This window comes from Hippichthys cyanospilos, chromosome 14 (assembly GCF_059441005.1).
Source record: "Hippichthys cyanospilos isolate Australia breed blue-spotted pipefish chromosome 14, RoL_Hcya_1.0, whole genome shotgun sequence".
NCBI classification, from domain to species: domain Eukaryota; kingdom Metazoa; phylum Chordata; class Actinopteri; order Syngnathiformes; family Syngnathidae; genus Hippichthys; species Hippichthys cyanospilos.
This window is the reverse complement of record NC_142382.1, coordinates 19,551,599-19,797,842: the sequence shown is the minus strand read 5'-3', so window position 1 is coordinate 19,797,842 and position 246,244 is coordinate 19,551,599. Positions and strand designations below refer to the sequence as shown.

The 246,244-nt window shown below is 40.9% G+C and overlaps 5 protein-coding genes across 12 annotated transcripts in view; 3 read left to right on the top strand and 2 right to left on the bottom strand.

Annotated features, from left to right (window-relative positions):
* Window positions 1-8,900: 8,900 nt before the first annotated feature.
* On the bottom strand, window positions 8,901-22,314 carry lrit3b (leucine-rich repeat, immunoglobulin-like and transmembrane domains 3b). Of its 2 annotated transcripts, XM_088433929.1 has the most exons (7): window positions 22,124-22,314; window positions 15,123-15,497; window positions 14,963-15,048; window positions 14,600-14,865; window positions 12,644-12,902; window positions 12,479-12,538; window positions 8,901-10,110 (listed from the first exon to the last, which is right to left on the bottom strand). In XM_088433929.1, exons 1-7 carry the CDS (start codon window positions 22,231-22,233, stop codon window positions 9,662-9,664), a joined length of 1,605 nt encoding a protein of 534 aa, XP_088290055.1. In that variant the 5' UTR covers window positions 22,234-22,314; the 3' UTR covers window positions 8,901-9,661. The 2 variants fall into 2 exon arrangements, with proteins under 2 accessions (XP_088290055.1, XP_088290056.1); XM_088433930.1 differs by lacking the exon at window positions 14,600-14,865 and having other exon boundaries at window positions 12,644-12,937.
* Window positions 22,315-41,979: 19,665 nt separating this feature from the next.
* On the bottom strand, window positions 41,980-84,973 carry jkamp (jnk1/mapk8 associated membrane protein). 5 transcript variants are annotated; one of them, XM_088432422.1, is made up of 9 exons: window positions 84,512-84,856; window positions 80,872-80,981; window positions 62,760-62,856; window positions 59,820-59,974; window positions 51,911-52,117; window positions 49,544-49,725; window positions 49,384-49,460; window positions 45,114-45,343; window positions 41,980-42,206 (listed from the first exon to the last, which is right to left on the bottom strand). In XM_088432422.1, exons 3-8 carry the CDS (start codon window positions 62,829-62,831, stop codon window positions 45,125-45,127), a joined length of 912 nt encoding a protein of 303 aa, XP_088288548.1. In that variant the 5' UTR covers window positions 62,832-62,856; window positions 80,872-80,981; window positions 84,512-84,856; the 3' UTR covers window positions 41,980-42,206; window positions 45,114-45,124. The 5 variants fall into 5 exon arrangements, with proteins under 5 accessions (XP_088288548.1, XP_088288549.1, XP_088288547.1 ...); XM_088432423.1 differs by lacking the exons at window positions 80,872-80,981; window positions 84,512-84,856 and adding an exon at window positions 84,908-84,973; XM_088432421.1 differs by lacking the exon at window positions 80,872-80,981.
* On the top strand, window positions 84,876-99,046 carry LOC148413253 (uncharacterized). Its single transcript, XM_088433679.1, has 7 exons — window positions 84,876-84,945; window positions 87,334-88,146; window positions 97,581-97,642; window positions 97,733-97,741; window positions 98,300-98,444; window positions 98,508-98,623; window positions 98,867-99,046. The coding sequence occupies exons 1-7, from the start codon at window positions 84,876-84,878 to the stop codon at window positions 99,044-99,046; spliced, it is 1,395 nt and encodes a 464-aa protein (XP_088289805.1).
* Window positions 93,415-225,932, top strand: LOC148413252 (disheveled-associated activator of morphogenesis 1-like). Of its 3 annotated transcripts, XM_088433460.1 has the most exons (27): window positions 93,415-93,610; window positions 94,734-94,793; window positions 116,517-116,720; window positions 116,816-116,905; window positions 117,807-117,878; window positions 118,156-118,250; window positions 120,572-120,791; window positions 121,311-121,424; window positions 130,060-130,170; window positions 132,927-133,030; window positions 133,120-133,186; window positions 136,546-136,663; window positions 136,767-136,905; window positions 141,892-141,950; window positions 146,548-146,735; window positions 147,792-148,025; window positions 151,324-151,431; window positions 151,528-151,625; window positions 152,549-152,633; window positions 155,517-155,623; window positions 191,500-191,588; window positions 193,032-193,200; window positions 193,607-193,714; window positions 197,121-197,181; window positions 198,710-198,844; window positions 214,817-214,987; window positions 222,879-225,932. In XM_088433460.1, the coding sequence occupies exons 3-27, from the start codon at window positions 116,538-116,540 to the stop codon at window positions 223,080-223,082; spliced, it is 3,129 nt and encodes a 1,042-aa protein (XP_088289586.1). In that variant the 5' UTR covers window positions 93,415-93,610; window positions 94,734-94,793; window positions 116,517-116,537; the 3' UTR covers window positions 223,083-225,932. The 3 variants fall into 3 exon arrangements, with proteins under 3 accessions (XP_088289586.1, XP_088289588.1, XP_088289589.1); XM_088433462.1 differs by lacking the exon at window positions 94,734-94,793; XM_088433463.1 differs by lacking the exons at window positions 132,927-133,030; window positions 133,120-133,186.
* Window positions 225,933-245,361: 19,429 nt separating this feature from the next.
* The window catches only part of thap1 (THAP domain containing, apoptosis associated protein 1), a 10,512-nt gene continuing 9,629 nt past the window's right edge, over window positions 245,362-246,244 (top strand). The window contains exon 1 of the mRNA XM_088433253.1: window positions 245,362-245,694. Coding sequence (XP_088289379.1) covers window positions 245,624-245,694 — 71 coding nt within the window. The 5' untranslated portion in view covers window positions 245,362-245,623. The remainder of the gene's footprint in view (window positions 245,695-246,244) is intronic.

Genomic DNA, 246,244 nt, shown 5'->3' with positions numbered 1-246,244 from the left:
GGCAAGCAGCTTTCCCCACACTGAATACTTTTTTTTTTTTTTATTGAGGATCACTGTAGTTATTCATCCATCCATTTTCTATTGCTGCTTATCCTTACAAGAGCTGCAGGCTTTCTGGGGCCTATCCCAGGCAGTAGGCGGGGGATAACCTGAACTGTGCAAGGCACACGGGAACGACCCACCATTCACGCACCCAATCAAGGACAATTTAGTGTGCCCAAATACCACTGCCATGTATGTTTTGGAGCATGGGAGTAAGCTGGAGTGCCTGAAGGTAACCCATGCGGGTTCGGGGTGAACATGCAAACTCCAGACAGGAAGAACGGAGCCAGGTGGAATTGAACTCGGGTCCCTTAACTAAGAAGGGGATCTGCTAACCACTCATCCACAGAGCAGCCCACTGTAGTTGTATTTAATTGATTTTTAATTCACTAATATATTATACTAATGTATAATTAAATGATGTTTCGAATTGTATCAGTTTTTGCATGGAACTACATCGTTCTTTTTGCTTTGACCATGAATGTCATGGGCTCATTGACTATTCAAAGGGACAATGTGTAAGGTTTAGAAGATTTTTCTTTAAAAAGAAATAAAGTAAATGATTGTAAATTTCAAAAACTTGTAAATGAATGTGTTCTGAATGAACAACATTATGTTTTAAATATAATCATAGGTCTAGTTACCATCACGTTATATTACATCGGGGGTGGCACTTCTCCGGAGGCGGCCATGTTTGTTATAGCTACGGATAATGGGAAATGCAGCACCTGCAGCACCTCTTGCTGTCTGTAATGAAAAACGGTCTAAATCTTACACACTGTCCCTTTAACTGTGACAAAAAATGTTTTACTACTTGTAAAATGATTTTTTTTCCCTAGTGTGTTTGCTTGAACATCTTTGCGTATTCTGCAGTCTTTGTCCGTGGCCTAATGCTTTTATTGTTGTTGCTGTAAAGGAATTGTGGGTAATGTGCAGGGGTTCACATAATTGTTTTTGTGGGTTACTCACATAACTACAGGGACATAGTGTTCGTAGTACGGAGCCTTTCTTTGACTAAAAAGCCTTCCTCAATGACATTCTCAGTTTTGCTCCCACATTCAGCACACTGTTTGTGTTACCAGAGATGCTGCGTTATGCAAACCTCCATCTTCAAAATTGAAGGAATCTAGAAAAAGCTTCTTGCCTTAACCTAGTTCCTAGCGTGTTCGTTTTTGTTGAAAGATCGCCCATACCACAACATAGTGAAACAATTGTTTTAATCCAGACAGAGTGGGAAAGTACACGAGGCCTCGTGCCAGTCCTGCCACAGGTCGGAGCAGAAAATAGCAACGTTTCACCTTCAACATTCAGTTCTTATACCCTTTTGAGGCATCTAGTCCCACTGTGGAATGCAAGTGTGTGTGTGTGTGTGTGTGTGTGTGTGTGTGCGTGCACGTGTGTGCGTGGGGGTCTGTTTGTGTGGGGATAGTGTCTTCAAAAGTCTTTGTTCTGCCGGCCATTCTTTGAAGCGGGAGGAAGTCTGAGCACCATAAACTCTGACTGATATCTTCTCTTGAAGGCTACACCTAGCCTTTTGCTCCTGGTGGAATGTTGTGTCGGGGGATGCCATCTGTTCCTTTTGAAGGTGCCGACTTGTCTTTATTTCTCCTGGGCCAAGTCTATATCTGCTTTATACTGACATTACGTCGTCTCAATCTTTATTAGAATAACACAGTTCCATGTACACACTATTTTATTGATACATTGAATTTGAAAAATATGAATTTTTTTCAAAATGTCCCATCAGTTATGGTTTGCGTGGTTTGTATAAATGATGTTTGTTTGTTTGTTTGAATGATATGCAGCCCCGACAATCAGTCCAAGTAGGGTCAATAAACAAACAAATATCCTCAGAATAAGAAAACATGGGATTTTTTATGTTTGCTTTATGAACGACAAGAAGAAAACTATTAGACAGAGCCTGTGTAGTTCCTGCAGTTTGTCTCGCAAAAGGATGATTGATTCTCAATTTGCTAGTTTGTTATCCATGAGTTGCGTTACATCCACATGTTTTTTTTTCATACTTGTCAAATAAATTATGTTTATGGCTAATGGCCAATGATTAACATCTCTGTTTTACTAAGGTTAAGAAGCAGAAAATTGGAAGACATCCACTGTTTAATCTCGGCAAGGCAGGCCTCCAGTTTACTGCAGTTGCAAAGATCTGTTATTTCTAAAGTCATGTATAGTTGGATATCACCAGCGTAGCAATGAGAACTAATAGCATGTTTACATATAATATCGCCAAGAGGAATCATGTAGATGTTGAACAGTAAGGGACCAAGTACTGACCCCTGCGGGACACCACATGAGACGGAGAAAGATTCAGAGATCGCATTGCCATAAGAGGCACTATGCATCGTTCCCAGTATGTAAGCTCTGAATCAAGAAAGTGCTGATCCCAAGATACCAACACATGATTTAAGATGTTCTATAAGAATTTGATGATCAATAGTGTCAAATGCGGCACTTAGGTCAAGCAATGTTAATGTTGATGAGATGTTGGAATCCATGGCTAAGAGAAGATCATTCGTCACTTTTACAAGGGCTGTCTCAGTTGAGTGGTTGGCCTTAAAACCTGACTGAAGGAGTTCAAATCTATTGTTATCTATCATGTAATCGCTAAGCTGTTGTGCTACAACTTCCTCAAGAATTTTGGCAATAAACGGAAGATGTGACACTGGTAGACCAGTGAGGTTTGGCCTCCGCCAAGGCTGCCCTTAAAATCAGTTAGAGAGATTTTAAGGACCTAGGTGAGGTTTCTAAAGTAATGGTTAGATGAGGATTGTCTTAAAAGCTTCTGCTACAATGCCAGAGGAGAGCGACAGATTGATAATATTCAAGACAGATGACCCTAAGATCGGGAATAAGTCTTTAATGAGTTTGCCTGGAAGCGGGTTGAGCATGCAGGATGTTGGCTTTGCTGCATTAACCAGGTGTGTAAGACATTCCAGGGATACTAAATCAAACTGGGACATGGTTACCAGACTTTCATGATCCTGATTGTCCAAACTAGCATCAGTAATCACAGAACCCGAGGGGGTAAGTGACGCTGCCTTTTTTTTTGTCCCTTATTAGCTGAATCCACTGAGTATGGAATCACATGAAATCGTGTGCTGAATGGAGGGTGATGGAATAATTGTATATATGTTATCGTACAAAAACACATTGCTTGCATATCTCTCAAGTTTAACCCACTCACTCTCATATACACACACACTCACACTTCAGACATAAACAATTCCTTATATGGTATTATTTTGAAACTTGTAACCGCCTTCTTTGTAATCTTTGGAATAAAATGAGGAAGAGAGCCCCAGAACACCGGAAGACCTTGGTGCTCTCTCCCTCTTTTGCTAACGATCGTGTTTGACTCAGAGTTTTGGCTTTTCTTCAGTCTCTCATTATTGATAACTCTGCGTTAGCTTTGCTACAATATCAAATAAATATTTTGGGTTATTTTTATTAAGACCAATCATTTTGGAAAAGTAATTTGTTATTGCTAACCCAAGAACCTCTTTATATTTCAGCAAGCTATCACACCAGGCCTGACGGAAAACCTCGAGTTAGGTTGTCCGCCATTTACGTTCAAGTTTTCTACTTAACAACTTAAACGTTGTGTTTCATCCGTAAACAGCGGAGTGTGCCACAATGGACGAGTTTTAAGTCTTAACGGTGCTTTAGAGTTTAGGGATGTTAAAAGAACCATATTAAAATCATTTACGAACTTATCGACTGAAACAATGAAAAAGGGAATGGCAGCTGTTGCAATAGGCAGTAGTTCAGAAAGTGCAGCTGAGTTTGATGAGTTAACCACAATCATGAGCTGTAAATCTTGCACCAAATTTATAAAAAATGTTAATCTCAGCTTGTTGTCATTTGTTGTAAACAAAAATGTGCTAAGTGAAGCACACAACATTATGCATCAGTGATTTCTGTCACACAGTGGTAACTGCGTACCACTTATGTGCATCCATGGTAATGTGGCTCTTTTCCCCTACTAAAGGTTGGTCAGAAGTAACCTTTGCAAATGGTGGCTTAAAGTAAATGTTTTACATTGCAAGCCAGCAATCCTAGTGAGGATAAGCAGATGGACTTCTTAACATTTAGCTTGCTAAATTATATAGTATCAAAAGAGCTGCAAAACCATCAAAATTCACTTTGAGAAAATGTGTTTGAATTTCCATATTTTTACCCTGTTACAGCAGTAATCAATATTTTGTCGTGGGATTAAAATTTAAAAAAAAATCTAACATTGATTATTTTAATACTCTATAACCATCCAATCATTGTCTACCGCTCCTCTGGGGTAGGCTTGTGGGGGCAGTAGCTTGCCAGTCCAACCAAGAGACATAGTCTCTCCAGCTTGTCCCTCCTCCTGGTAGAACAGGCCCTGAGGGAGGCGTTCTGGAGGCATGCTAACCAGATACTCGAGCCACCTCAACTGGCTCCTCTCACTGCGGAGAAGCAGCGGCTTGACTTTGAGCCCCTCCTCCCCCCCGGATGAGTTTCTCACCTTATCTTTAAGCTCGCACACCCAGTGGGAGAAACTTACTTTGGCTACTTCTATCAGGGATCTTGTTCTCTCGGTCACGAACCATAGCTAATGACCATAAAATGAAATTAGGAATGTACATGAATGGATAGATCGAGAGCTTCACCTTTGGACTCAGCTCCTTCTTTACCATGACAGGAGAGTTTTCTTTTTCTCCTGTATGCCATCCTCAACAGCTTCCCCTCCTCCTGCGCTTGGCAAAAAAGGAATATTGGACACTTAAAATTGTCAATCGGGTGAATTGTAAGTGTGATGGTTGGTTGTTTTTGTGTGTACCGCGATTAGCTGGCGACCAGATCAGGGGGTCCCCCACCTACTGCGTAAAGCCAGCTAAGATAGGTACCAGCAGGCTTGTGACCCATGTGAGGTTTAGGATTAGTCGACTAACCAGAAGACCTCTTCAATCCCACCGACACGTCTTCGTTTGGAGGTGCACTCTCCCATCTCTGGGGCTGAAATCACTGAGGTGGTCAAGAAACTTCTCGGTGGCAAGGCCCCGGGGGTGGATTAGATCCACCCGGAGTTCCTGAAGGCTCTGGATGTTTTAGGGCTGTATTGGCTGACACGCCTCTGCAACTTCGCGTGGACATCGGGGACAGTGCCCCTGGATAGCAGACTTAGGTGGTGGTCCCCTCTTTTAAGAAGGGGGACCGGAGGCTGTGCTCAAACTAACAGAGGAATCACGCTCCTCAGCCTCCTCAGTAAGGCCTATTCAGGGGTGCTGGAGAGGAGGATCCGTCAGGAAGTCAAATCTCGGATTCAGGAGGAGCAGTGTGGTTTTTGTCCTGGCCGTGTAACAGTGGACCTGCTCTACACCCTTGGCAGGGTCCTCGAGGGTGCATGGGAGTTTGCCCGACCAGTCTACATGTGATTTGTGAACTTAGAGAAGGTGTTGAACCGTGTCCTCTGTGAGCGGTGGTTTGGGAGTATGGAGTACCTGATGAGCATTGATACGGGCTGTTTGGTCCCTGTATGACCGATATCAGAGCTTGGTCCAAATTTCTGGCAGTAAGTCGAATTAATTTTCAGTAGGTTTGGACTCCGCCAAGGCTGCCCTATGTCACCGATTCTGTTCATTACCTTTATGGACAGAATTTGTAGGCGCAGCCGAAGCGTTGAGGGGTTCCGGTTTGGGAGCCTCAGCGTTGCATCTTTAATTTTTGCAGATGATGTGGTGCTGTTGGCTTCTTCAGGCTGTGACCTCCAGCGGTTCGCAGCTGAGTGTGAAGCGGCTGGGATGAAGATCAGTACCTCCAAATCTGAGACCATGGTCCTCAGTTAGAAAAGCATGGAATACCCTTTCCGGGTCGGGGATGAGGTCCCGCCGCAAGTGGAGGAGTTCAAGACTCTGGTTGTCATGTTCACGAGTGAGGGTAGGATAAAATGTGAGATGGACAGGCGGATTCTTGCAGCGTCTGTTGTAATGTGGACTCTGCACCGGTCTGTCGTGGTGAAGAGAGAGCTGAGTTTCCTCTGCAGGTTGTCCGGGCTCTCCCTTAGAGATAGGGTGAGAAGCCCAGTCATCCGGGAGGGGCTCAGCGTCGAGCTGCTGCTCCTCCACGTTGAGAGGAGCCAGTTGAGGTGGTTCGGGCATCTGGTTAGGATGCCCTCTGGACGCCTCCCCAGTGAGGTGTTTCGGGCATGTCCCACTGGAAGGAGGCCCCGGGGACAACCCAGGACACGCTGGAGAAACTATGTCTCTAGGCTGGCCTGGGAGCGCCTGGGGATCCTTCCTGAAGAGCTGGATGAAGTGGCCGGGGAGAGGGAAGTCTGGGCTTCCTTACTCAAGCTGCTGCCTTCACGACCCAACCCTGGAACATAGAGATAGAAGATGGATGGCGGCTGGTTGGTGCGTGAAAGCGTGCAGGCTGGGTCGCTGTTCCCTGGCGCGCTCACTCCATCACTCTCTCAACTGGTTGTCCAGCCGGCTGGCCAGGCTAATGAGCTCTTCCAACGTGGAAGTCTCGTCTTTGGCCACCAACTTGTGTTTGATGCGTGGGTGTTGACGTCTGCGGAAAATCCCGCAGTGTCGCCTCATCGAACCCGATCTCGGCGGACAGAATGCGAAAGTGGATCGAATATTCAGCCACTGACTGGGAGGCCTGCTTGCTGTCCAACAATCTGTCCCAGCCTCTCGATTCTGTAAAGGATGGTTGAAAACGTTCTTCACCTCCCGGAATTTATCCGAGGTGTGAATACGGGGGTTCGATGTACCCACAGCCATGGCCCATGCTGGATAAACCGGCTGCAGGTGCCAAGGTCTCCTGCATAACAGGAAGGATGCGGAATTTGATTCTCCGAAAATGATGACCCCTGACCTGACTGCGATGTCTACTCCTGGTCCGCTTGCTCTATCCTGGTTGACGCAGCATCCGTGTCCACACGGGTGGTCAGCTGCTCCACTGCGGTGGGCAGTGTGGCTACTGCGCTCATGAGCTCCTTCAGAGACTGCTCATGCTGGCTCAGCCTCAGTCAGTTTATTCTGACAATTACAAGAGACCTGCACTCGAAAAAAAAAAAAAAAGACTAAAAGCGTAAAATTTAAGTTAACAAAATCACAGTTGGACAAATTTCAGTGATAATGCCACTTATTTATTTTTGAGATGGAGATTTGTTATTCAAATAACAAGATTTAAAATTAGTACCTGGTGTGCAATAGGTTCCCAGGCTGATCAGGCAGTTAGACCATTGCATCCTAAATGCTAAAAGGGGTTTGTTGGTCCCCTGACCAGGTTCCTTTAATGGGGCTTGTTCCTTAAACATTCATCCAATTCACATTATCATTCAAACTCCCACCATCCTTTCACTGATTAGTATCTCATTCACGACGCAAAAATGGTGCTGTCAAACTCCACTGAGTTCTTGGTACGTCCGCCTTCTGTACATACACTCAGCTTTGAGACAATTGCTCCTGAATGTAGCCACTGTTAGATTAGGTCTTTTTGGTACATGATTAGATAGATAGATGACTTGAGCTAATCTGTCATGCCGCCTCGACCTTCCTTGCTCTGCATCTCCCATCTATCTGCACCATGGAACACGTCATTATGTTGGAACCAGTTAAGTCATATGGGTTAGGCAAAGTCATCCTTTTCATGAGTGGGTGACGAAGGCAGAAAAAGAGTAGCAACCATTTTGTAAGACCTTCTCCTGCTCACAGTAGAATTAATTCCCTGCAACTGTATGTCCGTTTTTGTGGCATACAGTAAATAGTTGATCGGATATCTTGCGGTCTGCTGGTAATTACTTTTACTATAGTAAGCAATCAAGATAAAAGAAGTCTGCAAAGGCTCCCAGCAAACCTTTAGACCACGGTGTGCCACACGTTTTGTTGTTGTCTGTGCATTTTTCCTGTCCAATCTATGTTATATCGTTTCTTCCATTCCTCCAGGGCATGGGTGACATGGCTGATATTATGAAATCCTCACTTGTTGACCCGTCAAGGTCATCATGTCAGAGGTGGCATTAGATGTACATTCAAAAACATCTATCATCAAGACTAGTTACACTGAGCATAAATGAGTCTGATCGACGATCTCATGCACTTATCACAACCATCAATACTTTTTAGTATTGGTTTTGATTTCTACTAACCCCCTCAATAATTACTATTTCCATCTTTTTTTAAAACATGAACACTTAATAACTTAGACTTATCATCCCAAACCATTCAAACTTTTAAGCCCAAAAACAGAAACATGCACCTTTTAACATTTGCATTTTAACATTCTTACAATATGGCCCCTCCAGACAGCCAAAGGCGGTCCTAAAAGCACGGAATGACGAATAACAGGGAAGTCACAAGGAGACCACGGTACTCATCTCAACCTCACATAGACGCCCCTGAGGAGCCCAGGACCACAGACAGAGAATTGGGGGCTGCAACATTCATACAGTAGAACCTGGTAAAAGTTGCCATATACATGACGTTTTTGATGGTATGCATTCTTATCTTGCTTATCATCTTGCTTTTAGCACTGCCTCTGGCGGTCTTGGGGGGGGGGGGGCGAAATAGAACTGTGGTCTATGTTCAAAACAATCCTCGCAGGATTGTTATCACGCTTGGGATAATATCCCAAGTAAGCTGATCAGCAAACCATCTCTGAAGACCTCCATTTCAAACAAACTGGACGAGTCCCAAGACGACTACCATGGAAGAGTAACAAGGATGTTTGAACAAATGATGAAAAGGAGGAAGAAGATGTCTGGGGGTTAAATGGGAGGATCTATTATAATGTCGGATAGTGATAATGACTTCTAGACAAATTCAGATCACATAAAGCTGTGTCAAAAAAAAAAGCACTGAAACTTCAAATCATTTTATTGTTGCAACATTAGTTTCAGCATTTGGCTCTATGCGCATGCATAGATTGTCTTGCCGACTTTTATCATTAGATCCTTTAAGTACAAAAACTGACAAGGTAGTTCTATTACATGAGATAATCATCAGAATAATAAATACTGCCTTTAAATTGTTTTAGGAGAAAGTCCACCATTTCTCGCATTGCAAGTGTGACACAATCTCGTTTTCTTTTTCCGGGTGAACATAACAATCTAAAATTGGAGCTAGCTCTGAGTAGCTGGCTTTGTGGCACAATCATAATGTGTGTGCCAGGCTAATTGTGCAAAGAGGAACGTGCAAACTCCTCCACCACAGTCTGGTACCACTTGGCTGATGCTATGAGACGAACCTCAACAATTGACACCGTTCTGAGTGAATGAATAAATAACACAGGATTGTTTAACAAGTCCAACATTAAAAGAAAAAAAATGGTAATTTCACTCTAGTTGGTATTTGGCTGTATGCTTTCAACCCTTTTATTTAATGTACCTTAGCTGTTGCCGCCACTGCAGCAATTATTGCGTCCAACATTCCCAAGTGCTAGACAACACACTGTTTTTGATATTGTTGCTACAGTAACCCACTATGATTGGGGTTCAACACTGTGGCTCCGTCTGAGCAGGGTCAGATCAGATTTGCACACTTGCTATAAACAATGTGGAAAGTCAGCCCTAAAAATCGGATAAGGAAGAAACTAATATGCCTACAGCAAAAGGAAGGGTTCAATTGCCAGATATGCCTACCATAGATGTCATGAGATTTTTCTTTTTTTTTGACATTTTCTTTGGAAGATTTAAGTTTGTTTTGTTGCCTCTGTCAATTGGGAACAGTTTGGATACAATGGCAGGAAATGTCATCTTGTTGTTCTTTTGAGAAGGTGGTGTAATATTTTGGGATATCTGGTAGTCTTTCAGTGGGGGGGTGAGAAACATAGTTCCATTTTGGTTGAACCTTTTGTTGCCAGATAATGACTTAGGTGGAGTCTTCTGGGACTTCTTCTTTAGGAGCCGGGAGAGTCTTGTTACTCCCACCACCAATAGTTTAACTGGAGCTTCCGATATGCCCGCCATATTCTGAGCTAGGCAGCGATATTCACCAGCATCCTTGAATGCTAAGTCATCCAGACTGATTATTGACCAGCGCACACCATCTCGAGGAGAACCCTGCATAGCTGGAACAATAAATCCACTGTCAGCAATCGATAGTAAACCTTTCACCATCTTCTACTTCAATAAAAAGAAATTTAAAAACTTACTGCAAGTACAAATAGCGACAACAAAGCCCTGGTTATCTTAATAATCCCCAACTCCCCCTCCTGAGTGCCAAAGATACATTAATAGTTTTAGCATATATTTGGGATGCTGAATCCAAAGTGATGTTTTTCTTAGAATTGGCTTTAATTTTTCAGTTCCGTATTTGTGGTCATTGGTTGCTAAAATGTGCTTTGTCAGTTTACTAAAAGTACTTTGATCATTCGTGAAAGTAATGTTTGTCCTTTGATGCAACCTGCGTCTTGCATTTTGTTTTTACTGTAAATATTTTAGTTTCTTGATTTTCAAATGAAACAGGATTTGCAAATAAAAGGCTTAAGGATAATGATGTCTCTCACATTATCGAATCAAAAATTCAAGAACACTAAATTGACATGCTGGAAAAGACAAACAAAGACTGATGCACAATTTTCAGATTTGTGTGTTCTTGATTTTTACTTGCAACATGATTTGCAAATGGAAGGCTTCTCAGGAAATGATCATTGTCTTTCATAATATCCAATAAGAAATGAAAGAATACTAAAAAGACATGATTTAAAAGAAAAATGAAGCCTAATCGAAGTCATAGCATAAAGAGAATACCAATGAATGATTTGACATTAGTGAAAGAACCAAGTCTTTTGAACACCTCCACTGTGAACGATGGGACTTGAGTTTTTGTAGGGGGCCATTCACCCCCCACCTCCCTGCCCCCGCCCACCATTCACTGCTGCAGAGCAAGATTTTTGCAGAGCGCGTCATCTTAGCACATTGGCACCAAAGAATGTTTTTTTTTCAGTGTACGTCTTTTTTGTGTACTTTTAGTGGAGAGAGAAAAGAGAGGGCAACTCGGTGAAGCAGCGGTTAGCGCGTCGGCCTCACAGTTTAGGGACCCGAGTTCAAATCCACTTCGCTTTAGCTTTCCTGTGTGGGGTTTGCATGTTCTCCCCGAGCCCACATGGGTTCTCTCCAGGCACTTCCTTCCATACTCCAAAAACATGCAATGCAGGTGTATTGGACATACTAAAATTGATTATCAAATGCAAGTCAAACGAGTCAATTCTGAAAAAAAGCTGTCATCTTCAGATTCAGCAACCTTCAAATACCCTTAAAACTTTGTTACCTTTTTGGTAATAAATGTGTTGACCAATGTAATCAGTGATGTGTATCTTCAGCCTATAGTCTGTCATCTATCAAATAATGACCCAATCAGTGGCTCACAAATGCTCAAACTTAAAAAACAAAATAATTATCTTTTGAGGTAGAGAACAATTTGAAAATTATTCCACGCATATTTGTCATATTTTGCTACCCGTAGTCACCAAAATTTGTCTGTGCTTTTGAAAACTAGCTCCTCTATTTTGGCATCCATGTTTTAAGTGAAAGCAACGCAACCAATGTTATATTTAACTCATCGTGTTTGCATTTAACTCGTTCAATGTCATGAAGTTCCTTTTTATGAAATGATTCATAGTTGATACTGTATTTATGGCTGCGTATTTAAGTTGCTATGTTTAGGATCATGTATCTCGATACAGCTCTGGATCACATACGTGTGAGAATCCCTTTGATAAGTTATACAGTGATGCCTTGCTACTTTGCGCTTTAATATTCAGGATCTCTGTCTTTTGGGGGGGGGGGGGGGGGGCTGTACAGCGGAGAGACATGCTGTGATTGTTTTTTGCATGCCAGACAGACAGGTAACTACAAAAACACTTGCCCTGGGCCCTTCTCGGACTTGGAATTATTGCAGTACACATATTTACTTAAATATTAAATGATTAAACCTTACTGTACAGTAAGGACCGTTACTGTTACTGTACTGTTGGAAATCTCTTACCTAGATTTCTTTTATAATAAAATGATATTTCAAGTGTAAACTCTCCATTGTAACCATGTTTGATCATGTGCAGATTAGACTTTAATTCAACACATATTTGCTGCTGCTAATTTGACCGCAGCATTGCGAGACATTAAAGGAAAGAGGGAACTGTTCACTTACTGTACAGTATATAAGTTTTAATCATTTAAGATTTAAGCAAATATGTGCACTGCAGTAATATTTGTCTTGAATAATATGTATAGCATGAAGACTTTTCACGTTTAAAACAATTTTAAATTGTAAAATTTTTCATTCATTATTTTTTTAATTGTGAAAAGTGGGGGCGCTACTTCACGGGTTTTACTTATTGCGGAAGGATTCCAGTCCCCATTAACCGAAAAAAACGAGGGATCACTGTATTCCAAAAAATATAAAGTGAAGTTTATAGAAGTGCAAATACATCTTACAGCTTTTCAAACTCCTGGGCAGTTGTTCAGTGTCACCAGTAATATCCTGTTGACAGCAATCTGAGAGCGATCAGAGAAGAGAAAAATTGCATTACTTTGGATTAGCAGCTCAAAATGAGAAAGAAGTTTTTGCTTCAGGATCACTCAAAACTCTCCCAGCCTTACCGGCATAGTTTGAGGTTTTGACCCATGTAAGAGTTGGCGTGGGGTAGCCAGTGGCATCACAACGTAGAAGAACATGGCTGCCCAGCAGAGATATGACTCTGGTGGCTGCAGGCTGGACTGAAGGTCTCATACAGTGGGGCATCTTAGCTTTGGTCAGTACCACACCCAACTGACCTAGAGACCTCTTGCATGTCAGCAGCTCGTCCATGAGAATCACGGGGCTCCCCAAGGACATTGACAGAGATGCCACCAAGGAGATCTGGCAGTCACACAACCATGGGTTGTCATGGAGACCTGGGTGTCCAGTACAATAGATTATATAATATTTTCAGTTTTTTTTTAATTATATAATTAATGAATGCAATATGCAATGCTCACTCAAGCAGTTTGGGGGCAGGGGGGCACCAAACCACTTGCTATCGGTTTGTGATTATTATCCTTCCTCTTCTTTTACACACACACACACACACATATATATGTAGTGGACCCCCGGGTTACGGCATTCCTGGCTTACGTTTTTTTTTTTTACGTTACAATGAGGAATACTACGTTTTTTCGTCCCCTCTTCAAGGCATTTATCCCGCTTTACAATTAACATCAACAACTGTCATGACCCGTGGCTGTTGTTTGTTTGTTGTTTTGCCTCTTTCTTGAGACGTTTTTAGGTAATTGCTCTTATTTTGTGTTGGCGTCAAACTGCCTCCGCTGCAACGCGTCACTACAATGCTGGTCTATTGCTTGGCGTCTCGACTCCCTAAGATACTGGTCTACTGTCGGTCAACATCACAGGGTCATGAAGATGCTGGTCTGCTATTGGTCGGCGCACAGCCATCTTTGTGACAAAGATGGCTGCCTTAAGACTTGATCTCGTGTGAGAGTGCTTTCAATATCGTATTTATGATGCATTTTAGTGCTTAATTCAAACTTAAATTAAGCACTAAATATGAGTCCCAAGATAGCTAGTAATGTTAAAGAGAAGATTTATATGGAAATGAAGCTGGAGATAATCAAGAAATACGAAGAAAACTAAGATAACTTAGCCTAGGCTACCCTTACTAGGGAATATGGCCATAACAAGCTCATAACAACTCAAAGGTAAATAAATTATATATTTTTTATTTATGATGTTATTTAATTGTATGCATGTATATAAGCAGCATTTACGATAATATTTTGATACCAATTTTTAATATGTATATAAAATTTTATGTTTTTACCTGGGGTTTTACACACATTAGCTAATTAACATAGTTTTGGATTGCCTGCCATATGGCAAATTCGGGTTACGATCCCAACTGCGGAACAGATTAATCTCGTAAACCGGAGGCCCACTGTATAAACATTTACAGTACCGGTCAAAATTCTGGAAACACCTTCAAATTTAAATGTTCTCAGACACATGAAGTGGTCAAGGAATTCAAGCTTTTGACTTTACATGTTCAGCTGTGAAATGAAAAAATAGCAAGATGTGCACAGGTGTCATTTTGGCAAAAATGTGCCTATTTTTTTAATCATTTAAAATTCAAAGCATGTTTTGGTTGGAAAAGGATTTTAAACTTGACCTTTCCAGTTGTTGCTTAATCTGGATATCAGTAAATTTTGGACTAATTTTTTTTGCCCCGTTTTCAAATATCCATCTCCATTACTCTTTGTAAATATTCCATATTATAACGTGGAGACACACATTTATTAATACTAAGCGACTAAAGTTTGTAGAAATATATTTTTATGGCTTTATTTGCTGGATTCTACAGGTCTGATGCTAGCGGTGCTGTTGGAAACGATGGAATTCCGGCAACATTTTTGCAACATTCCAGCAACATTTTTGCAGTCAGCTGCTGGTCCCTTCAGCACAAAAAGATGACAAAATATTCCGGTTTGTGCTGGGAGAGCCCATGCCATCCATGCTGTTTTTTGCAGGTGTTTTAGCAGGGCTATAAGTGATATTTTACGCACGGTTTGACTTTGAATCTCATTCCAAACATTTAAGCCTTTAGGTTCGGGCATCTGGTTAGGATGCCTCCCGAACGCCTCCCGGACGCCTCCCTGGCGAGGTTTTCCGGGCATGTCCCATTGGGAGGAGGCCCCGGGGACGACCCAGCACACGCTGGAGGGACTATGTCTCTCGGCTGGCCTGGGAACGCCAAGGGATCCTCCTGGCGGAGCTGGATGAAGTGGCCGGGGAGAGGAAAGTCTGGGCTTCCCTGTTGAGGTTGCTGCCCCTACGACCCGACCCGGATAAGCGGAAGAAAATGGATGGATAGATGGATAATAAACCATTGTTTGAGAAATTAATATATTCAACACACTAATTCGTACCCAAAATTCTTTTTTGTACGGATATCCGCCGTTGGCCTGGAAGAGGGAACCAAAGATCCAACAGTTCTGCTGATAACATAGTCAACCTGAGGAGAGGACATTTCAGCATATTTACTGAATAGAACCAGTTAGAAAGCAGTTATTTTCAATTGGATCAAACCTGTTACTGGATAGGTCAAGGTAGGTAATGTTCGGGAGAAATAGTGCAGCATGAGATGGAAGGCTTGACAGTCGATTGTTGTGAAGACCTAGAGATTGAAGCCGAGGCATGTCTCTAAGTCCTTCCCAAGGGAAACAAGTGAGGAGATTTCCATCCAGACGCAACTCTCTCAAGGCTTTCAAGTTAACAAAGCTGCTGGGATGGATGCTTGTGATGGAGTTGTAAGTAAGCCACAAGAAGAGCAGCTCTGACAGGTTGAAGAAGGCGGCTCTGGGCATTTTGGTGATCAGGGTCTTTTCAAGACGAAGTTTAACTGTGTCAGCGGGGACATTGATGGGAACTTCTGATATTCGAGGGTCACTGCATTGCACAAACCTGAGATTTAAACAACACAAACCAGTTAGAAGTCATCTTTACATTGCACACAACATTGCTCAATCACAAGGAACTGTAAATAACCATTAATTGTTAAAGATTTTTTTTCTGCTCTATAATCAAATCATATGCTTTGTCACTGATAAAATAGTTCCTTTCGCGAAAATTACTTTGAAAAAGTGCATGTCTGTCCATTATATAGCGCTTATCCGCGGTCCAGTCACAGAGGCAGCAGCTTCAGCAGGGAAGCCCAAACAGACATGAGTCTGTCATATTTTAAAATATTAACATACTGTAGATGAATTTTGGGATGATAGCTCTGAAGCTTGATTCGTGAATAAAACCATCACAAATCGTATCTAGCGCAATATAAGTCACTGTATTGGGGTCAAATGTTTACTTTATATTTTATATTAGTTGAAGCTGGAAATTAATTGAAATGAAAATGCCAAATGAAAGCCATTCATTCAAATACCAAAACTCAGCCGCCTTCTCTTTACTTGAAATTATGGGATACCTTGATTCAAAGTGGAAAATTGTGTCATGGTCTCATGAGTCCACATTTCAAAATGTTTTGGGATATCATAGGCATTGTGCCCTTCAAGCTAAAAATGAAAAAGACCTCCGAACTATTATCTGTACAAAATCCAACAGTCAAAAACTTGTGGTCTAGAGCAGTGATGGACAATTCGAGGGCCGGTGTCCTACAAGTTTTCCCATTTTCTCTCTCAAACACACCTGATTCAAATGATTAGGATTATTTTTATGATCCAGCAGAGTTTATTGATGAGCTAATGGTTTAACCATACCGTACTTTCAGTTTTCTGCAAGGCTCAGTTAGTGGGGAAATAAGAGTTATAACAGGACAACAGTAGCTGCTACACGGGCATAAGTCAGTTCTTGGCTGAAAAGATTGCATCTTCGTATGCCATGTCAGTGGCAGGCAACCACTTCAGGCTGTACCCCATCTACTGCCCAAGGACATTTGAGATAGGCTCAAGTGAGAATAAGCAGTTAAGATACGGTTAGGATGAATGAATAAATGGATGAATGGATGGATGAATGGATGGATGGATGGATGGATGGATGGATGGATGGATGGATGGATGGATGGATGGATGGATGGATGGATGGATGGATGGATGGAAGGATGGATCATACCTCAGGACAATTTGTCTAATAGAGTGTACAATACACCTGCCATACATTTGTTTGGAATAAGGGAGAGAGCCGGAGTGCCTAGAGAGAACCTCCACGGGTACTGAGAGAACATGTAAACCCCACACGGGAAGGCCAGAGCAAGCTGTAATTGAACTCTCAACTGTGAAGCACACAAGTTAACCACTTTTCACCCTGCTGGCACAATAGTATTTATCCATCCATCTTCTACTGCTGTCCTCTGGGGTCGGGTCGCGGGGGCAGCAGCTTGAGCAAGGAAGCCCAGAGTTCCCTCTCCCCGGCCACTTCATCCAGCTCTTCAGGAAGGATCCCCAGGCGCTCCCAGGCCAGCCTAGAGACATAGTTTCTCCAGTGTGTCCTGGGTTGTCCCCGGGGCCTCCTTCCAGTGGGACATGCCCGAAACACCTCACCGGGGAGGCGCCCAGGGGGCATCCTAACCAGATGACCGAACCACCTCAACTGACTCCTCTCAACGCGGAGGAGCAGCAGCTCGACGCTGAGCCCCTCCCGGATGACTGAGCTTCTCACCCTATCTCTAAGGGAGAGCCCGGACACCCTGCGGAGGAAACTCATTTCGGTCGCTTGTATCCGCTTGTTCTTTCGGTCACAAGCCACAGCTCGTGGCCATAGGTGAGGGCAGGAACGTAGATTGAGTGGTAGACAGAGAGCTTCGCATTTCGGCTCAGCTCTTTCTTCACCATGACAGACCGGTGCAGAGCCCGCATGACAGCAGAAACCATACCGATCCGTCTGTCAATCTCACGCTCCATCCTACCCTCACTTATGAACAAGAACCCGAGATACTTGAACTCCTCCACTTGGGGCGGGACCTCATCCCCGACTCGGAGAGGGCATTCCACCCTTTTCCGACTGAGGACCATGGTTTCAGATTTGGAGGTGCTGATCTTCATCCCAGCCGCTTCACACTCGGCTGCAAACCGCTCCAGTGAGAGTTGGAGGTCACGGCCTGAAAAAGCCAACAGCACCACATCATCTGCAAAAAGCAAAGATGCAATGCTGAGGCTCCCAAACCGAACACCCACAATGCTTTGGCTGCGCCTAGATATTCTATCCATAAAGGTAATGTACAGAAACAGTGACAAAGGGCAGCCTTGGCGGAGTCCAACCCTCACTGGAAACGAATTTGACTTACTGCTGGAAATGTGGACCACACTCTGACATCGGTCATACAGGGACCAAACGTCAGGGCATCCGGTACCCCATACTCCTGAAGCACCCCCCACAGAGATCCCCGAGGGACATGGTCGAGCGCCTTCTCCAAGTCCACAAAGCACATGTAGACTGGTTGGGCGAACTCCCATGCACCCTCGAGGACCCTGCCGAGGGTGTAGAGCTGGTCCACTGTTCCACGGCCAGGACAAAAACCACACTGCTCTTCCTGAATCTGAGACTCGACTTCCTGATGGATCCTCCTCTCCAGCACCCCTGAATAGGCCTTACTGAGGAGGCTGAGGAGCGTGATTCCTCTGTTAGTTTGAGCACAGCCTCCAGTCCCCCTTCTTAAAAGAGGGGACCACCACCTAAGTCTGCTATCCAGGGGCACTGTCCCCGATGTCCACGCAATGTTGCAGAGGGGTGTAAGCCAATACAGCCCTAAAACATCCAGAGCCTTCAGGAACTCTGGGCGGAACTCATCCACCACCGGGGCCTTGCCACCAAGGAGTATTTTGACCACCTGAGTGACCTCAGCCCCAGAGATGGGAGAGCGCACCTCGGGGCCTGAAGGCTCCGCTTCCTCAGAGGAAGACGTGGTGGGATTGAGGAGGTCTTCGAAGTATTCTGCCCACCGGTTCACAACGTACCAAGTTGAGGTCAGCAGTGCCCCATTTCCACTGTCAATCATGCACTGATTGCCCCCTCTGAGACACGGGATGGTGGAACAGAATTTCTTTGAAGCCATCCGGAAGTCGCATTCCATGGCCTCACCGAATTCCTCCCACACCCGATATTTTTGCCTTGGCGACCGCCGAAGCCGCACTCCGCTTGACCAGCCAGTACCTGTCAACTGCCTCTGGAGTCCCACAGGCCAAAAAGACCCGATACGACTCCTTCAGTTTGACGGCATCCCTCACCGCTGGTGTCCACCAGTGGGTTCGGGGATTTCCGCCACAACAGGCACCAATCACCTTACGGCCACAACTCCGATCAGCCGCCTCGACAATGGAGGAATGAAACATGGTCCACTCGGTCTCAATGTCCCCTGCCTCCCCGGAGACGTCGGAGAAATTCTGCCGGAGGTGGGAGTTGAAACTCCTTCTGACAGGGGACTCTGCCAGATGTTCCCAGCAGAACCTCACGATACGTTTGGGTCTGCCAGGTCTGGCCGGCATCCTCCCCCTCCATCGGAGCCAACACACCACCAAGTGGTGATCAGTTGACAGCTCCACCCCTCTCTTCACCCGAGTGTCCAAAACATGCAGCCACAAATCCGATGATACAACCACAAAATCGATCATCGAACTGGGGCCTAGGGTGGCCTGGTGCCAAGTTCACATATGGACACCCCTATGTTTGGTGTTTGTTATGGACAATCCGTGACGAGCACAGAAGTCAAATAACAAAGCACCACTCGGTTTAGATCGGGGGGGCCGTTCCTCCCAATCATGCCCCTCCAGGTCTCACTGTCATTGCCCACATGAGCATTGAAGTCCCCCTGCAGAACGAGGGAGTCCCTAGAGGGAGTGCTCTCCAGCACGCCCTCCAAGGACTCCAAAAAGGGTGGGTACTCTGAAGGGAGGGAGGCTACCCTCTCGTCCACTGGGGTAAACCCCAATGTACAGGCGCTGAGCTGGGGGGCAACAAGAATGCCCACACCAGCTCTGCGCCTCTCACCACGGGCAACTCCAGAGTGGAAGAGAGTCCAACCCCTCCAGAGAGGAATGGTACCAGAGCCCAAGCTGTGTGTGGAGGCGAGTCCGACTATGTCTAGTCGGAACTTCTCGGCCTCGCACACTAGCTCAGGCTCCTTCCCCGCCAGAGTGGTGACATTCCATGTCCCAAGAGCTAGCTTCTGTAGCCGGGGATCGGTGCACCAAGGTCCTCGCCTTTGGCCGCCGCCCAGCTCTCTTTGCACCCGACTCCTATGGCCCCTCCCAAAGGTGGTGAGCCCATGTGAGGGGACAGTAGTAATACACTTAAATTATTTGTAATACATACATAGATAAGAAACAGGTGTCTAAAATAATTTTAATTTGTTAGAAGCTACTATTGGATCAAAGTAGCAAGTACTTTAATTGTTTTTTGTTGAGGTTTATGACCTGAGGTTCTTTGCTTAACCCTTTACTAGGCACAGCGGCCACTTCTGCTCTATAGTCTAAACAGGCAAAAACAGCCTTTTTAGGCTCACATTTTTCTATTTTTAAGTCCTAAACAGGCAAGAATATTCAGGATTTTAGAGAAATTTAGGCCTGTCAGAATTTAAGCAATGGTTGTTACAGACACCTTCGGCCATTTTGCCTGTTTAGACTGTCGGCCGAAAGCAGCTGCTATGCCCATTAAAGGGTTAAAGGGGCTGTAATATGGGAGCTTTTGACCATGTTCCAATGTTGTTGTTTTTTTACCCTAAACACTCCCAAGTATTATTTTTCTTTATTGATGCATTTCTAAGCATTCCATGCTTATTCTATGCTCTCACACCCCGGCCCCACCCATGCAGATAAAAATGGCTTGAAGTTCACTTATGACAACGGAAGTGAGACAGGAGGAATTCACAACTCCCCGCACCGCCAGTGCAAGAGAAAATAGACTCCTACCTTATCCACGTCTTCTGGTTTTGTTTTGGTACCAGAAGTAAAGAGGAGAGATTTTGCACTAAGTTGGCCAAGTAAACAGCAATGTTTCTTTTATTAGCTAGAATGTTTGACTGTATAAATGCTAAGGTGGCCAAAATGTGTGTTTGGGAGGCACACAGCCAGAAAATTAGCGTCAGTAGTAAATAATTCACCCATGTAAACTATTGTTATTAATACTGGGTTCCCTTGGGGACTGATTTGATTGAAGGAACACATGTTAGTGAAAGCTGCATGTTGACGTCGCTTTGCATTTTAATGTCGGTAAAATGGCTAGGGTGGAACTTTTGTAATGAATTCTCAGTTTCCTTGGAGACTGATTTGATAGAAGGGACGCATGTTAGTGAGAGTGGCATACTGACGTCGCTTTGCATTTTAATGTCTGTAAAACTGTTGTTGGAGTAGTCTTAATCAGCCGCGAGTGTTCAGGATACACAGTTAAGAGCAATCGAGCCGTTTTACTTCCTTGTTAGAAAGATTGGTTCCATAAAACTCATTTAATAAGAAATTAAATCGGCAATGTGATAAACGTAACGTATACAGTGATACCCCCTACTTCGCGGTTAATGGGGGCTGTCAACCCCCCGCGAAGTCTGAAACCCACGAAGTAGGGTATCAGTTCCTAGATTTCTATGTACGCCCCAATATACTGTAGCTGCAGTAACCATAAACAATCCTTTTTTTTTTTTGTATTTTTGCATATTTTATTTCCTTTCTCTTTTTAGTTAACATTACGTTATCCTTATTAACATTATTGTATATTCATTAAAAAACTAATATTACTTAGTTTTTTGAGAATTTGTTCTCAGGACTGGATATCTGCACCAAGGCTCCGGTGAAAGAGTACGCAAGAAATCACGTTGAACTTCACATTTATTATGGCTCATGTATGGTGTATCATGCAGTATCTTTTGAATAATAAATCAACAACAATCTTAAAGTCAGTAAACTAACATATAAACACTTAATCTATGAATTTACTGTATTTTTTGCCGACATTAGCGGGTTAGCAACAACTAACAACTACTAACTATAAAGTGCAACCTCTACACAAACGAACACATAACAGAATAAACACTCATCACTTACTAAACATAGGCAGTAGCGTGCGTTATCAACATAAATGATAATAAACTATAAATATGAGTTTAAATTGTCATTCACTACGTCACCATAACGAGCTGAATGACCACAGAGAACGTACACCAGGAAACGGAAATGCAACGCGACCCGACAAATTAAAAGATAAAAAAACGTTACGAACTCTAATGCTTGAAGAATTCTTAACATAGTTATTAACTAATATTACTTCGTTATTTGATTAATACAGTACTGTATAATGTACTTTTTTGCTTTTTTTTTCCATTTTTGTACATTTTTGCACATTTTTAAATGTTTTTTTTATTTTGAAATATTTTTTATTTTTCCTGAAAAAAAACGCGAAGTACTGAGACCGCGAAGTAGGAGGGATCACTGTATGTACATATTACCAGGTGGAATGTTATTCCTTAATTGTTATTCCTTTGTGTACTTCTTTGTGAGGATTTTAGGAATGCTTAATCAAAAATATCTGAACAGAAACACAAAAAGAGTATGATTGCAACAGGAGAAGAGGAAGTGAAAAAAGTCTCACTCAACCTGAGGTCTGCTGTTCCTGTGGTACCATCGGTGCAGGAACATAAAGATGGGCAGGAGCGGATTACCAAGGAATGATATAGCAAAATGTAAAGAAAAATCAGCAAAGACATCCTTCATTCATGAAATATTATCCTTGCACAGACCCTTTTTATTGCCATAGTCGCGTTCCACTTCGAGTTTGCAACCTGCTGTAAAACTGAATCCCGGATTAGCTGAGATTACACGCTTTACAAATTGCATGCCATCTCACTCTGCTTAGCCAGAACAACAAAACACAACACAAGTCTGCTCTGCTGCGGTGATCACATTTGCCTCAAGAATGATGATGAGAAAATATGAGCCGTTTTACAACAGGAGGTGTATCTAGATTAATTGCTGTTATATGTAAAGAATGCCCGCCAAGGATGGCCCCTCTACATTTTTAACACACCAAATCTGGCCCCCTTTGCAAAAAATTTGGACACCCCTGGATTAGAGGTAAAATCTTAAGGCCAAGGCCAAGCCCGACCCGACCTGGCCCGGATTTCGAGCCTGAAATGTCATTCATTACGTTCGGGTCGGGCCGGGGTTCTATCTCACTGACTTTTTTAATAAATATATGTTTATAAAAATATATACTAAAACAATGTGTGGAATGTGGATACTAAGCTAAGGAATACTTGTTATAAAATAAATAATTTTGATAAAACAGAGAAGGCGCTGTAAGGTAATTGCTAATTAACTACTATACGAGCCGCAGAGCCAGAGCATGCTCTGCACACATAAACGCCGCCCTCTTAATAATCTTCCCCTCCACAAGTCCGCATCTATTTTGACCTGGTATCCCTGATTATGGAGCAGCAAGAAGTCAAAGATAAACTAAAGACATGGGAACTTAAAAGGCAAACACACACCGGGAAGAGTGAGGTATGGAAAAACTTCAAATTGATAATTGAAAATGCTACAGAAACTTGCGTTGGCATCGCTGAAAGTAGTCAATGTGGCGCTTTGCTTTCATACGAGAGCAAAAAGACTGGCACGTCGACGCTGACAAAGCATTTAAACCGCTGTACTGGCAAAAGTGATGATCATCAAACAATTATTTGATTTGCATTACAGTATTCTATTTAAAGCCTAGTGGGCTGCAGTATTTCTCCGCATAATTAAGCAAGTGCGCACCAATGACGACCAGACATAAATTTTTCCCCGTCAACTCTTAAAAAAATGCATCGATGATGGAAAATTGTCGGTTAATGTAACCTCTGCAGACACAGATAAAAGATGTACAGTAAATGTTTATACAGTCTTGTTAAATTTAGATTTTGGGCTTGGGCTTGGGCCTGCAAATCAAGTTAATTGGTCGGGCTCGAGCTGGTTCAGGCTTTAACACTAGAAAGACCAGAGAGTTGCCATTTGGCACTTCCACCTATAAAGACCATTGGAGTGCCAAATGGCACCAAGGATTATAGCTCGCATCCTCAATCACCTGTGAATGGCTACCTTTGTTATGTAAATTAAACAGAAGAGAAGTTGCACACCAACTTTATCTTGTTGGGGGGAGCATCATGCATGCAAATGTAATCGTTACCTGGACATCCTGTGTGGGGTTTCTGAGATGTGTTTTCTAGTGGGGGTTGAAGAGCTTGCAAAGACCCCTCTTTTGAAAACCTTATTCAAGATAAGAATTGTTTAATTTATTGTAAACTAAACATACAGTTCGTTACAAATACAGCCAAATACACAAGAAGTAAAATACAGCATGAGTAGAAAAACACAAAACAAAAAGTCAAAAAATGTGTGGGTGTGTTCTGGGTGTGTCAGAAGCCAATGAGGCTTTTTCATATCCACACACCCAGGCAAGTGTGGTTTCAATCACAATGTGTCAACATAAACACCCATAAATAACATAGATGCAGATTCAATAAAAAATAATCTCTTAGTGACTTTTGTTTTAGGTCATGTTTGCATCGAGATAAGGTTGCCTTTGTGTGATGATATAATGATTCACATTATCATCCCATAAATGTGTACAAATGCAGATTTCCCTTGCCTGAGACTAACTGAGACATAAAAACAAGATTGTTGGGGGTTGTTCATGTGGCAAACAGACGACTTGTTTGCATTTGCAACCGGGTGTTAACACATGCAAATTGACCTATGTTTTGAAATGGCCTGTTGGATGCAGATTGCATTACTATTGGGAATTCTCAAGAATTCTGTGGTGTGCAAACCCCTAAAGAACAAAAATACACAGAAGACTCAATGCTCAACAGATGTTGGAAATGATCTTGAGAGAAGTAAATCACAATGACTCAGATGGAGAAGACATAAACCTTCCACTGTCTTCAGGAAACATTCTGTTTCATATTATTCTCTTTTTCATATTTCTTTTCCAACAAGATGAAAAATGCAAAAAAGGAAAACTGGAGTGTTTTTCTTTTTTTTTACTTTTTTACTTGTCCACTTAGCGCCATGTAAAGAATTTTGGGCCTACAGTACTTGCAGCCTCCATTTTGTTTCTGGGGGTGGGCTCTTGCGCTGAGTCACCAGGGTACCGTCACTAAATGACTGTTGGTCAGGAAACCTGGGAAACCCACAGATCATTTGAATAATGTCCCGAACCCGCTTCAAAGATATCATGCAACATCCTCGATTTGATGACATGTCCACCCGCAGTGAACAAGCAAAAACCCAGCCTTTCTGATCTTGAATGAAGTTTTCAAAAGATGGGTCTGTGCAAGCGCTTCCATCCCCTACATAATGACCACAGTTTGCATGTCTGCAGCTCCCCCAACAAGATAGAGTGTGCAACTTTTCTTTTTTTTCAATTTACATAACACAGGTGATTTAAGGTGTTAGCTAAACTCCTTGGTGCCAATTGGTGGTCTTTATAGGTAGTAGAGCCAAACGCTGGACCTTCTAGTGTTAATACCGCGGCCCTGGGTCGGGTAAGGCTGGATTTTTTAGGCCCGATCTTACCTCTAGTACTGATCTGCAGTGCTTGGGTAAAAACGTCACCAATAAGAACAAATTCACTTCAGAGCGCACATGCCGTATACTACTTACAGTATAATAGAGTTAGGGTTAGAATAGTAATTCATTGCTACTGTATTTGCTTCACATGGCTGCACATGGCTAATTAAAGTGGTAATTAATTCCTGTATATAAGTGAGAGCAAGAGAATGCGGTCAAGCTTTACCACTCTTGCAAAAAGGAAGTCAAGTGAAATAAATGAAAGTTTCAAATAAGCATATTGCAAATAAATTAAAGTAGACATTTATTAGCGCCTGAGCAGCGGCTGCTGCGAGGTCCTTCTTGTTCTTCTCCAGATTATTATTATTATTAGGGCCCAAGCAGCGACTGCTGCGAGGTCCCACTTGTATTTTAAAAAAATATTTTTTTTAAGTCGAAAAATTATACTGGGTCCCGGCCCGTTTCATCCAGAGCTATTAAGTTTTTTAGGCATATACTGTATAGGACATCAAGACCTTCAAAAAAGTCATGGCAACCCATATGCTAGGATGTACAGAACCAGAGCTATGAATTTTTTAAAGTGCCATTTTGGCCCGTTTTTGGATACCAAACTCCTTTTAATATTGCTTAAACGGTTGGCCCGATCAACTTCAAATTTAGCATGCTCCGTTGTCAGACATTGGGAAACAACTGGGCAACATTTTGTAAAGATTGGTATACATATGTGATAGGTGGAGCTTCAAAATGTGTTTTAAATTTCCTCCCTCTTGAGCAGCAAAAACCTCAATAACTACAATGTACAAGCTTAAAAAAAATCTGAAACTTTACAGCAAAATATTATTATTAATTAATTACATAATAACAGTAATCATATAATAAATTAATAATTAATTCTCCAAAATTAATTGCTTTTTTGAGGGCCTTAAAATGCACGAAAAGTCAGATGCACCAAAAGTCATACTTGTCAGGACTGCTGTAAAATTTGATATTTTGGTGTTTTATACAAAAAAATCTAAAAAAATGATTTTTAGCACCACCTCGAGTTGAAAAATTCTACTGGGCCCATTTTACCAAGAGCTATGAAATTTTTTAGGCATAGGTAGGGCATCTAGACCTACAAAGAGGTCAGCGCGACCCATATGCTAGAATGTACAGAACAAGAGCTATGAATTTTTTAATATGCCATTTTGGCCCGTTTTTGGATATTTGCAGGAACCGAACTCCTCTTAATGTCTTTTGAATGCTTTGCCCGTTCAACTTCAAATTTGGCCTGCTCCATTATCAGACATTAGGGCACAACTGGGCAAAATTTCGCAAATATCATACGATGGAGGCATGTTCGTGTTCATTTTCTAAATTTACTTCGCCTTAAGCGCCAAAAACCTTAAATACTCAGATGTACAAGCTTACAATCTGAAACTTTACAGATAAATTGCGAGTCGTTGCCTAAAAACATCTGCATGATAAATTTTCAAATTAATTAGTGTCATCTAGTTATAGACAACAATGTCACTTATTACACTTTCATGTATTGTGCGAAGCCCATAAGAGGAAATGAACAGAAAATTTGTCAGAATAGCATCGAGACATGGAGGATGTTGGTTACCAAATTTTATGACGTTGTGATGATGGGAGTGGTCTGCACGCCACCTCAAGTTGGATGTTAACCCAAAACAGTAAAAGTTGCTGTAATTGAACCCAGATGATCCTAAAACTGCAGCCAGTTCCGACCCGTTTGAGTTAGAGCTACGAATGTTTTTTAGGCATATGAGGATCTCAAGATCTACAAAAAATTCACCGCGACCCATGTGCTAGGATGTACAGAACCAGAGTTATGAATTTTTTATTTGGCCATTTTGGCCGTTTTTTTGTATATTTGCAAGGATTGAACTCCTCTTAATATCTCCTAAACAGTTGACCCTATCTACTTCAAATTTGGCATGCTCCATTATCATGCATACGGGCACAATTGGGCAAAATTTCGTGAATATTGGCCTACATATATGATGGGGGCGGGGCTTTAAATTATGTGTGTCAAATTTCCATCGCCATGAGCAACAAAACCTTAATAACTCTAATGTGCAAGCTAAGAAAACCTGAAACTTTACAGAAAATTTACTAGTCATTGCTTTAAAATATCTGCATAATTAATTTTCAAATTAATAATAGCGCCAGCTAGTTACAGACAAAAATGTTATTTTTTAAACTTTCATGTATTGCGCTAAGCCCGTAAGAGTAAATGAACTGAAAATGTGTCCGAATAGCATCGAGACTTGGAGAATAAGGGTTTCCAAATTTTACGGCTGTGTGATAAAGGGGGTGGTCTGTACGCCACTTCAAGTCGGATGTTTCCCCAAAACAGTAAAAGTTGCTGTAACTGAACCAAGATGATCCTAAAATTGCAGCCAGTTCCGACCCGATTGACCTAGAGCTAAAAATTTTTGAGGCATATGTAGAACGTCAAGACCTACAAAAAAGTCGGCGCGGCCCATATGCTAGAATGTACAAAACCAGAGTTATGAATTGTTTAATTGGTCATTTTGGCCTGTTTTTGTACATTTGCACGTACCGAACTCCTCTCAATATCTCAAAAACGGTTGACCCAATCAACTTTAAATCTGGCATGCTCCATTATTATATATTATTATTATATATTCCAATAAAATATGGGTCCCATAAAAATCTGATGTGGGATTTTAAAATTAGTGACTCCTGTAAATGCCACTTTTAACTGTCATCACATTAAAAAAAAAAAAATCATTAAAAAAAAAACCTTTAGCTATTTTAATACCACACCTATTCTGGGGGACACTTCAGCACGCCTGGGGTCCCCAAACTGGGTCCCATCAAAATCTGATGTGGCATTTTAAAATTACTGATCCCTGTAAATGCCAGATTTAACTGTCATTTTATCACACGTTTAAAAAATCATTTTAAAAATATCTTTTTAGCTATCGTAATACCACACCTGTTCTGGGGGACACTTCAGCATGCCTGGGGTTCCCCAATTTGGGTCCCATCAAAATCTCATGCGGCATTTCAAAATTAGCGACCCCTGAAATAACCACATTGTACTGTCATTTTATCACATATTAAAACATCATTAAAAAAAAAATCTTTTGCTATCATAATACCACACTTGTTCTGGGTGATACTAGAGCACACCAGGAGTCCTGCAAAAGGGTCCTATCAAAATCTGATGTCACAAGTTGTTGTTTTAAATGTATGCCATGATTTTATTGGAATAGATTTTCCTCCATGTGCCTGCAATCTTAAACGAGTTTGACAACTGTTGAAATAATTGTTAATATAAACATATATAATTGTAGATATAGTGATTATACATTTACTACAAGATATAAATTCTTGCAATGAAGAAATGCTTTGCTGTGAGAATGATTATAGTGACTATAAATGTGCTGCAAAATATAACTGCTTGCAAAGAAGAAATGCTATGCTATGAGAATGAGTGCACTGCTTGTAGAGAAAAACAGTTTTTCTGCCTCATCATCCTGCCTGCTGGGGCGCTCCTTGCAGCTGTGATTTTCAAAATATCTTGCACACAAAATAGTTTGCAGAATGTCTGGCGACGCATAATATTTTATCATACATGTATTAATTTTTAACCGACATGCTCACACATGTACACTAGGTTCCGGCCATAGTCTTTTCCCCTGATGCACTTTAGCCCTTTCGAGGGCCAGAACCTTCATGTAGTTAGGGACCTCTGAATCAAATAAAGAGAGAGGGTTCGTAGGGGCTGGCAGAGCACAGAAGATTTGACCTTGGTCACTTTCTCTTTGCTCCCCTCATGCATGAGCTGGAAAAAAATAGCCCATTCTCCTTTTCTGTGTACAGTTTCTTATAAATGTCTAACAAGTGAACCTAACAACAACCCTGCTCTGGAGCGTGCAGTAGTTCTCAAATGGGCTACATTCAGGAGGAAAAACATTTTTCCCTATCATCAAGTAGTGGGCCAGACGTTTAAACCATTCACATTTATTTCACACAAAATTGCACAGTGGCCCATAACTTGATGACAATACAGGATTGTATAGTATAATAAAATTGTAAAAGTTGACGATAACTTCCAAATTTTGTATTTGAGCTAGAAACTTGGGAGTTATAATTAGTATTTTGCGGGCCACATAAAATGATGTGGCAGGCTGGATCTGCCCCCCGTGCCTTTTGTTTGATTCCTGTGGGGTAGGATTAGCATTGAGTTTTTGATGGTTAAGGTTAGGAGCTAGGAAATGCATGTCAATGGAATGCCCCCACTACGGTGGAAAACTCACCGTGTGCGCGCTCACTTGCGTGTTCACACGTGTTGCCTGCTAGATAAATAAGCGGCAAGTTAGTGCTTTTTTTGCAACAGTTATGTCCATGTTATGTCGGTGCAGTTACAGTTTGGACCTGTACTCAGCGTACGCAGACGTTGTTCGAGCGAGTACAGTATCTTGGGGAATTCCTCAGCCATGGTAAGCCTCACAAAGCTGTCGGCGGTTGTCACTGACTTGTTATCGCGTAAAATGAATGTTTTGGGACTATGTCCTCCACATCGACATGAGCGTGGTTTTATTCATCGGTTTGACTTGACAGAGGCGTCGTTTGTTAATCAACGGTGGCATTCTCTTTCTCAAGCTGTAAACGGCGCAAGTCAGATGGCCGCAAGGCAGCAGCCGAACCCGGTAAAGCCGTTTGCGAAGAAGCTAGCTTTTGCTGCGACATGCTACCCTTACAGCCGAGGGCGTCCGGAAGGCTTTGAAATACCCCCTCCGACGTATTCTCGCTTTTTTGTGTACTTTGTTTTCTGTGAGAAAGCATGTTTTGTTTTTGTTAATGTTTTTTGTGTAATTTATATTATTAAATTTAACTAGGCAAGAGAGCCATTTATAAAATTATATGTGCGGAATATACTATTACAACAAAACGTAGTAACTACTCGATCGACTGCAGTCGTCAAGTGTATGCACAATGAAAACATAAGATTCATCCGGTATGAACTCCTTGTGTGTAAACTTCTTATAAAAACAGAATAGTGTTCAAATTTATTTCTTTCATACGAAAGTCAGGAACATTTTTTACGTTTTAATTTGACATGTATCGTGTTGTCGAAAGTAGATTTGTGAAGTAGATTTTGAATTCAAAAAGAAATAGAAGGGGGGGGGGTGCGTTACTAGGCTGGTGTGCGATCAAATCTTATCACATTTTAGGGCCCAAATCCTGCCCCTAAAGTTTTGTGGGGGCCTGTGAAGTTTTACTTTTAATATTGTTGTGATATTGCAAGCATTTTTGCTACTTGTACCAGTCACTCTTTTTAAATATTTTTGGGGGCTTCTTTTAAAATGATAATAATTTAATAATGCAAGGTCATCATACACTGTAGTTGCAGATTGTGGGCTCATTGTCATAATGACAAATGTCATTAATGATTTTGGGCCTTATTTATAGATTCGATTCTTCATTTTCAGTATGTCCACACAAAAAGGCTGGGTCCCAGACTCAAAACTCACATCCTCAAAATTGTGAGGTGCCTGTGCTAACCAGTTAACCACCATATATATCAATGTCGAGTTCAAACTTAAACAAAGAGTCAACTGCTATTACTTTGTAGATCACAGCAATCCACATATAGAGACATGGGGCCATTAATGTTACCGGTGGTCTTAATCCTGCCCTGAGTCCTCTGGTTTACAGTGGCCCTGAAGTGCAAATCACAAAAACAAAATACTAAGCAAACAAAAAAGTGCTCTTTTTTTTCTTATGCTCTCCTTTTTCCTGTGCTCATCTTGTGTGCTTCTTTCTGCGCAAACAAAAATAAAAACACATTACAAGTGTTTTTATTTTTTGTTTGCATTTTTTGCCTCATTACCTTTTTATGTTTGCTGTGATTTTTGTATTTGTGTTTTGCACATCAGGGTCACCATAGCTTTTGGGCTCTATATGATTATTATTTATACTGTGTGCTTTTAATTTGACGTATGTATTTATCGTTGTTTCCAGGTTGAGGGGAGCATGACCCAACCACTACCTTTGAGTAATCCCAGCATGAGGTGGTTACTTGAGGATAACCCTACCACCAGGGAGCCTCCCTTGGATGACTGCGTGCGGATGGGGACATTGTTTGGGATGTTCAATAAGTGTCTGCGTGGGATGGGTTTCAGCCAGATGCACTTCGGAGACAAGATAGTGGAGCCAGTGGTGATCATCATCTTCTGGCTACTGCTGTGGTTCCTTGGTATTCAGGCCCTGGGACTAGTGGGAACTCTGTGCATCATCATCATTTATATTCAGGAGTAATGAGAGTAAGCATCCATAGACTCTTCTGAGGTCTATGGATGCTTCTTGACGTTCTGGATGCTTTGATGCTTACTAATGGGGGCTTTGCCAATATTGATGAAGGTGCTGACTTGCAGGAGAAACAAAACGCTTACCTTCTTCAAAACTCAAGATGCAAAAGAATGTTATTTTATTTTGTATGTCAGTTTTTAATATGGCAAATACGATCTACTGTAGCATGCCAGCGGTGAGTGATTCAAGCCTTATCTACACATAGCCTATATAAACCCGCATTAACCTCCTGTGTATTACAAAAAAAGAAAAAAAACGTCCACATGGCTTTGTTTTTCCATTTAAGAAACAAAAATCACATGTCTGTCACAAATCTGCAGAGTGTGGTTGTATTCATTTACAAGCATGCCAAGCCGCTAAGTGGCAGACGTGTCACCAAATTCTGTCCATTCAGATCTTAGGCCGATCAACGTCACAGATGTCACCTTCATAGGCGGGAAATAGAGTAATGACTTGAATCTCTGATTTATGCTTGCTACCCACAAACATGGATCCAGAGAAATTGACAAATCTCCACTTTGGCCGAAAAGTTTGAGACCTTTGATTTTCAATAAAAAAACTAAACAAAAAAAAACTCAGGCACATATAGCAGATAAGGCAAACCAGAGACATTTACCGGGCATTTGCCAGAACTGATGGCTTTTATGTTGAAGTGATCTGTTGTGAAACTCAAGCAAAAATACTGAAAATGTTCCAGGGCTAGATGCCCAATTTTTTCCAAAATGGTCTTTGGGGCAAGGTCCTGTTTTCCGTTTTTTATTTCATCTCTAATTTGGTTAGTTAGGTATCGACTTTGTTCAGTCACATCCTTTCACATCCACTGGTTTATCCAGGCAAAACTGTCTTTAGGATCTTGCTTTGTGCAGTTGAGCAGTAGTTTGCTGCAGATTGCAGTCGCCTAAGGGAAGCCATAAACTCCCTTGTGGAAAAGTACAGAAAGTTGTCCCTTGTTTGTTGTCGTGAAAAAGCAATTGGAAAAGATTATATGTTAGATGAACATGGCACGTCATACTATTTTATAGGTGATTTACTTTTTAATATGTGCCATGAGAGATTAGCGTGACATGGAAGATGAGCTAATTTCAGTTCCTGTAAGGGAGCTAAAAAGAAAAACTAATTTACAAAAATGTTATTAGCTGGTGACAGGCAGAACAATTAAATGTTTCATTAGATGGCAGATGATACAGTCATTAACCTGTTTATACTCTTTTTGGGACATTGTGTGGTGTGCCTTGAGGTTTTTTTTTTTAATGCAATACTGTTTAGTGTGTGTGCCTTGGCTCAATAAAGGTTGGAAAAAGGGTATTACTCTTAATTGATGAGTAGTGTTGTATGTAACGCTATGTGAAGAAATTATCATGGATACACTGAAACGAAAATGTTTAGCTGCAATCAAAAACTGAAAATGTGAAACAATTTGCTGAAAAGAAAACACAGCCCCACACACACACACAATTTGACTTTTTATTTTTTGTTAACATTGCCTCATGGCAGCCAATCTACTTTAGAAAATGACTATTAGTAATCTGTTAGTCATTGTTACCTGTGTGTTGAATTTCTTTAAAGCTGGTAGTGGTTCTGGCCAGGCTGTGTTTCCAGAATCTGCCGCCAGGCAATGCTGGTTAGTGATGAAAATGAAGACCTCCTGGTCTCAGGCATCTTGGTTGGAAAAAGATTAATTCTATAGTTTCATACTGCTGATGTCAACTCTAGATGGCGAGTGCCCACATGGCTCCAGCATGGGTCCAGCAACCCCCAACCCAGGTCCAAAAGGAATGCCTTTTTCTCAGTTTTCTGACTTAGAAGTTAAATAACTTAGAACTTAGACCAAATCTACTGCAATGAGATCTTAACCACAGACAAAAGAAATTGAAAGAAAATGAACATCCAAAAATACACTTCCCCTGCAAGGAAACACGTGCAGCCATCATTGAATTGCACAAAAAAGGTCTAACAGGGAAGTCTATAGCAGCGAGTAAGATTGCACCTCAGTCAACCATTGATTGAATTATCAAGAAATTCAAGGAGAGAGATTCAGTTGTTGCCAAACAGGCTCCAGGGCGCCCAAGAAAGTCCAGTAAGTGCCAGGACCATCTTCTGATTGTGTTTCAATTCAGACCACCACCAATGTAGAGATTGCTCAGGAAAGGGAGAAGGCAGGTGTGAGTGCATCTGCACGCACAGTGAGGTAAAGACTTTTGGAGGAAGGCTTGAATAAGTGGTTAGCGACCTGATAACTGCACCAACAAGGCCGGTGTGACAGCGGCCAGCGTTCCCAACTGTAAGGACTTCACCGGCATCGCATTGAGGATGTAGGATCTAATTATAAGTGTCTTTTTTCTTTACCGTGGAAACTACTGGAGTGACTCCTTTTCATGGAAAGGTACATTTGGTTTATTTTGCCAGCGGTGAAGGAACCGTTTAGTTTTAGGCTACTACGTACACAAGCTTTGATCTAGCCAGCAACGTGACATTGAGGTATTTGATTGGCATGCCGCTTGCAGGTTAACTTGATTCGGCCCTTCGTTTAAGTTAAGAGTATGTGGACATTTTATGTTGACTTTTTGACCATTTGAAATATGTGCGTGAAATTGAACTACTGGGCAATACATTTTATTTTCTAAAATTCCTCATCACCTTCAGTAAATGTTCCATTTTTTATGTATATACTTGTGTGGTAATTGCCTGTTTAGGTTATAATTCTTTAGGAAAATTCTGACCCAGATTGTCTTTATTAACTGTTTAACTGCAATTTACTATATTTTGACAAAAGTTATATCTATATGCAAAAACATTAAGATTGGGCCTTTACACGTTTATGATACAAATGTGTAAACTCAGGTCAGCCAACTCATTATAGTCACCCATACGAGAGATGTGCTCCATAAAATGGAGGCACCGCTGGGATTGATTTGTAACTAAATGAGTGAAGTTTTCACAGTTGTACATATATTCTACACATTCTGGTAGCTGTACCTACTCAGAATACTAATCTTAAAATGGCTACAAATGTACAGTTAGTTGCCAAATTTAGAGCAATGGTGTCAAAGGAGTCATTAGAGCAGGCTCAATGCGGTCTTGGTGCTCTTGCGTGAAGACTTACCTTCAGATGCCATAAAAGTTAAGAGTCTTGGGCGAGTGCGAATCAGAGGGCGAAGTTCTAGCTTGCAGTGTGTTAATGCAAAGAGGCAGTAAGGAGAGACACTGTTCCCTTTGATGTGTACCCAATGATGGGGGTGGACCATGGTCTGTTATCACAGTCGATGACAGCCATGTGTATACAGTGCACACAGTGAGGAGAGACCGGGGGAATGTGAAGTTGAAGTTGGACCCATCAAGGACGCACCTACAACCCATGCATCGGAAGAGGCGGCCAAGTCGACAGCAGCCCTTTTACATGCAGTGTGTGAGTTAATTGGAAAGACAAAGGTTTCGAGTGTCCATGGAAGTTACCGTGGCTTACAGACATTTTCCAGATTTCTGCCCACTCCAGCTGGAGAAGAACCATTCGATCACTGGTTGGGTCAAGCTCGGCTCATGGTGGAGGGATGTGAATGCTCCACCAAAGAAAAAAGACGGAGACTGATGGAAGGTCTTCGAGGACCAGCACTTGAAATTATTGATGCGGCCCGAGCTGGAAATCCTGATGTAACTGCTGTAGACTGTTTGGAAGCATTGGAAAATGCTTTTGGCACCACAGTCTGGAGAAAAGTTGTATTTTGCTTTTCCTTTGTTGCAACAGCAGCCAAGCGGAGATGCTGTCCAAATTCCTCCGCTGTTTGGAACAGACGTTGAATAAGGTGGTGACCCGAGGTGGCCTTCCAGCTAATTTTGCTGACAAGGTAAGGCTTGAACAGCTGTTGCATGGCGCTATTGCCTCTGATAAGAATCTGGTTAATCTTTGTCTCAGAGAAAGAAAATATAAGACACCCTCGTTTCTCCAATTGCTAAAGGAGATTCGTACAGAGGAAGAATATAGTCTTCGAGGGAAAGTTAGGTCCCATTGGGCCAAGGACATATGTAACACAAGAAAATGAAGTAAGACAGACAGAGATTCAAACTTTAAAGTCAGAGATAAAGGAACTGAAGGCCTTAATTGCTGCTTTGTGTCCAATCCTCTTCCAAATAATACAAATGTAGCCAAAACGCACCTGAAGGACCAAAACCACGTGAGGACAGTTCAGATGGGGAGATTGTGGCATTGAGGAAAGAATTAAAGTGTTTACAACAGAAAATCACAAATAAGGTGGTTGAAACACAAGCTGCTGTGGCAGCTGTAAAACTGTCCCAAAGGGTGGAAAGACAAAAAGACTCCCCCAAAAGACTACTTTTGTTACAGATGTGGAGAGGCAGGACATTTTGCAGCCAAGTGCTCAAATGCATAGAACCGATCTTAAGTAATAAAAAGACAGATTCAAGCCTCAAAGACGTCCAAGAACAATCAAGGATCCGAGGATACCACTTCTAGTCAAGTTAATTGCTCTTTGAAGAAAAGTGCAGTTGACTTGGCAGCCCAGGATGGTATTCCAAATGTGTTGGTTGGGCTGTCAAGTTTGGTGCCATTGAAAGTTAATGGAAACACATGCACAGCATTAATGGATCTTCGCTCTCAGGTTCTTAGGTTGTTATCTGACGATAACATTTGAACCTTGGTGTAAAGAACATCTGTCTGAGGTGCCAATTCATCTGGTAACTGGTCTAACACTATGGGGTTTAAGTGAGACAGATGACAGCTATCAATACAGTGGATATGTTGTAGCAGACTTTGAATATCCAGCTGAGGTGGTAGGGACTAGTACTGACGTCGCTGTACTAGCCCTTATGTGTCCCAGTCCAAAAGCAGTCCTGTCGTGTTAGTGTGGAAGAGCAGTCCTCTCCACAAGGTGTTGAATCACAGAATCTGCAAGATGATGAGGCTGGTTGTGTCTGATGGATGGGACCAGGACCTTTGCGTCTACTCCCTGAAGTCACACAGGTAGTGAGCAAAATTGAAGTGAAAAAACCTGCTAAATGAAATACTGATGATGAATTCATCACTGAGCACCACTTTGCTGGCTAATGTGTTTATTCATCCGATGGTGGTGCCCAGTGGGGCAATGAATGTCAATGGTTTTCAAAAACTTGTCAAGAATGAATCGACAAGAGAAATTTCTCTGCCTGTAGGAACAGCGATTGGAAGTATGCTTCATGTATACTATGTAACGACCATCCCACTCAAAGAGATCACAACAGATGACTTTGATGTAAGTAAGATTGATTTTGGAGAGCCCCCAATTTCGGATAAGTGGAAGAACAGACTGGGCAAAAAGCTAGCCCAGAAGTCTCAGGTTTTCGCCATGCATGAGTGGGATGTGGAATTAGCGAAAGGAAAGGAGCATACAATCCGCTTATCAGATTCCAGGCCTTTCCGGTTGCGTTCATGTCGTTGCCCCTGGCAGACATTGAAGATGTAAGAAAGCCCTTGCAAGAACTGCTATAAGCCGGAATCATCAAAGAATCCCGTAGCCACCTATGCCTCTCCAATAGTGGGTGTTAGAAAAAAGAACGGAAAAGTGAGGGTGTGCCTAGACTAAAGACTTTTGAATAGCAGAACAGTACCGGACAGGTAAACAACACCATGCATTGAAGATGTGCTGAATCCTTGAGTGGTAGTCAGTGGTTGGCAGTACTCGATCTGCATTCCGGGTACTACCAGATTTCCATGTCAGAAGAGGACATTGATAAGACCGCCTTCATTTGTCCAATTGGATTTTTCTAATTCAAATGAATGCCAAAATGCATAACATGAGCCACAGCCACTTTTTAGATGTTGATGGAGAAGGCAGTTGGCAATATGAACCTCTTACAAGTGCTAGGGTATATGGACGATCTCATTGTGTTTGGAGAAACACTTGAAGAACACAAGGAGAGATTGCTCAAGGTCCTGGATCACCTCGGGGAAGTTGGGTTGAAACTTTGAATTGACAAGTGTGAGATCTGTCTTCAAAGTGTCAAGTACTTAGGGCACATTGTGTCTGATAAGGGCGTCACCCCCAACCCAGACAAGATTCAAGTTGTCACCAGCTGGCCAATGCCAACAATTCTTAAGGCCTTGCAATCGTTTTGGGGATTTTGCGGGTACTACAGAACATTTGTACAGAACTATGTTGCCATAGTAAGATCGTTAACAGAGCTCACCAAGGGCAATGCTCCCACTCAGAAGAGCAAAAAACCAAGCTTGGATCTCAACAAATCTTACCTGAAAGTATCAGAGCCCTTTGAAGAACAATGGGATCATCCCTGCAAAGATGCTTTCCACCAGATGAATTACTGCCTGGTGCATGCATCTGTCTTGCCCTTTGCCAATCCACAAAAGCCCTATATTTTGCATGCCAATGGCAGACTGAAGGGTCTAGGGGCTGTACTTTACCAAGAATACCCTGAAGGTCTGTGACCTGTTGCTTTTGCCAGCAGAAAGTTGAGCACGGCTGAGCAAAAATATCCCATTCATCAGCTTGAGTTTTTGTCCCGGAAGTGAGCCATTGTGGATAAATTTTATGAATTTTTGTATGCCGTTGAATTCATGGTGCGTGTTGACAACAACTCCCTTACATACGTGCTGATGACAGCCAAGCTTAATGCCGTGGGACATCGCTGGCTAGCTGCCTTATCCACTTATGAGTTTGATGTTCAGTACCTACCAGGCAACCAAAACATTGACGCTGATTTATTGTCCAGAAAGCGGTCAAGTATGGAGGAGGAAGACTGGGTGACTATACTACAGTTTAGGGTCAAGACGTTCTGCCAGCGTGTCTACATTCCCGGAGCTGTCAATGTGACGACAGTATGTGCCGCCCAGCTAGGTATTTCCTCAGAGTGTGTTCCAGATCTCTATGTGCATCCCACTCACATGGAGTTAAAGTCACTCGCACTGTTTTCTAGACCAAGCATATGAAAACCTCAAGAAAATGACGAAGTAATTGATCCAGCTATCACAGCCCTAAAGTGTGGACAGTGGCCCAAAACGTCAGGTAATCAGGAACTGAGAAGATTGCAAAGAGAAGTTGGAAAGCTGTTGCTCAAAGATGGACTGCTGTATCGTGTAGGCAAAAGGCCTTCAGGGGAGGTGGTCAACCAGTGTATGCTACCAAGAGAGTTTCACAAAATGATCATGCAAGCCATGCATGATGATCTTGGACAAGAGAGAACTGTTGACCTGCTCGTCTTTTCTTCTGGCCTAAGATGTCACTGGAGGTGCAGGAGTACATCATAAATTGTGGAGTGTGTGTCTTTCGTAAGACTCCGGTAAAGAGAGCTGCTCCATTGCACCAGATTGTGAGTCATGGACAGTTAGACTTGGTGTGCAAGGATTTTAATTCTATGGAACCAGACAATAGGGGACTCAGTAACATCTTAGTGGTGACTGACCAATTTACCAGATATGCACAGGCTTTCTCAAAAAAACCCACAGAAAGCCTCAGTTGTGGCCAAAATATTTATGGTAAAGTACTTTGTGCATTATGAACTCCCAGCCAGAATCCATTCAGACTAGAGAACAGATTTCGAGAGCCGTCGAATCAAGGAAATGTTGAGCCTGATGGGGATATGGAAGTCACGGACCACACTCTATCATCCACAAGGGGAACCGCAATCCGAAAGGTTCAACCAAACTTCGATTTCTTTGCTTAGTATGCTTGGGTAATAGAAAAAGCGAAACTGGAGTGAGCATGTGTCTTATCTCGTCCATGCCTACCATAGCACAAAGTGGGACTCAATTGGGTTCTCACTATATCATTTGATGTTAGGTTTGGCGAGACGTCCTGTTGATTTGTGTTTTAGCACTTTCCCTGATGGCGCGGTGAGTGAAAGCCACACTTGCTGGATGTCCAGGCTAAAAGAGGACTTGAAGCAAGCAGCCTCAGATGCTGCAAACCAGAGGCACAAGAGAAACAAGAAGCTGTATGACAGAGTAACGTTTCAGTCCATAGAGATAGGCGACAGAGCTCCGCTCAGAAACTTAAGACTGAGAGGAAAGCACAAGCTTGAAAGCAAATGGACTCCTGAACCTTACATTGTGGTTGGAAGAATGCCCAATCTGCCTCCATTTAAAATCAAACAGGAAAATGGGGGTCCAAGAATAAAGATCATGCACAAAGATCATCTTCTTCCAATTAAACAGCTGGTTAGAATGCCTGTGAAGAATCTGTTAACCAGAGTTATTAAGAATTACCTGCGAGACCAAAGACCCGAGCACAAACATGCAAAAACCGCCAAGAAGTACTCTGTCCGCTCACTGTAGAACAACAAGAGTTCTCCGATTCATTAGAGTCAGATATGGAGTATTTCATCCAGTACCAAAACCATCAGTCATCGTCTGCTCAACAAATCTTCAAAAGAGCAAAAGAAAAGAGCAGAATATGGAGAATAATTTTATAAATTACAAATATATATATTTAGTAGAAATAAATTTAAAATGAAAATTAATTTTACTATAGTTATAATTATAACTATTATATATAATATATATATATATCACATATATCACATATATATATATATATATATATATATATATATATATATATATATATATATATATATATATACACACATATATATATACACATATATATATATATATATATATATACACACATATATACACACATATATATATATACACATATATATACACACATATATATATATACACATATATATACACATATATATATATATATATATATATATATATATATATATTTATATATATATATATATATATATATTTATATATATATATATATTTATATTAGGGCCACTGACATATCAATCTGCGAGAAGCCCGTGCCGTGTTGATGCAAATGCCCTGGGTTCTGGCGAAGGCAGATTTCACACAACATAGCGACACAAGTTAGCTGAATTCTAATTGGCTAAAAACTAACATAAAACTACAGCACTGCAAAGAGCCTAACCAAATGGATATAAAATGACACAAAAAGAACAGAGTATGGAGAATAATTTTATACATAAAATATTTATTTAGTAAAAATAAATGTAAAATGAAATTGAGTTTTATTATAGTTATTATAATTAATATAGTTTATTATAGTTATGATAATGTCAGGTTATTTTAGGCTAGCAGAGAAGGTCTTGCTGGCCCTGACAGTCCATCACTGATCTCTCTCTCTCTCTCTCTCTCTCTATATATATATATATATATATATATATATATATATATATATATATATATATATATATATATATATATATTCAAGATTCATTGTGAATGTGTGTGTAACAATATTCAATGTCTATCACTTTAATCTGCAGCACTCTCAAGAATGTGTCAGTTTCATTGAAAATTTCTAATAACGTCTGCGACTTTTGATTAAACCTTTGTGTATTCTATTTGACAAGCCAAAAAATACAGTGGATGTTTCCAAATATCTAGCTAGCCAGTCATCTTTCTCGGCACAATCACGTAAAGTTTTAACATAGCTGTCACGATTGGCAGAGCCTGTACTTCATCATTTCAACAAAATCTAGCTGCTATTTGGCATGGAAGCAGGTATTATAATGGAGTATTTTCTCGTGTTCTCCCTTACCTCAGCATTGTGGACGCTGATGCTAATTCGTCAGTGTTTGTCCAAAACAAAGTCAATTCTAGTCCTCTGGCAAGGACAGACTTGTTATCCCCCGGTCTAGGCTACGGACCTTTGGTGATAGACCCTTCTGCTTTGCTGCCCCCACTCTTTGGAACAATCTACCTCTCCACATTCGCCAAGGCCTCACGTTGGCTATGTTTAAAAAGCGCCTCAAGTCCCACCTTTATAATGGCTTTGAATGTGAAAAGAGAAACAGCTCTTCTGATGCCTCGCTGTAAATTCTTAAGGTCACGATATTCCATCCATGTCAGAAACTGTCAACTACTAATCTGTTTTGAAGAAGCAGGTTTTCCGAACCGTGCTCTTTGGTGTTGGTCTTTCTTGATATATTATTTCCTTGTTGAAGTAGAAATTCAACATTAAAAATGGTTTTAGAGTCTGAAAATAATCCTTCATTCCGAATGTATGACAAAGCTAGAAAAAAAAAAGACTCAGCACTTGACACGCAACCTGCAAATCGCTCTTTCCACTGCCAGTCCATGGCGTCATAGTGTCCCCGAACATGAGGCTGGAGAAGTGTTGACATCTCATGCTTCTTCGCCACCAATTGTACGGCACAAGAAACACTACATAGAAACACTGTTGTCGACAAAAACATGGTTCATTATATACATAAATCAACTAAACTCCGAAAAAAAAAGTACATGTAGTATTTGTATTTGAACTTTTAATAGGGACACAAAGACAGAGCCCTGCCTCATCTGAGGCCCAGTCAAACCTGGCCTCCAGATGTGGGTGGTGCAGCGCTTGCTGTGCCGTGTTGCACTGTATCCATTGCGTATTCTCTTCTCATTGTTGGAATGATAAATGTGAATATTATGAAAATAGTATATAAACACCAAAGTTACATTGAAATTTATATTTTTTTAAATAAAGTTTATAAAATCATTGCAAAATACAACCATCATCATTTATTTTTTCATTTTATTCTTTTTCCTGTCCTGCCTCCTCTGAGTGCATGTCACTTAACTATGGCCATTGCATATGTACTGTACATCTATATACATCACAGACCAGACAAATAAAAAAGATTAATAATTTAATGCAATCTTTTTTTGTTTTGTTTTGTACTCTTAACACATAGTGTGGGACAAGGCGCCACTGCCTGCAAGGTCTGCCCAGACTGCATGTTCCTGCAAAAAAGTAATGAAATAATACGTTTACCACTGCTTGAAGCATTCAGCTGTTAATGAAACTTCCATAAACTGTGTCAAGAAACATGAGAAAATATTTACAGTCCAAGAATTCATAGTTTTATAGTTTAAGCTTCGAACCACATTAACATTAAAGTTAACTGATTTCTGTTTCAGTGTCCATCTTATAGAATCAAGGGGAAATACGATATTCACATTATATACAATTGACTTAACTGACATATTTCAGAGACTGTTTTGGTAACGATGGCAGCTGAGCTATGCATGACAGTGAGCATACATTTACCGTATTTCTCAGAGTACAAGTCGATCTTGCTTATAAATCGCCCCCTTCCCTTTTATTTCTGCAATGAGGGTGAATTTTACAAAAACGCGATGATAAGTCTACCCATGACTTTAGTGGTTTCGTGTGCGTGTAGACGCAAATGCTGAAACTAATGCTGCAAAAATAAAATTCAAACGTTTCAATGCTTTTTTTTTTTTTACACAGCTGAATACAAATTTGACAAAAAGCCCTAAAAGTCATCATCAATATTTGACAGGCCAAATAGCTCCTCCCATTTCAATGTTTCAAATCTCAGACGTGCTCTTTAAGTCAAGCAGTCTTTTCCTTTTGCGTCAAAATGCGCCGAAAAACAAAGATCCACGCAGCCGCATTGGTAACATCAAAAAGTGTGCAAACACTCTAAAACGGATGCACGCTATATCGAATGAGAGGTGTGTACAGTATATTCAGTCGTTTTAAGCCTTGTAAATGACATAATGTTATTTATTTCGCATCCGAATCAATGTTATTCAAATACAGATATGTGGAGAAACGTGGTCTGTTTTGAGTTATGCGGTGAAAAGTCGACGCCCCAACATGGGGGTTGAAAATTAGGGAAAACAATATGACTTGTACTCAGAGAAGTACGGTACATAAACTGACTGTAAACATGTTAAAAGTCCACTGTGTAAGTGCCTCTAATATACAGGTTACCAACAAATCTAAAATATCGATGGAAAACCCAATTTATTTAAGTAATTTTTGAAAAATATATTTTTATGCTATATTATTAGTTCACCACATACTAAAATATTTGTAGGCTTTTCATTTTTCAAGAATATCTCAGAAAGACGAATAAAAACAATATAGTACTTCACAACATCTATATATCTTGGCAAACTTCAACGGCGTACTCTCTTTGTGTTCTTATATTGTCAGATAGTCTTTCATAAATCATCTCAATAAGACAGTCTACAAAAGGAAGATTGAGAAGCATTTCAGTTATGATGAACTGTGAAAGCTGTGGCAAGCCATCCAACAATTCACACATTACAAAGTGTGTACAACAGTGTGTCTGCGGACATTGACGCTTCTTGGGCCGAGGAGCTAGCAGCAAATTTATGTTGGAGGATGCGATAGACACTGGCACTGTACAATAAAATGCCAGCGTAATTAATAATTTTTTTTCTCAAATTGGCGATTGAATGTGATCTTAGAATGGCGTTGTGTCATTATGGGGTGGTGACTCTCCTGAAGCAACATGTTATGCGGTATGAAATCGGCTTCTGTCATCTCATGCTTCTGGGAACAACTTAAAAGCTTTCATCTCAAAATGCAAGCACTTGTGTACATACAGTGCATTATTAAGTTTGGCAATATTTATTTTCAAGTCTGTTTGTTTTACATCAGGGCAGCAACAATGTTCCCCACTGGTTATGTATACTTAAGCTGTTTCCACCTGTGTTGGGATGTTGTGTAGCATAAAATGTACCGGTACTCTTTTTTTTTTTTTTTTTTTTAAATTGGGGGGCAGCTTCTGTGTACCCTTGGATTAATTTGTTGATTTATAGCAATTATTTTATTTAAAAAAAAAAAAAAAAAATTACAGCCTTTTTTTTTTTTTTTTTATTATTCCAGTCAGCTGAAATGTGGTCCGGCCTGATTTCTAACCACATGATCTGGTTCTGGACTTCCATTATGAAAGGTTTACTAGTTGTTGGTGGTAAAAGTATTCTGATAGTGTAAGAAATAATAATAAAATTATGTCTTTCTGCAATAATAATCAAAATTGAAACAATGGTTTGAAATATTTGGCTTTGCGTGTGGTGAACAAATATAATGTATTTTCACAAACTCAGGCTTATGTGGCCCAGAATGAAAATTGCAATATTGATATACCTATTTCACTTGTACACTTAATTCCCCTATAAATGTTATATATGTATAACATGGAGGTAGCTCTGGAATTGACAAAATTATAGTAATTTGAATGTTGCCATTGAGATCCCTCGTTTGGAGAAATATGCATTTAAAGTTTTGGCACAATGAGCTTTTAAAGGTGCACATTGTCTACTAACCTCTTATTTTAACTTCACTTTACTTTGATAACAATTTGAACCTTTTGCCTTCTGGGAAATGAAAGTCGAGACCGTAAGAAGGTTGTTTTTGTAGAAATCCTCAAATGGACATCTCTGTCAAAAATGTGTAATTTTGTCAAAATAAATCTTGGCGGAATAAGCCTGGGTTTGTGAAATGGATCACAAATATCAATTCAGTTAAAAAAAAAAAAAAAAAAAAATATATATATATATATATATATATATATATATATATATATATATATATACAGTATATATACAGTATATATATATATATATATATACAGTATATATACAGTATATATATATATATATATATACAGTATATATACAGTATATATATATATATATATATACAGTATATATACAGTATATATATATATATATATATATATATATATATATATATATATATATATATATATATATATATATATATATATATATAAACAAATGATTGAAATGGGTATCTGCTTGATATTGTTTTTGGGACCAACCCATACAAATGCTTGCTATAAATACCATTGAGAGGTTCAGTGTCCATTTCCGCACTCTGACAGAATCCGACTTGGCTCTGTGAACTTAGCTGTAGCAATGTAGAACAGAGCAGGACCGGGAACCATAGCCAACAGGGGTAGATCCTGCTCCAGCTTGTCCAGACGTGAGATAGAGATGATGCCATATGCATGGAGCAACCAGTGACTGAACAGGACGACCAAACGCTTCTTCTTAGAGACCAGGTTCTTAAAAGACTGTAGAGTGAAAAACACAAAAGGAGAAGAGTAAACAATTAGTGTTATCAAACTTGAAATATCCTACAATATCCTGAATCTTCTCACTCAAACAATTGTAATTAAGAGAAATAACTATCATGTCTGCTTCAAATGAAGCCTTTATTCACTGTTTAATTACATGACGGGTGTCACGGGCCATTTTATAGTTACACCTTAACTTGTTGGGCCGTTTTGATGAGGAAACGGGTAAATGTTTAATCATCTCACAGTATTATAACCGCACACAACAAAATCATTGATAGGTAGTTTTAAAATAAAGGATATAAATTTGTTGCATTATTGTTTAAATTATTGTAAGCGAAACATCTTGCAAAATCGCAACATTATAATGTATTAGACATGACAATTTAACATTTTGGAAGTGAGTTTTGCAAGGGTCATAAAAGTTGACATGATTTGCTATTGAGGGCCACATAAAACAAATGGCTCGCTGGAACTGGCCCCCGGGTCCTGAATTTTACACTTGTGAATTACACTCCAGAAATTGTGCTTTACTGCACAAGAAATCAGCAAAGTTGTTGAGAACAAAGAACCAATTATGTATAAAAATAATATCAATTGAAGGTGAATGCTAGATGAAAATAAAAATCATTTCATTATTTAGTAACATAAGATGAAAAAGATTTAGGTGGGGAAAAATGTAAACAAAAGGCAATAAGGACATAAATACATTGTTTATTTATTGTTAAAATAGAATGAGTAAAACTACCATGACAACCCAATTATTTCAAATTTCTATGTGTGTTTCTGTTATTATTCTTGCACTTCATATCACAATATTTTCTGCGGTTGTTTTTTGTAGAGTGCTTAATCTAATGCAAATGCCAATGTACTTAGTGTAACTAACTCTTTGCTAATGATTAACAAGGATTGCAACTTCTTGATAACTTGGCAAATATTGACACAAAAAGAAACAAAAGAAAAATAAGAATTAGTTTTGAATAAAGTCCAGATAAAATCTGTGGGTGAACAGACCTCTTTTAAGTAGAGAAGTTGCCCGCATTTATAATACCTTGACAACTAATGTGAGCATGAAACAGCTCACAAATTAAAAATGAAGGCAATGCTCAAATAATATTACTTATAGTAGTATCAAAATAATGTGATAATTGTGATCAATTCAGTGCTCTCGTTTGCCTGCATCCTAGACACATAACGCGTACTTTCAAATCAACGTGCATCCACCGGACGCAATTTTTTTAAGGGTATGCTAATTTTGATATTGAAATAAAAAAATCAATATGTTTCCTGCCGGCGTCTGTGCCTCTCTCTCTTTTTTTTTTGTTTTGTTTTACAGTCTGCTTCCGTATTACGTTGAAATTGCGTGCTGTGCAATGAGGTGACCAGGCAGCCCGACGCACGACACACAATAATAATGGAGGAATTTCAACTGCCCTGTCTTTAAATAAGCTAACAAGGAACACATACCCATACATAATCAACATAAAAATTAGAACAACTTAGAACAAAACAAAATAAAATACAAAACAATGGATGCAAACTCCAAATTAATGAAGACACACAAATTAATCACAAACATGTAAAATAAATAAACAATTGTGACTGATAATGCTCCCGAAATGCCCAGAGATGAACAAACTGACTCATATTTCATGCTTTGTAAATATAATTAAGATACTCAATTTCCACATTCCATTTGTAATAAATGAATTGAGCATTTGGGCAACAGTTTTTCACCTAATATTTTGGTACAGCAATTTCCTTTGAAATGACAATGTGTCTTGTTCGACCTTTTTTTCCATCTTATTTTAAATTATAAAAAGCTTTATAATTTATAGCTAGCTTGAAAGAGTAGCAGTTGTCCAAAAAAAGGCATGTTCCTTACAAATCACAACTTAGTAGATTTAAAAATAAAAGACATTGCTTTCCTTTGTTAGTCTGTCTTGCAAAAGCAGACTGAAGTTGTATGATGAATTCTTTACACATCTATAGATTGAAACAGAAATCATTTTTGATTGAATCAAATATAATCATTCTGAATTCAATTTTTTTTTTAATCGAAAATCGATTCTAAATTGAATCAGAGATCCCAAAATTGAAATCAAATCATGTGACAGTCAAAGATTCCCCCCTGTAGTTTTTTTTTTTTTTTTTTTTACATCAAAATATTACAGGTGACGACCACCTCTGACGACTACTAAATAGCGTGCCAAGAGTTTGTAAGAAACATGATATGTACATTTCTATACTGGATGTTTTTTTTAAATACATTATTTTGTCTTCAAAAGTATAATGTTATTGTTGTTGGTATGAAAGGACTGCTCACATGTTTAAGGTATCACCAGAGGAAAAAAAAAATTAATTTGTTAGTAACTGTTAGTAAAATAAAATATTAAATACACTGCTCACAAAAATTAAAGGAGCACTTTAAAGAAACACATTGGATACATCGGATCTCAATATGAAGTATGATAGCTATACAAATAATGATAGGGCAGTGTCTTAGGAACGAAAGGATGCAAAGTCTTTTAATGGAAATAAACATTTTCAGCCTACAGAGGGGTCAATTGTGTAAACACCATAAAATCAAAGAGAAAAGAAGATGGCAGGCTAGTCCATTTTTTCCAAAACTTAATTTCTGCAACTCAAAATGCTTTTCAGTATCTTGCGTGGCCCCCACGAGCTTGTATGCATGCTTGACAACGTCGTGGCATGCTCCTAATGAGACGACGGTTGGTGTCTTGTGGCATTTCCTCCCAGATTTGTGTGAGGGCATCCCTGAGCTGCTGTGGAGGAGTCACCTGGCAGCGCCTAATTGAACGAAACATAATGTTCCAGAGATGTTCTATTGGGTTTAAGTCAGGGGATGATGGAGACCATTCAATTGTTTCAATTCATTCATCCTCCAGGTACTGTCTGCATACTCTTACCACGTGAGGCCGGGCATTGTCATGCATTAGGAGGAAACCAGGACATACTGCCAGAGTTGGGTCTGACAAAGGGTTGGAGGATTTGATCTCGATACCTTATGTCAGAGCACCACTTCCTCTGCAGTAGTTGTCTGTGCGTCTCTCCATGGATATGCCTCCCCAAAACATCACTGACCCACCACCAAACCTGTCATGTTGAACGATGTTGCAGGCCGAATAACGTTCTCCATGTCTTCTCCAGTCTCTTTCATGTCTATCACAGGTGCTCAGGGTGAACCTGCTTTCGTCTGTGAAAAGTACAGGGCGCCAGTGGCGGACTTGCCAATTCTGGTGTTCTTGAGCAAATGCCAGTCGAGCTCCATGGTGCTGCATAGTGAGCACAGGTATCATTCCTGCTGAGGGGTTGAGGACCTTCTACGGCCATGTCCAGCTCTTCAAGAATAACCACCAGTCTCCTGAGATCTCCTCCATGTTCTGGAGATTGTGCTGGGAGACACATTAAATCTTCTTGCTGCAGCACGTGTGGATGTGCCATCCTGAAGAAGTTGGACAACCTGTGCAACTTCTGTAGGGTTAAGGAATCGCCTCATACTGCCAGTAGAGATAATTACGTAAGCCAAAATCAGCACAAGTGGAAAACTACCAGCCAGAAAATGATCAGACAGGCTTAATTCAATTCAGGCCAGGCCCAGTAAAAAAGTGTTCCTTTAATTTTTGTGAGCAGTGTATATCTTTTCACAAAATGCCAGTTTTCTGTGATTTTTAAAAAAAAAATCCAAAATAGTTGCTTTGGGTTAACTTAACCCATGATGTTGATAACAAAAAAGTTGACTTTTTTGTATATAAAAGAAGAAAGTATTTTGGTCATTTGGCAGTTTCTGTGTTTAATCATAAAACTTTCATAAAACATTCTAGAGACCATTCAGATTATTCTAAATTGGCCAGCCTTGAAGGGATCTTGTTTTTTAAAGTTAAATAAGTGGGAATACTTTTTAAAACAAAAGTTAGTGAAATTGTGACAAGAATAATGACTATACAGTTCATTTAAATAATTTGATTTAAAAAGGACTCTAAAGCTGTGAAGAAAACAAGTAGTAACAACCTTACCTGTATTTCAGAGGCAGACATATACACAGCCAGAGTGACGAGAGACAGGACGAGTATTATATAGGGAAACGCATAATCTGAAACAGCCAAATGTTTGTTATATAATTTTCCATGATGTGATGGTGATGGTCCAAGAGCAAGAGGAGATGACCATACTCACAGAGAAGTCCTCCCCCAACTGCCTGAAGCACAGTCAAGATGGGGAAGAAGTACAAAGCAGCGTAAATGCTCTTAAATCGATCAGACTTGCCAAGACCGCATGCTATCTTTTTAACCAACAGCGGGCGGAGCAGCATCATCAGCACCAAGCAGAAGGCATAATAGATTAACACAATAGTATATCTGAGGAAGAGAAGAATAAAAAAACAAAACAAAATAGATAAACTACATTTTATTCATTTCTGGCAGATTTTTCATTACATTTGTCCATAGCAAACCAAGGAAATTAAATCAGGTTAGCATCAGACTGACAGTATGATAAATGTGAGCATTAAATAAATAGAATAAATAAAGTTCATGGGCAGCATAGTAGCACGATTAGCACGTTCGCCTCACAATGCAGAGGTCATGGGCTTCCGGCTCATGCCTTTCTGTGTGGAGATGCATGTTCTCTTGGTGCCTGCTTGGATTTCTCTGGGTAAGCTAGTTTCCACTGAAATTTAAAAAAAAAAAAAAAGTGTGTGATAGGTATATTGGACACATGGGATGTGACAAAAACAACCTATGCTCTACATCAGTGGTTCCCAACCTTTTGATCACCGCAGCACGGTCAACGCCTTAAATTTAGACTGCGGACGGGGGGTGGGGTGGGGTGGGGGGGGGCGCTGTCTGCTCTAACAATCACATGATCCTTGTCACTACGCTTCACATTTATATTGATTCAAACGACAGGGCTTTCTGTCACTGTTGTAGTTTTTGGCCACTTTTTTTTTTAATCGTGCGAGGAGAGGGAAGGGGAGTGGAGCGAGCTTGCTGTGCACGGTATGGAAGAGTACTACATGAGTACTCTGCCAGGCGCTAGACTGCACAAGCACACAGATTGGATAATTTTCCAGTGCACACCTGACAATATCTCGCGGCACACCACACAGTGGTTGAAAAACACTGCTCTACATGAGCTTAAGACAGCAGTGGATTGCCTTTCAAAGTGAAGGGATTTATATAATTTTATACATGATAATGAAGCATTATTAATTTTCTCTAGTGTAATATAGATTGGTAGTTTCTTCTTCACTCTTGAATTGTAATAAGATTAGTTGCACATTGTGGTCTGGTTACCCCCAGGGGGCCCTGCTGCAGTTACAGACGCCATAACACCTAGAAGTGAAGGAAAATGGCTCCACTGTGCATTGTTCCATTCTCAACCTCAAATACACATTTCAATCAACTGACGCCTACAGGTCTCGGACTGGGGGTACCTCCAATGTATCTCCAAGAGTATTCGCTGAGGTACTGAGGTTGCTAGATTCAAACCCTCCAACCGAAAGGGGGCAGCAGTGGAGCGGAAACAACATGCTGACCTGGCCATGGGACCACCCCTTTTTGTGGACCGGCGAATACAAAAGATGGGACCAGAAGACAAACCAGCATCATTCTCACCGTGACACGGGAATGATCCGGAGATCTCTGTTTAGGACAATTGGCTTGTAAACTGGATTAGACAATTTGGTAATAAATCATCGAAGTGTTGTTGACGCGATGAACGTGTGCATGTGTGTTTATCCCAGCTCATACTCAAACACGCAAGAAATCTTTCACAAAGGTATGTAAACAATACAGCATTATTCAACTGGGTCTGCAATCAAAACTATGATTAAATGTGAAAGATCCAACAAAAGGCAGTTTAATAGACAAAAATGACTGCATGCTTCTGGTGCTGTCAGCCTGACAGTTACCCTTTGTACTGATCACTTTTGAACAAGCCATGCTAACTCAAATGTATATTCTGGGGTCTCCATCAACGTGTATGAGGAAAGAGTTATCCAAACTATATTGTACTAAAAATATGTGTCATTTGGTCTTCTGTGTTACTAAGTGCTTTTTACAAAAGAAAAAAAAAAAGGTGTACCTCACCTACTGCCTGCTGATAGGTGAGATATGTTTCAGTACACACGAGACCCTTGTGGGGATAAGCGATGGATGAATGAGTTGGACAAACAGACGGGCGGGCCAGATATTTGTCTTTGGGGTTGCCAAGGTGACATCTCACTGAGATGTGGCCAAAACATGCAAATGTATAAGAACACTAGGGATGGCAATCTTTGACTGTTTTACGATTCAATTTGATTCCAATTTTTGGGTCTACAATTGGATTCAGAAATGAGTTTTGATTAAAAATCATTTTCGATTCAAAACAATTTGATTCAATTCAATTCAAAGTTCCGCTTCAATCTAGAGCTGTGCAAAGCCTCATCATACCTCTGTCTGCTTTGCAAGACAGAATAACAAAAGGAGACATAGTGCCCTTTAATTTTTTTTATCCATATATTATATTTTCATTTGAAAGAAACATGCTTACAGGACTTACAGTGGGTAGACAGCCTCCTGGGTGCAGTGTAAAGTGTTGATGTAGTCTGGACTGGGATTATACAGCATGGTGTACCAGTCTGACAGCATCTGGACTCGGCAGGAGTTGATACTTAGCATCCCTATTGGCTCCGTGACCAACAGTGTGACCACAGCAGACACACTGCACTCCAACAAGGCTGTGATGTGCTGAACCAAAGCACTAGAACTGATGTCAGAAAATGTAAAAAGTTAGGCATCCAAGAAAAACAATACAGTGGTACCTGAAAAACAAAACACAATCAGTTTCATAATGTTGGTTGATGAACAATTTATTACGATTTAAATGTAATTATATAAAAAAAAGACTAGTTCCTTTTAAACAAAGTTCATACAAATTTGGCACAGACACCGGTAAAACAAGACATTGAAATATTTCATAATGCATTTTATGGCATGTGTTTTCTTGTATTTTTGTTATTTTCATATTAAATGGTTTGCAAAGGACTTTGTTCCAGCTAACAGCTGTGAAAGCACTATATAAATGAAGTTGTATTGTTGTACTGTATTGTATTGTATTGAGATAGGCACCAGCAAGCCTGTGAACCTTGTGAGGATAAGCGGCTCTAGAAAATGGATAGATGTATTGCATCGTATTGCATTGTATTGTATTGTATTGCATTGCATTGCATTGTATTGCATGTAGTAATTCACAAACATTGGGCCACATGCTTGATTTACAATTACTTCTTGTGTATAATATGCATTTGTGTAGAGCTCCCCACTCCCTCTTCTCCCTGGCATGTTACATTGCGTATCCTCTAGGTAAGCCAAGTTTTCTGTGATAATCAAAAGAGCTGCCACAAAAACATACCAATTCAAAGTTTTTCTTTTCATTTAGTCGATATGTTGCATTAAAGATATAAACATTTGGTTGTGGGAGGAGGAGGGATGACAAGATGGTGCCGGTGTGTATAACCTGCCATCTGTTTCTGCCAGTACTGTGTCTGTTTTTACTGTTTCTATCGTTTTTCGCCATAAATGTTGACTGCCATCTGGTGTACAATCGCCAAACATTGCTGGATCTCCGACTTTATGTCAAAGATCTTTGGAAATTGGATTATGGCGGACGTGGATCTGTACCCCCGCTCCTGGCTGGGATCCCCCCTCACCTGTGCCGCACCCCAGCTCCACCTGTCCGCCGTAAACGCGACCGCCGACGCTTCCGCTGTCGGGGTAAACGCAGTGGTCGGCTAGTGAGGCTGAAGGCTTGGCTGGCAGATTTTCCTTCGGCTTCCTGGATTGAGTTTCGAGCTATGCCAGGACTCTCTGTTTCTCGCCGCTCTCTGGACCCTGTCGTTTCCTCGCTGTCACCTGTCATCCGCACAAATTACATCATCTGGCCCCGCGGGCCCAGCTCTCCTCGTCCCCGCTGGCGGGGAGTGAATCACCATGACCTGCGGCCTTTGAGTCGGGCTCTCCTGACAGCTGATGCCGCGGACCCGCCGATCCCCTCCAGGATCGACCTGGTGAATGCTAGATTGCTAGCGAACAAGACTTTCATCTTGAAAGATTTTTTCACATCCCGAGGCTTGGACTTTCTCTGTGTGACTGAGACGTGGCTAGGTGTCGGTGAGTCCAGCACTTTCACTGAACTTTTGTCCGACGATTGCTGCCATTTTAGCGCTCCACGGACATCTGGTCGAGGAGGAGGAATTGCCACAATCTTTAAAAGTCACTATAAATGCAAACAGCTATCACCTTCATCCTCTTTCAGCAGCTTTGAATTGTGTGTGTTTGAGCTGGGTCGCTCTCACACCGTATTGTGCGCTGTTATTTATCGACCTCCTAAATACAATAAAGACTTCTTGAATGACTTTTCCGATTTTCTGGGTGAAATCATGCCTAAATATGACCTTGTCCTTATTGTTGGTGATTTTAACATTTATGTGTGTTGTCCTGATGAGCCAATGGCAAGGGACTTTTTAAACCTCATTGATTCTTTTAATTTTGTGCAGTCCGTGTCTGGACCCTCACAAGAGCGCGGACACACGCTTGATATTGTTTTATCCTACGGTCTGCTTGTTCTTAACCAGGAGATTCCGCTTCCGGTGGGCGTTTTGCTGCTGTCGCTGTTTTAGCCTTACACCGTAGGCGTACACTTACGGTGTCTTACACACCTGGTTAATGCAGCAAAGCCGACGTCCTGCATGCTCGACCCGCTTCCAGGCAAACTCATTAAAGATTTATTCCCGGTCTTAGGGTCATCTGTCTTGAATATTATCAACCAGTCACTCTCCTCTGGCATTGTACCTGAAGCTTTTAAGACGGCGTCATTCAACCATTACTTAAGAAACCTCACCTATATCCTGAAAATCTCTTTAACTATAGGCCAGTGTCACACCTTCTGTTTATTGCCAAAATTCTTGAGAAAGTTGTAGCACAATAGCTTAGCGATTTTATGATAGACAACAATAGATTTGAACTCCTTCAGTCAGGTTTTAGGGCCAACCACTGAACTGAGAGAGCCCTAGTAAAAGTCTCGAATGATCTTCTCTTAGCCAAGGATTCCAACATCTCATCAATATTATTACTGCTTGATCTTAGTGCCGCATTTGACACTATTGATCATCATATTCTTATAGAACGTCTTAGATCATGTGTTGGTATCTCGGGATCAGCACTTTCTTGGTTCAGATCTTACATCCTGGGAAGGACGCAAAGTGTCTCTTATGGCAATGCAATCTCTGAATCTTTCTCTGAATCTCTTTCTGGTGTCCCGCAGGGGTCAGCACTTGGTCCCTTATTGTTCAACATCTACATGATTCCTCTTGGCGATATTATACGTAAACATGCTATTAGTTTTCATTGCTATGCTGATGATACCCAACTTTATATGCCCTTAGAAATAACGGATTCGTGCAAGTGCAGTAAACTGGAGGCCTGCCTTGCCGAGATTAAACAATGGATGTCTTCCAATTTTCTGCTTCTCAACCCTAATAAAACTGAGATGTTATTTATTGGCCCTGCTCATCATCAGCACTTGCTAAAGAATACCACGTTGAACATGGAAAACTGTATTATTTTCCAAAGTAGTTCTGCAAAAAAATCTTGGCGTGATATTTGACTCAACTCTCTCCTTTCGGACACATATTAAGAACATGACAAGAACGGCGTTTTTTCACCTCCGCAATATAGCTAAGATTCGCCGTATTCTTTCTCTTAGTGATGCAGAAGCATTAATTCATGCATTTGTCACGTCGCGCCTAGACTATTGTAACGTTTTGTTTTCTGGACTTCCAATGTCCTACATTAAAAGCCTGCAGTCTGTACAGAATGCAGCAGCGAGACTATTGACAAGGACGAGAAAGTTCGATCACATTACTCCGATTCTAGCTGACGTGCATTGGCTTCCAATACACGTGAGATGTGATTTTAAGGTGCTGTTAATTACTTATAAAATTTTACACGGTTTAGCTCCTTCCTATCTCGTCGACTTAGTATCACCAACTTCGATCACAAAATGCCGGTTTGCTATCGACCCCACGGGCTAATAAGAAGTCCGCAGGATCAAGGGCATTTTCCATTCGCGCGCCAGTACTATGGAATGCCCTACCTATGGAAGTTCGCGCAGCCACCTCAGTAGAAATCTTTAAATCCCGACTAAAAACACATTTATATGCAAAAGCATTTAGTTAATTGAGCCTGTCTGCAGCTTTCTTCTTTTCTCTTTTTTCCTGCCCCCGTCTTCCGGCTGGGAGAGGGGACTAGCTAAATGGTGAGGGTTGTCTTGACCGCCTCCAATGGGCCCTGCGCTGATCGGCCATCGCAGGTTAGGCGATGGGGCGTCTGCGGTCCACCTGGTTCGAATGTGGGATGGTTCCTGCCCAATGGCTTTGCCTGCTGTCAAGACATCACTGCACTATATAGCACAATAGGTTTTCTGTAATTTATATTGTTTATGTGTATGTCTGTGTTTGGTACATGCAGCATCCACTTCAACCTGTGGGCCTGGAAGGGGGCTCCTCCCACCTGTGGTCCCTTCTGGAGGTTTCTGATTTTCCCCTAATTGGGGTTTTTGAGTTTTTCCTTCCCCTTCTGGGAGCTTTGACAGGGGATGCTGTTGTGTACCTTACACTGAAAGGCATCTGTGAAGCCCTTTCAGACTTCGGTGATTTAGGGCAATACAAATAAAATTTGATTGATTGATTGATTGATTGATATATTGATTTGCTGCGCGGTATTTTCCGACCATTTGCCTGTATTATTTGAGCTTGCTCTTGCTTGTTGTACAGTTAAATCTACTGCTGTTACTCGGCGTTGTTGCTTCATTAACCACTCCACTGCTGCTCAGTTTTCAGCCGCTTTCAATCATGATTCCATCATTCCAGAATCTGTGAGCAGTACAGAGCAGCTTAGTTCATGGTTTCACTCCACCTGCCTGAATGTTTTGGATGCTGTGTGGCTCCATTAAAAACCAGGTGACTTAAAATCAGATCTGAGCCATGGTTAAATGACACTACTCGAGCGGTTAGACAGGAGTGTCGTAAAGCTGAGCGCAAGTGGAAAAGGGACAAACTGTAGGTGTCTTTTCAAATATTAAGGGACTGTTCGAGTCATTATCAGACAACTGGAAAAAATGCTAAGAGGGAACATTTGTCAAACATTATTCTGTCCAACTGTCACAAACCTCGTGTTTTGTTTAAAGCAATTGATTCTTCTCTTAATGCTCGGCAGACTGCCAGTAGAGAAGCCTCTCATGCGGCTTGTGAATCATTTCTTAAATTCTTTATTGATAAGGTCTCTTCTGCTTGGGCTCTCATCTCCCCTGCTGTCCATGACCCCGCAGTCTCTGTCACCTGCTCCGCTGTCTTTGACCAGTTTGAGCCTGTGACTCTGCCCTGTTTATGTGAGGTTATTAGTCAGTTGAATCCCTCAGGTTCTCTTAATGATACTTGGCCCCCTTGACTATTTAAAGAGGTTTTCCCTACTGTTGGAACTGCTGTTCTTTCTATTGTTAACAGCAGTCTGTCCTCAGGTGTGGTCCCCGTTGATTTTAAACATGCAATTGTTCAACCCTGATTAAAAAACCTGGGCTAGGTCCTTGAGCTGTTGTGTCTGTTTTTACGATGTTTTTATTTTTCTGTACAGCACTTTGGTCAGCTGTGGTTGTTTTAAAGTGCTTAACAAATGAAGTTGGATTGGATTGGACTGAAGGTAATCTACTGGTAAGAACCTGTACGACAGATGAGCTGTTGTCTGACTGACCGACGATTACAAGTTTCAGCGTGGAAAAAACCCCATCAAACTGACAATGAAGGAAGGAGCGGGGTACTACCGACTGTCGTACCGGCAAAAAAAGGTATAGTAAGTTGCCCACATCTGGTAAGTACCATTATGAACCTAACTACAGTAGTGTGCTGGGAATGTTGCGCCACATTGCAATATGAGTTGCAGCATCACTCGAAAGCTATAAACATGGTTGTGACATTTCTAGGACTTATATGTACAAACCTGACTCAGTTATAAATAAAAACAAAATACAGTGGTCCCCGTGTTACAGAGTCCCTGGCTTACGTTATTTTCATGTTGCGATGTGGGATACTGAGTTTTTTTGTCCCCTCCTTTACAATAATTTCCCAGCTTTGCGACAAAAACAACTGTCATGACCCTAGGGGGTTGGCTGTATTTGTGTTGTTTTGCAGGCATTTTTAGGTAATTGGACTTCTTTGCTGTTGAAGTCACATGACGGAGATGCTGGTCTGCTATTGATCTGCCTCACTCGTTTCAAAATGGCGCAATGGTAAAGATTTGTTCTATCGCGACTGGTAACAAAACCATATTTATAGTGCATTTTACTGCTTAATTCAAACTTGAAGGTGTTGGCCATGGGACCCAAGATTGCTAGTGATGTTAAAGAGAGAATTAAGAAGATGATTTATATAGAAATGAAGCTGGAGATAATCAAGAAATACGAAGCTACCCTTACTAGGGAATATGAGCATAACAAGCGCCACTAAGGTAAATAAATCCTTTCTATATTTTACATTTACGATGTTTTCTGATTTTATAGATGTATATTTTATATACGTAGCACTTACTATACTATTTTGGTACCAATTTTTAATATGTATGACTAATTTTAATGTTTTTACCTGGGGTTCTCAACACATTAGCTATTTAACATAGGTTTGGATTGCTTGTCATACGTTGAATTCGCCTTACAAGCCCAACCGCGGAACGGATGAAGCTCGTAACACAGAGGCCCACTGTACAATGATTTGAAAATCCTTCTCAACCCATATTCAATTGAACACACTACAAAGACAACATATTTAATGTTCAAACTGATAAACTTAATTGTTTTTTGCCAAATAATAACTTAGAATTTCATGGCTGCAACACGTCCAGTTGAAGTTGGGAAAGGTGGCAAAAAAATACTGAGAAAGCTGAGAAAAGCTCATCAAACACCTATTTGGAACATCCCACATGTGATCAGCCGAATTGGGAACAGCTGGGTACCATAATTGGGTATAAAAGGACCCTCCCCAAACATCTTCAGTCATTCACAAGCAAGGATGGGGCAAAATTCACCACTTTGTCCATAACTGCGTGAGAAAATAGTCGAACAGTTTAAGAACAACATTTCTCAAAGCAAAATTGCAAGGAATTTAGGGATTTCAACATCTATAGTCTGTAATATCATCAAAAGGTTCAGAGAATCTGCTGAAATCACTGCACGTAAGCGCTGCGGCCGGAAACCAAGACTGAAAGACCGTGACCTTTGATCCCTTGGACGGCACTGCCTTAAAAACCGACATGAGTGTGTCAAAGATATCACCAAGTGGCTCAGTAAAACTTCAGAAAACCACTGTCAGTAAATACAGTTGGTCACTACATTAGTAAGTGTGGGTTAAAACTCTACCATGCAAAGCAAAAACCGTTTATGAACAGCATCCAGAAAGGTCGCCGGATTCTCTGAGCCCGAGTTCATGTAAAATGGCCTGATGCACAATGGAAAAGTGTTTTGTGTTGTAATGAGTCCACTTTTCAAATTGTTTTTGGAAACACCGACATTGTGTCCTCAGGACCAAAGAAGAAGTGGACCATCTGTACTGTTATCAATGCAAAGTTCAAAAGCCAGCTTCTGTGATGGTATGGAGGTGCATTAGTTCCCATGGCATGGGTGACTTACATGTCTGTGAAGGCAACATAAATGCTGAAAAGTACATACAGATTTAGGAGCAACATATGCTGCCATCCAAGCAACATCTTTTTCATGGAGGCTGCTGCTTATTTCAGCAAGATAATGCCAAGCCACATTCTGCACGTGTTACAACAGCGTGGCTTTGAAGTAAAAGAGTCCAGGTTCTCCCCTGGCCTGCTTGCAGTCCAGACTTGTCTCCCATTGAAAATGGCACCTTGTGAAGCGTGAAACACGGAAGAGAAGACCCCGGACTGTTGAACAACTGAAGCGGGAATCAAGCAATGGGAAATCAAGCAAGAATGGGAAAGAATTCCACATGAGAAGCTCAGAGAATTAGTCTATTTCAAAACGTTTGAGTGTTATTAAAAGGAAAGGTGAGGTAACGAAGTGGTAAACATGCACTTTCCCAACTTCTACTGGGTGTGTTTAAGCCATGAAATTCTAATTTAATTTTTATTTAGCAAAAAACAAATATGTTTATCAGTTTGAACATCAAATATGTTGTCTTTATCATGTATTCAACTGAATAAGGATTGAGAAGGATTTTCAAATCGTTGTATTTTGGTTTTATTAACATTTTACAGAATTTCCCAACTTCAACCGAATTTAGTTTGTATTTTATATCATCACACAGCTTCGTAACCATGCATGCCACCATCTTGCACTCAAGGTTTGGATCATGTTTTGCATTTAGGATATGTATTTTGAAATAATTCTCACTCACCTCTTCTTACCAGAATACCACTCAATGAAGAACCAGTGAAGCATAAGAGGCAGCATGGCCATAAAGCCAAGATAGAGCCAATCATAAAGTTGAGGGGACTCAGTACAACGTTCGCACACTTTCTGGGGGTTGGCCCGCTCTCCTCGAGGGCAAACCTGCCGTTGTTAAAAAATATGTATGGGTGAATAAAAGAAACATGACAAAATTAAAACAAAAAATAAGAGAGCATCCTCACCCGATGTCACAATTCAACACAGTTTACATGTTCAAAAGGAGTAGGAAGATGTTCAGGAATGTATCAAGTTCTACTCTTGTAATCTCTATATTAATGAGTCATATTCGGATACAGTGGTACTTCAACTTACAAAATTAATTTGTTTTTATTTTACATTTCCAGGAATCATTTACATGTCCACAGGAGTAATAATATTTATTTTTTGGAATATTTTGAGCATGTAAGTTTAGTTTGGGGTTATGAGAAGTGCCTGTGGGATGTCATTGCTAAAGTGCTAACAACACGCTAACAACGCTAACGTCAGATGTGACAGCTCAAAGTGGTATGTTACATGTGCTTTTATGTGAATATGTACAATGTTAGCCATAGTTCTTGTCAAATTTATGTTTGTTAGTTCTACGGTGTAAATTGTTGGTGGTAAGTGTGGATGAAACAGTCATGATGGCGTGAGTGCTAGTCTTGTGTCTCATATTATATGCCAACAATGCATCCTTTTGTATGTTGAATTTTCTCTCTTTACTAGAGTCAATATTTCTCGCCGAGGCATTTCGTAAGCTGAATTTTTTGTAATAAGAGGTGTGCATAAGTAGGGATACCACTGTAGTAGGTTAATTACATACAGCAGGGGAAAGTTGGTTCTTATATGCTTTATAACTCTTTTGTGCTGTTTTGAATTCGACCAAGTCAAAGAATTTGAGCATGTCTAATTTAATGAATATTTGATTTGTTGGTTCTATATATTTTGAATTGTTGATATATCAGTGTCTTTTGTAATTTAAAGATACCCAGAGTATAACGCTTAAAATTATACAGACAGCAAGTTCATTTGACCAGCTTGATCATAATTTGTGTTTTCGATTAAAAAAAATGAGCAGTCACGTTTGCCCTAAGCCGAAGCTCTGAGGCGAAGACCTCCACTTTATTCTTTGCCCAAGCTAAGAACGTTTAAAAAAAAAAAAATAAAAATATTGCCATTCGTTTTCAAAGAGGCGGCTTGTTGCGTAAACAGCCCCCCCAAAAAAAACATTGGTTGCATCAGTGCAACCACTGCAAGATGTTCGTCTACAGTACTTTAATACTTTGGCATTGGTAGACATTTTGGAGAATTCCAGTATTTTAAAAGCTGAGTGTGTGGTGACTCATATTGATAAAGTGTCGGCGGAGACATTCACCACAAAGAGGACTGTGCCTTTAAGGGAACGTAAGTTAGTTGTTGGAGTTAGCGAGGTGAGAGAATGCTACGTGTTAGCTGACAGTACAACAAAGACGGTTCGACCACGTGAATGTGGACCTGGTGGGCCCCTTACCCCCCTCCCGCGGCTATATCTACCTGCTCACCATGGTAGACAGGACCACCAGGTGGCCTGAGGCTGTGCCCCTGGTTTCCGCTACCACGGCAGAGGTCGCCCGAGCGTTCATCGGGTGCTGGGTGGCCCGTTTTGGCACAACCCAGTGACATCACAAGCGACTGAGGCCCCCAGTTCACTTCGGACCTCTGGACTGCTGTTGCTGAGCGTCTGGGGGTCAAGGTCCACCGGACTACGGCGTACAACCCGCAGGGAAATGGACTCTGTGAACGTTTTCATCGTGGCATGAAAGCCGCTTTTCGGGCCAGCCTTACGGGGTGTGACTGGGCTGACCGCCTGCCGTGGGTCATGCTCGGTCTTCGCTCTGCCCCCAAGGAGGATCTCCAGGCCTCATCCGCTGAGCTGGTCTATGGCCAGCCACTGCGTGTCCCGGGGTAGTTTATGCCAGATGCCATGGCTCCTTGGTCTGCCGCCTCTCATCGCTGTGTCCCGGGGAATCTCTGAGGCTTTTGCTCCCATTCCAACATCTCGCCACTGCCTCTCGCGGTCCTATGTCCCCAAGGACCTCCCTTCTGCGAAGTATGTCTTCATTAGGCACGACAGCCTTCGGACTCCGCTGCAGCCCCCCTACGACGGCCCGTTCTGTGTCCTGGAGGCCGGGGCTAAGAACTTTGTCGTTGACATGGGTGGCAGGTCTGAGCGGATCGCGGTGGACCGTCTCAAGCCTGCTCACTTGGACATTGAGACACCCGTTAAGTTGGCGCTGCCCCCGCAGCGGGGGCGCCCTCCCGTTTTGGTACCTGCCCCTGCTTCTTACCCGGCATCTGCCCCAGCGACCGTTCGCCTGGATGCCCCTCCTGCAAAGCGCAGCCGTTTGGTCCGCCCCCCGATTCGTTGACTGTTCCCTTGCGTTCTGTTCTCTCGCTTGTGGATTGTTCTTTTGGACTGTTCAAGGACTTTTGTTGTGGCACTTTTTGTGTTGGTGAATTCTGGGGGGGTCTGTGTGGTGACTCATATTGATAAAGTGTCGGCGGAGACATTCACCACAAAGAGGACTGTGCCTTTAAGGGAACGTAAGTTAGTTGTTGGAGTTAGCGAGGTGAGAATGCTAAATGTTAGCTGACAGTACATTGTACTACGAATGGTAAAAAGAAATAAACTACCTCGACTCTTAAAAGACTACTGTCTCGTCTCGCAGTTTCGTAACTCCACAAGTGAATGAATATTTGCAATCTACTGTATTAAGTATCATTGACCATTGTGAATCTTTGTAACTATTGTACCAGCAAGCTCCTTTCAGGTCAAATTGTGCTACCTAAAAACGGATTCCCCCCTATTAATCCACAGATGCCTTTCAGGTATTTTCAGAGTAGTGCTTTATAGAAGGTTTATACTTACACCACAGTCTCTTTCCACTGAGCCATTGAATATTATTCTGCCACAGTACAGGCCGGGGCATGTGGTGCTCATGGCCACAGCTGCTAGGGATGGCTGGCTGAAAGGAGATATTTGATTGAATATAATTTCTGAATTTAACTAAATTTATGGCTCACACATCTTTAATGTGTACTAACCGGTAAACAAAAATGTGTTCCAGAATCTAATGCAATAAATTACAGGGTATATATATATATATATATATATATATATATATATATATATATATATATATCCATCCACTTTCTTTTCAGGGATCGCAGGCCCAGGTGGATTTTAACACCTTCGAGCTGTGGGGTGGACGTGCTATTCACTGCGCCACCAAGCCGCCCTATGTGTGTGTGTGTGTGTGTGTGTGTGTGCACGTGCAGAACCACGCGCGCGCACACACATGCACACACACCCATGCACACACACACACACACACACAAACACAGTGGGCCCCCCGTGTTACGAGATTAATGGTAAATGGACTTTCACTTATATAGCGCTTTTCTACCATGGGTACTCAAAGCGCTCTACACTAACTAGTCATTCACATACTGATAACGCAGCATCAGGAGCAATTGGGGGTTCAGTGTCTTGCTCAAGGACACTTCGACATGGTCTTGATGGTCAGGGGAACGAAACCACAGCCTCTCAGCTGGGAGACGACCACTCTACCACCGAGCCATGCCTCCCTCGAAGATTAATCCGTTCCGCGGTTGGGCTTGTGAGGCGAATTCACCGTATGGCCGGCAATCCAAACCATTGTTAAATAGCTAATGCGTTTAGAACCCCAGGTCAAAACATCAAAATTGTACATACATATCAGCATTCACTTGAACAGTTGAAGGCTTCTGTGTAATGTGCAATGAGATATTTTGTAAAGGCCCATATTTTTGTTAGACAGGTGCAATACCCAATTGTCCCATAGAATCGCCTTCAAGAAACCTCACGTAGAACGTGACATAACTGGATGCTCACTCCGGGAAGGCGGTGCAATATTGATCCACCATGTTTAATATTGAAAGTGGTTAAATAAAGTTACTTAAGAAAAAAAAGAAAAAAATGTTGCTCAACCAGCTAACGCTAGCTCATGGGCATCGCGCGCATCGAAGCCAGACCTGAGGACGCTTTTTTTATTTATTTAAACACACAATGGCTGAAGAAGAGCAAAAGGAAAATTGGACTCACACCACTTTCAGAATTGGCATCCATGTCAATACAAAAGGATACACAAATGCTCATACGCACATATATACATATACATGAACAGTGGACCCCCGTGTTACAACGTCCCTGATTTACGTCATTTTCATGTTGCAACGTAGTATAAGTAGAGTTATTTCATCTCCTCTTGATGAGATTTTCCCGGTTATGCAACCAAATTAACTGTCATGACCCTAGGGGCTTGGCTGTATTTGTGTTGTTTTGTCTCCATCTGCTGGCGTTTTTAGGTGATTGCACTAATTTACTATTGCCATCTAACTGCTTGCATGCAACGCATGACTGCAATGCTGGTCTGCTATTGGTATGCGTCTCCTCACGGAAATGGTGGTCTGCTATTGGTCGGCCTAACTTGTTTAAAATGGCGGAACGGTAAAACATTTGGCAGTGGTTACAAAACTGTATTTATAGTGCATTTTACTGCTTAATTCAAAGTTGAAAGTGTTAGCCATGGGACCCAAGATGGCTAGTGATGCTAAAGAGAAAGTAAGAAAATGATTTATATGGAAACGATGCTGGAGATAATTCTTATTAGGGAATATCGGCATAACATGCGGCACTCAAAAGTAAGTAAGTCTTTTCTATATTTTTTATGAGGATGAGAGCAGCTACCGCTGCGAGAGCCCTCGTTTTTCTTCAGATTATTATTAGGGCCCGAGCAGCGACCGCTGCGAGGTCCTTAATGTTCTTCACCGGATTATTAGGGCCCGAGCAGCGACCGCTGCGAGGTCCCTATTGTTCCTGTCCAGATTATTAGGGCCCGCGCAGCGACTGCTGCAAAGGTCCCTCTTGTTTTTCTCCGGATTATTATTATTAGGGCCCGAGCAGCTACCGCTGCGAGAGCCCTCTTGTTTTTCTCCGGATTATTATTATTATTAGGGCCCGAGCAGCTACCGCTGCGAGAGCCCTCTTGTTTTTCTCCGGATTATTAGGGCCCGAGCAGCTACCGCTGCGAGAGCCCTCTTGTTTTTCTCCGGATTATTATTATTATTATTTACTGTGCAGCGCTTTTCCATTTTTGAGGGCCTAAACATGCACGAAAAGTCACCAAAATTTGCACATTTGTCGGGCCCGGTGAAAAATTGGATATTTTTGTGTTTCCCAAAACAATGCAAAAAAAATGGCTCTGCAGCGCCACCTAAGGTTGAAAAAGTGCACCTGGTCCCGGCCCGTTTGACCTAGAGCTACGAAAATTTTTAGGCATATGTAGGAGCTAGAGACCTACAAAAAAGTCAGCGCGAGCCATGTGCTCAGATGTACAGAAAAAGAGTTATGAATTTTTGAATGTGCATTTTTGGCCCATTTTTGCACGTTTGCAGGTCCCAAACTGCTCCTTGTTTCTCCTAAACGCTTAACTCAATCGCCTTCAAATTTGCTGTGGTCCATATTCACACATAGGGGCACAAGTGGGCAAAATTTGGTGCAGATCCGCTGGCATATATGATAGGGGAGTGGCTTCAAATTATGTGTTCAATTTTTCCTTCGCCAAGAGGGACAAAAACCTTAATAACTTTGATGTACTAGCTTAAAAAAATCTAAAACTTCATAGACACAGGGAAACTTATGTCTTTAACACCTTTAAAAAAAGTTTTTTTAAATACCTACTAGCGCCGCCTAGTGGTTGATTAAAATGTTATTTTTTACACTTTCATGTATTGTGCTCAGTCTGTTTGAGTAAAACACATGAAAATTGGTCAGAATATCATTAAGACATGGAATATTAAGGTTTTAAAATTTTACGACATTTCGATAATGGGCGTAGTCTGCACGCCACCTCAAAGTCAGATGACTCGCCAAAACGAAAAAAGTGGCTGTAATTGGCCCCAAAATGGCCTTATGAGTGGAAAATAGCCTCTCACACCCGGCCCGTTTGACCTAGAGCTCCAAAAATTTGTAGCCTTATGTAGGACCTCGAGCCCTACAAAAAAGTCAGCGCAAGCCATATGCTCAGATGTACAGAAAGAGAGTTATGAATTTTTGAATGTGCACTTTTGGCCCGTTTTTGCTCATTTGCAGGTCCCGAACTGCTCCTTTTTTCTCCCAAACGCTTGACCCGATCGACTTCAAATTTGCTGTGATGTTTTATCTGACTGTGAGGCACAATTGTTCAAATTTTTGTGACGATCCGCCAACAAATATGTTGGGGGCGGGGCTTTAAATTATGCCTTTGATGATTACTTTGCCACATGTGAAACAAACCTTTATAACTCAGCTTTACAAGCTTGGAAAAATCTGAAACTTCACAGACACATGGAAACTTAAGCCCTCAACACAAGTGTTTAAACAAATCTTCAATTGCTTATAAGGCCATCTAGTGGCAAACAAAAATGTCAGTCTGATGTCTCGCAAAAACGAACAAAGTTGCTGTGTTTGGTCCCAGATAGTCTTATCTTTTCTAAACTTCATATATTTAATGAGTTTCCAATGCGGAATACACCTATCAACGTATTTTTTGTTATAGTGCGAGTGCCACCTAGTGGCAGCCAAAAATATAGCATTTTTTAAACGTTTTTATGTGTTTAGCTGAGCCCTTTGAAGTAATATCGCTGAAATTAAGTCTGAAAAGCCTCTAGACAGCCTTGCTGACCTTTACCAAATTTTACGAAGTTTCGATAATGGGCGTGGCCTCTACCACCATTTTCATTCCGAAGCTTTATCTGTCCAGTAAAAATTGCTGTAATTTCACCCAGATGATCTGATCTTCTCACAATTTCACACATTGGATGAAAATATTCTCCTGAACATATCGACAAAAATACATTCCAGTTTAAAGCTAGCGCCACCTAGTGGCTGCAAAAAATGTCATTAGTCGAAAGAATACAGTCAATCCTGTTTGGTTTGACCGACAGCTATGAAACTTTGTAGGCAAATGAAGGACTGCAAGACCTACAAAAAAGTCAATAGAAGTGATGTGCTAGGATGTAGAGAAAAATTGTTATGAATTTTTTCAATGTGCAGTTTTGTCCCATTCTTAGACGTTAGCTGGTCTCAAACTAGTGTCTTTTTCTCTTAAACGATTCACCCCATTACCTTCAACTTTGGCATGAATCATTATCCAACTGATGGACACACATAGCCCAAATATCGTGAAGATCTCTTGACATAAAATTTGGGGGCGGAGCTTCAAATTATTTTTAATATTTTCTTCGCCAAGAGTGACAAAAATCTTAATAACTCATCTATAACAGCTTGAAACCATCTGAAACTTTCCTGGGACTTTAAAAGTAATGCAATAATACAGCTATCTGATAAAATTTCAAATCATTTACAGCGCCACCCAGTGGCGGACAAAATTCTCATTTTTTATACTTTTATGTACTGTGAAATGCCTGTTTGACTAAATGAACTCAAAAATGGTCAGAAAAGCTATGACACATTGGAACATTAAGGTTCTCAACTTTTATGATTTTTCAATAAAAGGCGTGGCCTGTATGCCAGCTCAAAGTCCGATTTCTCGCCAAAACGGTAAAAGTTGCTGTAATTGGACCTAGATGATCTGATGTTTGCAAAACTTCATATATGGGATGGGAGTCCAATGTGAAACACACCTACAAGCCTATTTTTTATCATAGTACGAGCGCCACCTAGTGGCAGCAAAAAAAATAGCAAATCCTTAATTTTTTTATGTACTCTGCTGAGCCCCTTAAAGTGATATCCTTAAAATGTTTTCTGAAAAGCCAGTGGCCATGCCTTATGCCCCCCACATATGAGTACAATGTTTCGACAGTGGGTGTGGCCTATATGGCATTGAAAGTCACAAAATTGGAACAATAAAAGCTGCAGTAACTCCACACACATTTTCCCACCTTGTCTAAATTTTACATATTTGGTAATAGTCCTGCACTGAAGTGATCTACAACAAATTTTTCATCATTCATAGTCCTTGTTCATACCCCGACCTGTTCATACCCCAACGTGCACAGGTCTGCGAGGGCCCTTTATAGCTGCTTGCAGCTCTAGTTATTAGGGCCCGAGCAGCTACCGCTGCGAGAGCCCTCTTGTTTTTCACCGGATTATTAGGGCCCGAGCAGCTACCGCTGCGAGAGCCCTCTTGTTTTTCTCCAGATTATTATTCTTATTATTATTATTATTATTATTATTATTATTATTTACTGTGCAGCGCTTTTCCATTTTTGAGGGCCTAAACATGCACGAAAAGTCACCAAAATTTGCACATTTGTCGGGCTCGGTGAAAAATTGGATATTTTTGTGTTTCCCAAAACAATGCAAAAAAAATGGCTCTGCAGCGCCACCTAAGGTCGCAAAAGTGCACCTGGTCCCGGCCCGTTTGACCTAGAGCTACGAAAATTTTTAGGCATATGTAGGACCTAGAGACCTACAAAAAAGTCAGCGCGAGCCATGTGCTCAGATGTACAGAAAAAGAGTTATGAATTTTTGAATGTGCATTTTTGGCCCATTTTTGCACGTTTGCAGGTCCCAAACTGCTCCTTGTTTCTCCCAAACGCTTTACTCAATCGCCTTCAAATTTGCTGTGGTCCATATTCACACATAGGGGCACAAGTGGGCAAAATTTGGTGCAGATCTGCTGACATATATGATAGGGGCGTGGCTTCAAATTATGTGTTCAATTTTTCCTTCGCCAAGAGTGACATAAACCTTAATAACTTTGTTGTACTAGCTTAAAAAAATCTAAAACTTCATTGACACATGGAAACTTATGTCTTTAACACCTTTGAAAAAAGTTTTTTTAAATACCTACTAGCGCCGCCTAGTGGTTGATTAAAATGTTATTTTTTACACTTTCATGTATTGTGCTCAGTCTGTTTGAGTAAAACAAATGAAAATTGGTTAGAATATCATTAAGACATGGAATATTAAGGTTTTAAAATTTTACGACATTTCGATAATGGGCGTAGTCTGCACGCCACCTCAAAGTCAGATGACTCGCCAAAAAGAAAAAAGTGGCTGTAATTGGCCCCAAAATGGCCTTATGAGTGGAAAATAGCCTCTCACTCCCGGCCCGTTTGACATAGAGCTCTAAAAATTTGTAGCCTTATGTAGGACCTCGAGCCCTACAAAAAAGTCAGCGCGAGCCCTATGCTCAAATGTACAGAAAGAGAGTTATGAATTTTTGAATGTGCACCTTTAGCCCGTTTTTGCTCATTTGCAGGTCCCGAACTGCTCCTTTTTTCTCCCAAACGCTTGACCCGATCGCCTTCAAATTTGCTGTGATGTTTTATCTGACTGTGAGGCACAATTGTTCAAATTTTTGTGACGATCCGCCAACAAATATGTTGGGGGCGGGGCTTTATATTATGCCTTTGATGATTACTTTGCCACATGTGAAACAAACCTTTATAACTCAGCTTTACAAGCTTGGAAAAATCTGAAACTTCACAGACACATGGAAACTTAAGCCCTTAACACAAGTGTTTAAAAAAATCTTCAATTGCTTATAAGGCCATCTAGTGGCAAACTAAAATGTCAGTCTGATGTCTCGCAAAAACGAACAAAGTTGCTGTGTTTGGTCCCAGATAGTCTTATCTTTTCTAAACTTCATATATTTAATGAGTTTCCAATGCGGAATACACCTATCAACGTATTTTTTGTTATAGTGCGAGTGCCACCTAGTGGCAGCCAAAAATATAGCATTTTTTAAACGTTTTTATGTGTTTAGCTGAGCCCTTTGAAGTAATATCGCTGAAATTACGTCTGAAAAGCCTCTAGACAGCCTTGCTGACCTCCACCAAATTTTACGAAGTTTCGATAATGGGCGTGGCCTCTACGACCATTTTCATTCCGAAGCTTTATCTGTCCAGTAAAAGTTGCTCTAATTTGACCCAGATGATCTGATCTTCTCACAATTTCACACATTGGATGAAAATATTCTCCTGAACATATCGACAAAAATATATTCCAGTTTAAAGCTAGCGCCACCTAGTGGCTGCAAAAAATGTCATTAGTCGAAAGATTACAGTCAATCCTGTTTGGTTTAACCTACAGCTATGAAACTTTATAGGCAAATGAAGGACTGCAAGACCTACAAAAAAGTCAATAGAAGTGATGTACTAGGATGTACAGAAAAATTGTTAAGAATTTTTTTAATGTGCAGTTTTGTCCCATTCTTAGACATTAGCTGGTCTCAAACTAGTGCCTTTTTCTCTTAAACGATTCACCCCATTACCTTCAACTTTGGCATGAATCATTATCCAACTGAGGGGCACACATAGTCCAAATATTGTGAAGATCTCTTGACAGAAAAGATGGGGGCGGAGCTTCACATTATGTTTAATACTTCCTTCGCCAAGAGTGACAAAAATGTTAATAACTCAGCTATGACAGCTTCAAACCATCTGAAACTTTCCTGGGACTTTAAAAGTCATGCAATAATACAGCTATGTGATAAACTTTCAAATCATTTACAGCGCCACCCAGTGGCGGACAAAAATCTCATTTTTTATACTTTTATGTACTGTGAAATGCCTGTTTGACTAAATGAACTAAAAAATGGTCAGAAAAGCTATGACACATTGGAACATTAAGGTTCTCAACTTTTATGACTTTTTATTAAAGGGCGTGGCCTCTACTACAACTCAAAATCTGATGTCTCGCGAAAACGGTAAAAGTTGCTGTATTTGGACCTAGACGATCTGATATTTTTAAAACTTCATATATGGGATGGGTGTCCACTGTGAAACACACCTACAAGCCTATTTTTTATCATAGTACGCGCGCCACCTAGTGGCAGCAAAAACTATAGCAAATCCTTAACGTTTTTATGTACTCTGCTGAGCCCCTTGAAGTGATATCCCTTAAATGTTTTCTGAAAAGCCAGTGGCCATGCCTTATGCCCTCCACAAATCAGTATGATGTTTCCACAGTGGGTGTGGCCTATACGGCATTGAAAGCTACAAAACTGTAACAATCAAAGCTGCAGTAACTCCACCCACATTGTCCCACCTTGTCTAAATTTTACATATTTGGTAAGAGTCCTGCACTGAAGTCATCTACAACTACTATTTCATCGTTCATAGTCCTTGTTCATACCCCGACCTGTTCATACCCCAACGTGCACAGGTCTGCGAGGGCCCTTTATAGCTGCTTGCAGCTCTAGTTATTATTATTATTATTATTATTATTTACTGTGCAGCGCTTTTCCATTTTTGAGGGCCTAAACATGCACGAAAAGTCACCAAAATTTGCACATTTGTCGGGCCCGGTGAAAAATTGGATATTTTTGTGTTTCCCAAAACAATGCAAAAAAAATGGCTCTGCAGCGCCACCTAAGGTCGAAAAAGTGCACCTGGTCCCGGCCCGTTTGACCTAGAGCTACGAAAATTTTTAGGCATATGAAGGGCCTAGAGACCTAAAAAAAAGTCAGCGCGAGCCATGTGCTCAGATGTACAGAAAAAGAGTTATGAATTTTTGAATGTGCATTTTTGGCCCATTTTTGCACGTTTGTAGGTCCCAAACTGCTCCTTGTTTCTCCTAAACGCTTTACTCAATCACCTTCAAAATTGCTGTGGTCCATATTCACACGTAGGGGCAGAAGTGGGCAAAATTTGGTGCAGATCCGCTGGCATATATTATAGGGGCGTGGCTTCAAATTATGTGTTCAATTTTTCCTTCGCCAAGAGGGACAAAAACCTTAATAACTTTGATGTACTAGCTTAAAAAAATCTAAAACTTCATAGACACATGGAAACTTATGTCTTTAACACCTTTAAATAAAGTTTTTTTAAATACCTACTAGCGCCGCCTAGTGGTTGATTAAAATGTCATTTTTTACACTTTCATGTATTGTGCTCAGTCTGTTTGAGTACAACAAATGAAAATTGGTCAGAATATCAATAAGACATGGAATATTAAGGTTTCAAAATTTTATGACTTTTCGATAATGGGCGTAGTCTGCACGCCACCTCAAAGTCAGATGACTCGCCAAAACGAAAAAAGTGGCTGTAATTGGCCCCAAAATGGCCTTATGAGTGGAAAATAGCCTCTCACTCCCGGCCCGTTTGACCTAGAGCTCCAAAAATTTGTAGCCTTATGTAGGACCTCGAGCCCTACAAAAAAGTCAGCGCGAGCCATGTGCTCAGATGTACAGAAAGAGAGTTATGAATTTTTGAATGTGCACCTTTGGCCCGTTTTTGCTCATTTGCAGGTCCCGAACTGCTCCTTTTTTCTCCCAAACGCTTGACCCGATCGACTTCAAATTTGCTGTGATGTTTTATCTGACTGTGAGGCACAATTGTTCAAATTTTTGTGACGATCCGCCAACAAATATGTTGGGGGCGGGGCTTCATATTATGCCTTTGATGTTTACTTTGCCACATGTGAAACAAACCTTTATAACTCAGCTTTACAAGCTTGAAAAAATCTGAAACTTCACAGACACATGAAGACTTAAGCCTTTACCACATGTGTTTAAAAAGATCTTGAATTGCTTATAAGGCCACCTAGTGGCAAACAAAAATGTCAGTCTGATGTCTCGCAAAAACGAACAAAGTTGCTGTGTTTGGACCCAGATAGTCTTTTCTTTTCTAAACTTCATATATTTGATGGATTTCCAATGCGGAATACACCTATCAACGTATTTTTTGTTATAGTGCGAGCGCCACCTAGTGGCAGCCAAAAATATAGCAGTTTTTAAACGTTTTTATGTGTTTAGCTGAGCCCTTTGAAGTAATATCGCTGAAATTAAGTCTGAAAAGCCTCTAGACAGCCCTGCTGACCTCCACCAAATTTTACGATATTTCGATAATGGGCGTGGCCTCTACGACCATTTTCATTCCGAAGCTTTATCTGTCCAGTAAAAGTTGTTGTAATTTGACCCAGATGATCTGATCTTCTCACAATTTCACATATTGGATGAAAATATTCTCCTGAACATATCGACAAAAATATATTCCAGTTTAAAGCTAGCGCCACCTAGTGGCTGCAAAAAATGTAATTAGTCAAATGATTACAGTCAATCCTGTTTGGTTTGACCTACAGCTATAAAACTTTGTAGGCAAATGAAGGACTGTAAGACCTACAAAAAAGTCAATAGAAGTGATGTGCAAGAATGTACAGAAAAATTGTTATGACTTTTTTTAATGTGCAGTTTTGTCCCATTCTTAGACATTAGCTGGTCTCAAACTAGTGCCTTTTTCTCTTAAACGATTCACCCCATTACCTTCAACTTTGGCATAAATCATTATCCAACTGAGGGGCACACATAGTCCAAATATCGTGAAGATCTTTTGACATAAAAGATGGGGGCGGAGCTTCAAATTATGTTTAATATTTCCTTCGCCAAGAGTGACAAAAATCTTAATAACTCAGCTATGACAGCTTCAAACCATCTGAAACTTTCCTGGGACTTTAAACGTCATGCAATAATACATTTATGTGATAAACTTTCAAATCATTTACAGCGCCACCCAGTGGCGGACAAAATTCTCATTTTTTATACTTTTATGTACTGTGAAATGCCTGTTTGACTAAATGAACTCAAAAATGATCAGAAAAGCTATGACACATTGGAACATTAAGGTTCTCAACTTTTATGACTTTTCAATAAAGGGCGTGGCCTCTATGCCAACTCAAAATCCGATGTCTCGCCAAAACGGTAAAAGTTGCTGTAATTGGACCTAGACAATCTGATATTTTTAAAACTTCATATATGGGATGGGAGTCCAATGTGAAACACACCTACAAGCCTATTTTTTATCATAGTACGAGCGCCACCTAGTGGCAGCAAAAACTATAGCAAATCCTTAACGTTTTTATGTACTCTGCTGAGCCCCTTGAAGTGATATCCCTTAAATGTTTTCTGAAAAGCCAGTGGCCATGCCTTATGCCCTCCACAAATCAGTATGATGTTTCCACAGTGGGTGTGGCCTATACGGCATTGAAAGCTACAAAACTGTAACATTAAAAGCTGCAGTAACTCCACCCACATTGTCCCACCTTGTCTAAATTTTACATATTTGGTAAGAGTCCTGCACTGAAGTCATCTACAACTAAGTTTTCATCGGTCATACTCCTAGTTCATACCCCGACCTGTTCATACCCCAACGTGCACAGGTCTGCGAGGGCCCTTTATAGCTGCTTGCAGCTCTAGTTATTAGGGCCCGAGCAGCTACCGCTGCGAGAGCCCTCTTGTTTTTCTCCAGATTATTATTCTTATTATTATTATTATTATTATTTACTGTGCAGCGCTTTTCCATTTTTGAGGGCCTAAACATGCACGAAAAGTCACCAAAATTTGCACATTTGTCGGGCCCGGGAAAAATTGGATATTTTTGTGTTTCCCAAAACAATGCAAAAAAAATGGCTCTGCAGCGCCACCTAAGGTCGAAAAAGTGCACCTGGTCCCGGCCCGTTTGACCTAGAGCTACGAAAATTTTTAGGCATATGTAGGACCTAGAGACCTACAAAAAAGTCAGCGAGAGCCATGTGCTCAGATGTATGGAAAAAGAGTTATGAATTTTTGAATGTGCATTTTTGGCCCATTTTTGCACGTTTGTAGGTCCCAAACTGCTCCTTGTTTCTCCTAAACGCTTTACTCAATCACCTTCAAATTTGCTGTGGTCCATATTCACACGTAGGGGCACAAGTGGGCAAAATTTGGTGCAGATCCGCTGGCATATATGATAGGGGCGTGGCTTCAAATTATGTGTTCAATTTTTCCTTCGCCAAGAGGGACAAAAACCTTAATAACTTTGATGTACTAGCTTAAAAAAATATAACACTTCATAGACACATGGAAACTTATGTCTTTAACACCTTTAAAAAAAGTTTTTTTAAACACCTACTACCGCCGCCTAGTGGTTGATTAAAATGTCATTTTTTACACTTTCATGTATTGTGCTCAGTCTGTTTGAGTAAAACAAATGAAAATTGGTCAGAATATCAATAAGACATGGAATATTAAGGTTTTAAAATTTTACGACTTTTCGATAAAGGGCATAGTCTGTACGCCACCTCAAAATCAGATGACTCGCCAAAACGAAAAAAGTGGCTGTAATTGGCCCCAAAATGGCCTTATGAGTGGGAAATAGCCTCTCACTCCCGGCCCGTTTGACCTAGAGCTCCAAAAATTTGTAGCCTTATGTAGGACCTCGAGCCCTACAAAAAAGTGAGCGCGAGCCATATGCTCAGATGTACAGAAAGAGAGTTATGAATTTTTGAATGTGCACTTTTGGCCCGTTTTTGCTCATTTGCAGGTCCTGAACTGCTCCTTTTTTCTCCCAAACGCTTGACCCTATCAACTTCAAATGTGCTGTGATGTTTTATTTGACTGTGAGGCACAATTGTTCAAATTTTTGTGATGATCCGCCATCAAATATGTTGGGGGCGGGGCTTTATATTATGCCTTTGATGATTACTTTGCCACATGTGAAACAAACCTTTATAACTCAGCTTTACAAGCTTGGAAAAATCTGAAACTTCACAGACACATGAAGACTTAAGCCCTTAACACATGTGTTTTAAAAGATTTTCAATTGCTTATAAGGCCACCTAGTGGAAAACAAAAATGTCAGTCTGATGTCTCGCCAAAACGAACAAAGTTGCTGTGTTTGGTCCCAGATGGTCTTATCTTTTCTAAACTTCATATATTTGATGGGTTTCCAATGCGGAATACACCTATCAACGTATTTTTTGTTATAGTGCCAGCGCCACCTAGTGGCAGCCAAAAATATAGCATTTTTTAAACGTTTTTGTGTGTTTAGCTGAGCCCTTTGAAGTAATATCGCTGAAATTAAGTCTGAGAAGCCTCTAGACAGCCCTGCTGACCTCCACCAAATTTTACGAAGTTTCGATAATGGGCGTGGCCTCTACGACCATTTTCATTCGGAAGCTTTATCTGTCCAGTAAAAGTTGCTGTAATTTGACCCAGATGATCTATCTTCTCACAATTTCTCACATTGGATGAAAATATTCTCCTGAACATATCGACAAACATATATTCCAGTTTAAAGCTAGCGCCACCTAGTGGCTGCAAAAAATGTCATTAGTCGAAAGATTACAGTCAATCCTGTTTGGTTTGACCTACAGCTATGAAACTTTGTAGGCAAATGAAGGACTGTAAGACCTACAAAAAAGTCAATAGAAGTGATGTGCTAGGATGTACAGAAAAATTGTTATGAATTTTTTTAATGTGCAGTTTTGTCCCATTCTTAGACATTAGCTGGTCTCAAACTAGTGCCTTTTTCTCTTAAACGATTCACCCCATTACCTTCAACTTTGGCATGAATCATTATCCAACTGAGGGGCACACATAGTCCAAATATCGTGAAGATCTCTTGACATAAAAGATGGGGGCGGAGCTTCAAATTATGTTTAATACTTCCTTTGCCAAGAGTGACAAAAATCTTAATAACTCAGCTATGACAGCTTCAAACCATCTGAAACTTTCCTGGGCCTTTAAAAGTAATGCAATAATACAGCTATGTGATAAACTTTCAAATCATTTACAGCGCCACTAAGTGGCAGACAAAAATCTCATGTTTTATACTTTTATGTACTGTGAAATGCCTGTTTGACTAAATGAACTCAAAAATGGTCAGAAAAGCTATGACACATTGGAACATTAAGGCTCTCAACTTTTATGACTTTTCAATAAAGTGCGTGGCCTCTATGACAACTCAAAATCCGATGTCTCGCGAAAACGGTAAAAGTTGCTGTAATTGGACCTAGACGATCTGATATTTTTAAAACTTCATATATGGGATGGGAGTCCAATGTGAAACACACCTACGAGCCTATTTTTTACTATAGTACGAGCGCCACCTAGTGGCAGCAAAAAATATAGCTAATCCTTAATGTTTTAATGTACTCTGCTGAGCCCCTTGAAGTGATATCCCTTAAATGTTTTCTGAAAAGACAGCGGCCATGCCTTATGCCCCCCACAAATCAGTACGATGTTTCGACAGTGGGTGTGGCCTATATGGCATTGAAAGTCACAAAATTGGAACAAAAAAAGCTGCAGTAACTCCACCCACATTGTCCCGCCTTGTCTAAATTTTACATATTTGGTAAGAGTTCTGCACTGAAGTCATCTACAACTACTTTTTCATCGTTCATAGTCCTTGTTCCAATGTGCACAGGTCTGCGAGGGCCCTTTATAGCTGCTTGCAGCTCTAGTTATTATTGTTATTATTATTCTCCCACATGAATTTCATTTTTGAGGGCCTAAACATGCATGAAAAGTCACCAAAATTTGCACACTCAACGGGCCTGCTGTCAAATTTGTTATTTTGGTGTTTTCTTACATAAAATCCAAAAAATTTATTTTTACCGCCACCTAGAATCGAACACTTCTCCTGGGTCACAGCCCGTTTCACCTAGAGCTATGAAATTTTTGAGGCATATATAAGATCTCAAGACCTGCAAAAAAATTATAGAACGTCATATGCTAGGATGTAAAGAACCAGAGATATGAATTTTTTATGTGCCTTTTTGGACCATTTTTGGATGTTTTTTGGCAGGTACCAAATTCCTCTTAATAGCTCCTAAAGAATTGACCCGATTTAAAATTAGCATGCTCCATTAACAGGCATAGGGCCACATTTGGGCAAAATTTCATGAAGATCGGCCAACATATATGATGGGGGCGGGGCTTTAAATTATGTGTGTCAAATTTTCTTCGCCATAAGCAACAAAAACCTTAATAACTCCAAATGTGCAAGCTTCAAAATATCTGAAACTTTACTGAAAATTTACTAGTTATGTCCCTAAATTATCTGCATAAATTTTTAAATTAATTTCAGCACCACCTAGTTACAGACAAAAATGTCATTTTTTAAACTTTCATATATTGTGCAAAGCACATATGAGTAAATGAACTGAAAATTTGTCCAAATACCATTGAGACTTAGAGAAAATGGGTTTTCAAATTTGATGACTTTGTGATAAAGGGGGTGGTCTGTATGCCACCTCAAAGTCGGAGTTTGCCCAAATCAGCAGAACTTGCTGTAATTTAGCCCAGATGAACCTTTAAACAGCAGCCCCTTCTGACCTGTTTGACCTAGAGCTACAACTTTTTTTTTATGGATATGTAGGACATCAAGACCTACAAAAACATAGAGTGCCATATGTTAGGATGTACAGAACCAAAGTTATCAATTGTTGAATGTAGAATTTGGCCCGATTTTCTTCTTTTTTCGGTACCAAAACTCTCAACACGGTCAACTTCACATTTGGTCTGCCCCATTATCCGACATAGGGGCACACCTGGCCAAAATTTTGTGAAGATTGGCTAACATATATGATGGGCGCGGGGCTTCAAAATACGTCTTCCAAAGTCAAATTTCGTTCGCCATGAGCAACAAAAACCCTAATAACTCCAATGTGTAAGCTTCAAAATATCTGAAACTTTACAGAATATGTACTAGTAATGGCTTTAAAATATCTGCATGGTTAAATTTAAAATTTTAAACTTTCAAGTATTGTGCTAAGACCATAAAAAGAAATGAACTGAAAATGTGTCCGAACAGCATCAAGACTTGGGAGGATAACGGTTTCCAAATTTTACGATTTTGTGATAAGGGGGTGGTCTGTGTGCCACCCCAAAGTCGGAGTTTGCTCAAATCAGCAAAACTTACTCTAATTGAGCCCAGGTGATCATAAAACGGCAGCCAGTTCCGACCCGTTTGACCTAGAACTACGAAATTTTTTAAGCATATGTAAGACCTCAAGACCTACAAAAGCATCATAGAGCACTATCTGTTAGGATGTACAGAACCAGAGTTATCAACTGTTGAATGTAGAATTTGGCCCGATTTTGTACATTTTTCGGTACCAAAACCCTTGACCCGATCAACTTCACATTCGACGTGCTCAATTATCTGACAGAGTGGCACAACTGGGCAAAATTTTGTCAAGATCGGCTAACATATATGATGGGGGCAGGGCTTCAAAATACTTGATTCAAATTTCCTTTGCCACCAATGACAAAAACCTTAGTACAGTCGGCCCCCGGTTTACGAACACCCTCTTTTACGAACATTTCGACTTACGAGCGTGGACCATGGAGTTTTTTGTCCCCCACTTACGTGCAAACCTTTCATCTTACGAACAATGCGATATGCCGGCCATTACTTCCGATCATATATTTTTACTTCACTACGTCAATAAAATTCAGTAGTTGATGCTTGTCACGGTAACGTTGAACGCTATTGCTCTTACAATGTCACAGTCACTGTCTCAGTCACGGTGTCAGTCACGGAGTCAGTCACGGAGTCAGTCACGGAGATGCCAATAAGCTATTGGTCGATTAAGGTCACAGTCCTGGGCTCACTCACGGAGATGCTATTGGCCGGCGTCACGTCAATCACAGAAATGCCGATATGCTATTGGCCGAAGACCTTTATCTAGCTTGATGGCACAGCTGGTCAGGATGGAAGGAAGGAGAAAAAATGAGTGAAAAACGGAAGGAAGGAATGTTGTGAAGATTTTGCAAACTTTATCTGTTAGACATGGCTTCTAAAATTGTAAGTGGCGGTAAAGGAAGAAGTAAGAGGATGATGACAATAGAAACCAAGCAGGAGATAATAAAAAAAAAATACGAAGGAGGCGTGTGCATAGTTAACCTTGCTCGTGAGTATGGACGGAACCGCTCGGCAATCTTCTAAGGGCAAGACTTTCCTTGCCGGGGGACGGACCTCGCTCGACAACAAAATGGAGAGGCTTCTTCTATTATGGATTAAAGAGAAGGAAATCGCCGGTGATATGTTTTAGTTTGAGAAAAATTCTTGTTTAAGAAAATAAATAAATAAATTCTGCGTGTTGGTCTCTGCTCACCTCCGTCTCCACTCAGCTCAAGTCACATCGCCCCAGAGGAATATGTCATTTATCCTTTGTTTATCCATGCTTGTTATATTAACTACACAGTAGATTATGGTACTAATTTTAAATATGTGTGTAAATTTGTTATGGTTTTAACTATGATTACGCCACGCGTTGCCAGTCAATGTGGACGTTAATTGACCTCGCTTTGCTACATTAACGAAAGCATCTGCTCATGCATGACACGGTAATGCTGATATGCTATTGCTCTTACAATGTCACAGTCACTGTTTCAGTCACGGTGTCAGTCACGGTCTCATTCACGGAGATGCTATTGGCCGGCGTCACGTCAATCACAGAAATGCCGATAAGCTATTGGCAGAACGCCTTTATCTAGCTTGATGGCACAGCTGGACGGGACGGAAGGAAGGAGAGAAAATGAGTCAAAAACGGAAGGAAGGAATGTTGTTAAGACTTTGCAAACTTTATCTGTTAGACACGGCTTCTAAAATTGCTAGTGGCGGTAAAGGAAGAAGTAAGAGGATGATGACAATAGAAACCAAGCAGGAGATAATAATAAAAAAAAAAAATACGAAGGAGGCGCACCATGGCTCGTGAGTATGGCCGTAACCGCTCGGCAATCTTCTAACTTTCCTTGCCGGGGGACGGACCTCGATCGACAACAAAATTGAGAGGATGCTTCTATTATGGATTAAAGAGAAGGAAATCACCGGTGATATGTTCTAGTTTTGAGAAAGGTTCCCGTTTAAGAAAATAAATCAATAAATTCTGCGGGTTGGTCTCTGCTCCCCTCCGCCTCCACCCAGCTTAAGTCACGTCGCCCCAAAGGTAAATGTCATTTTTCCTTTGTATATTTATATTCTTTAATTTAACTGTACAGTAGGTTATGTTACTCATTTTTAATATGTGTATAAAGTCGTGATGTTTTTACCTAAGGTTTTTGCATGCGTTGCACGCATTCACGAATTAACATAGGTTTGGATTGCCCGTCATACGAACAGTTCGAGTTACGAGCGTAGCCGCTGAACGGATTAAGTTCGTAACACGGGGGCGCACTGTATTGTGTAAAGCCCATAAGAGTAAATGAACTGAAAATTTGTACGAGTACCATCGAGACTTGGAGAAAATGGGTTTTTATCGTAACAGTAAATGCTGATGTAGTTTGTCCCAGATGATCCCATCTTCTCACGACTTCACATGTTGATTGAAAGTCAATTCCTACAGACATCAACAAACATATATTCCATTGTAGTGCTACAATCACCTTGTGGCAGAAAATATATTACCAAGTTTGCGATTCCAATTACTTAGTTGTGCCCGTTGGACAAATACTAATGAAAATTTTACCTTTTCTAGAACATTGACCTCTACAGTTTGCCTGCAAATGCAGGAACACATTCATGTTCATTCACATTCACATTCAATTTGTTCGTTTGACCTAGAGCTACGAAATTTTTAGGCATATGTAGGACCTAGAGACCTACAAAAAAGTCAGTGCGAGACATGTGCTCCGATGTACAGAAAAAGAGTTAAGAATTTTTGAATGTGCATTTTTGGCCTATTTTTGCACGTTTGCAGGTCTCAAACTGCTCCTTGTTTCTCCTAAACGCTTTACCCAATCGCCTTCAAATGTGCTGTGGTGCATGATCAGACATAGGGGCACAACTGGGCAAAATTTGGTGCAGATCCGCCGACATATATGATAGGGGCGGGGCTTCAAATTATGTGTTCAATTTTTCCTTCGCCAAGAGTGACCAAGACCTTAATAACTCTGATGTACTAGTGGTTGATAAAAATGTGGTTGATAAAATTTAATTTTTTAAACTATCATGTATTCTGCTCAGTCTGTTTGAGTAAACTGAAAATTGGTCAAAACACCATTAAGACATGGAATATTAAGGTTTTAAAATTTTTCAACTTTTTGATAATGGCCATGGTCTGCACGCCACCTCAAAGTCAGATGTCTCTCCAAAACGAAAAAAGTGGCTGTAAATGGCCCCAAAATGGACTAATAAGTGGAAAATAGCCTCTCAGTCGACCGTTTGACTGAGAGCTACAAAAATTTGTAGCCTTATGTAGGACCTCGAGCCCTACAAAAAAGTCAGCGGGAGCTATGTGCTCAGATGTACAGAAAAAGAGTTATGAATTTTTGAATGTGCAATTTTGGCCCATTTTTACTCGTTTGCAGGTCCCGAACCGCTCGTTTTTTCTCGACTTCTTCGATCGACTTCAAATTTGCTGTGCTGTTTTATCTGACTAGGAGGCACAATTGTAAAAATTTTTGTGAAGATCCGCCATCAAATATGTTGGGGGCGGGGCTTCATATTATGCCTTTGATGTTTACTTCGCCACATGTGACACAAACCTTTATAACTCAGCTGTACAAGCTTCGAAAAATCTGAAACTTCACAGACACATGAAGACTCAAGCCCTTCACACATGTGTTTAAGAATTTCTTCAATTGCTTATAAGGCCACCCAGTGGCAAACAAAAATGTCAGTCTAATGTCTCGCCAAAACGAACAAGGTTGCTGTATTTAGACCCAGATGGTCTTATCTTTTCAAAACTTCATATATTTAACGGGTTTCCAATGCGGAACAGACCTATCAACATATCTCTTGTCGTAGTGCGAGCGCCACCAAAAATATAGCATTTTTTTAACGTTTTTATGTGTTTAGCTGAGCCCTTTGAAGTAATATCGCTGAAATTAAGTCTGACAAGCCTCTAGACAGCCCTGCTTACCTCCACTAAATTTGACAAAGTTTCGATAATGGGCGTGGCCTGTACGTCCATTTTCATTCCGAAGCTTTGTCGGACCAGTAAGGGCTGCTATAATTTGACCCAGATGATCTGATCAACTCACAATTTCACACATTGGATGTAAATCTATTCCTGAAGAAATCAACAAACATATATTCCAGTTTAAAGCTAGCGCCACCTAGTGGCTGCAAAAAATGTCATTAGTCGAAAGATTACAGTCAATCCTGTTTGGTTTGACCTACAGCTATGAAGCTTTTTAGGCAAATGAAGGACTGTAAGCCCTACAAAAAAGTCAATAGGAGTGATGTGCTAGGATGTAGAGAAAAATTGTCATGATTTTTTTTTAATGTGCTATTTTGCCCCATACTTAGACATTAGCTGGTCTCAAACTAGTGCCTTTTTCTCTTAAACGGTTCACCCCATTACCTTCAACTTTGGCATGGATCATTATCTGACTACGGGGCACACATAGTCCAAATATCTTGAAGATCTCATGACATATAAGATGGGAGTTTTCAATTATGTTTAATATTTCCTTCGCCAAGAGTAACAAAAACCTTAATAACTCAGCTGTAACAGCTTCAAACCATCTGAAACTTTGCAGGGACTTTAGAAGTCATGCCCTAATATAGCTATGTGATAAACTTCCAAATCATTTACAGCGCCACCTGGTGGCGGACAAAAATCTCATTTTTTATACTTTTATGTACTGTGAAATGCCTGTTTGACTAAATGAACTCAAAAATGGTCAGAAAAGCTATGATACATTGAAACATGAAAGTTCTCAACTTTTATGACTTTTCAATAGAGGGCGTGGCCTCTATGCCAACTCAAATTCCGATGTCTTGTCATAGCGGGAAAAGTTGCTCACAAGCCCAACCGCAGAACGGATTAATCTTTGAGGGAGGCTGATGATGATGATTACCCGTCATACGGCGAATTTGCCTTACGACCCCAACCGCGCAACGGGTTTATCTCATAACATGGGGGTCAACTGTCCACAAGTGTGTTGACCTGTTATATCTGCCAAAGGTGGCTATTTTGATGAGTCAAAAGTTTAGAATACATTTTGATTTATAAATTGATTCTATGATTTCTTTTTCAACTTAAATAGCCTATTCGTTCTATCGTTTCATTTCTGAGTGCAATAACACAATAAACTGAATGATTTTTAGAAAAAACTTGAAAAAGTGTGGTGTTCTAAAACTTTTGACCGGTGGTGTTTAAGTGTGTGTGTGTGTGTGTGTGTGTTTAGGTTTGTATGATCGTGTGAGCACACGCACAGTACATACATACATGTGTCTGTGTAAGTAAATGCAAATGCAGACACATACATGTATGTGTATACATGTACAGTACATACATACACTTAATGTCGTTGCAGTGGCGGCTTCATGAAAATGCTGTTCAACGTAATTATGAGTGAGTGATAAATGCGATTCTGACGGACGCAGTACAGTAATTTGGTCCCGCCTGCAATATCGCTTTAAACGCGTGAATGCGTATTATTGACAGCAATTCTTTTATGCATACTTGTATGGATCATCATTCAGCGTCTAATAGTCCAGGGTATTATAAGACATGTTAAAATTGACGTGCATGCAAAATGATTGCGACCTTGAGAAATTGCTTCCCAGGAGCAAGTTGTATTCATGTCTACCGACTAGGCACCAGGTTGACTTGTTTCAGTCTAAAAGTATTCATTTTGCGTTATGGAATCTGTGCTAGCAGTTGAACAATGTTCATGTGGCTTGTGACGAATCTGCAGTCAGGAAACAAAAATATTTTAACAATAGACCTACATCTACAATCGGGAGCCAGTTAATCTGGGAGCCAGTTGAAGAACTGTGACACCGGAGTTATAGTTACAGCACAGCAAGCACTGTTATTTAGATGATAATAAACTAAATCGTAAAGATAGGTTCTGATCAAAACGTATACATTTTTGTGGTAATATTTTGACTGGTGATGTGGGAATCAATACGAACCTATTTCAGCAAACTGTCCAACGCATCCGTTGATGAAAAAAAAAACGTTTTTGAGACTTCCGCAGCGGAAACTGTTTTCACCCACTGTCCACGGACATTTACACGTCACAGAGGCACCGCCTAGAGCGAAATTTTACTAACGATTCCATACGTCAGCACATACGCCATCTTAGATGTGGAAGTTCGGCCACAAGCAATTGCATGCAAGTGGACTGAACGTATTACGTGCTCTCTTCATAGTGAACAACATGCAGACGCCCCCGCCTCTCTCCACACACACACACGTACTACATAGTAATAGCAAAAAAAAAACTAAATATATAAATCAATACTTTATGTACAATAGAAAAGTCCCATAGCACCAATGTGTCACGACCAATATGGCGGCGACATCACCGTAGAATCTGCCTATTGCGCGCAGTCACCAAGGACAGGTACCAGCCGTCAAGCCGTCCCACTCTCGCGGAAAGGAAGTCAAATGAGCCGTACATCACATTTTATTTAGTCAGCATTTACGGTAAAGGGAAGTCAACGAGAGGTGTTCGACACTTTCAAAGTAAAAGATATCCGCTTTGCCAACATGGACGTGAAACGTCGGGTTAAAAAAGACTAATGAATGTGTATGTTGTATCGCAATATATCGACTTATGAAAAAAACGTTAACAATAATTTCAATCTTTGGACGAAATAAATTAAAGAGTTTCAAATAATTCTTTTTATTTGCTTTTATCACTAAAAAGGATCCCAATAATATCTCAACAATAGATGAATCCTGGAGAAGCCTTACTAAGTACAGGTCTCTCGGAAATGCTGTCTCCTCACAAATCTGGCCTTAAAAGTAGAAAAAAAAAGATCTAGTTCCCTAAATCATCGATATTTTACTGTCATGGGACCTGATTTTTTTTTTTACTTATTTATGTATTTATTTATTTTCTTTCACTATCGTATTATAAAACTAGTCTTGAGAGACACTGCACAACTCCAGGGGTCCCCCAAACTGGATCCCATCAAATATGTGACAAAAATTAGTGACTCCTGAAAATGCCTCATTCAACTGTCAATTTATTAAATATGTTAAAATAATCATAAAAACAAATAAATTCTTTAGCTATGTTACGGCGGGAGGAGAGAGGACCCAAGAGCACGCACGCAATGGTAAGGGCACTGGCAGAGCGTTTATTGAACAGAAGGTGCAGGTAGTCGTGGGAGCTGACGGGTGCGGGGCACAGAGGTCTGGGGGGTTCCGGAGTCAGGAGAGCTGGGGTTTGGCTGGGGGTCGGGCAAAGGGAGCGACAGGAGGGGGACTCGGGCAGAAAGGTTAAGACGGCAGGCTAGCGGGTGGTCAGAGGCAGGCAGGGTCGAAATACCAAGGATCCAGTCTATTCGGCAGGCATTCGGGTGGTCAAGGACAAACAGGGTCGGACAACAGGCAGGCTGGTAGGAGGAATTGCTGGAAAGCTCGGCGTAGCGCATAGAGACGATCTGGCGGGTTGTGGAGGGAAGTGACCGGGCTTTATACTGAGCGGGTAGGTGGTTGCAGGTGTTAGTGTTCGAGGCTGATTAGCAGGAGGGCTGAGCGGGTGTAGTGAAGCTGGAAGTGAGGTGGCTGAACTGGTGAACTGTGACAAGCTATTGGAACACCACACCTGTTCTGAGAGATAATAGAGCACCCCAGGGGTCCCCAGATCGTGTCTCATCAAAATTTGTTGCGGCACTTCAAAATGATTGACCCTTTGAAAAAGACACATCACACTGTCAAAATATCACAAATTAAAAAAAAAAAAATCATTAAAAAAAAGTTCTTTAGCTGTCGTACCACCAGACCTGCCATGGGGGATACTAAAGCACCCATGTCATTTTCAGGGGTCCCCCATTTTGAAATGGCAAATATATTTTGATGGGACCTGGTTGGGGGACCCCTGGTTTGCTCTCGTATTCCCCAGACCAGGTAGATGGTACAATAGCTAAAGATTTTTGTTAATGACTTTTTAAATTATGTGATATTTTGACAGTTGAATGCATCATTTTAAGGGGTCGCTTATTTTAAAATGCCACATCAGATTTTGATGAGACCCTTTTAGGGGACCCCTGAAAATGACACATTCTACTGTCAATATATCACATATTTTAAAAAATACTAAAAATAATTTTTAAAAAGCTATTGTAAAACCAGACCTGGTCTGGGGGATACTTGAGCACCCCAGGGGTCCCCCAGTTGGGTTCCATCAAAATCTGATGTAACATTTCATAATAAGTGACCCCTGAAAATGAGGCATTCAACTGTCAATATATCACCTATTTAAAAAAAAAACATCTTTAGCAATCGTAACAACACACCTGGTCTGGGGGATACTACAGCACCCCAGGGGTCCCCTAATCGAGTCCCAACAAAATCTGATGTGGCATTTCAAAATAAGTGAACCCTGAAAATGACACTTTCAACTTTAAATTTATAACATATTTGAAATAATACTAAAAAAAATTCTTTAGCTATCTTAACCTGGTCTGGTCAGACCTGGTCTGAAGTATACTAGAGTGCCCCAGGGGTCCCCCAACCGAGTCCCAAACAATAGCTAAATAATTTTTTTTAGTATTTTTTTACGATAGCTAGAGGTTTTTTTTGAATGATTTTTTTTAAAAAATATGTGATAAATTGACAGTTGAAAGTGTCATTTTCAGGGGTCTCTATTTTTGAGATGCCACATCAGATTTTGATGGGACTCGATTGGGGGACCCCTGGGGTGCTGAAAACTTTGTGGGCTCACATGTTGCCCGTCCTTGTAAAAAAAAAGGGGGGGGGGGGGGTGTTGCCCTAATTTCAGAATCTGATTTTAGGCTTAGCACGAGCACTAGTCACACCTTCAAGACATTTGAGGCTCTTGTTATGCGATCGAGCTCCTCACCACCATTCTATGTGGTAGTTATTTACCGTCCTCCCGGTCCATACTCTGGATTCTTAGATGAATTCCCTGAACTTATGGCTGACTTAATACCTCACACAGATAATATATTAATTATGGGTGACTTCAATATTCATATGAACTCCCCTTTGGAGCCACTTACTGTAGCTTTTCAAGCAATAATCGATGCATTTGGTTTTACACAAATAATAAAAGCAGCAACACACCGGAATGGTAATATCTTAGACTTAGTGTTAACCCACGGCCTAACTGCCTCAAATGTCACAATTCTGCCGCATACTAACACTATATCTGATCATTATCTTATAACATTTGAAGTCCTATCTCAGTGTGGTCTTATTGTCCACAACCAAGGCTTTAAGAGCTGTGATATTAACTCTTCAACCACTGCTGCACTTTCTGAATTACTGCCTTCCGCAACAGCTGCCTTTCCGTCTTTCACTGGTTCAGTCGATAAGCTCGCGAATGATTTTAATACGGTTCTTTTAAATTCCCTAAACTCTATTGCGCCGCTGAAACTTAAAACTCGTCCTAAGCGGCACACTCCGTGGTTTACGGATGAAACGCGTACGTGTAAATTGTTAAGTAGACAACTTGAGCGTAAATGGCGAACAACTAAACTCGAGGTTTTCCGTCAGGCCTGGTGCGATAGCTTGCTGAAATATAAAGAGGCTCTTAGGTTAGCAAAAACAAATTACTTTTCCAAAATGATTAGTCTTTATAAAAACAACCCAAAATATTTATTTGAGATGGTAGCACAGCTAACACAACAGCAGAAGGTTAATCATAGTTCCCTCCATTCAGCACACGATTTAATGCAATTCTTTATTCAGCGGATTCAGCTAACAAGAGACGAAATAAAAAAGGCCGCGCCTTTTACCCCTTCGGCTGTGATTGTTGATGCTTGTTCAGATAATCAGGTTCAAGAAAGTCTGGTTATCCTGTCCCTGTTTGATTTAGTATCCCTGGAGTGTCTTACACACCTGGTTAATGCTGATGATACCCAACTCTATATGCCCTTAGAAATAACGGATCCGTGCAAGTGCAGTAAACTTGGAGGCTTGCCTTGCCGAGATTAAACAATGGATGTCTTCCAATTTTCTGCTTCTCAACCCTAATAAAACTGAGATGTTATTTATTGGCCCTGCTCATCATCAGCACTTGCTCAAGAATACCACGCTGAACATAGAAAACTGTATTATTTCCCAAAGTAGTTCTGCAAAAAATCTCGGCGTGATATTTGACTCAACTCTCTCCTTTCGAACACATATTAATAACATGACAAGAACGGCGTTTTTTTCACCTCCGCAATATAGCTAAAATTTGCCCTATTCTTTCTCTTAGCAATGCAGAAACATTAATTCATGCATTTGTAACGTCGCGCCTAGACTATTGTAACATTTTGTTTTCTGGACTTCCCATGTCCTACATTAAAAGCCTGCAGTGTGTACAGAATGCAGCAGCGAGACTATTGACAAGGACGAGAAAATTCAATCATATTACTCCGATTCTAGCTGACCTACTTTGGCTTCCAATACACGTGAGATGTGATTATAAGGTGCTGTTAATTACCTATAACATTTTACACGGTCTAGCTCCTTCCTATCTCGTCGACTTAGTATCGCCATATGTTCCGTCCCGACAACTTCGATCACAAAATGCCGGTTTGCTATCGACCCCACGGGCTAAAAAGAAGTCTGCGGGATCAAGGGCATTTTCCATTCGCGCGACAGTACTATGGAATGCCCTACCTATGGAAGTTCGCGCAGCCACCTCAGTAGAAATCTTTAAATCCCGACTAAAAACACATTTATATGCAAAAGCATTTAGTTAATTGAGCCTGTCTGCAGCTTTCTTCTTCTTTCTTTTTTCCTGCCCCCCTCTTCCGGCCGGGAGAGGGGGCTAGCTTGATGGTGAGGGTTGACTTGACCACCTCCATTGGGTCCTGCACTGGTCGACAATCACGGGTTAGGAGTTCGGCCGTCTGCGGTCCACCTGGCTGGAATGTGGGATGGTTCCTGCCCAATGGCTTTGCTGCTGGCATATACATGCAGCATCCACTTCAACCTGTGGGCCTGGAAGGGGGCTCCTCCCACCTGTGGTCCCTTCTGGAGGTTTCTGATTTTCCCCAAACTGGGGTTTTTGAGTTTTTCCTTCCCCTTCTGGGAGCTTTGACAGGGGATGCTGTTGTGTACCTTATACTGAAAAGATGTCTCTGTACAACTTCTTTTCATCTGTGAAGCCCTTTGAGACTTCGGTGATTTAGGGCTTGTTGGAATTTTATTTCTAATTCAACATGAACTCAAGTTAGTAATCTGACTCCAATTTGTGACCTTACCCAACTGCCACTCATCCAACAATTTGCGCGCTCGTTCTGCAATAGAAAGGTATCAGGAAGCCGGCATTTTCACACACGAGTGGATTTATTCCTAACACGCAGATCTAATACAAGCACCTGGGTCTCGGGTCCCTCTCAATACAGCCCTGTACACCGCTGTTGCCACCAGCAGACGTACTCTCATCCCAGTTGCCCAGCAACGAGTTATACTACACAATATGCAAATGGCACATCAACAAAGGCATCCTGGCATTATTTTATTGGCTATGTGTATACTGTTGTTAACTTTAGCTTGCTCTCATTGGTCTTTCTTCCCCTGCAGAATTGCTTGCTTACTCCTCCTGGTTGTAGTTTTCCTCAAAGTTGTTTTTCACCAGGTGCCAAGGTCATCTCGTCCCCGCGACTAGCACCGCTTGCTCTGAAACATTCCATTCTTACACTCCCTTGCACCCCATATTGTTTTGTTCACTTTACAGTCTCACACTCTCATACACAGAATGTAGCAACATCTAATGAACTACTTTAAGCTCAAACTCTTAGATTCCTTTAGGCTATATAAATAAAATTTGATTGATTGATTGATTAAAAAATGTGAAATATAAACAGTATATAAAGTCATATAAATAGTATATGACTGGAAACATCAACTTTAGCAGGGATCACCAACCATTTTGAAACAGAGCTAATTCTTTGATACTGAGTAATATGAAGGGGTCTAAGTTTGATACACACTTCTGAAAAAATGAATCATCATCTGTCAATTTGTTCTGTGCCGCACATTATATTCTTTTAAGTGAAGACACCGATCATGAATTCTCACAAAAATTAAGAGAAGCTGTTGTAAATAAGTAAATCAAGTGGAATACAGTATCCAATGTAAATCTAATAATTGTTTGTAAAACTACATAATCACTATGTTCTATCACTTGTTCATGTGGGGCTGCCTGGTGCCTGCGGGTAATGCATTAGTGACCCCTGAACAACATTATTCTAAAAATATTTTTGGACCACGTGAATCTATGGAGGTAAATTTGGTGCACCAGTTTACAGTGAAACCCCTATATATGAGTGCTTCTGTACACAAAATACACGCTTTACAAGTAACATTTTTGCCTCTTAATATGAGGAAAAATTGAAAAATACAAGCGAAAACTGGAATGCTCCAAGATAATTCTTGAAATTCTCAGTCACCGACTGACTGCTCTTAAAACTATATCGTCCTTCTCACTATGTAATATCAGCAGTGGCTAGAAGTGGCGCTTAAAACCAAAGATCAAGCCAAACAAAGAACAAATGAGTGAACTCTTAAAGTAAATCAGTTCCAAAACATTACTTCGGGTGCAGCCTGGTAACAGTTGATCCACGGACCAGTACCGGGCCGCAGACCCCCCCCCCCCCCAGCCAATTTTGCTGCAGATACAATATTAAGTTTTACAGGTACAAATTATTGTTTCTACAGATATAAATGTCTATTTTTAATGGAATTCCATATACTACAGATACAAGTTATTTATTAACAACTAAAAATTAATTCAGTCTCCATACAAGTATAAATTCCATACAAGTACACATTATGCATTCATGCTATTGCTCAGGGTAGGTAAAATCACCCTGAAGAGTTTCCCAATGGGTGGGGGTTGTCATCTGGGCCATTAGAAACATTCAACTTTGGTCCCTGATGGATTCTAAACAATCAATCATGTTTTGCTTTTTAAATGTACTTGTAAATACAGCTCAGCTGTTACATAGCACCAATATATTTGAGGTGACAACCAGTGTCCAGAATAAGACATTAGGTACTGTTTTATTCGGGTCACATCTTTGCAGTTCATTGCACTCCTTGCAAAGAAGCTGTACAACTACAGATTTTGATTGAGGCATTTTCCTTCCTATGTACATTTGTCTTTTGTTGTATAAATTGTTGATGTATTATGTCTTATATACAAAATATGCATTTTTTGAACATATGGAAAAAAGATCATAGAAAATTAAAATTTGTTTCATGCAACTGAAGGAAAAATGCTTTATTTTTTATACATAGGGGACCCAAAAGGAAGTTACCAGTAATTTAACTTTATTTTATATAAATATGATTGAAAAGTTAAAAAAAAAAAAAAAAAAAAAACAAATAAACAAAAAAATCTGCTCACCCCGGCGGGGTGGTATCCGTGTCGTCCTCAAGCTCGGGTCCTCACGACGTTCAGACGTTCATCAAACTGTTGGAAATCTCTTACCTAGATTTCATTTTAAATAAAATGGTATTTCAAGTGTAAACTCTCCAGTGCTATCATGTTTGATCTTGTACAGAATTTACTTTAATTCAACGTCTGGGTCGCTGCTAATATGACCGCAGTTGCGTGAGACTTCAAAGGAAATAACTGCTCACTTACTGTACAGTGTATAAGGTTTAATCATTTAAGATTGAAGTAAATATGTGTACTCCAGTAATATTTGTCTTAAATAATATGTATAGCATGAAGACCTTTCACATTTAATAAAAATAAAACATTTAAAAAAATCATTTATTAAATTTGAAAAGTTGGGATGCTATTTGGGGCAGTAACCCCCAACCTGGGTAAGTGAGGACCATGCCATTGTGCTGAGCAAAAGTCTACATTTAAAATACATGAATTGTTTATGAGATATATAGCATGATTTTACCTGTCCTGCCCACTTGAATATTGATTTTCCTCCATGCGGTCTCTGAGTGTAAATTAATTTGGCATTCATGATATTTAATGTACTGGGGCACACTGTTTTATGGTGACTGTTACCTTGGTGTGTGTGGCAATTGAGCTTATTCTGAGCTTGTTAAGCATAATCAATACGTATTCTCTGCAATCTTTACCTCATGTAAAGTTGCTCATTGCTCAAATGATTAATATAATTTTAAATGGAAAAAAATAAGGGTGTGATACTGTCTCTACTCTATTATGTAGGTAAGTAGGTAAGTAGGTAAGTAGGATGAATGCCAATTTGCTTATATCATTGATACATTAAAATAATGTATTTTTTAATTATTGTGTGAGGTCTGCAATATAAGAATCGTGATCTAAGCTGAGAAGCACTCGAATAAGCTTCTCTCCCTGCATTTGATCACACATGGGTGCACATGTGAGTGCGCACGGATGCACGTGCATGCAGAAACACACACACACACACACACACACACAAATAGTGGGTGTGGTCAGGGTGTGACTGTCTCAACCAGGAATGCTGTCATGTGTGTTTTTTGCTCTCTGTATATTAGTGTGCACGGTCAACCTGTCAGTTCTGTTAGTTTCTCTTAATGTTCGTGAAAGAAACAGTGCAGCTAACTTTGCTCAAAGATACTTTCATTTGAAAAAGATAGAACTATTGCTAAAGACAGTACCTTGTGTGAACCTGTGGAGAGGAATTGTGTTTTTCTTGGACACCAAGGTAGTCCTACAACATTAGAAAAAAAACAGTGGCTCTGGAGGAATTTCTACCATCTATGGATTTAATTTTTTATTCAAACAATAAATTAAATTGCTTTAGATACTCTGTCAACATTTGCTTTTTTACATCATGGTTTGAATTTGCCTCAAACTATGGATTTGCCTGTTTAGCCAGGATTATAGACCACCTTTGAGTGAATTGCATCTCCTTTGATGCCCTGACTTCATTTTAAACAACAAATTCAAAGACAACAAATGCTTCAGTTTTGGGAAGTTATCAGTGATCAATATTTTCTGAAAAGTTTTAATGATAGTGGACTATAGCAGTAACATCATCTGACACCTGATTTGCACTGTGAATGCCAGACCTAAATATAGAATCACCCTGCAGAACACAGAAGCAAGTCTGAGTCCACAAAAGGTAAGGAATTAAAGATTGAACTTCGTAGCTGGCATCAGTTAACCTAGTCTACCAGCCTTGTCTACACGTAAATAAAACACATATCTCTCTTCTTATCACACAGAAAAACCTGATTCTGTGAGAGCTAGACCCAGGCTAAATATTATGAAATTTAAAAAATTATAAATACAAGTAGGGCTGCACAATTACGCCTAAACAATAATCATGATTATTTGGGTCAATATTGCGATCACAATTATTAATCACGATTATTCACCATGTTTGGTCAAACATGTCTATTTATTGCACTTTTTTAAACAAGCAAAATATACTGTATGAACAAGGCTTGATACTTAAAATTAATAATAATAAATTAGAAAATGTGCAATTCCTGAAGAATTTGCATGTGAAGGCAAAAAAGCTGAGGGGAGATGTGTTGAATGGTGGAATGATGTGGAATGTTTGAGTGGCTTGAATCTGTGACATATTTGGAATATTACAAAGTTGGAATGGTTTGAATAGGATAAATAATGTAGAAGATACAAGGGAAAAACTGAAAAAGTGGAACTGTGAGAAAATTTTGAATTTTGGGAAAAGGAAATGGAAAAGTCACGGAAATGCCGTTATGCTATTGGTCGATTAAGGTCACAGTCACGGTCTCAGTCACGGAGATGCCGATATGCTATTGGTTGATTAAGGTCACAGTCACGGTTTCAGTCACGGAGATGCAGATATGCTATTGGCCAGCGTCACGTAAATCACAGAAATGCCGATATGCTAGTGGCAGAACGCCTTCATCTAGCTTGATGGGACTGCTGGTCGGTGTGTTGAGAAGACTTTGCAAACTTTATCTGTTAGACATGGCTTCTAAAATTGCAAGTGGCGGTAAAGGAAGAAGTAAGAGGATCATGACAATAGAAACAAAGCAGGAGATAATAAAAAAATACGAAGGACGCATAGTTGACCTTGCTAGTGAGTATGGCCGTAACCGCTCGGCAATCTTCTAAGGGCTAAGACTTTCCTTGCCAGGGGACGGACCTCGGTCAACAACAAAATGGGGAGGCTTCTTCTATTATGGATTAAAGAGAAAGAAATCGTCGGCGATATGTTCTCGTTTAAGAAAAACAATAAATAAACTTTGCAGGTTCGTCTCTGCTCCCCTCCGCCTCTGCTCACCACCAGCTCAAGTCACGTCGCCCCAAAGGTAAATGTCATTTTTCCTTTGTATATTTATGTTATTTAATGTAACTGTACAGTAGATTATGGTACAAATTTTGAATATGTGTAAAAAGTCGTGATGTTTTTACCTAATTACCGCATTCACTAATTGACATAGGTTTGGATTGCCCGTCATACGAGCAATTCGAGTTACGAGACTAGCCGCTGAACGGATTAAGTTCGTAACACGGGGGCCCAATGTAATTGTATGATGTATATATGTGAAATGGGAAACCTTAAAATGTGAAATGTTAAATATGCCATTGGGAATGAATTATGAATTATTATAGGTGAAAACATGGAATTATGGGAAAATATTGGTATTTATGAATTATTGGAGTGATAGAAATGACTTAAATATTGAGAATGTGTAATGGGAAAGCTCAAAATGTGAAATGTTAAATCTACCATTGAATATGAAGAATAGAATATTGAAGTGAGAACATAGATTATTGGAATGATAAGAACGATCCATGAGGTGAAATGAAAAAGTTAAATATTATGACTGTGAAATGGGAAAGCTCAAAATGTGAAATGTTAAATCTCCCATTGGGAATGAATGGGGAATCATTCCATTGAAAATTAATTGTGAAATATTAAAGGGTGAAAAATATGGAACTATGGGAAAATAGTGGAATGTATGAATTACTGGAATGATGGGAATAATACCTAGGGCGAGATGAATGAGCTAAATATTGAAAATATGAAAAGATTAAGCTGTAAATATGAAAAGTAAAATCATCAAATGTTGAGTCAATGGGATTTTTCACCTTCACACAATTAAATTAAATAATGCAGTAAATAATAATGGCAAAAACATGTTGAGTGCAAACCATTGAAATAAAACTTAGATCCGAGCACATACTACAACAGACCTGTCAAAACACCTACAACAGCCTTACAGTTTTTATTTTTGCAAGGAAAAAAAAACTGTACAAAAGTACCAGAATCACTCGAAGTGAGTATTGATTTAGCAGCCCAAATAGAATTTTTGTTAATTTCAAACCCAATTTATTCGAATTTTTGCCAATTGGATTTTCCAAAATGGGTCTCAATTGACAGCTAGTACAGTATAGTGAACCCTCGCAACTTGGCGGTTCCACTATCGCAGATTTTTTTTTTCTATCACGCGGATTCACCACATCGCAGATTATTTTTCCCATTACATTTGGGACGGTATGGCTCAGTGGTAGAGTGGTCATCTCCCAGTCGAAAGGCCATGGGTTCAAGGCCCTGACCAGCAAGACCATATCTAAGTGTGCTTAGGCAAGACACTGAACCACCAGTTGCTCCTGATGCGTCACTATTTCCTTGGTCGGCAGAAGGCAATCCAGATTGTTAAAGCAGCTTCCATATGGACGATCGTTTTATGACAAGCCATAACAACTCGCTTAGCTTAATTGCCAAACGTGATGGCAGCCGTCTTCAAGTGTTCGCCTCGTCCTTAATGTAGCGAACGGCTACGAGAAGCGACAGCCAATCAACTTCGGGAACATTCAACGACTCACACGGGGCAGGAATGAATCATGGCGGCCACTTTGCGGTCACCGGGAGCGATCCAACACGGCCACCTGAGCTTTCAATACAAAACAAAGTCAAGCAAGAGCTCTCACCTGGCTTGTAGAAAGGCAGAAGCGAGAACTTTGGACAACTGGTATGTGCAGCGTTTTCTTCACTTAACAGCTGTTGAACCGCAGTTACTGTGCTAAGCTAACGATAGCGCAGCATTGTCAGCACAATATTTAGCACGGTCTCGGCCACTTGATTGCGACATTGAAACTTTTATTTTTTGACAGGCGAGTATTGCCGCAAAGCGATGGACATGCAGTGTAACAAAAAAAAAGAAGAGTAAAGGTGCTGTCGGTGAAAATATTGGCTCAGTCACATCCCAGAAAAGTGAAAGTTCTCAGCAATGCTCTTCTTTCCGGATGTACCGTAAAGTGCACAGCAAGCTCGCTCCACTCCCCTCCCCTCTCCTCACGCGACAAAAAAGTGGACAAAAAGTACAATAGCGACAGAAAGCCCCGCGAATGAGCGTAGCAACGCGAATTTTCACGTTCGGTGTGCATGTAGCATAATTCCAGTTCATACGTTTGTGTTTGATTTTTTTTTTTGGCGCCACCTAATCTAAGGCGTTGACCGTTGGCCTCTGGCCACTGTTGATCTTACATACATAGTGAGAAGGATGATGTGGTTTTTAGAGACCCCCCAGTCCGCAAAATAAATCTATGGCGTTGACCGTTCCGTGGTGATCACAATGTTGGGGGACCACTGATGTATATGACACTGGGGACATATATAAGGCAGCATCACCCGTTAGTCTGTCTCTCTGAACCTTCTCGCGCGTTGGTTTGCATGCCATATGAGTACAGCACTTTTTGAGGTTTGTATATTCATTTCCATTCGTCACTTGTACCCGTTGACTGTGTCAATCGGGGTTGCGGTTTACTCTCCACCCTTCGGTGGCTGCGACATTTGTGTTGTTTTATCCTCGTTTGGTTTGCGCAACGTTTGCTGTGGCTTTGTTTCACAGAATGAGTTGCGGTGTTTTGTGTGTTTTCAGTGCGTTTTTTTTCTTATGTGACATTCGCCGTTTGTTGTTGTTCGCTACTCTGGCGTTAACACTTGGTCGTGGGTGCCTTTCATGGTGTTCATGGCCTGACGTGTGCGTGCTCGCCATAAAGTTGTGGTTTGTTTTTGTCTGGCTGTGAAGTTTCCGCAGCTGTTTGTGTGTCTAGTCATCCGCCAGCTTTTGGTGTCGCGGCTGCGTCAGTTATCCGCCCTCGCCCCATTTCCGCCTGTGCCGCCATCGCCATCGATCCTAGGGACTCCACTGTAGGTTCCCCTCCTTCTGAAAGGGGCTCATCCCTGACTGTATTGGGTGATGCGGATTCACTTATGTCCCTTTTCCGCGCTTCTTTGCAGGAGCTTCAGGTGGACGTTCCTTGTCCCCAGTCTCCTCGGACGAATTCCTTTTTCCGACGTGGCCACCCTTTTGCTGCCTTCATTGTTCCACAGTGTGGGCATTATTTAGATTTATTGCAGTCCTGTTGGGCCGATACAAGTGCTTTTGCCCGCCTTACTTCTGAGGGGTGTATGTTGGCGGCATTGCAGGATGCTGCTAACGTTGGGTTAGATCGCATGCCTGCTGTGGAGGAGGATGTCACTTCCTTGCTCTTCGCTTGGATGACACCTCGTTGTCCTAAAGTACAATGTCGCATGGCGGCCGAACTGGTTACAAGAGCCTTAATTGCTTGTGTGTGCTCAGCTCGCATTGGCAACTCTTTCTCGCACCTGTTGTTTGCAGCCACGGCTGTGGCGCGAAAAGGTGATACTGAGTCGATTTTGTCGTTTGGCAAGGCATGTCTACATGCTTTTGCCCTTATGACAAGGGACCACGGGACCACCTTTTGTGGTTGTCTCAGTCCTCTTTGACTGAGTCCTCCAAGCGTACTCTGTGGGACTTTCTTGTTGTCCCTGGGACGTTTTTAGGTTCTGGTGCAGTGGAGGCACTGGAACGTTCACCAAGCGTCCGTGAAGCCCGTCTGCAGCTCTCCGACCATGACAGAGCTTCAGCAAATTTCTGGTCCTCCTCGTTTTCCCGCCTCTGTGCCTCATTACCGCGTCTCCCCAGAAGGTATGCTGCTGTGGACGCTCGCTCTTCAGCGCGCATGCCTGCTGTGAGTGGTGTTCATCCCAGTGGTGGATTTTGCTCTGGTGTTCGAGTCCCTGATGGTAGACTGCGCGCAGTCTTGTGCTCAGGTGATCAGGGACACTACCATGCTGCTTCGTCACGTGTCTCGCTGGGGGATCAGGGTGAACTTGGCAAAGTCTGCTCTGGTTCCTTCACAACACACCACCTTTATTGGTGTGTCGCTGGACTCCATGGCTATGCTATGCCGCCCTTCACTTCAGCAAGTAGACGACGTTTTTTATGTCCTGGAGGGTTTTCACCTAAATAGGCGCTTCCCTTTCGGACATTTTTTACGCCTACTGGGCAAGTTGACTTCTCTCGCTGCGGTGGTTCCTCTGGAGCTCTTACACCTTCGTCCCCTACAGATGTGGTTGAATGGCTCCCACTTGGATGCCAAGAGACATCGGTACTGGTGCTTACGGGTGTCTTGTTGCTGTCTTCTTGCATTGTCCCCGTGGTGCCGGCATGCTTTTGTGGCCGAGGGCGTTCAGCCTGGAGTGGTGCCGTCTCGCTGGGAAGTGGTATCCACGGGTGGCAGTCTCTAAGGCTGGGGTGCTGTTTGGCATCACAGGTTCGATCAGGAGCATTGCTCGTCGGTGGACACCGCAGACCAGATGAATGTCCTGGAACTTTGGGCTGTGCATCTGCCACTCATCCACTTCCTGCCATTCCTTCGGGATCGGCACGTCCTTGTACGGTCGGTCGATTCCTCGACAGTTTTCCACATCAATCATCAGGAGGGTACTAGGTCTATCAGGCTGCTGTTGGTCGCTTAAGCCCATCTTCAATGGTTTGGCATCCCGACCCTCATCGGCTTCGCCTGTGTGTGTGTGGCCTCTGAGGGGCCCAACCCATTGCTGAGCTGCTGCTCTGATTGAGTCAGGCGCACTACGGGTGTGGAGTCATTAAGGCTAGAGTTAACTGGCACTAGGCTGGACTGCTACAACACACATAGTATACTTAGTCTAGGTCACTGCAATCCACACACTGTTTCAATACCTAATGCTGAAACCCCTATTGATAAGATTTCTGCTGAGGTGGTGTTGATTAAGCAAAGTAGCCATGCCTCCTTAACCGGTCAGATTAGTGACATAGTACCTGGGTGGAATATTAATATTATTACAAGTGTTGTAGCCGTCAACAAATGAATTCCTACATTACTAACATTACGACGAGGCTTTAATTACTCAAAATACAAACCAAGCCCCAGCCATCAAAATCTTATTAGTATTAGTTCTACGAATATTAAGACAATTAAGAAAAGTTCCCAGTTTAAATTCAGCTTCGCAAATGTTAGGTCACTCTCCTCAAAAGCCCTTTTTTGTAAATGATCTTAGTACGGATCACAATCTTAAAGTGCTTGGTCTCTGCGAAACCTGGCTAAAACCAAATGAATTCTTATCATTAAATGAGGCCTCACCCACAAACTTTGTGGGCTCACACGTTGCCTGTCCTTGTAAAAAAGGGGGAGGTGTTGCCCTAATTTCAGAATCTGGTCTTAAACTTAGCATGAGCACTAATCACACCTCCAAGACATTTGAGGCTCTCGTTATGCGATCGAGCTCCTCACCACCATTCTATGTGGTAGTTATTTATCGTTCTCCCGGTCCAGATTCTTAGATGAATTCCCTGAACTTATGGTTGATTTAATAACTTATGCAGATAATGTATTAATGATGGGTGACTTCAATACACAAATGAACTCCCTATTGGAGCCTCTTAATGTAGCATTACAAGCAATAATCGATGCATTTGGTTTTACACAAGTAATAGAAGCAGCGACACACCGGAATGGTAATATCTTAGATTTAGAGTTAACCCGTGGCCTTAACTGCCTCAAATGTCACAATTTTGCCGTATACTAACACTATGTCTGATCATTATCTTATAACATTCGAAGTTTTAGCTCAGTGTGGTCTTATTGACAACAACCAAGGCTTTAAAAGCCGTGATATTAACTCATCAACCACAGCTGCACTTTCTGAACTACTGCCTTTTGCAATAGCTGCCTTTCCGTCTTTCTTTGGTTCAGTCAATAAATTCACAAACGATTTTTATACGGTTCTTTTAAATTCCCTAAACTCGATAGCACCGTTAGGACTTAAAAATCGTCCGAAGCGGCACACTCCATGGTTTACAGATGAAACGCGTACGTTTAAATTGTTAAGTAGAAAACTTGAGCATAAATAGCGAACAACCAAACTCGAGGTTTTCCGTCAGGCCTGGTGTGATAGCTTGCTGAAATATAAAGAGGCTCTAAGGTTAGCAAAAACAAATTAGTTTTCCAAAATGATTGGTCTGAATAAAAACAACCCACAATATTTATTTGATACGGTAGCAAAGCTAACGCAAACGCAGGTGATTCATCATAGTTCCCTCCATTCAGCACACAATTTCATGCGATTCTTTACTCAGCGGATTCAGCTAATAAGGGACGAAACAAAAAAGGCAGCGCCACTTACCCCATCGGGTCCTGTGATTGCTGATGCTAGTTTGGACAATCAGGTTCATGAAAGTCTTGTTACCCTGTCCCAGTTTGATTTAGTGTGAATAGAGTGTCTTACAAACCTGGTTAATGCAGCAAAGCCGACGTCCTGCATGCTCGACCCGCTTCCAGGCAAACTCTCTAAAGAATTATTCCCGGTCTTAGGGTCATCTGTCTTGAATATTATCAACCTGTCACTCTCCTCTGGCATTGTACCTGAAGCTTTTAAGACGGCCGTCATTTAAACCATTACTTAAGAAACCTTACCTAAATCCTGAAAATCTCTCTAACTATAGACCAGTGTCACATCTTCCGTTTATCGCCAAAATTCTTAAGAAAGTTTTAGCACAAGAGATTAGCGATTTCATGATATACAACAATAGATTTGAACTCCTTCAGTCAGGTTTTAGGGCCAACCACTCAACTGAGACAGCCCTAGTAAAAGTGACAAATGATCTTCTCTTAGCCTTGGATTCCAATATCTCATCAATATTATTACTGCTTGATCTTAGTGCCGCATTTGACACTATTGATCATCATATTCTTATAGAACGTCTTAAATCATATGTTGGTATCTTAGGATCAGCACATTCTTGGTTCAGATCTTACATCCTGGGAAGGACGCAAAGTGTCTCTTATGGTAATGCGATCTCTGAATCTTTCTCCGTCTCATGTGGCGTCCCGCAAGGGTCAGTACTTGGTCCGTTTCTGTTTAACATCTACATGATTCCTCTTGTCAATATATGCCATATTATAATATTATACATAAATATGCAATTAGTTTTCATTGCTATGCTGATGATGACTTCTTTTTTCGAAAGAAGTCTCAACATGACCTCTTTTCATACATGCCTTTAGAAATAAGAGATTCCTGTTAGTGCAGCAAATTGAAGCCCTGCTTTGCCGAGATTAAACAATGGATATCTTCCAATTTTTCTGCTTCTTAACCCCAGTAAAACCGAGATGTTAATTATTGGCCCTGCTCATCATCCCCAAATTGGGCTTTTTGAGTGTTTCCTTCTCCTTCTGGGAGCTTTGACAGGGGATGCTGTTGTGTACCTCACTTCAAAAAGATGTCTCTGTTTGACTTCTTTTTTCGAAAGAAGTCTCAACATGACCTCTTTTCATCTGTGAAGCCTTTTGAGACTTTGGTGACTCAGGGCTATTCAAATAAAATTTAGATTGATTGATATTGTCAACGCCAGGGTGCCTTCCACGCAGTGGTTACATAACAACAGATGGAAGTTGTTTGTGTTGTGGTGCACAACGTTTGCCATGGACCCAGTGGCTTGCCCTTTTCCTGCTGTCTTGGAATTTCTACAGTGTCTCCTGGATAAGGGTTGCTCACCTTCCACGTTGGAGGTTTATGTCGCTGCCATTGCGACCCGCCATGCGGAGGTTCATGGTGACTCGTTAGGGCGCCACCCGCTTGTTTCTTCGTTCATGAAAAGGGCCCGGCATCTTCGACCCTACAGTGCGCCACGCACCCTTGCCGGGGACCTGCACGTGGTGCTTGACTCCTTGTGCCGGCCTCCTTTTTAACCCCTGCGTGAGGTGCCTCTCAAGTGGATTTCTGAAGACTGCGTTTTTGCTCGCCACTGTCTTGGCCAAACGAGTTGGGGAATTGCATGTCCTGTCTGTTGGCCCTCGTGCATCAATTGGCACCCTGATGGAGGCGCGATCACTCTGTGGCCAAATGCAGCTTTCATTTCGAAGGTGCAATCCTCGATCCTCTTCCTATATCAACAAACCTTTGCGCATCAATCGTTTTGTGCAGCAATAACCACTCCTCCTTTTGCTGTCTGTAGCTATAACAGACATCGCGACCTCCGGTGGAGTGCCACCCCCATGTAAGATCATTTAATAATAACCAGACCTACCTCAGTAAGAACACATTTATTTACAATTTTTTGAAATTTATAATAATTAAATGTAATAATTTTTAATTAAAAACGGTCTACATTTTACAAAATGTCACTTAAAAGATGAAGTCAAGCACCTTTACCATATATTTCATACAACCCCACAGTGAGTGAGACATGCAGTCTCACCTGCATTCCTGCATTGGAGCCAAGTACATTGTCTGCGCCTCTCAGAGATGAGCTGTCTGTGAGCCAGTAGTGGGCCTAGTGGGTCAAATGCAACGTTTCTCAAACCTTGCTGCGCGAGGTCAAGGTTGGGCCTCTTAAAAAGCTTATTTTCACTGTTTCTGTTTTGTAATACTCACATCTCATTTCTGGTGAAATGCCAACCATAGTTCAGATAACAAATATGTTAATTACGCAATCCAAGTGGCATCTGAACCTTCTGGAGAATGTGGCATTGCAGGTGTGGTTACTTTGTCCACTCCCAAGCTGATTATTTGAATTAGGTGTGACGGAGGAAGGTTGCACCGCAAACATGCTGCATAGGTGACCCCGAGGACCAGAGTTGGTGACCCGTTTCCCTTTGTGCTGCACAGCATTTTCATATGTGTTGAAATGTGATGAGCGGGAGTGTTTGACATGAAGGAGCTGACATGTGCCTCAATAGACCAACAGATGGCTCGTAAGTGCAAATCACAAAAACAACTTCGTAAACAAAAAAAAGTTAATCGCAAACAAAAAAAACACACTCACTACCAAAGATGAAAGGAAAACAAAAATGCATTACAAGCGAGAAGCACACAAGGAAAAAAAGAATGCACAAGAAAAAAAAGGAGCGCACACAAAAAAAACACACACTAGAAATCAAAGAGCACACAAGAAAATAGGAGCACAATACCTTTTCCCTACTGGACGTGATTGGTCTGGATTGCGCCATTAGCCTTTCTTTCAGCGTACTCTAGGTGAAGTTAACGATCGATCAATGTGCTCCTCTTTAAAGGAGACAAACGTCTTATGCTATGTTCACACGGAACGCGAAAATACGCGTCACTACGCACATTCGATGGGCTTTTGTTTACCGAGTGTTATCTTGTCCACACGTTCGCGCAAGGGTTGGGTGTGAGCTTGTTTTGCACTTTACAGTGAGTCTGTAAAGTGAGAACTTTCTGAGAACTTTCACTTTTCTGGGATGTAGCAGATCAATGTTTTCTCCTACAGCACCTTTATTCTTCTTTTTGTATGTTGCGTGTCCCTCGCTTTGTGGCAATTCTCATCTGACAAAAAAAAAACCAAAACAGTTTCACCTTCACAATCAAGTGGCCGATACTGTGTTACATACTGTGCTGTCAATGCTGCGCTTTCGCTGTCTGGGCACAGTAACTACAGTTCAACAAAAGGACGTAAATGCTGCACATACCGGTTATCCCAAATTCCCCTGCCACCATTCTTCAAACCATTCTTCCTGTGTGAGGTTGAACATTCCCGAAGCTGATTGGCTGTCGCGACATGATGAGCGGCTAGTTTTTTTTAACTTGGGGCGACGGGGCGAAACTCGTATTGCAATCGATTTCACGTTGCCTGTGACGCGTTTTTCACGTTGCTTGCGACGCGTTTTTCGCGTCGCCCAACGCGTCGATTGCGAACTACATGAACTACAATGCAAACCTGTAGACTTTTTCACCTTGTTCGTGTTTGGTGTGAACACAGGATTATGCTCAAGCAAAGCAACATGATTGTGAACAAAGTTGCAGAAATATTACGATTCAACCAGCCTCCTTCTGAAAAAGCAAAGTCAAGCCAGCTCCTAATTTCTTTCATTCTTGGAATGATGGCCTTCAAAATAAAAGGTTTCCGCTTGGCTGACATAGTGTACACTTCGGGTTATAAATATTATATTATTTGTAAATGTGCTGTCAGTTATCAGAGCCAGTCCGCTTATGAGAACTGTTATTTGTTCCCATTCTGTCCATAAGGCTTAGTCGGGGAACACGGGGGAAGTCCTCTTTCCAGAGCGGGTGTTACCATCGGGATAAACAGCCCTCTCACGTTGACTCAAAGCAGAGCCGGCAGCCGACGAAATAGGCACCGGGGAGGCAGGGTTTACAATTAGCCCTCACATTATTCTTTTTAAACAGCACTCTCACATAGACCTCACTCCTACTATTTCTTCTGCCTCAAAAACAAAAACTTCAACCGCCTCGTCCTTCCTACACTCTCACTTGCTTGCCCAATCCCTCGCACGCCACACCCAACTCACCATTCGCCATACTCGTAACAAAAAGGTTTATTTTAATCTTGAGATGGATAAAAATAAATTAATTTCAAATTGGCATAATAACATAAAATAAGACAGCTCATTAAGGTGACGTGACCTGACCTTTTCCAAATGCCTCAGATGAAAAAGCATTCATTGTTCATTGTTTTGAGTGTAGGCTGGCTTGGCTGCAGTATTTATTGCTGAGATAATTTTGTCGGAATAATTTCTCCTGGAAATTTGTGCAAAAATCACCTCACATCCATTGCAGACCATCCTCTCTGCACACTGAATATGTTGGTGGAAACATCCGCAAGCAAGAGATTTAATCCTTTCAATTCCATTGGGACAATGCGTCCATGCACTTTTGATAAAATGGCAGCGGGTATAGGAATGTACAGTAGCAATAAGATGAAATGGCATCCCAGCAGTTCATTCCACACCCACATTCTAGTTACTATAGAATCAGTACACTGATTACTTTGTGTCATACGTGTTTGGTGATCATTTTCACTTCTCGTATTTTGTATCGTGGTCTATGGGATATACAGTTCCACTGGTATTTCTTGGTGGAAATGGAAGAGGAATTTTTTTAATTAAAAAAATTCAGGTATTCTACACTTAAAAACAAGTAATATATGCCATAAATTTTATTTTTTTGGGGAAAAAAAAATAGTAGTGAAAGGGTTAAAGCAACCTTTTCTCTTTTTAAATTTCTAGAGGGTTTGAGCGACACCATCTTACTCAACCTGCTTTTGTCAGCATTACCGTTAAGAACGTGTTAAAAACTGCTTCCAGTTTACCTCCTTTTTTTAGAGAGAGATTTTAAAGATTTGACAGTGGGCCCCCCTGTTACAAATTTAATCCGTTCAACGGCTAGGCTTGTAACACGAATTCGCCATATGACGGACAATCCAAACCTATGTTAATTAGTGAATGCATGCAACGCGTGCAAAAACCTTAGGTAAAAACAACACGACTTTATACACATATAAAAAATTAGTAACATAATCCACTGTACAGTTAAATTAAATAACCTAAATAGACAAAGGAAAAATTACATTTACCTTTGGGGCGACGTGACTTGAGCTCGTGGTGGGTGGAGGCAGAGGGGAGCAAAATTATTATTATTTTTTTCTTAAACGAGAACTTTTCTTAAACGAGAACATATCACCGGTGATTTCCTTCTCTTTAATCCATAATAGAAGAAGCCTCTCCATTTTGTTGTTGACCGAGGTTCGTCCCCTGGCAAGGAAAGTCATGCCCTTAGAAGACTTGCTTGCTTTAATATCTTCCTTGTTCTTAAGAATTGTACCGATTGTCGAGCGGTTACGGCCATACATACTAGCAAGGTTAACTATGCGTTTGCCTCCTTCGTATTTTTTTTATTATCTCCTACTTTGTTTCTATTGTCATCATCCTCTTACTTCTTCCTTTACCGCCACTTGCAATTTTAGAAGCCATGTCTAACAGATAAAGTTTGCAAAGTCTTCACAACACACCGACCAGCTCGTGCCATCAAGCTAAATGAGGGCGTTTGGCCGATAGCATATCGGCATCTCCTTGACTGAGACCGTGACTGTGACCTTAATTGACCAATAGCATATCGGCATTTCCGTGACACGTGAGAAAAGTTGTTTTTGTTGATGCAGCAAAGCGAAAAAAATAGTGCGGACACACTGACCGGCATGTTGAATGGTTCGTAAGACGAAAGGGGGGGACAAAAAAAATGCCGCGGTCCACGACGTAAGACGAAAATTACGTAAAACAGGGGGTTCGTAAACCGGGGGCCCACTGTATACCTGCATTTGTACCTTTTGTATTAACTTCGGGTTTATCTAGGAAAACAAAAAAAATCATGGTATAAAAATAACACAAAATCCAATTTCATTGTTGTGTTCATGAAAAATGGCTTTTATTTTGTATTTTAAGCCAACTGCAATTATTGAGAAAAGAAAAATGCCGTTTTTTGATTAGAGTTTCAGAATCTGAAATAGAAAAATAAAACTTATGGCATATATTACTTAGGACTGTTAAAAAGGCACATTCGCCAAATGGACCTCCATTGTTGCGAGTGTCCAATGTACATCTTCCTTCACTTCTTGAAGCATGTGCAAATAGAGGAATCACGGCTCGCTTACTTGCCCTGTGATCTGCCGGTAGCCTGACATCATACCAATTTGCATCTTGTGCTTCACACTCACAGGAGGCATGCCACTGAAGTGATCCATGCAAATTCATGAAGTCATGCATTTAAGTTTTGTAGGCATAGAATTGAGTTATATTTAAAACATTTTGTACTCACAGGTTTTAGTCACAAGAAAAAAACTCAAAGATACACAGTTGTGATTTATGTCACAAAGACACCCACATGCACACACCCACACACACAATTTGGACTCTTATTACTCACAAAAAAGCATTTAAACACATGAATTTCTGTTACTGATACGAATTATTAATCATGCATACGTATTTTTGGCAGTTATCTTATTGTATACTATATGAAACGTGGTATGGGCGAACTGATGATGGCTGTAAACAAAATGCCGCCACACATCTCTGTCATACCAATTGAGCCAAGCCTGCAAAGTATGATTTAATAATTCGTCAAGCTCACTTGAACAAACAACACGATTATCCAGTTCTTCCGAGGCATTGCAATTGTTTAATACAGTGATCACAACAGTGATAACAACTTCGCACCTCACCTATTGTGCCCTCAGTGCATCGCAGATTTTTTTGGGGAAAAAAAAAAGCTATATTGAGGAGAGACAGCTGTGATGGGTTCAGACTACTGCAGTACACATAATTACTTAAATCCTAAATTAGTAAACCTTACATAGTAACTGAACAGTTACCCCTTTCCATCCTTTGAAGTCTCGCGGCAGCCCCGGTCATATTAGGAGTCGGCGTCGGCGTCGCAGTCGGCGCTTGGAAGACTAATTAGAAGGAAAAGATAGCTGAAAAGATAAGGAAACATGATAACATTGAGAGTTTACACTTGATATAACATTTTATTATAAAAGAAATCTAGGTAAGGGATTTCCAACGGTCCGGTGAAGGTCTTTGCTCCTCTCCCTTGGCTCTGTCCAACAGCCTGTGAGTTTTACGATTGAGAACGGCACTGCTTCTTTGGTCTACTTAATCACGAGAGATGGGGCGGGAGTAGATTACAACTCCTGCCCTCATCGGTCGATGGTCACGCCGGGAGTCAATCATGAGTCTGTTATAAGTAGCAGTCTCCCACTTGAAATCAAATTTGATTGTCCGGCAAGACACTAACTTGCAGTTTTCACTTGTAGGGGGGGGGGGGGGGGGGGGGGGGCTGTCGTCTATCTTGTAGTTTGCCAATCCCTTGTTGTCCTTCATTAGTTGTATTCCTTTGTTTTCCCGAGCCTGAAGTCTAGTTGTTAGTTGTAAGTTTATTTCCGTATTTTTGGTTGTTACTTTGAAATTCTGTCTGCTACCTTGATTTTGGTTCTCTTTTCATTTTAAACGTCCGTTTTTGGAGTTCATCTCTATATTGGCTTCCCTTCATTTGGGTCCACTGCCTTCCACATTTGCATTCAACCATGACTGATTGTGACAGATTCCCCCTAGACTTTCGTCTGATCTAGACTATAATACACTGTGATTTTCATCAATCACGGTTATTTAAAACTGTCTAAGTCTGCCGAAACGGGTAAGTTCTTTTCCCTCCTGCATTGTCTGTCTTACCAGGCAACTGCTACTGCAGTGTGAAGCAGCTGCTGTCCTCTTCCTGCCTTGCTGGCTTCAATAACAATTAGGCATTGGGTGATAACTGGATAAGTGATATATTGTGATTTTAAAAGTCACAGTTATTTAAAACCATCCAAATCTGTCAAAACTTGTAAGTTCACGTCATCTGCCTTAACTGCCAAGTGCTATGTGCAGCTGTATTTGTGTATTATACGTGAGTCCTCCCCTGCAACAGCAGCCAATCACACTTTCCACTTCCTAGTCTGTGGTCTTTAGTACTACTATAAGTTTGCTCCTGCCACTAAATACTGCATGCAACGTGGCTAACATGTTATCATATGCTCCTTTCACGGAGCATTTTATGTGATATTGCTCAAGATATGAAGTGAGCTGGAGTGTGCGTCAAAATGACAAACCAATTGAACTTTCCCCCCAGTCCAAACAAACAAAGTTGGCTGTCAGGGAAGTTTTCGGCTTTTGAAAATGAACAGGCAATATTGTGTGTAATGATGTAATACCAGTGTTAACCTTCGAGTATTGCGGAATGATAGTCATGTGAGAGAATAAAAGGTACAGTGGTGGGTCCTAAAAGCCGAATTTGTTAATTTTTTTGCCAAAGGTTTGGGACATCAGGGATGGGCAAATTACACAGATTTTCTTACTTGAGTAAAAGTAAACCTACCCAATGTAAAAAATTACTTCAGTAAAAGTAAAACTGTTGATACAAAAATCTAGTCTAAGTAAAAATAAAAGTACAGCTTCTGAACTTTAAAGTATAATACAAACATTTTTTTTTTTTCCTGGCTTCCTCCCACATTCCAAAAACATGCACTGCAGGTGTAATGGACACTGCAAACATCAACAACGACAAACATAATAAGGGTTCCTCATGATACATTAACCTACCTCAGGATGAGTGAACAATTAACTTGTTGAGTCATACCAGCTCAGACGTCGCTCGGGTTAACAAGGTCTGCGTCATTTGCTAGGGGACCAGGGCAAACTGGGAAATGGGCTACAAAACACAGATGGAGGGCAGAAAATACGGAGTTGCTGAATTGCTACTATACAAGCAATCCCAGCGAGAGTGGATACATGCAGCGAATGATGGCCCATTGGATACTTCGAAACCCACAATCAAGGTTAACAAAGAAACAGCTATTAGCCCAGTGCTCCAACATCCGTATTTGGAATCTACTATCACAACTAGACATTAATGAAATATGACAACAATGCTACGGGACGACAGGTCAGTGGGGAGATGTCAGCATCATCTTCCCCAACAAACAGCCTCAACACAAGAGCTGCTGACCTGAGAAGGAAGATTGTGACCCAACTGAAAACATGGAACCCCCGACGAATACCCAAGCTGAGTTGCCAAGTACCTTTAGAAGATCTACTAGTGGATGTGAATGCTGCTCTGAAGACAATCTCCACAAGAACCACGACTGAGACCAAAAAGCTAATACACAGTACAGAAACAGTAATCATGGGGATGCTTGGATACAAGTGGTCTTTTATAGCTTTACTGTAACTATTTATTTAAGAGTTCAGCTTTGCTTCAAGACAACCTTCTATGAATTATATAAAGCTATTAAATAAAAACTGAGAAAATAAACAATACAATGCTATTCAGTGCATCAATGAGCCGTCTCTGAATAATTCAGTGGTTTTAGAAAGACAATTATTTCCTTGGAGTAGAAAATTTGAAGATGGAAAAAGTAAACTCCAAAATTCTAAGACCCATTTTTGCCAAGAAACTGTCCAAGCAAAATTTAGATCAAAATTAGATTAAAAGATTAAAATTCTTGATGAAATCAATTTACTATGTGTGCTGGGGAACACGATGTGATTGTCATGTTTTGGTTGGGTTTGTTGCTTTCCCCGGGTCATGTAGTTTTGGTTCAGGTCCTTAGTTCTTGTTTACGTTTCCCTCACATCAGCCCTTCCTCTCTGTGGGACTCGCATTGGCCGCTATGAAGACGCTCAAGTTTTCCGGGAAGGAAATTTGGGAGGCTTATAAAGCTCAGTTTGAGTTGGCAGCGGTTGCGGCAGACTGGTCGGAGAAGGTGAAAGCCGTGCACTTGGCGCTGTCACTAGCGGAGGACGCTACGTCCTGTCTGCTGCTGCTGTCGCCAGAGGAGAGACTCGATTACAGCGCGCTGGTGGGGGCGTTGCAGAGGCGTTTTGGGGAGTTCAACCTGAAAGACTCCCTGCGCTGTGAGTTTAAGCAGCATGATCGGTAGCCAGGTGAGCCGCTTTGCTGCCTTGCTCAAGAGATTGAGGGCCTGGGTCGGCGTGCATATGCGGGAATGGCAAAAGAGGTCCAAAATGAGCTGATACGCGACCAGTTTATTCAAGCCCTCAGACCAAATGATCAGAGTGTACACGTGCAGCTTGCACACCCATCAGACCTCGCAGAGGCACTTGCTATCGCCAGAGAGTGGGAGATTGCAGGGGACACCACAGACTTCAACCTTCCCTGCTGCAACAGCGTCAGTGTCGGAGAAGGAAGATCGAAGGCCTGCTTGGGTGGAGGAGCTGGTGTGTGCTATTCGGACCCGCTCAGATCATCGCGAGGAAAAGCGTGAGCGACAAGCATGTCCTTTTGTCTGCTGGGCATGCGGGATTCCAAGGCATCTGCGTTGGCGCTGCCCAAAGGTGTTGGACAAGCAGGGAAATGGGAAAGGGTCCGTGTAGCCCGGGGAACACAGACCCCTCCAGCTAATTTCCGGGAGATGCAGCCTGCAGGTGGCGGAGCTGTGTGCGGGGACACGCACATCCCGAGTGGGCCACTTGTAATGGTGGGTTGGACTGATGTGGGGGATCCCAGTTATGTCTTGATCCAGATTGGGGACATTTCCTGCACAGCCATGGTGGACACTGGGTCTTCTGCTACCATTGTGAGACCTGACGTTGTTCCAGCAGGAACCGTCTTGAGATCAACGGTCACAAAACTGAAGACAGTGACTGGTGAAACAGCCCAGAATAAGGGCAGGGGGAAATTTGTGTTTGCCTTGGGGGATTTGTCAACTACTCACTCAGCATGGGTGGCCGACGTGATTGACCCCTGCATACTAGGAAGAGACTTTTTGAAGGCTGCTAGCTGTGTGTTAGACATGGGGGCTGGGGTACTCATCCTTCCGAGTGGCCAGCAGGTGAAGCTGATCACAGCCTCCCAGGTAGGCGATGCGTGGGTGGCCACAAACATGGCCGACGCAGAGCAGTTGACAGTAGATCAGGTAGAGTCCGCTCTCCCTGAAGAGGCTGGTTCCCAGTTTGGACCACCACGCTCGACCCCACAGCAGTCAACAGTAGATCAAGTAGAGTTCGCTAGCCCAGCAATAAATGGCTCACCACGAGTGGGAGCGATGCAGAACCCCGGCTGGCCAAGTGGAAACCGGATGGAGGCAATTCGGTACCTCTGGGAGAGGAATTGTGGTGGCCTGAATGATGGACAGCAAGAACAGCTGTGGCAGGTGCTGTGGGACTTTGAGGGCATATTTCCTCTCAGTGAAAAGGAAGTGGGTCTCACTCACCTGGTGGAGCACCACCTCGACACGGGAGATGCACGGCCTGTTGAGGTACGCCCCAGATGGCTTCCCCTGGTCCAGCAGGAAGCCACAGACCAGGAGGTCAGGGCCATGCTCGAGGCGGGAATCATTGAGCCCTCTGACAGCCCGTGGGCATCCACCGTGGTCATGGTGCCCAGAAAAAAGAGTTCCAGACCACAGTTTTGTGTGGACTACAGGCTTTTGAATAAGGTGCCCAGAAAGGACTGTTACCATCTTCCCTGGATTGATGAAACGCTGGACCTGGTGGCCGGATCTGCTTGGTTCTCATCACATGACCTGCACAGTGGATACTGGCAGGTCACCCTCACTGCTGTCGAGACTTAAAACGGCTTTTTTACTGCCAGAGGACACTGGCAGTTCTAAGTCATGAGTTTTGGGCTGTGCAATGCCCCGGGGACATTGGTGCATCACATGGACACTCTACTGGCTGTCATTCCAAGGCAAGAGTGCCTGGTGTATTTGGATGATGTCCTCGTCCATGGTGGATCCTTCCAGGCTGTGCCGGAGTCATTGAGACTGGTTCTGGGGAGGATAGCGGCTTCTGGATTGAAGCTGCACCCAGAGAAGTGTCACTTCATGCGTCGAGAGGTGAAGTTCTTGGGTCATCGAGTGAATGGTGCTGGCATCAGCACACTGAAGGAAAAGATCAGAGCCATTAAGGACTGGCCAGTACCACGAGATCAGAAGCAGCTGAAGAGCTTCTTGGGGCTGGCCTACAGGCGGTACTACAGGCGGTTTGTGAAGGGGTTTTCTTGCATTGGGGCACCCCTGTTTCATCTCCTCCAGAACCATCAAACCTTCACTTGGACGCCGGCCTGCCAGGAAGTATTGTCCCGCCTCAAGAAGTCTCTCATGAATGCTCCTGTCCTCGCCCCACCCTGTACTGGACACAGACGGTAGCAACACTGGTACGGGAGCAGTGTTGTAGCAGGCGAGCCCGAAGGGTGAGCGAGTGGTGGCCTACTGCAGCCACATCTTCAAAAAAAGCCAAAGGCGCTACTGCGTGACAAGGCGTGAGCTGCTAGCAGTTGTTCTGGCTGCTTGCCATTTCAAATACTACCTGTGTGGAGTGCCCTTCACCATAAGAATGGACCACGCTGCCCTGCAGTGGTTGATGTCATTCAAGGAGCAAGAGGGCCAAGTGGCGCGCTGGCTGGAGGAACTACAGGCATTACTTTTCACAGTGGTGTATCGGGCTGGGGCTCAGCATGTTAATGCTGATGCCCTTTCGCGGTGACCATGTGCTGCTGATGGCTGCAGCTACTGTGACCGACGGGATGCCAGAGAGTTGGAGCTGCGGGGAGAGGACACCGTTGATGGGCTTTCTTGCTGCACCTTGGAGGCCACGAACATTACCGACTGGGCAGTCAAGCAGGAAGAGAACCACGATCTCAAGCCAGTGTGACAGTGGCTCCAGGACGGCAAGAGGCCACCCTGGGAAGCCGTGTTGGGTCTCTTTGTGGGCACCAAAGGATTATGGAGCAAGTTTGCTGTATTGCGCTTGCAAGATGGCGTGTTGCAGCGGGCGTGGAAAGAGCCAGCCACGGGGGAGGAGAGATGGTAGTTCCCCAGAACTCTGAGAGCGGCAGTGCTAGAAGCTTGAAGCAGCGCTGGCTCAAGGCATTTTGGCAGCACAAAGACCCTTCAGAGGCTGTGGCAAGGGTTCTACTGGGGCCAACATCGACGGGATGTGGAGGACTTTTGCAGGCGGGGTGATGAATGAGTGGCGTACAAAGGACCCCAAGACCAGTCCCGTGCGCCGTTACAGCAACAGGGGGTGGGAGCGCCCATGGAAAGGGTGGCTGTGGACATCATTGGTCCTTTTCCTTTTTACAGAGGAAACCGGTATAAGCTCTGTGCAATGGACTATTTTACAAAGTGGCCGGAAGCATACGCACTGCCGGACTAGGAAGCAGAGACAGTGGCTGATACTCTATTGGATGGCATGTTCAGCTGGTTTGGGGCCGCAGATAATCTCCACAGCGATCAGGGCAGGAAATTCGACTGTAAGGTTTTTGCAGCCTTGTGTGAGCACTTGGGCATACAGAAAACCCAAACTACCCCTTTGCATCCGCAAAGCGATGATCTGGGGGAACGTTTTAATCGCACCTTACAGCAACAGCTAGTCATTCTGACTGCCGATCACAAGCGGGACTGGGACCAGCACCTCCCGCTGGTACTGATGGCTTATTGGTCGGCTGTGCAGAGTTCCACATGCTGCACTCCTGCCCTGCTGATGCTGGGTCGGGAAATCCGGGCACTATCGGAGTTGGGAAACCACCAGACAGTGCAGCAGACTGCCTGGGGCTAGAGTATGCCAGGAAGCTCCAGGACCGACTAGAGACAGCTGGAAAAGGCTGGCGTGCGTCAAAAGAGGAACTATGATGTGCGGAGCAAGGAGTGGGTGACCTAGTTTGGGTGTATACACCTAAACGGAAAAAGGGACGCTGTCCCAAGTTGGACTATCACTGGGATGGGCTGTGTAGGGTGCTTAAGCGGGTGGGGGAGGTGGTTTATCGAGTGGTGGTTCCCCCTAGAGGTAGGAAAGTCGTTCTACACCGGGACAGGTTGGATCTGTACCAGGGCAGCGGAGTCTCTGTGTTCGAGGCGCAGTCGGCGGTGAATGACAGCGAGAATCATGCGGTGGACTCGCGGCCCCAGCATCCAACCAGCGCTGCTCCTGTTCAGCTACTCGCCGGTGGACTCAGCCTTGACCGCTGCTGGCCCCAGAGACAGAGGCGTCAACCTCGGCGACTAGATGATTTTTTTGTTCACCCCTCGGGGCGAGGGGCTTCATAAAGGGGAGAGCAGTATAATGTCCATGTATTGTTGTTCTGTTGCGAATTGATGGAGAGGAGTCACTGTTGCTGGGGAGGTCACGTGAGGTAGGAGGGACAAGGGACGTGGATGAAAAGGGGACCTGGCAGTTTTCAAGTTAGTTAGAGTTGGCGTGAGTTGTGGCCAACAGCAGCTCGTTCTAGGGATTCATTATTACATTGTATTGATTGAAAATAAAAGTTTTAGAGCCACGCTGACGACTGAGTGCATCCTTACTCACACCCAGGGCATTACAATATTGACTATACAATATTGCACATATATCCATACTGTCTGCACGGAAGGCAGTGTTGCCACTCACCCACGCGATCAACAACATTTAAAGTATTTTTGTTGAAATGCTCTCTGAAGCAGTGTTCATCAAAAGAACTTTTATAGGAAATCTTTGTGATTCAAATATGTTTTTTTGTCATGTTTAATGTCCCCAACATAATGCTCTGTGAGTGGAAATGGTGTGATGGTAAAAGAATTACTCGCGTGTCTGATGACGCGTGTAAGTGATGATCTTTAAAAGTTACAGATACACAGGGGCTTCACAATTAATCAAATTTTAATCGTGATCATGATATTGGCTGCCACGATTCTTTAAGATAATCTTCAGTGATATTAACATTTAAAAAGTCAAGCACTTTTTTAAAATTACAAGTCAAATCATGCACTTTGCCATCCTACCACCAGGAAGCATGTTTCCCACGTGCCTAGATGACAAAATCTACATTTCTCTCCGAAATATATTATTCACTATTCTCTATTAATTTTAATGGTGTTGAGTTCCTCACCCGATCCCTAATATATATAGTGGTACCTGTTAAATGAGACCCATTGTGAAAAATATGATTGGCAAAAAGATTGAATAAATTTGAATTGAAATGACCAAAAATGACATTTTGACTGCCAATTGATTAAAATTGCCTTAAAAGTAAATAATGCACTTGGTTCTAAGTAGGCTTATTTTTTCATTGATTTGCACTCAGCAAGTAGGTTTGCTGTGTTGCCCTGTGTGCCAAGTTTTTGCCATGTCTTGTGAATGTGTTTTATTTACTTTATTTATTTTACTTATTTATTTTAGATCATTAATATTTGCAAGTATTTAGCCTTGAAGTCTTGTATACTGCTTGTTTAAAAAAAGAGCACTAAAATAGATATGTTTGACCAAACACGATGAATAATCGTGATTAATAATCGTAATTTCAATAATGACCAAAATAACTGTGATTATTATTTTGGCCATAATCGTGCAGCCCTAACATTAAGCATTGCTATTTTGTTTTATAGCAAAAGTTTCGATCAGTGAACATGACATCCAAGGAAACACAGCATCAGCAGAACCTGTTTGCCACCTTGTTTTCTTGCTGTTTCAAGAATGATGACCAACCAGAAATCACCCTCTTCCATGATAATATCAGTACTGCAGCACTGGAGCCCACCTTACCAATGCCACCTCATGAAGAGCTGAACTCTATGTTCACTGAGCTGGTGGTGGGTACACAACATAATAGATGTTTGCTGTAAGTGTGATGTTCAACTTGAAAAACCTCTTTCTTCTGATCTTCTGGCTTCCACCTCTTTTTAAGGATGAACTGGACCTCACAGAGGAACACAGAGCCAGTATGTTTGCATTGCCAGCAGAGAAAAAATGGAAACTTTACTGGAGTAAGAAAATGGTAAGAAGCTGCGAGTCTATTTGTCATTGAGAATAAATCTTTAAGTATAATGTATTCCATTGATTTAGAGTGTATGTATGTGTGCGTGTGCATTTGTGTGAGTGTGTGTGTGTGTGTGTGTGTGTTTGTATATGAGTAAATTGTTACACTAATAAGCAAAACCCTCAAGAAAAGTGATGTGGTGCATTTGTACTCTCTCAATTCTGTTCTATGCTGAAAACATAGGACCTGGAGACACAAGACAGCATGATCACGAAACACTATTAGAAAAAATTTGATATGTCAATGAACTACACAAAACACAAAGAGAGAAAGTGTTCTCAAATAGCTCCAAAATAACTCCATAATCTTCCAAACACATGGTCTCAAATTCAAGTCCTTAGTGCTGAGCACCAGCTGCTGACTTTTTCTATGAATCCTATAGAACCCCACACCCCACCACTCCAATTGGCCATGCACCACATCGCACTCCCACCTTTTTTATTTTCTCCAACAAGCGGTCAGATCAAATGAACTGTGTATTTGCCTTTTGAGGAGGACTTGACTCCAGACATTTGGTCAGAACCACCTCCGAGTATTTGGTTCTGAAAAGTGGTTCACATATAACCACTCCGCCCTGGGGCTCATGGAAAAGTGGCCTTAGAGATTGAACATTACGGGCACCAATAATGAGTAAAGGCCTACACTTTCTGCAGCGATTGCATAACGAGCTTAGTAAATTGTCGTGCAATGTGTATGGGCTCTAGTATATATTCTTGTGCACATATTCTTGAGTTTAAGAGATGACACAAGCAGCATAATTGAGTGGTGCAAAAGATTCCATTATTAATTAATCAAGATTGAGTGGTTGTATGTGATCACACTTTTGGCCGTTACCTTACCATATCTGTTTGTATTCCAGGAAGCAGAGGAGAAGAAAGGAGCAACCAGCTGGCCAGAGTATTACATTGACCAGCTACGTTTAATGGCCGCAGTAAGTACACCTCAGCTGCCTATTTCCTATTTCTATTACTTTTTAAGGAAAGAAACTAAATAGGGCAGGACAATAAAAATAACTAGTCTTACATTGAAAATGGCTTTTATTTTTTTAAATAATAATTATTGGCTGGCAACCAGTCTAGGGCGATCCCCGCCTACTGCCTGAGGACAGCTGGGATAGGCACCAGCAAGTCTGCAACCTTAGTGCAATTAAGTGGCTACAGATAATGGATGGCTGGGTGGATGATTATTTTTTTTGTTTGTCATGTCAGAGAAAATCCCCGGTGGCTATGCAGGATGAGGAAGTTGAGGGAAGACGAAAGGTTGTAGAAAGCCTGAAGACAGCTCTGAGAACACAACCTATGAGGTATATCACTTCAGATTATTACACATAAGTCATACCATACCACTGTAATTTTTTTTTTTTTTTTTAAAGAACATCAATTTCTTGGGGGGGACACACGCATAGGCTACACCACAGGTGTCAAACTCAAGACCCAGGGTCAAAATCTGGCCCAGCACATCATTTTATGCAGCCCACAAAATGTTAATTATGACTACAAGTTTCTAACTAAGATTTGTCAGTTGTCTTCATTTAAAAAGATAAACATTAATTTTTGTTAATCTTTTGGAGTATTTTTGTTAACAATCCCCATTTTGAGTAGTTATTTTTACTGGACTCTGATTTCGAGTCAAGGTAAATATTCAAAGATCATACTAAACTTAAAATTTCTTGACGGCCCTTCACACACACACACACACACACACACACACACACACGCACACTAATTGACAGACGCGTAACAGCTGGGAAGGAAACAATAGGCAGGAGAAGCGGATTGGTGAACACAGAAGGGCCAGGTGGACGCAGAGAGGTGGACCGAATCAAAACTAACGCAGAATGACATGAAAAGAAACAGGAACTATGCAAACTGAAATGAACAGAACTCCCCAAATTAAACCAACAACCAAAGACCAAAAGAACATGACAGTAAGTCCGGGTTCCGCTACAACTGGTGCAGACTTTGCTGACCCAGACTTTACTGACCCAAGCACTGTACGGATTCAAAGTTCTAGGCATGGGCTGATAGCTGGATTGACAATGTGTTGCCAGTGGTGCACATAATTTTTTTTCATGGGTTACTCACATGCGCACCAGGACGTAGTGTTTGGTATGCACCTTTTTTTTAAATTAAAAAAACTGCCCTCCTGATTGTCATTCTCAGTGTCACTTCCACATTAAGTGCACTGTGTACAATCAGTGATGTCGTGTTATTTAATCCTGCGTCCTTGAAAAGTTTCATAAGTCCATCAGTTATAGCACAGTTCATTCGGGACCCAGTTTGTTTAGTCCAAGGACATCAGAGGTAAATTCTCCATCACTGTAAAGTCATAATGTAAATTATCTCGTCACACCTTCACAAGAATGATGCGCAGCCCCAACAGCCATACTAAGCCATTTCAGAATTAACAAATAAATATCCTCAGAATAGGAAGACATGGGACGTGCACATGGTTAGCTTTATGAAAGGCGAGGAGAAAACTTACAGAGCCTGCATTGTTCCTGCAGTTTATCTCACCACATAGCAAGAGAGCAATTAGCTACTGCTTCTCAAATAGCTTATTTGTTAGCTATAAGTTGCGCTACATGCATGTGCTTTATTTCATACTTGCCAAATAAAGGTTGGCTGCAAATTTTTGACCTTGTATCAAACGCATCTGTTTTCTCTGCTAATTGAGGACATGAGCGCTAAATCCTGCACCGCATTGAGGGTGCGCCAAGCCATGGCACATCTTCGAGCCACTTTTCAGAAGAAACAAAAAGGTTCAACTCAGGTTGGTGTCATGGGTAAAAGTTAGGTAGGGTACGCAAATGTGCAAAGCGAAGCATGCTGCATTAAGCATGGGTGATTTCTGTCACATGCATACCTGCATATCATTTACAATGCCCATTTCCTTTTTTGTGGACTTTTGCCTGGGTTATCTTTAAAAGAAGATTAAGACAAGCCTAGCTGATAGGCAGCAAAATAGCAACTCAGACCAACCAAGATTGACTTTTCTCTGCCAGTAAAGGGAAGGTTTGGCGTACATTCTCATGCTTGCCAACAGTGTTTGCCGCTCAAGCGTCCCTGCCTACTTTTTATTCATTCAGCAAAGCATTGCAAATTTCAAGACATAACAAAAACAGCCAGGTGGGCGCCACCAACAACTCGCTCAAGGTCCCAGCTCACACTTTCCTGCGTCAACAGGTTTATCTAAGGACAGGGGCGAGATGAACTTGGACTGCATAGATAGATAGCAATGCACACTATTCTAGACAGGAAATAAACACATACTGATAGCAACCTAATATATGATTCCTTTCACAGCTTGAGAATCAATATAATTTTGCTTCTACGGCTAATTACTGTTTAAAATGGCTAAAATGTTATCATATGCTATTTTAACGGAGCATTTCATGTGATGTCGCTTCAAGTAGGACGTGACCTATCTAGCCTGGTCAAGTGTGACTCAACAAGGTGAAAAATTAGAACTTTTCCTCCCATCTAAACAAACTCAGCTTTAATAACTGTTGTTTTTATGTATGTCTTACAAATGCTCAAAGTGGCTATACCCGGTGATGGCCACACTATCTCTGCAGCCTGTTTTATGTTTTACAGATGCACCTCTCTGCTTGATCTCTTGCAGGTTTGTCACAAGGTTTATTGACTTAGATGGCCTATCATGTATCTTAAATTTTCTCAAGTCAATGAACTATGAGACCACTGAGTCTTCAATCCACACATCATTGATTGGGTGCATCAAGGCCCTGATGAATAATTCTCAAGGCAGAGCTCATGTCCTGGGACACAGCGAGAGCATCAACATAATTGCACAAAGTCTTGCCACAGAAAATATTAAAGCCAAGGTACATGACCGCAAAACCATCAAATTATACATGTTTTATACATGTGCACATGTTTTCTTTCTCACCATAATGGTCAATTCATAGAAATTCAAAGTCTATTACACTTTGCATCCAGTTTATACAACTACAGTACAGTATACTGTACCTAAGTAATTACAAAGGCAACTAAGGCAAACTTATTGTCAATCTGTGTGCAATTTTTAAAAGTTTGTGAAAATTTGAGTTTCTATTAAAACTTTCACAAATGTTTTATTTGAGATGTCTTCTGTCAGGATTAGCTTTTATCCATGGGATTTTTACCCAACACCCAACATGAAACCAACACATTCAAGTGTGTCAGAGTCTCACTAAATAATTATGATTTATAATGAATCGTTATGATCATTTGACGTCAAAGAAATGTTTTTTGTGTTTTTTTTTTTTCTTAATGGATAAAATCAAATTCAAGACAATTCTGGCAAACTTGTTTTGAGAATCAGGCCCAGTGTTCTTATATGATCTTCTTTCTCTTTCTTATAGGTTGCTGTTTTAGAGATTTTGGGCGCAGTTTGTCTGGTGCCTGGAGGCCACAGGAAAGTACTTGAGGCTATGCTGAACTTCCAAACTTTTACCTCAGAGAGAACACGCTTCCAGGTGAGAATATTACTCAGCATCAGGGCATCCCTTGGTTTTTGTGAGGGGATTGGTGAGGTCACTAATGTGGGTCACCAATACTGTATATCTTCAATTAACTTGTTGCCAGAAACGCATCACAACTGTATTAGTTTATTTTCTATTTGTTTGTGCTATTTCACCGCTGATTTCTTTCTTTATTTATTTTTATATCTGAGCAAGAACTGTTAGAAACATAATAGCTTGTACTGCACTTTTCTCCATGGTAAGAAACAAGCCACTCAACAACAACAAACTCAACAGAAATCATAACTTACAGAGACATAGATAAAGCCCTCCACATATTGGTCCATTAACATCATTATACACTTTAACAAGCAGCTAATAAGACAAGACTAAGTAAAATTAGTGGGCATCTTTGGTGTTGTGCATGGCCCCTGTGACAAAGTTTAGACTATATAGTGCACATTTCAGTTTGAAATTGCTTCCATACTTTGAAAATTTTCTGCCTTTTTTGACAGTTTTCTTCACAATCTGCCAAGTAAAGATACCGTATTTTCTGCACTATAAGGCGCACCTAAAAGCCAATTTAAAAAAAAAAAAAGTTGATGGTGCACCTTATATTTGGATCAATATTGAGATTGGGATTCGTAGATGAGGAATGAACTGATAAAGTAAGCTTTACCTGTTTCTTTTGTGTGTTGACAGTTGAACAAGATTGGTCATATTGACATTGAGTTATTATGCTATTGAGCGTTTAGAGTTATTATTTGAGGTATTATTGTTATTACTTTGAGTATTAATATATTGTAATTGAAAAAGTTTTAAAATATGTCATTAATTGAGGGTGCGCTTTATAATCTGGTGCACCTTATATATGGAAAAGGTTTTAGAATATGTCATTAATTGAGGGTGTGCCTTATAATCCGGTGCGCCTTATAGTGTGGAAAATACGGTACATATAGTATTTGTTTTAGTGTGCTTTATACATTTCCTGTGCGGTGAAAGGGTGAGAGCAGTACACAGATGCACACACACATTGAATGCCACTTTTATTTCAGAATCTGCTCTAAGACTTAGCCTTTGTGCTAACTACACCTTTGAAACATTTGGAGTCCTTGTTAAAGAATCCCACTCCTCACTGCCCTTTTATTTTGTAGTTATTTACCATACCCCTGGTCGTTACTCTGGGTTTTTAGACAAATTTTCAGATCTTATGGAAATTTCGTAACTCACGAGGATAATATACTTATTATGGGTGACAAATATTCTCATAAACTCACCGTCAGAACCACTTACTTTGGTGTTTAGGGGGCAAAAGCCCTCTAAATGTCCTTAAATTGACCAAAAAGTGAAAATCCAAATCCTCATGTTCTATACACCCTCGCATATGGCTGCAATAGACTTGGAGGTCTCGAGTTGCTGCTACTCATGTCTACCGATTTTTGTAGAGATAAATGAAACATACAGTACAACTGGGGCAAGCCACCATGAAAAGTGAAATCTGCAAAAAAAACCTCTGCGAAGCACTGAGGGTGTAAGAACTGAAGTAGCGAGGGAATATTGTGTTTGGTCATCTGGGTGAACACAGAGCAAATTTGTCACATAAGTAGAATTTTGCACAATTACCGTATTTTCCGGACAATAAGCCACACCAGTATATAAACCACAGCAGCAAAAATTGGGCAAAAAAAAAAAAAAATTCACAGATAAGATGCACTGAACTATAAGCCGCAGGTCATAAACGTCAGATATTTCTGCCAAAAGATGATAAATAAAAGTTTTTTTTTCTTTTTATTTATTAATTTTTCAAACTTTCTTTTAATTGTCTGTTAGCACCAACATATTCAAATATTTTCAACAATAAAAAACATTATAAACAAAACATTGTACATAATTCATATATACAAACATACATATATCTACAATATAAAATCATATATTGTTGGAACCTCAAGATACGAACACTTCTGTATACGAAATATTCACTTTACGAGTAAATTTTTGCATCTTAATACGAGAAAAAATTAAAAAGTACAAAAATACAGTGGGCCCCTGGTTTACGAGATTAATTCGTTACATGATTGGGATTGAAAAGTGAGTTTGCTGTATGGCGGGCAATCCAAACTGATGTCAATTTGCTAATATATATATATATATATATATATATATATATATATATATATATATATATATATATATATATATATATATACCATCTTTTAGCGTAAATATCTCATGCTATTACCTGCGGCTTATAGTCGGGAAAATACAGTGTGTGTATTTGACATTTGTATTTGTATTTAATCTTATTTGATGTTTTCAAACAAACACACACACACACACACATATATATATATATATATATATATATATATATATATATATATATATATTGTTATTAAATGTTTTAGTAATTTAGATTATTTAGATTATTTTAGGAAACATAAAAAGTCATTGCACATAATTCATATATACAATCATAAATACGCAAATATAATCATATATACTGAGTCCTGTATATAAAATTTACATGTCAAAAATGTATCCAAAATTTAGAAATGTTGTTTTTTTTTTTTTTGTTTCACATATATTTTTAAAACTCTTTGAGCACAGCCATTGATTAACATCTTTTCAGTTCTATTTCATAGTGGTTCCATAAATAGAAACCTCGAACAGATTCAAACATTTACTTGCTGGTGGCTAGCAAAAAAATGAACGAAAAACAACAGATAAGCTGCACTGAACTATAAGCAGCAGGGCTCAAATCATGAGGAAAAAGTTGTGCCTTATTGTATTGTATATATATATATATATATATATATATATATATATATATATATATATATATATATATATATATATATATATATATATATATATATATATCCCTCCGTGAGCCGTCACCTTAACGTGGTGGAGGGGTTTGCGTGTTCCAGTGATACTAGGGTCACCCATGGCAAACAGGTCCTAGGTGAGGTTCCAGACTAAACACGGCTCACAGAACCCATATGAAGAAATAGATAAATGGATTTATGTTTTCCTCACCTAGATGCGGGTCACCGGGGTCCCCCTCTGGAGCCAGGCCTGGAGGCGGGGCTCGTTGGCGAGGGCCTGGTGGCCGGGCCTGCACCCATGGGGCCCGGCCGGGCTCAGCCCGAAGGGATGACGTGGGTCCCCCCTCACATGAGCTCACCACCTGTGTGAGGGGTCATAGGGGTCGGGTGCAAAGAGAGCTGGGCGGTGGCCAAAGGTAGGGACCTTGGCGCACCGATCCCCGGCTACAGAAGCTAGCTCTTGGGACATGGAATGTCACCTCTCTGGCGGGGAAGGAGCCTGAGCTGGTGTGCGAGGCTGAGAAGTTCCGACTAGATATAGTCGGACTCACCTCCACACACAGTTTGGGCTGTGGTACCAGTCCTCTTGGGAGAGGTTGGACTCTCTTCCACTCTAGAGTTGCCCGCGGTGAGAGGTGCAGAGCTGGTGTGGGCATTCTTGTTGCCGCCCAGCTCAGCACCTGTACAGTGAGGTTTACCCCAGTGGACGAGAGGGTAGCCTCCCTCCGTCTTCGGGTGAATGGACGGGTCCTGACTGTTGTTTGTGCCTATGCACCACACAGCAGTTCAGAATACCCACCCTTTTTGGAGTCCTTGGAGGGTGCGCTGGAGAGCGCTCCCTCCAGGGACTCCCTCGTTCTGCTGGGGGACTTCAATGCTCAAGTGGGCAATGACAGTGAGACCTGGAGGGGCGTGATTGGGAGGAACGGCCCCCACGATCTGAACCCGAGCGGTGCGTTGTTATTGGACTTGCTCATCACGGATTGTCCATAATGAACACCATGTTCAAAGAAAGGGGTGTCCATATGTGCACTTGGCACCAGTACACCCTAGGCCGCAGTTCAATGATCGACTTTGTAGTTGTATCATCGGATTTGCGGCCGCATGTTTTGGAAACTCGGGTGAAGACAGGGGCGGAGGTGATCACCACCTGGTGGCGTGTTGGCTCCGATGGTGGGGGAGGATGCCGGCTAGACCTGGCAGGCCCAAACGTCTCGTGAGGGTCTGCTGGGAAAGTCTAGCAGAGTCCCCAGTCAGAAGGAGTTTCAACTCCCACCTCCGGCAGAATTTCTCCCACGTCCCGGGGGAGGCGGGGGACATAGAGTCCGAGTGGACCATGTTTCGCGCCTCCATTGTCGAGGCGGCGGATCGGAGCTGTGGCCGTAAGGTGGTTGATGCCTGTCGTGGCGGCAATCCTCGAACCCGCTGGTGGACACCAGCGGTAAAGGATGCCATCAAACTGAAGAAGGAGTCCTATCGGGCCTTTTTGGCCTGTGGGACTCCAGAGGCAGCTGACAGGTACCGACTGGCCAAGCGGAGTGCGGCTTCGGCGGTCGCCACGGCAAAACTCAGGTGTGGGAGGAATTCGTGAGGCCATGGAAAGCGACTTCCGGACGGCTTCGAAGAAATTCTGGTCCACCATCCGGCGTCTCAGAGGGGGGAAGTAGTGCATCATTGACACTGTGTGTAGTGGAGATGAGGCACTGCTCACCTCAACTCGGGACGTTGTGAATCGGTGGGCAGAATACTTCGAAGAACTCCTCAATCGCACCGACACGTCTTCCCCTGAGGAAGCAGAGTCTTCGGGCACCAAGGTGTGCTCTCCCATCTATGGGGCTGAAGTCACTGAGGTGGTAAAAAACTCCTTGGTGGAAGGCCCCGGGGGTGGATGATATTCGCCCGGTGTTCCTGAAGGCTCTGGATGTTGTAGGGCTGTCTTGGCTGACATGCCTCTGCAACATCGCGTGGACGTCGGGGACAGTGCCCCTGGATTGGCAAACTGGGGTGGTGGTCCCCCTTTATAAAAAGGGGGACTGGAGGTTGTGTTTGAACTACAGGGGAATCACACACCTCAGCCTCCCCGGTAATGTCTATTCAGGGGTGCTGGAGAGGAGGGTTCGTCGGGAGATCGAGTCTCAGATTCAGGAGGAGCAGTGTGGTTTCACGTCCTGGCCGTGGAACAGTTTACCAGCTCTACACCCTCGGCCGGGTCCTCGAGGGTGCATGGGAGTTCGCCCAACCAGTCTACATGTGCTTTGTGGACTTGGAGAAGGCGTTCGACTGTGTCGCACGGGGATCTTTGTGGGGGTGCTTCCGGAGTATGGGGTACTGGACACCCTGATACGGGCTGTTCGGTCCCTGTACGACCGATTTCAGAGCTTGGTCCGCATTTCCGGCTGTTGAGAATTTTGTTCTCTGTACTGGTTCTTGGATTCCTATTGACCGCCACCAAGGGCTCCGGTCAGAGAGCACATCAGACTTCACAAGTTGAACTCAGCATTTACATACTACATGTAGCCTCTTACCAAACGTTAGTGTATGAACATACTGTAATTTTAGCCTACATTAGCGAGTTTGCAATTACCACTAACTGTAAAATGCAACATCAACACGAACGATTTCCTCAACAGTACAAACATTCCTATCTTACTAAACATGGGCAGTAGCATTCATTATCAGCATAGATGATAATAAACTATAAATATGCGCTTACATTGTCATTTACTGCGTCACCGTCACGAGCCGAATGACGCACGACGAACGTAAAACCGGTAACGGAAATCCAGCGCAACCCGCCAAATCAAAAGCATACATTTCAAAATAGAACAACGAAACATCACAAACTCAAACGCTTGAAGAATTCACAACACCGGCAGTAAGTCGAATTCGTTTCCAGTGAGGGTTGGACTCCGTCAAGGCTGCCCTTTGTCACCGATTCTGTTCATTACCTTTATGGACAGAATTTCTAGGCACAGCCGAAGCGTTGAGAGGGTCCGGTTTGGGAGCCTCAGCATTGCATCTTTGCTTTTTATGGATGATGTGGGGCTGTTGGCTTCTTCAGGCCGTGACCTCCAACTCTCACTGGAGCGGATCGCAGCCGAGTGTGAGGCTGCTGGGATGAAGACTAGCACCTCCAAATTGGAAACCATGGTCCTCAGTCGGAAAAGCGTGGAATGCCCTCGAGGATGAGGTCCTGCCCCAAGTGAAGGAGTTCAAGTATCTCGAGGTCTTGTTCACGAGTGAGGGTAGGATGGAGCGTGAGAACGACAGACTGATCGGTGCGCCGTCTGCTGTCATGCGGGCTCTGCACCAGTCTGTCATGGTGAAGAGAGAGCTGAGCCGAAAGGCGAAGCTCTCTGTTTACCACTCGATCTATATTCCTGCCCTCACCTATGGCCACGAGCTGTGGGTTGTGACCGAAAGAACAAGATCCCGAATACAAGCGGCAAAAATGAGTTCTCTCTGCAGGGTATCCGGGCTGTCCCTTAGAGATAGGGTGAGAAGCTCGGTCATCCGGGAGGGGCTCAGCGTCGGGCCGCTGCTCCTGCGCGTTTAGAGGAGCCACCTGAGGTGGTTCGGATGACCCCCAGACGCCTCCCCAGTGAGGTGTTTCGGGCATGTCCCACTGTAAGGAGGCCACGGGGACAACCCAGGACACGCTGGAGGGACTATGTCTCTCAGCTGGCCTGGGAGCGCCTGGGGATTCTTCGGGAAGAGCTAGATGAAGTGGCCTGGGAGAGGGAAGTCTAGGCTTCCTTGCTCAAGCTGCTGCCCCCGCAACCCGATCCCGGAAGACAGCGGTAGAAGATGGATGGATGGATAGATATACGTGTGTATGTGTGTATCAAATTTAGATGTCACAAACGTTTGTATAAGATCCTAATCGTTTTGTACATATTTTTTTATATTTTGATTACTATATTTTTTTAATTATTTTTGAGCACAGCCTATTCTCATCTTTTCAATTCAATTTCATAGTTGTTCCATAAACTCACACTTTGAGCAGATACACACCATTGCTTTACTGGTGGATTGCCCCCTGGTGGGTAGTAAAAAAAAAAAAGAAAAAAAAGGCATATAAACGGCACTGGAATATAAGCTGCAGAGTTCAAATCATGAGGAAAACGTTAAAGGAAAAAGATGGTACTTTTAGATTTTATCAAAAAGTTATAACATTGGAAGAATTTGCGGAAATTCTTCACGTCAAAAACGTGCGAGCAATAATATCTAGCATTCCATTCGTGATATTTTGACCACTTATCTGAACAAGTGTCACCAGCGTGCTAAAGCCTGTCAACTGTCGTCAGGCTTTAGACAGGGTACACAACTGCAGGGTACACAAAGACAAACAACTATTCAGAGTCACAATCACACCTGAGGACAATTTAGGGAGGCCAATTTACCTACCATGCATGTTTTTGGAATCTGCTAAGAAACAGAGTATGTGGAGAAAATCCACACCAGCACGGGGAGAACATACAAAGTTCACGGAGGAAAGCTGAACACACCTTTGCATGTGAGGCACACGTGCTTACCAGTCTGCCACTGTGCCGCCACGTAATAACTTCTATCCATCCATGTTCTAAATTATTATTATTACTATTAATATTAGTACTATTATTATAATCATTACTATCATTACTTTTATTATATTAATAACAAAAATAAACAATGTGAATAACATTTAGTGAAGTCCTCAGGGTTCATACTAATGTTGTTGATAAAATAAAGTTTTATGACCCATGGTGGCAGTCTTGTAACAAAGTACAGTACAGAATACTGTTTGTCAAGTACAACACTGAAATAATGCTTTCAATTGTATTTGCTATTAAAGTCACTTTGCCAGTGTGAAATCTTGATTAGTTGAGCACAAAGTTCATTAAAACACAGGAAGGCATGACTGACTGTTGTGTGAATAATACTGGTTCCTTGTACCTTCTGCCATTTAATCAATCAAACAATCAATCCAATTTTATTTGTATTTCCCTGAATCACCGAAGTCTCAAAGGGCTTCAGAGATGAAAAAAGGTAATGTCGAGACTTCTTTCGAAAAAAGAAGTCATACAGAGACATCTTTTCGGTGTAAGGTACACAACAGCAGCCCCTGTCAAATTTAGTGAAAGAGCATTTAATTTGTTCTGCTTCTCACTATGCATTGCTGGCAGAGATACTGTAGATGGTTGAAGATACATTACTTGAAGTAAATGACGACTAATAACTTATAATTAGGTCAGAGAAAAAATAACGGATTGTCCGTCTGTCGGTCCTAACCCTAAACTTCAGCCACTTCATCCAGCCCAGGTTTAGCCGAGAGACAAAGTCACCCCAGTTTTGGGTCGTCCCTCGGGCCTCCTCCCAGCGGGACATGCCCTGAATGATGCACCAAGGAGGCATTCAGGAGATATCCTAATGAGATGCTTGACCGATCTTCTCACCTTATCTCTAAGGGAGAGCCCAGACACTCTGCAGAGTAAACCTTTTACTGACGTTGGTATAATGTGTCTCGTTCTTTTAGTCACGGACCACAGCTCATGACCATAGGTGAGGGTAGATACAGTATGTAGATCGACGGGTAAATCAAGAGCTTCGCCTTTTTGGGCTTATTTACCTCTTTAGCATGACAGTCCTGTACAGAGTTTGCATCACAGCGACCTCTGCAATAAACCTGTCAAGCTCCTGCTTCATCCTGCCCTCATTCTTGAACAAGACCCCAAAATACTTAAACTACTGCACTTGTATTAATAGTTACCGATATCTTGCATGATTTGCCATGGTCTTGCACCATATGCCAATGTCTCTGTTTTCTGTTTTGTGTGTAGACTCTAGTAACAGACCTGGATAGAGTCACTGGTCGCTACAGAGATGAAGTTAATCTTAAAACTGCTGGGATGTCCTTCATTAATGCAGTGTTGAGCCAAGGACCAGGCGAGGTAAAAATGTTCCTGTTTTTTTTCTCTCTACAGGATTCGAACGGGCAGCCCTTCGGTTACCAAACGACCTGCTCTACGCCTGAGCCACACCCACCCCATTTGTAGGGTGGAAGGAGCTCATTCATAAGGATTTGGGCAAAAAAAAAATAGTACCAAAATGACTTGCACCTGTTTGTTACAGAGATGTTAGTCTACACTCTGACTACTCATGACATCCCTTTAAGCAAGGCAATGAATGAACGCCCACACACTCAAACACACATAACTGGTACGGATGCGTGACAGAAATCATTGATGCATAACATTGTATCCTTCACTTAGCGCATTTTAGTAGCTTACATAACTTTCACCTATGACAACAACCGAGCCTGAGCTGAACCTTATTTTTTCTTCTGAAAAGGGGCTCTAAGATGTGCTGCGGCTGGAAGCAAGACTTAAATATTGTGCAAGCGTTACCGCTAATGTCCTCAGCTAGTAGACAACAAACAACTGTGTGTTTGATACAGGGTTGAATTTTCAGTCATCCTTTATTTGACAAGTATGAAAAGAGCATGTGAATGGAACGTTCCTTATGGCTAACAAGCAAGATACAGTGATTCCCCCCTACTTCGCAGTTAATGGGGGGTGTCAACCCCCCGCGAAGTCTGAAACCCGCGAAGTTCCTAGATTTCTATGTACGCCCCAATATAGCCGCAGTAACCATAAACAATCCTTTTTTTTTGTATTTTTTCGTATTTTATTTCCTTTCTCTTATTATTTAACATTACATTATCCTTATTAACATTATTAACATTATTGTATACTAATTAAATAACTAATATTTCGTAATTTGTTGAGAATTTGTTCTCAGGACTGGTTATCTGCACCAAAACTCCGATGAAAGAGTACGCAAGTCAACACGTTGAACTTCACATTTATTTTTGCTCATGTATGATGTATCATGTAGTATCTGTTGAATAATAAATCAACAACAATGTTAAAGTCAGTCAACTAACATATAAACACTTGCCGAACTTTAATCTATGAATTTACTGTATTTTTAGCCGACATTAGCGGGTTAGCAACAACTAACAACAACTACGAACTATAAAGTGCAACCTTCTACACAAACGAACACATAAAGAGAATAAACACTCATCGCTTACTAAACACAGGCAGTAGCATGCGTTATCATAAATGACGTTGTCATACACTACGTCACCGTAACGAGCCGAATGAGGCACAGGGAACGTAAAACAGAAAACGAAAATGCAACGCGACCCGACACATTAAAAGCATGCATTTCAAAATAAGATAACAAACGTCACGAACTCTAACGCTTGAAGAATTCTTAACATAGTTATTAACTAATATTACTTAGTTATTTGATGAATACAGTACTGTATAATGTACCATTTTGCTTTTTTCAATATTTTTCCATTTTTGTGCATTTTTTAAATTATTTTTTATTTTGAAATATTTTTAATTTTTCCTGGAAAAACCCGCGAAGTACTGAAGGAATCTAGAAAAAGCTTCTTGCCTTAAACTAGTTCCTAGCGTGTTCGTTTTTGTTGAAAGATCGCCCATACCACAACATAGTGAAACAATTGATTTAATCCAGACAGAGTGGGAAAGTACACGAGGCCTCGGGCCAGTCCTGCCGCGGGTCGGAGCAGAAAATGGCAACGTTTCACATTCAACATTCAGTTCTTATACCCTTCCGGGTCATCTAGTCCCACTGTGGATTGCAAGTGTGTGTGTGTGTGCGTGCACGTGCGTGCGTGCCTGTCGGTGTGTGCGTGTGTGTGTGTGCACGTGCGTGCGTGTCTGTCGGTGTGTGCGTGTGTGCGTGCGTGGGGGTCTGTTTGCGTGGGGATGGTGTCTTCAAAAGTCTTTGTTCTGCCGGCCATTCTTTGAAGCGGGAGGAAGTCTGAGCACCATAAAACCCTGAATGATATCTTCTCTTGAAGGCCACACCTAGCCTTTTGTTCCTGGTGTCATGTTAGTCGGGGGATGCCATCTGTTCCTTTTGGAGGTGCCGACTTGTCCCCACTTCCCCTGGGCCAGGACCATATCTGCTTTATACTGACATTACATCGTCTCAATCTTTATTAGAATAATACAGTTCCATGTACACACTATTTTATTGATATATTGAATTTGAAAAATATGAATTCCCTTCAGTACTGAGACCGCGAAGTAGGAGGGATCACAGTAATTGAGAAGCAACAGCTCACTAAAGAACAATGCAGGCTCTGTGTAAGATTTCTCCTCACTTTTCATAAAACTAACGTCCCATGTCTTCCTAATCTGAGGACATTTGGTTGTTTACTAAATTGTTTGGACTAGCTATTGGGACTGTGAATCATTCTTGTGAGAGAGTGAATGATCGGTTGGTGTGAATTATTGTTTAAGTTGCCACTCTACAGTGACAGATAATTTACCTCTGACTGGAATAATCATACTGGGTCCTGAACGAACCACGCAAATCAAAACTAATGGACTTATTAAACTTTTTGAGGGTGCATGCTTGAATAACGCGTCACAGTATGCTTAATGTAATAATAATAATATTAATAATAATAATATTGAGCAAGACTTTTAATGAAAGAAAGGATCTGTACTGAACATTATGTTCTGGTACTCATGTGAGCCAAGAAAAAAAACTGTGTACACACCTGCATATTTCCTTGTTTAAATGTGTGGTCTCTTTCTCAGTTGTGATTGGTTTTTATTTTTTTTGTATTGTTATCTTTTGTCTAAATGTGTCTTTTCAGACCAGTTTGGAGTTCCGTACCCACCTACGCTATGAGTTTCTGATGTTGGGTATTCAGACAATCATTGATAAACTTCGCTCCCATGATAATGCAACACTGGACAGGTACCTAATCATTAAACTCATTGAGACCACAATCTATGCCAATAATTTTGGGAAGTACTTTCTCACATATAGCATCTGTGGTCTTTCAGACATTTGGACTATTTTGAAATGCTGAGGAATGAGGATGAGCTTCTGTTGTCGAAACGCTTTGACCTTGTAAGTCATTTAGGTCAGCCTTTTCTTACTATAAGTTTCAACATTCAAACAGGGTTAATGCATCCCCACACTTTCAAGATCACATTCTCATTAAAATATAAATAAATAAACACATATAGAGAGTAAAAGCAACTACACTTGTGGTCTGAAGCATCACCAGAGATTAGGGTTTAAACATGTCCATCCGTTTTATATTACTGCTTATCCTCACAAGTGTCACTGGCTTGCTGGTGCCTATTCCAGCCGTGTACAAGCAAGGGACACCCTGAACTGGTTGCCAGCCAATCGCAGGGGACACCAGGATGAAGAAACATTCACGTACCCAATCACATCTAAGAACATTTTGTATGTCAAATACACTTGCCATACATGATTTGGGGGTATGGAAAGAAGCCAGAGTGCCCCGAGTGAATGCATGCAGGCTTGCGTGGGTACAGGAAGGCCAGAGCCAGCTGTATTTGAACTCGATATATTTCGATCTCTTACATGAATTCCTAATGTTTTCCTTTTCACTTAGACTGTGGTGTTTGACACTGAAAAATAAAAGTGGAAGTTGGACCCAAACAGAAACAGGACTCAAAGTGGCAAAGTAATATTAATTTAATAACAAAAGGGGCACGCAACACGCAAGTGGATCAGAGACACATAAAAAACAAAACAATTCCACTACGGGTCTAAACTGGAAACCAATGACATTGACTAAACTGTATGATGTGAAATATTAAGCCACAAAGGGCAGGAGGGACTGAACCGACAGAGCGACGACATCAAACAATAAAAGTAGCAAAGGAAAGCGCTCAAACTAAACCCAAGGGTGACAAAGTGACAACAGAAGACGGTCCAGAAATGTACTCACATAAGTAGCAACAGATGAATCAATACGAAACGGGACAAAGAAACAACTAGGCGGTAACTCGGAAAAAACTCGGAATAACAGGATTGCTCGGAGATACACGCGGGGTCCATAGAATAATCCGACATCGTCGCTCTGTTCCGGCTGCATTAAATAGCAAGTGATTGCATATTGCTGTCCGGTGTGCAGCCGTTGGTTTCTCCCCTCAGACAGGCTCTGCAAACATATGGATTCCTACAAGGGGAAGACAACAAAACATAACATGGACAAAGTTTTATTTTTATATGCCATGCCTTCCTTTATTGTGCGGTACAATATCAACAATATGGCGGCCCCATTACCATATTTACCTTAAGAATATGTCAGACATGAATACACACATCAGTACGTCAGAACTCTGCTAATGTGGCTGACGGATGCAGTCTTTCTCACATTTTGTCATCGTAAAATAAATAAATAAATAATAACTAGAAAATGTGCAATTCCTGAAGAAATTGCGTGTGAAAGCGAAAACGCTGAGGGGAGATACGTTGAATAGTGGAATGATGTGGAATGTTTGGCTTTAATCTATGAAGTATTCTGAATATTACAAGGTTGTAATGGTTTGAAGAGGCCAAATAATGTAGAAGATACAGGGGAAAAACTGAGAATGGTGGAATTGTGGGAAAATTCTGAATTATGGGAAGAGGAACATAGATACACCCATGGAATGGCGGGAATGGGGAATCGATTAAAGTTAGAGCGGTGTAAATCGGATGAGTAATGGCAAAGAAGGAAGGTTACAAAGTTTTGGTGAGAACAGTGGGAATGAATGAGGAAATATGGGTAATAAATGAGAATGAATTATGAGATGTTAACGGTGAAAAAATGGAATTCTGGGAAAATATTGATATTTATAAATTATTGGAACGATGGACATGGCCCCTAAGGCAAAATGAATTTCAATGTTGTGAATGTGTAATAGGAAAGCTCAAAATAGTAAAATATTATATCTCTCATTGGAAATGAATATTGGAATATTGAAGTGAAAATATGGAATTATGGGAAATATTAAAATGTATGAATTATTGGAATGATGGGAATGATCCATGAGGTGAAATGAAAGAGTTAAATAGTATGAATGTGAATGGGAAAGCTCAAAATGTAAAATGTTAAATCTACCATTAGAATGAATGGGGAATCCTCCCATTCAAAATGAACTGTGAAATATTAATGGGTGAAAAATATGGAATTATGTGAAAAATATTGGAATGTATGAATTATTGGAATGATGGGAATGACCCCTTAGGTGAGACGAATGAGCTAAAGAGTGAAAATATGAAATGGGAAAGCTGTAAATATGAAATGTAAAATCACCCAATGTTAAGTCAATGTGATTTTTGGTGTGGAAAACATGAAAAATGAAAGCAGTCTTTGCATGATTAATTGGAATAATATGAAATTGGAACAGTGTGAATCGTATTAACTGGGAATGAGTTGAGACACGTCAAAAAACGGGTGGAATGAAAAAGAGGATTAAAATGTGTGAAGGGCTTTCGCCTTGTTATATGTTATACCTCATATGTTATTGCAGAAAATAATCAACATATCTTTGGTCTTCAATTTTGTGTTTTGTGTTTCAAAGAGCATCCTATACATTGGAAAATAAAGCATGTGCTGACTTGATCTTTCACCACTGGCATTTTGAATTTTATATCATTAAGACTCAAATGGCACCTGGCATGAAATCTGACCTTTGAGGAAGATCACTTCATATTGATGTGAACTTTTACCCTAGGTGCAAGGCATGCTTCTGTAAAAAATGCAGTATTTTTCTCACAACCTGCAGAATGTTTCTCACAGTGTGCCTATCCAGCCATCTCATTCTCCCTCCTGTCTCACCACATTTGTTTCAATCTGTCATATAAGCCTGCATATACCCCAGCATATAAGCCTGTCACTTCCTCTCAGTCACTGCCTGATTATTATGGCCTTATGCCAAGCTTTCTCACGCATATTCTTTTTTTGACTGCCTGGAACCTGACTCTGCCAGCCCCTGACTACAAAAATGCATGCCACCCTGTTCTATCTACTTGGATTCTGACCTTGCCTGCACCTGACTACCTATATGCCTGTTGGCCCTGGTAAAGAGACGTGCTCTGCCTGAATTGACAGCAATTCCACCTGCCCCTGATCAGACTCTCTGCCCTGGCTCAGCTTCATCTACTTGTTCCCCTCCTTCCAAGCCTCTATCTACAAGCCATCCACTGTAACTTTCCACCCTGTTTTCATGCAGTTAAATCAATCTGCTGTTCTTCATTCTATCCTATCTCTGTGTGCTGCTGGATCTGCTCTCCAATTGTGTTACAGTATGTTCTTACATTGAGCGCATTCATTTTGCAAGTATAAATGGTTGAAACAATGTTTTTTAATTATTAAAACTAAAAGTTGTTTGTGGTTGCCATTTAAATACTATCAATGATGATAAATGTATTAGTTAACAACATGACTCCTCGTCTGATTTCAGGTGCATATTGAGACTAGAGGTGCAAGCCAAATGTTTGAGTTCATAAGGAAACGTCTATCCCACACCGAAGCTTACCCTCACCTGCTGTCCGTCCTACAGCATTGTCTCATGATGCCATGTGAGTCTCGCTGCGCTGTTACCATATATATATAATATATGCAAACTTGATTTAACTTGTATTCAATTTCAGTAACAACAGTTCCATATTTGTATGTTCACAGTTAAGCAAAATAGTACCATGATTCATTATTGGGTGTTGTTGGATCGGATAGTTCAGCAGCTGGTTCTGCAGACAGACAAAGGGGAAAATCCAGATGTTGCTCCCCTCGAAGACTTCAATGTTAAAAATATTGTTCGAATGTAAGTTGCATCTGTGTTTTGGAAGAAAATAAGACCTGCTCCACTGTCAGTTATATTACTGGTATACGGGGATGCAATTGAGTGACATTAAATTAATGCAGTATAATTGAGGATAAGAATTTTATAAATACTGAAAAGGAGCTTCAAAAGGACTCTGCTGGCATGCATACGGCATGGCAATAGTTATAGACAAGATGGGGAATGCAAAAACAGTTTTATTTACTGTAATGTCAATAGTCAGATGCTTTTTGTAGCCAACAACAGTCTTTGTTGTGAATTTGGCTGCGGGATTACTCTAGGTGAGATCAATGAAATGTAATCATTAAAAAAATGCTAGCACCTCTTTTTTTTATACATATAAATAAGAGTTAACAGGGTGGAGGTTAAGTCGTTTTGGAGGTCATTAAAGAAGCTTAATTTTAGCCATCTTATCCATTCTAAAGCCAGTTATAATGCTGTTTATTGTCATGTTGGAACATCTAAATTTGACTGGTATCACGTCTAGTTTTTGACTAGAGGTATATTTGAATCATGAGTGAATCATTTTTTGTTTAGCTTATGATTTTCTAGAACAGCCCATGAGACCCAAAGGCTCAAACTGAACTGGAATTGGTAAGAAAACCCCTTTGCCTACTGTGGAGCAAGCTTTCCATTAATATGGACTGCAATCATACCAGACAAGGAAGAAGTCCTATTGGGAAATGATCACTTTTAAGCTCACATGTGCAAACCAAATGCCTTCAGCTCAAATGTTATTAGGTTGAATAAAGTAAAAGCACTCAAACTAAAGAATGTTGTAGGGTTAGGGATGGCATCATGCTCTCAAAGACCATTGTGTGCTTCAGAGTTGACAGATAAATAATGGAATTCTTTAGTTACCAAAAAACATGTTTTATTTCCATATTTCCTCATCTGTATGAGGTGAATCAAAGGATCGTTTGTGTATATTTGACAGAACAGATTGGTTCTAAGACAGCTGGAATAGGCTCCCAGTGAAGTTCATGGCTGGAGAGGCACTGACGTCATCAATCAGATTTCCAAACATCCTATGAGCCCACTCAAGGAGCGTATTCACACATTTTACTGGCAGCAGTTAGCTGCTTGATTAAAATCTCATATCTGCATTCTTTAAGCATGCAATATGTAGCACACATAGAAAGCTGAAACAAAAATGAAATGAAGTCCCCATCTATTTACGTCTGCGACTGCTTCGATTAAATTGTTCTGTATTCAATATGACAAGCCAGAATATAAAAGGGATGTCTTCAAATGGCTAGCTAGCCTGTCATCTTTTCCAGCAAAAAAATAGTTACCTGTACTTTCATAATTCCAATGAAAGGCTAGCTGCTCTTTGGCGAGGGAAAGCAGGTGACATTAATGAGATCTTTGAAACTCTTTCGGTTCTCCATTACCTTAGCATTCAGATGCGGATGTCAGCAATGTTCCCTCTAATTTGCAATGCGCCTGACCATTCACACAAATTCCCTGAGCAGACCAAGGTGAGCAACTTCTAACATGCGCACAGTGAGTCACCGTGCGCATACAGTATCTGATGTTGCTTCTAAAGTGACTCATATCACATAACATCACATTTTGTCATTAATGAGCAAGGAAGGAAGGGGGGCTTAAAGTATATCCAGGGGCGTAGCTGTGGCCCTGGACTAAGCCAGTGAGCTCATGCGTGGCTTGTGCTTTGATGATGCAAGGCAGCTCAGAACTCCAACATTTCATGTGAACAGCACGACATGATGATGTCCAACAACTTTTAAACTAACGTGTGGACGGGTCATGTGCTTTTGGGTACTTATCCCGTCATTTATGAAGGGATAGCTGAGGTGAAAAGCGTCATCCAGGACCAATATGGGAGAAGGATGCATCTACGATTGACATGTTTGTGGAAGCCAATTCACATAATTTGGAATCATTATTGGTTTTGATCCCAAAGAGTTACTTTAAATTTCATTTTTTGCAATGGCCAAGAGCTAGAAAGTTATTTATTTGTTTGTTGGTTGTTTTGGCTCACTGCCCACTGGACATTCATGTTACATGGTTTCTTTACCATAATGTTTTCCTATTATTTGAAGTATTTTTGTTTGAAGAGGTTTGGAACTACTATGGAGATAAATTCATAGTTTTATTGAATCAAAGATAAACCTGTGGAAGTTTTTATTTTATTTATTGTCTTTGAACCTGGGCAAGCATATGAGTAAACCAGGCGGCCAGAAGTCTTGAATTGCACAATGTTGCCAGACAAATCACAGCAATTTTGATTGTTTGTTATTATTATTATTATTATTATTATTATTATTATTATTATTATTATTATTATTATTATTATTATTATCTTTACATCTTGAGCAATAAGTGTTTTAAACATGACAGTGTAATGTATATTGTACTGTCACCATGGCAATAAACGAACCACAAGTTGTGAACGAGAAAATAAAAATCTCACCCACACAGCTTGTTCTTCTATTTGCATAAACTGTACAGCCATTCCATCTAAAAAGAAGCACATTTCTTTTTTACTTTCGGTTGGTGAATGGATGCGTCGCTGCTCGTTCGTTTCGAGAGGAGAAGGCATTTGCGTCTCTTAGGCCTTGTTTACTTGTAACCGGCTAATTTAAAGCTGCATAGAATCCCCCTCGTCGTCGACGTTTGTTCATTTAAAAAAGTTGCGTCTACTGCAAATCCCTGGCATCATTAGTGCCCCCAACAGGAGGCCTGAGAAGCAGCTAAAGTGGGCCTCCCTAATGCTTCTTCTCGCATGGCACAAAAACCAAACCACAGAAATATAGTTGATGACATAAAAAACATGAGTCATTATATCAATCAGTTAAATTATGAAAATTTAGTTCATATAGTATTTGTATTTGAACATTGACTAGCGGCATTAAAGACAGCACACAGAAGGCCAAGCAATCAGCGTTGTGCTGCGTTACAGGATGTTAGAGCTGTGTGTGAAAATTAAAATATAATATCAAAACAGCAATTAAAATACAGTATAATACAAAAACAGCAAAGTTAAATTGAAAATTGACTTTAAAAAGTGACTGGAAAGTATCAACCATTTAATTTATTTTTCCATTTTGTTTTTTTTTTTTGTTTCCATGACGGCAGAGGAGACCTGGCCACCCCTGCTTCATATGATCGCACGTTACTATTATCTTCTAATATGAATATTGCGAGTTTTTAATAAAAAGGTCTTGGCCTATACAGCACCACAAAACCCAATGATTCACAGTACCGATAAAAAACTGTTGTGACTTGTCACAGGTGAGCCTTTCATCTTCAGATTTTAAACAATTTTTGAATGTTCAGTTAGCAACACATCTAAAAAAATATTTTTCCTTGTATGTAGTGTATGTAATGTAGTGGCCACATACTGACTAAAGGAAACACATATTTTGTTTGTTGTTTTGTTGTTAACCTCCAAGTTTATGAACCTGACTTATTTTCTATTTGCTCAGAAGAATGTTTAGACCTCTTTGTAGTTACTTTTTGGTGCTGTTAAAAAAAAAAAAGTCTCAGGAGCGCCCTCTAGGAAATCTAATGTGGATGTGGTTAAAAAAATAAATAAATAAAAGATCAATCTCCTACTTTACGCTCAAATGAACTTGGCCATTGTTACATATGTAGTGTGTTTTCAATCTATGTAACCATAAGTCTTTATCAACTTTTATTAACTTCTCTTAGTTTCTCTTAGAGTGTGTAAAAGTCTCATTCGAATAGTGATGAAACCAAAGGCACATTCCTGCACACAGGAAAGACAATAGAGGGTTAGGGGTTATTGTACCTCTGACCATGCTTCAGGGTGACCAGATGGCCTGGGGCCATATAGTTTGGGGGGTTTCAGGATGTAACTTGAAAACAAAGGAAAGAAGGAGGAGGTAAAGGGGTTTGAGAAGTAAGAAAGGAGAGCTATGAGGGCACTCGTCATCTTGACTGAGCTAGCATTAACATCAGCAGTGTGGAACTATAGAATAAATCTTTTTCCAACCAAGATGCCTGAGTCCAAGAGGTCTTCATTTTCATCACCAACCAGCATTGCCTCGCGGCAGATTCCGGAAACGCAGCTAGGCCAGAACCACTACAAGCTTTAAAGAAATTCACCACAATTATTTCCGCTCAGAATTTTTCATCGACCTGTGAGGGCCCTTTAAACCTGCTTGCATCTCTAGTTATAATGCAAATTTGATGGCATCCACCACAATCTGACTGCCTGCACTTCCATCAAATCCACCAAAATCACTTTGCACTAACAATTAGACCTGCATTTTGGTAGTCTAAAATTTAGTCTAGCAATTTTTTTTTTTTTTAAAGAAAACCTTGGTCCACCGGAATGCCACACAGCTTGGTGTACCAAATTCATAAATCTGCTAAATAATGCCTTCCCTAAGAGGAAAATGTATCTTGTATCTTCAATGCTTTTTAAGCCAAACATTGTTTACTTTCTGTGAGCAAATTGTCGGGTGTGTCGGGGGCAGAAGCAGCTCATTGTGTTATAAAGCCCAGTGACAGGCAGTGCGGTTTCCAACATGCTAAACTAGAGATGCCCCAGCAGAAAATTTAAGTTGCACCCATTTTTACTTGATGACAAAAAACATCAGTTACATTTTAATGCACTGGGTCGAGTTGTTAAACGCAGAGAACTCTGCGGCTCCCTGAGTAACCTAAATGAGCCAATAGTAGGGAGGATTGTTTAGGTCTGTTTGTTTAAAATTCACACGTCATGGATTCAAGAAACTTTAACTTAAATCAAAATTAATGCATCCAATTATTTTTTTAAACTAATGAAAATGGTGGCCTTAGGCAAGTTATCGTACCTATATAATGGGTGTTCTCTTATGTATACTATTTGTGTACATTACATTAAAGGTTGTTCAACTACTAAAACATTGTCATGTGCACCATATGGTGTAGAATCTGCTCTGTATGTGCACCTCATTTCCGATATAAACTTTGTCTTTATGTTTTGCTCAAAAGGCTTGTCAAGGAAAATGAAGTCAAACATTGGAAAGATCAAGCAGACTCAATGAGAAAAGGTGAGACACACCACATTAATTTTATGTTAACCTCTTAGTCTTGTGCAAAATAAATGAAACATACAAGTAAAACAAAAATAATTATGATCATGAAGGTATAAGTGTAGTGTAGTGATTTTGAATGTGAAGTGTGCAAAGCACTTCATATTCAAAATCACTATGATGGAGGCACAAAGGCATCATTGGTGTTTAGACAACATTTTGGTTGAGAGGTATTGATCTCGAAAGTCCGAATCGGCCAATATCTTGCCAACTTTCCTTGAGTACACAACCATCCAATAGTTTCTGGTGAGCACGCAATAGTATCTGATGAACACGCAATAGTTTCTGGTGAGCATGCGATACTATCTGGTGAGCACCCGATAGTTTCTGGTGCGCACGGGATACTATCTGGTGAGCACGCGATAGTTTCTGGTGCGCACACGATACTATCTGGTGAGCATGCGATACTATCTGGTGAGCACGCGAGACTATCTGGGTTTTGTATTTTTTTTTCCATGTCCCTTTAGGGGCTCCGTACTTTGCGGCAAAACTCGCCTGCCAAAAAATAAAAGTTTCAATGTCGCATTCAAGTGGTCGAGACCGTGCTAAATATTGTGTTGCCAATGCTCCACTATCGTTAGTTTAGCACAGTAACTACGGTTCAACAGCTGTTAAGTGAAGCAAACACTGCACATACCAGTTGTCCCAAGATCTCGCTTCCGCCTTTCTACAAGCCTGGTGAGTGCTCTTGCTTGGCTCTGTTTTGTATTGAAAGCTCAGCTGGCTGTGTTTGATCGCTCCCGGTGACTGCAAAGCGGCCGCCATGATTCATTCCTGCCCCCTGTGTGAGCCGTTGAATGTTCTCGAAGTTGATTGGCTGTCGCAACGCGAAACGCGAAAAAAGTTGAAAAATTTTAACTTCACGTGAAATTTCGCTTCTCATGACCATGCGCGGCCATTCGCGTCGCTCCATTCGCGTCTATCGCATCGCCTGAAGCACATTCGCGCCCGGTCGCGTGAACTTCATTGACTACAATACAAAACTCTCCGCTTTTTCGCCTCGTTCGTGTTCGGTGTGCACGTAGCATTAAACTAAATCATCTCCAAAACATTATTTCGGATGCAGCCCGCGGGGCCTGGTACCAGTTGATCCGCGGACCGGTATGGGTTGGGGATCGCTGCTATAAAAGATATTTTCAGTCATTTCACCTATTTTGTGAAGAATGCACATGTCAATTCATAGTTTTGTGCCTGTAGGGAGACTCTACAATGTTAAGAGTCATGAAAAAAAATTAACACAATGAAAGGGAAGGTGTGTCTAAATGTTACGCCTGTATTCTTCTAGAGGGGTAACAATATTTGCATTCTTACCCAGTGCTATTGCTCAGCTACCCGCAGCCCTGGAGCAGCATGCGGCTCATGCATCCTTATGTTGCAGCTCTGTGTGGCTTGGGAAAATATAGTATGCTTGCTTCAGACCGACTGTGTGGACAGTGTAACAAATGATGCATGTGAATTTCAGTCAATGTAGTTGTGCAATTTGGTAATAAGATGACACCTAGGACATGTTTGGAGCAAGAGGACATGAAACAAAACTCAAAACAGCTGATCAGATTTGGAAATGTCAACAAATGTCAACAAAGACAAGAGAACAAAAGTATAACCCCTGTAAATGTGCAAAACATGGACAAAATCGGATATTCAAAAATTTCATAGGTCATTTTCTTAGTACATTGCTGGAGCAGACTTTTTGTATGGCTCCGTGCTACACATGCTTACAAATTTCCAAAGATCTGGGTGAAATTTACAGTTTGCTTCCTTAACTCTTTAATTGCCAAGCCAAATCTGAAAAGAGAACTCAAGAGAATACAGCACCAGGTGGTTATGAGCATGTTTATTCAGTTTTCAAAGCCGGCAGAATATCATTTCATGATTATGTAAACATTTTAGGTACCATAAGAAAGATAAGATTAATTTCATTCATGAAAAAAAAAGTAGTTTCCACCTTATTTCATTATTTAGCAGTTACCATGTTGTCTGTTGTTTAGTGATATCGCAAACATCTCTGAACAAGTATTTAAAACATGAACAAAAACAATAAAATGGCAAAATATTTTTTAAACAGCAACAGTTTCACATTTGACCAACTAAAAAAATGGTCTACTTGCATTAATATTTGAGTGATTTTGTGTGTGTGTGTGTCAATATATATATATATATATATATATATATATATATATATATATATATATATATATATATATATATATATATATATTGACTGATCTGCTCTTACCGCAGTCCTGTCAGCTATCTAAGGACAACTAACAGTCCTGACCGACTCTCCGTTTAAAGGGTTAAGACGTCCCGTTAGTCCAGCACAGCTCTAACGCTGTATCGCCGGACGACGAACATCTGCGTAAGCCGGTGTCGAAGAAGATACGTTCTGGTGCTCACTGCCTTTAAGTTTTTAAGCGTCTACCCATCTTACTTTAATCCGCCGACTCGTCGAGTAACCGTTGAGACGAGAAGGTAGAAAAACCACGCAAATTATATATATGGCAGCTCTTCTTCTAAAAGATCATTTGCACTTGTTAAGACCAGAATAGGGTTTAGCAGTCTTATACGACCACTCGGGTACGTTTGTTTTAATTTCAACCAACTCTGAGTAACTAAACTTTATTCAAAAATGGCACTGCCGATAAAAGGGCAATATCATTACTTCACTTACAAAAGACTAGGAGGATCTCTAATTTTGGTTTATAAGAATGACTGAGATAGAATAAAGAATGAAATTTTGAAGTATTTATTTAGCGAAAGCAAAGCAAATAATTATTCACAGTATCAAAAAGTACATGGCTGGGCCTACCATGCCCCCTTAATACATAAAACACAAAAACACATTCAATACATTTTGTCTTTCAGCTAATAAATGATCAAAATAAGATGTCGTCCAAGGCTATGGAAAACCATGCACAAAAACAGTTATAATGAAATAAAGAATTCAAAACATAATAAAAAGAGTGGAAAGTTTCTAAAAAGTCTAATACCAATATTGGAAGGGAGTCAAAGTGATCAGTTTCAATTCTCCTAAATTACGAATTAATGACATTATTAGTTGGGCTATCGGATGGATTTAGAATTTAGAATGGCTGTGTATATATATATATATATATATATATATATATATATATATATATATATATATATATATATGTATATATATATATATATATATATATATATATATATATATATATATATATATATATATATATATATATACACACACACACACACACACACACATCGTGGCGGACACTAGGACCATGTCTCTCACCCAGTAGGCATGATGCTATGATCCTTTGATGCTTTGAACCTGTTGGCTTTGTCTTTGCTGTGCTAGTGGAGATCTTTACTCTTCGCATGCCATCACAAAACTGATACAACAAAGTCCAAAACAGTGGCGGACACTAGGACCATGTCTCTCACCCAGTAGGCATGATGCTATGATCCTTTGATGCTTTGAACCTGTTGGCTTTGTCTTTGCTGTTTTGGACTTTGTTGTATCAGTTTTGTGATGGCATGCGAAGAGTAAAGGCAAAGCCAACAGGTTCAAAGCATCAAAGGATCAGAGCATCATGCCTACTGGGTGAGAGACATGGTCCTAGTGTCCGTCACAATATATATATATATATATACACACACACAATGGGCCCCCGTGTTATGAGATTAATCCATTCTGCGGTTGGGATCGTAATGCGAATTAGCTGTATGGCGGACAATTCAAGTCTATGTTAATTTTGTAATGCGTGTAAAACCCCAGTTAAAAACATCACTCTATGTTCATATGAAAAATTGGAATCAAATTAGTATACTGAGTGCAACTTATATATAAAATGTACATGCATAAAGTTAAATCATAAATCATAATCGTAAATGAAAATAGTATATAAAGGATTTATTTACCTTTGAGCGACTTATGGCCATTTTCCATAGTGAGGGTATTCTAGCGTAGGCTAGGCTAAGCTAGCGTAGCCTTCATCGTATTTCTCCAGCTTCGTTTCCATATAAATCAGCTTCTTAGTTCTCTCTTTAACATCACTAGCAATCTTTGGACTCATGGCTAACCAATTCAAATTTGAATTAAGCGCTAAAATGCACTATATAAATACGTTTTTGTAAACACAGGAGAACAAAGATTTAACAGTTTACTATTTTGGGATGAGTGACGTCGACCAATAGCAGACCAGCATGTTAGTGTTTACGGGACGCCAACCAATAGTAGACCAGCATGTTAGGGAGTTGTGACACCGACCAATAGCAGACCAGCATTGTAGTGAGGTAATCAGTGACACTGTTGTGTTTTCTGCTTTTAAGTTGTGCCTGTTGAGTTTTCTGCTTTTAAATTGTGCTTTTTGCAATGGCTGAGTTCACAGTTATAGTTATAGTTATAGTTATATCCCCTTGTTATAGAGGATGCCTATATATATATATATATATATATATATATATATATATATATATATATATATATATATATATGTGTGTGTGTGTGTGTGTGTGTTTGTTTGTAAACATCAAATAAGATCAAATAAGATTACATTTTTTTCAGATCATCAAGAACTAAAACAACGATTTGAAAAAAAAGAAAGGGAATGCGAAGCCAAGAATAAGGAGAAAGAAGATATGATGGCAATGGTGAACAAGTTGAAAGACAAACTGGAGCGAGAATGTAATGATCACAAACAAGTCCAACAACAGCTGAAGGAACTGTCAGCTCGACTGCAGCAACTCAGTTCCGTATGTTGACGACAGAACATTAATATTTTTACCCAAAACTTGTGATCCTGTGGTTAAAACTATGGCAGTATTTTTACATTCGTGACATGGATTTCCCATCTCTGTTTGAATTTGAAGAGGTGTCTATGATCATAAATGAAACAAATTAATTGTAAACAGAGCCCCATTTCTCAAAAAAAGGATTATTTTTACCGTAACGCAGCAGTGGCAATGATGTACATCAATGTCATATTTTATTTGAATGTGTGCTTTGTCCACCTGATCCAAAATGTACCATATTTTCCGGACTATAAGCCACACCGGTATATAAGCCGCAGGGGGAAAAATTGAGCAAAAAAAAAAAAAAAAACATCTTTTGCCACAGATAACCCGCACTGAACTTTAAGCCACAGGTCATAACATCAGATATTTATGCAAAAAGATGGTTTATGAAAGTTTTAATTTTCTTTTAATATACTGCAACATCCTTTCTTTAACAGACCGAACATGCCTGTATGTTCACATTATATTTATAGAAAATGGGTGGATCAATATTACCTACACATAACCAACAGAATACTGCATAGTTAAATAGCAGTTCAAACTTGAAATCAACGTTTTGATAGCATTCTGTCTCCCATTGTTTGATAGATTAATTTAGTGAACAATGCACACACTGCACATAAATAATATATACAATCATATTATAAATACAATCATATATACTGTATACTGTATATCAAATTTACACGTCACATACTTTTATACAAGATCTTACTCAATTTAGACATTTTTAACAAATATTTTTAATAATATATTTTAAAACTCTTTTAGAGCACAGACAATAATTCACATCTTTTCAGTTCTATTTCGTGATAGAGATTCCTTGAGCAGATACACAAATTTGCTTGACCAGTGGGAAAAAAACAGCAAATAAGCCGCACTGGACTATAAACCGCAGGGCTCAAATCATGAGGAAAAAGTCACCGCTTATAGTCTGAAAAATACGGTAATCAAATAATTCTATCAAAAGGCAGTGAATAATCTGCTGATTTTATTATTTACTGTTCAAATTAGACATCCAGTGTTCTTGGTGGACCTCCTGTGATACCAGATAGTTTGGTTCCTCTTGTTCCTGTTTCATCTGCTATTCCTCCACCTCCTCCCCCACCAGGTCCCCCACCAGGGGGGCCACAAATGTTTGGCAGCATTCCATTTGCTCCACCTCCTCCTCTTGAAAGAATATCAAAGAAGAACATTCCCCAGCCAACAAACCCAATGAAGTCATTCAACTGGAGCAAGCTACCTGAGGTACAAGTATTGCTGCCAGACCTGTTAATATTGACACACACACACCGGTATAGATACTGTATATATCTTTAAGATGCATGAGACACAAATTCCACAAGACGAGCTGTCTCACAAGATTGAGTCCACGAGAATGAGACAAAAATTTTTGCAAAATTTGTAGTATAAAATAATGCTTAATATACATTTTCCAGTTTACAAAATGTTTTCTTTTTTTTTTTAGGTCACACTGCTAGAAAATTAACATGTGCCAATGTTAACATAATCTGTCGTGCAAATATAAACATCAAAACTGCCAATAGTTTGCCATTATTTTCTTCAACTTCAAAACTAAACTATCACCACACAGGTCATTTGAAAGTAATCAGAGCATTGTGTTTTTCTCCTGAAGACCAAAGAAACAAAGATGGCCAATTTACATTTTTTTGATGGTCTGTCAGTTGTCAGCGTGCAGCACCCTTTCTGTCATTGTCGGCCCGTCAGTTTTTTCACGCAGAAAATTGTAATTGTCGATCCATCATCAACCCCCCATCGCTCACTTCCAAAGTCAACTCCCCCGATTAGCAACACCCTCCCCTAAAAGTCATAATGAACTAAACCCCTTGCCAGTAAGATATAATAAGTCATCATGTAGATTAGATTTCACACATAAATCTGCAGTCGGATCTAGATTGCAATTGGCAGTCATGTCCACTGGGAAGGATTATCATGCTTTGTATGTGTGATATTTAACCTCTGGTTTGTTCATCAAGCCATAGAAATGTAACCACTTGAACAACCGTTATATGGTTCCATTATAAATTGTGAATGTTCTATGTCAGGTTCATTTGTTAGACATTTGTAAGAAACTGTAAACAAATAAGGAGAAAAGGCAATCTTCTTCCAGCTCATGCATGAGGGGAGTGAAGAGGAACGGGCCAGGGTCAATTCTACTGCGCTCTGCCAGCCTCTCTGAACCCCCTCTCTTTTATTTGATACAGAGGTCCCTAACTACATGAAGGTTCCAACCCTAAAAGCGGCAAAAGTGCATCAGGGGAAAGACTATGGCTGGAATCTAGTGTACTTGTCCTTCTATGTGTGAGCATGTGGGTGAAAAACGAATACATGTATGATAAATGATCAGGATCGTTATCAGGCTCCTGCTGAGCTTGCTGATGAGCTGATCGTTTGAATCAGGTGTGTCAGGAAAAGAAACCTGGAAAACATGCAGGAAAGCGGCCCACGAGGACTGACTTTGGACACCCCTGCAAGCAGTGCACTCATTCTCAACGCATACCTTTTCTTCTTTGCAAACAGTTATATTTTGTAGCAAATTTATAGTCACTATAATAATTACAATCGTAATCATAATCATTCTCACAGCAAAGCATTTTATTCATTGTAAGCATTTATATGTTTTAGCAAACGTATAATCACTATATTTACAATTATTCTAACATCCTACTTTCTTTCACTGTAGTAATCAGCATGCTATTTCATAGAAACATGGCAACTGCTCACTGCCGCTTATGAGTTGCAGTGCTGATCTGGGTATACCCTTGTTAAAGTAAAAATACAGTGGTACCTCTACTTACGAATGACTTGTTACAAAAAAACAAATCTTATGAAATGGCTCAGTGGAAAAATATTGTCTCTCGTAAACGTACAAATTAAAACAAAAACGTGTCTCTCTTGCACTCATCACCAACACACAAGCACCACTTCTAGGCAAACAAGTGAACTGTATTCATATTGTCAACTTCTACAAATAATATCAATTTAGATGGTTTAGGAGTGTTTTTTTTTTTCTTGTTTTAATTCATTACATTACATTTTGACCATTATGCAATAAAGTAATACTGTACCAATATGTATTTGTTACAGCTTTTGATGATATTTTTTTATAAATTAGTAATATTCATTAAAGGGTTTAGGAGCATTTTGGGGGGTTTGGAACATATTTACATGTAAAAGGTGTCTCTATTCACATAATGAAATTACTTCCAGAATGAATTACCGTATTTTCCGCACTATAAGGCACACTGGATTATAAGGCGCACCCTCAATTAATGACATATTTTAAAACTTTTTCCATATATAAGGCGCACCGCATTATAAGGCACAACAGTAGAAGCAGTCAAACTTTATTAGTAGATTACAAACCAGCTTTCTGACAACTCCATTCACTCCTAAAATGAATAAACACCTGTCTTATGTTTTATTTTCTTAGTATTTCCATGTCAGTTTATCTTTTAACAGCAAGTTATAACATGTAGTGCAACATTTATATGAGGGAACTTTTCCTCCAGTGCAATCACAATATAATAATACTAAAAGTAAGAACAATAATAACTAAAATAATAACTCTAAACTCTCAATAGCATAATAACTCAATGTCATTATGACCAACCTTGTTCAACTGGAAACACACAAAAGAAACAGGTAAAGCTTACTTTATCAGTTCATTCCCCAGCTACGAATCTCAATCTAAATATTGATCCATATATAAGGCGCACTGGATTATAAGGCGCACCATCAGCTTTTTTTTTTTTTTTTTTTTTTTTTTAAAGGCTTTTAGGTCCGCCTTATAGTGCGGAAAATACGGTAATTTCGTAAGTCCAGTTGCTTCAGTTGCTTGTTCCAGCAAAGGAAGGGGAATGCTTCATATATAACTACTGTATAGTATTTCCGCGCATTGAGCAAAGAAACCACCAAACTTTTTCACTTCTTTCCTGGTACTGCGGCTGAGCGATGCATTTTCTCTGAAATAACCTTTATTTCTTTTGTGAGTTGTGTTTTACTCCAGGGCTACACTTAACTGCAAAACCTGCCTGGTAGAAAAAAAAGTTTCAAAATAGGAGGTTACCAGATTTTTATATTTTTTGTCATTACACATGCACAAGTACAAGGCAACAAAATTTCACTTAACAGGCTTGAACTGTCCAGGGAACATACAAAGGCACACGATCGAGTGGCCGATATAAGCACGATTGCTGTCTTGGTTTGGTTCAACAGCAGTTTAAAAAAGGGCATGTCAGGTATTCCAAGTTTCGGCTTTGCCCCATTTGGCGTTCACCTTAACAAAATTAATTTCTGTACAACAGGCAGTGACATTTGACCTTCCCTGAAGCCAATTGGCTGCCACAAGACCAAGAGCAAAATAGTTCAATTTATTTATCTTTGCAAAATGAGCAGAATTTCAGTTCACTCCCTAACACCCCATTGCTCCAAATGTGTTCTCTGCACCACCCTACATGCATTCGCATCCACCGTGTGAACTACATTAAATTTACTGATCTTTTTTTTTTTTCCTTTTTGTCAGAGCAAAATAGAAGGCACCATCTGGACAGAAATTGATGATCTGAAGGCATTTAAAGTTCTGGATCTTGAAGAATTCCAGCAGACATTCTCAGCTTACCAAAGGCCACAAGTAATTAGTCACTGAAGTCGGTTGCATCTTGACATCAATTTGTCCTCGCGAGAGCATGCAAAAACCTTAACAAGTAAAAATTTCCCTGACAAACAGAAAGAAGCTGATGATGATAATGCCGTTGTAAGAAGAGTAAAAGAGCTTTCAGTGATTGATGGTCGAAGAGCGCAGAACTGCAACATTTTGCTCTCACGGTCAGTGTGTGTAATGATTTGTTTGGAATTTTTTTATTATTCAGTGATTTTGGGAAATGTTATGTATCAAAAGTACTGTACCAGTGGCATTGACTCTTGCTGATGGCATCGGTGACTAGTAAAGAGTTGAGTACTTGTACTCGTATCAGTCTGGAAAAAAAGTGGTATTGAATGGCGCTTAAAAACTTATTTATAAAAATGTTGGTGAAGTTTTCACTTATGGACGATACTGCAAATTAATATAGCAGTTCATAGCTCTTTTTGCAAGCCCAGCATCCAATCCAATCCAATTCATTTTTTTTTGTTAAGCACTTTAAAACAACCACAGCTGACCACAGTGTTGTACAGAAAAATAAACTATTGTAAAAACAGACACAACAGCTCAAAGACATAAACGCTAAATCTGATAAGACAAAATGAGTAAGGGTCAAAAATAGAATAAAATGAAGGATAAAAAAAATGAAATAGTGAATAAAAATGATAGAGATAAAAAAATAAAGGAGTAAAGTCCACTGTCTTACTAAGTGTTAAACGCCACAGAGAAGAGGTGGGTTTTGACAAGGGATTTAAAAACAAGCAGGGAGGAGGCCTGTCTAATGTGCTGAGGCAGGTTGTTCCAGAGTTTTGGGTCTGCAACAGCAAAGGTACGGTCCCCTCTGAGCTTCCGCTTAGTTTGCGGCTCTTTCAGGAGCAGCTGATCAGCTGACCTGAGATAGCGAGCAGGTGTGTAGGGGTGCAGAAGCTCAGAGAGGTATGGAGGGGCAAGACCGTTCAGGGATTTGAAAGCAAATAAAGGATTTTAATATGAATGCTAAAATGTACAGGCAGACAGTGGAGTGAAGCTAAAATGGGCATCAATTGGTCAGAGTACTTCCAAGTTTCTTGTAAAAGGTTTTGTTGTTGTTTTGTGATATTTGTCACAGGTTGAAATTGACAAATGGTGAAATTCGCTCAGCGATCCTGTCAATGGATGAACAGGAAGATTTGCCAAGGGACATGCTGGAGCAGGTAATGCATTTTTGACTAGATGTGGTTAGAACTAAACTACATATCAGCCTATTTTCATAAGCATATGTATAGCATTTGGAAAAGCAAAATGCTGGTTTAAAAAATAAAGTTCATTTGCGACTTTGAGATTAATTATCTCAATTGTCTCAAAATTAGTAAGCAGTACAGTGGAGAAGAAATGTGGAAGGAGACTGTTGTCATCCAAGGAGGATGTCAATAATTGTTATTATTAGGGAACTATTTAGACTTGTTTTAAGTTTCCCCGGGATTGCCAAAGTAATCATGATCATCTATATTGGTGACCAAGAAGCAATAGGGACCAGGCTAGGCAGCTCTCATTTTTTGTGTGCTGGTGAATTTACAGTATCAAAGATGAAGGTCAATGTAAAACAGCTTCAAGTACAGTCTATCTACCAATGTGACAAGATTTCCCAAAAATTGAAATATGTCCAATTGACAAGAATGGTAGCAAAAAACACTTCAACTTGCAGTACCCTATACCAATTACAGAGGAAAAATACTCAAGTACAGTAACAAAGTAGTTGTACTTCTTTAGTCAGGGATTAAAGAAAATAATAATACATTGATTGTTTTTTTAATTTTTGTTTATTTATTTATTTTAATGTTTGTGTCATGATCGTGTGGCATATTAAGTGAGGAGCGTGGGAAAGGTGGAACCAATAACTGCAAGGGCTAACAGGGTGGGCTCCAAAAGATGATTTAATCAAGAACAGAACAGGATGGGGAGACGCAAAAAATAATACAAAGTACAACCGAACTACTCAGAACGGAAATAAGCTCACAGGAATGTGGGGGCTACACGGATTAGATGAGGGTGACGACTAAGGTTAGGCAGCTGGGAGGGAACAGCAACATCAAGGATAAGGCTGCACAGAAAATACGCGAAAACCAGACAAGAACTGAATGCAAACTGGGAACTTAAATCAACCACACACTTAACGAGAAGACACGACACAGCTAGGGAGAGACGAAAGGCAGGGGAAGCTGACTGGCTGACAAGGAGGGCAGGTAAACAGGCAGGTGGACAAGATCAACTAATGAGACCCTGACAGCAAAAGCAGATGCAAGAGAAACAAAACTTAGCAACATGAACAAAACCCAAAGAAGACAACAAACCCCAACCACACATGACAGTTTGAAATGACTTTAGTCAAGTAAACCCAATTATGCGGTGCACTGAGACACACACAGGTATATCTTATCCAAAGGGGAAAGATTTCCAAACCCAAAATATAGGTGTATAATGGAGAAATTAAAGTAAACTGTGAGTGTCAATAATAAGAGGTTTACCATCATATTGTTTTCATAGTCAAATCTTTTGCACTGCAGGCATGACAATGGGCCATTGTTGAAAAAGGACCAAAGCATACAGTACCTTTTGAATATTTCATATGTACACATCAATTTGAGGCATTTTGATGGGAAAAAGAAAATCAAGCACAATTGAAAGACAATGTACGTGTAGAGGTATAACAAAGTATGGATCAATATACCATATTATGCTATAAGCAGGGTTGGGGGGCTACTTTTTATATTTCTTCTGACTATACTGCTGGGGTCTGTACCAGTAGTTACCAGTTGAATAATGCAGTTGACAATGTCAATCAAGTGCTATTATACTCAAGTAATATAGCTTTAGGATTATAATTACTTTTGAGTTACATCAAATCCAAATATGCAAATGAAGGAAAATAAAAGTTGCTACAGTATATAGTTGTATAGTGTGAACCCTCTGTTGAGTTTGAATTGGGCTCGATACCCCACAAATGACCCAAGAAGAGGTGTAAATAATAACACAGGAGTCAGAGATTTAGTTTTACCAATGCAGTGGGGAGAGCTTGAAGGAGAGCGTGACCGTGTGTCAGCCTCGTTGCAAAGTCTCTCTCCACGAGCTCTCGGGCTGCAGCCTTTTATTGAAAAGTTGTTGCTGGGTCGTGGCGGGTCTCATGTTTCGACCTGTGGCACCAAATGGCTGTTGAGCAAATGGCAGGTTCCGGTCGCCCCTTTGAACATTGTTTACAAATCACACATCCCCATGGCTATGCATAGACAATAGGGAGCCGGCACAGTGCCGCTGCACCAGTGCAACAGCCAGTTTATTACTAATTTATCTTACACCCTCCTATTGGTGTGGGATAAAAACAGCAAATCGAAAAAAATCTGCAATTGTCCCCTGCATACAGTATATATTCATCCATCCAATAATTGGAGTCCCTTATCCTCATTAGGGTCGCTGGCTAGCTGGTGCCTATACCAGCAGTCTTCAGCCAGAAGGCAGGGGACAATCTGAATTGTTTGCCTGCCAATCGCAAGGCACACAAGGACAAATATCTATTCATGCACCCAATCATGCCTAAGGACAATTTTGAGCATCCAAAACACCTATCATGCAGATTTTTGGAATGTGGGTGAAAGCCGTAGTGTCCGTAAAGAGCCCACATGGTCAAGGGGAGAACATGCAAATTCCACATAGGAAGGCCGGAGCAAGCTGGATCTCAACTGTGAGGAGGACGTGCTAAGCACTCTGCCACCACTGCTCAATTAATTATTTCATGAATGTAAAACTCATTAGCATGCCATTCTTTTGACTAGTGGGGGGACATGGGACACATTATTACTAAATGTTTTGTCTTTGGTTTAAGGTTTTGATTGCATTTTGGTCTACCATGATTTCGCAACTCACTTTGTTATTTCTTTGCTTTCATGGTAGAGTACAATCAAACACTGAACTGCATTGATATCAATGTTAAACAATGGAATGAAACATTGAAAACTTTTGATTTACAGTGAAAATTCAGTATGTTTATGAATTTGTAATTATGTTTTCATGTGTGTTTGTGTCTGCCTGTCTGTCTGATTAAGCTTCTCAAGTTTGTCCCTGAAAAAAGTGATGTCGAACTGTTGGAGGAGCACAAGCATGAACTTGAGCGTATGGCCAAAGCAGACCGGTTTCTGTTTGAGATGAGCAGGTATGCAGTAAAATACAACTGACCACTGTTCATTGAAAAAAAAACACGAATGTCCACAGTTCAGTGAAATGTCTTGAACCATAAATGTGTAACAACGGACAGGTTACGAGTAGCATGATGATGATTCCTTTGATTTATCTATCTTTAATAGGGACCTCAGGTTTACATTTAACGGTCAGGGTGCAAAAGATTGAATGGTAATTCCTAAGCCCCAATTACAAAGCATAACTAGGTTGTTGGCATGCAGTAGTTACTCACTAGATAAAATTCTAAGAATGTCAACCAAAGTCTGAAATACCCATGGTCACATCAGGTTTTTCCAAAACTGTGATGTCACAGTAGCTTGTGAATAGGGATTTTACAGCTGATGCACAATGTGTTAGCGCTAACTGTGTAAGTTTGAGGCACATGTCAGCTCCTTTATGTCAAAATTTCCTGCCCCTTATATTCAAAGTTTGAGTTTGCTATACAGCACATAGGGAATTGTGCTGTGTCGTTCTGGTGTAGCATGCATAAGGCTCTAATCATATCACTTCCGGTCTCCCAGTGGTGGACAGTGCAATGCCATACGCTTCCATCGGCCCGGAAACAGTTGGATTGCACAATTACAGTCTAACATTGTTTTTCATTAAACTATGGTTGATAACCTTCTAGAAATTACATGTATGTATTACAAACCACATTAACAATGAAAGTGTGATCTTTAACAGACCCAATGAAAACCTTTGCACATTGACAGTGCATTTTATGAGAATTGTGACTATTAAATACTTTAATTTTAGGGACGCACCCACAAATTTCTAGATCCCAAATGATTTCAATACAGACATTTAACTGTTTCCAACTAAACTAAAAGGCAAAAATTCATGTGGGTAGAAATTGCAGTTATGTGGTAAACACACACAATCCAAAATTCAAACATTTAAGACTGTATCTCACTGAGGGGCAGTGTTGGGCAAGTTACTTCAAAACAGTAATGCATTATTTATTACTGTCATTTTAAAGTAATGAGTTACGTTAAAATATTTCTGTATTTGAATAGTAATGCATTACACTACTATTGCATTACTTTTATTTTACTCTCACCAAATAACTGGAAATATGGCTTGCCATTCTAAATGTAGCTCATTACACTCATTACACATCCAGTGAAAGGTTGTCTTAAGCCTAAAACCAGTACAAATCATTTCATCTGTATTGTATTATCAACATTTAAAGATGAGATACAAAATCTTTTTTGTTTGTCTTTGAATCCCAGTCTTTGAATCCAATCTAAGTTAGCTTCACAACATAGTGATGCATTGGTTATGCTTCAGGCAGAAACAGTGCTTTACACAATTTCAATGTTAATATTCAAACTCAGTCGGCTAGGTTAGGAAGACATTTCAAAAATACTGTAGATCAGTGGTTCTTAACCTTGTTGGAGGCACCGAACCCCACCAGTTTCATATGCTCATTCACTGAACACTTCTTTAGTAAAAAATAAAATATGATTTTATTTTTTTTTTTACTGGAGCACGAAATTAATTGTGCATTAATATTATCTTGTTCAAATAACAAAACCAACACAGTGCATGAACTCAAAACAACTTAAAAAAAACATGTAAAAACTGGGCTAATTCCACACGCATGGCACAAACACGATTCAGCACCTGTCCCCGGGATAACCACCGAACATTCGAATGGTAAAGAAGTACCTCGAAATCAGAGCTCATTTCTTTACACAGCTCACTGAAGATGTGGTGCCTCAGAGCACTATTTCGCACATAATTCACACATTCCACCACAATTTTTCATACTTAGCGAATAAGGTTTTTGTTGCCAACGCATGCCTGTGCAGAATGCAATGCGTAACAATGATGTGCGGTGCATCGGCTTTTACTAGCGCACCAAAACCAGACTTTCTTCCCAGCATCACTGGAGCTTCGTCCGTACAAACTGCAGAGACCATAGCCCATGAAAGGTTGTCTCTGAAGAAGTCATCCACAAGCTTCTTCACATCGGCTGCCTTAGTTATTGCTAATACCGGTGTGTGGTCCCGACTGAGAAGGAGGTCTCACTCTGCTGCTTATCCAGCGCTCTCAAAGCGGACCGGTAGGGAGTCTCAGTCAGACACATATACAGCCCTCTCTAAGCCAGTGGTCCCCAACCCTCGGTCCGCGGACAATATTTAGCACGGGCTCGGCCACTGCGAGATTGCGACATTGAAAACTTCTGGTGCCACCTCTGGCCGCTGTTGATATCACATATATTACATACATAGTGAGAAGGATGATGTGGCTCTTAGAGCAGCTCAAAGGTTGAGCCGGTTGATCAAAAGGTTGCGGACGACTGCTCTAAGCGGTCTGATAGGGAGGTCTCAATCTGTTGCATAAACCAGCGACCTCAAGCGGACCGGTAGGAAATCTCAGAGCAGAACGCTTTAAATGACTGTGCCCACTAAGTACACCACCAAACCCCTAGGGTTCGATCGAACCCAGGTTAAGAACCACTGCTGTAGATGTTTCGGTGGGGCTAACGTTGGCAGCTAGTCAACGTCATTGTTATTGGGTTAAACCAGTTGCGGTCCGTTACTTCCACATGTACGCCTTCAGTGATGTCTGACTCTTGAAGGAATCTAGAAAAAGCTTCTTGCTTTAACCTAGTTCCTAGCGTGTTTGTTTTTGTTGAAAGATCGCCCATACCACACCATAGTGAAACAATTGATTTAATCCAGACAGAGTGGGAAAGTACACGAGGCCTCGGGCCAGTCCTGCCATGGGTCGGAGCAGAAAATGGCAATGTTTCACCTTCAACATTCAGTTCTTATACCCTTTTCGGGCAGTGTGGAATGCCAGTGTGTGTGTGTGTGTGTGTGTGTGTGTGCACGTGCGTGCGTGCGTGTCGGTGTGTGCGTGTGTGTGTGCATAAGGGTCTGTTTGAGCGGGGATAGTGTCTTCAAAAGTCTTTGTTCTGCCGGCCATTCTTTGAAGCAGGAGGAAGTCTGAGCACCATAAACTCTGACTGATATCTTCTCTTGAAGGCCACACCTAGCCTTTTGCTCCTGGTGGAATGTTGTCTTGGGGGATGCTATCTGTTCCTTTTGGAGGTGCCGACTTGTCTTTATTTCCCCTGGGCCAGGACCATATCTGCTTTATACTGACATTACGTCGTGTCAATCTTTATTAGAATAAACAGTTCCATGTACGCACTATTTTATTGATATATTGAATTTGAAAAATATGAATTTCCTTCAATCCCCCAATTGACCTCTAATTATTAGAGGTCACACACCAAAAGGATATATCCACATGGCAACAGTGCCATAGCCAGGAGGACAGCCAGCTGCCTCCACATGAATTGGGTCAGGATCCAGCGACACAAGATGCAATTGCCCAATTGAGTCCTTGTCTTTAGGAAGCCTGTAAAACACTCCTGTTGAAGCACCAAACACAAAATGCATAGGAGCACTGAAAACGTTATATAAACATAATTCAATTGCAGGAATACCACTCCATAATATCCCTGGACAGCATACCCCCTTTCGTTAAATTGTTAAACAAACAATTGAACACCCTCAAAAAATACATATACAACCCCACAAAGCAGGCTTCAGGAATAAAGAGTGAACGGAAAAAGAAAATGAGAGAACATATAAAAACAAAATAGCAATAAATAAAAATATTCCACAAAAACTAATTCTCAAAGGGTCAGGACATGTCATTGACACGTGGTACCACCTGTCCCCTATTGAGCCCAGCTGAACCTCGCAAGAGGTCCATACACTAATTTTGAATTGACCCAACCAATGGAAGGTCCAGCGCATGTGCCCCCCTCTCACACTGGCAGATGCACAATGCAAAGAGAAGAGGCCAGTGACGACAGCTGCTCCCAGTAGGGTCTATACCCTTTAGGGATCCAGGTCTGGGCGGAACAAACCCAAGGATGGACCCGGCATCAGACGGCCAATCAGGAGTCCAAAAGGTGTGAACCCTTTCTGGTGATTTACAGATTGTCTGATGGAAAGCAACGCCAACGTCAGGGCTTGGAGCCAATTCAGCCCTGTCTGAGCGCACCTATATGTGAGGCGTTGTTTGACTTGTATTCATGCACTCCACATGGGCCTGTGATTGTGAATGCCACATTGGCCCAAATTTATGTTTGGGGCCCATCATTTCCTCAACCGTAGCCAATGGGGTTGGAGTGAAATGTGAGCCGCTGTTAGCTCTAACGATCCGCGGGAACCTGTGAGCCGATTGAAAGAGCTTTGTTCAAAGACAGCGCATCCTCTTCAGCACAGGGTTAGGCCTTTGGGGATCCTGAAAAAGTCTCGACAATAATTGATTGATTGTTCGATCCTGAGAAAGTTTCGACAATAACTGTAAAATAACTAAAAAGGTACCTTTCGCCCTGGACTTAGACCAACATGTCAGTATAGTCCACTACATTATTGGGCACCGGCCGGTTTCTGTTTGATTTAATTTTGTTTTAGTCGTGGGGCCCACACTCTAAGTCTAACATTCCATACATCCCATTTCATTCATACGACAATTCTTTTCACTCTGTCTAACATTCCATACACCCCATTCATTCATACGACAATTCTTTTCACTCTAAGTCTAACATTCCATACAACCCATTTCAGTTATATGACAATTCTTCTCCTTCATGACAAATCATATCTAATTCTTTAACTAAAACTTTTAGCGAGCAGATCAGGGTGCCACCAGTGACGGAGTCTAGACAATATGGACACATTACTTTTGTGGGTCACTCCATGGGTGTCGTCCAGGACACAACCATGCAGTCGCCAAGTGGCAGCACCACACGTCTTGGCCCTCTCGGCGGGCTGAACCAAAGCCTCATCTGTTCTCCATACGTAACCACTTTACATTCCACTTACTTTCACATCTTTAAACACCAAGTCCTGACACCTCAGACTGGTGACTCATAGCTGCTTTAGCCTCTGCGTCGGTAGATTAGGTTTTCCCCGTGCCCCTGACTGCCATCTCTGCTGGTCTGTCCTTTATATTGTCCAACCAAGTCCATGTGAGCCACTAGATCCCTGGTAGCTGTAACAAACACTTGACTCTGCCAGGCGGAAAGGTCCATGTACAAGCAACCAACTACACAAGTCAAATCAGAAAAAATTGTCACCTTTTACCGTTCTGCCAATTAAAGGGCTACCCACACGGCCTTTAATTCCACCGCTGGAAGTCGCTGATCGTAGAAACGGTCTGGAAGTCTGAGGTCGGTTCCTCTGGGTCAGGGGCCTCCACACCCACGGCGTTGACATGCAGGGTCCTAAAGTTTTCCTCCAGCAACAGCCGTTGGTGAAGGAGACCCTATCCCCACGGAGAGGACACCACAAAAGTCTTGTCTGGCTTTTAAGTCTCGGGTCGCCATCTCAACGCAGTCATGTCAAAAATCGCACTTGTCGTCGGCATCACTGTAACCTGTTCTGTGACACTTTGAACCCCAATTCACCAAGTCGAGTAAGATATAAAGGAGTAGTTGCTAAGCAGATTCAAGCCACCTCACCAATTAATTAGTTGTCAACATATTGGATCAAATAGCACCCTCTGGTACCTATTCCGTTTGTTGCACATCGCGCAAAAACTTATTTCGAAAAATCCCAGGGCTTAGCCTCCCGCCTTGGGTCACGTGGATGTATTGTAATGTACAGCCGTTAAATCTAAAAGCAAAATATTGTCTGTACTCTTCTGCCAGTAGCAGGCGGAAAAATGCATGAGCTAAATCAATCACAGTGAACCATTGCATTGTCGGGCTCAACTCGCTCTGTTTGATAGCGGCACAAGAATGCAAGGGGTTTTCAGTCAATTTGTTAATTTTCCGAAGGTCATATGCCATATGGTAATTTACACAATCCGCTTTCAAAACTGGGAGAATGGGAGTGTTAAAGGAGAAGTCCGATAACTCAAGGACTCCGGCATCCCACAGTAACTAAAGAGTGTTAATAATGCGACCTGCCGACTTAGGTTTGTATGTGCATTGGAGCACGCCAAAATGATGATTTGTCACTTTGAATGGTACCGGAAGAACGGGGTGGCAAAAACTTATGTCGGCGGGGCCCCCGGACCACAACGAGTCCGGCAACTTGTCCAAAAGCGGAGCGGCGTCCTCGTGGTCCGCGAGCTCCCTGCCGTGAAATTGAGAGCGTGTGACATGCTCCAGCAACCCGGGATCCACAGCGTCAACCTGGATACAAAAACATTCAGTGCTCTGGGAATACATTACCAAGGAAATTTCACCTTGTGTTCGATCACTGGCCAATTGGCATTACCACACCATGGGTCCCTGTTCACGTGCCTCCCAGCCTGCTCCTACAGCCAGTTATGTGTGGTGTGAATGACTCACCTATCATGAACAATTGAGATTGCTTATCTGTCAGTGATGTGTACGTCGCAATGCCTCGTCTCTCCACGAAAATGTGATGACTAGTCAATTTCCACTCATCGCCTTTGATTGTTTGAAATGCTTCCTAATAATTAAATCATTGTTGCAGGCATACAACAGTGTGAGATGGAGAGGGTCAGTTGAGGCAGGAGGAGAACAAGTCGATTCAGGGTTTTCACCGCAGGAACGTCAAGTAGACACTCCCTCCCTCCTTTGTTCATGTAGATGGCTGCTTGTGTTCATAGGTCTTGCCACATGCGATGAATAGAAAAATAACATTTTAATCAACCACTAGGCGGCGCTAGTAGGTACTTAAAAAAACTTTTTTCAAAGGTGTTAAAGACATAAGTTTCCATGTATCTATGAAGTTTTAGATTTTTTTAAGCTAGTACAACAAAGTTATTAAGGTTTATGTCACTCTTGGCGAAGGAAAAATTGAACACATAATTTGAAGCCACGCCCCTATCATATATGTCAGCGGATCTGCACCAAATTTTGCCCACTTGTGCCCCTATGTGTGAATATGGACCACAGCAAATTTGAAGGTGATTGAGTAAAGCGTTTAGGAGAAACAAGGAGCAGTTTGGGACCTGCAAACGTGCAAAAATGGGCCAAAAATGCACATTCAAAAATTCATAACTCTTTTTCTGTACATCTGAGCACATGGCTCGCGCTGACTTTTTTGTAGGTCTCTAGGTCCTACATATGCCTAAAAATTTTCGTAGCTCTAGGTCAAACGGGCCGGGACCAGGTGCACTTTTTCAACCTTAGGTGGCGCTGCAGAGCCATTTTTTTTTGCATTGTTTTGGGAAACACAAAAATATCCAATTTTTCACCGGGCCCGACAAATGTGCAAATTTTGGTGACTTTTCGTGCATGTTTAGGCCCTCAAAAATGGAAAAGCGCTGCACAGTAAATAATAATAATAACTAGAGCTGCAAGCAGCTATAAAGGGCCCTCGCAGACCTGTGCACGTTGGGGTATGAACAGGTCGGGGTATGATCAAGGACTATGAACAATGAAATAGTAGTTGTAGATGACTTCAGTGCAGGACTCTTACCAAATATGTAAAATTTAGACAAGGTGGGACAATGTGGGTGGAGTTACTGCAGCTTTTATTGTTCCAATTTTGTGACTTTCAATGCCATATAGGCCACACCCACTGTCGAAACATCGTACTGATTTGTGGAGGGCATAAGGCATGGCCACTGGCTTTTCAGAAAACATTTAAGGGATATCACTTCAAGGGGCTCAGCAGAGTACATAAAAACATTAAGGATTTGCTATATTTTTTGCTGCCACTAGGTGGCGCTCGTACTATGATAAAAAATAGGCTTGTAGGTGTGTTTCACATTGGACTCCCATCCCATATATGAAGTTTTGCAAACATCAGATCATCTAGGTCCAATTACAGCAACTTTCACCGTTTTGGGGAGACATCAGACTTTGAGTTTGCATAGAGGCCACGCCCTTTAATGAAAAGTCATAAAAGTTGAGAACCTTAATGTTCCAATGTGTCATAGCTTTTCTGACCATTTTTTAGTTCATTTAGTCAAACAGGCATTTCACAGTACATAAAAGTATAAAAAATGAGATTTTTGTCCGCCACTGGGTGGCGCTGTAAATGATTTGAAAGTTTATCACATAGCTGTATTATTGCATAACTTTTAAAGTCCCAGGAAAGTTTCAGATGGTTTGAAGCTGTCATAGCTGAGTTATTAACATTTTTGTCACTCTTGGCGAAGGAAGTATTAAACATAATTTGAAGCTCCGCCCCCATCTTTTCTGTCAAGAGATCTTCACGATATTTGGACTATGTGTGCCCCTCAGTTGGATAATGATTCATGCCAAAGTTGAAGGTAATGGGGTGAATCGTTTAAGAGAAAAAGGCACTAGTTTGAGACCAGCTAATGTCTAAGAATGGGACAAAACTGCACATTAAAAAAATTCTTAACAATTTTTCTGTACATCCTAGCACATCACTTCTATTGACTTTTTTGTAGGTTTTGCAGTCCTTCATTTGCCTACAAAGTTTCATAGCTGTAGGTCAAACCAAACAGGATTGACTGTAATCTTTCGACTAATGACATTTTTTGCAGCCACTAGGTGGCGCTAGCTTTAAACTGGAATATATTTTTGTCGATATGTTCAGGAGAATATTTTCATCCAATGTGTGAAATTGTGAGAAGATCAGATCATCTGGGTCAAATTACAGCAACTTTTACTGGACAGATAAAGCTTCGGAATGAAAATGGTCGTAGAGGCCATGCCCATTATCGAAACTTCGTAAAATTTGGTGGTCAGCAGGGCTGTCTAGAGGCTTTTCAGACCTAATTTCAGCGATATTACATCAAAGGGCTCAGCTAAACACATAAAAACGTTTAAAAAATGCTCTATTTTTGGCTGCCACTAGGTGGCGCTCGCACTATAACAAAAAATACGTTGTTAGGTGTATTCCGCATTGGAAACTTATCAAATATATGAAGTTTAGAAAAGATAAGACCATCTGGGACCAAACACAGCAACTTTGTTCGTTTTGGCGAGACATCAGACTGACATTTTTGTTTGCCACTAGATGGCCTTATAAGCAATTGAAGATTTTTTAAACACTTGTGTTAAGGGCTTGAGTTTCCATGTGTCTGTGAAGTTTCAGATTTTTCTAAGCTTGTAAAGCTGAGTTATAAAGGTTTGTTTCACATGTGGCAAAGTAATCATCAAAGGCATAATATAAAGCCCCGCCCCCAACATATTTGATGGCGGATCATCACAAAAATTTGAACAATTGTGCCTGACAGTCAGATAAAACATCACAGCAAATTTGAAGTCGATCGGGTCAAGCGTTTGGGAGAAAAAAGGAGCAGTTCGGGACCTGCAAATGAGCAAAAACGGGCTAAAGGTGCACATTCAAAAATTCATAACTCTCTTTCTGTACATCTGAGCATAGGGCTCGCGCTGACTTTTTTGTAGGGCTCGAGGTCCTACATAAGGCTACAAATTTTTGGAGCTCTAGGTCAAACGGGCCGGGAGTGAGAGGCTATTTTCCACTCATAAGGCCATTTTGGGGCCAATTACAGCCACTTTTTTCGTTTTGGCGAGTCATCTGACTTTGAGGTGGCGTGCAGACTACGCCCATTATCGAAAAGTCGTAAAATTTTAAAACCTTAATATTCCATGTCTTAATGATATTCTGACCAATTTTCATTTGTTTTACTCAAACAGACTGAGCACGATACATGAAAGTGTAAAAAATGACATTTTAATCAACCACTAGGCGGCGCTAGTAGGTATTTAAAAAAACTTTTTTTAAAGGTGTTAAAGACATAAGTTTCCATGTGTCTATGAAGTTTTAGATTTTTTTAAGCTAGTACATCAAAGTTATTAAGGTTTTTGTCACTCTTGGCGAAGGAAAAATTGAACACATAATTTGAAGCCACGCCCCTATCATATATGTCAGCGGATCTGCACCAAATTTTGCCCACTTGTGCCCCTATGTGTGAATATGGACCACAGCAAATTTGAAGGCGATTGAGTAAAGCGTTTGGGAGAAACAAGGAGCAGTTTGGGACCTGCAAACGTGCAAAAATGGGCCAAAAATGCACATTCAAAAATTCATAACTCTTTTTCTGTACATCTGAGCACATGGCTCGCGCTGACTTTTTTGTAGGTCTCTAGGTCCTACATATGCCTAAAAATTTTCGTAGCTCTAGGTCAAACGGGCCGGGACCAGGTGCACTTTTTCGACCTTAGGTGGCGTTGCAGAGCCATTTTTTTTGCATTGTTTTGGGAAACACAAAAGTATCCAATTTTTCACCGGGCCCGACAAATGTGCAAATTTTTGTGACTTTTCGTGCATGTTTAGGCCCTCAAAAATGGAAAAGCGCTGCACAGTAAATAATAATAATAATAACTAGAGCTGCAAGCAGCTATAAAGGGCCCTCGCAGACCTGTGCACGTTGAGGTATGAACAGGTCGGGGTATGAACAAGGACTATGAACAATGAAATAGTAGTTGTAGATGACTTCAGTGCAGGACTCTTACCAAATATGTAAAATTTAGACAAGGTGGGACAATGTGGGTGGAGTTACTGCAGCTTTTATTGTTCCAATTTTGTGACTTTCAATGCCATATAGGCCACACCCACTGTCGAAACATCGTACTGATTTGTGGAGGGCATAAGGCATGGCCACTGGCTTTTCAGAAAACATTTAAGGGATATCACTTCAAGGGGCTCAGCAGAGTACATAAAAACATTAAGGATTTGCTATATTTTTTGCTGCCACTAGGTGGCGCTCGTACTATGATAAAAAATAGGCTTGTAGGTGTGTTTCACATTGGACTCCCATCCCATATATGAAGTTTTGCAAACATCAGATCATCTAGGTCCAATTACAGCAACTTTCACCGTTTTGGGGAGACATCAGACTTTGAGTTTGCATAGAGGCCACGCCCTTTAATGAAAAGTCATAAAAGTTGAGAACCTTAATGTTCCAATGTGTCATAGCTTTTCTGACCATTTTTTAGTTCATTTAGTCAAACAGGCATTTCACAGTACATAAAAGTATAAAAAATGAGATTTTTGTCCGCCACTGGGTGGCGCTGTAAATGATTTGAAAGTTTATCACATAGCTGTATTATTGCATGACTTTTAAAGTCCCAGGAAAGTTTCAGATGGTTTGAAGCTGTCATAGCTGAGTTATTAACATTTTTGTCACTCTTGGCGAAGGAAGTATTAAACATAATTTGAAGCTCCGCCCCCATCTTTTCTGTCAAGAGATCTTCACGATATTTGGACTATGTGTGCCCCTCAGTTGGATAATGATTCATGCCAAAGTTGAAGGTAATGGGGTGAATCGTTTAAGAGAAAAAGGCACTAGTTTGAGACCAGCTAATGTCTAAGAATGGGACAAAACTGCACATTAAAAAAATTCTTAACAATTTTTCTGTACATCCTACCACATCACTTCTATTGACTTTTTTGTAGGCCTTGCAGTCCTTCATTTGCCTACAAATTTTCATAGCTGTAGGTCAAACCAAACAGGATTGACTGTAATCTTTCGACTAATGACATTTTTTGCAGCCACTAGGTGGCGCTAGCTTTGAACTGGAATATATTTTTGTCGATATGTTCAGGAGAATATTTTCATCCAATGTGTGAAATTGTGAGAAGATCAGATCATCTGGGTCAAATTACAGCAACTTTTACTGGACAGATAAAGCTTCGGAATGAAAATGGTCGTAGAGGCCACGCCCATTATCGAAACTTCGTAAAATTTGGTGGAGGTCAGCAGGGCTGTCTAGAGGCTTTTCAGACCTAATTTCAGCGATATTACATCAAAGGGCTCAGCTAAACACATAAAAACGTTTAAAAAATGCTCTATTTTTGGCTGCCACTAGGTGGCGCTCGCACTATAACAAAAAATACGTTGTTAGGTGTATTCCGCATTGGAAACCCATCAAATATATGAAGTTTAGAAAAGATAAGACCCTCTGGGACCAAACACAGCAACTTTGTTCGTTTTGGCGAGACATCAGACTGACATTTTTGTTTGCCACTAGATGGCCTTATAAGCAATTGAAGATTTTTTTAAACACTTGTGTTGAGGGCTTGAGTTTCCATTTGTCTGTGGAGTTTCAGATTTTTCTAAGCTTGTAAAGCTGAGTTATAAAGGTTTGTTTCACATGTGGCAAAGTAATCATCAAAGGCATAATATAAAGCCCCGCCCCCAACATATTTGATGGCGGATCATCACAAAAATTTGAACAATTGTGCCTGACAGTCAGATAAAACATCACAGCAAATTTGAAGTCGATCGGGTCAAGCATTTGGGAGAAAAAAGGAGCAGTTCGGGACCTGCAAATGAGCAAAAACGGGCTAAAGGTGCACATTCAAAAATTCATAACTCTCTTTCTGTACATCTGAGCATAGGGCTCGCGCTGACTTTTTTGTAGGGCTCGAGGTCCTACATAAGGCTACAAATTTTTGGAGCTCTAGGTCAAACGGGCCGGGAGTGAGAGGCTATTTTCCACTCATAAGGCCATTTTGGGGCCAATTACAGCCACTTTTTTCGTTTTGGCGAGTCATCTGACTTTGAGGTGGCGTGCAGACTACGCCCATTATCGAAAAGTCGTATAATTTTAAAACCTTAATATTCCATGTCTTAATGATATTCTGACCAATTTTCATTTGTTTTACTCAAACAGACTGAGCACAATACACGAAAGTGTAAAAAATGACATTTTAATCAACCACTAGGCGGCGCTAGTAGGTATTTAAAAAAACTTTTTTTAAAGGTGTTAAAGACATAAGTTTCCATGTGTCTATGAATTTTTAGATTTTTTTAAGCTAGTACATCAAAGTTATTAAGGTTTTTGTCACTCTTGGCGAAGGAAAAATTGAACACATAATTTGAAGCCACGCCCCTATCATATATGTCAGCGGATCTGCACCAAATTTTGCCCACTTGTGCCCCTATGTGTGAATATGGACCACATCAAATTTGAAGGCGATTGAGTAAAGCGTTTGGGAGAAACAAGGAGCAGTTTGTGACCTGCAAACGTGCAAAAATGGGCCAAAAATGCACATTCAAAAATTCATAACTCTTTTTCTGTACATCTGAGCACATGGCTCGCGCTGACTTTTTTGTCGGTCTCTAGGTCCTACATATGCCTAAAAATTTTCGTAGCTCTAGGTCAAACGGGCCGGGACCAGGTGCACTTTTTCGACCTTAGGTGGCGCTGCAGAGCCATTTTTTTTGCATTGTTTTGGGAAACACAAAAATATCCAATTTTTCACCGGGCCCGACAAATGTGCAAATTTTGGTGACTTTTCGTCCATGTTTAGGCCCTCAAAAATGGAAAAGCGCTGCACAGTAAATAATAATAATAATAACTAGAGCTGCAAGCAGCTATAAAGGGCCCTCGCAGACCTGTGCACGTTGGGGTATGAACAGGTCGGGGTATGAACAAGGACTATGAACAATGAAATAGTAGTTGTAGATGACTTCAGTGCAGGACTCTTACCAAATATGTAAAATTTAGACAAGGTGGGACAATGTGGGTGGAGTTACTGCAGCTTTTATTGTTCCAATTTTGTGACTTTCAATGCCATATAGGCCACACCCACTGTCGAAACATCGTACTGATTTGTGGAGGGCATAAGGCATGGCCACTGGCTTTTCAGAAAACATTTAAGGGATATCACTTCAAGGGGCTCAGCAGAGTACATAAAAACATTAAGGATTTGCTATATTTTTTGCTGCCACTAGGTGGCGCTCGTACTATGATAAAAAAATAGGCTTGTAGGTGTGTTTCACATTGGACTCCCATCCCATATATGAAGTTTTGCAAACATCAGATCATCTAGGTCCAATTACAGCAACTTTTACCGTTTTGGGGAGACATCAGACTTTGAGTTTGCATAGAGGCCACGCCCTTTAATGAAAAGTCATAAAAGTTGAGACCCTTAATCTTCCAATGTGTCATAGCTTTTCTGACCATTTTTTAGTTCATTTAGTCAAACAGGCATTTCACAGTACATAAAAGTATAAAAAATGAGATTTTTGTCCGCCACTGGGTGGCGCTGTAAATGATTAGAAAGTTTATCACATAGCTGTATTATTCCATGACTTTTAAAGTCCCAGGAAAGTTTCAGATGGTTTGAAGCTGTCATAGCTGAGTTATTAACATTTTTGTCACTCTTGGCGAAGGAATTATTAAACATAATTTGAAGCTCCGCCCCCATCTTTTCTGTCAAGAGATCTTCACGATATTTGGACTATGTGTGCCCCTCAGTTGGATAATGATTCATGCCAAAGTTGAAGGTAATGGGGTGAATCATTTAAGAGAAAAAGGCACTAGTTTGAGACCAGCTAATGTCTAAGAATGGGACAAAACTGCACATTAAAAAAATTCATAACAATTTGTCTGTACATCCTAGCACATCACTTGTATTGACTTTTTTGTAGGACATGCAGTCCTTCATTTGCCTACAAAGTTTCATAGCTGTAGGTCAAACCAAACAGGATTGACTGTAAGCGTTCGACTAATGACATTTTTTGCAGCCACTAGGTGGCGCTAGCTTTAAACTGGAATATATTTTTGTCGATATGTTCAGGAGAATATTTTCATCCAATGTGTGAAATTGTGAGAAGATCAGATCATCTGGGTCAAATTACAGCAACTTTTACTGGACAGATAAAGCTTCGGAATGAAAATGGCCGTAGAGGCCACACCCATTATCGAAACTTCGTAAAATTTGGTGGAGGTCAGCAGGGCTGTCTAGAGGCTTTTCAGACTTAATTTCAGCGATATTACTTCAAAGGGCTCAAATAAACACATAAAAATGTTTAAAAAATGCTATATTTTTGGCTGCCACTAGGTGGCGCTCGCACTATAACAAAAAATACGTTAATAGGTGTATTCCGCATTGGAAACCCATCAAATATATGAAGTTTAGAAAAGATAAGCCCATCTGGGACCAAACACAGCAACTTTGTTCGTTTTGGCGAGACATCAGACTGACATTTTTGTTTGCCACTAGATGGCTTTATAAGCAATTGAAGATTTTTTTAAACACTTGTGTTAAGGGCTTGAGTCTTCATGTGTCTGTGAATTTTCAGATTTTTCCAAGCTTGTAAAGCTGAGTTATAAAGGTTTGTTTCACATGTGGCAAAGTAATCATCAAAGGCATAATATAAAGCCCCGCCCCCAACATATTTGATGGCGGATCATCACAAAAATTTGAACAATTGTGCCTCACAGTCAGATAAAACATCACAGCAAATTTGAAGTCGATCAGGTCAAGGGTTTGGGAGAAAAAAGGAGCAGTTCGGGACCTGCAAATGAGCAAAAACGGGCCAAAAGTGCACATTCAAAAATTCATAACTCTCTTTCTGTACATCTGAGCACATGGCACGCGCTGACTTTTTTGTAGGGCTCGAGGTCCTACATAAGGCTACAAATTTTTGGAGCTCTAGGTCAAACGGGCCGGGAGTGAGAGGCTATTTTCCACTCATAAGGCCATTTTGGGGCCAATTACAGACTCTTTTTTCGTTTTGGCGAGTCATCTGACTTTGAGGTGGCGTGCAGACTACGCCCATTATCGAAAAGTCGTAAAATTTTAAAACCTTAATATTCCATGTGTTAATGATATTCTGACCGATTTTCATTTGTTTTACTCAAACAGACTGAGCACAATACATGAAAGTGTAAAAAATGACATTTTAATCAACCACTAGGCGGCGCTAGTAGGTATTAAAAAAAAAATTTTTCAAAGGTGTTAAAGACATAAGTTTCCATGTGTCTATGAAGTTTTAGATTTTTTTAAGGTAATACATCAAAGTTATTAAGGTTTATGTCCCTCTTGGCGAAGGAAAAATTGAACACATAATTTGAAGCCACGCCCCTATCATATATGCCAGCGGATCTGCACCAAATTTTGCCCACTTGTGCCCCTATGTGTGAATATGCACCACAGCAAATTTGAAGGTGATTGAGTAAAGCGTTTAGGAGAAACAAGGAGCAGTTTGGGACCTACAAACGTGCAAAAAAGGGCCAAAAATGCACATTCAAAAATTCATAACTCTTTTTCTGTACATCTGAGCACATGGCTCGCGCTGACTTTTTTGTAGGTCTCTAGGTCCTACATATGCCTAAAAATTTTCGTAGCTCTAGGTCAAACGGGCCGGGACCAGGTGCACTTTTTCAACCTTAGGTGGCGCTGCAGAGCCATTTTTTTTGCATTGTTTTGGGAAACACAAAAATATCCAATTTTTCACCGGGCCCGACAAATGTGCAAATTTTGGTGACTTTTCGTGCATGTTTAGGCCCTCAAAAATGGAAAAGCGCTGCACAGTAAATAATAATAATAATAACTAGAGCTGCAAGCAGCTATAAAGGGCCCTCGCAGACCTGTGCACGTTGGGGTATGAACAGGTCGGGGTATGAACAAGGACTATGAACGATGAAAAAGTAGTTGTAGATGACTTCAGTGCAGGACTCTTACCAAATATGTAAAATTTAGATAAGGTGGGACAATGTGGGTGGAGTTACTGCAGCTTTTATTATTCCAATTTTGTGATTTACAATGCCATATAGGCCACACCCACTGTCGAAACATCGTACTGATTTGAGGAGGGCATAAGGCATGGCCACTGGCTTTTCAGAAAACATTTAAGGGATATCACTTCAAGGGGCTCAGCAGAGTACATAAAAACATTAAGGATTTGCTATATATTTTGCTGCCACTAGGTGGCGCTCGTACTATGATAAAAAATAGGCTTGTAGGTGTGTTTCACATTGGACTCCCATCCCATATATGAAGTTTTAAAAATATCAGATCTTCTAGGTCCAATTACAGCAACTTTTACCGTTTTCGTGAGACATCGGATTTTGAGTTTGCATAGAGGCCACGCCCTTTATTGAAAAGACTTAAAAGTTGAGAACCTTAATGTTCCAATGTGTTATAGCTTTTCTGACCATTTTTGAGTTCAATTAGTCAAACAGGCATTTCACAGTACATAAAAGTATAAAAAATGAGATTTTTGTCCGCCACTGGGTGGCACTGTAAATGATTTGAAAGTTTTAAAGTCCCAGGAAAGTTTCAGATGGTTTGAAGCTGTCATAGCTGAGTTATTAAGATTTTTGTCACTCTTGGCGAAGGAAATATTAAACATAATTTGAAGCTCCGCCCCCATCTTTTATGTCAAGAGATCTTCACGATATTTGGACTATGTGTGCCCCTTAGTTGGGTAAGGATTCATGCCAAAGTTGAAGGTAATGGGGTGAATTGTTTAAGAGAAAAAGGCACTAGTTTGAGACCAGCTCATGTGTAAGAATGGGACAAAACTGCACATTAAAAAAATTCATAACAATTTTTCTGTACATCCTAGCACATCACTTCTATTGACTTTTTTGTAGGTCTTGCAGTCCTTCATTTGCCTACATAGCTGTAGGTCAAACCAAACAGGATTGACTGTAATCTTTCGACCAATGACATTTTTTGCAGCCACTAGGTGGCGCTAGCTTTAAACTGGAATATATTTTTGTCGATATGTTCAGGAAAATATTTTCATCCAATGTGTGAAATTGTGAGAAGATCAGATCATCTGGGTCAAATTACAGCAACTTTTACTGGACAGATAAAGTTTCGGAATGAAAATGGTCGTAGAGGCCACGCCCATTATCGAAACTTTGAAAAATTTGGTGGAGGTCAGCAAGGCTGTCTAGAGGCTTTTCAGACTTAATTTCAGCGATATTACTTCAAAGGGCTATGCTAAACACATAAAAACGTTTAAAAAATGCTATATTTTTGGCTGCCACTAGGTGGTGCTCGCACTATAACAAAAAATACGTTGATAGGTGTATTCCGCATTGGAAACCCATCAAATATATGAAGTTTAGAAAAGGTAAGACCATCTGGGACCAAACACAGCAACTTTGTTCGTTTTGGCGAGACATCAGACTGACATTTTTGTTTGCCACTAGATGGCCTTATAAGCAATTGAAGATTTTTTTAAACACTTGTGTTAAGGGCTTGAGTCTCCATGTGTCTGTGAAGTTTCAGTTTTTTCCAAGCTTGGAAAGCTGAGTTATAAAGATTTGTTTCACATGTGGAAAAGTAATCATCAAAGGCATAATATGAAGGCCCGCCCCCACCATATTTGATTGCGGATCGTCACGAAAATTTGAACAATTGTGCCTCAGAGTCAGATAAAACATCACAGCAAATTTGAAGTCGATCGGGTCAAGCGTTTGGGAGAAAAAAGGAGCAGTTCGGGACCTGCAAATGAGCAAAAACGGGCTAAAGGTGCACCTTCAAAAATTCATAACTCTCTTTCTGTACATCTGAGCACATGGCTCGCGCTGACTTTTTTGTAGAGGTCGAGGTCCTACATAAGGCTACAAATTTTTGGAGCTCTAGGTCAAACGGGCCGGGAGTGAGAGGCTATTTTCCACTCATAAGGCCATTTTGGGGCCAATTACAGCCACTTTTTTCATTTTGGCGAGTCATCTGACTTTGAGGTGGCGTGCAGACTACGCCCATTATCGAAATGTCGTAAAATTTTAAAACCTTAATATTCCATGTCTTAATGATATTCTGACCAATTTTCATTTGTTTTACTCAAACAGACTGAGCACAATACATGAAAGTGTAAAAAATAACATTTTAATCAACCACTAGGTGGCGCTAGTAGGTATTTAAAAAAACTTTTTTCAAAGGTGTTAAAGACATAAGTTTCCATGTATCTATGAAGTTTTAGATTTTTTTAAGCTAGTAAAACAAAGTTATTAAGGTTTATGTCACTCTTGGCGAAGGAAAAATTGAACACATAATTTGAAGCCACGCCCCTATCATATATGTCAGCGGATCTGCACCAAATTTTGCCCACTTGTGCCCCTATGTGTGAATATGGACCACAGCAAATTTGAAGGTGATTGAGTAAAGCGTTTAGGAGAAACAAGGAGCAGTTTGGGACCTGCAAACGTGCAAAAATGGGCCAAAAATGCACATTCAAAAATTCATAACTCTTTTTCTGTACATCTGAGCACATGGCTCGCGCTGACTTTTTTGTAGGTCTCTAGGTCCTACATATGTCTAAAAATTTTCGTAGCTCTAGGTCAAACGGGCCGGGACCAGGTGCACTTTTTCAACCTTATTTTTGTTACTCTTGGCAAAGGAAGTATTAAACATAATTTGAAGCTCCGCCCCCATCTTTTATGTCAAGAGATCTTCACGATATTTGGACTATGTGTGCCCCTCAGTTGGATAATGATTCATGCCAAAGTTGAAGGTAATGGGGTGAATCATTTAAGAGAAAAAGGCACTAGTTTGAGACCAGCTAATGTCTAAGAATGGGACAAAACTGCACATTAAAAAAATTCATAACAATTTTTCTGTACATCCTAGCACATCACTTGTATTGACTTTTTTGTAGGGCATGCAGTCCTTCATTTGCCTACAAAGTTTCATAGCTGTAGGTCAAACCAAACAGGATTGACTGTAATCGTTCGACTAATGACATTTTTTGCAGCCACTAGGTGGCGCTAGCTTTAAACTGGAATATATTTTTGTCGATATGTTCAGGAGAATATTTTCATCCAATGTGTGAAATTGTGAGAAGATCAGATCATCTGGGTAAAATTACAGCAACTTTTACTGGACAGATAAAGCTTCGGAATGAAAATGGCCGTAGAGGCCACACCCATTATGGAAACTTCGTAAAATTTGGTGGAGGTCAGCAGGGCTGTCTAGAGGCTTTTCAGACTTAATTTCAGCGATATTACTTCAAAGGGCTCAGCTAAACACATAAAAATGTTTAAAAAATGCTATATTTTTGGCTGCCACTAGGTGGCGCTCGCACTATAACAAAAAATACGTTAATAGGTGTATTCCGCATTGGAAACCCATCAAATATATGAAGTTTAGAAAAGATAAGCCCATCTGGGACCAAACACAGCAACTTTGTTCGTTTTGGCGAGACATCAGACTGACATTTTTGTTTGCCACTAGATGGCTTTATAAGCAATTGAAGATTTTTTTAAACACTTGTGTTAAGGGCTTGAGTCTTCATGTGTCTGTGAATTTTCAGATTTTTCCAAGCTTGTAAAGCTGAGTTATAAAGGTTTGTTTCACATGTGGCAAAGTAATCATCAAAGGCATAATATAAAGCCCCGCCCCCAACATATTTGATGGCGGATCATCACAAAAATGTGAACAATTGTGCCTCACAGTCAGATAAAACATCACAGCAAATTTGAAGTCGATCAGGTCAAGGGTTTGGGAGAAAAAAGGAGCAGTTCGGGACCTGCAAATGAGCAAAAACGGGCCAAAGGTGCACATTCAAAAATTCATAACTCTCTTTCTGTACATCTGAGCATATGGCTCGCGCTGACTTTTTTGTAGGGCTCGAGGTCCTACATAAGTCTACAAATTTTTGGAGCTCTAGGTCAAACGGGCCGGGAGTGAGAGGCTATTTTCCACTCATAAGGCCATTTTGGGGCCAATTACAGCCACTTTTTTCGTTTTGGCGAGTCATCTGACTTTGAGGTGGCGTGCAGACTACGCCCATTATCGAAAAGTCGTAAAATTTTAAAGCCTTAATATTCCATGTCTTAATGATATTCTGACCAATTTTCATTTGTTTTACTCAAACAGACTGAGCACAATACATGAAAGTGTAAAAAATGACATTTTAATCAACCACTAGGCGGCGCTAGTAGGTATTTGAAAAAACTTTTTTCAAAGGTGTTAAAGACATAAGTTTCCATGTGTCTATGAAGTTTTAGATTTTTTTAAGCTAGTACATCAAAGTTATTAAGGTTTATGTCCCTCTTGGCGAAGGAAAAATACAACACATAATTTGAAGCCACGCCCCTATCATATATGCCAGCGGATCTGCACCAAATTTTGCCCACTTGTGCCCCTATGTGTGAATATGGACCACAGCAAATTTGAAGGTGATTGAGTAAAGCGTTTAGGAGAAACAAGGAGCAGTTTGGGACCTACAAACGTGCAAAAATGGGCCAAAAATGCACATTCAAAAATTCATAACTCTTTTTCTGTACATCTGAGCACATGGCTCGCGCTGACTTTTTTGTAGGTCTCTAGGTCCTACATATGCCTAAAAATTTTCGTAGCTCTAGGTCAAACGGGCCGGGACCAGGTGCACTTTTTCAACCTTAGGTGGCGCTGCAGAGCCATTTTTTTTGCATTGTTATGGGAAACACAAAAATATCAAATTTTTCACCGGGCCCGACAAATGTGCAAATTTTGGTGACTTTTCGTGCATGTTTAGGCCCTCAAAAATGGAAAAGCGCTGCACAGTAAATAATAATAATAATAATAATAATAATAATAATAATCTGGAGAAAAACAAGAGGGCTCTCGCAGCGGTAGCTGCTCGGGCCCTAATAATAATAATAATAATAATCTGGAGAAAAACAAGAGGGCTCTCGCAGCGGTAGCTGCTCGGGCCCTAATAATCTGGAGAAAAACAAGAGGGCTCTCGCAGCGGTAGCTGCTCGGGCCCTAATAATAATCTGGAGAAAAACAAGAGGGCTCTCGCAGCGGTAGCTGCTCGGGCCCTAATAATAACTAGAGCTGCAAGCAGCTATAAAGGGCCCTCGCAGACCTGTGCACGTTGGGGTATGAACAGGTCGGGGTATGAATGATGAAAAATTTGTTGTAGATCACTTCAGTGCAGGACTATTACCAAATATGTAAAATTTAGACAAGGTGGGACAATGTGCGTGGAGTTACTGCAGCTTTTATTGTTCCAATTTTGTGTCTTTCAATGCCATATAGGCCACACCCACTGTCGAAACATTGTACTGATTTGTGGGGGGGATAAGGCATGGCCACTGGCTTTTCAGAAAACATTTAAGGGATATCACTTCAAGGGGCTCAGCAGAGTACATAAAAACATGAAGGATTTGCTATATTTTTTGCTGCCACTAGGTGGCGCTCTTACTATGATAAAAAATAGGCTTGTAGGTGTGTTTCACATTGGACTCCCATCCCATATATGAAGTTTTGCAAACATCAGATCATCTAGGTCCAATTACAGCAACTTTTACCGTTTTGGGGAGACATCAGACTTTGAGTTTGCATAGAGGCCACGCCCTTTAATGAAAAGTCATAAAAGTTGAGAACCTTAATGTTCCAATGTGTCATAGCTTTTCTGACCATTTTTTAGTTCATTTAGTCAAAAGGCATTTCACAGTACATAAAAGTATAAAAAATGAGATTTTTGTCCGCCACTGGGTGGCGCTGTAAATGATTTGAAAGTTTATCACACAGCTGTATTAATGCATTACTTTTAAAGGCCCAGGAAAGTTTCAGATGGTTTGAAGCTGTCATAGCTGAGTTATTAAGATTTTTGTCACTCTTGGCAAAGGAAGTATTAAACATAATTTGAAGCTCCGCCCCCATCTTTTATGTCAAGAGATCTTCACGATATTTGGAGTATGTGTGCCCCTCAGTTGGATAATGATTCATGCCAAAGTTGAAGGTAATGGGGTGAATCGTTTACGAGAAAAAGGCACTAGTTTGAGACCAGCTAATGTCTAAGAATGGGACAAAACTGCACATTAAAAAAATTCATAACAATTTTTCTGTACATCCTAGCACATCACTTTAATTGACTTTTTTATAGGTCTTGCAGTCCTTCATTTGTCTACAAAGTTTCATAGCTGTAGGTCAAACCAAACAGCATTGACTGTAATATTTCGACTACTGACATTTTTTGCAGCCACAAGATGGCGCTAGCTTTAAACTGGAATATATTTTTGTCGATATGTTCAGGAAAATATTTTCATCCAATGTGTGAAATTGTGAGAAGATCAGATCATCTGGGTCAAATTACAGCAACTTTTACTGGACAGATAAAGTTTGGGAATGAAAATGGTCGTAGAGGCCACGCCCATTATCGAAACTTCGTAAAATTTGGTGGAGGTCAGCAAGGCTGTCTAGAGGCTTGTCAGACTTAATTTCAGCGATATTACTTTAAAGGGTTCAGCTAAAAACTTAAAAACGTTTAAAAAATGCTATATTTTTGGCTGCCACTAGTTGGCGCTCGCACTATAACAAAAAATACGTTGATAGGTGTATTCCGCATTGGAAACCCATCAAATATATGAAGTTTAGAAAAGATAAGACCATCTGGGACCAAACACAGCAACTTTGTTCGTTTTGGCGAGACATCAGACTGACATTTTTGTTTGCCACTAGATGGCCTTATAAGCAATTGAAGATTTTTTTAAACACTTGTGTTAAGGGCTTGAGTCTCCATGTGTCTGTGAAGTTTCAGATTTTTCTAAGCTTGTAAAGCTGAGTTATAAAGATTTGTTTCACATGTGGCAAAGTAATCATCAAAGGCATAATATGAAGCCCCGCCCCCAACATATTTGATGGCGGATCATCACAAAAATTTGAACAATTGTGCCTCACAGTCAGATAAAACTTCACAGCAAATTTGAAGTCGATCGAGTCAAGCGTTTGGGAGAAAAAAGGAGCAGTTCGGGACCTGCAAATGAGCAAAAACGGGCCAAAAGTGCACATTCAAAAATTCATAACTCTCTTTCTGTACATCTGAGCACATGGCTCGCGCTGACTTTTTTGTAGGGCTCGAGGTCCTACATAAGGCTACAAATTTTTGGAGCTCTAGGTCAAACGGGCCGGGAGTGAGAGGCTATTTTCCACTCATAAGGCCATTTTGGGGCCAATTACAGCCACTTTTTTCGTTTTGGCGAGTCATCTGACTTTGAGGTGGCGTGCAGACTACGCCCATTATCGAAAATTCGTAAAATTTTAAAACCTTAATATTCCATGTCTTAATGATATTCTGACCAATTTTCGTTTGTTTTACTCAAACAGACTGAGCACAATACATGAAAGTGTAAAAAATGACATTTTAATCAACCACTAGGCGGCGCTATTAGGTATTTAAAAAAACTTTTTTTTAAGGTTTTAAAGACATAAGTTTCCATGTGTCTATGAAGTTTTAGATTTTTTTAAGCTAGTACATCAAAGTTATTAAGGTTTATGTCTCTCTTGGCGAAGGAAAAATTGAACACATAATTTGAAGCCACGCCCCTATCATATATGTCAGCGGATCTGCACCAAATTTTGCCCAGTTGTGCCCCTATGTCTTATTATATACCACAGCAAATTTGAAGGCGATTGAGTAAAGCGTTTAGGAGAAACAAGGAGCAGTTTGGGACCTGCAAACGTGCAAAAATGGGCCAAAAATGCACATTCAAAAATTCATAACTCTTTTTCTGTACATCTGAGCACATGGTTCGCGCTGACTTTTTTGTAGGTCTCTAGGTCCTACATATGCCTAAAAATTTTCGTAGCTCTAGGTCAAACAGGCCGGGACCAGGTGCACTTTTTCGACCTTAGGTGGCGCTGCATAGCCATTTTTTTTGCATTGTTTTGGGAAACTCAAAAATATCCAATTTTTCACCGGGCCCGACAAATGTGCAAATTTTGGTGACTTTTCGTGCATGTTTAGGCCCTCAAAAATGGAAAAGCGCTGCACAGTAAATAATAATAATAACTAGAGCTGCAAGCAGCTATAAAGGGCCCTCGCAGACCTGTGCACGTTGGGGTATGAACAGGTCGGGGTATGAACAAGGACTATGAACAATGAAATAGTAGTTGTAGATGACTTCAGTGCAGGACTCTTACCAAATATGTAAAATTTAGACAAGGTGGGACAATGTGGGTGGAGTTACTGCAGCTTTTATTGTTCCAATTTTGTGACTTTCAATGCCATATAGGCCACACCCACTGTCGAAACATCGTACTGATTTGTGGAGGGCATAAGGCATGGCCACTGGCTTTTCAGAAAACATTTAAGGGATATCACTTCAAGGGGCTCAGCAGAGTACATAAAAACATTAAGGATTTGCTATATTTTTTGCTGCCACTAGGTGGCGCTCGTACTATGATAAAAAAATAGGCTTGTAGGTGTGTTTCACATTGGACTCCCATCCCATATATGAAGTTTTGCAAACATCAGATCATCTAGGTCCAATTACAGCAACTTTTACCGTTTTGGGGAGACATCAGACTTTGAGTTTGCATAGAGGCCACGCCCTTTAATGAAAAGTCATAAAAGTTGAGACCCTTAATCTTCCAATGTGTCATAGCTTTTCTGACCATTTTTTAGTTCATTTAGTCAAACAGGCATTTCACAGTACATAAAAGTATAAAAAATGAGATTTTTGTCCGCCACTGGGTGGCGCTGTAAATGATTAGAAAGTTTATCACATAGCTGTATTATTCCATGACTTTTAAAGTCCCAGGAAAGTTTCAGATGGTTTGAAGCTGTCATAGCTGAGTTATTAACATTTTTGTCACTCTTGGCGAAGGAATTATTAAACATAATTTGAAGCTCCGCCCCCATCTTTTCTGTCAAGAGATCTTCACGATATTTGGACTATGTGTGCCCCTCAGTTGGATAATGATTCATGCCAAAGTTGAAGGTAATGGGGTGAATCATTTAAGAGAAAAAGGCACTAGTTTGAGACCAGCTAATGTCTAAGAATGGGACAAAACTGCACATTAAAAAAATTCATAACAATTTTTCTGTACATCCTAGCACATCACTTGTATTGACTTTTTTGTAGGACATGCAGTCCTTCATTTGCCTACAAAGTTTCATAGCTGTAGGTCAAACCAAACAGGATTGACTGTAAGCGTTCGACTAATGACATTTTTTGCAGCCACTAGGTGGCGCTAGCTTTAAACTGGAATATATTTTTGTCGATATGTTCAGGAGAATATTTTCATCCAATGTGTGAAATTGTGAGAAGATCAGATCATCTGGGTCAAATTACAGCAACTTTTACTGGACAGATAAAGCTTCGGAATGAAAATGGCCGTAGAGGCCACACCCATTATCGAAACTTCGTAAAATTTGGTGGAGGTCAGCAGGGCTGTCTAGAGGCTTTTCAGACTTAATTTCAGCGATATTACTTCAAAGGGCTCAAATAAACACATAAAAATGTTTAAAAAATGCTATATTTTTGGCTGCCACTAGGTGGCGCTCGCACTATAACAAAAAATACGTTAATAGGTGTATTCCGCATTGGAAACCCATCAAATATATGAAGTTTAGAAAAGATAAGCCCATCTGGGACCAAACACAGCAACTTTGTTCGTTTTGGCGAGACATCAGACTGACATTTTTGTTTGCCACTAGATGGCTTTATAAGCAATTGAAGATTTTTTTAAACACTTGTGTTAAGGGCTTGAGTCTTCATGTGTCTGTGAATTTTCAGATTTTTCCAAGCTTGTAAAGCTGAGTTATAAAGGTTTGTTTCACATGTGGCAAAGTAATCATCAAAGGCATAATATAAAGCCCCGCCCCCAACATATTTGATGGCGGATCATCACAAAAATTTGAACAATTGTGCCTCACAGTCAGATAAAACATCACAGCAAATTTGAAGTCGATCAGGTCAAGGGTTTGGGAGAAAAAAGGAGCAGTTCGGGACCTGCAAATGAGCAAAAACGGGCCAAAAGTGCACATTCAAAAATTCATAACTCTCTTTCTGTACATCTGAGCACATGGCACGCGCTGACTTTTTTGTAGGGCTCGAGGTCCTACATAAGGCTACAAATTTTTGGAGCTCTAGGTCAAACGGGCCGGGAGTGAGAGGCTATTTTCCACTCATAAGGCCATTTTGGGGCCAATTACAGACACTTTTTTCGTTTTGGCGAGTCATCTGACTTTGAGGTGGCGTGCAGACTACGCCCATTATCGAAAAGTCGTAAAATTTTAAAACCTTAATATTCCATGTGTTAATGATATTCTGACCGATTTTCATTTGTTTTACTCAAACAGACTGAGCACAATACATGAAAGTGTAAAAAATGACATTTTAATCAACCACTAGGCGGCGCTAGTAGGTATTAAAAAAAAATTTTTTCAAAGGTGTTAAAGACATAAGTTTCCATGTGTCTATGAAGTTGTAGATTTTTTTAAGCTAATACATCAAAGTTATTAAGGTTTATGTCCCTCTTGGCGAAGGAAAAATTGAACACATAATTTGAAGCCACGCCCCTATCATATATGCCAGCGGATCTGCACCAAATTTTGCCCACTTGTGCCCCTATGTGTGAATATGCACCACAGCAAATTTGAAGGTGATTGAGTAAAGCGTTTAGGAGAAACAAGGAGCAGTTTGGGACCTACAAACGTGCAAAAAAGGGCCAAAAATGCACATTCAAAAATTCATAACTCTTTTTCTGTACATCTGAGCACATGGCTCGCGCTGACTTTTTTGTAGGTCTCTAGGTCCTACATATGCCTAAAAATTTTCGTAGCTCTAGGTCAAACGGGCCGGGACCAGGTGCACTTTTTCAACCTTAGGTGGCGCTGCAGAGCCATTTTTTTTGCATTGTTTTGGGAAACACAAAAATATCCAATTTTTCACCGGGCCCGACAAATGTGCAAATTTTGGTGACTTTTCGTGCATGTTTAGGCCCTCAAAAATGGAAAAGCGCTGCACAGTAAATAATAATAATAATAATAATAATAATAATAATAATAATCTGGAGAAAAACAAGAGGGCTCTCGCAGCGGTAGCTGCTCGGGCCCTAATAATAATAATAACTAGAGCTGCAAGCAGCTATAAAGGGCCCTCGCAGACCCGTGCACGTTGGGGTATGAACAGGCTGGGGTATGAACAAGGAGTATGAACGATGAAAACTTAGTTGTAGATGACTTCAGTGCAGGACTCTTACCAAATATGTAAAATTTAGACAAGGTGGGACAATGTGGGTGGAGTTACTGCAGCTTTTATTGTTCCAATTTAGTGACTTTCAATGCGATATAGGCCACATTCACTGTCGAAACATCGTACTGATTTGTGGAGGGCATAAGGCATGGCCACTGGCTTTTCAAAAAACATTTAAGGGATGTCACTTCAAGGGGCTCAGCAGAGTACATAAAAACATTAAGGCTTTGCTATATTTTTTGCTGCCACTAGGTGGCGCTCGTACTATGATTAAAAAATAGGCTTGTAGGTGTGTTTCACATTGGACTCCCATCCCATACATGAAGTTTTAAAAATATAAGATCGTCTAGGTCCAATTACAGCAACTTTTACCGTTTTCGCGAGACATTGGATTTTGAGTTGGCATAGAGGCCACGCCGTTTAATGAAAAGTCATAAAAGTTGAGAACCTTAATGTTCCAATGTGTCATAGCTTTTCTGACCGTTTTTGAGTTCATTTAGTCAAACAGGCATTTCACAGTACATAAAAGTATAAAAAATTAGATTTTTGTCCGCCACTGGGTGGCGCTGTATATGATTTGAAAGTATATCACATAGCTGCATTATTCCATGACTTTTAAAGTCCCAGGAAAGTTTCAGATGGTTTGAAGCTGTCATAGCTGAGTTATTAAGATTTTTGTCACTCTTGGCGAAGGAATTATTAAACATAATTTGAAGCTCCGCCCCCATCTTTTATATCAAGAGATCTTCACGATATTTGGCCTATGTGTGCCCCTCAGTTGGATAATGATTCATGCCAAAGTTGAAGGTAATGGGGTGAATCGTTTAAGAGAAAAAGACACTAGTTTGAGACCAGCTAACGTCTAAGAATGGGACAAAACTGCACATTGAAAAAATTCATAACAATTTTTCTGTACATCCTAGCACATCACTTCTATTGACTTTTTTGTAGGTCTTGCAGTCCTTCATTTGCCTACAAAGTTTCATAGCTGTCAGTCAAACCAAACAGAATTGACTGTAATCTTTCGACTAATGACATTTTTTGCAGCCACTAGGTGGCGCTAGCTTTAAACTGGAATATATTTTTGTCGATATGTTCAGGAGAATATTTTCATCCAATGTGTGAAATTGTGAGAAGATCATATCATCTGGGTCAAATTACAGCAACTTTTACTGGACAGATAAAGCTTCGGAATGAAAATGGTCGTAGAGGCCACGCCCATTATCGAAACTTCGTAAAATTTGGTGGAGGTCATCAAGGCTGTCTAGAGGCTTTTCAGACTTAATTTCAGCGATAGTACTTCAAAGGGCTCAGCTAAAAACTTAAAAACGTTTAAAAAATGCTATATTTTTGGCTGCCACTAGATGGCGCTCGCACTATAACAAAAAATACGTTGATAGGTGTATTCCGCATTGGAAACCCATCAAATATATGAAGTTTAGAAAAGATAAGACCATCTGGGACCAAACACAGCAACTTTGTTCGTTTTGGCGAGACATCAGACTGACATTTTTGTTTGCCACTAGATGGCCTTATAAGCAATTGAAGAATTTTTTAAACACTTGTGTTAAGGGCTTGAGTCTCCATGTGTCTGTGAAGTTTCAGATTTTTCTAAGCTTGTAAAGCTGAGTTATAAAGATTTGTTTCACATGTGGCAAAGTAATCATCAAAGGCATAATATGAAGCCCCGCCCCCAACATATTTGATGGCGGATCATCACAAAAATTTGAACAATTGTGCCTCACAGTCAGATAAAACTTCACAGCAAATTTGAAGTCGATCGAGTCAAGCGTTTGGGAGAAAAAAGGAGCAGTTCGGGACCTGCAAATGAGCAAAAACGGGCCAAAAGTGCACATTCAAAAATTCATAACTCTCTTTCTGTACATCTGAGCACATGGCTCGCGCTGACTTTTTTGTAGGGCTCGAGGTCCTACATAAGGCTACAAATTTTTGGAGCTCTAGGTCAAACGGGCCGGGAGTGAGAGGCTATTTTCCACTCATAAGGCCATTTTGGGGCCAATTACAGCCACTTTTTTCGTTTTGGCGAGTCATCTGACTTTGAGGTGGCGTGCAGACTACGCCCATTATCGAAAAGTCATAAAATTTTGAAACCTTAATATTCCATGTCTTATTGATATTCAGACCAATTTTCATTTGTTGTACTCAAACAGACTGAGCAGAATACATGAAAGTGTAGAAAATGACATTTTAATCAACCACTAGGCGGCGCTAATAGGTATTTAAAAAAACTTTGTTTAAAGGTGTTAGAGACATAAGTTTCCATGTGTCTATGAAGTTTTAGATTTTTTTAAGCTAGTACATCAAAGTTATTAAGGTTTTTGTCCCTCTTGGCGAAGGAAAAATTGAACACATAATTTGAAGCCACGCCCCTATCATATATGCCAGCGGATCTGCACCAAATTTTGCCCACTTGTGCCCCTACGTGTGAATATGGACCACAGCAAATTTGAAGGTGATTGAGTAAAGCGTTTAGGAGAAACAAGGAGCAATTTTGGGACCTGCAAACGTGCAAAAATGGGCCAAAAATGCACATTCAAAAATTCATAACTCTTTTTCTGTACATCTGAGCACATGGCTCGCGCTGACTTTTTTGTAGGTCTCTAGGTCCTACATATGCCTAAAAATTTTCGTAGCTCTAGGTCAAACGGGCCGGGACCAGGTGCAATTTTTCGACCTTAGGTGGCGCTGCAGAGCCAATTTTTTTGCATTGTTTTGGGAAACACAAAAATATCCAATTTTTCACCGGGCCCGACAAATGTGCAAATTTTGGTGACTTTTCGTGCATGTTTAGGCCCTCAAAAATGGAAAAGCGCTGCACAGTAAATAATAATAATAATAATAATAATAATCTGGAGAAAAACAAGAGGGCTCTCGCAGCGGTAGCTGCTCGGGCCCTAATAATAATAATAATAATCCGGAGAAAAACAAGAGGGCTCTCGCAGCGGTAGCTGCTCGGGCCCTAATAATAATCCGGAGAAAAACAAGAGGGCTCTCGCAGCGGTAGCTGCTCGGGCCCTAATAATAATCTGGAGAAAAACAAGAAAGCTCTCGCAGCGGTAGCTGCTCGGGCCCTAATAATCTGGAGAAAAACAAGAGGGCTCTCGCAGCGGTAGCTGCTCGGGCCCTAATAATAATAATAAGAAGAATAATCTGGAGAAAAACAAGAGGGCTCTCGCAGCGGTAGCTGCTCGGGCCCTAATAATCCGGAGAAAAACAAGAGGGCTCTCGCAGCGGTAGCTGCTCGGGCCCTAATAATAAGAATAATAATCTGGAGAAAAACAAGAGGGCTCTCGCAGCGGTAGCTGCTCGGGCCCTAATAATAATAAGAATAATAATCTGGAGAAAAACAAGAGGGCTCTCGCAGCGGTAGCTGCTCGGGCCCTAATAATCTGGAGAAAAACAAGAGGGCTCTCGCAGCGGTAGCTGCTCGGGCCCTAATAATAATAATAATAATAATAATCTGGAGAAAAACAAGAGGGCTCTCGCAGCGGTAGCTGCTCGGGCCCTAATAATCCGGAGAAAAACAAGAGGGCTCTCGCAGCGGTAGCTGCTCAGGCCCTAATAATAAGAATAATAATCTGGAGAAAAACAAGAGGGCTCTCGCAGCGGTAGCTGCTCGGGCCCTAATAATAATAAGAATAATAATCTGGAGAAAAACAAGAGGGCTCTCGCAGCGGTAGCTGCTCGGGCCCTAATAATCTGGAGAAAAACAAGAGGGCTCTCGCAGCGGTAGCTGCTCGGGCCCTAATAATAATAATAATAATAATAATAATCTGGAGAAAAACAAGAGGGCTCTCGCAGCGGTAGCTGCTCGGGCCTTAATAAGAATAATAATCTGGAGAAAAACAAGAGGGCTCTCGCAGCAGTAGCTGCTCGGGCCCTAATAATAATAAGAATAATAATCTGGAGAAAAACAAGAGGGCTCTCGCAGCGGTAGCTGCTCGGGCCCTAATAATAATAATAAGAATAATAATCTGGAGAAAAACAAGAGGGCTCTCGCAGCGGTAGCTGCTCGGGCCCTAATAAACTGGAGAACAACAAGAGGGCTCTCGCAGCGGTAGCTGCTCGGGCCCTAATAAGAATAATAATCTGGAGAAAAACAAGAGGGCTCTCGCAGCGGTAGCTGCTCGGGCCCTAATAATAATATTAATAATCCGGAGAAAAACAAGAGGGCTCTCGCAGCGGTAGCTGCTCGGGCCCTAATAATCCGGAGAAAAACAAGAGGGCTCTCGCAGCGGTAGCTGCTCGGGCCCTAATAATAATAATCCGGAGAAAAACAAGAGGGCTCTCGCAGCGGTAGCTGCTCGGGCCCTAATAATAAGAATAATAATCCGGAGAAAAACAAGAGGGCTCTCGCAGCGGTAGCTGCTCGGGCCCTAATAATCCGGAGAAAAACAAGAGGGCTCTCGCAGCGGTAGCTGCTCGGGCCCTAATAATAATAATAATAATAATCCGGAGAAAAACAAGAGGGCTCTCGCAGCGGTAGCTGCTCGGGCCCTAATAATAATAATCCGGAGAAAAACAAGAGGGCTCTCGCAGCGGTAGCTGCACGGGCCCTAATAATCCGGAGAAAAACAAGAGGGCTCTCGCAGCGGTAGCTGCTCGGGCCCTAATAATCCGGAGAAAAACAAGAGTGCTCTCGCAGCGGTAGCTGCTCGGGCCCTAATAATAATAATCCGGAGAAAAACAAGAGGGCTCTCGCAGCAGTAGCTGCTCGGGCCCTAATAATAATAATAATAATAATAATAATCTGGAGAAAAACAAGAGGGCTCTCGCAGTGGTAGCTGCTCGGGCCCTAATAATAATAATAATAATAATAATAATAATAATAATAATGCGGAGAAAAACAAGAGTGCTCTCGCAGCGGTAGCTGCTCGGGCCCTAATAATAATAATCCGGAGAAAAACAAGAGGGCTCTCGCAGCAGTAGCTGCTCGGGCCCTAATAATAATAATAATAATAATAATAATCTGGAGAAAAACAAGAGGGCTCTCGCAGTGGTAGCTGCTCGGGCCCTAATAATAATAATAATAATAATAATAATAATAATGCGGAGAAAAACAAGAGGGCTCTCGCAGCGGTAGCTGCTCGGGCCCTAATAATAATAATCCGGAGAAAAACAAGAGGGCTCTCGCAGCGGTAGCTGCTCGGGCCCTAATTACAGTACTTACAGAGACATCACCATATCTTCAGTCTCCCAAATTTTAGAATACTCAATCCAGCAGAATTCGGATATACAACAGGTTTCTGCTTACCTTTCTTTTGGTGCACCAGGGAGACCAAAGTCCGGCAAAATCTCTGCCCACTCCTCTGTCCTTTCAACCTGATCTTCCAAGAATCACGTCGGGGTCACCAACTGAAGGACTCTAGAAAAAGCTTCATGCCTTAAACTAGTTCCTAGCGTGTTTGTTTTTGTTGAAAGATCGCCCATACCACACCATAGTGAAACAATTGATTTAATCCAGACAGAGTGGGAAAGTACACGAGGCCTTGGACCAGTCCTGCCATGGGTCGGAGCAGAAAATGGCTTCCTTCAACATTCAGTTCTTATACCCTTTTGGGGCAGTGTGGAATGCCAGTGTGTGTGTGTGCGTGCACGTGCGTGCATGCGTGTCGGTGTGTGCGTGTGTGCGTGCGTGAGGGTCTGTTTGCGTGGGGATAGTGTCTTCAAAAGTCTTTGTTCGGCCGGCCATTCTTTGAAGCGGGAGGAAGTCTGAGCACCATAAACTCTGACTGATATCTTCTCTTGAAGCCCACACCTAGCCTTTTGCTCCTGGTGGAATGTTGTCTCGGGGGATGCTATCTGTACCTTTTGGAGATGCCGACTTGTCTTTATTTCCCCTGGGCCAGGACCATATCTGCTTTATACTGACATTACGTCGTGTCAATCTTTATTAGAATAACACAGTTCCATGTACACACTATTTTATTGATATATTGAATTTGAAAAATATGAATTTCCTTCACTCTTGAATAAGTACCTCTCATGCGGGCTATTTACCAGAGCATTTAAACGTCAATAAACCCGCATCAGCAACTAAAACCTGTCTCATTAAAACTTAAAACTTGCCTCATTATACGTGCTTTTGTCAAAACTTACAGGAATTATTAATAATTTAAAATAAATATCGACAAATTTTATGAAGTCAAAATTACAAATCACAGTTTAATATAAGAACATCATTTTATTTCTTTACTATTAATTGAATATGAACAAAATGAAGTAAAACAAACATATTAAAACTGAAACAACAAATAAAGAAAAAGCTTGCACTCACCAAAACAAACGTCAGTCACAATCGAGCAGTCTTTTCAAAACCTCCCAATTTTTCATTATTTTTATTTACTTTTCAGTATGGAGGTCTCTTTTTCTTCGCACTGAGAATGTCCCCGTAAGTTATTAAAAGCACCGTATCGAATTGAGGAACTCTCTTTACCTTCGAAGTGAGATGCACAATATTGTATATCCACTCGGGTATCCCCATAAGTTTGAAAAAAGCACCGTAGCGCATGTGTCCAGCCGTGCTTTGGTGTCTCGTTGCTGCCTTGGTTAAACAAATGAAATTTGCTAATCCAGTGTAGCTTCAAACATCAAATCGATTCTTTGCAAACAAATGGCATTTCTAGCAGAACTATCTGTCAGGGTTTGCTCACACCGCTGGTAGCGCCGTCAGAAATATGGCCAAGTCGGGAAAGGTTAGCTAACAGCTACGCTACGGCGTAGCGTTGCGTTAGAGGTGTAGCGGCTACGCTACAGCTGTCCATTAAGTTATACGGGCCGCTCACATATCCATCTGCGCTTGCGCAGAAGCCCAAAGCAAATGCCCAAGCCCCTGGCTGGGTGCAGGAAGATTTCATACTGCCTGGCAAGTGGAATCCTAAATGGCTAAAAACTCCAACTTAAAATTTCAAAACTGGCAGGAGCATAACCAAATGGATATAATATGGCACAAAAAGAACAGATTATGCAGAATAATTTTGTACATATATATATATATATATATATATATATATATATATATATATATATATATATATATATTAAAAATAATTTTAAAATGAAATTGGCTTTTATTATGGTTAATATAATTACTATAGTTTGTTCTAGTTATGATGATATATTAATTATTATTATAGTTATAATGATGTCAGGTTATGTTAGGCCAGCAGAGAAGGCCTTGCTGACCCTGACGGCCCACCACTGGGTTTAACATAGTTTAACATGAGTTTTGTATGCTTCATCTTGATGCATATAGGCCAGAACTATTTATAGGCTATTATTAATGGCAATTGTACAGTCAAAGTTAGTGTTAGGTTACCTTGTCATGATTTTTAGTTGCGACAAAGATCTTGCTGACAAAGTTTCAAAATGCTGGTGAATCCACAGTGGGAAGTGACAGCAAATCTTCTATGTACGACGTAGTCTGCCACAAATCTCCTAACCTTTTGAGGTCGAAGTGGAAATCCCCTGAGTGAGAGAGTGCAATCCTCTGCGTGTTTTCGTTCCGCTAACTTCACATTACTATTCCACTGCTCTAAATGGTTTGTCAAAATACTGGTCCTATTTGGTGTAGTGGACAGCTCCTTAGGTGTTGTGCATGAAGTGCACTTCACGATAACTGTACGTACATGTATATCCTTTTTGTATTTATATCTGACAAACTGAAAGTAATGGGCACTTGTCCATCTTGTGTACGGACTTTTCTCCACCACTCTCACGATGTTTCTGGCAAATTTGGACAAAAAAAAAAAAAAACCTTCAGGCTAAAAATGCATTGTAATGCATTGTGTTACTCTCATTTGTAATAAGTACAATCTTACTATTTTTTTGTGTGTAATACAGGTATATTACACTACCGCATTACAGCAAAAAGTAATGGATTACAGTAATTACATTGCTTTTGTTATGCATTACTCCCAACACTGCTGAGGGGTGATAATTTACAAGTATTTGCAAAGGTAACGAAAGTTGATTTTTCATCAGTTTGTTCAAGGTTGCAAATGTTAGTTTTCTCAAATAAATTTTAAACTTGCCCAAACTTGTTCCTTGTAACAAGAAAGACTGTGACCATTAAAACTGGTGGTTGAGATCTTGTGAATGTCTTCACGACATTGAACAAACCATGATGAAAATGTTTGTTGCAAACGTTCAGTGCAAAGCGAAATGGCTATTTTAGCACACTTATCATATGACCTACAATTCCCATCTAGGATCAACCACTATCCACAGAGACTTTCATCTCTTTACTTCAAGAAAAAGTTTGCTGAAAGAGTGACTGACATCAAACCTAAAATCAAAGGTAAGTAAGGAAAACTTCCATTATTATTTGAATTGATTTGTTTTCTAAAATAGCTACAAAATGAAAAGAATAATCGTGTGTTGATTTATAGGTTCTCTAAAGTATGTTTAAAACGTTTGGCGTCATTCAACAATATGTATTCAGAATTTTAAATTCTTTCTTCTCAGAATTCTAAATAAAACAAATTCCTATACACAATGCCCATTATGACAATGTGAATTGTTGTTTTTTACATTTTTTAGTTTATTAAAAATAGGAAACTAAAAATTCACGGCTTTCAGAGGAACTCTGAGGCCGGGCGCCAGCTTGAGGCTGAGAAGGGGGCCGGGCACCGGTTTGATGCCTAGACTGAGGCCGGGCGCCGGCTTTCAGGGGACTCGGAGGGTTAGGGTTACGGTTACGTGGACTTTCAGGACACTTGGTAGGCTGGGCGCAGACTTTCAGCGGACTCAGAGGCTGGGCGCAGACTTTCAGGAGACTCGGAGGCTGGGCGCCGATAGGAATAGGAGAGGGTGCACGGGGAGGGTCTGGCTCGAGACAAGTTGAGGAGGACGCAACACGAAGTGACATGGGGGCTGCTACTGGTGGGGGAGACTCTGAATTACGGTGTGACAGGACAGGTGCATTGTGATGTGATAACAAGGACCGGTGACTTTAAATCTGGTATCCCTGCCGGCCGACATGGGATGGGCAGAAAGTTAAATGGTGCCCCAGTAAACATCACGGTTCACGGAAGGCCCAAAGTCATAATCTTCAAAGGAAAATTGGGACAAAGGGAAGAAAATAGGAGGACGTGGAACAAACAAGTGCGTGGGAAGGGTTCAGGGATGTGTTAGAAGAGGGCTTGGATGAAAGTAACAAAGAGGAACAGGTAAAGGGCTTACATGGGGGAATCAGGGATGGCAGGCAGGCTGAGGGCATTGGCGAGCGGTGCGGCAACATCTTGTCTGCAGCCATGAGCTTGTATGGTCGGATCATCCTGTCATGATCTCAGGGCTAGTTGGGCAGAGGTGCAGGATGTTCGACACAAAAATGCAGTGAAACCAGGAAGAGATATGCTCAAAACAAAGCAGAATTTATTCAACAATGAGAAGGAGGAACGATTCTCACTTAAGTCATTTTCTGTGTTTTGATGAAGTGCAAAGTGCAAAACTGCAAACAGCGATGTGAATTAGCTTATTTTGAGCCTTGACTCTCATTGTGAGCCTTTACTGTAGATCTCCTAGCAAAACGAAGGAGCCGAGCAATCGGAGCAATAAGTATGACCACCTTACCACAGGCAATCAAGCTCTAATTGATATTTGCCATACAGTGCATAGAATGCACAGCGTGTATTGGGGGTCTGACAACCTATTCACTGTACTGATTTGTCAATGTCATTCTGTTATATGGGTTACCACTGTGTATAACATTGACATTGTCTTCATGTCTTTGTGGTTTCAGCTGTGTATCTTGCATCCAGGGACGTACTGAAAAGCCGAACACTTCGTCAACTCTTAGAGGTGGTTCTAGCCTTTGGTAACTACATGAATAAAGGACAGCGGGGAAACGCTTTTGGATTTAAAGTCTCAAGTTTAAACAAGATTGCAGACACCAAATCAAGCACTGACAAGTACGATTGCCCTCAAATTTGTCAACAGCATTTGTAATTAATGTAATGGATGATTAGATAACTTGAGAAGTAACCATTTAATTGATTTTGATGACGAATGCCAGTATTGTTTGTAAATTTATTTAATTAAAAACACAAGTGGTTCAAAATTGTTATATCTTTAAACTAAGCTTTTGTTACAAACAAGATCAATCGATGAAAACACAAGTGCCAAAATTAAACATATAAAAAACAAGATTTTGAAATAAATGCTATTTTTATGAATAAGTTAATTATATAATATGATCATTATATTGTAAAATAAGGCACCATAAAATCATGCCTGTCAGCTACTATATATCTAATTTTCGGTAAGACACAGGGGGCTTTGATTAATGGATGAAAGTTGATGATTTCACATTTGTAGAAACATCACTCTGCTCAACTACATTGCCACCGTAATGGAGAAGAAGTTTCCTCAGGTAGTGGCCCTGAGTGAAGAATTACAAAATGTGCCAGAAGCTGCGAAAGTCAAGTAAGTACAGATCCATATTTTTTTTGAAACCACATGTTGAGTTTGTCAACTTGTTGTATCATGTTCATAATTAACAATTGGAAAAAGAGACATGCCATCATTATAATGAAGCACTTGCTGTTGATCAACAGAGAAACTTTGCTTCTCTATTATAACGTGTTTGACAAGATACTCAAGATTAGGTCAAGTCAAAAGAAATGCTTTACAACATGCTTTGGAATTTTATGACTTTAGTGAATGTGAGTAATAAATAAGGTAGGCTATGCACGTAAATAATTCAAAACACTTTATTCTGATTGATTATGCATTAATGTAAACTGCATTGAGCAAAAAAACAAACAAAAAAAATCCATCTGTTTTACCTATCTCTGGTGGCATCAAAGTGCCTGATGGCTCAGCTCATCCATTATATAACACTTTGTCAGGTGTTGGGTCAGAGGCAGGGGCTTCAGCAAGGAAACCCAGGCATTTCCAAGTCTGCTGGGAGACATAGTCTCTCCAGCATGTTCTGGGTCATCCCCGGGACTCCTCCCGATGGGACATGCCCGGAAGACCTCACCAAGAAGGTGTCCGGGAGGTATCCTAACCAGATGCCCAAAACACCTAAACTGACTCTCAACGCAGCGGAGCAGCGGGTCCACATTAAGCCTCGCTCCTCCCACCTTATCTCTAAGGGAGAGCCATACACCCAGCGGAGGAAATTCATTTTGGTCGCTTTTATCCATGATCACATTATTTTGGTCATGACCCTTAGCTAAAGACCGTAGTTGAGGGCAGGAACATAGATCAACTGATAAATGGAGAACTGTGTGTTTGGGCACAACTACTTCTTTACCTTGACAGCTCAATAAAGAGTCCACATCACTGCAGACGCCGCACCAATCTACCTGTCAATCTCCCGTTCCATCCTACCCTCACTTGTGAACAAGACTCCCAAGATAACTTAAACTCCTCCACTTGGGACAGGACCTAATTTCTGACCTAGAGAAGGCACTCCACCCTTTTCCGACTGAGGACCATAGTCACAGATTTGGAGGTGCTGATCTTCATCCCAGCCACTCACATTCGGCTGCGAACCACTCAGGGGTCGGTGCACCGAGGTCCCCGTGCTTGGCCGCTGCCCAACTATGGCCCCTCCCACAGGTAGTGAGTCCAACGGGAAGGGGTACTGACATTATCCTTTCTGGCTGAGCAGGCCTAGCCATCAGGTGCTCGCCATTAAGCCCCACCTCCGGGCCTGGCTCCAGAGGATATTAAGTCTGATATTTGAATTCGTCATGAGGGGTATATAGTCCATTTTTAGTGAGGTCCCTTACCTAGAACCTGCTTGCCATGTATGACCAATAAAGACCATGTCACGGCGCGTGACACAGGCAAGCGAGAAGTGAACCCTGTAACACTCTTGAGAATGGCTTGGGTGGGACAAAATGGTTTACAAACAAAAAGAGCACACAATGCGTGAAGTAACACCAGAAATTTTTCAAAGTGCAACACAAAGGTGAAAAAGGTTCAAAAGTACAATAAAATGAAACAATGCAAAAAGGCATGTAACTCACTAGACTCGGGGGTGGAACCAGCAGGAGGATGTCGCCAAGAAATACAAAGTTCTAACATAAATATGTTATCAGAAAAAACAGCTAGGGCTGGATAGCAAAAGTAGCAACAGAAATTCTTAGGCAGTAACACCATGGTTCGAGGAAACGAGGAACAGGAAACTGGCATGGCCACTGAAGGCTTCATAATGCAATAATATGGTGACATGCTCCTGCCTCGGCCACACCTAAATAGTCCCCTGATTGCAATGCGCTTCAAGTGTGTGGCCAGTGGCTCCGCCCCCTCATCTGCAAGCAAGGACAGAAGATTAGGTACACGAGATGTGACAGATCATATTTAAATTGACTTCACAATAGGATAATCTATTCTTAACGTGAATTGTACAGACATCTCTCATTGAGTGTAGACCTCTGTCTAGGCTGTAGACTACTAACTAATGGAGTTTTGCTGACCAAAAATATGGTGAGTATTGTTGGGAGAAACAATTTACAGAAGTACTGATATGCAATTACGATACAGTATTGATCTTTTTGTGTCATGCAGTAATCTTATAAAAGATATAAAAATCCAAAACATATGAAACATTCTTTTAATTTTACTGACCATCAGGTGATGTTTTTTTCACTGACAACTGATTTGTCTGGGTCAAATAGAATTCACCAATTGTCAAAACATTGCTGTTATGTCTCAAAATGTTAATGTGAAACTGAAATGTGAAAATTGGTACATTTTGTCAGTGATGATTTATAGTTTAATCTGGGTTTTTATATCTGATTCTGTGTCAAATGCACAGAGTAAAATTATATATATATATATATATATATATATATATATATATATATATATATATATATATATATATATATATATATATATATATTATTAAAATTATATATTATTATATATTATATATCAATATTCATCTTTTGCAAGTTAGTCATGGCAAAGCCCATCCGGCCTTTAAAGTGACATGTAACACAGGTACTGTAAGTTTTGCAGAAATATCCAGTGAGTTGACCATTACAAACATTACATTAACATTACAGGCATTGAATCAACGTGTGTGCAATCATTTTCTTTTCTATTGTTGTACAAGCAACAAAAATAAGGTAGATTTGTAAGACACATGCAACTTAAAAACAAACTACTTTTAAGCATTTTGTAGTTAAAGCACAGCAAAACCCAACAAAAAGCTAAAATGAGTATCTTATAAAAACTGGATGCAAAGAAAATGACATATGGGAATTCTATGATAGAAGATGACAAAAACAAATCACAGAGCACTTTATTCAGAATGTGCAAACTTTATGTATTGGCAAGTAAACTATGTAAGATTTTATGATTAGGTGGCTTGGACTGCACTTGGAGGGAGCATGTTGGGGCAGCACAATGGCAAGTATACAGGATATGATTCCAAATCAAATGGCTTTTTGTTTGTTTTACCCTCCTCGAAGGTTCAGAATAATGGTTGTGTAGTTAAGCAGGCTAACTTTGGTTTGTTAATTACAATTAACAAACACACCAATTATACACACACTCCTTTGTTACAGATATAATATATACAGATATAATGATAATAATAATAATAATAATAATAATAATAATAATAATAATAATAATAATAATAATTCATCAAACCTATATAGAACTATTCAAAAGATGCTTTACACAAATCATATCAACAACAAACAATTACAGTCGGTGTGAGGTCCAGTGTGAGGTCCAGGATGAACTTTCACACTTTGGCTCAATGGCCAAACCAGCCAAACATACCGGCTTATGCATGAAACTGAATTTCAGTGATTAATCATGACACTTGCATTCTTTCGCTAATGTGAATCTTTCTTTTCAGTATGACAGAATTGGAGAAGGACATTAATTATCTACGATCTGGCCTCAAAAGTGTTGAAACTGTAAGATTTATTTTTTTTATCTCTGTCTTGTTCTGTTGGGTTTTGGTCGTGGGTTTATTAGGGCGGGTTCTGTTCTTTTCTGTTTACATAGTTCCTGCTTCAGCTCCTCTCGTGTCACCCCATGTTAGTTTTGATTTGGTCCACCTCTCTGTGTTTACCTGCCCTTCGTGTGTCCACCAATCCGCTTCCCCTGCCTATTGTTCCCTTCCCAGCTGCCATGTGTCTGTCTAATTAGTGTGTGTGTGTATTTAAGCCTAGTTTTTCGTTACAGCTAACTGTCGGATCATAGTTGCGTTTCACATGTCATATGTCAGTCTCGTCTCGTCCCTACAGTAGTCTCCCTGCCAACCTTCCCGTTAGTGTTTATTTTCTGTCTTGCCAGTTTGCCTGTGCCTTTTGTTGGAGTTTTTGCCATTCTGTTTTTCCCCGCTTTTGTTCCTGCTTGCCCCTTAATTTAATAAATATGGATCAGTCCACACATTCCCTGCCTCTGAGCCTTCCTGCATTTGGGTCCTCCACCACCGCTGGGAAGGAAAAAAAAGGCAGGGGAAGCGGATTGGTGGACACAAAGGGCAGGTAAACGCATTCAAGTGGACCAAATCAAAACTAATGCGGGGTGACCTGAGAGGAGCTGAAGCAGGAACTATGTACACAGAAAAGAACAGAACCCCCCAAAATAAACCCACAACCAAAACCCAACAGAACATGATATAACTAAGGACATAACGTCCGGCACAACTTGGCTGCATGCTTTGCTCAAATTCACACAGCCTGCAAATCTAGCCTTCAAATCTGACCTTTTTTTCTATTAATATGGGTCCTTATTGGCCTTGGGCCAAGACTGTAAGCTAGCACACATGCCTAGTAGCCTCCATTGTTCTGCTCTCCTACGCTCGTTAGCTTAATTCTAAATGCCAGTAGCATGGAATTTTTCTTTCAAGTAAAGTGTTTCCCCTGCCCGACAATGGCTGCTGATTAGCTGTTCACCAAGATTCACAATGTGTGAGACAGGCTGTCCATTTCCATTTCTTTTCTAAAGGTTAGGGTTAAGAGTCTAATTATATGAAGGCCAAAATTTATATGTGGCCCATGGCTTCTACATATGGAAGAACATTTAAAACTCTGGAGGACCCAGTCTGTAAATGGTCTTTCGGAGGACCCAGCCTACTCATTTGGACGACACTACAGAGTGAAGAATAAATTGTCACATTCACTTTTGGAAGCACCTGGTGCTAGGCTTAGTTTGAAAGGACTCACCATGGCCATCAGATATGTGTATACTTTGACAGAATGTGACAGGACCATATGCAAACTATCATTTTGATTTGTAGTTTTGTTCTTTTACTATTTTTAAGTTATCTGAACAGCACTTGCTGAACTAAATAGATATACATATAGGTTAAAAATATGTAATGCACCATTGTCCACCCCTCCATCCCCCTAAAATGAAGTAAACACTGATATGGTGAGCTCTATGTTTTCAGTGTGTATCAGAGTTTATATTGTATGTGTATGCTTTCACTTCCAGGAACTACAGTACCAGCAAAGTCAAACCTCTCCAGGCCCATCCGACAAATTTGTTCCTGTCATCAAGCAGTTCCTCACTGTGGCCTCCTTCAGTTTATCTGAAATTGAGGAGTCATTTGTTGAGGCAAAGGATCTGGTAACTAAGCACTTTTTTGTTCTTTTTGTAGGGATGTTGCCATTAAAAATTATTGAGAGTCTTAAAGTTGAAAGAATAATGATCAATTTCCTTGTAATTATCTTGAAATATACATTGTAAAACAGCTTGTCAAGAAACAAAGTTTGTAGAAAACCTGCATACAACAACATACGTGTCCATCAATATTACCATACAGACAGTAGGCTGATTACTTTGCTCCATATATACTGTACGTATGATTTAACAGCTACTGTATTCAACTTGCACAACACTGGTTCATTCAGTCAGTGGTCTTGAATAGCACCCTGTACAATAACTGCTGACAAGTATTAAATGGTAAATTGTGTGCACTTATATATAGTGCTTTCCCACCATATGGTGTTCAAGCGGTTTGCAAAGGCTTCCATTCACACGCACACATTAACACAATGTCTTGGTTATGAGCTGCAGGAACTCAGGTTTAGACTTAACCATCCTTCTAGTCTCTACAGTCACTTATCCTCACTAGGGTTGCTGGCTTTCTGGTGCCTATTCCAGCTGTCTACGGGTAGTAGGTGGGGGCCACTCTGAACTGGTTGCCAGCCAATTGCAGGGAACATGGGCAAACAACCATTCACGTGCTCAATCACGTCCAGGGGCAATTTAATGTGTCCAACACACCTACCACGCATGTTTTTGGAATGTGGGAGGAAGCCCGAGAGCTCGGCGAGAACCCATACAGACACAGGGAGAACATGCAAATTCCAGAGATAAAGACAGAAGCAAGCTGGAATTGAATTCAGGACTCTGAGCTGACATGCGGACATGCTAAGCACTCTTCCACCTTGCCACCCTAGACTTAACTGTGCATTTTGTTTTTTCCGGTTACTTCACTTCAAATGCTGTTTTAAGGCTACATCATATTTTCCAAGTAAAGCAATAACCTCCATTAAAATACAGTTTTCAAAACTATTGTCCTCCAAGATTAAGGCAGGCTCATTCTTTTTTTAATCTAGAGGTCAAATGTAATAGTGTTCAGTACTTAAAGTGTACCACCGACGCTTGGAAAGAAAAATAATATGGTTCAAAATGGCATCAAATCATATTCCGGTTTTATTAATGCTATCTCATGAGAGGTCACGGAAACAATCTGTCAAAGACACCACGAAGGCAACCACATTTGCTCCTTGGCCTCTGCAAGCGTAGCCGCGATGTTGTCATAGACGTAGATGTACTTTGGGTCGCCATTGGCTGTTGCAGACAGCACCTGTTCACGCTGGATTGAAGTCTATGATAACCTATAATGGTGAAATGCAAAGTGCTTGGGTGCCCTGATTGCGAAGAAAAAAAAAGTCACCCATTCATCCATCCATTATCTACCGTTTTATCCAAATTTGGGTGGCAGGGGCAGCAGCTTTAGAACGGAAGTCCAGACTTTCCTCTCCCTAGCCGGCTCTCTAGAGTGTCCAGGGTCGTCCTTGGGGTCTCCTCCCGGTGGGACATGCCCAGAACACCTCACCAGGGAGGCATTCAGAAGGAATCTTAACCAGATGCCAGACCCACCTCAGCTGGCTCCTTTCAATGTGAAGCAACAGCTTGAATCCAAGTCTCTACCGGATGACCGAGCTTCTCACCCAGTCTTTGCATGTGGAAGAAACACACTTCAGCTACTTGCACTACTTTTGTGTCCCTGAATCTATTATTACAGACTGTAAATTGATCACAGAAAAGTATCTGCATAACACAGGTGACAGTGAAAACTTTCTCGTTTGAAAGAAATTCAGTATTTTGCCAGGATAGTTTTCTTCTATCATGCTATGAATATGAAGACAATCTATAAGCAAAGCTACTGCGATGCAGAGGCTCAAATTTGATGCAGTGCTGACAAATTTTGAATTGAAAAAGGTTGAATACATGAAATAAGAAAAAAGTATGCTGCCAGACATATACTGTATCTGTGCATTATTGTGTCTGTGTGACGATCACTGGGGGCATTGCTAACATGATAACTTGATACATTCAAAATAAGAAGTTAGGTTTTGCTGTTTGCTGACAAATAAATATTTTGTGCGTAAATAATGCATAATTAATTGAAAAACTGAGACGAGATGATTAAAAAAAGACACAGCTCGCAATGCTCAAATAATGCTCAGTTAAACACCACATGATTTAACGATAACGACATGGAAGACGGAGGGGTGTTTGCTTGATCGATTAAACTTTTCATACAAGTCTGGCTCAAACCGCATTAAATCAGAGAACATTCAGCTTTGAACAGCAAAATAACAAGGCAATTAATTGTCTGGAATATGTTTCAACAAAAAAGGATGATCTTGTTAACTGTTGAACAACTTACCAATTAGAAAGCTAATTGGGACCTGTGGCATGCACTTGATCACGCCACTGATGTACATAAGTTTGAGCAATGGTTCGTGGGCAACATCCTGTATGTGACTCATGAATCTAGGGCTTATATAAGCCACAGCACCACTCCAAGGTAACACGTGATATTGTGCATTTGGCCCTTACACACGGCCCTTAATTATTAAGGTGGGCCTAACAATTTAAACAAAGAAACAAACCAAAATAAAGGCCAAACATGCTATGTTTCTTGAACTAAATATAATTTTTCCACAGCGCTATTTTAAGTCTCCTTTTACCCTGACAGGACCCTGGATAAGACCGGTCCTCTCCGGTCCCTTTATGTCCACATGTTTTCTCCGAAGTTAGTTGGTTCTCTGATGGCTCCATAGCCTGCTCCTGAAATACTCGTCTTTTAATGTGAAGCAGATTATCAAGCGGTTTTCACAAAATATATGCTCAACACAAAGGCAGCCAAAGCAGACCCTCTTTTTTTCTCAACACTTCCAATTTCTCAATTATGTGTCTTTTCCTTAAACCATTGACACTCTTCTAATTGATGATCCTGAGCACAATAGAGACACAATATTTTTTTGACATACACATAGTTTGATGTGACTCCCGTTAGCACCATAACATTACAGTAACAACGCAAGAATAAGGAATAGGCCCGGAGTGCATTCGCATCCTCAGGTTTTATTTTTGGCCATTCCAAGACCTTTTGCATATAGGCATTTGCTATTTTGTATTTTTGGTTACCAAAATGTTCCTTTAGAAGAGCCTTTGCCATAATGTAGCCATGTCCAGGATCCATGTGCTGGCAGCTACGCACCAAATCCTACGGTTGTACTCTTGTAAATTGCTCCAGGAAATATAAAGCATCAGCAATCTTGACTGATGTTGTTTCACCAAGGCAGCATTTGTTTCATTTTGCTTTTCCATAATGGTTATTAGATTTCCAGATTGATCTCTTTCATTAGTTGCTGACTCACCTTTCACATGCTGTGGTACTCCACGTTTACATTGTTGTTGTTCCTTGTAGTTGGAATGCATTAGTAGTTGCTCAGTGTTCCATTGTGCATATTCCTTTGGCCTTACAACTGGTGATCTGATTGGTGGCATTTTCAATTATATTAGGTTGTTTGATTGTATTGCTATTCCAGATTGAATTGATGTTCCAGGTTGAAATTGTTTTGCATTGGGATTCCCGATGGTGGCCTTTTCCCCTTTTTTTATTTCTCTCTCCGAATATGAATTACAGTGATCCCCCCTACTTCGCGGTTAATGGGGGGTGTCAACCCCCCGCAAAGTCTGAAACCCGCTGTTGGATCTTTCACATTTGTTTGTAGTTTTGATTGCGGGCCCAACTGAATAATAGCATATTGTTTACATACCTTTGTGAAAGATTCCTGTGCATTCGGGTATGAGCCGGGATAAACACACATGCACACGTTCATCGCGTCAACAACACTTCAAAGATTTATTATTACCAAATTGTCTAATGCAGTTTACAAGCCAATTGTCCAAAACAGAGATCTCTGGATCATTCCCGTGTCATGGTGAGAATGATGCCGGTTCCTCATCCGCCGCCCTCTTTTATATTAGCCGGTCCATATCATCATGTTGGGTTGTTTCCTGTCCTTTGCTGCCCCTTTTCGGTTGGAGGATTCCAATCCAGACGTTTCAGCAACTGTGTAGACGCTTTTGAACATACTCAAGTACACATTAGAACGTTCTTTTTTGCACCATTATATAACCCTGACTTTTATTGTTACATTCATCTGATTTTCTAACTCCTCCATCATACGGTACGATATTTCAGTATTTTATTGTTTGCGCCCGTAAGTGTGCGTGCGTGTGTGTGTGTGTGTGTGTCCCCAACGTCCCAGACCTGTGGACACCAATCACATCTGTGTGTTCGAGTTTGAGCATCGAACAATGCGTTCTGGAAGCCTTTACCCCCACTCCTATCTTTTATGGCACCCGACTCTTTTGTTATTGCCGCGAGTAAGTCCCTGACTGTCTAGTCCTCAATACGTATTATAATTTGTGCCCTATTGATACTTTGTGTCTTTGTTTTACTGATTGTATCACAAAGACAAATGATTGCATTAGGTGTTGACCTCCCAGGCTGGCTCTACAGAAAGTTGCTCTGAATTTTACTTGCCAATCAACCTATGTGAAACTACATTCCTTCACCGCGACATAGGGTATCAGTTCCTAGATTTCTATGTACGCCCCAATATAGCTGCAGTAACCATAAACAATCCTTTTTTTGTATTTTTTGCATGTTTTATTTCCTTTCTCCTATTATTTAACATTACATTATCCTTACTAACAGTATTGTATATTCATTAAATAACTAATATTACTTAGTTTGTTGAGAATTTGTTCTCAGGACTGGATATCTGCACCAAGATTCAGGTGAAAGAGTATGCAAGTCATCACGTTGAACTTCACATTTATTTTGGCTTATGTATGGTGTATCATGGAGTATCTGTTGAATAATAAATCAACAACAATGTTGAAGTCAGTCAACTAACATATAAACACTTGCCAAACTTTAATCTATGAGTTTACTGTATTTTTAGCCGACATTAGCGGATTAGCAACAACTAACAACGACTAACTATAAAGTGCAACCTCTACACAGATGAACACCTAAACAGAATAAACACTCATCGCTTACTAAACATAGGCAGTAGCGTGCGTTATCAATCTAAATGATAATAAACTATAAATATGGATTTACGTTGTCATTCCCTACGTCACCGTAATGAGCCGAATGACGCACAGAGAACGTAAAACAGGAAACGGAAATGCAACGCGACCGACAAATTAAAAGCGCACATTTCAAAATAAGATAACAATCGTCACAAACTCTAACGCTTGAAGAATTCTTAACATAGTTATTAACTAATATTATTTCGTTATTTGATGAACTCTATAATGTACTTTTTTGCTTTTTTCCATTTTTGCACATTTTTTAAATATTTTTTTTTACTTTGAAATATTTTTTATTTTTCCTGGAAAGTAGAAGGGATCACTGTAATTAGGGCGCGAGCAGCTACCCTGCGAGAGCCCTCTTGTTTTTCTCCGGATTATTATTATTATTAGGGCCCGAGCAGCTACCGCTGCAAGAGCCCTCTTGTTTTTCTCAGGATTATTAGGGCCCGAGCAGCTACCGCTGCGAGAGCCCTCTTGTTTTTCTCCGGATTATTATTATTATTAGGGCCCGAGCAGCTACCGCTGCGAGAGCCCTCTTGTTTTTCTCCGGATTATTATTATTATTAGGGCCCGAGCAGCTACCGCTGCAAGAGCTCTCTTGTTTTTCTCCGGATTATTAGGGCCCGAGCAGCTACCGCTGCGAGAGCCCTCTTGTTTTTCTCCGGATTATTATTATTAGGGCCCAAGCAGCTACCACTGCGAGAGCCCTCTTGTTTTTCTCCGGATTATTATTATTATTAGGGCCCGAGCAGCTACCGCTGCGAGAGCCCTCTTGTTTTTCTCCATATTATTATTGTTATTAGGGCCCGAGCAGCTACCGCTGCGAGAGCCCTCTTGTTTTTCTCCGGATTATTATTATTATTATTATTATTATTATTATTATTATTATTATTATTATTATTATTATTATTATTATTATTATTAGGGCCCGAGCAGCTACCGCTGCGAGAGCCCTCTTGTTTTTCTCTGGATTATTATTATTAGGGCCCGAGCAGCTACCGCTGTGAGAGCCCTCTTGTTTTTCTCTGGATTATTATTATTATTAGGGCCCGAGCAGCTACCGCTGCGAGAGCCCTCTTGTTTTTCTCCGTATTATTATTATTATTATTATTATTATTATTATTATTATTAGGGCCCGAGCAGCTACCGCTGCGAGAGCCCTCTTGTTTTTCTCCGGATTATTAGGGCCAGAGCAGCTACCGCTGCGAGAGCCCTCTTGTTTTTCTCCGGATTATTAGGGCCCGAGCAGCTACCGCTGCGAGAGCCCTCTTGTTTTTCTCCGGATTATTATTATTAGGGCCCGAGCAGCTACCGCTGCGAGAGCCCTCTTGTTTTTCTCCGGATTATTATTATTATCATTATAAGGGCCCGAGCAGCTACCGCTGCTAGAGCCCTCTTGTTTTTCTCCGGATTAATATTATTATTATTATTATTAGGGCCTGAGCAGCTACCGCTGCGAGAGCCCTCTTGTTTTTCTCCGGATTATTATTATTAGGGCCCGAGCAGCTACCGCTGCGAGAGCCCTCTTGTTTTTCTCCGGATTATTATTATTAGGGCCCGAGCAGCTACCGCTGCGAGAGCCCTCTTGTTTTTCTCCGGATTATTATTATTATTATTATTATTATTATTATTAGGGCCCGAGCAGCTACCGCTGCGAGAGCCCTCTTGTTTTTCTCCGGATTATTATTATTATTAGGGCCCGAGCAGCTACCGCTGCGAGAGCCCTCTTGTTTTTCTCCAGATTATTATTATTATTATTATTATTATTATTATTTACTGTGCAGCGCTTTTCCATTTTTGAGGGCCTAAACATGCACGAAAAGTCACCAAAATTTGCACATTTGTCGGGCCCAGTGAAAAATTGGATATTTTTGTGTTTCCCAAAACAATGCAAAAAAAATGGCTCTGCAGCGCCACCTAAGGTCGAAGAAGTGCACCTGGTCCCGGCCCGTTTGACCTAGAGCTACGAAAATTTTTAGGCATATGAAGGGCCTAGAGACCTACAAAAAAGTCAGCGTGAGCCATGTGCTCAGATGTACAGAAAAAGAGTTATGAATTTTTGAATGTGCATTTTTGGCCCATTTTTGCACGTTTGCAGATCCCAAACTGCTCCTTGTTTCTCCTAAACGCTTTACTCAATCGCCTTCAAATTTGCTGTGGTTCATATTCACACATAGGGGCACAAGTGGGCAAAATTTGGTGCAGATCCGCTGACATATATGATAGGGGCGTGGCTTCAAATTATGTGTTCAATTTTTCCTTCGCCAAGAGTGACATAAACCTTAATAACTTTGATGTACTAGCTCAGGCATGTCCAAACCCGGTCCTCGAGGGCCACCTATCCTGCATGTTTTTGGTGTTTCTGTCGTCCAATGCAGCTGATTCAAATGATCAGGTTTGTTGTCAGGCTTCCGCTGAGCTTGCTGATGAGCTGATCATTTGAATCAGGTGTGGTAGGAGGACAGAAACCTCCAAAACATGCCGGATAGGCGGCCCTCGAGGACTGGGTTTGGACACCAGATGTAAGCTAGTAACTAGCTCAAAAAAAAATCTAAAACTTCAAAGATACATGGAAACTTATGTCTTTAACACCTTTGAAAAAAGTTTTTTTAAATATCTGCTAGCGCCGCCTAGTGGTTGATTAAAATGTCATTTTTTACACTTTCATGTATTGTGCTCAGTCTGTTTGAGTAAAACAAGTGAAAATTGGTCAGAATATCATGAAGACATGGAATATTAAGGTTTTAAAATTTTACGACATTTCGATAATGGGCGTAGTCTGCACGCCACCTCAAAGTCAGATGACTCGCCAAAACGAAAAAAGTGGCTGTAATTGGCCCCAAAATGGCCTTATGAGTGGAAAATAGCCTCTCACTCCCGGCCCGTTTGACCTAGAGCTCCAAAAATTTGTAGCCTTATGTAGGACCTCGAGCCCTACAAAAAAGTCAGCGCGAGCCATATGCTCAGATGTACAGAAAGAGAGTTATGAATTTTTGAATATGCACTTTTGGCCCGTTTTTGCTCATTCGCAGGTCCCGAACTGCTCCTTTTTTCTCCCAAACGCTTGACTCGATCGACTTCAAATTTGATGTGATGTTTTATCTGACTGTGAGGCACAATTGTTCAAATTTTTGTGACGATCCGCCAACAAATATGTTGGGGGCGGGGCTTTATATTATGCCTTTGATGATTACTTTGCCACATTTGAAACAAACCTTTATAACTCAGCTTTACAAGCTTGGAAAAATCTGAAACTTCACAGACACATGGAAACTCAAGCCCTTAACACAAGTGTTTAAAAAAATCTTCAATTGCTTATAAGGCCATCTAGTGGCAAACAAAAATGTCAGTCTGATGTCTCGCCAAAACGAACAAAAATGCTGTGTTTGGTCCCAGATGGTCTTATCTTTTCTAAACTTCATATATTTGATGGGTTTCCAATGCGGAATACACCTATCAATGTATTTTTTGTTATAGTGCGAGCGCCACCTAGTGGCAGCAAAAAATATAGCATTTTTTCAACGTTTTTATGTGTTTAGCTGAGCCCTTTGAAGTAATATCGCTGAAATTAAGTCTGAAAAGCCTCTAGACAGCCCTGCTGACCTCCACCAAATTTTACGAAGTTTTGATAATGGGCGTGGCCTCTACGACCATTTTCATTCCAAAGCTTTATCTGTCCAGTAAAATTTGCTGTAATTTGACCCAGATGATCTGATCTTCTGGCATGAATCATTATCCAAATGAGTGGCACACATAGTCCAAATATCGTGAAGATCTCTTGACATAAAAGATGGGGGCGGAGCTTCAAATTATGTTTAATACTTCCTTCGCCAAGAGTGACAAAAATCTTAATAACTCAGCTATGACAGCTTCAAACCATCTGAAACTTTCCTGGGCCTTTAAAAGTAATGCAATAATACAGCTTTGTGATAAACTTTCAAATCATTTACAGCGCCACCCAGTGGCGGACAAAAATCTCATTTTTTATACTTTTATGTACTGTGAAATGTCTGTTTGACTAAATGAACCCAAAAATGGTCAGAAAAGCTATGACACATTGGAACATTAAGGTTCTCAACTTTTATGACTTCAATAAAGGGCGTGGCCTCTATGCCAACTCAAAATCCGATGTCTCGCGAAAACGGTAAAAGTTGCTGTAATTGGACCTAGACGATCTGATATTTTTAAAACTTCATATATGGGATGGGAGTCCAATGTGAAACACACCTACAAGCCTATTTTTTATCATAGTACGGGCGCCACCTAGTGGCAGCAAAAAATATAGCAAATCCTTAATGTTTTTATGTACTCTGCTGAGCCCCTTGAAGTGATAACCCTTAAATGTTTTCTGAAAAGCCAGTGGCCATGCCTTATGCCCTCCACAAATCAGTACAATGTTTCGACAGTGGGTGTGGCCTATATGGCATTGAAAGTCACAAAATTGGAACAATAAAAGCTGCAGTAACTCCACCCACATTGTCCCACCTTGTCTAAATTTTACATATTTGGTAATAGACCTGCACTGAAGTGATCTACAACTATTTTTTCATCATTCATAGTCCTTGTTCATACCCCGACCTGTTCATACACCAACGTGCACAGGTCTGCGAGGGCCCTTTATAGCTGCTTGCAGCTCTAGTTGCATTTGAATTTGAGTCCTTTGAAGATGCAGAAGAGGGACTGGTACTTCTGGAGCACAGCACAGCCAGCCTTGCCTCATTTGTAGCCAATTCTGCATCCACAGCAAAATGTTCTCTTTTTCTCCTCAACCTTTGTTCCTCCTCCTCCAATGCATGTTGTTTTTCATTGCTGCTGCACGGGCAAGTAATGCAACTCTATCTGCCTCTGCAACCAATTTAGCAGAAGCTGTACTTGACTTCCAACTTTTAGCACTCCTTGAATGTCTACTGGCAATGTTTGAAACACTATTGTTGAGATTAATACCATCATCAATGAAATGACCAGCACTTTCATTTGCAATACCACAAATGTGCTTTGAATTAATTTCAAATGCGCACTTGCCATCATTCAGATTGTTTGAAACCCACATTTTTGCTTCTGAAATGCACATACTGTTTGGTATTATTTTAGCTTTAAACCACGTTTCCTGGTTTTCTCTTTCATCGGGTGGCATGAACCCCAACAGATTATCATGTACATTCTTTGCATCGTTACACACTTGAAGTAGTTCAATAAGAGCATTTTCTAACTGTACAACATCCCTTAAATTGGCTGCTGTATTCAATTTGGATTTTCTGTCCATTTGAAACCTATCACATTTTTCTGCAATCGCATTAGCGGTTAGTTTCACCACCTGTTTCTCAGTCTGTGACTCAAATATACGTGTGACGTCACCACTAACGGCGGAACACATGGCCAGTTCTCGGCAACGCTTGTCGCCACGCTACTCTGACTCATGATTACAGTAGTCAGTGAGTGTATGCAGTGCAGTCAACAAAAGTTATCAGCACACACAACAAAGTCAGTGCAAGCAAATCAAACACCCAACGATGAAAGTCTTTGTCATTGTCTTCGGCAATCATGGATTTACGCCACACACACACACGCACACACACACACACACACACACACACACACACACCTCCCCAAATTATTTTAAGTGCGTATAAAATAAATGGCCATATTATACATACTCTTCTGTCCTTATAGTGGGCGCCTTGCGGGCAAGTACCGCTTAGTGCCACAGCTTCACAGCCAATCTTCGGTAGAGTGCTCCAAACCTCCAAACAGCAACACCAGCTTCCCTCGTTGGTCATCACGTCACCTCTGCCAGACTCAAACACATCAACGCTGACGCAGTTCCAACGATCCAACGGTCCAACTGGAAGCGGTTTTGACTAGTGTAAGAGCCACCATCCAATACGGTGCTCTCGAGCATTGAATATGTGGATGGACCTGGCTGATGTGCCTTTCCTATTCCACGTTTAGTGTACACCGACAAATGACCCTTTTACAGCTGCACTGTGTGAGTTTATTTATTTGCACCAGATTTTAATGTCATCGGCATCTATGTATAAGAAAACAAATATGATTTGTTTGTTTGTCTTGACAGTGAATACTGTCAAGACAAACAAATTTCTAACACCGTGTTGCACCTTTACCATACCTGCGGTCAAAACCATTTGCACTTCCGGGTCAATCCTCCCTAACCCTACTCATGAGTCTAGGGCTTATAGAAGCCACAGCACCACCCCAAGGTAACACGTGACATTGTGCATTTGGCCCTTACACATACATTATATACAGTATAGACAGGATGATTGATTTGAATTTGTAACAAAGTATAAACAAATATACAGTAGAGTTATTAGAATATATAAATATATGATGAGCCAGTATACAGGTGTTCCATAAGTTTGCTGTCAGTATAATAGAATATATGATTGCTATAAGCAGTATACAGGTGTGCTATTAGTACATAAATAAACAAATATTATATATATTGACAATATACAAGATATGTTATTTCGGCAGGGGCATAGTGTTCAGGAGGGGAACAGCTGTTGGGAAGAAGCTGTTCCTGTACCTGCTGGTTCTAGTCTGCTGGCTCCTGAAGCACCTCCTGGAGGGGAGGAGTTGGAAGAGTCTATGGTTGAATGTGAGGGGTCCTTTAGGGTGCTCCGAGCCCTGCATAGGCATTGCTTCCACTGGAAATCCTCAATGGCAGCTAGCGGGGTCCCTGTGATACTTTGGGCAGTTTTCACTACCCTTTGTTGCGCTGCGCGCTTGGCAACAGAGCAGCTCCCATACCATCCTGTGATACAGTTGGTTAGGATGCTTTCAATCGAACACCGGTAGAAGTTGTTCAGTATGTCGGCAGACAGATGGTTCTTTTCGTGTTCAAGTGTCCTTAGGAAGAAGAGCCGTTGGTGAGCCTTCTTGATCAAGCTGGAGGTGTTAGTAGTCCAGGTGAGATTCTTGGCGATGCGAATGCCTAGGAACTTAAAGCCGGAGACACGTTCAACTGCTATGCCATTGATGTGGATGGGTGTGTGTGTGGCATTTTTCTTCTTCCTGAAGTCCACAAAGAGCTCCTTTGTTGTGCTGGTGTTGAGGAGTAGATTGTTGTCAGCGCACCGTGCAGCTAGGTGCTGAACCTCCGCTCTGTAGTCTGACTCATCGCTGTTGGTGATAAGTCCGATCACTGTGGTGTCATCTACAAACTTGACAATGGAGTTGGATCCATTCATAGGCTTGCAGTCATGAGTGAAGAGGGAGTAGAGGAATGGGCCTCAGCATGCAACCCTGTGGCACGCCGGTGTTCAGTGTGATGGTGGTGGGGAGGTTGTGGCCAGACTTGACATGCTGGGGGCTGTTGGTCAGAAAGTCCATAATCCAGTTACAGAGCGGGGGTACTAATTCTGAGATCCCCAAGTTTGGTGATTAACTTATAGGGGACAACAGTGTTGAATGCTGAACTGAAATCAACAAACAGCATCCGTGCATATTTATTCTTATTGTCGAAGTGGGAGAGTATCGAGAACAGTGCTGTTGATACGGCATCCTCTGTGCTCCTATTGCTTTTGGTAGGCAAATTAATGTGGGTCCAGTGTGGGGGGCAGACCTGCTTTTGAGGTGTGTCAGGCCCAGCCGTTCAAAGCACTTTGTCAGGTTCACCAAATAGACATTTATAATAATTAGGCAATAAAGAAAGAAAAGGCACTCAGTTTATATTTTTCTCGAGAGAGAGAGGAGTGTAGGGTTTATTTGGTCACTGCACATTCGTTCTCTAACGATACTTCTAACACCCCCCATTTTATATGATACAGAGGCATCTGATTACATGTAAAATTGGCACACAGCATACTTGTTTATATGGTACTATTTAACAAGAATCCTTTATCAATCTTCACATTCTCTGGTAGTGCGTGTGAGCCCAGAGGTCCTGACGTCACCTCCCAGGGGCTCTGCCGCTGATGTCTCCTTATCAGCTGTTCGCACTCCGCAGTCGAATCGTCCTCTTGTAGCCACAGCCAAGCTGAAAACACTCTCTTATGCTCCAAATATGTACTATCATGGCAAATGTATAATAACTACTAATAATGATTCCTACACACTTTATAACAATGGGTGTCAATGCTACAGGGCGGTAGTCATTTAGGCATGATGGAGAGGAGTGTTTTGGTACTGGTACTATGTAGGTGGATTTGAAGCATGTTGGTACAACTGCCTGGGCCAGGGACAGGTTGAAGATGTCAGTGAAGACACCAGCGAGCTGCACAGCACACGCTCTGAGCACACGTCCAGGAATGCCATCAGGGCCAGCAGCCTTGCGTGGCTTCTGCTCAGTGCATTTTCAACATCTGTGGGCATGAGTGTGATGGTTTGTTGGTGAACAGTGTATTCCATTTTTGCAGCCTTTTCCAGTTTGTCTTGGTCAAAATGAGCATAGAAGTCATTTAGCTTATCAAGGAAGGATGCATCGCATCGGTTGTTTTCTGGAGCTCTGGGATGAGCTGTAGATCATCGATAAAACAGATGGAACTTTGTAATCCGATCTCAAAAAGCTCTTGTCGTCAGTAAGATAAAAGAGCAAAGCTGTTCTGTACAAACAGACCCGAAACGAGTAGATATAATACTGTGAGCTTGCAAAAACTGATCAGACGCTGGGCCTCGCGATGTGCACACGCCGCCATCTTGCAGCCTTGTATGTACAAAGTTGAGAGGAAATGTAAAGAAATATGTAAAGAAATAGGAGAACCTACGGTACAACATCAGTGTCTAGCACATTATCATTATCCATTCATCCATCCATCTATCCGTCTTTTCTAGCCACTCGTCTTCACAAGGGTTGCTGGCTAGCTGGTAGGGATGGGATAATACAGGTAACTCACGTTACTCAAGTTTTCTTGCATGTCATGGAACCGCTGATATGCTATTGGTCTATTAAGGTCACAGTCACCGTCTCAGTCACGGTCTCAGTCATGGAGATGCCGATATGCTATTGGTCGATTAAGGTCACAGTCACGGTCTCAATCACGGAGATGCAGATATGCTATTGGCCGGCATCACGTCAATCACAGAAATGCCGATATGCTATTGGCTTCATCTAGCTTGATGGCACGAGCTGGTCGGTGTGTTGTGAAGACTTTGCAAACTTTATCTGTTAGACATGGCTTCTAAAATTGCAAGTGGCGGTAAAGGAAGAAGTAAGAGGATGATGACAATAGAAACCAAGCAGGAGATAATTAAAAAAATAAGAAGGAGGCGCACACATAGTTAACCTTGCTAGTGAGTATAGCCGGTACAATTCTCAAGAACAAGGAAGCTATGAAAGCAAGCAAGTCTTCTAAGGGCAAGACTTTCCTTGTCAGGGGACAGACCTCGGTCAACAACAAAATGGAGAGGCTTCTTCTATTATGGATTCAAGAGAAGGAAATCGCCGGTGATATGTTCTCGTTTAAGAAAAGTTCTCGTTTAAGAAAAAAATAAAATAAATTCTGCAGGTTGTCTCTGCTCCCCTCCGCCTCTACCCACCACCAGCTCAAGTCACGTAGCCCCAAAGGTAAATGTAATTTTTCCTTTGTATATTTATGTTATTAAATTTAACTGTACAGTAGATTGTTACTAATTTTTAATGTGTATATAGTCGTAATGTTTTTACCTAAGGTTTTTGCCCGCGTTGCACGCATTCACTAATTAACATAGGTTTGGATTGCCCGTCATACGACCAATTCGAACATAGCCTCTGAACGGATTAAGTTCGTAACATGGAGGCCCACTGTATGCTTAAATGCATTTATTCAAAGACAAAATGCATTTATCCAATGCCAAACATGATAAAATGCATATATTCAATCCAAAAACTGCCAAAAAGTGCAACTCACTGCCTCCTGGTCTTGTAAACTCTGTGCAGATTAAAGTGCATGAACATTATAAAACAACACTGTACGGCTGGCTACATTGACTGTGTTAACATGTAAAGTGTGTGAACATTAGTTAACATGTAAGGTGCGGGAACATTAGTTAACTTCTAAACTGGACAGTGGACACATCAAGGCACATTCTTCTTGAGGAACAATAACTTAACAGCATGCTCAGATGTAAGTGCACACCTCTGAGCAGAGACATATTGCATATAGCATAGCATGCATATACTGCGGGGATGACTTTGTCCGTGAAGTGTCGACAACTGGCGATCTCGTACCGTGGCTCCGGTGTTACCATCATTCTGTGAAAGCCTTCGTTCTTCGTGCTTTGAAAGCAGTAGTGATTGTCGCCTCACTTGGTTTGCCCTTACTATCATCGTAGTAGTTCACCTTGATAGCGAACGAGGTGCATTTGCAAGTTTGTCGCACTACTGTTATATTTAATTTTAGTAAAGCACATCTTGCATGTTGCATACTCTTTGTCCAGTGCCTTCCTGTCGTCAGTTTCCCGAAACCCGAAGTGCTTCCACACTTTGGCGTGGAAACTTGCGGCCGAGTCTTTAATTCTTTTCTTCGTGCTTTCCACCATTCTACTTGATTTGTTTTTGAACTTCTTCTGTTATTTGTTTCCGGCGCTGCTTCCGCCTACTTCCCCCCCATTTACTTGATTAGCGCCCCCTCAAAATGAATAGGAGACATTGGGTAGTGACGGTGACACGGACAACTTGTAAATTAATGATGTTGAAATAAAATATCGATATTGGCTGTCAGTGTATTGATTATGTATTGCCACAAAGAACACAACAATATATCGCAATATCGATTTTTCCCCCGCCCCTACTAGCTGGTGCCTATACCAGCCATTCATCGAGCCGTCCAGTCACAATGCCACTCCATAGAAGACAACGATTTCACAAATATTTTGCCATTGACTGATACCATCACAAATTTTCACAATGTTTATTTATAATAAAATGTTTTAATTTACATCACAAATGACGTTTTATGGTTACAGATTGGCAAAGCACTGCAACACTTTGGAGAAGACTCGTCCAAAATTCAGCCTGATGAATTCTTTGGGATTTTCGATACTTTCCTCTCATCTTTCTCAGAAGCCAAACAGGCTAATGAGGACATGGCCAGGCGCAAGGAGGAAGAAGAAAAACGGGCACTTCTGGAAGCCAAGGTTTGAGAACATTTTTGTTGCACTGCCAGAGCTGTGTTTTACCAGATATAAAACGTTGCATAGTGCTGTAATGCATTACATTGCACTATACACCGTACATGAACTGATTATAAATGATACATTCTGGTAGGGCTGCACAATTAATTGAATTTTAATTGTGATGCCGATATTGGGTGCCACGATTAATTAAGCTGATCCTCGGTGATATTAACATTTAAAAAGTCAAGCCCTTTTTTTGATTACAGGTCAAATCAAGCACATAGTCATTCTACCACCAGGGAACAATGTTTCCCACATGTTTGCATGACAAAAGCATCTGCTTTATGCGTTTGAGTTTCTCACCCGATTCCTAATATATACCGGGCCATCTGTCAATAGAGGCCCATTTTGAAAATTCCAATTGGCAAAAAAAAAGAATAAATTTGGTTTGAAATGGCCGAAAATTATATTTTGACTGCTAATTCGATAAAATGTAAATGTAAATGTGCTTTATTTACATAGCGCTTTACAACCACCTAGAGCTCGGCCAAAGTGCTACACAGTAAAACATACAGAATAATACATACAATTTAAGACACAGAATACGCAATATATATATATATTTTTAAATCGAATAAAAGATTTTAAAAAGAGAGTCACCACACTACTGAATATTGACAGCCGTCCTGAATAAATGGGTTTTCAGTCTTGATCTGAAGAGACCCAGGTCCAACAAAGTGCGCAAATTAAGAGGGAGTTTATTCCCAAGTCTGGGAGCAGCCACCAAGAAGACACGGTCACCCCAGTGCTTGTACTTGGACCTGGGCACTTCCAACACCAGTTGGTTGGATGACCTCAAAGCCCTGACATGTTCCCGCAGTTAAAAGCTCAGAAAAATACGGTGGGGAAAGGCCATTAAGAGCTTTAAAAACAAACAATAAAAGTTTCAACTCAACTTAAAAATGAACAGGAAGCCAATGGAGGGAATAAAGGACTGGGGTGATGTGCTCTCTTCTTTTGGTATTTGTTAGCAGATGGGCAGCGGCATTCTGGACCAGTTAAACTTGTCTTAACCACATTGTTAACTTGCCTATCAAATTTAAAAGCACTATCAGAAATCACACCCAGATTTCTAACAGAAGAATTAAAAGAGGAAGACAAGGGGCCAAAGCCAGTCATTGCAGAGTCCCCGAACATAATGAACTCTGTTTTGTCATCATTTACATGTTGAAATTTTTGAGCCAACCAACTGCTTGATGTCAGCAATACATGCAAGCAGGGAACTTTGTGCATCAACACTATCAAGTTTCAGTGGCAGGTATATTTGAAGGTCATCTGCATAACAATGAAAAGAAATGTTGTGTCTTGCTCTAATTGAACCAAGCGGTAACATGTTTAAAGAAAACAGCATAGGGCCAAGAATAGAACCTTGTGGGACCCCGCATGAGAGAGCAGCACTGCAGGAGCAGAAGTCATCAATCCAAACAGAGCAGGTTCTATCAGACAGATATGATCTAAACCACTCAAGTGCTGAGCCGCAAAAGCCAACATAATGGTTGAGGCGAGACAGGAGGACTGTGTAGTCCACCGTGTCAAAGGCAGCAGAGAGATCTAGTAGTACTAAGACAACAGGACACTCGGCATCAACAGAACAATATCATTATGCACTTTTAGCAGGGCCGACTCAGTACTGTTACGGGATCTAAACCCTTACTGATTTTTTTCAAAAATAGAGTTGTCTTCCAGAAAGGACCTTAACTGAACAAAGACAACCTTCTCTAACACCTTAGAGAGAAAAGGTAAATGTGAGACAGGTCTAAAATTTGCTAAAACCGAGGGATCCAAATTATGTTTTTTAAAAGGGGCTTAACCACAGCATGTTTAAAAGCAGCTGGAACAGATATTAGACTAAGACAGGTGTTTACAAATACTAAAAGTACAGGCCCAACAGTATTGAAAGCACTCTTTAGTATTTTAGCAGGAATAACATCCAGAGGACAGTTGGTAGGTTTCAATGATTGCACAATAACAGCCAGTGAGGAGAAAGAAACCAGTACAAAGTGCTCGAATATAGCAGAGTGAGCTGGGGCAACAGGCAAATCCTTGATGGAATATCTGTTGGTAGCCTGTCTGACCAAGTTAACTTTGTCAACAAAAAAGCAAAGAAAGTTTTCACATGTGGCAGATGAGACATCAGATGAGACATCAGATGAGACATCAGTTACAGTAGAGGTAGGTGGGGTTAAATAAATAATTAATTGCATTAAAGAACACCCTGGGACAATGGTTGCTTCTGGAAATAATGTTAGAGAAAAACTGTCTCCCTCACAGTCCTCTGAAAATCCGCAAAAGAGTCTCTAAGTATCTCCAGAGATACGTGTCGTTTGTCCTTTTTCCATCTCCGTTCTGCTTGCCTGTAGCGCTGCCTAGCCACACAGGTGGTATCATTTACCCATGGATCTGCTCTTGGCTTGGCCGATTTTTGCTTAAATGGGGCAACAGAGTCCAAAATCTCTGAACAGGTAGTGTGGAAGGCGGACAGAATGTTATCCGGACAAAGGGGGGAGACAAGGCCATTTAAGGCACAATACTGAGAGGCTCTGAATGCAGCAGAAAATTCATCAACTCAAAATCAAAGTTAAGTTTATCGTCAATTTCTTCACATGTGCTTAACATACAAAGGAATCGAAAATTCGTTTCTCACTATCCTCTGCGTTTTACATGTACAATAAAAAAGTGCAGGTAAGCAAGACGAGACAATCCTAAAAACTAGATTCTTATCTTTAGTAATGTAATGTGCAGTATGTTAGAGCTACTTTGCCTAGTGTTGTTAAACTAATAATTAAAACTAAATACGAAAAACCAAGTATGTCAAGAGAACCCCAAGACAAGACATAAGTAGCAGCATATGGCAAGACAATCCAACAGTAAGAGACAAAGCAAGACAACTCTGACTGTGGTTGTCCCAGTTGTGTGTATTTGAGGTAGTTGTTATAGTTCTAGGTGTCTAAGTGTAATCATTAATGCAATAGAAGTATAATTATAAAATAAATATGGCAGCAGCAAGTCTGTGCAAATTTTGCAAGTGCATGAGCAAAGTTTGAGTTTTTTTTTTTTGGGGGGGGGGGTCCAATAACCTAAACTTCGTCTGCCAGCTAGGTGTTTCTTCTGGCTGGGGCTGAGTGTGGGAGAGAGGAGGGGAGAGAGAGAGAGTTCAGCAGTTTCACGGCTGGGAAGGGGGGAGAGTTCAGCAGTCTCACGGCCTGGTGGATGAAGCTGTTCCTGAGTCGAGTGGTGCGGGAGCAGAGGCTCCTGTACCTCTTTCCGGAGGGCAGGAGGCTAAACAGACTATGTGCAGAGTGCTTTGTATCGGTGACAATCGTGATGGCTTTGCGGCTGAGGTGGGTGGTGTACAGGTGGTGAGGATGCTTTCGATGGTTCCTCTGTAGAATGTGGTCATGATGGGTGGCACGGCACTTGCCCGCTTCAGTTTGCGCAGGAAGTTTAGACGCCACTGTGCTTTCTTGGCCAGAGATGCAGTGTTGGTGGTCCAGGAGAGGTCATCACAGATGTGCACCCCCCAGGTACTTGGTACTGCTCACCCTCTCCACTGCAGCACCATCGATGGTCAGTGGAGGTGTTGGGTGTGGCCTCTCTGGAAGCTGACGACCATCTCTTTGGTCTTGCTGATGTTTAGCAGGAGGTTGTTGTCTTTGCACCATCTGGTCAGAAGCGCCACTTCTTTCCTGCAGTGGGTCTCGTCGTCGTTGGAGATGAGGCCCACCAGTGTTGTGTCGTCAGCAAACTTCGTGAGGTGGTTGGAGCTGTGGGTTGCTGTGCAGTTGTGTGTCAATAGGGTGAAGAGGAGGGGGCTGAGCACACAGCCTTGTGGGGCCCCCGTGCTCAGGGTGATCCTGCCTGAGATGTTGTTGCCAACACGCACCACCTGAGGCCTCTGGCTGAGGAAATCCAGCAGCCAGTTGCAGTGTGAGGTGCTGAGGCCCAGTTTGTCCAGTTTGCAGGTGTGTTGTTGTGGTATTATGGTGTTGAACGCTGAGCTGAAGTCTATGAACAGCATTCTCACATATGAGTCTTTCTTGTCCAGGTGGGTGAGTACCGGGTGGAGGGCAGAGCAGATTACGTCGTCTGTGGATCACTTTGCCCTATTGGCAAACTGATATGGGTCCAGGCTGGGGGGCAGGATGGATTTTATATGTGATTTGACTAGTTGTTCAAAGCACTTTATGACGATGGGTGTCAGTGCCACCAGACGATAGTCGTTGAAGCAGGATAGGGAGGATTTTTTTGGCACAGGTATGATGGTGGCAGCTTTGAAGCCTGATGGCACAATGGGCATCTCAGGGAGGTGTTAAAGATGTCTGTAAAAACATCTTTCAGCTCCTCTGCACAGTCTTTCAGCACCCTGCCAGGGATGTTGTCTGGACCTGCTGCTTTCTGGGTGTTGATGGCGGAGAGTGTCCTCCTCACACTGGCCGCAGACAGGCACAGCGGCTGGTTGTGCGAAGGTGGTGGTGTTTTCTGTGGGCGGGTGGTGTTCTGTTCCTCAAACCGTGCAAAGAAACTGTTTAGGTTGTTGAGCAGAGTGATGTCGCTCTCACAGCTTTGTGGTGCAGGGTTGTAGTTTGTGATAGCCTGAATGCCTTGCCATAGGCTGTGTGCATTCTTGCTGTCTTTGAAGTTAGAAGTTATCTTGTTTGTGTATTCTTGTTTGGCTTTCCTGATGCCACAGGACAGTTTGGCTCTCGCTCTTCTCAGGGCTGATTTATCCTCAGCTTTGAAGGCCTTGTCTCTGGCCCTCAACAGCCTGTGGACGTCTCCTGTTAACCATAGCTTCTGGTTGGCTTGTGTGGTGATCCTCTTGATGTGGGTCACGTCGTCCATGCATTTGGTGATGTAGGAGGTCACTGTGTCTGTGTACTCCTCAATATCTGTGATGCCATTGTAGGTGGCTGCTTCCTTTAAAATGTCCCAGTCTGTTGACTCAAAGCAGTCCTATAGGGCTGAGGTCTCCTCCTGTGGCCACAACCTTACTTCTTTCAGTGCAGGTTTGATGACTTTCATTCTTGGTCTGTAAGCAGGCATTAGCATAATAGTGAGGTGGTCAGAGGCACCAATGTGGGGGAGGGGGGTGGCTTTGTACCCTCCTTTGTGCTGAGTGTAAACACAGTCCAAAATGTTATGTCCTTTAATCCAAGGTGGATTTGTTGAGTAAACATGGGGAGAGCAGTTTTGAGAGCAGCATGGTTGAAATCCCCAGCGAGGATGATGAAGCCGTCTGGTTGTGCTGTTTGTTGCTCACTGATAGCCTGGTACAGTTCGTTCAGCGCCGCACTTCTGTTGCTGTTGTTAGTTGGGGGGATATAGGTAGCGACCAGCAGGATTGAACTTATCTCCCTTGGCAAGTAGAAGGGGCGACACTTCATGATCATAAATTCCGCCAGAGGTGAGCAGTGTTTGCATACTACAGTGGCATCCCGGCACCACGCTTCGCAGATGTAAACACACACGCCGCCACCGTGCGACTTCCCCCCCTCTGCGAGCGCCCTGTCGGATCTGTAGCATGTTAGCTGCTCTAGTTGTTTAGCGGAGTCCGGAATGTTACTATTTAGCCATGTTTCAGTGAAAACTAACACACAACAGTCACTCACTTTTCGGTTTGCTGATCTCAGAAGTCGGATATCGTACATTTTGTTGTCCGGTGAACGAACGTTCGCCAAAAGGATAGATGGTATGGCCGGGCGAGTTGGGTTAGCCTCTAGCCTAGCTGGGATACCTCCGCGCTTGCCCCGCTTCCTCATCCTGGCGCACCGCTTCCCGCGCCTCCTTTCCGGGGGAGGGGTAGCATGCAAGTCCAGTGAATTAGCAGGCTGCCGTAGCAGCCCCAGTTCCCTTAGCGAGGTCTCCAGGTCCGTGTTTAAAACTTGGCAAATTTTGCCTCTCCGGATTTGTAAGAAGACCCATCGACTGTACACGTATTGTGGCGTAAACTGAGCGGAAAAACTTTCAGACAAAACACTTGTTTGACGAACAAACCAATGCATTGTCAGAAGAGCGAGTGGCCGCTGCATCTACATGCGCCGCCATCTTGGGGAAAAAAAAATTCTGGAGGAAGTGATGTTGTGACTGACTAGATGTAACCAGGGACTTACTAACTGATGAGGGGGCTTGAAATTCAAAAATAATGGGGAAATGATCTGAGATGACAGTCTCAGAGATCTCACAAATGGAAATTGAGAGCCCAGCAGAAATAATGAGGTCCAGGGTATGCCCAAGATGATGCGTAGGTTTATCCACCAATTGGAATAAATTAAAAGACACTAAAAGTCTTTTAAAATCCGTGGCAAACTGGTCTAAAGGACAACAGACATGAACATTAAAATCTCCACATATCAGGAGTTTATCATTTTTTGGGAGAAAGTCTGCCAAAAACTCAGAAAACTCCTGAATAAAGTCCATGTCATTGTTTGGGAGGGCGATAAACAACAGCGCATAACACAGGACTTGCAAACTCCAACACGAATAAATGTAGCTCAAAAGAGGAATAGGTGTCTGGGGGAAGAAGCCGACATCTAAAACTGTCTTTGAAAACAGCAGCGACCCCACCTCCCCGCCCGGCAAGACGAGGGGAGCTGAAGTAGGAACAGCTGGGTTGGAGGAGCTCTGCTATGGCGCTGTTTTCACCTGGTTTCAGCCAGGTTTCCATCAATAAAAGAAAATCCAAGGAAGAAGAAATAAAAAAGTCGTTCAAGATAAGGTCTTGTTCGCCACGGACATAATGTTTAACAGAGCCATGTGAATTAAACACCGGTCAGCTTGTTGGGAAGTACGGACGATTGGGCAGAGATTCTGCGGCACACATCCCCGTCTGCAGATCCTCGTGGGCCAGTGACAGGGGAACGGATACCCGGCCTCTGGAGCAGTCAGTAGCAGCCATCGATAGCAGCAGTCCCTGTAGCCTTGCATGCTTCAGCTGGCGCTCACTTCGGAGCGCACAAACGGTGGACGGTGAGGGTTAAGTCTGGAAGAAGCCAAGTAAGCTCTCAGACGACACACTACACCATCTCTCTTTCCTCGTTTTCTGCGTCGGTCATTGTGTAGAAACCCGCTGGCTGGACGCCATAGGCAGGGGGGAATAGACGCCAATAGCGGCGGCGGTGTCCTTTGTTGTCCACTAAAGTCGTGGACCGGGAGTTTGTCCACAAAATCATGAATATTTAAAAGGGTCAGGCGATCATACACCAGCAGCGGTGAGACATTATGAACAAAAAACGCTATAAACAGGACAATACACAGAGAAGGTAGCAGAGGTAGACGGCCAGCCACACACAACTGCGCCATCTTTCCATTAAAATTACCTTAAAAGTAAATAATTTGCTTTGTTCTAACTAAGTTTGTTTTTTTCTTTGGTTTACACTCAGAACTAAGTTAGCTCTGCTGACCTTTGTGCAAAATTTTTGCCACGCTTTGGGGGGTGAATTTGTTTTAATTATTATTTACTTTATTTATTTATTTTAGCTTATTATTATTATTATTATTTGTATCAAGCCTTGAAGCCTTGTTTATATACTGATTATTTAACAAAAGGGCAATAAATAGACATGTTTGACCAAACATTATCAATAATCATGATTCATAATCATAATGTCATTATTGACCAAAATAATCGTGATTATTATTTTGGCCATAATCGTGCAGCCCTACATTCTAGTTAGTTTTGAGAACTTTTCAAAAGTTTACAACTCATTTCTATATGTTGTCCATCCATTCATCCAATACCTTCTACTTATATGGGGTGGAGTTGCGGGAGCAGTAGCTATAGTAGTTTGCTAATAGTTGTTAATGATTTAATATTGAAAAAATAAATCTGTCCTGTTTTTTTTTTTTTTTGCAGATGAAGAGAGACAGAGAGCAGAAAGCAAAGAAAGTTCAAATAAATATGGGAGATGAAGGGGGTGAATTTGATGACTTGGTGTCAGCACTTCGCTCTGGTGAGGTGTTTGACAAGGATCTTTCCAAAATGATTCGCAAAAAACATCAGCGACAAGAAACAGTCAACCACAACCGGGAGAGACGAGCAACAAAACTGAACCAGTGATATGTTATTGAGGACCACAATGTCGGAATTGGACAGTGAAAGTCCTACTTTATAGCATTACGGTTTTAGACCATCTTGACCAGGGGTGTCAAACTCATTTTTATTGTGGGCCACATTGTTATTGCAGCTTCTGTCAGAGGGCCGGAATGACTGTGAAGTCAAATACATTTTAATTGTGTTAGTCACACACTTGTGAAGTTTTGAGATCAGAGGCTGGTAAAAACTGTTCAAAAGAGAGATTGGGAACAAAACATGTTTTCATCCCAATTTTTTAAAAGTTGAAGACAACTTGCAAGTTTGGCACTTTACTCAAATCAGTAGTTGTGATGATGTGACGGGCCAGATCTGGCCCCTGGAAATTGAGTTTGACACCTGTGATCTTGACAGAATACACATATGAACCAATGTCCAAATATCAAGTACCATAATTCCCCAACTATAAGACACACTTTATTTTCCAAAAACAAATCCCCAAAATATTGGTGTGTCCTACAAACAGTAACTTAAACTTTTTTTTTTTTTTGTATGATATAATTCGAGCAAGATTGATCTGTCAGCCAAATAATCAGAGTTTTGACGCACAGATTTGCATTTTTATATCAGCCGTATTCTTGCTTACAATACTTACAGCAGTGGGGCGAGCTAGAGAGCGAAAGCCAGTTGGCTGTTAGCAGCCAGCACCTGTTGCAGCTACTGTAACAGAGGCTCGTGTTAGCTGCAGTTGTTATGGCATTATTTTCAATAAAAGAAGTGAGCAGACTGAACCACCATCTGAATCCATCCTTGTTCACACAAAGGAATATTACAGTAGCTTTCAAGAAGAAAGTGTTTATTGAATCAGAGCAGGTTGCAAACCGTGAGGCTGCTACAAGGTCTGCGCTAATGGACTGACCGCCCTCGAACATTGACCTGGTGTGAAGCCTCGCTAACCAAGCAGCATTACAAGGAGGTACAATCAGAGTTCTCATTAATTTCAAAAGACTCTAAGACTAAGTGAAACTCTTCCTAAAGCTCTCTCTAAGACACACTCAGCTGCTTCCTGAGGCAGCACTGTGCCTGCAACAAATAACTTACATATATGAATATAAAAAAATATGAAGAAATGACAAAGCCTAAGTTTTATTTATTTATTTATTTCTGCTACAGTTTTTACAGTCGCCAAACTCTTGGTGTGTCCTATACATGGTAACATAGAAAATACCAGAATTTGACTCTATAATTAGGGTGCGTCCTATCCACAGGTGTGTCTTATATTTGGGGAATTATGGTACATAACTTGAGTTACTGTATTAGAAGTTAATTTGAAATTTGATTTCGAGCACAGCAGATAGGCATGATAATTTAACATCACTATCATCTCCAGGAATAACTAATTGTCAAAACTAATTGAAAAAAAAAAAGCTTTTGCAGAAAACAAGTACTTCATAGATGCTTTTAGGGATGCATGATAACTTTTTCTCTACCAATAATTGATAACTTCCTGCTTCTCTGTACCAATATTGATAACTGACACTTTTTTGCATATAGGTATGTTATGGAAAATAATTTAGCACTCATCAGAATATATTTTTGTTCATAGTGACCACCTGTGTTTGAACACAGATCTTATCACTGCTTCAATATAAGGATTGGCTGTGAATCTAGATGGGTGATCTTGACTGATAAATCTACAAACATAAACACAGTACCTCTTTGTTTTAGCTTTGCTCTCTTCCTTTAAATAGTAATGTATAAGAATGTTCCCATGATTGTTTCTTCTTTTTCACATTACTTTATAGGCCTATAATATGTCCACAGTTCAGCCAATATGTTTGATGAGTTTGGCAACCCACCCGGGGACTGGGGTGATTTTAGAGAAGCCTCACCTTTTCATTTCGCACCAAATACATTGGTCCCCAACGGCAATTAACACTCAAGAGAACAGTTCTCAACTTATTTCTTAGCTTGGCCACAACATTCAGATCTGCTTTAGAATGTTTAGGAGAGTAGAGAAAACCTTGCTGCAGTCCCCAGTGCTCACCATTGATAGTTAAGAGTCACAAGTTTGATTCCAGCTTAACCCAGCATTCTTGTGTGGAGTTTGAATGTTCTCCATGTGGCTTGCTCCCACTCCAACAACATGCATGGTAAGTGTATTGGACACTTGAAATTGTCCATATGTGTGATAGGGTGCGTGAATGGTTCTTTGTCTCTGTGTGCTCAACAATTGGCTGAAAACAAGTTCAGGGTATCCCTCAACTGGCCAGAGATGGCTGTGATAGGCACCAGCTAGCGATGTGTATGTATGTATGTATATATATGGCTAAAAATAACATTGGATGAGTCACCATTTGACCAATGATGCTAACCACCTTTGTTCAATCAATAAAAGAAAAACACACCAAGAAAAAAAAAATGTCATCATGGGATTGGCCCGTTTTGTGTAATCCATCATCCTAACCGCTTATCCTTATTAAATAACATGTATCCTCAGTTTGCAGGATAACTTACTGTGATTGAGTGTGTTTTTACTTTTAACTGAATGTATTTAAAGGAAGTTACAGTATGTCACACATTTGAGCAGAGAACCTTCCATCAATTGACAGTATGCTATTTCTCTCTTGTATTTACATGGGTGCATACTCCTCTTGGTAATGTCTTGAAATGCCTTGCTTTTAAAAATGTCATATGATAATGTCATGTAAATAATGTAATGTTTTGATCACTTCTTGATGTAGTCATTCTATGCAATGTTTTCTCGTGATGATATGACCACATATGTATGTCAGTGCCAAACCATTGGTGGCGGAGTGACAAGACCAACGTATGATGTATTTAGTGGATTGAAAATAAAAATATAAACACTGTTAATGTTGAATGTGAAAATATCACTGTGATTGATCCTACCTCTGCTCTATAATGCATGAAACTCACATGAAGTGACTTAAAATGATCCTTCACTACTTTGAATGCAAAAAAAAGGGTTGACCCATTAAAACATTTTCTTTTTGTAGTCAAATGCACTTGAAAAATAATACCAAAATGAAATATTGATTTTTTTTTTTTTTTTTTTTTACAGGGATAATATGACCTCATGATAAAAATGAAGACACACACACACACACACACACACACAAACACAAGCAGCAATAGTAGTAATGAGCCCTCACAGAACTGTGCAGGTTGGGGTATGAACACGTTGGGTTATGAACATGTTTGTGCATATGCTGGTGAACAGTAGAACTCAATGTTTTAGAAAAGGTCAAATTTTCATTAGCATTTATTCAACGGGCTCAACTAAGTAAAAAGTAAAAATGGTGTTATATTATTTCCTGCCACAAGGTGATTCTAGCGCTACAATGGAATGTATGTTTGTTGTTGTCTGTAGGAATGGACTTTCATTCAATATGTGAAAGTGTGACAAGATGAGATCATCTTGGTCAAATTACAGCAGCATAGACTGTTACAATAAATCGTCAAAATGAGCACTGCTATGTAGGCCATGCCCATCATCAAAACATCGTAATATTTGGTGGAGGAAATTAGGCGTGTCTGAAGGCCTGTCAGAAAAAAATTCTATGATATTACTTCGACAGGGTCAACAAAGTATATAAATAGAAAAATTTAGCTTTTTTTTTTTTTGCTGCCACTAGGTGACGCTCGCACTACAACGAAAAACAAGTGTGTTGAGCATTGGACTCCCATCAGATGTATGAAATTTAGAGAAGATAAGATCATCTGGGTTCAGTTACATTAAATTTTACCATTCTGGCCAGACATCAGATTTTGAGGCTGAGTAAAGGCTATGCCCATTATCGAAAAGTCATAAAACTTGACAACCCTAATGTTACCTATCTCAATGTTTTACTGACTAATTTTCAGTTAATATACTGAAACATGTATAGCACAGTACATGAAAGTGTAAAAATGGTGTCGCTAAAGGTAATTTGGAAATGAATCACGTAAAAGTATTAAGATCATGAGTCTTAATAATACTGTAACGTTTCAAAATTTTTAAAGCTTTTTCAGCTAAGTTATAACGGTTTTAGTCACTGTGAGCGAACGAAATATTGATTTAATATTTTGAAGCTCCGCCTCCATCATATATTTCGTCTGATCTTGACGATTTTTGGACCAGTAGTGGCTCTAACTGATAATTCTCCACGCCAAATTTGAAGACGATCAGGTCAAAGCACATTGATTGACAGCTTGATATCCAATAAGATTGCTTGTTGTGTTCACCCGGAACGAGCAAACGAGACTGCGTCACATCAACGTGGGCGGGAGGAGGTGGGCTTATATTATTAAAGTACAAAAATTAACAAGGCTTTTCTGTCAAAGGATACGATACAGTCATAATATTAAAAGTTATTTTCCCGCCCAAGTTCGTGTTGACGCACTCTCGTTTGCCTTTTCCGGGTGAACATAGGGCAAACAAGGGTGCGTCAACAGATAGCATACAAGCAATCTCATTGGATACCGAGCTGTCAATCAATGTGCTTTGATAAGCTGTGATTGGCCGGTTTTGTGGCACAAACATAACGTGTGAGTATGGCGTTATATTTGTGCCACAATTATGTGCGCGCGGAAAACAATTTTGAGCGTTGAAAATAAAACTGAGCGAGCGAAAACAGATTTTGAGCGCAGAAAAAAAGTTCTTGAAAAGAAGTTTCTCACTCAACATTCCTTTTTGCTCGCTCGCAATAGCATTCTCGCGCTCAACATCTCGCTCTCGCTCGCGATACTCCTCCCTCCCTTGCTCAACATCGCGTTTGCTCAACATTGAGCTCTCGCTCGCTCGAGTCGTCCTCTGCGCTCGCTCAGTTCTGCTCACGCGTTACGTTTGTGCCACAAAAGCAGCCAATCAGAGCTTGTAAAAGCACATCGATTGACAGCTTGGTATCCAATGAGATTGCTTGTTGTGTTCACTCGGAACGAGCAAACGAGAGTGCGTCACATCGACGTGGGCGGGAGGGGTGGGCTTATATTATTAAAGTACAAAAACTAACAAGGTATTTCTGTCAAATGATACAATACAGTAATAATAATAATATTAAAAATAATTCTCCAGCCCAAGTCCGTGTTGACGCACTCTCGTTTGCTCTTTTCAGGTGAACACAGGGCAAACGAGAGGGCGTCAACGGATAGCGTACAAGCAATCTCATTGGATACCAAGCTGTCAATCAAAGTGCTTTTACAAGCTCTGATTGGCTGGTTTTGTGGCACAAACGTAACGCATGAGCAGAACTGAGCGAGCGCAGAGGACGACTCAAGCGAGCGAGAGCTCGATGTTGAGCAAACGCGATGTTGAGCAAGGGAGGGAGGAGTATCGCGAGCGAGAGCGAGATGTTGAGCGAGAGAGGGCTATCCCGAGCGAGCAAAAAGGAATTTTGAGTGAGCAATTTCTTTTTCTGTGTTCAAACTCCATCAGCGCGTGCTCAAACTCTTATCATTACGCGCTCAATAGTTTTTTTCTTGCTCTCAAAATCTGTTTTCGCTCGCTCAGTTTGATTTTCTCCGCTCAAATTTTTTTTTTCGCACGCGCGTAATTGTGGCACAAATATAACGCCATAGCCTTCCTACCCGCCTCGCACCCCCGTGACATTATGCGTTCAATAGTTTTTTTTTTTTTTCTGTGCTCATAACCCGTTTTCGCTTGGTCAGTTTTATTTCCTGCGCTCAAAATGCGAGCGAGAGCGAGATGTTGAGCAAGAAAGGGAGGAGTATCGCAAGCGAGAGCGAAATGTTGAGCGAGAGTTCTATCGCGAGTGAGCAAAAAAGGAATTTTGAGCGAGAAATTTCTTTTCAATATTTTTTTTCTACGCTCAAAATCTGTTTTCGCTCGCTCAGTTTTATTTTCTCCGCTCAAAACTTTTTTTTGCACGCTCGTAATTGTGGCACAAGTATAACGCCCTTGTATGTTCATCTGCGCCAAGCTGGCTCTTTTTGTGGCAGTGGCATGATTGTGGCAGATGCCACACTTGTTGCCAACTGCTGCCACTCTTTCGAGGCATTTCCTTGTTCCCTCTGTGGCTGTTGCCATGTGATGCCACACTTGTTGCCACTCTTTCTGAGGCATTTCCTTGTTCCCTCTGTGGCTTCACCCCCATGTTTTTCTTTTTCGTGTTAGACTTGCAATGTATTGTTGTTGGTTTGTATTGTTGCTTTTATTTCACCCATTATTGTGTGGATTCCTCTTTCGTCGTTGCTGCCGTTGCATTTTCCTCGTTCTTTATTATGTATGTTTCTCGTCGTTTTATTTCATTTGTTTTTTTAAATGTACCTGTAACTTATTTAGTGTGGACTGTGTTTTCATGTATTCACATTTGTTTTCTGTTCTATCATGCAATGGCTGGAAGAGGCGTCGCCGGAGTTGCCACCAGCTACACGCAGAAACGGAGGAAGAAAAAAAGATGGTGGATGGGACAAGACGTTTCTAAATCCTAGCGTTAAAGACCGGAAATCTACTAAGGAAGTTTGCTGTGTAAAACCAGAATTGGACTGATAGGCTATTGATGTGAGTGTTTGTGTAAACATTTACTTTACCAGGAATCGCAGGGTGAGAATTTTTAATTATCTTTTGAGCCGACATGCGCTCCGGAAAGCTTCAAGCTAAGCTAATGGAAATTACGGCCTTGAATAAAACCAAGTTAAGAGACCACGATTACTCTGAGATGGAGGGTACAGCCACGGGTGCAGGGAAAAGAAAAGATCCCCCTGGTACTCCGACCAAAAGTTACCAACCTCTTGCTAAGTCAAAATATCTCCAAGAGTTGCCTGCCTTATCAAATGAAGCTCTTCTTAAGGCTATAGAAAAGTTGACAGATAAGATGGATATCTTTGGGGTTCAGCTAAAAGAAAACTCCATCATGGTGGCCAACATCTCCAGAGCTGTTGAAATAAATGCAGCTGAAATTAAAGAGTGCAAAGAAACTAGTCAAACTGTTCCAGAAGTTATGCCAGGTCTCATTAAAGAAAATGAGGAACTGAAAAATCGAGTGTTGGAGTTAGAAAGGTATAAGAGAAGATGGAATCTTAAAATACATGGGCTGAAAGAAAAGGATGACGAATGCCTCCGAGACATTATCGTGGAGGTCCTGTCCAAGATTGCACCACAGCGGGCGCCTTTGATGGCGACTGTAGTTGACTACGTTCATCGCCTTGGAAAAAAAGAGGAGGGGCAGCTCGGGCCGCTGGCATGGCCAAAGATAGAACAAGCCAGGGCGACAGGAAAGAATGTTAATGACAGAGGTCATGTGGGCTACATTAATGGCATCAGGGTTGCAATAGACTAAAGTTCTACAAAATGCTACTGGGTATGTGTGCTCTCTTTTCTCCCAGGTAGTTGAAACTTTTTGTTGTGAATTAATTTGAACACTGTACAGGTTATTTGAGGACCTTTTTATACACGAGAGTTTTTGTATTGGAATTTAGGTGTCTAATTTAATAGTTGATTTTTTTTTTAATGTGTTTTGATACTGTTTGCTTCAGCAAGAATACTTTACACATTGCATTATATGAGTGAGTGGTCAAGTTTCTGGAAAAAGGAAAAAAAAAAAACAATTAAATATGAAAGTTAAAATCTAACTTTCATAATTAATTCTGTTTTTTTTTAAGTTTAGCTTGCACAGTACCCGAATTTGCACTTTGTTCACAGTATTTTTCTTATTACATAGGGTTGTGTAGCAATTTTGTTTTATTAATGCACATGTTTACATGGTCACTCTTTACATTGTTTTATTAATGCACACGTTTACACATTCAATTAATACTTGGGAAAATATTATTACGAAACAGGAAAAGGTACTTTCTTCATACTGCTCAAATATTAGACAGGGATTATACTGCTCTGCACAAGTTCGAAAACAACATACATATTTCTTGTTAAATTTCTATTTCTCAATCACGTATGTCCTTTTTCAGTTCCAACCTTCCCTTTATTTCTCTTAATGCTAGGGCTCTACGAGATTCTGTTAAAAGAAAATCGATTTTCTTATTTTGCAAAAATGAAAAAGTCCAATGTGTTCTCCTGCAAGAAATGCATTCCATTGATGGAGATGGAAAATTTTGGATGAATCAGTGGGGTGACAAAATTGTGTTTAGTCATGGCACAAACAGATCGGCTGGTGTGGCGATATTGCTGAACAACTTCCCAGGGAAAATTTGTACACACAGAGGGATCCTTTACGTCACTGGATAACTTGTATTTTGGAGTCGAATGATGATTTTCTCTTTCTTGGGAACATATATGGATATGATAGCCTTAACCAGAACAAAAAATTATTTTCTGAAGTAACTCAGTCGGTGAATGATCTCTGTCAAAAGTATCTGACCAATAACCTTGTTTTTGGTGGCGATTTTAATATGGTTATGGATGAATGGCTAGATAGATATCCCTCCAAGTACCAAAGTCATTTTTATAATTCTGCTTTACTTGATTTTTATGGGGCGTTCGATCTGAAAGACAAGTGGCATGTCGACAATCCAGACTCTCAAATGTATACGTGGTACAAACCTAATGGGTCAAGTAAATCCAGAATAAATATTTGGTTGGTATCCGATGTTAGCCAGGGGCTTGAATCCATGGTTTCCATGTCTGCAGCACCTTTGACAGATCATCATATGGTTCAGCTCAGCTTTAGATCCTCACACACAGGTTTCAAAAAGGGGTATTGGAAATTCAATTCATGTTTTCTGGAAAATGAACCTTTCTGCCAAGAACTAATTGCTATGATATACAATGTGATATCTGACACTAGCATTGAATCTTATAGTGGAAAATGAGAATATTTGAAGTATAGAGTACGTCAGATTTCTATCTCAAAAAGTAAATCGCTTAGTAAAAAAAGTATAGTCAAGCAGCTTGAAATCATCAAAGAAATTAATAGAATTTGCAACACACCTTCGATCAGTGAGGATATCACAAAAACTTTTACTTTTGCAATCTTCGTTAGATATCTACATTTCTAAGGCTAAAGGAGCATACATCCGATCAAGGGCAAAATGGGTTGAAGAAGGCGAGAAGAGCTCAGCATATTTTTGTAGGTTGGAGAAAAAGTGACAAGAACAGAATGCTATTAGAACCGTACTGATAGATGACCAAGAATGTACTAATCCAGATTTAATTTCAAAAGAGATTTTCAAATTCTACAGTTGTCATGATCTGTCTGTGTTTTGTTGTGGGTTTTGGGTTGTTTAGTTTAAGGTATAGGTTCACTGTGTTTTCCCCTGCGTTTCATTACTGTAAGCAACCTCACCTGTCGCCCGTGTGTGTCCTCCAGTCAGCTACCCCGCCCCTTGTTGTTCCCAGGTGTCTCGCGTTTTCATTAGTTCTGTTAGTATTTAAGCCCCAGTGCTCTGCCTCATCCCTTGTTGGGTCTTTGTACGTCTTCCCCTCAGCGTCTTGCCTCGCGTTGCCCTGATCCCATCCTTCCCGTGCTGCCTCCCGTTCCTTGTCGCCCCCAGTAAGCTTCAGTTTAGCGTTTTTGTTTGTACTTTGTATTTTTCCGTTCTTTCTACCCAGCCTTTGTTGTCATTAAATCACCTTCACTTGAGCCTTACCCCAGTCAGTCCTGCATTTTATTGGTTCCGCCTTTCCCACATCCCGCACCTCCTCAAATCGCCATGCCCCACCGTGACAACAGTAAATTGTATACATCCTCTTTTTCACCAACAGATGCTTATAGGTTTTTTGAACATGTTAAGTCTTGGATCCGCAGAATTGATGAATGTTTCAAAAATGTGTGTGAAGCAGATATTAATATGGCAGAAGTGGAAAAAGCTATGAAGTGCTTAGCATTGAATAAATCTCCTGGATCGGATGGTTGGACAAGTAAATTCTATAGACATTTCTGGGAACATATAAAAGACCTGTTTTTTCATATGTTAAAAGAATTATCTGAATCCCTCACTCTTCCAACTACAATGAAGCAAGGCATAATTACACTGATCCCTAAACACGGTAAAGATTCCAGACTAATCGACAATCTTAGACCTATTACATTGCTCAACAATGATTACAAAATTTTAACTCATATACATGCAAACAGATTGAAATCTGGCATGACTCAAGTTATCTCAGATACACAATCTGGATTTATAAAAGGAAGATCAATCCATAATAATTCCAATTGATATTTGATTTATTGGAATACAATTATTTAATTGAAGATGAGGGTTTTATTTTATTTCTGGATTTTTTTTTAAAGCATTTGACACAATTGAACATAATTTTATATTTAGGACATTAGGATTATTTGGTTTTGGAGAAAAATTTATAAAAATAATTAGATTAATCTATAAGGATACAAATAGCACAGTCATTTTACCACAGGGTACATGTCCAAGATTCTCAATTAGCAAAGGTATAAAACAAGGATGCCCTATCTCTCCCTTACTTGTTATTGCAGCAGCTGAAATGCTATCGAGTCTTATTAAAAATACAAACTATGACAAACTGACAGTCTTTGGCAGACAGCTGGCTATTAGCCAACTTGCTGACGATACGATCTTTTTTATGAAAAATAGTGAGCAAACCCCTGAAATTATCAACACAATTAGTTTTTTTTCAAAGGCTTCTGGTTTAAAATTGAACCTTAAAAAGTGTGATCTTTTCCCTATCCATGGTTCCCCTCTTTCAACGATTCATAATATCCCTGTGAAGTCTACAGTAAAATACTTAGGGATGCACATTACCAAAGATAATGACACTCTAACTAAGCTTAATATTTTGGAAAATTTAGATAAATGTAAAACGCTCTTAAATTTCTGGTCTCAGAGGGACATCTCTGTTATTGGTCGAATCTTCATTACAAAAATGGAATGTCTTTCCAGATTCATATACCCGGCATAGTCCCTGGCTCTCTCGAAATGTGTGATCAAATCAATAAATCAGACGACCTTTAATTATATTTGGAACAGGAGAACACACTACATTAGAAAGGGTACTCTAGTTAAAGGTTATGATGAGGGAGGTCTTCGAGCCATTGATATAGAATGTATCAATGGAACGGTTAAAATTGACTGGCTAAGATCCTTTCTGAAGAATGAAGACTGTATATGGTTTAATATCCCAAGCTACATCTTTAACCCTAGAACACTTTCGCTATAAAAAGTAATACCATCACTCTTGCCGGGTGATTTTTACCCAATGTTATATACCGCAAAAACACTTCTTGTTGTAAAAAATAGATTCAAATGTGAATTCATGTGATGAATTAAAGTGGTTTTCTTTCATTTTCAACTTTAGTATGAGTAACAAAATGGAACAGGAAAACACATGAATAACCTAAAATCATTCTCCAAAATTGCTGAAAAATTAGACATTTTAGAATAAAAAATTCCTAAAAAAAAACAAAAAATTAAACTAGAAACATGGTCTTTGCTCCACCCATTCCTGGGACCTGTGAGACTTCCCTGGTGAAGACACAGACTCCTAGACTTACCAACAGCTGCAGGAGAGAGGCACAAAAAGCACCTGTTTTTTAGTAAGTAAAAATGACCAATTGACTGAAATATTGTCTTCCCCATAAGAATTACCTTTGAAATCAACCTTTATAAATTAACTACAACTAAAGAAAAAGTAGTAGCCTATACATATTCCAGAGCCACTCTTGCTTGCCTATTATTTAAATGCAATCATTACACAGGATAGTAACGGCGTAACACACCAGTCGATTGCAGACAAGATACCTGTGTCGTGTCTTCCTGTCTGAGTCTGTGGGCAGTCAGCACACCTTACTAAGGGACTTTTGCTTTCTGCTATCACTGGTCCTGCCTCATTTGGAAGTGTGCCAGGGCTAGGGATGTCAAACACACTACAGATCAGGACTGAGTTTATGTGAGAGATTTGAAAAAGAAGGTCTTTGCTCTGCCCATGATTTGATGAGTGCCAGTTTCAAAGTCTGCATATAAGCCCTCTTCTGCATTTGGTTAGCACCTCTCTTCATCGAATTCTCATTGTGAATGATCCAGGAGTTAATCAACAGCATTGATCATTCCATAGAACACGCACAGTGGCCATCTTTGGTTATCCTTCTGCAGCCATAGTGACCACACATTGGATCAAAAGTGAATTTTGTCACCCTTGACATGTAGCAGGATTGCCTGATTTTATACACTAAGGCTATCCCCGGGTGAAATCCACCCAAAACACACCTTACCTTATTTCACTATTGCCGGGAGAAAATCACCCGAAAACATGCCTGTCGGAACAAGTGGGCATCAGGGTAGGCAAACGCCCACACCTTCAAAGATGTCTAAAAGAATGGTGAAGCTACCCAGGGACCCATGATAATCAGAAAAATGCAACATATTGAAAATCATGTAAGTATGTTTGCTCGGGTGAAAATCACCTGGCGATAGTGCTCTAGGTTAAGCAAGTAGGAGGTTTTCATTTTCTACTGAAATGTGACTTTGACTTAAATAAGCTCCCCATCAAACTAACCACCTTTCATCAACAGGTGTTGCATTACTGGAAAATGATCTACAAACATAACTTTAGTCCTCACAACACCCCACTGTGGAATTGCAGATACATTTTGTCGAATAAAAAATCATTGTTTAATCATACTTGGGCAAAGAAAGGAATTTGGTCAATAATGCACCTTCTGGACAACACTGGAAAGATTATGCCATTTGAAATGTTTTCTTCAAAATATAATCTACAAGATGAAGACCAGTACAATAAGTGTCAGGTTCACCAAGCCAATTACCGTCAACCCGAACGCTTGAGAGGAAGAGGAAGGAGAGGAGAGGAGAGGAAGAGAGGAAGCGGCTTCCTCCGACAACGGAGGCGACGATGGGAACGGAGAAGGAGGGAGCGGTGGATACAGGGAGGCTACGCTGAACTCCTCTGCTCCGGCACCGCAGTCCTTCTCCTCGCTTTCCCATTTCACACTTTTAATGCCACGCTTTACCACACACTTAGCTGCTTCACCAGAAACATCACCAGAAACATCGCAAGGATCAGTGCCCACAGGCCCAGTCTCGTCGTCTTCCTCTCTATGAAACAAGACCTCGCTCCCTTCAAGCTTAGCGTTTACCACCGAATCCGCACCTTTCCTCTTTTTTCCCGCCTTCCGCCGTTGCGCTGCCACCATCCAATACACTGTATCACCATAACCATCTTTATACATTTTCTTTACGTCTCCTCTTCTTTTTGTTTTTATTCTATCCCGCAGATCTGCGATTTTTTTGGGTATTAAGCTGGCCAGCAAAATTATATTTTGTTATCCATAGATTTAAATGCTTTATTCTATCGGGGTTTTGATGTTCGACGAACTTCTAATCTTTGCTTGCAAGCTGTTGTTTCGGGTCGTATACGGACTGCCTTTTACTGAACCGGTTCCCCATTTTGATGTAAATTTGGCTCAGTCCGTGAACCTGGGGTTGCCTCAGGACTGAGATACCTGTTCAAGTGGGGTGACAAAAAATCTCGGAGTGGTAATACTCAAGCTTTTACCCCAATGAAGGGCGGAGTATTCTTGCCTTTGCTTCCACCACGAGTTGTCACTTACAATCCCACTTCTTTGTTTATATGAGACCCCCGTCTCCTTTCACACCCCCCGGCACAATCACACACACATGCACACGCGGAGTTTAAGTACGTACAGGACACCGCCGCCCTTTACCAGTTTTATAGACTACTTTGTCTTTACCAGTTTTATAGACTACTCTGTCTTTACCAGTTTTATAGACTACTCTGTCTTTACCAGTTTTATAGACTACTCTGTTTTTTACCAGTTTTTAAGACTACTCTGTCTAACACACGATAACCTTCACACAAACCACACACACACACACCCCAACAGTGATACGTCGACTCACTCACCGGACGATGCCTTCACCCCTTTGGCTTTGCGTCAACCCTTGGTCCCCAGACGCGGAGCCGAGAGCCAGCCCCCCAACAGGGTCCTTGCTGCCGTGCGCACGGTTTTCCTGGAATTCGACTCGGCCTCTGGAAACCTTAGGTATATTGCAATCCGGCACACGAAGGACCAAGAAAATGTTAGGTTCACCAAGCCAATTACCGTCAACCCGAACGCTTGACTAAAAGAAAGAGCGAAGGCAACGTTTATGCTCATGCATGAGGAGAACGCAACAGGACCACAAAGGCCGCAGTACTGCCGCGCTCTGAGGTACTTCCTCGTTCCACTTAGTTTTTATTATTCAGAGGTCCCTAGTTTACATGTAGGTTCCGGCCCTAAAGGGTAGAGATGCATGGGGGAGCGATGTATGTGACCGGAACCCAAAATCTTGTAATACATCTTGTGAAAGCTAAGCGCGCGCGTGTAGGTGTGTGGCTCAATGCAGTATGCAGCAACACGTTCCAGTAAGACGGGTGCTCAGGTCCACCGCACTTCCCCACCCGACTTCTTCTTTCTTGGGGAGCCTTCCAAGTGACCCCGGTCCAGGATGTTGTTCAATTGTTGTTTGACAGGCCCTGTCTGAAAAAGACTTCAACAACCACCAGCACACGGCCTCGAGTACACTTGTCATGAGTGGAACATGTTAAGGACAGGGTGTCAAATGTATAATCACATTGAATCAAAAACATTAATAAATCACTTCATCAATTAAACATCTGATCAACATAATGTCTAACACATGAGTGATTAGTACATGTGCTTTACTTCCCTGAGTATTCCTGATTGCTACATTAAAGACATAAATTAACATGTCATATTTGATTGGCACATTCGATTAAAACACTGATTCATTACACAATAAAAGTAAAGGATTCCTAAATTTCTCCAACAATAAGCTCATCATTGCAATTCCTCAACCTGTAGTGATGATGGCTTTTAATTGTTTTCAAAGTAAGGTAAACATAGCATTACCCTTGCTTTTGGTGGATGGTTGCAGCGTCAATCATTACAGATCTTCTAATCTAAAAATTCGGCAAGCATTTGTTAAGGAAATGTATCCATTCTCTTCAAACAGAATTACAATTCTGCAATATTTTTCAAAAAAAGAAGAAGTTTGCGATCCAAATATTTTCAATTTCCCGTTGCCCCCAAAGCAAAGGAAATTCATTACAAAATCCTTAATGGAGTCTATCCCTCTTCTGAACTCTTAAGACTGCGTTTTAATTTGGACCATAACAACTGTGTATTTTGTAATGAAGACATTGAAACAACGGAACACTTATTTTTTTACTGCAAATTTGTTAATGTATTCTGGGAAGATCTGTATGACTGGTTGTTTCCTAAACTGCCTAATTTGTCTGTTCTGACAAAAGAAAATGTCCTGTTTGGTATTTCTGTTAAGGAGGCATCTCATGACCTGGTCATACTCATACTCATTATTCTTGGGAAATTCTTTATTCATAAAAATAGATATTTCAAATCAAAACCTAGCTTCATTAGTTTTATGGACTTATGTCAATATTTTAAATCTTTAAAATTTATGAAGAATTAAAAGGCGATGAAGATGTATGGGTTGGTGGAGGACCTTGATCTCTTTGATAACCCCTAGCTCCTCTCTTTTTTTTTTCCCTTTCCTTTTGTGTTCCTTTGATTTATTTTGTTCTATTTGTATTTGGTGTGGCTTGTTTGTATGTTTTGTTTGACTGTTTTTATTTTTTTTCTTCTTATTTGTATACTTTGGACTTGTCTGCTGTGGATTGGATATGGCACACTGTTGTGCCAATATGTTTTGTGTATATTTGTTTAAAATTGGAGTTTGTTGAATAAAGTTTGAGTGAGAAAAAAACAAAAACAAATTTTAGCTGTTCCTTGTACAGTAAGTAATCCCATGAACTACGGTGGCCCTGAAGTGCAAATGAAAAAAACAAATACCGAAGCAAATATAAAAAGAGAAAAACACATTCACAAAAAGACGAAACAAAACAAAGAAAGAAAAACGCGTTTCAAATAACAAAACAAAACAAAATAGAAAAATGCAATACAAAAAAACGCAAAAAAAGAAAAGAAAAAACTTTTTACAAAAGTTGGAACGCGCACAACAATTTCACAAACGCACGCAACATTTCGAGAAACAAAACAAAGAAGGAAAAATGCAATTCAAAAACAAAACGCAAAAAAGAAAACAAAAAACTTTTTACAAATGTCGAAACGCACGCAACATTTTCACAAACACATGCAACATTTCGAGAAACAAAACATAGAAAGAAAAACGCATTTCAAAAGACAAAAGAAAACAACAAAAAGAAAGACACAATTTAAAAACAAAATGCAAAAAAATTAAAATAAAAAACCTTTTTTACAAAAGTTGAAACGCGCGCAACATTTTCACAAACGCACGCAACATTTCGAGAAACACTATTATTTAAAGACCAAACCGGAAGTGGTGGGCGCAGGAGGGAATAGTGGACTCACGACTGATTGGACGAGGAGGGGCAACTTGATTGCACGTAAATTGACTATGTATTTGAGCAGGAAGTTATTTCACGGGATGTAATAATTTCCTTAAAAAAAAAAAAAAAAATGAGCAGCAACACTGATTCTGACATGGGCACAATCAAAGAGTATTTTGAATCAGAACATACATATGACAAGACATGGGACTGAGGGGCCATATAGATAGAGAAAGGTCCGTGCTAGAGGTTGTAGTATGAAGGGAGGGACGTCACTGATTTGTTTGGTGATTTTGGAGTCCCTAACCCAACCAACCGCAGAGCTATTGATCAATATATTGGTAAATTATGGTCAATATGCATTTTTAAAAAATCCTTAAAATTAGGCAAAGGAATTTATTAGAAAACCAGCAGTTGTAGCATAATTGGGGGTACTTTATTGATGGTTGTAGATATTTAGGAATGTTTACCCCAACTCAACAAGGGGAGCCAGTGATTCATTTTGAGGGTATAAATGATTAACAAGCATTTAAGATAAATCCCCCAAATTTAACAAAATAATTTATTTAAAAAACAACTGTTGTAGTGTGATCATGAAAATGTCATTGATGTGCCCTGTGATTTTGGACTCCTTATATTAAACAATATTGCAGCTATAGATGAATATTTAGTTTATTAATGATTATTGATAACAAAACTTGTCCAAAATTAAACAAACGCTTTTTTATCCAAAAGCACTGTTCTAATATGATTATGTTAATGTCTTTGATGTGTTCGTTTCATAATCACAAATTGTGGCGTTACTGTTTTTTTTAACCCTCCTCACCTAGTAACTTGCAGACGGGTCCCTTGCGCACTCGCCCAGTCTTTGCTGCTCATCGAGATGAATTGTTTCTTTTCAGCAAAACAAACGGTTTAAATATTTTACAAATGTCTTTTTTTGACATTGTAGCAAGTATTCTGTGTCATGAAGGCGGCACAAAGGCAACTTTGGTGTTTAGACAACGTTTTGGCTGAGAGGTATTGATCGCGAAAGTCTGAATCTGCCATTATCTTGTCAACTTTACTTAAGTCCTGACCTCACTGAGTGAAGAATAGTTTTGCAGTCTGTGAAGCCCAATTTTTTCAATTGAGTCTTCAGCGTGCGCATACTTATGTTGATGCCATGATAAGTCCTCATCATATCCAGTATCACGTCATATGTATGTCCTGACTCAAAATACTCTTTGATTGCGCCCACGTCAGAATCGGTGTTGCCGCTCATTTTTTTTTTTTTTTAAGGAAATGATTACGTCCCGTGAAATAACATCCTGCTCTTATAAAAAGTCAATTTACGTCCAATCAGTCGTGAGTCCACTATTCCCTCCTGCCCCCACCACTTCTGGTTTGGTCTTTAAATAATAGTGTTTCTCAAAATGTTTGTGAAAATGTGCCGCTCGTTTCGACTTTTGTAAAAAAAAGTTGTTGTTTTTTTGCGTTTTGTTTTTAAATTGCGCTTTTCTTTTTGTTGTTTTGTTTTGTCTTTTGAAATGCGTTTTTCTTTCTTTGTTTTGTTTCTCGAAATGTTGCATGCGTTTGTGAAAATGGTGCGTGCGTTTCGACTTTTGTAAAAAAAAAAATCTTTTCTTTTTTGCGTTTTGTTTTTGAATTGCGTTTTTCTTTCTTTGTTTTGTGTCTCGAAATGTTCCGTGCGTTAAAACTTTTGTAAAACGTTTTTTCTTTTCTTTTTTTATATTTCTTTTTTAATTGCATTTGTCAGAGTTATCAATAATGAGAGACTGGAGAAAAGCCAAAACTCTGAGTCAAACACGATCTTTTGCAAAGGAGGGAGAGAGCACCAGGGTCTTTCAGGGTTTTCGGGCTCTCCTCCTCGTTTTGTTACAAGGGATACGCGGAATCAGAGAGGCCAAGAAACAGTACTCCAGGAGGATAGCTCATCACTTCAGCGAAAGCAGGGATGCACGGAGCCTGTGGCGGGGGATACAGATGATCACGGACTACAAGCCCCCATCACAGAGTTGTGACAGCTCCACTTCTCTGCTAAATCTTCTAAATGACTTCTTCGCTCGCTTTGAGGCACTAAACAACACGTCGGCACAGAAAACATCACCTCCTCCTGGCGAACAGGTGTTAACACTGTCCCCTGACGCCGTGAGAAGGACATTTAGCAGAGTCAACGCCCGCAAAACCTCTGGTCCTGATAATATCCCGGGACCTGTACTGAAGGACTGTGCTGGAGAGCTCACAGATGTCTTCACAGACATTTTAACATCTCCCTGAGCCAAGCTGTTGTTCCCACCTGCTTCAAGACCACCACTATCATCCCGGTCCCGAAGAAGTCATCACCCTCAAGTTTCAACGACTACCGTCCGGTAGCACTCACTCCCATCCTCATGAAGTGCTTTGAACGGCTAGTGCTGAAACACATCAAAACTGTCCTCCCACCCTCCATGGACCCCTTCCAGTTCGCGTATCGGTCGAATCGCTCGACTGACGACGCCATCACCACCACCCTCCACTCAGCCCTCACCCATCTGGACAATAAGAATTCCTACGTCAGAATGCTGTTCATCGACTTCAGTTCAGCCTTCAACACAATCATCCCCCAACAGCTCATCATTAAACTGGACCGGCTGGGGATCAACACATCACTCTGCAACTGGCTGCTGGACTTCCTGACTGGGAGACCTCAGGCAGTCCGGGTCGGCAAAAACACATCCAGTACGACCATATTGAACACTGGGGCACCCCAAGGATGTGTGTTAAGCCCCCTCCTCTTCACTCTGCTGACCCACGACTGCACAGCACTGCACAGCTCCAATCTCCTCGTCAAGTTCGCTGATGACACAACTGTGGCGGGCCTCATCAGCAACGACGACGAGACCATCTATCGGAGCGAGGTGAGCCGCCTGGCCCTGTGGTGTGACCGCAACAATCTCTCTCTAAACGTAGAGAAGACGAAAGAGATTGTTGTGGACTTCAGGAGAACACGCCCTCAGCATGCGCCCCTGACCATCAACAGTGCTGTGGTCGAGAGGGTGAGCAGCACCAAGTTTCTGGGGGTGCATGTCACTGAGGACCTCTCCTGGACCACCAACACCGCATCACTGGCAAAGAAAGCCAACCAGCGCCTCTACTTCCTCCGCAAATTGAGGAGAGCCAGGACCCCGGCCCACATCATGCGGACCTTCTACAGAGGCACCATTGAGAGCATCCTGACAAGCGGCATCACCGTGTGGTACGGAGCCTGCTCCAGCTCCTGTAAGAAAGTCCTCCAACGCATGGTGAGAGCCGCTGAAAAGACCATTGGTACCTCTCTCCCTTCTCTCGGAGAGCTGTACACCTCTCACCTCACCCGCAAAGCCCTCTGCATCGCGAGAGACTCCACCCATCCGTCACACAGCCTCTTCAGCCTGCTGCCATCAGGCAGGAGACTGCGGAGTCTGCGAGCCAGAACAAACAGACTAAGGGACAGCTTCATCCACCAGGCTGTCAGGATGCTCAACTCTCTCCCTGCTCTGCCCTCGCTCCTCACATCCACTCCACCTGGACTCTGACTTCCCAGTCCCACTCCATTTCATAAGCAACAGTCACTTTACTCACAGTCACTTTACAATAGGCACTTTATAACAGGTACTTTATAGTCACTTATAACAGTCATTTATAAATAGTCATCTAGTCATTTTATATAACCATCCCTTTTTGCACAACCATGCACACCTGTTTTTATTTTGTGTTTTGTTCATAGATATTGTCAGATTTTACAGTTGTCTATTTTTATATATATTTACTTTTCTTTAGCTCATTTTTACTTGCCACTAAGGTTAGAGAGTCACGAAATTTCAATTCTCTGCCTGTCCTTGCACATGTGGTAGAATTGACAATAAAGCAAACTTTGACTTGACTTGACTTTGATACAAAGAAGGCGATTACAGGTTTGAAAATAATACCATATAAGGAATTGGTTCATCTGTAGTGTGAGTGTGTGTGTGTGTGTGTGTGTTAGTTGATGTGCAATCAATGTGTATCAATGTGTTTTTATATGATAATATCTATATACATAAACGATTCTTCCATCATTTCCCTCCTGTTTAACAAATAAAAACACATCACTTATCCTATTGCCACACTCCATAAAGATTTTCATGACAATAATCATAATATGCATTTAAATCCATTAAATCCCTGTTTCACAGTTGTCACTTGGTTCTTCTTTCAACAAGGCTATACATTCAGCACTTAACATAATTTTGGTAATGGTGCCATGTATCATCCTAGTTATCATGGTGTGGAGGCACGGTAAAACACATCCAGTGAATAAACAAAACAATAACAGCACGGCCACAATCGATGTTACAATTCTGAGTAGGATTCTTGCCCAACGATGTAAGCCACGAAAACGGGTCCCAGCCTTTATTAACATGTTCTTGGGATTGGGCATCTCTGATGTTTTTCATATTTTGTATGGCCTCCGCGATTATATGTCCATCTCCAGCGTTGTCGGGGATATATGTGCAACATGTGTCATTCACCATAGCACAAACTCCTCCCTGTGCTGCAGTCAACAAATCTAGCACTATTCGATTTTGCAAAACCATTATTCGGATATCAGTCATATCCTCGTCACTTGCTTCCCAAGCTTTAATACTAGAATTTATGAAGAGACCCAATCGGTAATTCATAGTTTCTACTCTCAGCATTACCTTAGCCACGCCAATGTGAGGGAAAAGACCCAACACAACTTTATTTCCTGCCGACCATAATTTGAAATCTTCTGGTACATTAGAACCCCAGACAGCATCATGCCGCTTACTTGTCTGAGTTTCTAATCCTCTTCTCTGTCTGGTTTTACTCGGCATTGCAGCAGAAATAACATAAGTATGATCATGAACGCGTACTGGTGCACATATACCCCCCCATTCTATCGGGAGCTGCAAATATAATTCATGACCGCACAACCAATAAAATTCATCCATTACATAGGTATTTCCTTTGAAGGGATGATTTAAGTAAGGCAGACCTATACAAGGACATTGTTTAGGGCAAGGAGCCAAAAGTACTGTTCCTGTGGAGGTGGTGTTCATGGGTATATATGTCAAGTTACAGAATTGGGCTGGTATCGCTCCCACAAAATTGGTATCATTATTAAGATAACACCCAGGAAATATCGTCCCTGGCGGAATTGATGCATATAGGGTAATAGCAGCTGTATAATTGATACGAGTGAACCTTTGCAAGGTAACACATCCATGCCTTATCAATTCACCAGAATCACCGAATATAGATAGGTTCTTTGATTTTCCATGAACAGCATATTCAGTTACACAGGAGGAGATAAGCTCTTCTAAAGCTGCTACTTCTAAGCGGGGATGTGTGGAGGAAGCAGGCATTTTAGTGCATACGTAGCAATCCGACCAGTTGCTCACTTTTGCAACCAATGAGACATATCTAATACCATGTATTTGTCAAGAAAATATTTCTTTTTTTTTTGTTTGTGTTTTGTCTTTTGAAAGGCGTTTTTCTTTCTTTGTTTTGTTTCGTCTTTTGTAAATGTGTTTTTCTCTTTTTAATTTTGCTTCGTTATTTGTTTTTTTCATTTGCACTTCAGGGCCACCGTCATGAACCTCTGTCAAATTGAAATTCCGGAAATTGTACCTTTTTTAACAAAAGAAAAGCAATATAAACAGCCGTTAAAAAAGAGTTAACTTTAATGTCTAAATTTTAAATTTTAAGTCTGTTCGTTCCCCGGCATCGTTTTGCGCCTCTCCAGACAGGGTGCGCCTAGTCATGACGTCATGGCAAACGTGGAGGGAATGATGTAGGCCAAGTAGCAACCTTTTATTTTGAAAGTTAAGTTATCCCCCCCTCCCCCCACAGACACACACACACACACACACACACACACACACACACACACATTGGTAGGACATTACCGTAATGCTAAGTATGAAATAAAACTGTGAAAATTTGGCTACACTTGTTCTTTCGAATTGAGGCTTGGCCGCAGTGCTGAATTGTTGTTGTTTTTTAGCCGCAGTGCTAAGTGTCGATGTCCTTTTTGCGACTTCGCAACATGAACTCCCAGTTCAGAGGGGCGTTCTGGGGCATTTTATAGTCAGAAATATCAAAGTTCCGATGATTTTGAATGCAACATAAAACGTAATTACGGCCGCCATCATTTTTAGTGGCAGTGAAGCTGGCGGAGAAAACACAAACGTGACAGGAACAGTGTGATTGAGCAGCTATGGTTCAGACTTGCTCAGCTTACGGCTGTAAAAACCGGTATCACAAAGATAAAGAGATTTCCTTCCACAAGTGAGTTCACTCTACCTATTAGTTGATCGTTACCATTAGCTATTCAAATTATATACTATATAGTTTATATGAACTATGAAGTATGTACCGGACATAATGTCAGGCGGCCTCATTTTCATTCTTTATACTGTATTTTATTTTAACGAGGTCAATGGCTCGCCAAGGTGGTGACATAGCGAGCACTCTCGAACTTATTCTCTCATACGAAAAAGTTTAATAACAGAAATTAAACCGCCGTGAGTGGCATCTTTTTTGTTATTCGTCATGTAAAGCAATTTAGAAACTGTTAAGCGTTCTTCTCCAACTCCTAACAGTTTCAACTGGCCCCCGATTCCAGATTCGTGTCGATTGTTGACATGTTTTTTTTTTTTTTTATTTCCTGACTGCAGATTCGTTACAACCCCCTGGAAATTGATGAATTGCCTGTCGTCTTCATCAATAAACGCGCTAAACAAAGCGGCTCCTTTTCAACTCCTGATTTTCTGCATAACATTCTAAACTGTGAAAATCCACAAAGGGTGAAAATAAGCTTCACGAATGTGATTTGAAC

Coding starts and splice junctions, on each gene's coding strand:
- lrit3b (XM_088433929.1), bottom strand. CDS start 22,233: ATGTCTTTGCTGATTTTTCTTTACATTTTGCTATATCATTCCTTGGTA. Junction 14,866..14,962: donor CGTACAAAAAAGAATTTTGG/GTACGAATTAGT, acceptor GTCGGGTCGTAG/GGGCAGCAACCTCAACAGGG. Junction 12,539..12,643: donor CAAAACCTCAAACTATGCCG/GTAAGGCTGGGA, acceptor GATCGCTCTCAG/ATTGCTGTCAACAGGATATT.
- jkamp (XM_088432423.1), bottom strand. CDS start 62,831: ATGAGCACCACATGCCCCGGCCTGTACTGTGGCAGAATAATATTCAAT. Junction 59,975..62,759: donor CAGTGGAAAGAGACTGTGGT/GTAAGTATAAAC, acceptor TAACAACGGCAG/GTTTGCCCTCGAGGAGAGCG. Junction 49,726..51,910: donor CAGGAGGCTGTCTACCCACT/GTAAGTCCTGTA, acceptor TCTCTTCCTCAG/ATATACTATTGTGTTAATCT.
- LOC148413253 (XM_088433679.1), top strand. CDS start 84,876: ATGTGTCACGACCAATATGGCGGCGACATCACCGTAGAATCTGCCTAT. Junction 84,946..87,333: donor CGCGCAGTCACCAAGGACAG/GTACCAGCCGTC, acceptor CCCTAATTTCAG/AATCTGATTTTAGGCTTAGC. Junction 98,445..98,507: donor TTACCGCGTCTCCCCAGAAG/GTATGCTGCTGT, acceptor TGTTCATCCCAG/TGGTGGATTTTGCTCTGGTG.
- LOC148413252 (XM_088433462.1), top strand. CDS start 116,538: ATGACATCCAAGGAAACACAGCATCAGCAGAACCTGTTTGCCACCTTG. Junction 121,425..130,059: donor CAGAGAGAACACGCTTCCAG/GTGAGAATATTA, acceptor TTTTGTGTGTAG/ACTCTAGTAACAGACCTGGA. Junction 151,626..152,548: donor TGCAACATTTTGCTCTCACG/GTCAGTGTGTGT, acceptor TATTTGTCACAG/GTTGAAATTGACAAATGGTG.